This window comes from Chelonia mydas, chromosome 24, assembly GCF_015237465.2.
Source record: "Chelonia mydas isolate rCheMyd1 chromosome 24, rCheMyd1.pri.v2, whole genome shotgun sequence".
Lineage (NCBI taxonomy): Eukaryota > Metazoa > Chordata > Testudines > Cheloniidae > Chelonia > Chelonia mydas.
Window position 1 is genome coordinate 17,164,919 of NC_051264.2, and position 280,398 is coordinate 17,445,316.

Below are 280,398 nucleotides of genomic sequence, written 5' to 3' on the forward strand. Positions count from 1 at the left end.
AGGGGAGGGACCAGTCGGGGCCCCGAGGTGGATCTTCCTCTGCTGCAGTGAGCAAGGAAACCGACATATGGTCACCCTACCCTCCAGGAGCCCCCGCCTTCCCCTCCCCCGCCCCTCAATATCCCCCCTCTGGAGCCCCCACTGCTCCCCACTGCCCCTCAATTTCCCCCTCAGGAGCCCCCGCTGTCCCCCCTCACGGTCCCTCGATATCCCCCTCAGCAGCCCCTGCCGTCTCCCCATGGTCCCTCAACATCCCTGCCCCCCTCGGAGCCCCCAATACTCCCTCTATCTCCCCATAGCTCATCCTGGTATCTCCCTTGTTGCAATTCCAACAGTCCAAAGGATTTGGGGGGAAAGGGCAGCGAGGTGGGGCAGCCTCCCTGCCTTTTCCAGATTTCCTTAGTCAGGTCCCCCAGGTACAGCCCCATGGTCTCCGGCCCGGCCCGGCCGCAATCGGGATAGATCCCTAACGGACACACGCCCCGAGTCCCTGGCTCTGGCCCTCTCCATCCCATTCTCCTCCCCTCCCACAGGTCTGCCCCCTTTGTGTTCTCCAGGCTCTCTTGTCCCAGCTGGGCTCCCTCCCGTCTCAGGACAACCCGCTCCATCCTTGGGATTCTCTTTTCCTTGCCCTCTCCCGATATCCCCTTTAACTAACCCCCCAACCAGGTCTCTCTTCCCACCCAGGGTCTCCCTCTTTCTCTGCCTCCCCTCTTAAATCTACCTCCCAGCCCTCCTTCGGGTGTCCCTTCCCCATATTGGAGTTCCCCCCTTTCTCCTCCTCCTTGTGACCCCCACCTTATCCACTCTGCCCCCAGCACTCTCCCGGCTTGGCATCCCCTCTTCTGCCCCAGGACTTTCCCCCATTGCAGAGTGACCTCAGCTCTTAGCTCACCAGCTCCCACCCACTTCCCCAGTCTGCACCACTGGGTGCATCGCCCCTTGCGTAACCCCAGACCCGAAACCTGGCCCATTCTGCCTCCCCACTCTCCCTTTACATTCCCACATGGACCCATCACTGCCCTGTCCCAACTGTCTTCAGCCCGCACACCTGGCAACTCCTGAGCACCAAACATGTCTTCCCGCAGCAGCCCCTCGTTCCTCTCTGCCCCCAGATCCCAGCGTCACCGCAAGCCCCCAAATACTCACGAATTAATTCTGTGCCCCACCAACCCCACCTCTGCCTGATACTCCCCTGCCTGGTCACACACCCCGACCGACACACAGCGATGCTGATTTAATTTTCAAGTATAGATGGTTCCTTAAACTCCCATGCGGAGTGAGATCAGGCCCACGGCGCCAGGAGGGGCTCTCAGGACTTTTGGTATTTTCAAAGACCTGTAACTCTCGAGTGCTTTGAAAGCGAAGTCACTGGGGTCCTCTGCTAACCCTGTGTTCCTAGCATGGGCAGCAGATGAAGCTTCCCCTTGGGGAGACTAGACACCCCTGACTCGCCCCTTCAGGACGAGGCCCCACCCCTGCTCGCTGCTCTCAGCCCCCCAGTGTCCCCGGCCAGAGTGCCGGGGGTGGGGCTGAGAGCCGACCACCTCCCCACTATGGCCCTGGCCGGGGTGGAGGGGGCCTGAGAGACTCCAAAATAATAATAATAAGAAGAAGAAAGTGTCTCCAAAATAATTCCTGCAGCAGATCTTCCCGAAAAACTTCTCATCTTGAGTTAAAAGTTGCCAGCGATGGAGTAAGTCCTTCCGATTGTTAATTACTCTCGCCCCCATTAAAAAGCCCAGAGCCCCCACAACCTAGGTGCTCCAGGGGAGTGTGTATAAGTGACTGGAGCACTCAGGAGGACTCAGACACTGATTTCGGGGGTCTAGGGTGGCTCATGACAAGAGGTTTGAGTCTGGTGGTGCACCCTAGAGTCCCGAGCCAGAAGCAGAGATCAGACTTTAACCAGTCCCAGCTGGCTCACAAACACGTGGGGGGACTCGGCAGTTGGGTCTACTCATGACAGACCCCTGGCTGCACAGTGGGTGACAGGGTCACGTTGTAACAATCTCCCCCTGGTCTCTAAGAGCCTGCGTTTGGCTTAAACACAAAAGCAGGAGATTTAAGAGCCTTTCCTATGTTTTTGTTAGCATTAACTCCAACTCTGGATCGTCTTGATGTCCACAGACCTAACCAGTCCAAATCTGCAGGGCTGAGGGGGAGATGGAGTCAAAGCTGAGGTCCAGCTGATGCCCCTTGCTCCATGTTTTTCTAAGAGCAATACAAATCAGATGCACAGAGTGTCAGATCCAACTGACTGGGAGTTTATTAAAAGACAAAAGTATTTCTCTAAGATCGGCAGTAATGATAAAACTGCAAGCAGCGAATACCCAGAGCAAAGAGACGCCACTGCATGGATTACGGACTGTGGAATATAGAGCGAATCAGTCGCGCTTGGCTGGCGAGTGGCATCATATGAGCCAATCGTCCTCAGAGCCCCACACAACGCGACTACAATCCGCAAATCCCAAATTAGTCTGAGCGGTGTCGGTGATTCCCAGACCCCAGGCCAACCTAAACTCTGCATCAAACAAGCAAATCAGCACCAAAAACACCATCAGCAGCAGCTCAAACTGCAGCTCGGGGCCATAAGAAAAATCTCACAGACATCAGTGATTTAACTATTAAGCCTCTGAAACGGGTTTAGCAGCCAGATGCTTCCAAACCCTACTCAGGGTACAACTGAGTTACAGGGCTAATAACAGCCCCTAGCGTAAGGATGGCAGATGGAGAAAAGAATCTTTAGCTAACCTCTGCTAAGAGACTAGTTAAATGGATGTGCCTGGAAGGACAGATTCAGGATTGAATCAATGGAGCTAGGTCCATTTACACCAGCTGGGGATCTGTGCTAAGGGGTTTCTAATCGAGTCTGTTTCCCTCGGGCAGAGTTGAGTTGAGAGCTGAGTCCAGGGTAGCAGAGCAGGTTCCAGGTCTCAGGTAGGTCTCTTACTGCTCAGAAGTCTATTTTTAATGGTTTCCTTTCAATTAATTGTCTTCACATGCTCGGGGTGGAACGGGTCTATCCCAGCATTTAATGGCAAAGGGAAAAGGACTCAGGGAAAGAACAACAGCTGGAAGGAGCTGGTTCTGGGTTCACTGTTTTCTGATCACACGTCTGCACGGTTATAACAGCTCTGCCTGTTTCTCACGGTCCGACTCTGCACCGCAATAGGCCACATCCTCAACTGGTGTCAATCGCTCCATGGGACTCAAGGAATCTCCACTGATTTATACAGAGAAAGTTAAAGTATATTTTAAAAAATCTTGCCCGATGGTTTTCGTTAACATAGATCAGGGCTTTTTGAGCCGGTATTTGCCCTGCTGCTGCCCCTCAACTTTCCCATCGGGGGCCTGACTTAAAAAAAATTATGGGACCAGGGACCTGAACTCCCGTTTTGCCTGGCCCCCCGCACTGGAAATACATCTTTGCTTTTTAATATTTTTTTCCTTTGTTGCGTTAGCTCTGAGTACAGAAGAATCAGCCATTGTCTTCTGGTTGGCTCCAAGCTCCATCTGCCGGAGGCGTGTATCCAGCTTATTGGCCTTTTGTTGCTGTTATTCACTTGTTCCCTCTTCTCTGTCCAATGCCTGGGTCAGGACTCTTTGGGCGTCTTCAGCGACGTTGTCCAAGCCATTCAGCATTCTGTGAGCCACGGGGAAAGACCTCTCTGCAGCACATACGGTCCCGGCCACCGGTGTCATGCTGACAAAATGTTTAACTACCATTAGACCCGCCCCTATAGCCTTAGTCAGCTGCTCCTCTGCCGTTTCTTTTGAGATCTCTTTGGCCAATGGGGACTTGATCACGTCCTTCTGCTCAGCTACAGACTTCTCAGCTTGGATAGCGAGTGCATTGAGGGAAATGCTCAAAGCTCTCCCAATACTGTCTCATGTTATCCACCAGGATGCCAACGTCGCACTTAAGCAAGAGAGCCGGGAGAGGAATAGCTGCAATGTTGCACGACTTCAGACGTTATTTTAAATTAATCAGTCACAGAGGTTTCGTGTGTTCATAAACAATGTGCATTGCTTTTCGAAAAAGGGAACACTAATTTACTTTGTGTGATCTCCATAACAATAGACACGTTTATGAAATGTCACCAACTTTAAAAAATATGTTTCCAAAGATTTTAGGCATAACAAAGGATTTTATATCTTACTAAGGTACTGATTTTGCTGGAGGGTTCTCTTAAAACCAGTTCATCAGATAGTCAGAAGTAAAGAAAGGGAAACTCTTTGTCCAGCTATCTGGAAAGAAAGGGGTGTTGTCCCTTTAAGGGCTCTCTTCAATGGGGGAGGGGGAGTGAAGGGAGAAAGGGATGGACAGAAAGGATGGGAAGACTTTGGAAGCAATTATTGTTTTACTATAGTAATTAAAATTAAAGTGTGTATTTTCGATAAGGGTGGTCTTCTGAAGGATTTATTTAAAAACTATATTTTTGAAGATCCAAGCATTTAAGGCTAAAGATGATTGCGTATCTAAAATCTATGCAAGGATTTTTTAGAGTTGTGATTTTTATAATCTTCAACTCACTAATGAAATATTTGTGAAGCAAATTTAAAACTAAGTGTAGTAAGATGAGACCCTGAAACATAAACCCTTGGTATCAGAGGCCCGGTATGAGACCTGAGGCCTGAACTGAAGTAATGGTCAAGACTTTGCGAACGTAAAGCCAAGTTAAGCTCGGCGCCAGAGGCAGGCCCTGCTCACAGAAGTTGGCAGGAAGAGGGCTGCTAAAAGTAAGAACACACATGTAAGCAGTGTCAGGATGAGCTCCACCCTGACATCTGGTGGTGAGGTGTGGCAAGTTGTGGAAAAGAACTTTAGGGGCTGATCTCATTTGCATAGGCACATCCACCCTGCCTAGACTGAGGCCATAGCTGCCCAAATGGTCACTTTGGCTGTTGTGGGATCCTCAATGTCTCTGTTATTGGGGCAGGAAGAATAAATTGTTATTACCCTGATTATGGGAACTGTGCTTGGAACTGTACTTGGCCTTTTGTTATGATGGAGGGACACACCATCAACTAAGTAGCACTCGCTAGGCAAGGGACATGGGTTCCAAAACTCTGGGAATTGAGTGGCTTGAGATAGGTATTAGTACCTGGTGGTGTAGGACCTTTGTGAGGGTTTGAAATACCAATTGCATCTCTGTCTTTCTCCACTGTGGAATGTCAGAGCTAATTTTGGGTCTATTAAGAATCTTGCTACAGGTAGGTTTCAGAGTAACAACCCTGTTACTCTGTATCCGCAAAAAGAACAGGAGGACTTGTGGTACCTTAGAGACTAACCAATTTATTTGAGTATAAGCTTTCGTGAGCTACAGCTCACTTCATCAGATGCATGCTGTGGAAAGTGTAGAAGATCTTTTTACATACACAAAGCATGAAAAAATACCTCCCTCCACCCCACTCTCCTCCTGGTAATAGCTTATCTAAAGTGATCGCTCTCCTTACAATGACAAGTTTCAGAGTAACAGCCGTGTTAGTCTGTATTCGCAAAAAGAAAAGGAGGACTTGTGGCACCTTAGAGACTAACCAATTTATTTGAGCATAAGCTTTCGTGAGCTACAGCTCACTTGCATCCGATGAAGTGAGCTGTAGCTCATGAAAGCTTATGCTCAAATAAATTGGTTAGTCTCTAAGGTGCCACAAGTACTCCTTTTCTTCTTTCTCCTTACAATGTGTATGATAATCAAGTTGGGCCATTTCCAGCACAAATCCAGGTCCCCCCCCCCCCCACAGACCCACTCTCCTGTTCGTAATAGCTTATCTAAAGTGATCACTCTCCTTACAATGTGTATGATAATCAAGGTGGGTCATTTCCAGCACAAATCCAGGGTTTAACAAGAACATCTGAGGAGGGTGGGGGGTAGGAAAAAACAAGGGGAAATAGGTTACCTTGCATAATGACTTAGCCACTCCCAGTCTCTATTCAAGCCTAAGTTAATTGTATCCAATTTGCAAATGAATTCCAATTCAACAGTCTCTCGCTGGAGTCTGGTTTTGAAGTTTTTTTGTTGTAATATCACAACTTTCATGTCTGTAATCGCGTGACCAGAGAGATTGAAGTGTTCTCCGACATTCATAAACCAGTCGGAGAACACTTCAATCTCTCTGGTCATGTGATTACAGACATGAAAGTTGCTATATTACAACAGAAAAACTTCAAATCCAGACTCCAGCGAGAGACTGTTGAATTGGAATTCATTTGCAAATTGGATACAATTAACTTAGGCTTGAATAGAGACTGGGAGTGGCTAAGTCATTATGCAAGGTAACCTATTTCCCCTTGTTTTTTCCTACCCCCCCCCCCCCCCCCCCCCCCCCGCTTCCTCGGACGTTCTTGTTAAACCCCGGATTTGTGCTGGAAATGGCCCACCTTGATTATCATACACATTGTAAGGAGAGTGATCACTTTAGATAAGCTATTACCAACAGGAGAGTGGGTTTGTGTGTGTGGTTTGGGGGTGGGGGTGGGGAGAAAACCAGGATTTGTGCTGGAAATGGCCCACCTTGATTATCATACACATTGTAAGGAGAGTGATCACTTTAGATAAGCTATTACCAACAGGAGAGTGGGTTTGTGTGTGTGGTTTGGGGGTGGGGGTGGGGAGAAAACCAGGATTTGTGCTGGAAATGGCCCACCTTGATTATCATACACATTGTAAGGAGAGTGATCACTTTACATAAGCTATTACCAGCAGGAGAGTGGGGTGGGGGGAGAGAAAACCTTTTGTAGTGATAATCACCCATTTTTTCACGGTTTGTGTGTATAAAAACGTCTTCTGTACTTTCCACAGTATGCATCCGATGAAGTGAGCTGTAGCTCACGAAAGCTCATGCTCAAATAAATTGGTTAGTCTCTAAGGTGCCACAAGTCCTCCTTTTCTTTTTGCTACAGGTGCTGTGCTGAATTCACTTTGGCCTTATGGTGCACCAGCACTAAGGCTCCCACTACTCTGAGCTGAAATCACCGAGCGCTGTGTCGAGCAGTGGGGAGCCGGAAGAACTAGAGTGCAGTGGTGCTGTTCGTGGATAGGCTGGCGGCGCGTTCGTGAGACGCTGAGCTGTGCAGAGCGGAGCCGTTCGTGAGACAGCGGAGCGGAGCCCTGTGGGGCAGTCAGCTTCAGGTCACGTAAGGTGCCCCTTACCTCTTTCCCCCCACACACAGGCACATTTTTAGCCAGACTGGGGAGTAACACTCTGCAGATGAACTTTTGAACTCTGGGGCTGGACTTTTTGGACTTTGGGTGATTTGTGGATTGCTGGACTCAAGAGAGGTTTGGGTTCTGGGACTCAAGAACCCGAGGGAAAGGATGTGGCCCGATTTGCTGGGGTGGGTCTTTGCTCGTGGTTTGGTTAATGAACACTAGTTGTGGTGTTTCCCCAATTTAATGCTGATGTCGTTTATCTCATGTTATTAAAGATTCTCTGCTACACAGAGACTCCGTGCTTGCGAGAGGGGAAGTGTTGCCTCTTTGAGGCGCCCAGGGGGTGTGTAAGATTTTCCCAGGTCACTGGGTGGGGGCTCGAGCCAGTTTTGCATTTGCTTGGATGAGAGGGAACCCCTGCATACTGAACCCGGCCCTTGCTGCTATCAACTTGGCCTGGCAGAAGGGTTACACACATATGAACACTAATGAAATGAGCGTGTGCCAGGATAGCACCAGAACACCCCGGTATGAACACATCCCACAGAGATAACAAGGAACAGGCTGAGCCATCCTCAAGACAGGGTCAGAAGGACAATATGATGGATAGAGTTGTTTGTTCGAACCAACCTGTACCAGGGGAGAGGCAGCGCCCTAATGCGTAGAGGGGTTGTACCTTAGTGCGTCATGAGTGATGTGTAACCTGATTGCACCTTTGTATGAGAATGCATCCCTGAGGGGTTGTCTTTGTCTGGCCTAGGGGACAATGGAGAGTCCTGCCACGGACTGAGCCGGACCATCGTTGGGGGCAAATATTCGTAGTATGTCCGGTATTGTCTGCGGGGAACTATCACTGGGCTTCATTTGACAATAAACCTGGCCGGGTGCCTTCGTACCTTATCAGAGTCTGTGGTCATTGGGGGTTCTCTCGGGGTCTGCGGTGCCAGCGATCTGCGGAGCCGGGCCAGCACACGGAGGGAACACGCGCACGCAGCCGACTGTTAGAGCAGAGCAGAGCGCCACACCGGTGACGTCTGACAACATAAGGTCCTGTAGACCAACATGTTCTGAGTAAATATGACAGTGATGCCCAGCTGGTTTGGTCAGTAAACGCAGAAGCTGACCGTATATTCCTGGCGTTTTGCAAATGCCTGTGAAATGGCTTCATTCCTGCTTGAATGTCTCTTTAACAGTTTCAGTGTTGTGTTAATAGGGCTGGCAGGCCGGAGGCTTTTTCACTTTCAAGTTACTAAATCCGCTCTGGAGTAACGGTCACCAGGCTGCAGCAGCCAGCTGTGGGAGCCTGCAGGAAGGGTGAGAACAGGGATAGGAAAGCCGGCGAGAGGGGGACACTAAGACCCAGTGGTGCCCCAAATGTTCAGGTGCCCTACACAGCTGCGTATTCTGCCTATGCCTAAGGGCGGCCATGGTCATGGAGCAGAAACAGGACAGCCGCTGGAAAACAGGAGTTTGCAGGGTTGTTGTAGCCATTCGGGCCCCGGGATATTAGAGAGACAAGGTGCGGGAGGGAAAAGCTTTTATTGGACCAGCTTCTGCTGGGGAGAGACACGAGCTGTCGAGCTCCGCTGACCCGCAGCAGAGCTCGGTGTCGCTCGGAAGCTCGTCTCTTCCCCCACCTGGTGTCTCTAGAAAACAGAGCCGGAATTCAAGGGAATTTTGTGTGATGGCAAAAGCTTAAAAGTGGAGGCCTCCAGGCTCTGTGCTAGACCCAGCGTTCACGGTACTCAGATGATCTGACGGGGGCTGAGCGAGGAGGTGGTGAAATCTGCAGAGAAGGCAACGTATGGAGGTTACTCGGGAACTTGAGGGAGATCGAACGGAGCTGGGTCAACGGGCAACGCGATGGCAGATGAAGTTGAGTTTTGGTCAATGCAAAGCCACGCACATGGGCAGGGCGGGGTCTGAAGCCTCCGAGACCTGACAGGTTCCAGCCGAACCGGGCTGATCCAGGGAAGGGACCGGAGCGTCCCCGTAGGAGGATCAATGGACACCTCAGCTCGCTGCAGAAGAGGAAAGCAAAGAAGCCGTTGGGCCAGTCAAGGGGGTGGAGATAATGTAGAAACACTGTAGGGCCCCTCTGCAGATCGGCAGGATGCTCTGACCCTGGCGCCCCACAGGCCGTGCCGGTCGCCCCATGTCAGAAGGGACGGTGCAGACCATGAGCAAACATGGACAAGGGAGTGAAAACTCGGCCACAGCTCCATTGGAGTCAATGGGGCCGGATCCCAGCCGGGGTCAATTGGCCACAGCTCCATTGGAGTCAATGGGGCAGATCCCCAGCCGGTTTACACCAGTGTAACTGTTGAAGTCAAAAAGAAAAGGTGGATTTGTAGCACCTTAGAGACTAACCATAAAAGCATAAGCATAAGCTTTCGAGAGCTACAGCTCACTTCATCGGAAAGCTCACGAAAGCTTATGCTCAAATAAATTGGTTAGTCTCTAAGGTGCCACAAGTCCGCTTTTTCTTTTTGCGAATACAGACTAACACGGCTGCTACTCTGAAACCTGTTGAAGTCAATGGACCCATAGGCTTGCTGGGGCCCTGGCCGTCTGGCAATAAGCACACAGGCTGCGGCTGACTTGCTGTTTAACTGTTTCCTTCCACACTGAAGTGATTTGGTGTAACAGGACGTGAGGCAGGGGCAGGTCATGTCCCCGTGACTGTCACTGGCTCCACCTGACATCTGCGCTTTGCTGGTCACCACGATTGCGTCCGGAGCCATGACTATGATGAGGAGTGCCCCGCGGAGCGCCCTTCTCCAGTGTCCCGGAGCCCCTGCTCTGCTACGGCGAGGCGTGTCTGGGCCATGGGGGAGCTGGGAGAAATTTTCCATCCGAAACTTTTCTCCACTGAAAAATGCAGCTTTGGGGCGACTGAAACGTTTCACGAATTTGTGTAGATTTCGCTGCCTTGCTTCAGCCGGAAAAAACCCCAAACCAACACCCCGACAAAGGGAGACGTTTTGTCTGGACATTTCCAGAATTAAACCTTTTAATTTTTTTCAACTCAAAGTGTCTTTTCATTTCAAAGTTGACGGCGCTTTTCCTTTAGAAACAAATTTAGAAATGTTTCCAAATGCTTGAAAATGAACCAAAACCATTTTTCGTTTGGCTTTTCAGTTGGACGAGAAATTGGGTCAACCCAGAACGATTTCCCCCCCGATGTTTGAGAACTGCCAGTGAACCCAAAAATCGGTTATTTGTGCAGCTCTGTTGCCTGTTCCCCCCCCCCCCCCCCCCCCCCCCCCCCCCCCCCCCCCCCCGAGAATCTGGGCTAGAAGTCCCTTTCCTCCCTCATTTCGGTCTTGACTCTCTCCTCCTCCCCCCGGAAGAGTCGCTGTGTCAGCCGGGAGAAGGCCCCATTCGGCTCTGAGCCCAGCCCCGTGGTCCTCCCAGCACCAGGACGGTTTCCTTCCTCCTCTGCCTTCTCCCTGCTCTCCTAGCTACGAGTGCCCAAGGTGAGTCACCCGCTGCTGTGGCCGTCTAACCCCGCCTGGGCTTGGACCCTTTATACCCCCCGAACCCCCAGTCAGGGGAACATCCAGCATGTGCAGGGAGGGGGGATTAGCTCTGTGTGGGGTACAGGGCCCTGTCTACACTACGGCTGCTGTCGTGTCCCAGCGCTGTAGCTGGGCCGGCAGAGCCCCGTAGTGAAGACGCCGCCTGTCCCGATGGACGGGGGTTTTCCATCCCTGTGGGAACTCCCCTCCCCGAGCGAGGGAAGGATTCACCCATCGACCTGCGTCTACTCCAGGGGTTGGGTCGGCCTCAGTGCGGTGCTCAGGGTGTGGATCCCGTCCCGCCCCTGGTCTCTGTAGCTTTAACAGCCTGAACTTTAAGTGTAGACCAGGCCTGAGGGTGTCCGGGGGCTGCTGGCCCCTCACTGAAACGTGGTGCTGGGTTTTTGGTCAGCCCTCTCCCAGTAGCAAAAGAAAGTGGACGGGTCGGAGACGAGGACAATCCCCAGGGCCAATGGGGAGCGGGCATCGCTGCAGGTTGACCTGATTGACAGGGAGGCTGGCCAGTGAGGGAGTCAGGAGCCCAGGGCCCATCCTGCATGTGAGCTGGGGCTGGCTGAGGCAGGGGAGGGCAGAGTTAAGGGGAGAGCAGCAGGTCGAGCTGGGCTGGGGCACAGGAAGGGGAGCCGGGAGCCGGGGCAGCGCAGACCAGTCGCGCTGATGGCGAGCCAGGGCCGAGCTGCAGGGGGAGCCGTGGGCCCAGAGCCGGGACAGCGGGCCCTGGCCCAGCCCCACGTGACACCGGCGCCGCATGGGGACCTGGGCAGAGGGCCCAGCGCAGGGAGACGTCACCCGGCACGAGGCCTTGCAGGCCGGACTCACAGGGGCGATGTGACCGAAACGGGGGGGTGATGCTGTGCCCCCTAGTGCCTGAGGGCGGGGGGGGGCACTGCCAGAGCGGAGTCTGACCCCCGGCGTCACTGCAGTGTGGCCAGAGCCTGGGACGGGCGAGCTGACAGCCACGGTGTAAGTAACGCCGTGTCTACACGGACGCAAGGTCACCCGCGCGACCCCCAGTTGTGATGTCAGTGGGGTAGGGCATGTACGTCGGCGGGCGCAAGGCAGGGGTGTGGATGCGGACATAATTAGGTCCCCCTGAGCTGCCCACGTTGACCTAAGTCTGTCGTGCAGAGCAGGAGGAGCAGGGGGCGTGAGGAGCAGGATCAGCCCCGTTTAGCAGCGTGGGGCCGGGGCCGGCAGCTGGGTGTAGTGTCACCCCCGTGGTAACCCCTCGCTCTCCCGCGGAGAGACGGCCTGGGCAATTCATAAGATGAGCACGGGATGCCGGCCGCGATGCCCCAGCGTGGCAGCTCGTGACCCCCACATAATAACCTTGTGACCCCCTGAGGAGTCTCCCCAGTTTGAGACTCCCTGTGCTAGTCCCCATTCCCCTGCGAGAGTCAGGGCTAGAATCCAGGAGTCCAGGCTCCTAGCCCCACCTGCTCCAACCGCTAGACCTTACTTCCCTCTCAGAGCTGGGGGTAGAACCCAGGAGTCCTGGTTCCCAGCCCCGCTGCTGTAACCACTAGCCCCCACTCCCCACAGAGAGCCAGGGAAAGAACCCAGGAGCCTTGGCTCCCTTCCCCCTCCCCGCTCTAACCACTAGTCCCCACTCCCCTCCCAAAGCAGGGGATGGAACCCAGGAGTCCTGGCACCCTCGCTCCCTTCTCTCCCCATTAGCCATTTCTTCCCTGTCTAATCCGGCCTTCCAGCTTCCCCACAGCCAGGCCGGGGGGGTGAGGTAGGAAGAGAATAAAAGGAACCCTGGTGTCCGGGCCTCACACCTGGACTGCGTAGTGATCGGCCCGCTTCCGGCAGCACCGCCGGATCCACACCCAGTACAGCAGCACCATGCCGGCCCAGTAGCCCAGGTAGACGCCCACCCCGATGACCAGGTATCTCAGCTCGGCCTGCTTGACCAGGCGGGTCCATTTGGCCAGGGCCTCTTGGTAGATGGTGTAGCCCAGCCCCGCCAGCAGCAGGAGCCCCCAGATGGAGACGGGCAGCAGGGGCATCAAGTTGCCCACCATCTTCTTCCTCCCGGAGGTGCCCCAGCTGCTCTTGTTCATGGTGACGATGGCGAAGTACTTGGCCGGCAGGAGGCCGCCCATGTAGAGCAGGGCGTAGAGGCTCATGAAGAGCATGCGGGGGCTGCCCCGCAGCCAGCAGGCGTAGAGCGCCTTGATGCCGGCCACCAGCTGGACGCAGAGCAGGACCCACAGCACGTCCCACAGGCTGCCGCCGTAGAAGAGGCGCAGGACGGTGGCCGTCACGAAGAAGGGGAAGACGCCGGCCACCACGGCCTCGTAGGTCATCCACAGGTGGTGCCGGTGCCACCAGAGGGCGTTGTAGAGCCACTCGCGGAAGTAGGACTTGGTCCAGCGGGTCTGCTGGGCCAGCCAGCGCAGGAACTGGGCGGGGGTCTCTGAGTAGCAGCGGGAGCGGGCCGTGTACCTGGAGGGGGGCGGGCGGGGGGCTTAGCTAATGCAGAGCTGGGGTTGGAACCCAGGAGTCCTGACTCCCAGTCCCCCTGCTCTAACCGCTAGCCCCACTCCCCTCCCAGAGCCGGAAATAGAACCCAGGTGTCCTGGCTCCTATCGCCCTGCTCTAACCATTAGCCCCCGCTCCCCTCCCAGAGCTGGGGAGAGAACCCAGGAGTCCTGGCTCCCAACCCCTCCTGCTCTAACCGCTAGCCCCACTCCCCTCCCAGAGCCAGGGAGAGAACCCAGGAGTCCTGGCTCCCAACCCCCCCTTCTCTAACCGCTAGCCCCCACTCCCCTTCCAGAGCCAGGGAGAGAACCCAGGAGTCCTGGCGCCCATTCCCCCTGGCTCTAACCACTAGCCCCCGCTCCCCTCCCAGAGCCAGGAGAGACCCCAGGAGTCCGGGCCCCCAGCCCCCAGGAGGGCCGGGCCCAGCTGGGCCGTGCACTCACTTGGTGGCGTAGCCCATGCTCAGCATGCGGTTGGTGAGGTGCCGGTCGTCGCCGAAGGTGCAGTGGGTGCCCAGGAATTTCTGGTGGTACCAGGACTCCAGGAACTGCTGCAGGAGGTCGTTCCGGTACAGGCCTGCAGGGGGCAGCAGGCAGCGCAGGGTCAGCAGAGCCGGAATTCCCCGCGCTCCCTTCCCGGCCCCTCCTCGAGCCAGGATAGAGCCCCCTGCTCTAGCCACTAGACCCCACTCCCCTCCCAGAGACGGGGAGACCCCAGGAGTCCTGACACCCAGCCCCCCTGCTCTAGCCACTAGACCCTACTCCCCTCCCAGAGACGGGGAGACCCCAGGAGTCCTGACACCCAGCCCCCCTGCTCTAGCCACTGGACCCCACTCCCCTCCCACAGACGGGGAGACCCCAGGAGTCCTGACACCCAGCCCCCCTGCTCTAGCCACTGGACCCCACTCCCCTCCCACAGACGGGGAGACCCCAGGAGTCCTGACACCCAGCCCCCCTGCTCTAGCCACTGGACCCCACTCCCCTCCCACAGACGGGGAGACCCCAGGAGCCCTGACACCCAGCCCCCCTGCTCTAGCCACTGGACCCCACTCCCCTCCCAGAGACGGGGAGACCCAAGGAGTCCTGACACCCAGCCTCCCCCCTTCTCTAACCACTAGACCCCACTCCCCTCCCAGAGCTGGGGAGAGAACCCAGGAATCCTGACACCCAGCCCCCCTGCTCAGCCTCCCCCGCTCTAACCACTAGCCCCCACTCCCTTCCCAGAGCGTGGGAGAACCCAGGCGTCCTGGCAGGCTCACCCAGGGGCCCGCTGATGCAGGAGACGCAGTCGAAGTAGGACTGGCAGGCGCGCTCCACGTTGAAGGCCATCCAGTAGCGCAGGCTGCTCATGAAGCTGATGAAGGAGTCGGAGACGTTCAGGATCCGCACGTCGCCCCCCACGGCTCCGTAGCGCTTGTTGGCCTCCAACACCTTCACCATCTCCACCGTGGCGCTGGGGTCCAGCTTGGTGTCTGAGTCGCACACCTGGGGGCGGCCGAGGAGGGGGTGTTACTTGCGGAGACCCCCAGGGGGAGCTGTGCTGAGCCCTATGCCCAGTGCATCACTAGGGGGCGCTGTGCTGCAGGGGGCAGGATGGGGACTCTCCCCTGACAGTCAGGACTGTCCCGATGCCCCAGGGTGGCGCTAGGGGGCGCTGTGCTGTAGGGGCAGGGTGGGGCCTCTCCCCTGACAGTCAGGACTGTCCCGATGCCCCAGGGTGGCGCTAGGGGGCGCTGTGCTGCAGGGGGCAGGGTGGGGGCTCTTCCCTGACAGTCAGGACAGTGCCTGATGCCCCATGGTGGCGCTAGGGGGCGCTGTGCTGCAGGGGGCAGGCTGGGGGCTCTCCCCTGACAGTCAGGACTGGCCCTGATGCCCCAGGGTGGCGCTAGGGGGCGCTGTGCTGCAGGGGGCAGGCTGGGGGCTCTCCCCTGACAGTCAGGACTGTCCCGATGCCCCAGGGTGGCGCTAGGGGGCGCTGTGCTGCAGGGGGCGGGCTGGGGGCTCTCCCCTGACAGTCAGGACTGTCCCGATGCCCCAGGGTGGCGCTAGGGGGCGCTGTGCTGCAGGGGGCAGGCTGGGGGCTCTCCCCTGACAGTCAGGACTGTCCCGATGCCCCAGGGTGGTGTTAGGGGGCCTGTACTGCACGGGGTGGGGACAGGCCTCTCCCCTGGCAGGCAGGACTGGCCTTCATGCCCAGAACGGCAGTAGGGGGCGCTGTGCTGTGCTGGGGGGTGGGGTGGGGGGAGGGTAGCCAGCTGGTTGCTCCTACCTGGATATAGTCCACCGAGTTGCCCAGCGCCCTGAAGGCCGTGTACATCACCTCCCGCTTCCCGCCCCATCGCTGCATGATGCAGACGCATCGCCTGGACCGGATCAACTCCTCCACCGCCAGCTGGCCCGGGTCCACCATCTCCACCTCGGCGTAGGGCCCAGGCTCCTCCCCTCCTGCCCCCTGGGAGCCGCCGCCCCCCTCCTCGCCCTCCAGCGGGGGCAGCTGGTGGTAATTGTTCTCCCAGACGTAGGTGCCCACGTCCTCGCCGGCGAAGACCTCCTGGAACATGTCCATCATGTAGCGGTCGTCGGGGCTGTTGCCGTCGATCACCATGAGGATCCGCAGCTTCTCTGGGGGGTACAGGGTGTCCCGCACCGACTCCAGGCACTGCCAGAGGTAGGAGGGGTCTTCTTGGTAGGCCGAGATGGTCAACGCCACCGTCTTGGTGTAGCTACAGGCCAACGACTCCCTCCTCATCCGCCGGTGCTCCAGAGAGGCGAAGAAGCTCTGGATGACCAGGTGGGCGGCGAGGAAGACTCCATAGAGGCCAAAGGCCATGATCCGATACTGGTCGGCCACCAGCTGGATCCCAGCGACGTAAGCCCATGTCAGGACCCCCAAGATGAGCAGGGCAAAGGCGATGGTGAGGATGCGGCGCCCGGCGGAGATGAGGCATTTAGGTGCTTTTCTGGGGTCCATCTCTACAAGGGATGGGCACGGGGTGAGATGCGGTTGGGTGGGTGTGGACTGGATCCCCGCAGGTCTCAGCAATAGTGGGGATTCACTGCCTGGGGCTGCCCAAACTGGCAGGAGCTCTGGGGCAGGGCCACAAAAATAATTAAACCGGGCTGGGAATGGGGCGTTGTCGGGATGACGGCAACTGGCACCCGAAAAGGTCCGTTTGAATAAATAAACGACCCACACAAGCGTAACACTCCCCCTGTCAGCACCAGGCAGGGAACCGAGGAGTCCTGGCTCCCGGCCCCCACTGCTGTGACCCACCAGACCCCATTCCTCTCCAAGAGCTGGGGATAGAACCCAGGAGTCCTGGCTCCCAGCCTGCCCCCTCTAACCACTAGACCCCACTGACCTTACCTGGTGCTGGGCTCTCTCTCCCGGCTGGTGCTGCAGCTGCCGTTTGTTCTGGTTCCCTTACTCTGTCTGGGGGAGTTTTTGATCAGTGGTCTGGAGATGATGCACACCCTGCGTCTACGTCAGGCTTGGTGGTTCCTCCCCAACTTTAGGTTCATGTCTTTTTCCTCCACCCAGCTTAGCCCCTCCCCATCTGTCTTTCTTTGTTTCTTTGCTGGGGACCAACTGGCTAAGCAGCAGTTCTGCAGACAAGACCTTGGGCATTACACTGGAAGAGAAGCTGGCTATGAGTCAGCAGTGTGCCCTGACTGCCATGAAGGCCAATGGCACATCGAGCTGTATTTGTAGGAGCGTTGCCAGCAGATCGAGGGAAGTGGTTATTCCCCTCTATTCGGCACTGGTGAGACCACACCTGGAGTATTGTGTCCAGTTTCGGTCCCCCCACTACAGAAGGGATGTGGACACATTGGAGAGATTCCAGCGGAGGGCAACAAAAATGATTAGGGGTCTGGGGCACATGACTTACGAGGGGAGGCTGAGGGAACTGGGGTTATTTAGTCTGCAGAAGAGAAGAACGAGGGGGGATTTGATAGCTGCTTTCAACTACCTGAAAGGGGGTTCCAAAGAGGATGGATCTAGACTGTTCTCAGTGGTAGCAGATGACAGAACAAGGAGCAATGGTCTCAAGTTGCAGTGGGGGAGGTCTAGGTTGGAGATTAGGAAACACTATTTCACTAGGAGGGAGGTGAAGCCCTGGAATGGGTTCCCTAGGGAACGGGCTGGAATCTCCTTCCTTAGAGGTTTTTAAGGCCCAGCTTGACAAAGCCCTGGCTGGGATGACTTAATTGGGGTTGGTCCTGCTTTGAGCAGGGGATTGGACTAGATGACCTCCTGAGGTCTCTTCCAACCCTGATATTCTATGATTTTATGATTCTATTCTATGATTCTATGATTCTTTTCCCCACTCCAGCCCTGTTTGTTCCCCCGCATGCTGGTCATTTATTTTCAGTTGTTTCCCTGTGCGCTTGAAATACACAAGGGCCGTGTCTGTTGTTTGGGTCTCTTATTTTCTCAGGGTTCCTGTCCTATGCTCCTTGTACATTAGCACATTCATAGCAAACCAGTATCTATGCCATCTGCTTCTCTCTCTCGACTCCTGGAGATCCTAACTCCTGGATTCTGTCTGGAAGCCCCCTACCCATCTCGGCGATCTCAGGGAACAAACCTTGCCTGGAACGCAATGAAGGCTGAAACACTCTTCTCCGCTCAGTTACTCTATAATTAAATTCCCCCAGCCAGGTGCAGTGTGATGCTTATGAGACCGTTTGACACTGGTATGGGGTGGATAAGAAAATGTGTCACCAATAAATATTTGCAGAAGTCAATGAGGAGGAATTTAGCAAACAGGTCTGGGAGTGGCAGGGGAGCTGTCATAATGAAATCAATCCATCAGCATCCTTAGTTTCCTTAATAGTTTCACCAGACCCCCATCTGGTGTGAATCGGCCATCGCTCCATGGGAGTCAATGGGGCCAGATTCCAGCTGGGGTCAATCGACCGTAGTTCCTTTGGAGTCACTGGGTCCAGATCCCAGTTGTATGATTTATACCACCTGATGATCTGGCTAAACATCTCTCATGTGGAAAGAGTCGCACCTCTACCCTTGTGACTAAGCTGAGTATCACCTCTTCGCTCTGTGGCACAAACCTGCAGACAGTATGCGACAAATTCAGTAAAACACAAGCTGGTGGGCTGAGAAAGGGTCAGTCTGAATTGTATTTAAAGAGGAAGTGCCCAGGCATGAGGGTCGTGCAATTAATGACATTTCAGGAAATCATTCACGGTTACTCCCAAGGTGTATGTGAATCCGATTCTGTCTTTGGACTATATAGAGAGGAAAGGGGCCGTGCTAGACAGGTTAGTGCAGGGGGGGGCAACCTGTGCCTGAGAAGGAGCCAGAATTTACCAATGTACATTGCCAAAGAGCCACAGTAATATGCCAGCAGCCCCCCATCAGCTCCCCCGCTCCCGCCCCCAGCGCCTCCCGCTCCCTCCCCGCACCTCCCGATCACCTGTTTTGGGGCATGCAGGAAGCTCCGGGGGGGAAGGGGGAGGAGCGAGGGCACAGCAGGCTCAGGGAGGGGGCGGGAAGGGGTGAAGTGGGGGCAGAGCCTGTGGCAGAGCCAGGGGTTGAGCAGGGAGCCCCCTTGGCACATTGGAAAGCTGGCACCTGTCGCTCCAGCCCCGGAGTCGGTGCCTAGACAAGAAGCCGCGTATTAACTTCTGTCGAGCCGCGTGTGGCTTCAGAAGCACAGGTTGGCCACCCCTGGGTTAGTGCATCTCTTCGATATGTTTTTAAAGCAAATTTTTAACTCAGGTCCTGTAGACTAACATCTTCGGAGTAAATATGACAGTGATGCCCAGCTGGTTTTGCCAGTAAATTCAGATACTAACCGTATATACCTGGGGTTTGGCAAATGCCTGTGAAATGGCTTCATTCCCCCTTGAACGGCTGTTTGGCAGTGTCAGTGTTGTGCTAATAGGGCTGGCAGGCTGGAGGCTTTTTCACTTGTAAGTTACGAGATCCCCGCCGGAGAAGACTCGCCAGGCTGCAGCAGCCAGCGGTGGGAGCCTGCAGGAAGGGTCAGACCAGGGATAGGAAGAGCTGGGAGGGTGGACACTAAGCCCCAAATTTCCAGGTGCCCTACACAGCTGCATATTCTGCGTATGCTGAGGACGGCCCTGCTGGAAAACACAGCGCAAACTACGACATTCTTTTCAGGTTCTGGCACCACCCTTGCTCCACCAGCCCCAGTGGGTACTGCCAGTTTCAGGGAGGAGGCTAAGGTGGCTACCGATCTCCTAGCCCCTGTGTTCGTACCCCACAGGGTTCAGCTCTGACCTGCCACACGCCCTACTGCCCTGGTCAGAGGCCTCCATTGTTTGCAGCTGTCTCTGCTACAGCAAAGAGACTTAATTGCTGTCTTCATTGAGCCTGAAAGCAAGTGCTGGGCTTTGCTGGGGAGCCCTGGCTCCCATCCTCCCTGCTTTAACCACTGAACCCCACTCCCCTTTGTACACAACCCTGCTGGCATCTGGCACCCGTTACCCTTTTAGGGACGGAATGCTGTAATCATTATTCATTGGTGAAGATATTGAATAGACCTAGATCCAGAACAGATCCCTGTGGCACCCCACTCGACAGGCCCTTCCAGCCTGACAGTGAACAATTGATAACTACTCTCTGAGGACGGTATTCCAACCAGTTGTACATCCACCTTATAATAGGTTCCTCTGGACTGTATTTCGCTAGTTTGCTTATGAGACGGTCATGTGAGCCAGTATCAAAAGCCTGTATACTGGAGGAAATGTTTAAAAATCAAGGTTGATTTAATTATACTTCAACACAGGCATGTCAAACATGCAGCCCCCACAAATTTAAATTGTGGCCTTCGGCTGGCAGTGCTGAGTTAGCCGTTAACGCTCGGAACGCGAGACCTGCTGAATGTCTGTAATGTTACAGGTTTCAATGGTAGCCGTGTTAGTCTGTTTCAGCAAAGAAACCTCGGAGTCCTTGTGGCACCTTCGAGACTAACAAATTTATTATTTATCAAAACCTAAACTTAATTTCCCGCATACTAACTTCTCCCTACTGTTACTTACACCTTCTTGTCAACTGTCTATAAAGGTTTCAGAGTAGCAGCCGTGTTAGTCTGTATTTGCAAAAAGAACAGGAGGACTTGTGGCACCTTAGAGACTAACCAATTTATTTGAGCATAAGCTTTCGTCAGCTACAGCTCACTTCATCGGATGCATTCAGTGGAAAATACAGTGGGGAGATTTATATACACAGAGAACATGAAACAATGGGTGTTACCATACACACTGTAACCAGAGTGATCACTTAAGATGAGCTAATACCAGCAGGAGAGCATGGGGGAGGGAGAAAACCTTTTGTAGTGATAATCAAGGTGGGCCATTTCCAGCAGTTGACAAGAACGTCTGAGGAACGTTAGGAATTAATTCCAATTCAGCAGTCTCTTGTTGGAGTCTGTTTTTGAAGTTTTTTTTGTTGAAGAATTGTCACTTTTAGGTCTGTAATCGAGTGACCAGAGAGATTGAAGTGTTCTCCGACTGGTTTTTGAATGTTATAATTCTTGACGTCTGCTTTGTGTCCATTTATTCTTTTACGCAGAGACTGTCCAGTTTGGCCAATGTACATGGCAGAGGGGCATTGCTGGCACATGATGGCATATATCACTTTGGTAGATGTGCAGGTGAACGAGCCTCTGATAGTGTGGCTGATGTGATTAGGCCCTAAGATGGTGTCCCCTGAATAGATATGTGGACACAGTTGGCAACGGGCTTTGTTGCAAGGATAGGTTCCTGGGTTAGTGGTTCTGTTGTGTGGTGTGTGGTTGCTGGTGAGTATTTGCTTCAGATTGAGGGGCTGTCTGTAGGCAAGGACTGGCCTGTCTCCCAAGATCTGTGAGAGTGTTGGGTCGTCCTTCAGGATAGGTTGTAGATCCTTGATGATGCGTTGGAGAGGTTTTAGTTGGTGGCCGAAGGTGACAGCTAGTGGCGTTCTGTTATTTTCTTTGTTGGGCCTGTCCTGTAGTAGGTGACTTCTGGGTACTCTTCTGGCTCTGTCAGTTTGTTTCTTCACTTCAGCAGGTGGGTATTGTAGTTGTAAGAATGCTTGATAGAGATCTTGTAGGTGTTTGTCTCTGTCTGAGGGGTTGGAGCAAATGCGGTTGTATCGCAGAGCTTGGCTGTACACAATGGATCATGTGGTGTGGTCTGGATGAAAGCTGGAGGCATGTAGGTAGGCATAGCGGTCAGCAGGTTTCTGGTATAGGGTGGTGTTTATGTGACCATCGCTTATGAGCACTGTAGTGTCCAGGAAGTGGATCTCTTGTGTGGACTGGACCAGGCTGAGGTTGATGGTGGGATGGAAATTGTTGAAATCATGGTGGAATTCCTCAAGGGCTTCCTTTCCATGGGTCCAAATGATGAAGATGTCATCAGTGTAGCGCAAGTAGAGTAGGGGCATTAGGGGACGAGAGCTGAGGAAGCGTTGTTCTAAGTCAGCCATAAAAATGTTGGCATACTGTGGGGCCATGCGGGTACCCATAGCAGTGCCGCTGATCTGAAGGTATACATTGTCCCCAAATGTGAAATAGTTATGGGTGAGGACAAAGTCACAAAGTTCAGCCACCAGGTTTGCCGTGACATTATCGGGGATACTGTTCCTGACGGCTTGTCGTCCATCTTTGTGTGGGATGTTGGTGTAGAGGGCTTCTACATCCATAGTGGGCAGGATGGTGTTTTCAGGAAGATTTCAACAATTTCCAAATAAATGCTCAAATAAATTTGTTAGTCTCTAAGGTGCCACAAGTCCTCCTTTTCTTTTTGTCTGTAAAGGGCCACTCTCTTACCACTTCAAAAGTTATTTCTCCTCCTTTGGTATCTTGCTGTTAATTGATTTAGCTCGTTAGACTGACCTAACACTTGGTAAAGCAGCCCCATCCTTTCATGTATTTATATCTGCTCCTGTATTTTTTACTTCTTACATCTGATGAAGTGGGTTCTAGCCCACAAAAGCTTATGCCCAAATACATTTGTTAGTCTCTAAGGTGCCACAAGGACTCCTCGGTTTTTTGTAATGTTACAGGTCACTGTCAATGGAGGGAGAGCTTCAAACCGGTTTGCCAGCAACAGCAAAATAGAAGCGGTTCAGTGGTGCAGATTATCCGCTTTGCGTATTATGTCAATAAGGCAATGCTTGAGATGTCAGCATCCAGCCAGAAATAATCGTCCTGACACTAGGAATTACTGGAATCCATCCACAAATGGTACAGACGTGGTTAGGTAACATACATGTAACATGAGACTGCCTGGCAGGAAACTGGCTTCTGTTGTTTATTTATAGTGTGTCCAGAGAAACTGGCCTTTGTACACACATGCAAATTATCCCCCTTCACTTCTATCTTCACACTCTCCTTTGCCATCATGCCTACAAAGAGCCTGACAGTGGTGAGGGAGCAGGTGTGCTCAAACTCCCCGGCTCTCACACTGACGAGCGTGGTGCAGATCATCGATTGCTCAGTTTGCGGGTGGCTCAGAAAAAGACCTAAAGGAAACGTTTCGACCTTTCTGGCATTTGTAAGGGGGGTTTTGGGTGTGACCGAAACAATTCGCTGAAATTGACGTGCGTTCGTTAAGCGTTTCTGTCAAACCGAATCTGCGTTTTTCAACAAAGAACTTTCTGGCCAAGACATTTCACCCAGCGATAACGCTGTCCCATATTGTCTTATCGTTTCCTTGGGCTCCTCCGTCTGTCTCCGTCCGTCACCGCTTGTCTTACACTCAGGTTGTCACAGCTCTTTGGGGCAGGGACCGTATTTTTTTCTGTGTTTGGGCAGCACAATGCGGGTCCTGGTCTGTGACCAAAACTCCTGGGTGCTACCGTAATACACCTAATAAATAGCCATAATAATGTGCACAGTGGGATCCAGGGCCACGACTGGAGGACCTGGGTGCTACCATAATACAGGTAATAAATAATAAAAATAATAATAAACACAAAAATTCTCATGGAAAGTGTCTTCTTTTCTCGATTTCTCCCCACCCCACCCCCAGGAAAATTGAATACTGAAGATTTTTGGCTGAAATCTGAAAATATTTCAGTGTTAGGTAGATTTAGGCTGAAGGATTTGAGGCAAACCACACATTTTCTGCGGAACCCCTCTCCATTTCCCAACCAGCTCTCACCGAGAACGATGCAGCGACCATCGGGGTCAGCTGACCGCCTTACTTAGACAAATCACCTTTTGATTACTTAGACAAAGCTTCCCGGAGCACAGAAGTTGTTGTCGGCTCTAAAGAACTATTTGTTTTAGTGGGGGCAGCTCCCGAAGTTGGCATGATAAGCCCCATTGAGTGCCAGTCAAGCTAACCAAAGAATGCACCCACGTATTTATAGCTACAACTCCACTTAAATATAATTCCAGGTGTTCATTTGCTACACTGGATGATGTGGGTGTGGTACAGAGGCCGTGTGACCGAGTCAATAGAAAGTCCGAGTGGGAGTCTGGGTGATAGTCCTGGCTTTGAGCAGGCTGCCAGGACCCCTGGGTTTCTCCTTTGGCGTTGGGAAGGGAGTGGCCTTGTGGGTAGGGAATTGGACTCAGGACTCCTGGGTCCTGTTTTCAGCCCTGGGAGGGAAGTGGGATGAAGTGGTTAGAGTAGGGGGTAGCTGGGAATCAGGATTGCTGGGTTCTATAGCAAGGGGTGAGGGGTCTAATGGTCGGAGCAGAGGGGATGGGAGCCAGGACTCCTGAGTTCTATCCCAGATCTGGGAGGGGAGTGGGGTCTGGTGGGTTAATCCAGGAGGAAGGGGGTAGCTGAGAGTCAGGTCTCCTGGGTTCCATAGAGAGGGGATTATGGTCTAGTGGTTATAGCGCAGGGGAGGGGAAAGATGGTCAGCATTCTTCAAATCTACTCCCAGCTCGGCCACTGACTCACTGCTCCGCTGGGGAAAATCCACACTCTCGGCTAGACTCAGCCTTGCCAAGCCTTGCCACGCCCAGGCTCTCCATGCAGCGCACGGGGAGAGGGGGCCTGAGAGTGGGACCCACAGAAGCAACCTGCTGAGCGGTGGAAATGCGGAGAAGAGGGGTGTGGCCTAAAGGAGTTAGGCTCCTCCCTCTCCATGGGATTCACAGCCAGGGGCCCTCTCCTGGGTTGCATTACCCAGAGGGCACAGGATGAATCGCTACCACACACCCCAGTGCTTAGGCTCCTGGAGTGGGTCCGTGGGGCAGAGCAGAGAATCCGGGGCTAAATCTGTGGAGCTAGTTACCCCCAGAGCGAAGCTCTGGCCCCAGGGGATAGGTCCCGTGACTTCTGGGCATGGATGCGCTGCCTCCATGTAACCTGCGTCCCCAGTGCACTAGCTTCCCCTCAGTTCAACCCCCTCCTCAGCTCCCAGCGCTTAGTTGTGTCTAGAGGAAAACCAAATAGACGTTTATCAGACACAGCTTAAAAATAAAGATTCCAACAGAGGCAAGTCTAAGGATCAGACCCATACGCAGAAGACTGTAAAACCCCACCTACAGCCTAAACTGATTAACAGGTTCTCTTCCTGTCTAATAGGCTGTTTATCACCCAAAAGGGCAGTCCCTACACTGCTCATCCCGGCGAGCTAGCTGGGCTCCACGTCTTGTGAGCTGGCAGAGTGTCACCTCCACAATGCTCCGAAGTCTAGTCAATGATTTATACAAAGTGGAACCGCTTCACCAGGAGAAATGGAGAGAGATGACTAGTTTGGCTGATAAAAGTAACAGTGCTGATGTCATAATACTGGGATCGGCAGAATTTGATTTTTATTTTTTTATAATTTTCCTGGATAAGATTCATGTTTATTTTTAAGCATTTTCCCCCAATTTTTATTAATCAAAATTTTAACGTTATCAGGAGATTATGGGGGGTGGACTCAGATAATAATTATTTCATAACAATAGCTGCTGAGATTCAAAAAGTTAAAGCTTAATAACCCGTTAAAACAGGAATGGTCACTATTAACAACCCCTGTTGAAATATACAAAGTAAATAGCCATAAATCAAACCCGAATAGGCTCTCACAGTGCATTTCTCTTGCTTTGCCTGTCTGTGCATTTCAATGACCATGGATGGGAATATTTTTTCATTGGGTTGTGTGTGTGTACGGTGAAATCGATACTTACCAACATTTACTCATAAAAAACTAATCTTTTGAAGTGTAAGCATACCTAGACGTCTGTAAAGCATTTGACCTGGTACCGCATGGCATTTTGATTAAAAAACATTAGCATGATAGAAAATTAACATGGCACACGTTATTTGGATTAAAAAGTGGCTGACAGCTCTCAAAATGTAATAGTAAATGGGGAATCAACTTTGAGCAGGTGTTTTTCTAGCGAGGTTCCCCACCGGGATCGGTTCTTGGATCTACGCTATTTAACATTTTTTTAATCAATGAAGAAAGCATCAAATCCTCACTGTAAAGTTTGCAGATGACACACAGATCGGGGGAGTGGTAAATGAAGAGGATGGGCCACTGATACAGAGCAATCTGGATCACACGACAAGCTGGGCACAAGCAGACAATATGTGTTTGAATAGGGCTCAATGTCAATGTGTACAGCTGGGAACAAGGGTTTGGGAGTCATGGTGGATAATCAGTGGAACACGAGCTCCCACTTTGACGCTGTGGCCAAGAGAGCGAATGCGATCCTGGGATGTTGTGACAGAATGTAGCCTGCCTTCACGATCATAATAATCTGTCCACAAAGCGTTTGAGATCTCATAACCAGCTAGCCATTATTATCCTGGTAAAATGTCTGTGGCAACATTGCATGCAAAGGTGTAAGATTCCACTGGATGGTGCTGTTAACACATGTTCCAAACACAGCCCTGCCCAAGCAGGAGTTGGCAGACAGGTCTGCCGCAAACCAAAGGAGGTGTGCTTCACAGGTAAGCTGTCAACAAAGTCATCAAGCCGGAAGGGTAGACAAAGAAACAAGCAGGTGAGGAAAAAGTGCAGGAAATATCCTCTCCTGTAGAGCCTCTCTCTCCTTAATATCAGCCGGATGTGTTGTCCAAGGGAGGGACTGACCCTATCAAAGGGGGACAAACACCCCCAGGCACTCCCTCCTCTTTCACTCGCTCTGGTCATCCATTCACTGCATGAAAAGGGGAAGGGACGCAGCCACTACACAGCTGGAGGGGTCCTGGCCTAAGGAGTTTGGCCAGTAAGATTGTTGAGAACATGCGATGAGAAAAAACTTTGTTTGGAATTGAACATCATTTGTGAAGTTAGGCACCAGCTCTGTTTCATCTTTATTTTTCTTATAGTGCCTCATTATCTGTATTCATTTAAAATCTCTCTCTTGGCAGTTAATAAACTTGTTTTATTTTTGTAACTAATCCAGCATGTTTGAACTGAAGTGTTTGGGAAACTCCCATTTGAGATAACAAGGTGCGTGCACATCTTTTCTATTAATAAACAGAGGGACTTTATAGGAGCTTGTATTAGCCAGGAGAGAGCTGGGCAGTACAGGATGTACATTCCTGGGGGAAACTCTGGGACTGGGAGTGTGCTGGGGTCACCCTGCGCGGTAATTCAGGCTGGTAAAAGCCCAGGCGTGACTGACAGTTTGCAAGTGAACACAGCTGGGCGTGGCTTGCACGCTGGAGGCTGTGAGCTGGCCGGCCAGGAGGCTACAGCAGCAAAGCCGCGTAAAGGGCACACCAGGCTCGAGTGCAGGGCTGACCTAGTTACTCACTAGCCTAGACTACGTCACAGGTGCATAAAGAGGGGAATCACGAGCTCACCTCTGCATTTGGCACTGACGCGATCGCTGCTGGAATCCTATGTCCAGTGGGTGCACCAAGCAAGCTCTGTCAGGCTCAACAGAAAGAGCAGTTAAGCCCTTGTACGTAGAAAGATCCCTAAGCACCAAAGCCCATCCTGCCTGCACCCAGCCCCCCACATTCTCCCCACTTTGCATCCAGTCCAGCCCACCCTCTGTAGGGACAAGCTGGTGCTTTTAGGTCTGTCATATGATTGTTTGATGCCCACAAACGTGTGTTGCCAACTCTGCTAACTTTTTTGACCCTCGTTGCAAGAGCTTTCGCTAGAGGGATCCAGCTGAGCTCCAAGTGCAACCATTGGTATAAAATGCTGCCAGACGGTGCAGAGATTCCAGCTCCACCGTGAGCCCCACCGTTCCCATGAATGCTGTGTCCCTCCAGCCCCACAGCTGCCGGCCCCCAACTCCTCAGATAATGTTGCTCCCCAAATACTACATCTACCCATTCCCTCGCCTCCCATCCTTTGCATCAATTCACCCTCCCAGCCCCACATTTAAATTAATTCATTCTGTGTCCTCCCCATCCCCATGTGAGTTCTGCCCCCACCACCCACATCTGCCAAGGGGTCACCCAATGAAATTAATAGACAAAGAACAGACAGTACTTTCCCCATGCAACACACAGTTAACCTGTGGAACTCATTGCCATGGGATGCTGTGATGGGCAAAGGTATAACTGGGTTCAAATAAGAACTAGACAAGTCCATGGAGGATATGACCATTAATGGCTATTAGCCAAGAAGATGGTCAGGGATGCAAGCTCATGCACAGGGTGACCCTAAACCTTTGACAGCCTGACGCTGGGAGTGGATGTCAGGGGTGGCTCTCTCCAAAATTACCCTGTTCTGTGCACTTCCCCTGAAACTGTGGCTCTAGTCTGACCTCTTGTATAGCATTGGGCATAGAACTGGCTGAATTAATTCCTGTTTGAACAGGAGTAGATCTTTTAGGAAGAAGATGCTTCCCCACACTGAGCCCAGGGAGCCCCCGGGCCACTTCCCCCTGCTGCGCCCCGGGATCCCCCAAGCTGCTTCCCCTGGACCCCTCTCAAGTCTTGGGACCTGCATGGGGAAATGAAGGATGTTGCAGGGGAGGATGTTGCTCAGGGAGGATGTTGCAGGGGAGACACCAGCCCCCTGAGTCCCTTTCATGCATTAAACATCTCTGCTCAGGCTCTATGGGGAGCCTGGTTCTGGGGTTTCATGGGAAGCTGCTCTCGTTGTTTGCGTCCCGGTGGATGTGACTCCATTCTGCACGTTCCTGTGGATGTTACCTCTAGGCTGCTCCCTCCTGCCCAGCCACGGTGTTGCAGGGGACTTTGCCATTTCCTCGGCTGCGATGGTCAGTCCCAGCTGGTCCCTTCTCCGGGCTGCCTTGCTGGGTCTTCTGTGGCCAAGTCACACAACAGCCCAAGCCGCCTTCCGGGGTCCAGCTGTAAAGAAATACAAGGTCCTTTGCCCTGCCTGGGCTCAGTTCTGAATAAAAAGCTTCTTTCACCCCTCCTGGGGCTTGACTTAAGAGTTCAGCCCCTTCCCCTTGTCAGGGTATTGACGCCCCACCCCCAGCATTTCCCAAACCAAGTACCACCTAAACCAACCTTCTGCCCCTCCTGGGCTTCTACCTCCTTCCCTGGTCTTCACAGACCCTAGCTCGGGCCCTAGTCCTCTCCGCTCTAAGGCCCTGCCCCAGGGGCTGCACCTGTTCCTGAAGCTCTGCTTTCTAGCCACAGCCAACCCCAGCGACTGGCCCTTCTTCCAGGCCTTTCCCAGGGAGTGGGGTCTCCCCTCCAGCCCCGCGCTCTCTGTTCTTTACACAGCTGAGCTCTGTCTCCTCTGGTCGAGGCAATCGGTGAATCACCTCCCGGGTGCAGAGCATAACTACTTAGGTAAGTTATAAAAGGTCATAGAGGATAGGTCCATCCATGGCTATGAGCAGGGTGGTGAGGGACTCAACCCCATGCTCTGGGTGTCCCTAAACCTACGACTGCCAGAAGCTAGGAGTGGATGACAGGGGATGGATCACTGGATAACTTCCCTGTTCTGCACCTGGCATTGGCCACTGTCAGACACAGGACACTGGGCTAGATGGACCATTGGTTTGACTCAATGTGAAGGGGTTCTCGGGGTGCCACCTGAACTGTGGGACCGCTGAGCCCCCTGTCCCAGCAGCACTGGGATGCTGTGCCAAGCTACAGACCTCTGGCAGGTGTTGCACTTACACCGCCATCCCCAGAAACATCCAACTGAGTTACATGAATGATCTCCCAGCCACTCATGAACCAACAATAGGGAGGCTCCAGCCAATTCCCCCCAGCCCTGCACCCCAGAGCTGTGCTGTCCTGCGCAGGTCAGAAGCCTGGCCAGTGTCAGTTCATTACCCAGGTGAATATGGGGATCCCAGGGTGCTACTCAGAGGTACCGAGTGCCACACCCAGTATGGACATTCGTAAGTTCTCTCCCTTGCCGTACACCTCCCCTCCTGCCCTGCCCCTCTTTTGCATGGGAAAACGTCAATTCAGATGCATGTTTTCCTTTTGTCGGCAGGAAATGTCAAAATAAAAAATTTATTTTAGATATTCAATGAAAATTTCTGATTTTTTTGGTGTTCGGAAACTCGTAACAGTTTGGTTTTCTATTTCCCATATTTGGCTGTTCATTTTTTCTTATATTTTAATTTTCCCTTCCCTTCTCCCAGTGGAACGGGTAAAAAGAATATGAGGAAGGAGAGAGAACCCTACTCTTTTCTTAATGAGTTAGAACAAGGAAAAGTTGGGCAAAAGGAAGAGCTTGTCTACAAAAACTAGATAATGGGCTCTTCAATCTCGCAGACAAAGGTCTAACAAGATCCAATGGCTGGTAACTGAAGCTACGAGACAAATTCAGACTGGAAATAAGGAGCACAATTTTAACAGTGAGTAATTAACAATTGGAACAAATTACGAAGGGTCATGGTGGACTTCCCATCACTGGCAATTTTTAAATCAAGATGGGATGTTTTGTTAAAAGACCTGCCCTAGTTCAAACAGGAATTAATTCAGGGAAATCCCATGGTCTGTGTTATCCAGGAGGTCAGACTCGATGCTCACAATGGTTTCTTCTGGATTTATAATATACAAATACATACAAATTTACACTAGTTTAATGAAATCTGTTCAAACTAATCTAAATAAAGGAGGACACACCCTTGTGTGAACAGTATTATGCTGATGTAGAAGTGGCTTATTTTGGTTAGTTAAAATCAGCTGGGAATTGGTTTAAACTCAACTGAAAGACTCCCAGAGTCAGCTACTTTCAAACCAAGACACGGATGTTCACACTGAGGTCTGCACCAGTTTAACTGAAGACCAGCGTTCCTTTTTACCCCTGCCCTCCTCCTGAGGACGTGTTATGCGACAGCCGCTAATGACGAGATTACAGCAAGCCTCTGGTCTCATTCAGAGTACGCCTACACCTGGGGCTGCCCTGTGTCATCTGAGCTGGGGTCACGCGGCTCGGACTGGGGGCTATGTTGGTGTTGGGCTGGAGCCTGAGCTCCGGGGCCCTTGAGATTCAGCCCTAGCCTGAACATCTACACTGATAATTTATAACTGCGCAGCCCGAGGCAGGTGAGATGGGTCAGCCATTGGGCATTTTATTGCAGTGCAGGCGGTGCGGCATCCGCCAGGGTATACCTGGACTGCTGTGTCCCCTCAAGCCTCTAACCTGGAGTGCCTTTGACACGGCTTTGCTGTGAGAACAGCCATTTCTGCTCAGCGCACACACGGCCTCCAGCAGGTAAATTAGTCCCAGCTACACTGTCTGAGTGCTAAAGCCAGCCACTCGTGGCTTATCCTACAGGGCGACACCAGCAAGCTCCCAGTCCCAGATTTTCCCCCAGTAATCATAGAATCCTAGAATCTCAGGGTTGGAAGGGACCTCAGGAGGTCAACTAATCCAACCCCCTGCTCAGAGCAGGACCAACCCCAACTAAATCATCCCAGCCAGGGCTCCGTCAAGCCAGGCCTTAAAAACCTTTAAGTAATGTGCATCTTGTACTGCCCAGCATCTTCCTGGACAACACAAGCTCATAGAAAGTCTGTCATTTCAATAACAGGAAATGATACGCCCGCATCTTGTTATCCCAAGCGAAGGTCCCCAAACACTTCAAACACACGGGTGTAGATAAAACAGCACAATAAGTTTATTAACTACAGAAAGGAAGATTTTAAGGGACTACAAGTAATGGGGCATAAAAGTCAGAATTGGTTACAAAGAAATAAAAGGTAAAACACAGGCTAATACCTCACTTAATGAGCTAAGTGAATTTAAAGCAAAAAGGTCTCTCTCACCATGTGCATACAGCAGGCTGGCTGAGTTCCCTCAGGCAGGACCTCTCCCCCAGTTCAAGGATGTTTCCTTTGTCTTTCATACATTGTTGATGCCGTGAGTAGAGGTGAGGGGAGAGAGGTCACTTGGGGCCATTGCTGTGTCCCTTTATAGCCCTCTCTCTTGTCCAAGAGTCATTTCCAGCTGGGCTCTGGGAGCCCGGATATCTGAGTCCTTTCTCACATGTAGATTTCAATCGCTCTCTCCTTCCTTCCAAAGAAGGGCTGCTTAGCCAGGTGATAGTTTATTTGGTTTAGTTGACAACTGGTTGAGGCGTCAGTTTGTCTTTGTCTCTGAAGAACTGATTTCTGCCTCCTTTTCTAAACTTGAAATAAGTATTGTCATATAGTAGAATCTTATAATTTCACATACAGTGTTGCCACACATATTTCACCGGGACAATAATAATCAGCAGATTATGAGTTTTCAGATGATCCCTCACAAGGCAGACTTTGTACTAAATTTATCATAGGTTTGTAAAAATGGAGAACGTACGGATTCAGACTGTCACAGGCATACCCTAACAGTCCTGATTTCAATGATGAGAACATGAGCTGGCATTGAACCTGAGCTAGAAAACAGGACGTTAGCCTTCAGTGTCCTCTGAGCACCAAGCAAACATCTCAAGCCCTGGGCTCTGTTGTGTTCACAGCACACACAGAGAGAAGTTAGATAAAGAAAATCGGCGTAACTTTGTTTCTTCAATCTCAGAACACACAGGAACCCAGGAATCAGGCTGCCTTAAACAAGCAGGCACAGCACATCCAACCTTGCTTTAAACTGGCTGTCTGCAAACTGACTGTTCTCTCACACTTTAATACAGAGCCCCTTAGCTGCAAGCAGGACAGCGGTACCCCCCACCCGCTCTTAAAGTGATAGCTTACAATTCCAATGGAGTCCTTAATGCACCACAGGCTCTACAGATGATCACTCCCGATTATTGATCTGCCCATCCAGCTCCCAGATGCCAGTTCACCTCCACCATCAACCCCTATTTCTTGCCATGCACCCTCTGTCCACTTCGGCATTTCGTACACCACCACTCCAGGGGAACTGGCCTAGATTAGTAACATCCCCCATGTTCAGAATCCCACCCGTGTTTGGGACCACCTGCCACTCCCCTTGCTAATCAAGAGGAGAAGCCACAAAGAAGGGAATAGAAAACAGAGCACAGTGTAAGAAAGCAGAAACCCCCCTCCTGGTATGTTTGTGCTCTAGTAGCACTCAATTTGCATCCCTGCTTATACGGGATACTGGAGCTGATGGACCCAGCGGTCCTGTATGACTGACAGACGGGTCCTGTATGTATTCCTACGTTCCTGCTGCTTGAACAGAAAGCGTGAGTGCTGTAGTCAAAGAGTTCACACGCACTGCATGTGCCTCAAATCCAATACGTTTTCCATAGTGGTATCCGGTTTGAGATGCTGCCTTTTCTCCAGTGGATGGGGCCTTCGGCATCTGATCTCTTTGCCTGGGCAGTACCCAACTTTTGATGGGGTTACATTTAGTTTTTCTCTTCTACCTCGAAAGCTTTGGTCAGGACCCTTTCGGCATCTTCAGCAACATCGTTTAGACAGCGCTGCAGGGTGGCGTATGTTACACGGGTACCCAAAGGCAATATCTTAAGCAAGAAGCTCGCAGTTAACGTCATGTAATGATCTTCAGCCTTGCCCAGAAGATGTACAATAAAATTGTGTGACATTTCTTCTTCTAGTGGAGACTTTATCACTGCCTTCAAGTCTGCGAAGGGCTTCCCAACCATCTTGGAAAGCTTAACCAGGGAGTCATCATCCAAACCAAAGTTCTTGCGGTAACTTGCCATGCAGTGCCTCAATAGACAAACATCACAAGCAAAAGAAAGACCTGGAACAGGAAGTGCAGAAATGATGCAGGATACCAGGGCGTGTTTCCAGATCTGATCCTGCAGGGCTTTCTTTTTCCTTTCCAGGATGGGTCTGGAAATACTGGTCAGGGAAAGAAGGAAAACGTGACTCTTGTGAGAGTCAAGCTCATCTGCCAGAGTTTCCTGCAGTTGGGGAGAATCGTACTTGCCAAACTCCCATCTGGAGACAAGGAAAACCCGCGGGGAGCTCATCCCTGCTCCCTGCAACCTCGTCATGCAATCGTCTCTGATTTTCTGCAGGGTGGTCTCCTCACTGAAGTTTTTCTTTCTTTTTTCATTTTGCAAGTCTATGTCAACCTTGGAGCGCACAAAGTAAAATTTCTTCCCCATCCTTTGGATCTCCTGGGCCAGGTAAAGGTGGGTGGATTTGAACCGCTCAGAAGCAATGATAATGAAAAAATCATAGTAGGCAAAATTGACCTGCCGGAGGTAGCTGTCAGGCCGGAAACTCGGTGTCCCGATTCCCGGAAGGTCCCATATGGTAACATTTGGGTGTTTGGGATGAGGATAAGGAGTTTGCTCCATTGTCGTTTCTGTCACGCCAACCTTGGCTGCATATTCGTCATCATCATCCAGAACCAGCATGGCGTTGATGAAGGATGATTTCCCACATCCCGACTCCCCTGTGATGGCGATGTTGAGCTTCATGTTTTTCAACTGCTCTAGGGATTCTTGCACTTTAGAAACCATTTCTGAAAGATTCCCTCTTTCAGCAGCAGCCTTTAGCTCTTTGAGATCCTCTTTGGGCATAGTGGAGAGATTAAAATCGGTATCCTGAAATCTACCATCCAAAGCACCTCTTGGTAATGCCATCTTTCTGGGGGAAAAAAGAGAAGGATGCCAGTCAGTGTAGATAGAAAAGGGGAAGGCAAGCTGGGGAAGACAGAAATTGGCATTAAAAAGAACTTCATGAGTCCAGATTTGTTCCTGCCTCTTCATAAGGCTATTATAATGTCAATAGAGAGAAAATGTATCAAGAGTAATGTTTGATTATCAGTGTCACACTGTCTGAAGTGACTCACCACTGAGAGTGTCAATCTCAGGTCAGACTGTCAGAAAACAGGGCAGACTCACCCAAACTGGTCCTCTATTCTATAATTAGATTTCACCAAGCCCGTAATAAATGTGAACTCCTGGATCACTATATCAGTCATACCATGGAGTCACAGACAGTCCCCTGAGACTCCCTGAGACTCTCCAGCCAATATTACCACCCAGTCAAACTGGACTTTATGATAATGGTCCTTTATACCAAATATCACATCACATTAGGTTACTCCCAACCTCAAAGGGTCAGTCACTTACCCCACATCAATGGATACTCTCGATCTCACACCAAAGACAACGCTGGCAGCCTATTTCTCTAGTAAACTAAAAGTTTATTAGCTAAGAAAAGAAATGAACATTATTGAGAGGTTAAAGCAGGTTAATTACATGAACAGGTGAGTCTAAGATTGTAAATCCAAAATGACAGCAGAGATGTAGTAATCTGCTAGTTTTGCATAAGTCTCTCAGGGTACCCAAAATAATTTTGGGGATCTCTGTCTTGCATCTGGAGTGCTCCCTTGTGAGTGTCCAAACAGTTCAGAGATACAGGATCATTTCCTCAAACCAATATTTATAGATCCTGCTCACAGAAGAAAATCTGAACAATGTCTTCACCCACATGAGTTTTGATGAGTAGCAGCTGCAGCCTGAGTTGTGAACTTCCATTGTTGAACACAATGACCCTTGCTCTGAAGTTAACATTCTACTTCCTTTGCATACACAAGTAATTCAGTTACAGTGATATACATAATACAATTGCCTGCCATTACATTATAATAGGGATAGATAGATGACTCCAGCGCCTCCTGAGCTTCCAAAGCAGCTACCTTAGGGCTTCCATCTTTGAAGAGATGCATGAATTTTTCATATACTTGTATAGCTGCATTGAACAATGCCTTTGGGTCTAACTCTATATTCTCGTCCTTCATGAGTGCAGAGAGAGACTCCATAGACTCCATGAGAGATTTGAAAGATGTCATCTGGCCCAGAGGATGAAGAGGAAAAAGGGAAATTTCATTCAGCGTTTGCTAGTTGGCTGAAACTCAGAATTTCCATTCGGCAGGAAATTCTGACATTTCAAAATTTCTATTTGTCCCAAATCAGAACAAAAAGTTCAAATTTTTGAAATTTCCCATATAACAAAAATTTCAAAACAATTAGTTGTGAAAATATCCACAGGGCTTTCTTGAAACGACCTTATTTTGATAAAGTTGCTGGAACCAAATCAGCTGCGGGAGGAAACTCCCCAGGACTTTGCTTCAGGGGCTGAAACGAAGAGAAGGGACTGGCTTTTCTCTAATGATTAAAGAGTTTTCAGTTTTAGTGAGCACGGGTCAGGGCTGAGCAAGGAAAGGTTTCTTGTAGCCTGGGGTGGAACAGGATTCGGTCCCTCCCATTCTGGGAAAAGATCCTAGACTAACCCCGTTCTCTCCCCACAGCTGCGGAGCAAATCATTCCATCCTCAGCCATTGCAGGCCCTCTTCTCTTCTCCCCAGGGCAGCCTAGTAACTCCTTCCTCAGCCCACTGTCAAGTAGAGCACATACCTGAAAACCCGAACTCCCTGCCCCCAACCCCTGCCTGGTGCATAAAGAGAAACATGGGAAATTGTTCCCTTCCAAGCTGTCTCCCCCTTTGGGAGATATGCTGAGATCAGGCACTGGGCTGATTCTGCACCATGTTGTGTTGTCATTTACACCAGTGCAAAATGGGTCGAGAATGATGCTAGTCTGGGTCAAAGTGTTGTACTTATGCTTTTCATGGGAGTGACTGAGTTTGCAAGGTGCAGGCAATGGAGAATCTTTCATCGCTCAGACAGCCCTGTCTGATTCACAGGGAGCTCCGTGAAAGTCTCAGGAACTGATTGGGATCCTGTGTTCCTGGAAACCGAAAGCAATAGTCTGAGCAGCCCCTTCCCCAGAAAGGGGAGGAATCTGGGAAGCGGGGCTGGCTCTGAGGCACTAAACTGCCAAGAAAATTCCTCCAGCCCTTAACTCTTGCAAGGAAACACAGGCGAGGTCCTGACATGTGGAGCTGTTTAGCAGGCAGCCATCCGACAGCCGCTCGAAAGCTCGTCTCTCTCCCCAACAGAAGTTGGCCAGCAATAAATATATTCGCTCAGCCACCTCAGCTCTCTCATAAAGGTTATGTAAGCAGAGGATGGTCCTGCAGTCGTGGGGAACTTTCCTGGCTTCTGCTTTCCCGGCTCTGGCGCCGCAGCTCTCAGCTGCAGCTTGGGCCTGGCTCCCCATCCACATGGCTGGCCTGCGCTGCCCCAGCTCCCCAATGCCAGATCTTCTGGCTCAGGGCTGCTGCTCTGCCCCCAGCTCAGCCCGGGCCACTGCCGTCTCCTTAGCTCTGCCCTGCCCTGGCTCAGCCAGCCCCAGCTCACACAGAGCACTGGACCGTGGGCTCCTGACTCCCTCATTGGCCTGGGGCACTATCTAGCGCACTGACCTGGGGCGTTGCCCTCTCCCCATCGGCCCCAGGGACTGTCAGTCTCAGGATCCTGACTCCTCTTCAGCCTTTCCCCATTATTTTGGTATCAGGAAAGGGCTGACCAAAAAAATCACCCCAGGAAGTTTCAGTGAGGGGCCAACAGTCTCCTGGCATTTAGCATCATTTTCTTACTTTTTTCACCTTGTCCCATGTAAAAAAATGTAAAAAAAAAAAAAGGTCAGAGACAGTGGGAAAAGCCCCCTTTCCTTCAATTTTATCCCTCTGCTGGCCACACCCGTGTGTGGGATCGCTCAGACAATTCAACAAAAGGGTTCCCCAGAAAAGCCTCCCCATAAAATCAGACAATGGGCCACAACCCCTCCCTCACCGCCCCTTGCTCCCCGAGGCAGGGGAAGCACAAACAGAAGCCCCCATGTGTGGGGGTGGCTGGTCCCCAGGGGAATTTGGGAGGGGGGCAGGGGACGGGCTGACACTGCCTGTGCGTAAAGCTAGAGGAAACCAATCTGGGGACGTACCTTACTCAGCCTGTGCTGATGCACCGTCCTTCCTGGTGCTGGAGTGACCGGTGGGTTGGGGGAACCAACCTTTGCGGCTGGAACAAAATCAGCTGTTAGGTGAAAACTCTCCTGGACTTTGCTTCAGGGGCTGAAACGAAGAGAAGGGATGGACTTTTCTCTAATGGTTAAAGAGTTTCCTGGTTTATGGAGGCAGAGGTCTGGGCTGAGCAGGGAGATGTTTCCTGTAGCCAGGGGTGGGACAGGATTCAATCCCTCCCCTACTGGGAAAAGATCCTAAATTAACCAAGCTCATTTTTTCTGTTATTTTCCCCGTTCTCTCTCCACAGCTGCAGAGCGAATCATTCCATCTGCAGCTATTGCAGGTCCTCTTCTCTTCTCCCCAGGGTAGCCTGGTAACCGCTTCCTCAGCCCACTGTCAAGTACAGCACATACCTGAAACCCTGAACTCTCCGTCCTCAACCCCTGCCTGATGCACAAAGAGAAACATGGGAAATTGTTCCCCTTCCAAACTGTCTCAGCATCTGGGAGATATGCTGAGATCAGGCACTGGGGTGATTCTGCACCATGTTGTGCTGTCATTTACACCGGTGCAAAATGGGTCCAGAATGCTGCTATTCTGGATCAATAGCTCAGTACACCCACTTTGCACTGGTGTGAATGAGTCTGCAAGGTGCAGGCGATGGAGAATCTCTCGTCGCTCAAACAGACTCGTGAGAGTCTCAGGAGCTGGTTTCGATCCTGTGTTCCTGGAGACCAAAAGCAACAGGCTGAGCTGCCCTTTCCCCAGAGATGGGAGGAAGCCAGGAGGCGGAGTTGCCAATTGCAAACAAAATTCCTACAGCTCTTAGTTCTTGCAGGGAAACACAGGCACGGGCCTGGCATATGGAGCTGTTTAGCCGGCATCCATCCAACAACAGCTTGAAAGCTGGTCACTTTCCCCAGCATAAGTTGATCCAATAAGACATATTAGCTCACCCACCTCGTCTCTCTCATAAACGTTAGCATCATTTTCTTACATTTCCCCAGGTGAGAAAAATCCAAGAGAACGTAGGGAAACCCCCTTTCCCTCGATGTTGTACCTCTGCCGGCCATGCCCGTGTGTTGGATCGCGCAGACAAGACCCTAAAGGGGTCTCCAGAAGAGCCTACCCAGAAAATCAGACAATATTCAAATTTAGCAATTTTGATTGAATATTTGATGTGGTTTTTGTTATCTGCAGTTGTTATTTGGGGGTCACAGCTGTCTGTTTGATGCAATGAGAGAAAAGGGAGGGGCTGTTTCAGAGTGGGGGTTCCCTGCTGGAGTGGTGGGATGGAGCTGTTAACAGCTTCCACAGTACAGATCCATGCCCCGGACAGCATGTGCTGATGTGTTAGCCGGGCATTGGGCAGGGCCGGAGTTGTGGAGGAAGGTTAGATCTCAGGCCATGCCCCTGAAGCAACGTGTAAAAAATAAAGAAATCAGATCCCCAAATTCATCACAGGAGTGCAGGGGGTGAGGGGTTGCCCGGGGTCAGGGAGGTTATAGGGCAGAAGCATAGGGGAGCAGGGATGGCTTGAAGCAAAGGGGGATCATGAAGGGAGGACCAATTGTCCCCGGGGGTGGGGTCCAGGAGCACAGTTAAAGAGTTGGGGAAAAATGTTTACAAGGTCTGCAAACGTGTGGATGGGGGAAGGGAAGACCTTTCCGCATTTCAGTAAAAAAACAACAACTTTTCAACTGGAAAATGTGAAAAATTCTTAAAGTTGTTTAGAAAAACATAGGGGGAGGGCTGTCACATTATCCCAGGTGGAATATGTTAAATAAGGGAGGGAGAGGGGGTTCCCCACATCATCTCCAATATTTACCTCCCCCCCATGCCCAAGTGGTGGATTGCTCAGATAACTCAGCAAAAGGGCCTGCCAGAAAAGCCTGCCCCTAAACATTAGAGAGCGAGCAGCTCCCCTCCCTGGATTTTTTTGTAGCTGCAGACAAGGGAACTGCAAACAACAGCACTGTTGTGGGGAGGACCAGTGCTGTTGTTGGTGCGGGGTGGCTAGTCCCCCAACTAATGCATATTTACAAGCATATTTTCATAAAGCATATGGAGTGCAACGTCACACCAATGCCAGGTACTTCAGAGAGAACGAATAGAACAGGTCATCATGGAGTGATCCATCCCATGTCAAACAGTCCCAGCCTCAGGTACTCGCAGATTTAGGGACACCCAGAGCAGGAGGTTGCATCCCTGACCCTCTTGGCTAATAGTCATTGATGAACTTATCCTCCAGGAGCTCACTGAATTCTTTTGTGATCCCAGTTATACTTTAGGCCTTCACCACATCCCCTGGCAAGAAGTTCCACAAGTTGACTGTGCGTTGTGAGAAGTAGTACAGAACAGCTAATCGTCAAGTGATCCATCCCCTGTCACCCATTCCCGGCTTCTGGCAAACAGAGGCTAGGGACACCATCCCTGCCCATCCTGGCTAATAGCCATTGATGGACCTAGCCTCCAGGAACTTATCTAGTTCTTTGTTGAACCCTGTTATAGTCCTGGCCTTCACAACATCCTCTGGCAAGGAGTTCCACAGGTTGACTGTGTGTTGTGTGAAGAAATACTTCCTTTTGTTTGTTTTAAACCTTCTGCCTATTAATTTCATTGGGTGACCCCTGGTTCTTGTGTTATGAGAAAGAGTAAATAACACTTCCCTATTCACTTTCTCCACACCAGTCATGATTATATAAACCTCTGTCACTTCCCCCCACCCCCCAGTCATCTCTTTTCTATGCTGAACAGTCCCAGTCTTATTAATCTCTTCCCATATCAGAGAATCCTAGAATATCAGGGTTGGAAGGGACCTCAGGAGGTATCTAATCCCACCCCCTGCTCAAAGCAGAACCAATCCCCAATTTTTGCCCCAGAACCCTAAATGGCCCCCTCAAGGATTGAACTCACAACCCTGGGTTTAACAGGCCAATGCTCAAACCACTGAGCTATCCCTCCCCCCATATGGGAGCTGGTCCATCCCTTTAATAATTTTTGTTGCCCTTCTCTGTACTTTTCCAATTCTGGGGCAACCAGAACTGCAGGCAGGGTTCAAGGTGTGGGTGTCCCATGGATTTATAGAGAGGCATTATGATATTTTATGTCCTATTTTCTCTCCCTTTCCTAATGGTTCCTACCAGTGCTGTTACATTCAGGCCCATTTCCCTTGCTCTGGAAGCACAGATGTCCTGGGATTTACTTGTGCCAGAGAAGAGTAAAGGGGCCTTAGTTTAACTGAGATGAGTCTGGAGAGTCTGCGATGAAGCCAGTTAGTGTGGGGTTGTTTTTAAAGGCAATTGCAGCTTGTGGGAGCCTGGTGACAGGCAAATGAAGTGGAATCAGCTAGATATGGGAGCCTCATGTGCGGCTTGTTACGGAGGTTAAGGGAAAGGGGAGTAATATGAGTGGCACATAATTTAACCTCCTTACCTATAACACGTGCAGCATCCAGCACAACAGGACCTTTGTCCCAAGTGGTGCTTCTGCAATATACATGCTGGTCAGTGATAGCAGCTCCCCAGCAGCCGAACTGGTAGGAAAGCCTGGGGCATGGAGTCAGGAGGGATGGACCTGGTCACTGGTTTTTCAGTGAGGTGAAAGCTGCTTTCCCCGGTCTGTGATCAAAGTGCAGCGGGAGGCAGAGCAGGGGCTCTACCTATACACTACGGGCAACGTTTCCAAACCCTGGGCAGGGGCAATGAGCCGTATCAGAGCAAGCCAGGCCCCCTGCTACAGCTCAGGGCAAAACTAGCTTCCTGCTTCACCGCTAATTTGTCTAAGTCCTCTAAAACCCACCTGCGGACCTGGATTGGCTTGAAATGTGCTGGGCAGCATCAGGCCTCGGGATGGGGTGAGCAGTTCAAAGTGAGGGTACTTGGAAGAAGTGGATTCTGCGATATAGCCCCCTAAATACAAATTGTATGATGTGACAATCTTAGGGTTCTTACATACGTGTGTGTGTGTGTGTGTGTGTGTGTGTGTGTGTGTGTGTGTGTGTGTGTACACCCGTCTGAGGCTCAGAGTATGGCTCTGATCTGCTCCAAACTGATCTGACCCCCTCAGGGCTTTCCAACACCCTCTGCTCCTTTGGGGAAGCAATATTTTTAAAATGTATTCAAGGTCGAAGTTGAATCTACTATGTAGCTTGAGCCAAGGAGACAAGCCAGAGCACTTCACCTGCACTGCGTGACTGGGGCTCTGCTGCAAGACAGAGTGTTTTTGTAATGCCATCAGACCATAGTCGCCAGGTTTTAAGTGGTCATGAGAGATAGCAGACAAAATGAAGTAGGTTACTGTCATAAATATAAAGGGAGGGATAAACACCTTTAAAATCCCTCCTGGCCAGAGGAAAAACCCTTTCACCTGTAAAGCGTTAAGAAGCTAGGATAACCTCGCTAGCACCTGACCACAATGACCAATGAGGAGACAAGATACTTTCAAAGCTGGAGGAGGGAGAAACAAAGGCTCTGTGTCTGTCTGTGTGATGCTTTTGCCGGGGACAGCACAGGAATGGAGTCTTAGAACTTAGTAAGTAATCCAGCTAGAGATGCGTTAGATTCTGTTTGTTTAAATGGCTGAGAAAATAAGCTGTGCTGAATGGAATGTAGATTCCTGTTTTTGTGTCTTTTTGTAACTTAAGATTTTTCCTAGAGGGATTCTCTATGTTTTGAATCTAATTACCCTGTAAGGTATTTACCATCCTGATTTTACAGAGGTGATTCTTTTACTTTTTCTTCTATTAAAATTCTTCTTTTAAGAATCTGATTGTTTTTTCATTATTCTTAAGGTCCAAGGGTTTGGGTCTGTGTTCACTTATGCAAATTGGTGAGGATTTTTATCAAACGTTCCCCAGGAAAGGAAAGGTTTGGGAGCATTTTGGGGGGAAAGACGTTTCCAAACAGGCTCTTTCCCAGTTATATACCTGTTAGACGTTTGGTGGTGGCAGCGATAAAGTACAAGGGCAAAAGGTAAAATAGTTTGTACCTTGGGGAAGTTTTAACCTAAGCTGGTGAAAGTAAGCTTAGGAGGTTTTCCTGCAGGTCCCCACATCTGTACCCTAGAGTTCAGAGGGGGGAAGGAACCTTGACAGCACCACTGAACAAGACCGAGCAGCTGATGCTAGCAGACTCCTCGCTGCCTGGGGGCTCCTGGCAATAGCCTGGGTTGCAGGTGCCTAACGCTGCTGCTGCTCTGATAGACTAACTGGGGGCCCACGGTGACTTCCTGTGGCCACGGAACCGTGTACTGGGAAGCCAGGTCCTGCCCCGGGCAGCTTGCTTTACAATGGCTGTGGTGCACATCAGTGACACTGCTCCTGCAACCTGCCAGGGCTCCTTCTGGGTATTTTGGTGCACAGCTACAGGAATCCTAAGGCCAGCCGCGCCGACAGGGAGCCAGGGCCGAGCTGCAGGGGGAGCTGCGGGGCCAGAGCTGGGACAGCGGGTACCAGCCCTGCCACATGTAACCCTGGAACCAAGCACCATGAGTGGCTGGGGAGAGCCAGGGGGCTCTGGGCACAGGTCCAGAGCAGGGAGATGTCACCAGACATGAGACCTTGCAGACTGGATTCAGAGGGGGGACATGAGCCCGATGGGGGGTGCTGATGCTGGGGAGAAGGATCCTGACCCCTGGAAACCGTGGTGTCACCACAGCGCAGCCAGGGCCTGGGAGGGACGCCTGAGATGTGGGAGGAACAGCCCATATATCCCAGAGATGGCTGGTGTCCCCATGCCCACAAGGTGGGGTCCCTGTTCCTTTAACCTTTTCCATTTTTCCCTTATATTTCTTACAGCTGCTGTTTAATAAATTGTATTTGGGTTGAATTTAATGCACGGATCATGGGGTCAGGGAGAGAGAACCCTGGGGTGGGGACACTCTAACCTCTGTCCTGAGTGACCACGATGAGACTGGGGGTTCAGGCCACAGGGATCCTGGGCCCAGCCTTAACGGGGTTACAATGACTCTGCCATGTGGGAGGGAGGAAGGGGAGCCCTCGAGGGCAGGCAGGCCTCCAGGTACAGGAGCGAGGACTCAGATCCTTTCACTATCTGATACCACCAGGACAATGCAGAAGCCAGGAAAGTTCCCCACAACAGTGGGATCATCCATCCTCCCCATTCCCATTCCCCACTTACATAAAGTTTGAGAGAGACAAGGTGTGTGAGCTAATATCTTAGTGGACAAACTTCTATTGGGGAAAGAGACAACCTTAAGAACTGCTCTCACATGAATGCCAGCTAAACAGCTCCACATGCCAGGCCCTCACCTGTACTTCCTTGCAAGAGTTAAGGGCTGTAGGAATTTTGTTTGTTTGGTGGCTCAGAGCCAGCCACGCTTCCTGGCTTCCTCCCATTTCTGGGAAAGGGGATGCTCAGACTGTTGCTTTCAGTTTCCAGGAGCACACGATCCAAATCAGTTCCTGAAACTTTCATGAAGCTCCCTGTAAATCAGACAGGGCTGTTTGAGTGATGAAAGATTCTCCATTGCATGCACCTTGCAAACTCATTCACACCAATGCAAAGCAGTTGAGTAGTATATACTTCGATAGTATTCATCACCATGTATTTTTGACAGGATTCAATGCCCCCTTTAGGGCTTATGTCCCGCCCTCCGTTCCAGTTTCCACTGCTGTCAAGGTTTGGCATCGTCTGCCATTTTGAAAAAAAAAATTGATTATATTGTATGTTTGAATAGGGGGAATGTTGCGTGCTTGTGCTTTGATACGTTTGGTTGATTGTTTAGAGAAAAAGGTTGAAAGAATAGAGTGAGAGAACTTAAACGAAAAATAAAGATTTTTGTTTTTAAAGGGTTAGTTTGAAAGAATAGAGGAAAGTTACTAAAGAAAAGAGATAATCAGGACGGCCCATTTCAAACAGTTGACAAGAAGGTGTGAGTAACAGTAGGAGAAAAATTAGCATGGGGAAATAGTTTTTACTTTGTGTAATGACCCATCCACTCCCAGTCTTTATTCAAGCCTAATTTAATGGTTCACCAGCAACCACACACCACACAACAAGAAACACTAACCCAGGAACCTATCCTTGCAACAAAGCCCGTTGCCAACTCTGTCCACATATCTATTCAAGGGACACTATCATAGGACCTAATCACATTAGCCACACCATCAGAGGCTCGTTCACCTGCACATCTACCAATGTGATATATGCCATCATGTGTCAGCAATGCCCCTCTGCCATGTACATTGGCCAAACCGGACTGGCTCTATTCAAAAGAATAAATGGACACAAATCAGATATCAAAATTAATAACATTCAAGAACCAGTTGGAGAACACTTCAACCTCCCTGGTCACTTAATGACAGACCTAAAAGTTGCAATTCTTCAACAAAAAAAACTCTTCAAAAACAGACTCCAATGAGAAACTGCAGAACTGGAATTAATTTGCAAACTGGACACCATTAAATTAGGCTTGAATAAAGACTGGGAGTGGATGGGTCATTACACAAAGTAAAAACTATTTCCCCATGCTAATTTTCACCCTTCTGTTACTCACACCTGCTTGTCAACTGTTTGAAATGGACCATCCTGATTATCACTACAAAAGTTCTTTTTCTCCTGCTGATAAAAGCCCACCTTAATAGATTGGTCTTATTGGAGTTGGTATGGTAACACCCATTTTTTCATGTTCTCTGTGTAGATATATCTTCCTACTGTATTTTCCACTGCATGCATCCGATGAAGTGGGTTTTAGCCCACCAACGCTTATGCCCAAATAAATTTGTTAGTCTCCAAGGTGCCACAAGTACTCCTACTTCTTTTTGCTGATACAGACTAACACGGCTACCACTCTGATCCCTCATAAGGGACGGTATTATTAATATAAGAATTTAGAGATGTGTCCTGTAAGCTGGGTTGAGAGCCCAGTGTAGCTGTGTACAGCAGCTCACCACATAAGCTCTCTAGTTTGTTTTATCAAAAATTGTATTCCTTTCTCATTCACTGGTTTGTTGTTTAATGAACCCCAAGGTCATTACTTGGTGTCAGACATACCGAACGAGAAGGAGACTGCAGTCATGAAGTTAACTCCTGTGTTTGAAACTGAAAGTAGAGGCAAGTGGAGCATGTTAGCAGCAAACAAAGAACAAAGACTTATGTACAGTATGTATTTATGAGCACAAGAGTAGCTTGACTCATTAAAAAGGGGGGGGGGAGCTCAAAATAGATCTATTGCAACATCCATCCAGTCTGCAATTGTTAGGCAAGGCTGCAGAGAACTGGAAAAAATTCTGACACAGATTTGAATTGTATTTAGCAGCCACAGGGGCAGAGAGGAGAAAATTTCTAAAGTGAAATCATCAATATTTTTGCATGTTGTTGGGGGTGGGGGGAGCATCATTGGATATTTATAGCAAATTTAAGTTTGAAAAGGTGAAAGCGTGATTTGAGGAACGAGGAATGAAGCCTTTGAGAGACATACATTTCTTATATGCATGCAAAAAATTGATGGCACCACAGAGCAATACGTCACAGAATTAAGGAAACTCAGTAACACCTGTGACGTTGGCGAGTTGACAGAGTCTCTGGTCAGAGACAGAATCATCTGTACACTAAAGACAAGACGTTAAGAGACCGACTGCTCCGTGAAGGAAATTTAACTTTAGAGAAAGCTCTCCAGATATGCAGGGCAGCAGGAAGTATGAAAGCACAGCCAAAGAGCTGAATTCACCAGAGGGTTTATTCATGGACTAAGTGCAAAAGAATCGAGCCAGAACAGGTCAAATCCCAAAGTGGAGCCACTCACTCTGAAAACCACTGCTGGGGGAGGCTGGGTAGAGTTATGTGTAGGGTTACCATATTTCAAGTTCCCAAATAGAGGACACTGCGGGAGTGGGGTAGAGTTTCAGGGTGCTGGAGGGGGTTTTGGGGAGGTGCTGCAGGGGTGTGTTATGTGTACTGGGAGGGGGTATTTTGGTACCTGGGGGGTACTGGGAGGGGGTACCTGCGGGGTACAAGAGGGGGTACCTGCAGTCTCACTCTCGAGGTGGGGGGCAGTGTCGCTTCCTGTCATGGGGGCGGGCGCAGGCCCAGGATGCAGCGCCCGCCCATCAGTCATCACCTCCCTCTGGGCCTCTCCCCCTGTCCAGGGTGGGGAGCCGGGGCCTGGCCTGTCACCCCTCCTGGCCTGGCTGGGCTCTGAGGCCCTGCGCTGGGGCAGGCGGCCCGGTGAGAGGGGCTTGGCCGCTCCGCTTACCTGGCTGGCTGAGTCGGGCTGGGCAGGATCCGGCAGCTGCGGACTGAGGAGCGGGACCAGTCGGGGCGCCGAGGTGGACCTTTCTGAGCCACAAAGAGCCAGACCTGGACATTTCTTTGCATTTCAAAAAGGTGCCCGGACGGAGATCTGAGGACCACAATGTGGGTCATGTCACCCTACCCCTCAGGAGCCCTTGCCTTGCCCCCCATGGCCCCTCAATATCCCCCCTGAGGAGCCCCTCGCCATTGTCCCTCAATATCCCCCCTCAGGAGCCCCCACCATCCCTTCTCATTGTCCCTCAGTATCCCCCCCCAGAATCCCCTGTCACTCCCCAACTGACCCTCAACATCCCCCCTCATGGTCCCTCAATATCCCCGCTAGGGGGCCCTACTGATAACCTGATGGTCAATCGGTATCCCCCCTCAAGAATCTCTGCTCCCCCTTCATGGTCCCTCAATAACCCCCTCACAGCCCCTCCCCTCCCCCTGGTGGTCCCCAAATATCCCCCCCAAGAGCCCCCATCACCCCCCACATCCCCTCAAGAGCCCCCCCTCAGCATCCTCTGTCGCTCCCCAACTGCCCCTCAACATCCCCCCTAGGATCCCCAGCCACCCCAGCACATCAATATCCCCCCTCAGGATCTCCAGCCACTCCCCTCACAGTCCCTCAATATCCCCCCTCAGGAGCCCCCGCCATCTCCTCTCATTGTCCCTCAGTATCCCCCCTCAACATCTCCTGTCGCTCCCCAGCTGCCCCTCAACATCCCCCCTCAGGAGCCCCAGCCACCCCCCAATCCCTCAATACCCCCCTGACGATGGCTGTCACCCCACATGGTCCCTCAATATCCCCCCTCAGGAGCCAGAGCCACCCCCCTCATGGTCCCTCAATATCTAGGGTTGCCAAATTTCTGACCTAACAAGACCGAACACCCTTGCCCTGCCCCTTCTCCAAGGCCCCACCCCACGCACTCCATCCTGCCCCCCGTTGCTCACTTTCCCCCACTCTCACTCACTCGTTCATTTTCACCAGGATGGGGAGGTCTGGGGAGGGTCCCTTTTCGACTGGGTGTTTGGTTGAAAACTGGATACCTGGCAATATCCCCCCTTGGGGCCCCTGCTGATGCCCCTGATGGTCAATCAGTACCCCCCCCAAGAATCCCCGCTCCCCCAACCCCCCCCCCCCACAGTCACTTGCCCTCCCCTTTGTCGTGCCTCAACATCCCCCCTCAGTATTCCCAGCCACCCCCCCATTCCCCCTCAACATCCTCCCTCAGGTTCCCCAGCCACCCCTCCATGGCCCCTCAATATCCACCCTCACAGGCCCTTGCCCTCCCCCTTGTGGTCCCTAAATATCCCCCTCAAGAGCTCCCATCGCCCCCCACATCCCCTCAATATCCCCCCTCAGCATCCTCTGTCGCTCCCCAACTGCCCCTCAATATCTCCCCTCAGGATCTCCAGTCACCCCCCCAGACACCTCAATATCCCCCCTCAGGATCTCCAGCCATTCCCCTCACAGTCCCTCAAAATCCCCCGTCAGGAGTCCCTGCTGTCCCCTCTCATTCTCCCTCAGTATCCCCCCTCAACATCTCCTGTCACTCCCCAGCTGCCCCTCAACATCCCCTCTCAGGATCCCCAGCCACTCCCCCCATGGCCCCTCAACATCCCCCCTCAGGATCCCCACCACTCCCCCATGGCCCTTCAATATCCCCCCTCAGGGCCCCCTTCCACCACCCACGGCCCCTCAATACCCCCCTTCACAGTCACTCACCCTCCCCTTTGTGGTCCCTCAATATCCCCCTCAGGAGCCCTGCCAGCCCCTCTCACAGTCCCTCAATATCCCTCCTCAGGAGCCCCTGCCTCCCCCCATGGCCCCTCAATATCCCATAAGAACATAAGAACGGCCAGACTGGGTCAGACCAAAGGTCCATCGAGCCCAGTATCCTGCCTACTGCCAGAGGGAATGAACAGAACAGCTAATTGTCAAGTGATCCATCCCCTGTCACCCATTCCCAGCTTCTGGCAAACAGAGGCTAGGGACACCATCCCTGCCCATCCTGGCTAATAGCCAATGATGGACCTAGCCTCCAGGAACTTATCTAGTCTTTGTTGAACCCTTTTATAGTCCTGGCCTTCACAACATCCTCTGGCAATGAGCTCCACAGGTAGACTGTGTGTTGTGTGAAGAAATACTTCCTTTTGTTTGTTTTAAACCTTCTGCCTATTCATTTCATTGGGTGACTCCTAGTTCTTGTGTTAAGAGAAAGACTACATAACACTTCCTTATTTACTTTCTCCACAACAATCATGATTTTATAGATCTCTATCATATCTCCCCTTAGTCGTCTTTTTCAAAGATGAAAAGTCCCAGTCTTACTAATCTCTCCTCACATCGAAGCTGTTCCATACCCCTTATCATTTTGTTTGCCAGAAGCTGGGAATGGGAGACAGGGGATGGATCACTTGATGATTCCCTGTTCTGTCCATTCCCACTGGGGCACCTGGAATTGGCCACTGTCGGAAGACAAGATACTGGGCTAGATGGATCGTTGGTCTGACCCAGTATGGCCGTTCTTAGGTTCTTATGTAAGGGGAATAAGGACAACCAAGGGAATTATAGACCAGTCAGTTTAACTTTGGTACCTGGAGCAAATAATCAAACAATCAATTTGTAAGCACCTAGAAGATAATAAGGTAATAACTATCAGTCAACATGGATTTGTCAGGAACAAATCATGTCAAACCAACCTAATAACCTTCTTTGACAGGGTAACAGCCTTGTGGATGGGGGGAAGCAGTAGATGTCATATATCTTGACTTTAGTAAGGCTTTTAATACTGAATCACATAACCTGCTCATAAACAAACTTGAGAAATATAGCCTAGATAAATCTACTATAAGGTGAGTGCACAACTGGCTGGAAAACCTTACTCAAACAGTAGTTATAAATGGTTCAGAACTGAGCTGGAAGGGCATATCTAGTAGGGTCCCATAGTTCTGGGGTCCAGTTCTGTTCAATATCTTCAGAATGATTTAGATAATGGCATAGAGAGTACACTTATAAAGTTTGCAGATGATACCAAGATGGGAGGGGTTGCAAGAGCTTTGGAGGATATGATGAAAATTCAAAATGGTCTTGACAAACTGGGGAAATGGTCTGAAGTAAACAAGATGAAATTCAAGGACAAATGCAAAATACTCCACTTACGAAGGAACAATCAGTTACACACATACAGAATGGGAAATGACTGCCGAGGAGGGAGTACTGCAGCAAAGACTCTGGGGGTTATAGTGGACCACAAACTAAATATGGGTCAACAGTGTAATACTATTGCAGAAAAGGGGGACATCATTCTGGGATGTATCAGCAAAAATGTTGGAAGCCAAACATGAAAAGTAATTCTTCCATTCTATGCAGCACTGATTAGGCCTCAGTTGGGAATACTGTGCCGATTTCTGGGTGTGATGGGTTCGGTCACAGAGACCCCCCCGCAAGGCTGTCACTTGATGCATTGGGGTACCACTGAGAACAATCCTTCTGCCAGAACACTCTTGTCTTGCTCAGTCAGACACTCCAGTCAGCTCCAGCATAGACCTAGAGGTTGGGCCATGCCTCCCTTCAGTTCACTGAAGCTGAGATTCACTCAGCCCAGGGGCTTCTCAGTTAACAGGGGCTTTCCCAGCGCCCAGCCTTTTTGGGAGCCTCAACCCCAAATAAATGTGTTTTACTCTGTTTAAAGCTTATACAGGGTAAATTCATAAAATGTCCACCCTCTGTAACACTGATAGAGAGATATGCACAGCTGTTTGCCCCCCTAGGTAACAACTACTTACACTGGGTTTATTAATAATCAAAAGTGATTTTACTAAGTATAAAAAGTAGGATTTAATTGGTTTCAAGTAATAACAGACAAAACAAAGTAAGTCACAAGGCAAAATGAAACAAAACACACAAGTCTAAGCCTAATACATTAAGAAACTGATTACAAGTAATATCTCACCCTCAAAGATGTTCCAATAAGTTTCTTTCACAGACTAGACTCCTTCCTAGTCTGGGCCCAATCCTTTCCCCAGACAGTTGCAATCCAGACACGGTAGATAGGTCTGAGCAGAGACAAGGGCTGGAGTGGGGCAAACCGAGCTCCATGAAAAATAATAAATTGAGAATAAGAAACCACCAGCAGCAGTTTAAATCACAGCTCTGGGTAGAAGGGATCATCTCAGAGCAGCAAGTGGCCACTATTACAATATTTCCTAAAAATAAAGGTTTAACGCACCTATCAAAGAGAAATCTCTGTCACAACATTAGCTATGCCATCGGTACCATTCCACTATCATTTAATAAGTAGTAATGTTTTCTGCTTAATCAGTGTATCTCAAGTATGTACAAAGAACAGATCTCCACAGTATCTAGCTGTTAGCAGTGCTCATGCCCATGTAGGATTCAGGCCTGTATTTTTCCCTGAGATAATATTCTGAGTTTTGCTTGCCTGTTTGATGTTTTGGTACACATACATTCTTACGAATATGTGTGAACAAAGGACAAAGACACTGTGTGTGTTGCTTCTGCCTAGTCAGATGGGTTTGTTAGTATAATGGGAACAGATAAGAACTGTTAAAGTTTTACTGGGCATGGTGGGAGAGTAATATATGGGTGCACTCAAAGACTGTCTCAACTCCTATCTCAAGGCAAGGTCAAGCAACCAGTTGGGAGGGGCAAGGAGGATCGGGGGGAAGGTAAAACACTAAAAGGCCAGAGAAATGCCTGCCCATGACTGTACCCCTTACCCCTCCCCTGGGGTACAAAAGAGGTGGGATGAAGACCCCAGACCAACGACCCCCCCAAAATGGAACATGACCATAAGTTGTAAGGGGTGGGACCGAGGGCGTGCATTTCAGGTATATTTATGCCTGCTGAGGACATGGGGAATGGGACACTGGGAAACAAGGCTCTGTGGTGTCAGAGTTATGGGACACATGCTTACTGGAAACTAACCCCAATAAACATAGCATTGCCTGCACTTCAGACTTCTGGTCTTGTGCCTTCTGTCAGCGTGACAAGAACCAGGGGACAGGGTGAAGGGAAAGCCCCCTAACACTCGTCATAATCAAAGCCCATGTACTCTGCCATGAGTCTGACGTGAGTTCTGACACAAGGTCCCCAGGATTCTGCAGCAGCTTAATTTAAACTGGAAATGGGAAATTCTTCTGAACTAAATCAGAAAAGGAACCGAGCACTCAGTGCGTGTCCCGGCTGTTGCTGATGTTGATACCAAATGCAATCTGTTTTTTGTTGCCCCTAATTTTTTTATTTTCAATGTGCTGCAAAGTTTTGTATAGGAAACATAACTGCCTCATTGATGTGGTCATGGGGGAAGCTGTTGATCTGTGCACAGTAGCTGGATGTTTCTCTTATTAAAATAATCATTAGTGAAATCATTCTTAATGCCACCATTTAAACTGTCATCCTTAGCTATTGATATGAGTGGAAAAGTTCACAACCTCCCCTAGCTCCTGTTCCAGATGGTCTGCAGATTGAAGGCAGGCATCTCTGCACCAGCTCACATTTGGAAGGATTGCTCATACTCAGAGAGGATAGAAAGTTAAACAGACTTGATTGAAAAATGAGAGAAAGATTTTCACTTGATATTTCTGAATGAAAAATTTTGAATCAAAACAAAATATTTTCCTTCCTTATGTTTCAAATCAAAGTTTCAGTTTTTTGGTTTTCAAAAGCAAAGAAAATCAGTTTTCAATTGTTAGTTTTCTTGTTTTCCTCTCCCTTTTCTCCAACCCTCCCCAACTTAAGTAGGGAAGGAAGATTTTAAAAAAAGCGAGAAAAATGGAGCGAGGGAACAGAATGTTGTGGAAAACTGAAACTAAAGGTAAAATTAAATTAGAAACAAAATGAAAATATTAATGTCATTTCAATTTTTTTTTGTTCAAAACTTGAAAACAGTTCATATAAAAAAGAAAAAAAAATCAGTTTCATCGATAAACATTTTTTGACAGGAAAGAAATTCTGCCAGCTCTAAAGTTAATGTTGTTTAAATGGAAGCTCAGATTTTGAGGCCCAGTCTGCAAACAGGGTTGGAATCTCTGGCATATTCCATGGTCATCCTATCATGGGGATCTGCGTACATGATCTATCAAAATCAGGAAAGACAAAGCAACCACTTGTGAGGGCTGTGAAAGAGTTGGAGATAGTTCTGCTCTGATCTCTAGTTGCACCTGGATCCTTTCCATCTCTACCCTGGTTATGGCGATTTGATTGTCTGTTTGCCGTTCTCTGGCCTACTATATTTCTGTCTCCTTTAAAGCCTTTAGCAGAACTCTTTGAGCATCTTCCGCCACTTCATTCAAAAAGCTGTTCAGCATGTAATATGTGGTCCCATAAGAGATCCCTCCGGCTGCAAGGGAGCCAATCACTGGTATGAAGCTCACTAAATACTCCACACACATCAGGGCACCACCTACATTGGTCAGCAGTTTGCGTACAAAAGCAGCTGAGATTTCCTCGGCCAGTGGGGACTTTATAACAGCCTTCAGCTCCTCCACGGGTCTGTCAAACTTCTGGGCAAGTTTAGTGAGGGATTCGTCATCCAGGCCGAAGCTCTTGCAATAATCTTGCAAGGCCTTCACCAAAACTGTCACTTCACAGGCCACAGAGAGGCCTGGGATAGGGACAGCAGCAACACCAGCTGACAGAGCAGCTAGTTTCCATATCTGTCCTTGGAAGGCTGCTTTCTTCTTCAGCAGGATGTTTAGTGAAATATTGGGCATGGCCAGGAGCAGAGTGTGACTCTTGTGACTGGGGAGCTCATGCTCCAGGGTTTCCTGCAGCTGCTGAAAGTCATACTTGTCCAGATCAAAGTTACACAGGAGGAAAATCTGGGGGAAGCTGATGCCCTCTGCCTGCAGGCACTTCACACAATCCTCTCTGATCTCCCTCAGGATGCGCTGCTCATTGTAAGCCTTGGGCCGGCGCTTCTTGGAAGCCTCCAGATCCGTGTCCACTTTGGAGCGTGCAAAATAAAACTTCTTGCCCCTCTCCTGGATGGTGCGGGCCAGTTGGGCATGGACATCTCGGAAGCGCCCACAGCCGAGGATTATGAAGAAGTCATAGCGGCTGAATTGAACATCCTCGAGGTAATTCTCCGATTTAAAATTGGGTGTCCCAATCCCAGGCAGGTCCCAGAAGGTAACATTGGGATATTTTGGGTGTGGATAAGGCTGCAGCCCACAGGTTGTCTCTACCACTCCGGTTATAGCAGCACCAGTATCTTCATCTCCCAGATTCCTGATGACATTGATAAAGGTCGATTTCCCAGAGCCCGACTCTCCTGTGATGGCAACGTTGAGCTTGATGTTGTCTAGGGCATTACGATTTTCTTTGATCTTGGACACTGCATCTGCCATTCTGCCTCCCTCTAATGCATTCTTGATGTCCGTTAAGTCCTCTGGAGTTATGCAGGTGAATTCTTCCATGGAGTTATCCCCACTCATTGTATCTCTCAGACTTTCATGTTGCTCAGCAAACTCTCTTGGTATTTTCTCAGCCATGGCAGTGAGGCGTGCTCTGAGGGAACCAAGGAGAGACCAAGGTTACAACAAAAGTGGTGTGAAATAATAAAAAAGATGAGGTACTGCTCTGCCTATAGGTCAGAGGGACTGGCTGGCTCAGGAGAACCAAGCAATGGCATGAGATTAAGCGTGGCCCCAGGACAAGGGCCAGTAGGAACTGGCCAAATCAGGCAGCAGGAGGAATGGGATATGGAGAGTTTCAGCTCTAGGGGTTCTGGCTTGGTTTTGACTCCAGATTCAGGGGGTGGAGAATGGGGCATGGGGTCTTTCCCTCCTAGAGGGTGACAGCTCCCATCCAGCCCCAAAGTGGGGGACTGGCTGGCTCAGGCAGTGGGGAGAGGGATATGGGGCTGTTCTCCTCTCAGGGGTGGTGGCTTGGATCCATCCCCAGGTGGGGGGCTGGCTACCTGTGGTGTGATGGTTCCCAGTGGTACCCAGGGTTGTGAGGCACCTCACTATAACCTGCCTTTAGCATGAGGAGACTTGTCTGTGTCTTCCAGGGGTCAGCTCCCCACATCCTCTGGCCATGGGCCACACAATCACTCCCCTCTAGGCCTTGCCAGCCCCGCTTTCTCTCTCTCTACAGGTTAGCAATACGCACACTCTATCCCCTGGACCCGCTGAGTGTCTCCCTGGAGTGTCTACCCCTGTCCCCCACACGCTTACAGCACTCACGGATCCGCTACTCCCAATGGAAGAGGACATCCCTCAGGACCAGTTACAACTCACCGCTCCGCTTAGCACCAGCACTCAGATATGTTTGTAGTAAAAGCAAGGATACGTTTATTTAACAAAGAGAAGAGATTCAAGTGATAGCAAGCAGAAGCATTGGAAACAGATTGTTACCTATACAATAAAATAATAACTTGCATTCAAGACACTAGACTTATTTAAACAGACCTTTCAAGTCTCATAGAGCAAAGCTCATCCCAAAGTCTTTCTAGTGTTTACTAGCTAGGCCTGGTGTGTTTGGTTTTGTTGATTGTTTGCTTTGTTTTGTGTTTTGTTTTTTAAACAAGGCCTATTTTCCATAAAGCCATGTAGCCTGGCATTAATTATATTTGTATCCTTTAATTCTTTATCGATTCAATCACATTCCAGCTTTTCCATTATTTTCCCTGGAATTGAAGTCATGCTTACTGGCCTTTAGTTACCTGGTTTTTTGAATATTGGCACAACAGCCCTGTTCCTGCTGGATTTAGGAGAGAGGTGGTCGGGGGCGTCTGGACAGCAGGAAACCTGGAGGAAGAGCAGGGACACATTCCCACCAGTCACTGCTGCTCCATGGGAAACACACTCTGTGCATTACCCGGACTGGCCACTGGGTGTCACTGCTGCTCCAAGGAGGACTACATGATAGTGTGGAAAGAAAAGGAGTACTTGTGGCACCTTAGAGACTAACCAGTTTATTTGAGCATAAGCTTTCGTGAGCTACAGCTCACTTCATCGGATGAAGTGAGCTGTAGCTCACGAAAGCTCATGCTCAAATAAACTGGTTAGTCTCTAAGGTGCCACAAGTACTCCTTTTCTTTTTACGAATACAGACTAACACGGCTGTTACTCTGAAACATGATAGTGTGGGTTTGTTTAGTCTTTAATATGGAGCTACACCTATCTCACAGAACTGGAAGGGACCTTGAAAGGTCATCAAGTCCAGTCCCCTGCCTTCACAGCAGGACCAAGTACCATCCCTTATTTTTGCCCCAGATCCCTAAATGGCCCCCTCAAGATTTGAACTCACAACCCTGAGTTTAGCAGGCCAATGCTCAAACCACTGGGGGAGAGAACAGGCTCAGTGCTCAGGGTCAGATTTCTAGACTTATAGAATCATAGAATATCAGAGTTGGAAGGGACCTCAGGAGGTATCTAGTCCAACCCCTTCCTCAAAGCAGGACCAATCCCCAATCAAATCATCCCAGCCAGGGCTTTGTCAAGCCTGACCTTAAAAATATCTAAGGAAGGAGACTCCACCACCTCCCTAGGTAACGCATTCCAGTGTTTCACCACCCTCCTCGTGAAAAAGTTTTTCCTAATATCCAGCCTAAACCTCCCCCACTGCAACTTGAGACCATTACTCCTTGTTCTGTCATCAGCTACCACTGAGAACAGTCTAGATCCATCCTCTTTGGAACCCCCTTTCAGGTAGCTGAAAGCAGCTATCAAATCCCCCCTCACTCTTCTCTTCCGCAGACTAAACAATCCCAGTTCCCTCAGCCTCTCCTCATAAGTCATGTGTTGCAGTCCCTTAATCATTTTTGTTGCCCGCCGCTGGACTCTCTCCAATTTTTCCACCTCCGTCTTGTAGTGTGGGGCCCAAAACTGGACACAATACTCCAGATGAGGCCTCACCAATGTCGAATAGAGGGGAATAATCACGTCCCTCGATCTGCTGGCAATGCCCCTACTTATACATCCCAAAATGCCGTTGGCCTTCGTGGCAACAAGGGCACACTGTTGACTCATATCCAGCTTCTCGTCCACGGTAACCCCTAGGTCCTTTTCTGCAGAACTGCTGCCGAGCCATTCGGTCCCTAGTCTGTAGCGATGCATGGGATTCTTCCCTCCTAAGTGCAGGACTCTGCACTTGTCCTTGTTGAACCTCATCAGATTTCTTTTGGCCCAATCCTCCAATTTGTCTAGGGCCCTCTGTATCCTATCCCTACCCTCCAGTGTATCTACCACTCCTCCCAGTTTAGTGTCCTCTGCAAACTTGCTGAGGGTGCAATCCACACCATCCTCCAGATCATCAATGAAGATATTGAACAAAACCGGCCCCAGATTGAACAAAACCGGCCCCAGATGTTCATAGATTCCTAGGCCAGAAGGGGCCTTTGTGATTCTCTAATCTGATATCTTGTATAACACAGGCCAGAGAATTTCCCCAAAATAATTCCTGCAGCAGATCTTCTAGAAAAACTGCAGCGACCCTGAGCAGCAGGCGTTAGAGATGCCTGGTTCCACCCCTTCTGCCCCCACCTGGGTCCAACTGCCAGGAATGGCTGAGTGTGCCGGGGGGTAGGTGCAGTGGGAAAAAGACAGAGCCCTTCTCCCTTCCCGGCAGACCAAGCAGAGATCTGGGGGGACACTGGACCCGCATGAACCCCTACACCTCTCCTATGCGACCTGGCAACCATAAATTGGGCCCCTTTTGAGTGTGGGCCTGGCGTGAGGGTGCCATAGTAAAGCTGGTACTGAGTTTAGATGTTCAGGCTGGAGCCTCGGCTCGGAGACCCTCCTGTTGTCAGCTGGTGTGCGTGTGTGTGTTCTGCCCACGAGCTGTCCCAGCTCCGCACAGGTGGCTGGTTCAGCAGGCCGCAGTAGAACTGCCCAGAAAGAGCACGGACTCCGTTCCGTGGTGACGGCTGTCAGCCAGGGTTAGTCTCAAGGAAGCAGGGCCCTAGTGTGCCCCATGGACTCTACAGCTGCATTAGCACACGTAGGCCCAGGACAGTGGACTCAGGTCAGTCAGCAGATGGACTTTCTGCTGCCCCCTACGCTGGACAAAGCGGCCCCTCCTTTTCATTCTCTTTTATACCTTGGTACGAACTGTCCCGCGTTACACTTCTCATGTGATTAATTACCTACACCTTGTACCTTTTGGTTCGAACAAAACATCTCCATCCATCATTCTGCCCTCCTATCCTTGTCTTACTTGGGGTTGGTGTGTTCCTTCCGCCTCCCAAGATTGTGTTTATGCTGTATCTCTGTGTTGGGGTATACCTGTACTCGCCTTCTGGAATGTGTTTACATGAACACCCGCTGCCCGCTACTTCTTAGCAGCGCCTGTGTTTTTGCAACATTAGCTGTGTTTCTGCCAAGTTCCTGTACCGGACCGTGAATGTGTAAGCAAGCATCTGCTTTCTAGCAGGGCCTGACTTCTGCTCACAGCTCTTGCTGACTTTGCTTCAGGCCTCAAGACTTGCATCAAGCCCAGTGCTCCAGGCTCTCTCTTTCTATTGTACCGCCTAACCTTGCCAGGTTTCAGAGCCCATGTGGGAATGTCTATGCTGCTATTTTTATCCACGCAGCCCAAACCCCTGGTGCCCAAGTCAATTGACACTCTGTACTGCAGGACATACCCTGTAAGGCCTGATCTGTGCTGACACATTATAACGACATAGCATTGGTCAAGGATGTAAAACCCCCCACCCTGGCAGACTTATCTCTGCTGACAAAACCCCAGCGCAGACGGAGCCGTGCCAACAGACAAAGGCTCCCGCGGACACAGCTCACGTCATTCGGGGAGATGCTAGCGTGGGTCTGTGGTGCAGATATCACTGAAGTAAATGTCTCATTTTATGTGGTGCGTTGTCTCCCTAAGACTTGGGTTTTCTTGTTTAGCGGCGTACGCTGCAGCTCCCCTCGCTGGTGCAGGGATTCCTTGCAACGGTTGGCCATGGCTCTCACAGCGTCGATTCGGCTTTCACCCTGAATATCGATTACAGCATTCCGTTCCCAGTCAGGCAATGGGTGCCAGACACCAGCGGGGCTGTGTACAAAGGGGAGTGGCATTTTAGAGGCGAGAGCAGGGAGGACAGGAGCCAGGGCTCCCCACCAAAGCAGAGCACTCTCTTAAGAGGAATTAAGCCTCTTTGCTGTAGAACAGCTGCAAACAACGGAGGCCTCTGACCACGGGAGCAGGTCGTGTGGCAGGCCAGAGCTGAACCCTGCGGACTGTGGGGTGTGAACCCAGGGGCTAGGAGATCGGTAGCGATCTTGACTGCCTCCCTGAAATGGGCAGTAGCCACCGGGATGGGTTGACCAAGGAACCTGACATGAATGTGACACTGTTTGCTTTGTGTTCCAGTTTTGAATCCCAGCACCCGTCTGCACACACCTCGTTCCCTGGGGCAGGTGCAGCCGGGCTGAAGGAAGGACGGAGCCACTGGAGCAGGGGGGCTGAGCTGTTGCTGCGAGGTGAGGAGAGGGGTGGGGAATATCGGCTGTCTGGTGGCATAAGGATTGGGGTTTCCAGGGCTCACTGAGGGGTAAGTGAAAATAGCAGAATTAAGGTTGCATTGTGGGGCTGGGGTGAATTTTTAATTTGTCACGTCCCGCTTGTCAGAGGTTTATGTTTAGCCACTCTCCACGTTCTGGAAGGACACCTTCAAGCCACCTTAATGCTGCACCTACAAACTTTTGGGGCTGTCCATTTCCTTGGCTTTTTTTGTAAGATCATTTTCCATCACCCCCATGGCCCACAACCCAGCTGTCCCCCTTCTTGCCTCCCATCTCTCTGCCTGCCCAGCACACTCTGGGCCTGGAGGGGCAGTCATTGGCAAGGCTGAGGACCAGTGAAGAGGATGCAGGGACTGACATGGAGTCAGTGAGGGCATTTTTGGAAGTGGGAACAGAAATGGGGGCATGTACAGACACGGGGCTTTGTAGGGGCCAAGCTGAACCCTCCTGTGACCTTGCACTTCATATTCTTTATGGAAATATGCTCATGAATATGAATATGACATAACTGGAATATGCTTTATGCGAGATAATTCATGTGAGGTATCAGTAGAAAGGTTAGGACTTCCTGAATGTGTTTATCCTATTGGTGTGACTATATCATTTCCGTATCTGAAGTTAGGAATATTGACCTGTGTAGCTGTATTTCATATTTGCTGCTTTGGGTCACTCCCACTGCTAACACTTCAGGTATAACAATGGAAAAGCCAGACGGTGCTAATGGCTCATCAGCCAGCACAATAGGCTGTGAAAAACTTGGCCTTCTCTCTGCTGATGTTCCGTGCTGCTGCTAACTCAGGGATATAACAATTTTATTAAGATGAAAAAAAAGTGAACGGTACAGAGTTTAGGCATAAAGAACAGGAGGACTTGTGGCACCTTAGAGACTAACCAATTTATTTGAGCATAAGCTTTCATGAGCTACAGCTCACTTCATCGGATGCATACTGTGGAAAATACAGAAGATGTTTGTTTTTATACACACAAATCATGAAAAAATGGGTGATTATCACTACAAAAGGTTTTCTCTCACCCCACCCCACTCTCCTGCTGGTAATAGCTTATCTAAAGTGACCACTCTCCTTACAATGTGTATGATAATCAAGGTGGGCCATTTCCAGCATAAATCCAGGGTTTAACAAGAATGTCTGAGGAAGGGGGGGGGTAGGAAAAAACACGGGGAAATAGGTTACCTTGCATAATGACTTAGCCACTCCCAGTCTCTATTCAAGCCTAAGTTAATTGTATCCAATTTGCAAATGAATTCCAATTCAACAGTCTCTTGCTGGAGTCTGGATTTGAAGTTTTTGAACCAGACCTCACTCCCGTCTCTGTGGAAGACTTTTAGTCCCACCCCCCCACCCCCCGCTCTAATTACTACACCCTGCTCCCCACTCTGCAGAACCCAGGGGTCCTGGCCACTCCCATCCCCCACTCCTCTAAGCACTGCACTCTACTTCTCCCAGGGACGGGAATGAGACCCAAGAGTCCTGCCCTTAACCCACATGCCCTTAGCAAGCCAGGGATAGGACCCAGGAGTCCTGCCATGCCACCCCAAGGTTTAAGGGAGAGGTGGATTCACTCATCCCTGTGGCTTTTGTCTCTCAGCAGGCAGGGAAGAGAATTGATCAATGGCTCGTGCATCCAAAATGTGCTCACGAGTGGGTAGGGGCAGCACTGGGAGCAGAAATAGAAATTTAAGGATTGAACCAAAGAAAGAAGGCAGGGCTTGTTCAGTTTCTGTGTCATGTCGGAGCGTGAACCTGAGCCCATCTATAAAGGAGGGGAGGGACAGATCAGGAATGCAGCTCAGAACTCCTGTAAAAAGTTAGTAAGTAATCTAGCTAGAAATGCGTTAGATTTCCTTTTGTTTAATGGCTGGTAAAATAGCTGTGCTGGAGGGAATGTATATTTCTGTTTTTGTGTCTTTTTGTATCTTAAGGTTTTGCCTAGAGGGATTCTCTATGTTTTGAATCTGATTACCCTGTAAGGTATTTACCATCCTGATTTTACAGAGGTGATTCTTTTACCTTTTCTTTAATTAAAATTCTTCTTTTAAGAACCTGATTGATTTTTCATTGTTCTTAAGATCCAAGGGTTTGGGTCTGTGTTCACCTATGCAAATTGGTGAGGATTTTTATCCAGCCTTCCTCAGGAAAGGGGGTGTAGGGCTTGGGGGGATATTTTGGGGGAAGACGTCTCCAATTGGGCTCTTTCCCTGTTCTTTGTTTAACATGCTTGGTGGTGGTGGCAGAGGGTTCAAGGAAAAGGCAAAGTTTGTACCTTGGGGAAGTTTTTAACCTAAGCTGGTAAGAATAAGCTTAGGGGGTCTTTTATGCAGGTCCCCACATCTGTACCCTAGAGTTCAGAGTGGGGAAGGAACCCTGGCATGGGTGATGCATGACATTGTATTACCCTGTCGTAGAAAGCCAGATCCACCTCAGCCGACAGTGCACACAGCAGGTGCACGCCGGGAAGGTAACTGACATTCAGCCACAGCACTTTGACCACACTAGCTCTGCTAAAGAGCTGCAGCCTATGGGAGAAAAACACTTTGATCTTCCCTGTCCAGAGAGAGGGGAGAAAACACACAGCAAAATAAATTAATTAAATAAAAGGCCCATGGCAGCAGGTCCTAGCGCCCAGGTTCATTGTTGTGGGTGTGTGCTGCGGGGCTAAGAATAGCCAGGGGGACCTGCCCACTTGGGCCTGAGCCAAGGTGCAGAGACCCTCCCCACTCGCTGGCTTCACAGCGTGAGCCCAAGTCCGTCGACCCAGCTCTGAGACTTGCCACTGCGAGGGTTTTATTTCCTATAGAGACAAACCCTCAACCTGTTCTTTGCTTAGGGGTCCTATGGGTCAGGCTCCCTGACCTGGGGTTAGAGCTCCTATGGGTAGGCCACTCAGGCAGGTTTATTCCCTAATTCTATTTGTTGTTTATACAGCAGCCAGGAGGTGGTGTGCAGCCACCGCCACATATTCCATGTTGCTTTCAGCTTTCCCAGATCTATTTGTACCAAGTCCACAGTATTATCTGTCTGCTTGTGAATGAGACTATCTTGCAGTTGTGACAAGGAACTTAACTTATTCTTAATTACCTCCAGGCCTACAGTATTCATAATTCCTGCTCCAAAACCAACCCCTTCAAATATGGTGTCTGCTACATCTCATTTTGCTCAGCCATTGGAGTGTTGGTGTGGTTTTATCCAAGCCATTGTAATAGGAAGGGAGTTGGGTGAACATTTGTGTTCCAATTTAGACACGTTCAGCTGAGTCCAATACATACCAATTATCATTTTTACTAATAGTGGATTTCATAGAATATCCGGGTTGGAAGAGACCTCAGGAGGTCATCTAGTCCAACCCCCTGCTCAAAGCAGGACCAATCCCCAATTTTTGCCCCAGATCCCTAAATGGCCCCCCTCAAGGATTGAACTCACAACCCTTGGTTTAGCAGGCCAATGCTTAAACTACTGAGCTATCTCTCACCACCCCAACTTTTACTGGATCACTTTGAGTCACAAACAATTTTTTTAAATTTTTTTTTATCTGGGGTACCTCTTTCAAATGCATAATCTCTAGTCCAGGTTCTGGTGCATGTGTCCGGAAACCATAGGTTATTGTGGGATACGGTCCAATACCCCATAGTAAATTGAACCTGTGGTGTTTATAAGGTGAACCTTAAGTCCCACTTCCCCTTCCCAGGTGTACACATTAGTATTTCCTAAGGGTTTTAAGCTTTGCCGAGTGTTTTTATCATAGCATTCCATGAGGATCACCGGGTCACCAGTAGGAATCCATGATTGGTTGGCGGGGAGTGAATTATTCCTTAAATATTGGCTGATAAAGAGGGCTTCATCTTCTCCCTTGATCGCTCTAATTATCTGGGTGCTAAAAGTTCCCAGAAGTAGGTAAAGCCAGACCTTACACGGGAGTCTCATTTTCTGTGGATTAAAATTGTGATGGTTAAGCAGCGCCCCGTGCTCAGGTTCTGGGAAGTCCTTTTCTGCAAAGAATTTAAACATCATGATTTATGTAAACAGTTTAATTTGTGAAACATGGACCCATTTCAGATTTTTTTCAATGCGGTGTACCAATGGGCGAAGGCGGTCCACTATGGGGTAAGGGCCGATCCATTCTGATTCCAGTGAGTGACCTCTTTCCCCATTTTAAGGCACATGACTCGGTTCCCTATTTCCCACAGGGCTGCCTTTGTGGGCCTTTGTTTCTGAATTTTGTTGTTCATGTGATCGATGGCCTGATTACCCCTATACTGGAGGGAGGTTTTATCTTCTTGTACCTGTTTGAGCCACTGAAAATAACCAAGCTGGGTTATATTAGAGCTCTCTTCTTGACCCTGTACCAGGTAACTAGGATCACTCATGAGGCGCATTGGATGTCCAAACAGAATTTGAAAAGGGTTGAATTTTTGTCCTTAATCTATTAGTACTATGGATGGCAGCCAAAATCAGAGGCAGTTTATCCGGCCAGTCTTTCCTGTGTGATTTACTACCTTCCGGAGTGCTTCCATAATAGTAGCAGCCGTGTTAGTCTGTATCCGCAAAAAGAACAGGAGGACTTGTGGCACCTTAGAGACGAACACATTTATTTGAGCATAAGCTTTCGTGAGCTACAGCGTATCTCTAATTAAATTTGTTAAAATCTCAAATAAATTGGTTAGTCTCTAAGGTGCCACAAGTCCTTCTGTTCTTTTTCCTTAATAGTGCGGTTCATGCACTCGACTTGGCCTGAGGACTGGGGCTGGTATGGTATATGCAGCTTTTGTTTAATTCCCAAGGCTTGTATCGTTGTAAAGATTTCTCCTACAAAGGCTCCCCTATTATCAGGATCTATTATTTCGGGGGTGCTATATCTATACACTACCTCATTAAAGAACTTTTTGGCCACCACCCAGGTGCTGTTATCTTTAGTGGGAAACGCCTCCAGCCATCCTGAAAACGAATCAATTATCACCAATAAATACTGGAATCCTTCCTTACTCCTTGGCAATTTATCAATAAAATCAATTTGAACAGTGTGGCGTGGCCCAAGCCTTCGATGGTGCACCATGGGTTGCCAGCATGGGGGACGAGCCTTGTCCTGAGCGCACCACACACAATTTCACACCCATGTTTTAACATCATCCTCCATATGCTCCCATTCTGCGACTTGCTTCAGCCTTCTTAAAGTCCCTTCCACTCCTTCATGCATCAACTGATGGGCTACGTTAAGTAACTCCTGTCTTTCTATTGTTCCTGGAACTCGGTTCAGGCGGTCTGTAGGGCCATCTGTTGGCTCAGATACGTCAGGACAGACGTTCCTTTTCTGACCTCTGGTTACAACGGCTATGTCAGGCTGTCAGGCTATTGTATGTACCCCGTTATTCCCGGCGGCCTCCATACCCGTTCTTTTACTGTGTGCCTTTACGTGTCGCACCTTTAACTGTTTAGGGTTCTTTGTTACCCACTGGTAAATCCATTTTCATTCCTCTGAATATCCAATATCTTTTCCATCTGCTGCTTTCCACATGTTCCTATACCAATCATTCTGTGATGGGTTTGGTCACAGAGACCCCCCTTGCGACTGTCACCTGATGTGCTGAAGTTACCTCTGAACCCATTTTCCCTGCCAGCCTGGGCCTCCAGAATCCTGCCTTGTTGAGCCAGACACACTAGCCTGCTGCAACACAGACCCAGGGTCTGATCCACGCACCCAAAGCTGCAGACTTTAACCCAAAACTTCTCAGCAGGTCACTTGGCTCCAGCACCCAGACATCCAGTTCCCAGTGGGATCCAAATCCCAGAAACAACGTGCATCCGACCCATGATCTCCTAGCCATCGTAATACGTAACACCTGCAGCAGCAAGCCGGCTCACACAGGCTAGTGAGGGGGAGGGCGGAGGGAACAGAGATGAGCAGGAGGTGGGGGGGGGTCTTGCAGGGAAGAGATAGGGAGGGGACTTGGGGGTAAGGCCGGTGTGGGGGCGGGGTCTTGAGGAGAAGGGGTGGCGCAGGGGTTGGGGGGAAGGGGCATCGCATTGTGTTATCCTCCTGGGGCTCGCACCAGGGCCACTCCTGCTCCAATCCCCACAGCCGGGGGCGGGCCCCGCTATCCAGGAGCCAGCGGGCCGGCGGGGACACTGGTGCTGGCCGTGGGGCCCGACCTGCTGGACAGGAAGCGGCAAGGCGAGTGGGTGCTGGACAGCCCCGACTCCAGCCTCCCACCCAGCCCGAGCCACTGGCTGCTGGTCGCCAGCCCTGAGCACACTGTGCCCCGCAGGCTGCCCAAGCCGGATGCTGAGGGCCAGGTGCCGCCGGTGAGTAGAACCCTGTGTGGCTGTCTCCACATCCGATCCACTGTCTGCAAAAATGGTCCGTGGATATGAAGTGGATATCCAGAGATTTGCAGGGGTCGCTATATATTTCATGGATGCAGTCCACATAACACATAGAGAGCTGGGGGCAGGTTCCTCCTGTGTCTTTCCGGTACACTGTACCGGCTATAACTATCTTAGTGGTATGGTGTACCGGACCGGACTGCCCTGCCTGCACCATCGGGCGGTACTTTCAAAAAGAACAAAGAGGAAGACTGCACAGAATACAATTGTGCTCAAAGTTGTTCGTGATACCAAGTTCCCACTGTTCTCCTGGAAAAGCAACAGGTAATCGGTACGTAGCCACTGCAAATCAGACCTCGCACAGAAAACTCTTTACAGCTCAGGAGTTAAGCAGGTGTAGCTGCGTCAGCTGCTCAGGCCAGGTCTCCGCTATAAACGTACATCGGTACAACTAGAAATCCACCCCCTGAGTGATGCACTGGAGTTACTCCACATTTACACGAACTGACTGATCACTCACAAAGAATGATTTTCAAAATGTTGTAACTTGGCCAAATCAAAATGAGATTTCACCTGGACATGCCTGGCTGGATTTCTGAATTTCCGCTTTATACTTCCACCTTTGATCTGATCTGTTTCAAACAAAACAAAACAAAAACACACAAAGAAATTTACGATAACCCAAGTGTATATTTCACTATCTTTGCTGTCAGAAAAAAAGATAAAACTGTTTAATTGTTTAAATGTTCCAGAAAAAAAAAATCACCCTCAGGTAAGAGCCAGAGAGCTCTGTGCAGGTTGATTACAGACAACGCAGTGAAGAGGGGAAAGAGTAAGAAATTAAGTGTCAGACACATACCCTGTCAAGCAATTCCTGAGCCGCTTTAGTGGGATCCGAATTCCAGTCCCTTCTGCTTGTAGAAGCAAAGGGACAATGCGGGACTCACCCACACTGATCTAAACCCCTCACCTCGATGGAAAAGTGGCTGGGTGGAGCTCACAGAAATTAGACTTGAACTCTGCTGCCTGTTGTTTCAATAGATTGCGTGGTACTTTCAGTTTCCGTATTACTGCATCACAGATTTACAGGAAGAGATAGACACAGAGGGAGAGAGAGAGAGAGACGGCTGAAACACAGAGGATTACCATATTTCTTTAACTTCTTCGCGACGGTCCCAGGAATGGAAGCACCCAAGGGTGGAAGGTAAGAGATTTTCTGCTCCAGGGTGGGTTGGTGAAATTGATTCCTGGTGTCATTTTAGCAGCTTCTTCGTGTCTGTAAGTTGAAGGCACAACTGATTGAAAATGGCTGCTATGAAGGGCTCCCTGAAAACAGCTTCTAGATCAGGGGTGGGCAAACTTTTTGGGCCGAGGGCCATATTTGGGAAGAGAAATTCTATGGCGGGCCACGAATGCTCACAAAATTGGAGTTGAGGCATGGGGGGGTGGAGGGTCTCTGATTGGTGGTGAGGGCTCCAGGGTGGGTCCAGATGTTGCCGGCACCCAGTGCCGAGAGGCTGAACAACAGCTTGAGTTGGTTCGTTACCCGGTGTGCTACACCCAATAATCACAACGGGGTGGAGAAGCAGAAAAGTTTATTTGAAGCTTCAAATAGGTACAGGGAGATTTGAATCTCAAATCCTGTACACAGAGCAGGAAGTTACACAGGCTTTTATACATCCTTTTTCCCAGCATACTTATCCAATAGCAAGCTGCCCCAAGTATCCATATAGCCAGCCAATCCAGTTCCCAGCTAGTTCCCTGGTTCTCTGTATCATTTGTTAAACTATACATAAAGCTGCTTTATTCAGCATTGTTCTTCCATATCTGCCCTGTTTGGCCTTGCTTAGTTTCAGGCAGTCTGACTCTGCAGCATATTGTTGCAGATTCTCAGAACTGCTGTGTGTGCCTCCAGGCGGGGGGGCCAAGGACACTTGGGCCTAGTACGCAGAGCTGCTGTGAGTGCCTCCAGGCGGGGGTGGGGGGGGGGGCAAGGACACCTGGGCCTAGTGCGAGGGGGCTTCATCGACACTCGTGGTCTTCCATCCCCTCGAGTTACCCAGTGTCCCCAACAACTCCCCCCTTTGAGAACACTCAACAACCTTGGCTATGAGTTTTCTCACTTGGGCTACTTATTTCTTTACAATAGGACTTTGCATAAGCACTTTGTGATAGCCCTGAAGAGAATGACTTATTAACTTTTGCAAAAGGGCCCTAACACATGATACTGCACAGCATAATACCAGTAATACAAGCAATATAGGAAAGAGAATTTTCAATAGCAGGCTAAATAAACCTCCAAGCCAAGACGACAAACCCCAGCCTGAAAACAAGGTTTGCAACCAATTGTTCTCTGGGGCAGTATAGGCAACCTGTGCTCCAGCTTGGGCATGGGCCTCAGCCTGTACCACCTTTTTATAGATCTTATAACTGCTATCATTTACCTTACACAACATTGGGGCCCGACGAGGGCACAAACCCTTCCTTGGGATGCCAAGAGATAGTCCAAAGCCAGCCTGTTTTGGAGGGAAAACGTCCTGAGCTGCTGTACCTCTTTATTTAATGTTTTTACTGCTGACCCTCAATCAGTAACCGAGTCCTCTAACTCTAAGGCAACTTTCTCAAGTACCATTTGCAGCCTTACAGTATAGCGGCCTGTGCATGCCATGGCTGGCCCGGTAAACAGTGGCGCTATTCCCAGTACAGAGCACCCTACAAGCTTCTCGGTTGTGAGGGGATTCTTCATATTGCCCTCCAATGCCGTAGTCAGTCGCCGCAGGGTCTTTTCTCGTGACTCAACAGAGGTGTCTCGGGCATTTCTAATCTTTCCTTTGGGCAGTGTGGCAGTTATTGACAGATGAGGAACTTCATGAGCTATATAACAGCTACCTGTCCAATTGGCTGGCAGCACCTTGTAAGCCTTTTGGCCACATACAAAATAGTGACCCTGTAGGGCCCAGTAAGGACTGTTTCTTAAGGGGATTCCTGGGATATTTAAGGCTGCTTTTCCAAACAGTTCATATGCCCCTAGGGGGACATCCCATCCTCCTGATTGGGTACAAGTGGGGGCGTTTCTAATTGTGCCGTTCAAATTACACTCGCCATAGGGACCACTACAAACCCACCATTGGCTTGCTACGTTGGAGATATTAACGGGACGGCAAGTTACATTTCCAAACCCCTTTTTTGTGGTAAGAGTATTTGTAAGAGTTTTCCTAAAAGGGGAGGAACCATTACACCCACACTGCTGGCCTCCCCTGTTGGTCTTTATCCAGTACCCATCAGCCCACTGTGTAATAACACAGGAGCTTTTTCCCACAGGACGCCCATAGTGATCAGATTGGTTTCGGGTAAAACATAACACTTCCTTAGTGAGTACTGCAACTGAATACTCCTGGTCCTGATAGGTGGCCTACTGTAAAGAGGTCTTATTCCAGAACGGCGAGTCCGTTCTTTCCTGCTCTTTGGTGGCGGCTAATTCTGCTAGGGTCAAGGGGCATTCCCGTTTTGGGGGACAGTGGAGTTGGAGCACATACCCAGCAATCAGTCTGGTTTGTTAAAGTACAACATGGTGCGCAAGCGAAACAAAGGAGTTATGCTCCCGATATGCACAGTTTGGAAATACCAATACAGAGAATAACAATGTTACCCAATTAATTATCACCAGAGTCTTCCCAACCCAGGGTCTCCAGTACCTGGGTGGGTCCATTTTAGCATTAAGGTGCCCGCTATTTGTGTCTTTTAAACAGTAGCTTTAGCCCAAGATTGTCACTAGATGAGGAGTCAGCAGGTTGGACGGTCCACTGTTCTGCTGACAAGGGGGCGGGTACTGCCTTCAGACGAGAGTGATGGATCCAGTTTTTGTGTCCCTCGATCTTTGCCGCTGTATGGGAGATCAGCAGGACGGTATAGGGTCCTTTTCACTTTTTCTGGAGAGGCTCGTCTTTCCAGGTGCAAACAAGCACAGAGTCACCAGGCTGTAAGGAGTGGACGGGAGAGTCCAAGGGGAGAGGCTGGGAATCCTTGGTATACCTGTGAAGAGACAAGAGAACAGCAGACAGGGAACACATATACTGTGACAAAAAACCATTACCCAACTCCCATTCCCCTGACAGAACCGGGGTGCCATTCATAGGCCATGCCCTTCCAAACATAATTTTAAAGGGACTGAGCCCTAATTTACCCTTTGGGAGAACACGGATACGGAGTAGGACGAGGGGCAAAGCATCAGGCCACTGCAGTGAGGCTTCTTGACACACTTTTGAGAGATGCCATTTGAGGGTCTGATTGGTACTCTCCACTACCCCACTGGCTTGCGGTCTCCAGGGCGTATGGAGGGGATCTGTAAGGCATGTGAGATGCTTTGAATGATTTTTGACGTGAAGTGTGTCCCGTTGTCAGATTCCATCCACGGGGGAGTCCAAAGCGAGGAATGATTTCCTTAACAAACTTGAGGGCCACTGTTCTGGCAGTGCAGTTACGGCATGGGAAGGCTTCTGGCCATCCGCTGAACCGATTCACTATAACAAGGAGATATTTGAACCCTTGGGTCCGGGGAAACTCAGTAAAGTCTATTTGCCACACTCGTCCGGGGCCCGGAGTGGGTTCTAGGGCAGCTGGTGGCACAGGATGTCCCGGTCGGGGGTTATTCTTTTGGCAGACTAAGCAGTCCGCTTGTACCTGGGCAGCCAGGGGTCGGAGTCCGGAAGTGATAAAGTATTTTCCCATTAGTTGGATAAGTGCTTCCCTGCCAGCATGAGTGGTTTGATGTAGTTTCTGCAGCACTGGCCGGATTAGGCCCTTTGGTAAGAGGACCTTTCCTTCTGGGGAATGGAGCCATCCCTCCTTTTCCCAGAGACCGAGTTTGTCAGTTAGCTGTCTCTCCTCCCCAGAGTACTGAGGGGTTGGAAGCTCCCCTACTGATGGGATAAGGGCATGCATATGGGCGTTCTCAGTCTGAGGGGATGGCAGGGTGGCAGCATGCTTAGCCTCTCTATCTGCCCTAGCATTACCTCTGGCCACATCTTGATGTTTCCTCTGATGGGCTTTACAGTGTACCACCGCCACTTCCGAGGGAAGTTGTACGGCTTCTAGGAGCCGGAGGATTTGGGGCCCGTACTTGACTGGGGAGCCTTGGGCTGTCAGCATTCCCTTTTGCTTTCATAGGCCAGCATGAGCATGCAGCACACCAAAAGCATACTTTGAATCAGTAAAAATGTTGACCCGCTTTCCTTTTGACAGTTTAAGTGCACGGGTCAGGGCTATCAGTTTGGCAAGCTGGGCAGAGGTCCCAGCAGGCAAACCTTCAGCTTCCACGGTGTCATGAAGGGTCACAATAGCATAGCCTGCCCTCCTTTGTCCATCTATTACAGTACTGCTACCATCAGTGTACCACTCATAATCTGCATTTGGGAGAGGTACATCCTTTAAATCCGGACGGCTGGAGTACTGGACATCTATGATCTTTAAACAGTCATGTTTCTGTTCCTCTGTTTCTGGCAAGAGAGTGGCTGGGTTAAGGGAGGGGCAAGGCTGTAAGGTGACTTCAGAGTTCTCTAACAGCTTAGTCTGATACCGAGCAATCTGAGCCTGGGTGAGCCAAAGCCCTCCCTTTGCATCCAATAAGGCTCGGACCATATGGGGAGTATAGATTTGCATAACCCCTCCCAATGTTAGCTTCTCGGCTTCCTCAAGCACAAGGGCAGTAGCTGCGACCGCCCGTAAACATGCCGGCCAACTCTTTGCAACCTGATCCAGTTGCTTAGAAAAATAAGCCACAGGACGTTTCCATGCTCCTAACAGCTGTGTGAGCACTCCTAGGGCCACCCCCCTTCGTTCATGTACATACAACTGAAACGGCTTAGAGAGATCCGGCAGGCCCAGAGCCGGGGCTTCCATCAGTTTTCTTTTCAGGATTTTAAATGCCCTGTCAGCCTCTGGGGTCCAACAGAAGGGACCATGATCTGCTTCTTTTACACAGTCGTACAGGGGTTTAGTCCACAGTCCAAACTCTGGGATCCATATCCTGCAAAAGCCTGCCATACCCAGAAATGCCCTGAGCCACTTACAATTACTTGGAGAGGAACTTGACAGATAGCTTCCTTTCTTTTGCTTGAAAGCTGACGCTCCCCTTGCCGTATTTGAAACCCGAGGTACCGTACCTCTGGGAGGGCAATTTGAGCCTTACTCCGTGCTACCCGATATCCCCGGAGTCCAGTAAAATTCAGGAGGCTCACGGTGGCTTTAAGGCAGGGGGTTTGGCCCACAGGGGCAATTAACAAATCATCTACATACTGCAGAAGGAGGGCCTCCTCATTATCCCACTCCTCTAGGTCCCTGGCCAGAGCCTGGCCAAAGAGGTGGGGGAGTTTTTAAATCCCTGGGCCAACACTGTCCAGCAAAGTTGCTTTTTAACCCTATTTCGGTCCTCCCACTCGAAGGAGAAGATCTCCTGTGACGGGGTGGCAACTGGGATGGTAAAGAAAGCATCTTTCAGATCGAGGACTGAAAAATGGGTATACTGTCACCCTATAGAAGCCAATAAGGTATACGGGTTAGGGACAAGAGGGTGCAGAGTCTTAACCCATTCATTGACTGCCCTTAGGTCCTGTACCAGCTGATACGTGCCATCAGGCTTCTGTACGGGTAGAATGGGAGTGTTCCAGGCTGACTGACATTCCCGGAGAATACCATATATTAGGAATCGATCTATAGTTTCCTGTAAACCTTCTCTGGCTTCCCTCTTGATTGGATACTGTTTTACTTGCACTGGGCCTTTCCCTGGTATGAGCTGAATAGTAATGGGGGTCTGGTGGGTGGCCTTTCCTGGAATCCCTGATGCCCACACGAAGGGATACACCTGGTCTTCCCACGGGCTCCATTCTGGGGCTTGCATAGCTGAGGGCTCAACTGCAAGGGTCATGATCCATACATTCTCAGGGGGTAAGTAAGGGTTATTTCGTCCTCAGTAAAATGCAGGGTGGCACCAAGGTGACAAAGCAGATCCCGTCCCAGCAGAGGTGTTGGACACTCAGGGAGGTATACCAGCTTGTGGGATATAGTCCTGTTTCCCAAAGCGCATTCCGCTGGGGCATACACTGGGCACTCGGTGTCCCTGCCTGTGGCTCCCACCACAGTAAGGGAATCTGCTACGGGCAACTGAAGAGGCTGATTTACGGCAGTTTGGGCCGCTTCAGAGTCCACTAAAAAATCTATTTCTGAGCTTTCCACCCACATCTTTACTCGGGGTTCCGGGGGTAGGGTGGTCCGTCTCCCGTGACACCCTTATTCCTGCTCCGCCATCGCCATCATAGGGGAACCCCCCTTTTCTTTCCTCTTTGGGCACTCATTTTTCCAGTGTCCCTCCTGTCAACACAGGGCACACTGGTTGAGACCCAGTCGTCTCTCCTGCGGGCCCGGACGGTCGCGTCCACGGCCCCTTCCTCCCCGGCCACTTCTCTTAGTGCCGGCCTGTACCGCTGTTACCATCAATCTCACTTGCTTTCTCTCCTTCTCTCTCTCTCTCAGACTATAAGCTCGGTTTGCAGTCTCTAAGATTTGTGCCATGGTCATGCCCATTAAATCCTCCTTTTTTTGTAACTTTCTCTTAATATCAGGGGCTGCTCTGCTCGTAAAAATTCCCTTAATAATTGACTCAGTTGCCTGATCATCGAGGTCTGCATTAGTGTTCTGTAGAATGGTGTCCCGAATACGCTGTAGAAAGGCCCCTGGGCTTTCTTTTAAATCCTGCATTACTTCATATGGCTTTGCCCAATTATTATGTCGGACAGCCGAGTGACGGAGTCCATGCAAAAGCAACTCCTTATAGGAGGTAAGGCGGGTCATATCCCTTTCATCATTTGGATCCCACCTGTGGTCTGCTCGGGGGACTTACAAGGTGTGGGTGTAGGGGCCGAAGGGGACACCGGCTCTGCCATTACAGTGGGGGTGGGGGTCTGGGGAGTAACATTAGCTGCTACCGAACCAGTCGGAGTCAGATTACAGTGCTGTAAAATATCTGGTCGAGTACATAAAGTCAGAAACAAATGCACATACATATATTCATTCCATTTACCCATTCACTGACAAAACAAAACTAATTGGAGGATCGTATTGTAATTAATTGACCCTCCTGGTGGCCACCACTCCTGGTCCTCTAGTTGATATTGAGGCCAGTCAACTGTACAGAATTGTTTTAATTGGCTCTTAGTCATCGGATCTGCACCAAATACCTTCCAGTTTGCTAGAATGCACTCTAGGGGCGTACACCGTGCCCTAACCCCTGAGCTCTGTCCCTGTCCCATACCTACAGGGTAACTCTGGGCGTCCCCAGGTTCCAACAGAGCATACAATCCGGATTTTAAAAGGTTCCTACCTTATCCAAGGGACCGGTTCTTCACCGTGGCCTGCAGCTGTTTCTCCCCCATGTCTAAGGGACCGGTTCTTTACTGCCGTCCACAACTGCTTTTCCACTATATGCGTGCGTTGCACCGTTGTGCCCTCCGGGGTCGATCAAATCGCGTCTCCTCCGAGGCCCCGGTGAACTCACCGGTGCGCACTGGGCGTCGGTTCTCGCCGCAATCCTCGACCTCCAGGAGGGGTCCGGGCAAGGCTAAATTGCAGCCTCTGGCCCACCCAGGGACGCCAAAAGCTGTTGCCGGCACCCAGTGCCGAGAGGCTGAACAACAGCTTGAGTTGGTTCGTTACCCGGTGTGCTACACCCAATAATCACAACGGGGTGGAGAAGCAGAAAAGTTTATTTGAAGCTTCAAATAGGTACAGGGAGATTTGAATCTCAAATCCTGTACACAGAGCAGGAAGTTACACAGGCTTTTATACATCCTTTTTCTCAGCATACTTATCCAATAGCAAGCTGCCCCAAGTATCCATATAGCCAGCCAATCCAGTTCCCAGCTAGTTCCCTGGTTCTCTGTATCATTTGTTAAACTATACATAAAGCTGCTTTATTCAGCATTGTTCTTCCATATCTGCCCTGTTTGGCCTTGCTTAGTTTCAGGCAGTCTGACTCTGCAGCATATTGTTGCAGATTCTCAGCAGAACTGCTGTGTGTGCCTCCAGGCGGGGGGGGCCAAGGACACTTGGGCCTAGTACGCAGAGCTGCTGTGAGTGCCTCCAGGCGGGGGTGGGGGGGGGGCAAGGACACCTGGGCCTAGTGCGAGGGGGCTTCATCGACACTCGTGGTCTTCCATCCCCTCGAGTTACCCAGTGTCCCCAACACAGAAATGAGGAGTTCAGGGTGTGGGAAGGGGCTCCGGGCTGGGATTGGGGAGTGGGATGCGGGGGGGAGGTGAGGGCTCCGGCTGGGGGTTGCGGGCTCTGGGGTGGGGCTGGGGATGAGGAGTTTGGGGTGCAGGAGGGTGCTCTGGGCTGGGATTGAGGAGTTTGGAGGGCGGAAGAGGGATCAGGGCTGGGGCAGGGGGTTGGGACGTGGGGAGAGGCTCAGGGGTGCAGGCTCTGAGCGGCGCTTACTGCAAGTGGCTCCCGGAAGCAGCGGCATGTCCCCCCTCCAGCTCCTAGGCTGAGGTGCGGCCAGACAGGTCTGCATGCTGCCCCGTCTGCAGGCAGCGCCCCTGCAGCTCCCCTTGGAGCAGGGCCATTGGAGCGCATAGGAGCTGGAGGGGGGCCATACCACTGCTTCCTGGAGCCGCGTGGGACCCTCCGCCCCGGCTGGGGTGAGCTGGATGGGAATTGTCTGTGTCTGTTCCCAGGGGCTGGTGTCTGGAATGCAGCTCATCAGAGCATTTTATCTCCTTTTCTTGCAGATGCAAAATGGTGAGAAGCAGGGTGGGAATGAGCCCTGGCTGGTCACTGCTTTTGACGGCTCTGTGGACTCTCTATGGTAGGTACTTCCTGCTTCACTCTCCTGCCTCTTTCGTGTGATCTGGGATCGCTTTTATTGTCCATTTCCCTTCTGGGTTTGCCCCCCTCCCCTTTTTTTTAGCTTGTGCCAGTGGCGCCATTTCCAATGGGGGGGGGGGCGGAGGCCAACTTTAACGGTGATTTCAAGGGGCTACTTAGGCACCTGAAAACTAGTTTTTTTGCAAAAAGAAAAGGAGGACTTGTGGCACCTTAGAGACTAACCAATTTAGGTTTTTTGCAGATAATAAGTTAGAAATTCGCTGACAGGAGCCCTGTATCTACATCTTTCTACAAGAAAGAAAAATATAGATACCAACACCAATTAAAGCCATATTTGAAGTTTATATATAAATTTAGAACAATCAGGAGATAATACAGATTTTATTTGCAGATTAATTTTAAGTTATTTTACAGATACAATTAAAAATACAATTTGCAAATAATTGTACAATCTGCACAGTGTCTAAAATTACGTGTTTAGCTAATTTTTTTCAATTGGCACGGCACAGGTGAGCACAAGCTAAATTTATATTCTAGAAGGGTCCTGTCATGGGCGGTGGGTAATGGAGGTGCCTCCCCAAACCCCCGCTAATGCTCACTGCCATAGCCCCAGGTCCGGGCCGCGGCGGGGCTCAGAGCTCCCCTAGCAGCCTGGGCTCAGGGCTCCTCCGTGAGAGGGGGCGTGTGTGGCAGGGGCAGAGTGGGGGCGGGGCATTGGGCGGAAGGGGCAGGGCCTTGGGTGGAAGGGGTGGGGAAGGGGGCTAGCCTCCCCGAATGGGGGGTGCATGTGCCTCCCATGGATAGTATTATTTGATTGTACCCCATTGAACAATGGATGACAAAGCACAATAGGGTAATAAAAGTAATAATGATAATTGCTCCAGCCAGGACAGGTTAGACATTTCAGACCTCACTACTGAAAGAATTACATTTAAGCATAAGAGAGAAATAAAATGATGAACCGCGCAGAGCAGCCGAACAGTGAAAATCGCAGGACGGTAATCCTTAAACTTTGGAAGAATAGAATTCCAGAGAATATATCTGCCTTGCGCATTTCGACAGGAAGTACCAGGAAGTAACTGCAACAACAACACAAGTGTGTGTGTGAGACTGTGCGTTGGGGAGTGTGGGAGGGAGGCGGTGTGTGCCCCGCGTGAGTGCGTCCACGCGCTTTAAGTCTCCTTAAGACCAGCACGCAGGAGCTGAACACTTTTCAGTCCCGCAGCAGCTGCAGCTCCCACTCCTGAGCCCGGGGCACCGGCCCAGACAGGCTCCCTGCCCCCCGCCCCCCGCCCCGGCTCAGCCGAGACCCACGTGGGCACGGCCACCTCTGGCATCGGGCGAGCCACTGAACTGCTTCCCAAAGAAGGGGAGACTGCCGCAGCGGTGGGGGCTGGACGGCCAGAGAGCAGCTGGCAGCTCCTGGCAGGGTGCCCAGGTCTGGGAGAGGTGGCGACGGGGGGGCTAAGGCAAATTTTGGGGTGGCTATAGCCCCTGGAAACCTCCCCCCCCAGCGCCACGCTGTATGTCGGTTATGTATGTGCTGTTCCATTGATACAGTTATACTGGGACAGCCCCTAGAGCGCGTGCCCTGACTACGGTGAAAAGCCGCCAAATACCAGTCTAGTGCAGCGTTACTGGGCCGCAGCCTGTCAGGCCCTGGGTCGCCTTGCCCAGCACCCAGGGGCCCTCGCGGCTCTGCCCCGCCCTGCCAGTCAGGCTGTTAAAGGTCCCGTCGGCGGCGCTGCCCGGCTAAGGCAGGCTAGTCCCTACCTCTTCTGACACCGCGCTGCGCCCGGCAGCTGGTCCGACTTCTAGGGAGTGGGGCCACGGGGCTCCACGCGCTGCCCCCGCTGCGAGCACCAGCTCCGCAGTCCCATTGGCCGGGAACTGGCCAATGGGAGCTGCGGGGTGGGGGGGCAGTGACTGCAGGCAGGAACAGTGCGGAGCCTCTTGGGTGCCTCCACCGAGGAGCTGGACCTGCTGCTGGCCACTTCCGGGGCGCAGCGCGGTCCGTGGTGCCAGGACAGGCAGGAAGCCTGCCTTAGCCCCCCGCTGCGCCGCTGACCAGGAGCCGCCGGAGGTAAGCCCACGCCCGAACCCCACGCCCCAACTCCCAGCCCTAGGCCCGCGCAAAACCCGGAGCCCCTTCCTGCACCTCTCATCCCCGGCCCCACCCCAGAGCCTGGACTGCCAGCCCAGAGGCCTGACCCCCCTCCTGCACCCCAACCCCAGCCCTGAGCTCCCTCCCACACCCTGAACCCCTCATTCCTGGCCCCACCCAGCAGTCCTCACCCCCACACCCCAACCCTCTGCCCCAGCCCTGAGCCCCTCCCATACCCCAAAGCCCTCATCCCCAGCCCCACCCCACAGCCCTCACCCCACCCCTCTGCCCTAGCTCTGAGCCTCTCCCACACCCTAAACCCCTCATCCCCAGCTCCGTTGAGTCGTGGGCATCAACAATTTTCTTCAACTGGGTCCCCAGAAAAATAGGTTTAAAACCACTGGTCTAGGGTATTCCCCTTCACATACATCGGTACAAGTACAACCCCCCCACCCAGCGATGCACTGGAGTTACTCCTCATTTACACAAACTGATTGATGGTTCACAAGGAACGATTTTCAAAATGTTGTAACTTGGCCAAATCAAAATCAGATTTCACTTGGACACTCCTGGCTGCATTTCTGAATTTCCGCTTTATACTTCCACCTTTGACCTGATCTGTTTCAAACAAACAAACAACAAACAAAACCACACAAAGAAATTTATAATATCCAAAGTGTATATTTTTTGCACTATCTCTGCAGTCTTAAAATGTTCGGTTTTCAGCTGAACCCCAAATGTTTTTTATTCCCCTGACTTTTCAAAATTGCAAACAAACGGAGAAATCCATTATATTCCCAGCTCTAGATTCATGGAATCACAGGATTGGAAGAGAGCTCAAGAGGTTTTCTAATCCAGTCCCCAGCACTCATGGCAGGACAAAGTATTATTTAGACCCGAGGCCACATGTCGGGGTATCATGCGGGGTCAAGTGTCCCCCAGCAGCTGGCCCCACTGATTCCAATGAAGCTACAGCCAAATGACACCAGCTGAGGATTTGGCCCGAGGGTGGGCAAACTTTTTGGGCCGAGGGCCACATCTGCAAATAGAAATTGTATGGCAGGCCATAAATGCTCACAAAATTGGGGTTGGGGTGTAGGAGGGTGTGAGGCTCTGGTTGGGGGTGCTGGCTCCTGGGGGGGCCAGAAATGAGGAGTTCAGGGTGCAGGAGGGGGCTCCAGGCTGGGGTGGGGGAGTGGGGTGAGGGGGAAGGTGAGGGCTCCGTCTGAGGGGTGTGGGCTTTGGGGTGGAGCTGGGGATGAGGAGTTTGGAGTGCAGAAGGGTACTCCCATCTGGGATCGAGGGGTTTGGGGGGTGGGAGAGGGATCAGGGTGGGGCAGGGGGTTGGGACGTAGGGAGAGGATCAGGGGTGCAGGCTCCGAGTGGCACTTACCTCAAGCGGCTCCCGGAAGCAGTGGCATGGCCCTTCTCTGGCACCTATGCGGAGGCGCGGCCAGACAGCTCTGACTTTGGGGTTGTTGGACCTCTTTGCTCATGGCTTACAGTTATGAATCCTGTTTGTGGTCTTTCCCCAAAGCAGTGCTGTGTTTTTTCTCTCCTTTATTCAAAGGTTTTTTGCTACACTCAGACTCTGTGTTTGCAAGAGGGGAAGTATGGCCTTTTAGATGCACGCAGCAGGGTGGCGTGTAATTGTCCTAGGTCACTGGTGGGGGGTGGTGGCTGAGCTGGTTTTGCATTGTGCTATTGAAAAGGAACCCCCCAGACACTAAATCCTGCTCTTGTTGCTGTCTACTCTGACGGGCAGAAGGGTTACATAGGGATGAGTGGTTATAAAACCCAGTATCCCAATTAAAGGTTCTCCTCTTCCCAAAGGACCAGCCCCCAAACCCAGGTCAATGTACAAATCAGATCTTACCCAAAAATCACGCTGTTGCCAATCCTTTAGAATCTCAAATCTAAAGGTTTATTCATAAAAAAAGAAAGGAATAGAGATGAGAGTTAAAATTCATTGAATGCAATCAAATATATGGAACAACTGCAAAGTTCTTGGTTCAGGCCTATAGCAGCGATGGAATAAATTGCTGGTTTGCTTCAGTTTGTACGAAAGTCCCTCCAGAGCTCAGAAGCAGGATTGAAGACAAAATGGAGTGGCTTCTGGGGCCCTTTATATCCTCTGCCATGTGGAAGATCCCCATTGTTCTTACAATTTCTAGTGCAGACCTGCCCCAAATCTCCCGTGTTTGCATATGTTGGGGGTTCCCAGTTCTTCCAGCCCCTGGGGTAAAATACTGTGTTTTTCATGCTTTGGGGGTTTGTACCCAAATCAGCCTCTGGTCCTAGCAGGACTTGATGTTTAGCTGAATTGAGACGGGACAAAGCCACTCGTTTATTAGGCTCAGGAATCGTTCAATCCGGTACGAGATAGAGGACAGTGGGCCAAATCCAGAACTACCCTGATTTAAACCAGCTGTAGGATCTGGCCCTGGGCACTTCAGTATGCTCGGGAGGGCAAGTCAGAAGATCATGGTGTGATGTTATTGACATAAACTGCAACCACTGTTATATATTTGCAGCAAATATTGTACAGAGGTGTCATGTAAGGTGTCTATGGCAGGGTGATGGTTTGCGGGTTAGGATTATGCTGTCTGTCTGCATGTATCATTGTTGTATTTAAAGCTATAAGTATTGGCTCTGTACTGTCTGTAGTTCAAACTTGGGCTCTGCTTCTGGGAGACACCCCAGACAAGTTGGTGTCAGCTCTGCCTAGCCTGCTGGATGGCCCATTAAGGACCATCAGCGACACAACTGACCCATTGAGAGAAGGCAGACACCCCTGGGGACTCAGCCAGGTGTGCAGGGACCTGCCTAGGGACAGAACTCTGAGGTGTTTCCAGGCCATGGGATGGACAGCTTGTCTTTGAGACAAAGAAAGCAGAGACCACATGGCAAGAGACTATAAAAGGCTGCTGCAGCTCCTCCATCTGGTCTTCAATCCTGCTTCTTACCTCTGGAGCAGGGGTTCTCAAACTGGGGGTCGGGACCCCTCAGGGGGTCACGAGGTTATTACATGGGGTGTTGCGAGCTGTCAGCCTCCACCCCAAACCCTGCTTTACATCCAGCATTTAAAATGGTGTTAAATATATAAAAAAGTGTTTTTAATTTATAAGGGGGGGTCGCACTCAGAGGCTTGCTGTGTGAAAGGGGCCACCAGTAAAAAAGTTTGAGAGCCACTGCTCTGGAGGGACTTTGCTACAAACAGACGCTCTACACGAAGGACTGATGACCCATCCCAGCTGGGGATCTTCTCCAGAGACTTGATTTGAACCTGCAGTTTATTCCATCTCTGCTGCAAGCCTGAACCAAGAATTTTGCCATGACCGTCTGTCATTGATTCCATTGAACCAATTCTACCTCTCATCTCTATCTTTTTCCTTTTCTGAATAAACCTTTCGATTTTAGATTCTAAAGGATTGGCAACAGCGTGATTTGTGGGTAAGATCTGATTTGTAGATTGACCTGGATCTGGGGCTTGCTCCTTTGGGATCGAGAGAACCTTTTCTCTTTTACTGGGGTGTTGGTTTTCATCACCATTTGTCCCCATAACGAGTGGCACTGGTGGGGATACTGGGAAACTGGAGCGTCTAAGGGAATTGCTTGTGTGGCCTGTGGTTAGCCAGTGGGGGAAAACCAAAGTCCTCTGTTTGGCTGGTTTGGTTTGCCCTGGTGTGCAAAGAAACCCCAGCCTTGGGCTGTAACTGCTCCGCTCTGAGCAATTTCTCCTGAATTGGCACTCTCAGTTGGGTCCCACCAGAACCAGCATCGTTACACATGGTTACAATTTTCAACAGTGCCAAAGTGACTTAGGAGCCTGACTCCCATTTTGCAGGATGACTGAGGCACTTTGGAACCAAACTCCCGCTGACTTTCAGGGAAAGCAGAACTGATTTAAGTGACAGGCAGGACTAGCTCTAGCATCCAGTTATTGGGGAGGGGGAGAATTGAGTATTTTGGGGTCCCCTGGATATTGCTATTTAAAAAACAAACAGCCTTCCAGGAGTCCAGAGACTAATTTGACCCCTGGGAAATCTTGGAAATTAAGAATTTAAAAAAGTAAAATTTGGCCCCAGTGTTGGTCATAATGAGCTGGAGCTCTCGCATGGGACGAAAGCAGCCTTCCTTAAATGTCATCAGAATCTTGTTGCCTATTGACTAGAGATCGTATTGAGTGTAGCTGTTGGTTCTGATTGTATACTGCCTGTGGAAACGCATCGATCCGTAACTGAAATGTGTCGTTCCCTTTCCTTAAGACCGGCAGCCAAAGGAGCATGAACAACAGGAAACAGCTGCTACAGATGTGGTTTGGAAAGATTTCAACATGCTCTCTGAAGGAGAAATTGCAGAACTGAAAGCTGCTGTTGCAACAAATAACCCGTAAGGCCTGGCTTCCGCGCTGCAAGAGGTCAGTGAGGCCGTCAAGAATGCAAAGCTCGACGTTGCTGTAGTCGGAGAGACGGGATCTGGAAAGTCATCTTTTGTCAGTGCCCCCCGGGGTCTGAAAGAACACGATACAGGTGTAAAAATTCTACTGGGTCAACATTTTTCATTTAAAAAACAATCCGATTTTCCCTAAAACGATAGTTTCTATCTCAGAGCGATTGGCTCAGGCTCTCTGCAGACTCAGTCAATGTCTCTGCATTGGATACACTCGGGGCAGCTCCCCACCTCAGAGCAACTGGCTCAGGCTTTAGTGCCTTTATTTCAGTCTGACCCTGGCTGTATCTCAAGAACTCCTTGATCCAATGAGCTCAGATTTGTAACACAGGTTCTACCCTAGTCCCTGAATTAGTATACCACTTTTCAAGCTGATCTGATTATTTATCTGGGTTTTTTAAGGAGAGGTTTGAAACTTTGACTTGAAAATTAAACACTGTTACAATCTTAACTCTGCTCCTGCATAGTCTTTGAATCGCAAGATTGGCTCCCGAAATCTGTGTTCAAAATGTAAATATTGTGAATAAAACTGTTTATAGATACGGTATCCTGTATGTGTATCTGTCATGGATCCACAGGTCCGGTGCTGTCATACGGCTCTGGAACAGCCCCTTGGAGAGCCCCTTCAGTGTGTCACTCCCTGCAGGGTCACACTCTCTGGGGAAAGCCCTTTGCTTTCAGCACATCCTGGGACTGAATCTCGGCGCCTTCAGCACCCCGGCTTCACTCCATGAGCTCTCCTGAGCTCATCCATCGGGGCTGGGCAGCTGGGGAAGACTTGCACCCCCAAAGGGTGCTGTGCACCCTCCCCAACTTCCTCAATCTGGAGTGACTCTCAGCCAGTGTTGTGAAAGCAGGAGGGTTTATTGTCTGAAACCCAGCATAGAAAGTCCTGAGTTAACACAGAGAACAGAATTTAGAGCAAAGTCCATCTGGGTGGGGTTCAGAGTCCAGAGCCCCCTGACCTCTTTTCAGTCCCAGTTCAGAAATGTCTCCTACTTCCAACAGCCCACCCCTAATACCCCAAGGGCCCCTCCTCCATTCCTTGTTCTTACTCCTGGGAAACAGTCACTGGGCCATCCTCCTTAGCCCTTTGGTCTCCAGTGGGACACGCCCGGCTGGTTTCCTGCAGAGGGGTTAGCCATGGTCGTTAGTTGCTAGGTACCAAATGTCTGGGCAATTGGAGTGGGCCACTGTCTTCTCCAGGCCTCAGACAGCCAGGCGTCAGTCACACCTGGATCCCTGCAAAGAGTAAACAACCTTTCTCTCACACCCACCTATTTAACCATGCAGCACATAGGGGAAACTGAGGCACTGGGAGCTCTGAGCACTGGGGCCTGTCCACACTAGCACTTTAAAGTGCTCAAACTTGCTTCTCTTGGGGGGGGGGGGGGGGTTAACACCCCTGAGCCAGCAAGTTACCGCGCTTTGACTTGCCAGTGTAGACATGGCCTTAGTGTCCCCAGAAGCAAAGAAGACGACGGCACAGTACCCAGTTATGCCCTCTGGTTAGAGCTGTCAGTGATCCCAAGTTCCCACTGCTTCTCCTGGAAAAACAAGAGATAATTGGTATGTGGTAATTGCAAATCAGACCTCGCACAGCCAGCTCTTCACAGCTCAGGTGTAGCTGCATCACCTGCTCACACCGTGTCTCTGCTGTAATCTTACATCTGTACAACTACAAATCCCCCCCCGAGCAACATCGCGACCCTGACCTAACCCCTGGTACAGGCAGAGCCATGTCGGCGGAAGAGCTCTCGGCGAGGTGGCTCAGCTGGCGGGAAAAGCTCTCCCATCAGCGTCGGGAGCGTCTTCCCACGGAAGAGCTACAGCGGCCCAGGCGCAGGGTTTAATGTGCAGACTGACCCTCGCGGTGGTGGGCGCAGAGGTTGCAGAGGCTGCTCTGATCCCCCTCACACAGGTTACCCACGGGTACAACTTCGCCTAGTGGAGCTGCTCCTGATTTACAACGGGGGGAGTGAAAAGCGGAGTCAGATCCAGCAACTGCCGTGGAGTTACTCCACATCTACACTACTGTGATGGATGGCTCAGAAAAAAACATTTTCAAAATGTTGTATCTTGGCCAAATCAAAATCAGATTTCAGCTGGACACCTCCTGGCTGGATTTCCGAATTTCCGCCTTCGACCTGTTTCAAACAAAAACAAAGACTTTTATAATAACCAAAGTGTCTATTTTTCACGATCTTTGTTGTTAGAAAAAAGATAAAACTGTTTAATTGCTTAAATGTGCCAGAAAAAAAAATCACCCTCAGGTAAGAGCCAGAGAGCTCTGTGCAGGTCGATTATCGACAAGACAGAGATGAGGGGATAGAGGGGAAAGGGTAAGAAATTACGTGTCAGACACATATCCTGTCAAGCAATTCCTGAGCCGCTCTAGTGGGATCCGAATTCCAGTCCCCTCTGCTTGTAGAAGCAAAGAGACAATGCGGGACTCACCCACACTGATCTAAACCCCTCACCTCGATGGAAAAGTGGCTGGGTGGAGCTCACAGAAATTAGATCTGACTTTTGCTACGTGTTGGTTCAATGTTACTTTCAGTTTTCCTGTTAGTCATCTCAGATTTACAGGAAGAGAGAGGGCGGGGGGTGAAACACACACGGATTACCTGAGAAGGTCCCAGGAACGGAAGCACCCAGGGGTGGAAGGTAAGAGATTTTCTGCCGCAGGGTGGGTTGGTGAAATTGATTCCTGGTGTCCTTTCTTTTGTCCCAGAACTAAACAAAAATTGACTTGTTGATAACCTGAACTTTTCTAAAAGTTTTGGGCTCAACCTCAAATCCCCCCTGACTTTTCAAACTTGCCAACAAACTGAGAAATCCCTTATTTCCCCAGCTCTAGTACCCCCTTCTCTCCCCAGCCTGGGGGTAGCTGCAAAGGGGACTTGACTTCTCTTCTCTCCGTGCAGCCTCAGTGCTGGAGAAACATGGGCACAATCCAGGTCTGATCAGCGACTTGGAGACCTGGCAAACAGCGAGGGCCTGTTGAAGACATGGCTTTTAGCTACTGCTGGGCAAATCTTTTCTGGCATAAAATGGTTACCTCCCTCCAGCCTGACAGTTCACCTTTCAGTAGGACCTGCTGAAGTCTCCCCTTTAACCAATTCCTTATCCACCTTTCAATTTTCATATTGATCCCCATCTTTTCCAATTTAACTAATAATTCCCCATGTGGCACGGTATCAAACGCCTTCCTGAAATCGAGGTAAATTAGATCCACTGCGTTTCCTTTGTCTAAAAAATCTGTTACTTTCTCAACGATTGAATCTGGATTAGTTAGCCTGCTAGTGCTTAACCCCTTCTGGCTCAGCGTCGCCGGGGGAGGGAGGGAGGAGGGAGACAATAACAGATAATGAGGACATGGCAGAAGTGCTAAATGCTTTTTAGTTTCAGTTTCACCAAAAAGTTTAGTACCAATTAGACACCTGACATAGTGAACACCAGTGAAAATGAGGTAGATTCTTAGGCTAAAATAGGGAAAGAACAAGTTAAAAATGACTTGGAGAAGTTAAATGTCTTCAGGTCACCAGGGCCTGATGAAATGCATCCTAGAACACTCAGGGAGCTGACTGAGGAGATATCTGAGCCATTAGCGATTATCTTTGAGAAGTCATGGAAGACAGGAGAGATTCCAGAAGACTGGGAAAGGGCAAATCAAGTGCCCATCTATAAAAAGGGAAAGAAGGACAACCCCGGGGAATTACAGGCCAGTCAGCTTAACTCCTGTACCAGGAAAGATAATGGAGCAACTAATTAAGTGATCAATTTGCAAACATCTAGAAGATAATAAGGTGCTAAGTAACACCCAGCATGGATTTGTCAAGTACAAATCATGTCAAACCAACCTGATAGCTTTCTCTGACAGGGTAACAAGCCTTGTGGATGGGGGGAAGCAGTAGAAATGGTATTTCTAGACTTTTTGTAAGGCTTTTGATACAGTCTCGCATGACCTTTGCATAAACACACTAGGGAAATGCAACCTTGCTGGAGCTACTACAAGGTGGGTGCAAAACTGGTTGGAAAACCATTCCCAGAGAGTAGTTATCAGTGGTTCACAGTCATGCTGGAAGGGCCTAACGAGTGGGGTTCTGCAGGGATCAGTTCTGGGTCCGATTCTGTTCAATGTCTTCATCAATGATTTAGATGATGGCACAGAGAGTACACTGATAAAGTTTGCAGATGATACCAAGCTGGGAGGGGCTGCAAGGGCTTTGGAGGATAGGATGAAAATTCAAAATGATCTGGACCATAGGCGCCAACTCCATGGGTTCTCTGGAGCATCCACAGGCAGGTCCCCTACCAGAACCTGCCCCTCCCCGCAGAGTTTCCTGTCCACCGGCAGGCCCTGCTGATCAGCACTTCCCCCTCCCTCCCAGCACCTACCACCTGCCATGGATCAGCTGTTTTGCAGCTTCAGAAAGCGCTGGGGGGGAGAGGCGAGGGGAGAGGAGCGAGGGCACAGCGCGCTGGGGGAGTGGACAGAACTGGGCAGTGAAGAGGCGGGAAAGAGGGAGGGCAGGAAGAGGCGAGGCGGGGGTGGGAAGAAGTAGGCTGGGGGTGGGCCTTTGGGGGAAGGGGTGGAGTGGGGGTGGGGTCTTGGAAGAGCTGCGGTGAATCCCCCCCAACAGATTAGAAACTCGGCGCCTATGAGCTGAACAAACTGGAGAAATGGTCTGAAGTAAATAGGATGAACTTCAATAAGGACAAATGCGAAGTGCGCCACTGAGGGAGGAACAATCGGTTGCACACACACAGAATGGGAAATAATTGCGTGGGAAGGAGCAATGTGGAAAGGGATCTGAGGGTCGTAGTGGATCACAAGCTAAATATGAGTCAACAGTGTAACACTGTTGCAAAAAAAGCAAACCTCATTCTGGGATGTATTAGCAAGAGTGTTGTAAGCAAGACATGAGAAGTAATTTTTATGCTCTACTCCATGCTAATATGGACTCAGCTGCAGTAATATGTCCAGTTCTGGGTGCCACATTTCAGGAAAGATGTGGACAAACTGGAGCAAGTCCAGTGGAGAGCAACAAAAATGATTAAAGATTTCGAAAACATGACCTATGAGGGAAGATTGAAAGAATTGGGCTTGTTTATTTTGGAGAAGAGAAGATTGAGAGGGAACGTGTTAACAGTTTTCAAGTACATAAAAGGTTGTTACAAGGAGAAGGGAGAAAATTTGTTCTTCTTAACCTCCGAGGACAGGACAAGAAGCAATGGGCTTAAATTGCAGCAAGGGAGGTTTAGGTTGGACATTAGGAAAAACTTCCTAACTGTCAGGGTGGTGAAGCACTGGAATAAATTGCCTAGGGAGGTTGTGGAATCTCTGACACTGGCGGTTTTTAAGAGCAGGTTGGACAAATGTAACCCAGAGGCACTGAGAGGGAGATGAGTGAAGTCTGCTCTAAAGCCTCAGCTAAGAGCCAGTCGGCTTTTAGCTCACGCAGTAGAGGCTCAAGCCTTTAGCTTCAAAGGTCCAGGTTCAATCCCACTGAGTGATCACCTGGGTCTGTCAGCCTTACACAAACACCTGTCCGGAATGGTCTAGATATGCCATGAATGCAGGAGACTAGATTAGATGGCATATCGAAGCCCCTTCCGCTCCTACACATCTCTGATTCTATGATCATCTAGTGGCCCCACTGTCTGAATGCTACCAAGGAGGTCCTGGATTTTAATCACTTTCCTAGTAGCTTAAATTTGCCTTCCAGGACCTCTCTCCTGTCTTTCCCTGTGTCACTGGTACCTACGTACCATAACCACCAGCTCCTACCAAGCACTGCATGTCTTGAGAGATCCACAACGTTTGCACAGGCAGGCAAGTCACCATGGGGTTCCCCCGCTCATCGCAAACCCAGCTCTCTATATTTCCAATGAACTAATTGCTCATTACTAATACCTGTCTCTTCCTAATAACTGAGGTCCCCATGCCCAGAGGAGTATCCTGAATGCAAGAGGATACTATGACATCATCTGGAATGAGGGTCCCACCTTTGGGATCATTTCACTCCGCTCCAGCCTAATGTTCTCCTTCCCCCCAAGACTTTCATCCTCTTCAACACCACAGAGGCTGTCACACTGGGGGTGGGACCATTCTACTGTAAACCGGAAAGTCTCATTTATGGTACCTCTCTGTCTCCCTCAGCTCCTCCAGTTCAGTCACTCTGGTCTCCAAAGCTCATACACGGTCTCTGAGAGCCATGAGCTCCTTACACCGAATGCCACAAGTATATAACCTGCCCACAAGGCAGGTAATCGTACATGCTGCATTCAGTGCAATAAACTGAATAGGCCCACTCTGTTGCTGGACGTCTGCCTGCGTTAGTTTTATTCTTGCAGGGGTTTTATTTGTTTGTTCAGTCATAGTTTTGTGAGGGAGTTTATTGGCCTAAAAGTTTAGAGTATGTTTGTTAGGTGTAGCTGCCTCTCACACTCCCTTGCAAATCTCCCGTTTGCTAGCTCCTGTGGTAACTTAGGAGCTGGCTTTTTAAACCCCTCTTCTCCCTGAGTTAGCCCTGCCCCTTTTCAAGAGATCCTACAGGGGTCAGAGATCAAAGGATGACTGGCTAGAGCCTCACTGGGAAGCTCTCAGCCTAGTCTAGAAGGCCGCTAGGCTCCGCACACAACAAACCACACTATACTCTTTAATCAAGCAATCGCACAACGAATAGATGACAAACTCACCCCTAGGGTCACAAAAGTCACTCCTCCTTCACCTGGAGAACTCCCCTGCAAAACACCCCTGGCTGCAACTCCCATTTGCTAGGTCCATGTAAATGGGGCTTCCATTGGTTTGATTTCATAATGCTTAGTTTTCATTGGAGACAGGTGGATAGCTACCTTCCCTCCTGTCTGGGAGAAAATTGGTTTCTGCCTTTATTTGGTCACAGACTTTAAAGCATAATACCAGTGAGCATCCATAATTCCTCATATGGTGTTAATACAGACATTTCACGGTGATATGAGTCCCCAGTGTGTCACGGGCTTCCATTGAAGACCTTACTCCACACACTTTTATAGTACAACACTATTGTACACAATCAGTTCAATCAGTTCTTATTCTCTGGGATTCAGACCCCCTGTATTCCCCCTTGAGTGTCTGGGCCCTGATTGTCAGACATCCCTTGTGAGTCTGATGCTGGAGTTTTGGCCACTGGCCATGACATAGGCTTTACCTCTGCTGACTCCGTTATGGCAAGGGTGTCAGCTACCTTTGCTCTCAGTATGTTTAATTACTTCTGAAATCACCACCCTAAACCCATAGATAAGGGGCACCTTTCCGCCTCTTTGACCTCCATACTCCACCAGTGGTTGCTTCACACTCATCTGCGTCAGCCAGGCCAGTAAAAGCTTCTGTCACCCCTGAAGGTGTTTAATCAGCTTTTCTACCACTCTGAGTCTGCTCTGCTCCCAGCAGTGTCATGGACCACAGCATTTCCTAGATGTACCAGGGCCTCACCGTACTCATAGCCAGAATCCCAGAATGACCGTTAATGCCCATAATGACTCAGGCTATAGGCAGGATGATGGGGGCCATCAGACCCACATCTGGTGGTCTGCTAGCTCCTGATCAGGCACACCATCATGTCCTTCCTGCTGGGTCCCACGGGCGTGCCTAGACCCTTTTCTTCTGTCTGAGCTACCTGTGTTTTCTGGTCGGTAAGCTTCTGTTGCTCCAGCTCTATCACCTCACTCAAGCTATGCCTACACTACAAACCTAAGTTGACCTATATTAGGTTGACTGATAGTTAGCGCAGTAATTACTGCGGTGGTGCATGTCCACACTACCCCTCTTAGGTCAGCGGTGCACGTCTTCACCAGAAGCACTTTCACTGACCTAAGATGGGCAGGGTGGGGAGCTGACAGCCCGATCGCTCAGCTCTGCTGGCAGCTCCCTGTCAGGAGCCCAGCTGACCCACAGGCTCCCCCCCCTCCCACACTCCCCGTTCCCCCAGGAAGCGGGGGAACCTGCCCAGGGCTTCTCGTCCCTGGGGAGTGGGGTCCAGCTGCCCCAGGTTCTCACCCCCTCTCCCCAACCCGCTCCCTGCCAGGACCTGGCAGCCTTGTGAATTTCAGGGTTCAGGGAGCCATGAAATTGACAAGGTTGCTGGCTCCCAGCATGGAGCAGGCGGGAGGGGCTGCTCCTGCTTCTCACCCTGGCTCCCAGCTGAGAGCAGAGTCCAGCCACCCAGCTCTCCAGGGGAGTTGGGGGTGGGAGGCGGAGGGCTGGGCTCTAGCTGCCAAGCTTTCTTGTCAATTTCATGGCAGGAGGCGTGAAATTGACAAGACAGCTGAGGTAAGGGATGCAGTGTCTACAGGGACAATGCATCACCCTAACTACACCAACATAAGCCCTACACATCTCATGGGAGTGGAGTTGTTATGTCGGTGTCGTAGAGCACCTGCATTGGCGAGAGCAAGGCTGTAGTGTGTACCCTGAAATAATTAGGTCTAGATAAACTGCCTTTAACTGTGTAGGTGTAGACCAGCCCTCAGACACCTGGACTCCTGCTCTGTCTGTCTCTCCTGCACTAGAAGCCTTTTCCACTCAAGGCTCCCCAGCTCTGAACCATCGCCGCTGCCTCTGCTGGATCATAGAGCCATAGGGTTAGAAGGCACCACAAGGGTCATTTAGCCTATAGACAGATCATCCAGGGAACCATCTGCTTGGTCTCCTGCATGCCCTGTAAGAGAAAAAGGGACCCCCTCTGCTTTCCGGTTTGGAGCAGCTGCCCCATCCTGCCTCATGGTGTCTGAGTGCGGAGCAGCATGGCCACTTGCTCTGTTTGCTTCTGATCAGCTGCTCACAGATCTCACCCTGCACACAGCTCTGCTGACTGCTTCCTGGAGAGCTCAGCAATCCGCTTCTTTGCTCCTCCTGCCTTCTCTGGTGCTTACTCATCTTCACTCTTCCCTTTGTTCTAGTTCCCTTGCCTGAAATAAACAAACAGAAAACGGTAGCCTTTTCTGATTGTTCCCGGCCTTCTCACTGAGCCACTTAAAGATCTCGTTTACCAGTGCTTGAAGTATGAAGCTCGGTCAACCAGCAAGCTGTGTGTAAATTCTGCATCAGGCTACACTACTGGCATTATTATTTAAATCTGAAAAAAAAAAACCCAAATATTTAATCAAGCATTTAACACTGGAGAATGGTCTCTCTCATGCCCTGTAATATTCATTAAACGCCTTCTCAGTTTTGAGGGGAAATTATTGAAGTAACATTTTGTTCCCTACAGACAATAAGAATCTGTCCGTTATGTCCACCGAAGATTTCAAGGCAGCTGTGAATGCAGGGAACCTTTCCAGAGCCGTCTCCATAGCCCAGGAGATCATGAATCGCAGATTTGACGTTGCTGTCATTGGAAAGGCTGGCGCTGGTGCATCTTCCTTTATCAACGCAATCAAGGATCTGAAGAATGATGATACAGGAGCTGCCCAAATTGCATTGGTGGGGAACAGGACAAACAGATGGCCTACCTCCTACAGACATCCTAGAGACCCTAAATTGTACTTTTGTGACATGCCAGAAATCTCATGTTCAGATTTTAAAGCAGACAAGTACTTTGAGCAGGCAGGCTTTGCCGTATATGACCTTTTCATCATAATCGCCTCTGAGCCTTTCATGTACATCCATACTGAACTCGCTAAGGAAATTCAGAAGAGGGGAAAAAGCTTTTACTTTGTATGCTCCAAAGTGGACGATGTGTCATATGAAATGGATGAGGAGAACAACCTGCTAAGGATCCGAAAGGAGTGCACAGAGCGTCTGCAAATAGCGGGTCTGACTGACCACGAGGTTTTTCTTATATCCAGCAGTAGACCTTCCTGTTATGATTTTCCACTCCTGAAAGAAACTTTGTTCAACAAAATCTTCAGTCAGGAGAGAGAGAAATTACTGGACATCTCGCAGACCACTCTGCAAAAGAAAAAAACAATAAAATTAATGCCCGCAATTGGAAACAGCATCCGGGCGGGTGGGGTTGCTACTCTTGTTTGGCTGGGTCCCTTTGATAATTATGATGCTGCCATTGTGATAGATATCATAAAAGGCTATTACAAAGATTTTGGCCTGGATGACAGCTCCCTCTCTACACTCGCTGGGCAGGTTGGGAAGGATGTCAAAGACCTGAAGGCTGTGATGACATGTCCACAGGCCTCAGAAATAACAACCAATTATATAAGTAATCTGCTGATTGAATTTACTCCTATAGAGAGTAAAGTTCTCCGGTGGGTACCAGTGATAGGTGGAGCTTTTTGTATGGCAAGAACAGGTGGTGTGATGGTCCGCTTTTTGAATGACCTAACTGAAAATACCAACAGCGTTCTGAGGAAGGCTTTGGAGGGAGAAGAGAGAAAGTCAAAGTAACCTAACAAAAAATTCAATTCACTTGTTGTGCATGAAAGACCTACGACCAGATTCTGATCTTGGTTTCACCAGTGTGAAGCCAGTGACTCCAGTGAAATCAACAGAACTGGATTTACCCTGGGATCATTGACAGCAAAATTTGGTCCCTGTTCTCCGATCGCGAGATTTGTAGATAGATCTCTGCATTAAGCATCTTCACATAACTTTCATATGACTTTGTATTATGCCTCTTCATATAAACTTGTATTAAGCCTATCCATATATAACCTCTATTTTCATACAACTTTGTATCAAGTCCTTTGATATAGGAACTTTGCATCAGATCCTTATATAGAAATTTTGTATTGAGCCTTGGTATAATATTATAGCCCCTAAGGATAGTTAAGGTAGAATAAAAATGTCTTTTTGCTATGAGTAGAATAAGATCTCCCCCCTTTTAATCCATTGCCCTGTTGAATGAACGAGGTGTGAATGAGCAAGGCCTGGAAGGCAGCACCTCCAGCCAGCTGCAACCCTTGGAGAGGGGATGGAAGCCAGACCCAAGAACAATAAAACTTGTCAAGTGGGCTCAGGACAGAAGATCAGATGTATTGACGGCCTTGGGAGTTAGGAGCGAGCACCTCCTTTGGAAAACACCCTCTCTGAAAATAAATGTGGCAGCATTAAGACGACACCCAGAGGGAAGCAGCACAAAGGACCAACGGACACAGACACAGATTTTGAACCTGGGATAGATTTGCATGAGAGAGAAGCTGCTATAAATGTGAGGTGTCTCGCAGAGGACCCTGGGTCTCGTCTTGTCAAGATTGGAGCATTGATCCGGATCAGCAGAAGCCTGGCTCCTCTCCTCCCCCATCTAACTCACCTGGCCAGTGAAGTTAAGGGGAGCACCTCGCTGGTAACAGCAACAAGACGGAGTGTGCATGTGTGTGAGTGCGTGAGTGTAATATAGATCATATGCATACGATGCAGTGTTGATTGATACGTGGATTGCCGATAAATGCGGCGCTTTGCCTTATTCCCCCTGAAAAGATCCTGTGTGCAGTACGTTAAGTACAACAAGATGAGCATGGCAAATTCAGAGCGTGCACTCTCTGGCATTTAGGGGAGTGCAGAGGTAAAGCCCCAATACTCTGGAGTATGAAGACTGTAATGCTTTAATCTAATTTCAGTTGTTGGGTTTAGTGTGTAGGTGCTGGGTGGTGTTGCTGGTCTGTGATAGACTGGAGGTGGGGCTACATTACCTGTGGTCCCTTCCGGTCTAGGAATCTTGGATTCTGTCACTGCCTTGGGTCTCAGTGGGTGGGGAACAGAGTAACGGCTCCACATTGCCCCATGCACCTGGCCCCGGAGCTGGTTGCATATGCGGGGAGTATGCTGCAGCCTTTAAGGGCTGTAGCAAAGTACAACTCCTTGCACGAGTGTTGTGCCTCAGAGGGGTATCTGGCTCCCCATGGATGGCGGCCTAGATTTTCAAAGGTATTTAGGTGCTTAATTCCCATTGTATACCTCTCTCCCCTTGCCGTATGTTCCAACCCTCTATCTGTCTATCCCGCTACATACACCCCACCCACACCATAAACACCAACCCATGTATCAGCCTAAGCTGACATTTTAAAAGGAGCATCAGGGAGTCAGTCCTGGTCTACACACCGTGTCATGGCACCGATTTAACCATTACAGCTACTGCTGTGATTTTCTACTGAAGTAATTCATTCGGCACAACCCCTAAGTTTAATTCGACCAGAAACAAAAACATTTTGGTTTTTCATTTTGGCAAGAAAAAAACGAAACAATTTTGTTTTCACGTGGGCCTGAAACTTTTTTTTTAAATTCTGATTTTTCAGTTTGGCTACCAAACCAAAAAATCAATTTGCCCAGCTCTACACAGAAGGAACCATAAAAATCTCTAAAAGTGATGTAAAATAGCCTGTCTATGCATTACATTTTTACAAACTTTAAGTCCTGGTGGGAATTCTGTCTGTCACATGGATTGCAAGGTTTATTTACATGCATGTAACTATAGTGTAACCCATCTGCCCATCAGAGTTGGCAGCAACAAGGGCTGGGGTCAGTATCTAGGGGATCCATTCCAATAACACAATGCAAAACCGGCTCGAGCCCCCACCCAGTGACCTGGGACAAATATATACCACCCCCGCTGGGGGCCTCCAAGAGGCAATACTTCCCCTCTCACAAGCACATAGTCTGAGTGTAGCAAAAAGCCTTTTAATATCAGAGAGAAACAATGTGGCATTATGTTGGGGAAACACCACCAACAGGATTCATAACACTATCCATGAGCAAAAAACCCACCCCAAGCAAATTTGGGGCGTGTCCTTTCCCTTTGGTTCTTGAGTCCAGCAACCCAAAATCACCCAAAGTCCCAAAAGTCCAATGACCCAAAAGTCTCTGTCCCTGGTCAGGGCAGCCCCAGAGCTCAAAAGTTTATCTGCAGAGTTTTACCTCCCAACCTGGAGATGGGGGGGGGGGGGTGATTAAGGGGCACCTTACATGGTCCAAAGCTGATGGCCCCACCTCTCCATGGGGCTCCGCTCTGCCAGCTGCCCCCATGAGCTGCTCCAGGCATCCGACAAACTGTTCTGCTCCACCAGCCACTCTGCTCGCTGTCCCACAAACTGCTCCACCATATATCTTCAGGCTCCCAAGCTACTTAACACAACACTCAGTGATTTCAGCTCTTTGCAAGTTTAGCTCTTTTGTGATTTCAGCTTGTAGTAGGGGAGCCTCAGGGCTGGTGCACCATTAGCCCAAAGGGAATTCAGCTCAGCAGCCTGTAACTAGACTCCTAATGGAATCAACATTAGCTCTGATATTCCACAGTGGAGAAAGTGCAATCAGCATATGAGGCCTTCACCAGGGGGAACCATGCCACCAAGTATCAATACCTATTCCCAACCTCTCTCCCTTCACTGGGTTTTGGAACCCATGACCCTTGCCTAGCAAGTGCTGCTTAGTTGATGGTGAGTCCCTCCATCATAACAAAAGGCCGAGTACAGTTCCGCTGTCCTTGAGTCACATAATCAGGGTAATAACAGTTTATTCCTGCCCCAATAACAGAGAAACTGGGGCTCCTACAGCAGCCAAAGTGACCATCTCGGCAGGGTGGGTGTGCCTATGCAAATGAGATCAGCCCCTAAAGTTCTTTTCCACAACCCACCAAGACTCGCCACCAGATCTCAGGATGGAGCTCATCCTGACTCTGCTTACAATAGCAACAATGTCATTCAACATCTATTAAATACATTTTTGAAAGTGGAATTTACTAGGATGTGTCTCCTTGGCTTTCATATCATTTCATTGATGGCACGGGCTAGCAAGCGTCCAGAATAACCACAGTTATTATAATTAAAAACAACAATTAGGGGAGGGCTATTAAACCACATGCTGAGGGGCTTAAATCAATTAGATGTAATGTAAGGGGCAGATTAGCCAACATCTGCTACTGTGAGGTTATTATGCCTTCCTCTGGATCATCTGGTGCTGGCCGCTGTCAGAGATGGGATACTGGGCTAGATGGACATTGGGTCAACCCTAATGGTGCTATGTCCTTTGTTTTAGACCAAAATTTCATCTCCTGCCTGGAATCATCTCTCGCTCTTTTTTAAAAAAGGACAAAGTGGATGATATCCTGACCCAATTGAAGTAAATGGCAAAGCTCCCATTGGCTTCAGTACAGCCTGGATTTTGTCCTGTTTTAGAATGAAGTTATACAGGAGAAGTTGCACCAGTCCAGCTTCAGTCAATGTTTAAACTGAGGCCCTTGCCTACATGGGAAAGTTTTTTTTTCAATAGAACCTAAGGTGTGAATTTAACGGATATAATTATTCCGCTATAAACCACCCCCACCCCCACCCCCACCCCCACCCCCGCACACACACACACACACACACACATGAACTCTCTGGACTACACTAAAGTAACTCAGACTCCAGCGAGAGACTGTTGAATTGGAATTCATTTGCCAATTGGATACAATTAACTTAGGCTTGAATAGAGACTGGGAGTGGCTAAGTCATTATGCAAGGTAACCTATTTCCCCTTGTTTTTTCCTACCCCCCCCCCCCCCCCCCCAGATGTTCGTGTTAAACCCTGGATTTGTGCTGGAAATGGCCCACCTTGATTATCATACACATTGTAAGGAGAGTGATCACTTTAGATAAGCTATTAGCAGCAGGAGAGTGGGGTGGGAGGAGGTATTTTTTCATGCTTTGTGTGTATATAATAAGATCTTCTACACTTTCCACAGGATGCATCCGATGAAGTGAGCTGTAGCTCACGAAAGCTCATGCTCAAATAAATTGGTTAGTCTCTAAGGTGCCACAAGTCCTCCTTTTCTTTCCATTGGTGTTTGATCTCGGACTGCACTGAACGACATCAGATACTGCGTTGATCACATTGGCTGTGCCTTGGCACGTAACAGGGCAGACCACGAGAAGATTGTCATCTCCTGCACCGGTGGCTTTTCACTCCCATGAAGTATATGATCTACTTGGAACTGCATCCACACGTCCCACGGCAGACGCACCTTCCTTCTCAGGAAATGGGAGCAAAACACAGCCCTGCTCGCAGCGGACACACTTCAAACTATGGCACACCTCATCGGCCAACAGCTCAGATGTCATATCCCGGTACCTTGGGCCACCCGCGCCACATCACTGGAAGCAATCAATTGGATCCACACCCTAGACTTCCACATGTAACCGTGCTGGGTTTAAGCCCCACGAAAGAAGGAGACCGCCTGCGGTAGAAAGCCGTACCAATATAATGACATTGGTTAGCGGTGTGATTTTCATACCCATGTAGTTTTACTGTGACAGCCTCTAGTATGGATACTGCCCTACTGGTCCCCGATATCAGTACAGTTTATTCCCCTTCCTGGTATAAGCATCTTTATACCAATATAACTGACTCCACCCTTGAGGGGTTGTATCAACACCGCTGTTGTGAGAGGGGGGAAACTTGTGATCTGTAGAAAGGCTTTTCTGCTGATATAACAGTGGGCATTTTTCAGTTTCGCTCATGTTGCTTGGGATGCAGCGAAAGCTTCACTGAAAAAAAGCCACTCTTCCACCAAAATAAGAGTGTCCCCCTGGCACCGGCGCTGACTTCCTCAGCTTCCTCAGTTTCCGGGCGGGGGGGGGGGGGGGTGCTCAACCACCAGCTCTGTGGGGCTGCCGGTGGGTGCACAAGCCCCGGAGGACCCGTGGAGTCAGCGCCTATGCCACACAGTATGGTCATATGGGGGCATGACAATACTCTGATCATTACAGCGGAACCTCATTTGTCTGATCTCACTGGGACAGGGCCAGACCGGATACTAAAAAATCAGATAATCTGGAGAACTGGCAAAGCGCTTTCTATCCCTTATTTTAAGATGGGAGGGGGCTCAGGCTGTCAGCCCTGGGTGGCTGGGGCTCGGGCTATCAGCCCTGGGTGGCTGGGGTTCGGGCTGTCAGCCCCATGCAGCTGGGGCTTGGGAGGTCAGCATGGGAGGAAGTGAAGCTGAGGCTTCATTCGCTGATATCGCTGACTCACTCAAGGACACACAAGGTAGGTGCAGAACCAAGAGCTGCTGCCCCCGCCCCTCGACCTCCCCCCCAGCCCCTCGACCTCCCCCAGCAGTGTCATGGTGGAGCCCAGAGCCCCAGGAGACTGTGGGGATGGAAACTACGATGGTGAAACTCACTCCTTCCGGTCCACCCACTTCCCAGCCAGCAGCTGCAGTCAAACAAGCCAAGTCTCACCCCAAAATCTCCTTCATTCAGGACCCCAAAAGGGAGCGGTGGGCGGAACAGCCCGTCCCCTCGATATTTCATCCACCGATTAGCCCTCATTTCCGACATCCAGTTGTGGTGCATTGATTTGCAGGCTTGCGCTGTTTGTGGTTACCAGACACGGTCTTAATGCTGCCCTTGACTTGTATCAGGCAGCTGTTTTCTTTGGGCTTGTTCCGTTGTCCTGTCCCCCCTCACCTCCCACTTTTCCCAGCCACAATGGTTGTTCTAGGGACATATATAATCTTTCACTCACTTTTTACGGCTGGGCTCACAATGAGGGTAAATTTGTAGGCTCAGTTATCACAACAGTACACTGACATCTGGCATGGGGGGCAGAAGGGGAGGCTCACACACAGAGCCCCTGGCATGGAGAGGAGGGGGGATGTGGGGCACAGAGACCCCCTGGCATGAGGAAGGGCATGGAGGCAAGCCCCTGGGGTAGGCAATGCTCTCTGCCAATGGGTGCACCGAAGTGTGAGACCCCCCAATATTAATAACAAAAATAAAATCCGTACCCTCTGATTCGTTTCTCCTGGGGCATCACCAGAGACTGAGCAAGTCACATTCTGTGGCTGCCACCTCCTCGTGGGGAGGTGACGCAGCGCGGGCTCGGCGCTCGAGATGGACAGAACCACCGGGTCAGTCTGGGTCCAGCAACCTTACCAATGCAGCCGAAGCCTCCCTCTTCTCGGGCCACCCGGACGTGCCCACTGGAGCTGACCTTCCCAAACGTCTTCTGTTCTTCACCCCCTGCTTTCAGACCCTGACAACTTCCCAAGTCAGTTCCTAGGAATTTTCTTTCTTTGTAGAGAGACATAAATAGGACTCCTGGGTGCTAGTCTGGTTCTCCGGCTGCCCTCGCGCAAGTGGCATCCTTCCACCCACCCCGTGCCTCAGTTTCCCCTCACCCCACATTGTCTGTGTGGACAGTAAGCTCTTCAGTACAGGGGCTGACTCTCACTGTGTGTCCGGGCAGCATCCAGTACAACTGGACCCCACCCTCCTCCCAAAGCTAGAGCCAGGAGTTCTGATATGAATTGGATTCTCTCTCTCTCTCTCTCTCTCTCTCTCTCTCTCTCTCTCTCTCACCGGCTTGTTTTATTGACCAAACAAATGAAAGAGGAAGATCCTGCCTGTGGTGGGGGACAGAGTGGGGAGAGGCCCCCCAGGACGGGAGAGCTGCTGCAGAGAGGTTATGTCACCTACACTAGCTGAGCGAAAGCCCTGCTCGAGCTCCGGTTAGGTGTCTGAGGCCCTGCTTCCTGTTGACGGGCCAGAGCCTCTAAGTTTGTCTAATATCCACGCGCTGAATGGGACCCACTAGAAAATCGCTGTCTCCTGGGTGGGGCCGTGGAGAGGGTTAGTGCTCCAAATGTGGGGTTGTTTAAGCCAGCAGTTCCCGAGATACAGCCACCCCCCGCAAAAGATCAGCCTGGGGAGAGGGGGCATTATATCATGCAGCAAGAAACGGGGAGGCTCAGATGAGAAATGTCACATCCACCTGCTGGCCCACGGCCTCCCCTTCTCTTCCCTGTGTGGCCCCCCTTGCGCCCACCTGTGTGACTCCCATAGCCTCCCCCTGCCCTTCCGATCCCCGCACCCCACTGGGGGGGCCCCACCACCTTCCCCTGCTCCTCCGATCCCCACACCCCACCTGTGTGGGCCCCACAGCCTCCCCCTGCCCCTCTGCTCCCCACACCCCACCTGTGTGGCCCCCACAGCCTCCCCCTGCCCCTCTGCTCCCCTGGCCCCAGCCCATCTGAGTCTCCACCAGAAGACGAGGTGCGCTCTTCTGCACCCCAATAATCAGTCAGTGGATCAATAATAATTACTATTTGCTTCCAGCACAGCCATAGGTCTCAGACCGAGTGCCCTTGAGGGTGGGGACCCCAGATCCACCAGGCCACACGGTCTGCGGGTCAGGCAGTCCGTTCAAGCCATCCTTCTAACACGGGTTTGCAGGGGTTGGAGACAATCAGAGAGAATGGGTGTCATGGATGGACAGGGTCTATAATAGACCCCCAGCTTATCTAATCTATCTATCTATCTATCTATCTATCCCCGTACACCCCCTCTATCTATCTATCCTGAGATATGCCTCTCTCTCTCTCTCCCCCCGTCCGGGGCCAAGTGACACCAGCTGGGGATCTGACTATTTTTTACATACCTGGCCCCCTTCTGGGTAATCACAGAACAGAGCAAGTGAATGGAAGACACTAGCTAGTCCAATTAGGATGGAGCTCGGCTGTTCTCAGTGGTGGCAGATGACCAAACAAGAAGCAATGGTCTCAAGTTGCAGTGGGGGAGGTCTAGGTTGGATATTATAGTCCCTGGAAAAATCATGGAGCAGGTCCTCAAAGAATCAATCCTGAAGCACTTAGAGGAGAGGAAAGTGATCAGGAACAGTCAGCATGGATTCACCAAGGGAAGGTCATGCCTGACTAATCTAATCGCCTTTTATGATGAGATTACTGGTTCTGTGGATGAAGGGAAAGCAGTGGATGTATTGTTTCTTGACTTTAGCAAAGCTTTTGACACGGTCTCCCACAGCATTCTTGTCAGCAAGTTAAGGAAGTATGGGCTGGATGAATGCACTATAAGGTGGGTAGAAAGCTGGCTAGATTGTCGGGCTCAACGGGTAGTGATCAATGGCTCCATGTCTAGTTGGCAGCCGGTGTCAAGTGGAGTGCCCCAGGGGTCGGTCCTGGGGCCCGTTTTGTTCAATATCTTCATAAATGATCTGGAGGATGGTGTGGATTGCACTCTCAGCAAATTTGCGGATGATACTAAACTGGGAGGAGTGGTAGATACGCTGGAGGGGAGGGATAGGATACAGAAGGACCTAGACAAATTGGAGGATTGGGCCAAAAGAAATCTGATGAGGTTCAATAAGGATAAGTGCAGGGTCCTGCACTTAGGATGGAAGAATCCAATGCACCGCTACAGACTAGGGACCGAATGGCTAGGCAGCAGTTCTGCGGAAAAGGACCTAGGGGTGACAGTAGACGAGAAGCTGGATATGAGTCAGCAGTGTGCCCTTGTTGCCAAGAAGGCCAATGGCATTTTGGGTTGTATAAGTAGGGGCATAGCGAGCAGATCGAGGGACGTGATCGTTCCCCTCTATTCGACACTGGTGAGGCCTCATCTGGAGTATTGTGTCCAGTTTTGTTCCCCACACTACAAGAAGGATGTGGATAAATTGGAAAGAGTCCAGCGAAGGGCAACAAAAATGATTAGGGGTCTAGAGCACATGACTTATGAGGAGAGGCTGAGGCAGCTGGGATTGTTTAGTCTGCAGAAGAGAAGAATGAGGGGGGATTTGATAGCTGCTTTCAACTACCTGAAAGGGGGTTCCAAAGAGGATGGCTCTAGACTGTTCTCAATGGTAGCAGATGACAGAACGAGGAGTAATGGTCTCAAGTTGCAATGGGGGAGGTTTAGATTGGATATTAGGAAAAACTTTTTCACTAAGAGGGTGGTGAAACACTGGAATGCGTTACCTAGGGAGGTGGTAGAATCTCCTTCCTTAGAGGTTTTTAAGGTCAGGCTTGACAAAGCCCTGGCTGGGATGATTTAACTGGGACTTGGTCCTGCTTTGAGCAGGGGGTTGGACTAGATGACCTTCTGGGGTCCCTTCCAACCCTGATATTCTATGATTCTATGATTCTATGATTAGGAAACACTATTTCACTAGGAGGGTGGTGAAGCACTGGGATGCGTTACCTAGGGAGGTGGTGGAATCTCCTTCCTTAGAGGTTTTTAAGGTCAGGCTTGACAAAGCCCTGGCTGGGATGATTTAGTTGCTGTTGGTCCTGCTTTGAGCAGGGGGTTGGACTAGAACCTCCCGGGGTCTCTTCCAACCCTAATCTGCTATGATTCTATGATAGTCCCAGCTCTGATGGGGGCCTGGCCTACTTGCTCCATGGGATGGTGCATGATGCCCCTTAATGTTCACTGGTGGAACAATCTGAGCCATGGGGGAGGGCTCTTTCCTGCCTCCTCAGTCAGAGATTGATGGGCTCAAAAACAGGCAGGCATGTGTCCCATTTACACCCATCTCTCTAACGGGGCTGTGGATCATCTCACTGTCCATCAAAATGGCCAGCCATGTCTCAATCCACTTTGCAGTGGCAGGGAGTTCCACACATTAACACCAACACAACAGAAAAAAAGTTATCATTTATCCTCTTTAAATCTAAGGTTTTAAAGGGGCAGCTCCACAGGGTTAGGGGGTCGTCTACATGATCCTAATCTTGCTTTCCCCCCACCCTCTCGGTGGGGTGGTTTACTGTAGCACCAGTGTAACCCGGATCATTTCCACTTGTTTTTTCCTACCGCCCCCCCCCCCCCCAGACATTCTTGTTAAAAACCTCGATTTGTGCTGGAAATGGCCCACCTTGATTATCATACACATTGTAAGGAGAGTGATCACTTTAGATAAGCTATTACCAGCAGGAGAGTGGAGTGGGGGGAAAGAAAACCTTTTGTAGTTGTAAACACCCATTTTTTCATGCTTTGTGTGTATAAAAAGATCTTCTGTATTTTCCACAGTATGCATCCGATGAAGTGAGCTGTAGCTGACGAAAGCTCATGCTCAAATAAATTGGTTAGTCTCTAAGGTGCCACAAGTCCTCCTTTTCTTTTTGCGAATACAGACTAACACGGCTGTTACTCTGAAACATCCCAGTGTGTGTCTTTCACCCCCTCTAGTGGCTGGATCCTGGGAAGTGGTTTAGGGAGCTGCTATGCCGCACAGCGAAAGATGTGTCTCCTTTAATTCCAGGGTTAAATGCATTTACTCCTGCGTTTATTCCCCCCTCGTCCTCCCCCCAAGTCCAAGGTTCAGTCCTGGTGCCCGGTATCTTTCCAACAACTGCTCTGTTCAGGAAACAGAGCTGCCCTGGCATCCCCAGGCGTAGGGGGGAGGGGAAGCTGCTTTAACCCTTTAGGGTCTCCAGCCCTGGTTGGTGGGTCCTGCCACAAAAAAAAAATTATGATTAAAAAAAACCCGGGTTTTTCAGCTGAACATTTTTCAGTTGGATGACAAAAAAAAATGGAATATTCTAAGAAATACCTCCCCTCAACAAACCCCATTTTCCAAACGACTCTAGGGCCCGTAGGAGGGTGGGTGCGGCTTCTGATAGGCCCACGACCCCTGCTAGAATTAAACACAGGGGAAATCAGCCCGATCATCACAAACACACACACGTAATCCCGGACGCACACCCACACACGCAGACTCACTATCTCACACACAGACACATGATCCAAGACTCACAGTTACACACACAATCCAGGACTCAGGATTACACACACACAGAGTGTCCAAGATTTACACCAGGGGTGGGCAAACGTTTTGACCCAAGGGTCACATATGAGTATGGAAATTGTATGGCAGGTCATGAATGCTCACAAAATTGGGGATTGGGGTGTGGGAGGGGGTGAAGGCTCTGGGGTGGGCCAGAAATGAGGAGTTCAGGGTGTAGGAGGGGGCTCTGGATGGGCAGGGGGTTGGGGTGGGAGAGGGCTCCAACTGGGGGTGCAGGCTCTGTGGTGGGGCTGGTGATGAGGGGTTGGGGGTGAAGGATGGTGCTCTGGGGACTGAGGGGCTCAGAGGGCAGAAGGGGGATCAGGGCTAGGGAAGGGGCACAGGAGTTGGTCAGAGGTGCAGGCTCCAGGTGGCACTTACCTCAAGCAGCTCCCGGAAGCAGCAACACGTCTCCACTCCGGCTCCTATGTGGAGGTACGGCCAGGCGGCTCCACACTCTGCCCCGTCTACAGGTGCTGCCCCTGCAGCTCCCATTGGCCAGGAACCAGGTGGCGCTTGCAGCGGGGGCAGCATATGGAGCCCCCTGGCTGCTCCTAAGTGTAGGGCCGGAGCGGGGACATGTCTCTACTTCCAGGAGCCGTGCGGAGCCGTGGCACATGCAGGGTGGGAGAAGCCCCGGACCCCACTCCCCAGCGAGAGCTCAAGGGCCAGATTAAAACATCTGAAGGGCCGGTTGTGGCCCCCAGGCCGTAGTTTTCCCACCCTTGACTTACACAGACACACAATCCAAGACATGATTAAACACACGTGATCCAAGACTTGCTATCACACACACAGATGCGCACAGACAGTCCAAGACTCCTGATCACACACAGACACACACACACAATATGAAACTCATGATTATACACAGCCAGAGTCCAACACTCACTTTTGCACATGGAAAAACACACAGCATCTGAGATTCATGATTACAGACAAACACACACAATCTCTCTCTTTCTCTCTCTCTCTCACACACACACAAACACAACAAATACCAAGATTAGTGAATGAAGGTAAATGTGGATAGGCACTGGCTGGCGGGTGTGGAATCTAATGGCGTTATTACGTTAAACATGATCTGCGTCGGGAGTGAATGAGTCAATAAAGCATCACATGATCGCAAGACGACGTGATTAGAATCGATACTGACTGTCAGCCTGTTGATACAGCGACGGCACATGATACCCGGCAAATTATTGTGAGATGTTTGTATTACGGTAGCATCTAGAAACCAAGGCCCCATTGTTCCAGGCACTGTACGAAGATATAACAAAGAGACAGGCCCTGCCCTGAAGGGCTTTCAATCTAAGCGGAAGATTATTGGCAATACGTAGATTCCACAAACAGGCGGAGAAAAAGCGCAAGGAAACAACAAGACGATACTGACCAGCCTGAAAAAGCAAACACAGCAAACCCACTGCCCCAGCATTGCAGCTAAAGGCAACTGACAAGATTCACAGGGCAGGATCGTCCCACATGATTGGTGAGCTTCGGGTGGATTGACTTTTAATGAGGCTTTTAGGCCTTGTCTTCAAGGCCTTGTCTTCAAGGCCTTGCCTTGTCTTCTTGTCCCGGTAGAACAGTGACATTCTCCGGCTCAGCTTAAACCCTCTCCCAAGTGACATAAACCAAACGGAAAAAAGCCACTCTTCTGCCGGAGCGAGAGCGTCCACACAGGAGGTTCCACCAGGGTCATTCTGTCAGTTTAAATTCACAGCTTACGTTCTACCGAAAAAGTTTCCCATGAGGACAAGACCTTCAGCTTCTAAGCTTCAATGGAGCAATGGCCCGCAGCTGAGGATCTGGCCCCATTGACTCCCATTCTGCTACAGCCGATTGACCCCAGCTGGGATCCGGCCCCATTGACTCCAAAGGAGCTACGGCCCATTGACCCCAGCGGTGGTCTAGCCCCAGTGACCCCAGTGGAGCTATGGCCAATTGACCCCAGCTGGGGGTCTCTGCCATTGACCCCAATGGAGCTATGGCCGATTTGCCCCAGTGTGGGGATCCGGTCCGTTAATGTGTGTAAGGTGCTCATATACCGAAGTGATGGAAGAGCACAGGGGACACAGGTAGGTAGAACTGGATTCAGTATAATTTTATTTTTATTGTATGAATGTCAAGAAGGAAGCTGCCTCCTTCCTTGTGGGGCGAAACCTCAGGAGCGTTGAGCTGTCGCTGAGTCTGTCTCCTTTGTTATGGGCACTTTGACCCACGTGCAACAACACCCCTAAATGGTTTATGGGGACTGGACATAGGACTCCTGGATGGAGAAGCATGAAGCTTTCCTGCTTGAAGTCCAAGACCATGTCTGCTAGACAGCAGCAGGCACATCCGACACGACATCCAATCCTAGATGGTGTTTCCCCTTCTGCCTCCAGCGCTTTGCTCAGAACCCGCTGGGCATCGTCTGAGGCCAAACACTGCTGCAGCATGAAGAACGTGGTAAGCAGCGCCACCCCTCCGGGCACCAAGGCACCAAACACGGGGAGGCGCTTCCACGAATATTCCGCTACCATCACGGCGGCCCCCACCGAGTCCGACAGCAGCTTCAGAGCCATCATGGGGGTCGTTCCCAAGGACGTTGTCACGGCCGTCAGTTCCCCTATGGGCTTCCCAACCTGCCGGGCGAGAGCAGAGAGGGACCTGTCGTCCACGACGAAGCTGCTATAGTATCGGAACAGGTGTTTCCTGAAGATGAAGAAGGTGCACAAGAAAGAGAGGCCTGGGACAGGAACGGCAGTGAGAAGACATGAGAAATCTGCCCCTTCAGGGCGGCTTTTTTCTGCTTGACGATGGGCAAGGCGACAGCAGGCAGGCTCCGCAGGAAGGCGTGTCTCTTCAGGCTCTGCACCTCCATCTGCAAAGTTTGCCGCAGTAGGGGAAAATCGTAGTGGTTGGGGTCCCAGCTGGACACGACAAAAACCTGTGGGTGGCCCACTCCTTCTGCTCCCAGGCCTCTCCTGCAGTCCTCCCTCATCTGCTGCAGGATCCTCTCCTCATTGTAGCTGGAGGGACGCTGCCTCCTGGAGGCGTCCAGGTCCACGTTGGCTTTGGAGCGCACAAAGTAGAACCTCTTGCCCAGTCTCTGGATCTCACGGACCAGCCTGGTGTGGTCGGAGCGGAAGCGCTGGGAGCCGACAATGATGAAGAACTCAAATTGGCTCAAATTGAGCCGCTCACAGTAGATGTCTAGAGGGAAATAGGACACCCCCACCCCTGGTAGGTCCCAGAGGGTGACTCCTGGAAGGACGGGATCTGGATAAGCCATCAGCTCCCTTATGACATCCAGCATCCCGGTTTCAGCAGCACCTTCATCACCAGCATGTAGCCCCCGTATGGCGTTGATGAGGGAGGACTTCCCGGACCCTGACTCCCCTGTAACGGCAATGCTGAGGGTGTGGCTGTAAAAATCCTGCACATTAGAAATAGCTTCTGTCAGGCTCCCTTGATAGACAGCGGCTTTGAACCCATCGAGAGCCATGGTGCTCAATCTACTACAGAGAAGAAGAAACATTTCAGCTCCTGGTTATTGCTACCTCTGGAAAATCCTACGCCGACAGTGGATTACTTATGGTGGCAACGTCAAGCACTCAAAAGTTAGGAAAAGGCATATTTATGGTAGCCTATGCAACCATAACTCTTCCCCTTGCGTATCTGGTCCGGGCACTGAAGGAGGCAGGGGAAGTATGGGAAAAACAGGAGTTGTTTGGTTTTAATCATTATTTATTATTTGTTGTATAATAGTGCATATGAATCCTGACTGAGATCGGAGCCCGCTGTGCCAGGCGTGCCCAGACCCCGACCGAGATCAGGGCCCTGTTGTGGTGGGCGCAGCCCAGACCCCCTGACTGAGATCAGGAGCCCCCATTATTCTGGGTGCTGTGCAGACCCACAGGTAAGAATTTTCACAAGATCTCAGCCCCCATGAAGACACAAATATACACGGGGAGATTTTCGAGCCAGCCCAGCACCCTGCCCCCTGACGGGGACAATAGCTCAGCTGTGAATGGGCAGAGCAGTGCTCAGACCCAGCCCTCCCTCAGCATGCCCTCTAGGCCAGGGGAGCCAGGGGGATCCCTGCAGCTGCTCTCACTCGCCCCAAAGGCCTGGCAGGAAGAAGGGGAGCGCACTGCTTTCTTGGACCCCATCCCGGCTCCATGCACAGGACCAGAAGACATTAGCATCAGAGCCCGGCAGCTGGCCACTATTGGGGGATGTGAGAATTGGGGTGGGGAGGGTGGGGAGTGCAGGGAAATCCCAGCCAGCAGGAATCTCTTACCTTCCCCCAGGCTGCGCTGCATCCAGGGGGGCCCGATGGTCTCTAGGAAGGGGCAGCAATCTGTGGGCACAAGCAGCTCATCAATCTCTCGTCCTCAGTGTCTCAGCTGCTGTCTTGCCTTCTGTGGGCTCCTAGCTCCCCCTCTTCCTGCCAAGTCCCCTCTTTGTGTGCCCCTCTTTCTCCCCTTCCCTTCCCTCTGCTCTGCGGCTGGCTCAATCCCACTGCCCCTCCCCATGCCCCCCAGTCTGGCCCTTCCCCTTCCCTGGAACAGTGCAGGGAAAGTGAAAGCAGCAGCTGGCTGAGGAAGCCGGGCAGGGCATCACCCCCCTGGCCTGGCTGTGGTGGATAACAGGGGAGGGACAGAGCGGGGCCTAGATACAGAGGTGTCTGACTGTCTCTAGCTGGCCTCAGAGGAACAGAGATGGTGGCAGCTGGCTCCTTACATCACTGCTTCCCTTCTTGGGCTTGACTGAAAGAGTCAGAGGTTTCATTCAGATCACACACCTCCAGGGGCATATTCTGAGCTGCGCCTTTGGGAGTTTCTGCAAGCAGACCCGACCAGGTCCCCTTCCCCATAACTCACTGCAGACCCTTTCAAGCAAGAGAAAGGCTCACAGGACAGTAAATGTGGCTCGAAGGCTATCAAACCTGCCAATGTGTGACACAAGCCATCAAACTGTGAGAACGTGACTGAAATGTGGAACGCCTGGCTTTTATTATACATTGCCCTATAATTGACAGGTTTTTTAACTACAGAACTTCTTCAGGGTGTTTTCTCACTGTACAAATTAAACTGATACAATTTGAAAATGAGAAAACTAGAAAAACTGATACCATTATATGCATCCATAACTCTCTTCCGCCCCCCACCCCCACCTTCTCCAGGTCATCAGCAGGATTTGAATCCAAGACGTTCAGATCCTTAGCACACATGTTTACTAGGGGAGGAGCATGGTCTCGTGGTTAGAGCAGTGGCTGTGTAGAGAGAATATAGCCAAGCTCATAGATTTGACACATCCATTATGACAATTTCCCAACTCAAAAAGTGTTGCATCCAGCATGGGGGAGTCTATATTAGACTTCATCTTCACAGCTAAAGAACTGATCATAAACTAAAAATTAATGGTAATTTAGATACACATGATCGTGATTTGATCACATTTATAATGTGCAAACAGAAAAAAGTCCAGACCAGTGATTTATGTACCTGTTGCTTTAAAAGTCTCAATTTCAAAAAGCGGAAAAAAGTTATGAGCCAGTTCAGCTGGAAGTAAGAATTTTATCAGAAAAATGTGAATGATAACTGGGAATTGCTTAAGAATACTTTACTATATGCCCAAAAAGCCACAATCCCACAACTCAGGAAGAAGGCCATGCTAATTAAAAAAACAGACTGAGTTTAGAGGGGAAGTGAAGGCAGTTATTTAATATATATATAACAAATGGATGAATGGAGAAGGTGATAGTAATGAAAGTAAATCAGAAGCTAGGAATTGTAGAAAATTGATAAGGGAAGCAAAATAACACAAGGAAAAATTTATGGCCAGTAGAGTTAAGAACAATAAGAAGGCATTTTTAAAAAGTAGTAAGATCAAAAAAGAATCCTAACAATGATGTGATGGGGTGTACTAGGCCCTTCGAGGCTTCCTGCTGGAGGGCCTGCGATCCTACCAAACCCTGCCCCAGGTAGGGTTGCCACCTTTCTAATTGCTGGTTACTGGACCCCCAAGGCCCTGCCTCTTCTCTGCCTCTTCCCCCAAGGCCACACCCCTGCTCCACCTCTTCCCTCAAGGCCCCGCCTCTTCTTTCCCTCTTCCTCCCAATGCCCTGCCCCCATCGCTCACTCCTTTCTCCATCCTTCCCCACGTCGTTTGCTGGATTGTCTCAAGGAGCCTGCTTGCAGGAAGGAGGTAGCCCCGATGAGCAGGGGCTGGCATGGACTAATGACCTGGCGCCTCCCACCACCCCACAGTAACTGGACTTTTGGTTTGGGTGCCATTTAGGGTTGCCAGGTCCCCTTTTTGACCGGAATTTCCCCTTGAAAACCGGGCACCTGGCAACCCTAAATAGCACCTGGACACAGAAGCCAAAAAACGGACTGTCTGGTAAAACCTGGACAGGTGGCAACCCTCGACCCAGGAAGAAGCAGCAGAGGGGGGTCCTCCAGGCCTGCCTCGATAGGCCTCTTGGAAGGAGCCAATCAGAGCCTAGCAGGCTCAATTAAAAGGAGCTACAGGGCCTGAGTAGGTCAATTCCTGGCTGGGACCAGAAGAGTAAGGAAGGGTGCTTGTTGCTGCTGACAGGAGCTCAAGAAGAGAACCAGAAGACAGCTTCTGGTGATCCCCGCATTCAGCAAGGAGGAAGAGGATTTGAGAACCTCAGCCCTGAGTCAGGGTGGAGAGAAAGGCGCTAAAGGCCCCATGGGAAAAGGCCCATGGAATAGCAGCAGCAAACTGAAGGAAGCAGTATGTAGGGTCCCTGGGCAGGGACCCGGAGTAGTGGGTTGGCCATGGTACCCCCCCCCCCCAGCCTACTAGCGAAGTGACCTAAGTCCCCAAGGGGGACAAGGCTCTGTTTGGAAGCGCAAGCGAAGACAGTTTTGTTGAACTCTTTGCAACCCTGGAATGGGACTGAACTTGAGAGACCGGGCTGGAGAGCTGGGGCAGTGAAGATAAAGGGGCTCCAGGCAGAAAGCCGACTTCAGGCCCCAGTTCTTCCTGACCTCTGAGCAGACCACCTTAGCGTGGCCATATGTAGCATTGTACATGTTCAAAGCAGTGTGCAGTATCTGCAGTATTACCAAAGCCAAAATTTCACAAATTATGAGTCAGACCCCAAAAAACATATGCTTTTTTTTTTAAACGATTGATGCCATTTTTTTCAGATTGTTGAACTCTCCCAGCCCATCCCCAAAGTGTGCGTGACAATCACAGAGTTGCTGGCTCTCACAAATTTATCACAAGTAGTATGATTGTGGCTCCTACTACAAAAACTCTGGGTATGGACAAAGACCTCTTTAATATTTGGAATGAAATAAATACTACTGGGTATTGTGTGATTATGGGAGACTTTAATTTCCCAGATATAGACTAAAGGACAAATGCTACTAATAATGGTAGAGCCCAATTTTTTCTGGACGTGATAGCAGACAGATTTCTTCACCAAACAGTCGCTGAACCAACAAGAGATGATGCCATTTTATTGGCAAGTAGTGAGGAGCTCATAGACGAACTGGTTGTAGGAGACTACCTTGGTTCAAGTGATCATGAGCTAATTCAATTTTAAATGGAAGGATAAACAAAAATAGATCTGTAACTGTGGTGCTTGGTTTCAAAAAAGCAAACTAAAAACTTGAGGGAAGAAGTTAGGGAAGTGACTGGACTGAAAAACTCAAGGATCTGAATGTGAAGTCGGCTTGGAATTTCCTCAAGTCAAAGTTGCAGAAGTTATGTGAAACCTTCCTCCCAAGCAAGGGGGAAACATTCATAGGGAAGAGCTGCAGCCCAAACTGGATGGGATAAAGTACGACATGGTTTTACAAAAGGCAGATCATGCCAGACCAATCTGATCTCTTTCTATGAGAAGATAACTGATTTTTTAGACACAGGAAATGCAGTAGATCTAACCTACCTGCGTTTCAGTCAAGCGTACAGTTCCACATGGGAAATTATTAGTTAAATTGGAGAGGTTGGCGATTAATATGAGAATTGAAAGATGGGTACGGACTGGTTAAAGGGAAGACTACGAAGGCTCGTACTGAATGGCGAACTGTCAGGCTGGAGAGAGGTCACTAGCGGAGTTCCTCAGGGATCAGTCTTGGGATCACTCTCATTTAACACTTTTATTACTGACCTTGGTAAAAAAGAGTGGGAACGTGCTAATAAAATTTGCAGATGACACAAAGCTGGGAGGTATGGCCAATATGGAGGTTGACCAGAACATCATACAAGAAGATCTGGATGACTTTGAAAACTGGAGTAATAGAAATGGAATGGAATTTAATAGTGCAAAGTACAAGGTCATGCACTTAGGGACTAACCAGAATTTTTGCTATAAACTGGGGGCATATCAGTGGGAAGCAACAGAGGAGGAGAAAGAGTTGGGTGTGATGGTCGATCACAGGATGACTATGAGCTGCCAATGTGATGCAGCCATGAGAAAGGCTAATGCAATCTTAGGAAGCATCAGGCAAGGGATTTTCAGTAGAGATAGCAAAGATACCATTATACAAGAAACTGTTTTGAGAGGTCATCTGGAATACTGTGTGCAGTTGTAGTCTCCCATGTTCAAGAAAGATTAATTCAAACAGGAACAGGTGCAGAGAAGGGCTACGAGGATGATCAGAAGAATGGAAAACACACCTTACGAAGGAGACTCAAGGAGCTTGCCTTCTTTAGCCTAACCAAACAAAGGCTGAGGGGAGATATGATTTCTCTCTATAAATACACCAGAGGGATAAATACCAGGGAGGGGAAGTTTAAGTTCCACACCAATGGTGCACAAGAAGAAATGGATATAAACTGGCCATCAATAAATTTTGGCTTGAAGTTAGGTGAAGGTTTCTAACCATCAGAGGAGAGAAGTTCTGGAGCAGCCTTCCAATGGGAGCGAAAAAACTAACCATCTTCGAGACTGAGCTTGATAAGTTTATGAAAGGGATGTTACGCTGAGAATGTGGCCCATCGGCCACTGCTAGTAGCAAATAGCCATCAGTGGAAGAGCTGGGATAGGAGTGGTCTTTGGGCTTGCAGTTCATTGTCCTTTCCCCTGGGTGCCAGGGCACTGTTTCCCATTTGGCTTCCCAATCTTGTGTGCCGTATTGTGAGTCTGCCTGCAGCAAGGGCCAAAGTCAAGTTACGATAAATTTGTATAGTGCCCCCTCTCCAGCCGGTTACCGTCTTTAATGCTGACAGGTTTTGATGGACAGGGCTGGGTTCTTCTGGATTCCGCCACCCACTCAGTAGGGTGAATCTTCTTTATTTTTTCCTATGAATTTATTCGGCGGTGCCTCCACCCCGCTCGCTCCTTCCTGGCAGGGTCACTAGGGCAGCTTGGGAGGAAAATTCTAACCACAGGGTAACCCCCACTTACTTGCCAGATAGTTGGAGACTTCCAAGAAATAATACACACACATACAATATATTCAACACAATAATTATATTAAACAGGAGACAAATATAACATAACAGGGTAAAACACTATTTTTAGGGTCACTGGTGCCCACGTTGATAATACCCGTGACTTTCCCCAGTCACGGGACCTGAGGTAGCAAATGTAAGATCAGTGTCCCGTTGGTACGCGTACTTTGTTGGGGCCCTTGATGACCTATGACCACAAAATTCTTCTCTGCAGTGGTTTAGCAGTGTGGCTGACTGGGTTCAGTACATCCCAAAGGACTCGCAAGTGGGAGAAGGTGGTAAATCCCTCTACAGGTTTAATATGCAGCAGGTTATAAAATCCCCAAACCCTCACTCCCTGGCTTGAGGACACAGTTCAGGGAGTAGGGGGTCCCCAAAACAAATTCCCTGACTGACTAAACGATGGTGCATCACAAACTCCATGAATGATCCTCAGGTTCAGAGCTGACTCTGGACTCCTCGGTCACTGCAGAGGGGCTGATCTCTGCTGGCAGGGATCCTCTTTGGGCAGGAATCAGGCTGCTTCTGGTCCCAGGATTTCCCCTCACCACAAAGGGGTGCAGGGCTCAAGGTGCAGATTACACAACTGTACGAAAATCCAAACTGTCGTCTCCTAGCCCAGAGTCCAGACACACTCCCAGCAGGCCAGCCCTGGACTAGCAGCCACAGCAGAACTGGTCATGTGGTGACTGGTCTCCCCTAGGGAGCTGGAGGGCGAACTCAGCCTGGCTGGGGAAGTTTCCCAGCAAAACTCTACAAACTGGGAATCATCAGTGGAGAGGGAAAAGCCCAGCGCAGGGATCTGCTGTCAGGTCCCTAGAGGCCAGTTCTCAGGGGGAACCCTGCATGCTGGCCTGGGACTCCCCAGCTCCCCACACAGCCAGGCCTGCCCTTGCCCTGGCCGGCTCCAGACTGACTCCCAAATGGCTTCTCCCCTTTCCTGAGCTCCCTGGGAGGGCATCTCCCTCCCTAGTGGTTGCCGGGCAGACTCTGAGCCTGCCTTGGCTCCCCCTCTCTACCAGGGGCAGTGTGCCCCTCCCGGAGCTGCCGGCAGACCGAGCCCCAGGAACCTAGGGCATCTCCTTGGGGGTTACATTTGCAAGAGCGAGTAAACTGTCGTTCCTCTAGGCCAGTGGTTCTCAAACTATGGGTCGGGACCCCAAAGTGGGTCATGACACCATTTTAACGGGGTTGCCAGGGCTGGCATTAGACTTGCTAGGGCCTGGGGCCAAAGCCCAAGCCCCAGCGCCCAGGGCCGAAGCTGAAGCCAGAGATCTTCAGTCCTCGGTGGCTGGGCTCCGGTTACAGGACCCCCGCTCAGGGCTGAAGCCCGTGGGCTTCAGCTTTGGCCGGCTTGCCCCCCCGGGGCGATTGGGCTTGGGCTTTGGCCCCCCTGCTTGGGTGGACTCAGGCTTCTGTAACCCCTCCTGGGGTCACATAGTAATTTTTGTTGCCTGAAGAGGGTCGTGATGCAATGAAGTTTGAGAACCGCTGCTCAAGGCCATGCTGCCTTAGCATATGATCCAAGGGCCCCAGATTAGTTGTCTTGTCTCTTCTATCTCTGGACGTGACCGCCCATCACAGTCACTGACCAACAGAGCACATAGGATTCCAGAGCCACCCCCTTGGAGCCCCGAGGCTGGGAATGCCTGTGCATCCCCGACTCCCTTGTGTCACCGCCTCAGTGGTCAGTTTCTGTTAAAGAGACTGACACACAAAGAGAACCAATGTTCATGTTATTTTGTGGGGAGGAGGGTTATTTGCTGGCAATGAAGGGACAATTTGTCATTTTTGCTGAACAGTGATTTACACTGAGACAATTCAAGACATAGAAACAGTCCAAAATGTTTATTTCTTTAAAAGAACCAAATCATTTCCAGAGCCCAGCCAGACATTCCATGCACAGGAAATTATGTCATAGTTCTCACTATAAGCAGAAAGCTATGATTTCACAAAACCACTGCTTCATTAGTTTCACCTTCATTAATTAACAGAGAAGCAGAAGAGCTGCCAGAGGGGATCAGACTAGGGCCCCTCTAGCTCAGAATCCTGTCTCTGACAATGGCCATTACCAGCTGCTCTGGAGGAAGGAGCAAGGGGCCCTCAGTAGCAGTTATGAGACAGCATGCCCTAGGAAATGGCTCATGCTGGTCCCTTTAACTAGAGCTTGGTTCATGCCCTCAATCAGGAAGTTTCTGTACCTTCCAAAATTCTGGGGTGGTTTTTGTCTGTTTCTTTGTTTCACTCTTTCCTATTATATCTCTGGATAGTCAGGTCCTCCATATAAACATCCAGACATTTTCTGAACCCTGCTAATCCCATGCCTCCGTATCTTTTGGCCCAGAACAATCTCAGACCAAGATCTGTTGACACAGTGCAGCCAAGAGGATGTGAGCACCCTCATTGCCAGGAGGCGCTGGAGATGGATCGGTCATGTGATTCCACCACCAGAGTAGCAATAAGATGGACACCTCAAAGCAAGCGAAAATGAGGCCGCCCGAAAACAACACGGTGAAGAGCTGTGGCAGCTGAGCTGAAAAAACTGGGGCAGACCTGGGGAACGACTGAAAGACTTGCCAAAAACAGACAGGAGCGGAGGAGCTTCGTCACCGCCCTAAACACCAGAGGTGTAATAGGAACTTGATGATGGTGATAAACGGTGATGGCCAGATGTTAGCTTGGCAGATGCAATTCTCTCATATGAATCGGGCAGCAAAAAACAATGTTTAAAAGAAAGTCCAGAGAGCTTTGTCAACGAGCACCAATAGTTTTAATGCATTTGTTTGAGAAAAATTCTCAATGGAATGCAATAAAGAATGAGGCAGCCAGATTCTGCCCTCCTGCCTGTAGTCAGACATGCCATTATTAATTAGGAGTATTCTGACATGCATGGCCATCATGCCCAAAGGGACCAGTCAGGATCAGGACGCTGTATACTACACAAACACACAGGGAGGGCTGGTCACTGTCCCAACGACCTCTAATGACAAGCCTGTTACAGTTTTACTGAATAGCAGCTAATGAGTCAATGCGAAGTGCTGTTGTCTGTGTATGTCCATTCAGCAGCTGCTGAATGTTACCTGGGCTCATTGCTGAAACCCAAGGAATTCAGCATTCTCACAGGGAAGGCAGAAATCCAGGGCCATGCTCTGTCTTGAGCCATCACTTACGGCGCTGCAGAGTGGTTGTAATGCACTCTCCTGCCGTTTGGTAGCAGATGACACCCCCTTTGCACAGGTGCAAATAGCAACATCAGATACAAGACACAGCAGGAAGTTATGCACCATGAAATGAAATGTGTACCGTGTAAAGCTCTGTGAAGCAAAGTAATAGCAGCTCAAATGAAATGTTACCTGTGACCCCAAATTTAACTACATAGTGGAGGGCCAAAAATGTGCCCCGGTGGCTAAACAACAGAGTAAGAGCGGCCAGGGGCAAAGAGGCAGCCTTTAAAAATCGGAAGCCACATCCTGCTGAGGAAAAGAGAAAGGAGCCTGAGCTCAGAGCCAGTGGAATCTCTGATGTTGCAGCATTTCACATCCGGTTTCTCTCATCTGGGTTCTTGCATTGGGCCCATCGCTGCAATTGTCTGAGCGTCTCCCAGCGGAAAATAACGGCATCCAGGGCCTCTCTGTCTTTCTTCCCTGCTCGCCATAGGCAGGCTCCGGCTGCTCCTGAATGCAGAAGAGCAGGAGTGTGGTGCTGGCCGCAGTGACGGGGTTTGCATTGGCTCAAAAGGCGGCCAGGCTGGGGTGTCCTGTGCCAGCGAGCTGCGTCGTCTGGGTCCGGTTCCCGTGAGGACTCTGTCAAACCCAGTTGTTGGTCTCCCCCGTCAGTTAGCAGCTGTTGTGGGAAGTCATGGCGGAGGGGGAAGAAAGCCGGTATCTCAGGCAGGTGGGGCCAGTGTCATGCAGGGCTTTGAAACCGAGGGCAAGGAGCCTGAACGCGGTGTTCAGTGGGGAGCCAGAGCGAAGAGCGAAGACCCGGGCAACGTGTCCCTGGGAGCCCGTGGGGCTGGGCAGACGCTGCCCCACTGTGAACCATGCGGCGCATTCTCAGAGCTCAGCCTCCGTTTCCTGAAGACGGGAAACTGCAGCTGCCTTATCAGGGCCTTTCCCGTAACTCGTGGCCAGCTCAGCAGCGGTGACCTGCTGGCCGGATGCCGACAGATGGGAGGGTGTTCTGCTGGGGGAGTGCGCAGGAGCGGGGCAGAATCAGCCTGGCCTGCGCAGAGGCAGACGGTTCCGCTAAACGGGGTGCCGAGTGGTGATGCGGGTATTTTGCTGCAGGTCTGTGTGGATGGTCTGACTCTGGAACAAACCTGGCTCAGGGTGGAGTCAGCGACGGCTGGTAACAAACCCAATTTAGCTAACTCCGTTCTAGCCACGTTGCTTCCCAGGTAGGAGTGTCCACACAGCCTGGCACAGGAATACCCGCTCCAGGTAAACCAGAGCAGGAGGTGCCCAAGGCCAGGGGCCCCTCGAGCTGTCTAGGGCCAAGGGAAGGGGTTTCTCTGGCAGAGTTCTCCAAAGTAGTCCCCTCTCACTGCCAGAATCAGCTCCGCCTCGTGTGGGGGGCTGCTGCTGCTCCTCTCACCCCACTGCTGACGTTGGCCAGGCAGCGAGAGGCCTGGGAGACAGGGCAGGTAACGTTGGCCACGAAGCCAGAGCAAAGCTAGGTGTGGTCTGTGGCCTGCTGGCCCCTCAGCCTGGGCATCTGGGCAGCTCAGCTGCTGGTTTCCTGCAGCTGCTGAATTGGGAGGGGAGGGGATGAGCCCCAGGAGACGGGAGCCCTCGAGGCTGCGGAGTCGTTGCCCAGAATGGCCCTGGGCTTCGGTCAGAGATGAAAGGCCGGAGCCATTTCAGGGCCTTGTTTGTCCTCCTTCGGAGGCGGTAGCACGGTGGAAACGCTGCCGAGACCTGCCGCAGGAGCAGAGCGGCTGCACCCCTGGCCTGTGGGCGGGAGCCCGTCACTCAGGGCCCAAGTGCGGGAGCCAGGCAGGGACAGGGCCGAGCTGCTTGCAAAGTGGGGGAGCCCGCAGTTTGCACGGGTGGAATGAGGAGACCTGCTGTCAGGGGCATGCCTTAGTCACCAGGAGTCACATAACTTTTCACTCCAGAGACTCCAGCCCAGCTGGAGGGGGCTGAGCAACATCGCCCAGGCTGGCTTGCCATGCCTGGAGTGTAGGCCCCCAGCCCCCCAGCCCATTTCCTGGTGGACACAGCTCTAAATGTTGCCATGCAGTCAGGGGGTGACAGTGTGCAGTTATCACACACACACACACAATGCAGGGCTCAGCCCCTCCAGCAGGGGGCAGCACACACACACACACACACACACACACACACACACACCCCGAGCCCCAACCCCCTGCCCCAGCCCTGAGCCCCCCGCAACCCAGAGCCCCCTCCTGCACCCTAAACCCCTCATCCCTGGGTTGCCTAAGCATTTTGTTACGGTCGGGACTCCCTGCCACTGGACATGAACGGTGTTAACCAGAGGGACTCCCTGTCAATGGGAATTAGTGGGGTTAACCCACGGGACTCCCTGCCACTGGGAATTAATGGGGTTAACCAGTGGTATTCTCTGTCACTGGGAATTAGCAGTGTTAAACAGTGGGACTCCCCCCACTGGGAATTAGTGGGGTTAACCCACGGGACTCCCTGCGACTGGGCATTAACAGTGTTAACCAGTGGGACTCCCTGGCAATGGGAATTACTGGGGTTAACCCATGGGACTCCCTGCCACTGGGTTTTTCTCTCTTACCATTGTCGTCATGATCTACACAGAGGCTTAATTCAGGTTATAACTGAATTTATTACATGAGACGACTATATATGCACGAGCAGTAATCACAAAGAAACAAGCACACTAATTATTGATACAGCATGAATGCAGTTGCACTGGCCATAGATTACATCGGACAGTGGTTTTCAAACCGTGGGTCACGACCCAGCACTGGGTCGCAGAATGGAAGGCGCTGGGTCGCGGCGGCTCTGGTCAGCACGTTAAAGGTCCCGTCGGCGGCGCTGCCCGGCTAAGGCAGGCCAGTCCCTACCTCTTCTGACACCGCGCTGCGCCCCGGAAGTGGCCAGCAGCAGGTCCGGCTCCTAGGTGGGGGAACCACGGGGCTCCATGCGCTGCCCCTACCCTGAGCACCCGCTTGCGCAGATCCGCCGAGGAGCCAGACCTGCTGCTGGCCGCTTCCGGGTGCAGCGCGGTCCCCGGTGCCAGGACAGTCGGGAAGCCTGCCCTAGCACTTCTGCTGCGCCGCTGACCGGGAGCCCCCGGAGGTAATCCTGTGCCCCACCCGTGCCCCCCAATCCTTTGCCCCAGCCCTGAGCCCCCCAAAACCTGAAGCTCCTTCCTGCACCCCAATCCCCACATCCCTAGCCCCACCCCAGAGCCTGTACCCCCAGCCCAGAGCCCTGACCCCCTCCTCCACCCCAACCCCCTGCCCCAGCCCAGAGCCCCCTCCCACACCTTGAACCCCTCATTCCCAGCCCCACCCCACAGCCCTCACCCGTGCACCCCATCCCTCTGCCCCAGCCCTGAGCCCCTCCCACACCCCAAACCCCTCATCCCCAGCTCCGTTGGGTCGCGGGCATCAACAATGCTCTTCAACGGGGTCACCAGAAAAAAAGGTTGAAAACCACCGACATAGAATTTAGCTTCTATATCCAACTCATAGCAATCTGCTGGATTGTCCAAGGGCTCACCCGGGCTGTTGGGATCATGCTATGATTAAATTGCTCCTCGGATCACCTGATGCAAAACACAGCTTGGTTACAGTCGCTATATGAGCGTTGCAAACTCTTGTGATTCCTGCAGTTATTGGTACTTCCCTGTAAAGCTTCCTGGCGTCATGTGGTCATGGGAGACTCAGGTTTTATTTAAAAAAAGAAGTTTCTGGCCCTGGTTTTCAGGGGCTGTGCAGAACAGCAGCACACGGTGACCAGCAAACCCTCAAAACAGGAGGCAAATGAAAAAAAAAACCAAACATTTTTAAAAATCTCATGATTTTGAGGGGCCTGAGTGGTGATTTCTGAATGCTTGCAGTGACATTGCTGGGAAATGCTTGTTCCAGCACCCTCATTCATCTGTAACCCGGCTGCTAGCACACAAACTAGCCATGGTCTGCACTTCTTCAGATCAAAGGCGTGGTTTAGAAGGTGCACAGAGTCTGCTGTAGGCAGGGGCTGGATGGTCGTGCAGGCCGGGTACGAAAGAGACAGCAGCTGACGGCAAGGTTGGTTGCGACACTGATTTACAGCAGTTGAGGATCTTGGTGTATTTTGTTGGTTTTCCCGTTTTAGACAAATGGTTTGGCTATCCTAACAAGTCCGACAGAAAGACTAGAAACCCGACTCACCGGGGGAAATTAAAGAATGAAAGAGCCGCTTCTTTTCGGCTTGATTTTTAACATTTGGGGGTGAGGTGGCCCAATCTCCAGCTGGGATTGGGTCTCTTATTCATGAACAGGTCTGCTGATCATTTACGCTTTTTCCCGTCTTCCTTCAAAGCAGTCTTCCGAACCCTTCTGGCATCTTCAGCCACTTCACTGAGAAATTTCGACAGCATGAAGTAGGTGGTTAAAAAAGAGATTCCCGCAGTTAACAGTTGACCAAGCGCTGGTAGAGTTGCAGTTAATGTAGGTACACCCTCCTTTAGCAGCATTTTGATTACAAAATCTCTGTTTATTTCTTTTGCCCCAGGAGATCTGATAACGGCCTTCAACTCTGCTATCGGTTTCCCAGTCTGCCTGGCCAGATTAGCCAAGGAGCCCTCATCTAGGCCGAAGTGCTTGTAGAAGGCAATCATGGATCCTAGCAGGATGCTAATATCACAAGCAACAGAGAGCCGCGGGATTGGAATGACATTGACTAAAGCCGATGCGAGAGAGATTAGCCATATCAGCTTCTGCAGGGCAGCTTTCTTCTCCTCTATGATTTCTGCAGACAGGTTTGGCAGACTGAGCAGAAAGGCAAGTCTCTGCAGACCTTGGAGATCATCCTGCAAAGTCTTGACCAGACCAGGAGCATCATACTTAGTGAATTCACAGCTGGAGAGAAGGAAAATCTCTGGGTTGCTCATCCCTATCTTTTGCAGGTGTTTCCTGCAGTCCATCCTGAGTCGCTCCAGGACGCTCTCCTGACTGAACGTTCTAGGGTGATCCCTTTCTTCGTTGCGCAAGTCTTCATCCACCTTGGAGCGCACAAAATAGAACCTCTTCCCCATCCTCTCGATCTCCCAGGCCAGGGCCACGTGGTTGCATTTGAAGCGCTCCGAAGCGATGATCACGAAGAAGTCATAGCTTTTGAACTTCACCTGCCGCAGGTATGTGTTTGGCTGGAAATCTGGGGCGCCAATGCCGGGCAGGTCCCATAGCCTCACGTTGGGGTGGTTTGGATAGGGATAAACAGTCGGCTCCGTTGTCATTTCTGTCACCCCAGTTGGGGCAGCCCCGTCATCCTCAGCAGTCAGTCCCCGGAGGGCATTGATGAAGGACGATTTCCCGGCACCCGTCTCCCCCGTGACTGCGATGTCGAGCATGGTGGATTTGAACGACTCCAGCTCCGCCTGCGCTATGGAAGCCACTTCAGCCTGTCCTTTGTCTTTGAAAAGATCCATGAACTCCTCAAACACCTTTATGGAGCCATCGAAGAATTCCTTTGGGTCCGAGCTTAGATCCAGAGCTTCCATGAGCACTGAGATGGACTCCATATCCTTCATGAGCGCTGAGACGGTCTCCATACCCTTTGTGAGCGCTGAGACCAGCTCCATATCCGTGGCACCTACAAGAGATTCCCTCTTCCCAAGACAAGAAAAGGAAACGGCACGTTTCGGTTAGTGTAAATGCAGCCTTAAAAAAATAAAACAGTTCAGGTAGCAACGTACAGACTTGCAGCCGTGGGGCTGGTTTCACCCCCACCAACACGTGTGCTGGAACTTGCATCCCCGTCCCCACGGTGCAGACACCTGAAGCACTGTAAATACTGGGTAACCTCCCCGGTGCACGGACTATTACTCCTGGGGGAATTCTGCCCTACTGTGCATGTGTATAATTAACGAGCTGTGCATATTTTTAATACTTTGGAGCAGAATTCTCCCAGGAGTAGACGATGGGGCCGTCAGATGTGCTGCTCTGTGGAGCCAGGAGAGCAGGAGGTCGCCAGGAGGGGTTGGAGATGGGAGTGAAAGCCAAGGACCACCCAGGACAGGCACAGGGGTGGCGGGAGAGGGGCTCAGACCACTCCACGAGATCGAAGTGCTCCTAATTCCCGATTCCAACATGGGGGGCAGGCATGGAGACCCCCCCCCCCCCCGGGCTGCAGGGTCGTGCCGGCGGCTTTCAGCTGCTTCTGGAAGCTGAGCGGGCAGGCAGAAATCTGCCTTAGCCCTATTGCGCTGCTGTTGGTGGTGGTGGGGGGGTCCCCAGGCCCTTTTAAATTGCCCAGGGGTGGCAGGCGGGGACGGGGTGGACAGGCCAGGAGAGGTGCGCGGGGGCGGCAGGCAGGGCTGCGGGAGAGACCTGGCCCCCAACTTTGGTGGAGTTGGCCCCCCGTGCTCCATACATCTCGCCGCCCCTGTGGGTGAGGGAATATCCTTATGGGACCGACTTCTGGGTGGAAGAGACACAAGCTTGCAAACTTCACAGAGTTCATCAGGTCTGGCACCAAATAATCATTGGTAGAACCCGTGATCCTTAAGAAAAGGATTTTTTTAGGTGGGGGGGGAGAAGAGGGAGAGCACTGGATCTTGGGAATCCCTGGCTTAAATGACCCCACATTTGGATCAGTAACCCTAGCCAGTACCTCCATGAGGCACACCCTGGTTCAAGGCGATCTAATTAACTATGCAGACTTTAGAGCCCTTAGAAGATACCGAAAGGTGGTCTAAATCTTAACTGAGCAGAGCTGCAGGCGCTGGCCCACTATCATAGGAGGAAGGGCCAAGAGAACGTGCTCCTGTTTGCGTTGTGTTCTCCAGGGCGTTGGCTGGCTCACGGGAGCTGGGAATGGAAAATATTCCCATCGATAACTGAAACTGACAGATCAGCCAAGTACGGGAAATGCTGCTTCAGAGCTGATTAGAATTCGATTTCAGGTCAAAGTTTTGACACGCGACGTTGACAGTTTGTGTTTTAACAGCTGCAAAGTTTCAACTTTCTGACTCTCAATGTCTACTGTCATTCTTGCTGACCCCCCCGATTGTCTGACCTTCCCTGGCTTCCCGGAACTGTGAACATTTAAATCACTAAACATGCTTAAAGCCCATAATTGTGCACAACTGAGAAAACTGAAATCAATACAAATAAAACAAATGCTTAAAACCAAATATTGATATCAAATAAAAATACAAATTCTGCCATGCCTCGATATGGGCCTTTCTCCTCCACAGCGCTGGTTCCAGTCCAGCTCTGGGGTTTAAATATCTGAGATTATCCAGCTCTGGGGTTTAAATCTCTGGGAGATTAAACAGCCCAAACTGGTGGTTGTATTTTTATGTGTATTCCGTGGCGGGTGAGAGATTTCTCACGTTCTTTAATGCCTCGTTTTTGGGCCTTGTAAATGACAGGTACAGCCTTTGGGTTTTGTGGAGAGGAATGCGGGGTCCGAAATCTCAGTTAAGCTTCATCTCACCACTCGGGCGGCATGAAGGGGATTTAGTGTAACTGAGAATCTCCCTAGTTCCTTGGTACCTTCCCCCCGCCCTGTAATTGCCCTGCTCGGTACCTCAGAGCTCCACAACTCTGCCTTGCCCCACCTGGCGCCTCAGGGGCCCTCCAGGGCTCCCCATCATTCCCTTTGTGCCCCCCTTCCTCGCCCCTCAACGCCCTTCCCTCCCCAGCTACCTCAAAGCTTCCTCCGCCTTGCAGCCACAGCAGCTCCCAGCTTTCTTCTGTGACGAGGCAGGAGCAAAGTGCAGGTGTTTTGTTATCGGGGTCACACCCCGCCTGGCAAGTAGTCAGCAACACTAACCAAGCCAGGCCAGTGCTTCAGCTTTGCACAAGCACCGTTTGGAAGTTACCTGAAGCTGGCGGTGAACGCAGTAAGAGAACAGGGGACGTGACTGCTCGGACATTCACCTCGCCTTGTGACCAAAACACCACCAAAACTCCCCTCTGCAACTTCTTTGCTCTCTCCTTGCACCCCAGAGCCTCCAGGTAACCAGGCCAGCTGCCCACTGAGCGCCCCTTTGTGGGCATAGCAGCTCCACAGCACCCTGCCTCAGTTTCCCTTTTTCAGGGCTCCTCACCAAACACCACACACAGGAGTTTCTCCGTTCAAACACCCCTCCTCAGAGTGAAGCATCCCAGGCAGGAGCCCCCTGCTCTGTGAAGCCCCGGCCACAGCTTCCCCTCTGGCTCTTCAGAGTCTCCTTGAACAAGGGGTCCTGTCATTTGACAGAGCGTGGGGCCTGGCTTCCAACCCACCAGCATTCCTTCCCTTACTCCTAACCCTGACCTGCTCCCGGGGAGGGGTGCAAATTGCCACATGTAAAAACAATCCATCCCCCCCACCTGCCCCAAATCATCCCCCCATGTCACTGCCCCTTTTACTGTCCCAGACCCCTCCTGCCCATCCCTGCTGCCCCCAGCCCCTGGTTTCTTCACCTTCACATACTGACTGTCTCTCTCTGGACTCTATGTTGTCCCCCTGATCTCTGGCTCCATTCCCTTTTCCGCCCCGACAAGAGCTGGGCCCCATCGTCAGCCAGTAACACACCCACCCACCGGTGGCCTGGATCCCAGGCCAGACTGTGAGCTGCCCTCTGGGCCATCTCGCTAGGGCAGTGCAGACCTGCTGATGAGCGGCGATGAAGCTCCCATTGTATTAATTAATTAAGGCCTGGTCTACATGACAAAGTTAGGTCAAAGGAAGCCGCCTTTGCGTCTACAGTAGGAGGTCCCTTCCGCCAGCCTAACCGGCCTGTAGCGTTGACTTAATTACTTAAGTAATTCGATGTTGATGGGTCGACAGCTTAGCTGAGCATGGTGACTCAATGCCCCAAACGTGCCCCAGCGTGGAGTACGCAGGAGGCGGTGGATCTTATTGCTGTGTGGGGAGAAGAGTCTGAGGAAGCAGAGCTCCCATCCAGCCGAAGAAATGTCAACACCTAGGCAAAGATCTCGTGGGGTCTGGGGGAGACAGGCTACACCCGGGACATGCAACAGCGCCGTGTGAAAACCAAAGCACTTCAGCAGGCAGGGGTACCAGAAGACAAGGGAGGCGAACAGTCATTCTGGTTCGACAACGAGCTGTGTGCGATTCTCAGCGGCGACCCCAGCGCTACCCCCAAAACGCAGCATGGCTACCTCCCAGGAGGCCCGGGCCACCTCCGGCAACAACGAGGAGGACACTGTGGACAAAGAGCAGGAGGAGGAGAATGGAAGGCAGGCGAGCGGGGGATCCATTCTTCCTGAGAGCCAGGAGCTACTTTTAACCCCAGAGCAGTCCAGCCATTCCCAGAACAGCATCGTGGTCAGGCGTGATGCCAGGGAAGGCACCTCTGGTGGGGATGCAATTCCAGTGAAACTGTAGGGGTTACATGCTCTTATATTTTATGTTTAATATGAAGGAAAAGTGAGGTGCAGTGGGTAGCTGATTCCCCGTGGCTGCCCCAGCTACGCAGAGGGTTCTCCCCCAAAAAGGATGTTTATGTGCACAGGGATGGCCCAGCAATCCTCCATGGAGATCTTTAGGAAACTTTCATGGAGGTTCTCTGCAATCCTTTCCAGAAGGTTTCTGGGGAGGGCTGCCTTATTGGGAACACCCACAACCAGCCTTTCAGATGCTGCAAAGGAGGAGCCAGATGCACTGATGGTCTACTAAAGGGAATCCACACTCCCAAGGACTTTCCCAAGAACTGGATACAATGGAGACTTCTTAGAGAGAGCACGTAGACAATGGAGGCTCTTTAACTCAGGTCATAGCAAAGCCTAAGGGACTTAGGCACCAAAGTTCTATTTTCATAAGTGACTGAGGGCTATATTTCCATAGCTATTTAGGTACCTAAAGATGCAAAGAGAGATTGGAAATCAATGGGAGTTGGGCGGCTACCCTGCTGGAGCACTTCCCAAAACTCCACTAGGTGCCTTTCTGCCTCCTCTGGCACCTAAATACCTTTGAAAATCCAGCCCTTAGCTCCTAAGGCACTTTTGAAATGTTCACTCCTGGTTCTCGTTCATTTGGATATTATCCAATTCCCCCAGACAGCTTCATCTCACCCTGCCGATATCCAAAAGTAGAACCAATAGACTCTCAAAGGAGGGACAAAATAATACATCAGAAGCTAATAAATGTGTGAGGTAACACCACTTGCTAGCACTTTTGTGATTTCAGGATTTTGAGTTTTGAAATGCAAATATAATAAAAAAATCAAGAGACACTCTGTGTGTGTGTTGGGGGAAGAGAGCAGAATGGAGACAGATTAGGGTCCAAAAAAAGGAACATCCGTTATAAAAGAAGCTGCGAATCACCCATGAGTTCTGCACCTTTTGAATGATGAGAAGCAATTGGAAGCCCTGAGTTGAGCCATCCAAGTCCCGTGTGTTTATGTCCTTCGGCAGCCCGCATAGGGCAGTATTAGCTCTGAACACATGTTCCCACCCATTTCCCCTTCCAGAACAAACAGGAAACCCAAGCTCAGTAGGCGGCAAACATACAGAAAGCAGTAACTCTCTAACCGCTAGAAGTGCTCAAATAGGTCTGTTAAGCCCCCCACCCCGCCCCCTTGCAGCACAGCGCCCCCTAGTGCCGCCCTGGGGCATTGGGGCCAGCCCTGACAGCCAGGGGAGAGCCCCCACCCTGCCCCCTTGCAGCACAGCGCCCCCTAGTGCCGCCCTGGGGCATTGGGGCCAGCCCTGACAGCCAGGGGAGAGCCCCCACCCTGCCCCCTTGCAGCACAGCGCCCCCTAGCGCCGCCCCAGGGCACCGGCACCAGCCCTGACAGCCAGGGGAGAACCCCCACCCCACCCCCTTGCAGCACAGCGCCCCCTAGTGCCGCCCTGGGGCATTGGGGCCAGCCCTGACAGCCAGGGGAGAGCCCCCAACCCCGCCCCCATGCGGCACAGCGCCCCCTAGCGCCACCCCGGGGCATTGGAGCCAGCCCTGACAGCCAGGGGAGAGCCCCCACCCTGCCCCCTTGCAGCACAGCGCACCCTAGCGCAGCCCCGGGGCATTGGGGCCAGCCCTGACAGCCAGGGGAGAGCCCCCACCCCGCCCCCTTGCAGCACAGCACCCCCGAGCGCCACCCCGGGGCATTGGAGCCAGCCCTGACAGCCAGGGGAGAGCCCCCACCCCGCCCCCTTGCAGCACAGCGCCCCCTAGTGCCGCCCTGGGGCATTGGGGCCAGCCCTGACAGCTGGGGAGAGACCCCACCCCGCCCCCTTGCAGCACAGCGCCCCCTAGCGCCGCCCCGGGGCATTGGGGCCAGCCCTGACAGCCAGGGGAGAGCTCCCACCCCACCCCCTTGCAGCACAGCGCCCCCTAGTGCCGCCCTGGGGCACCGGCACCAGCCCTGACAGCCAGGGGAGAACCCCCACCCCACCCCCTTGCAGCACAGCGCCCCCTAGTGCCTCCCCGGGGCATTGGGGCCAGCCCTGACAGCCGGGGAGAGCCCCCACCCCACCCCCTTGCAGCACAGCGCCCCCTAGTGCCGCCCTGGGGCATTGGGGCCAGCCCTGACAGCCAGGGGAGAACCCCCACCCTGCCCCCTTGCAACACAGTGCCGCCTAGTGCCGCCCCGGGGCATTGGGGCCAGCCCTGACAGCCAGGGGAGAACCCCCACCCTGCCCCTTGCAGCACAGCGCCCCCTAGTGCCTTTCTGGGGCATCAGGACCAGCCCTGCCTGCCGCAGGAGCGTGTCCCCCCACAGCACAGCGCCTCTAGTGTTGCCCTGGTTCATTGCACTGACTGCAAGGGGAGAGCGCCCCCTACTGAGTCACCGACCCCACACCCTGGAGCCACCTTAAATTTTCTGGTGTCCCACCCAAGCACTGACTGCTGCCAGCTCTGCTTGTCTTGAGTCTGTGAGATCAAGGCTGCTGTGTGCCAGGGGAACTTTTCAGAACATCTGGGCAACAATTTTACGGGGATGAAACAGAGCTGAAGTGGTTTAACTTTCACGTTTCTTTGTTAAAACAAGTTAACTGATTGAGTGTAAACCCTTGCCTGGACCCTCTTATTTCTTCTTAAAGCATTTAAGAAGCAACTGAAATAAATCAGCTGAAGACATGTAACTTCTGTGTGTGTAGACAAGGCCTCGAGGTTCCTGTCCTGAATCCATAAAGCGCCGTCCGCAAACATTAGGGCTTCATCCTTCTGTGGCGTTCGGGACGCACGTTCCAGGTCTGTGCCTCCTTTAGCTACATTATCTGGCTGCGGCCTGAATTTTGTGCTGTTTCAATAAGCGGTTGCTTGTTTACTTTCACTTTCCCTGTTACTCAGAGACTGCTCTCGTAGGGGGGAGAGATGGGGCGGGTGCCGGGGAACGATCAGGAATTATTCCCTTTCTCCTAGCACACCGAGAAGATCGGAGGGTTTGATGCCTTTGGGGTGGAAGGTAAGAGATTCCCCTCCCGCCTGGGGCTGATTTGTTGCTGGGATTTTCTCCAGAATACGTTTCGAAGGCCTGCCGAGTGGCACCTCGAAAATGGCTGCTAAACACGGAACTGCACGTTAATCGCTCCAGACAGAACCGATCTCTGCTGATCTAACGGAGTCCCGGCCCTAACAGCTGCACGTGGCCCGCGGCTTTAGTCGGGGGACCCCAGCCTTCGTGGGATGATGGTGCCGAGCAACACGTGGCGATGGGGGAAGGCTTTTGTGGCTAGGCAGAAGGGAGGGGGAGAAGCCCTGAATCCCCAGTATGTGTCTAAACCAGTGGTCCTCAAACTTTTCAGGGTCACATCCCCCACTTACCCCTGTCGCCCTCCCGCCCCGAACCAGGGCTGGGAACATGGCCACACTTCCGGGGTGGGGAGGATGTGGATGGGGTAAGGGGGCCGAGGCTGGAGCGCGGTAGCAGGACCGCAGCCAGGGGCTGGGGCTGGGGGTGGGCCTGAAGCTGAGATGGGGGCAGAGCGGGGCTGGGTGTCGCTTCCTCCCCATCCCTGTGGGGGCTGGCCCTGGCCCACTGTGCCCCCCGGGAACGTTCCTCCGCACCAGCGGGTCAGTCGGTGTAACTGTGTGGCTCAGCGGGGGGGGGATGTTTCACACCCCTGAGCGAGGTGGTTATAGCGATGTAAGTTTGTAGCCTAGACCTCGCTTCAGTCTCTATTAGTTTACCCTAGGTTTGTAGAGACATTTCGCTAGGACCCTGCTGAGCCGAGCTGAGAATCGGGTCGTCAGCGTTCAAACAGGCATTTGGGGCAGGATCCAGCCGTTCAGAGCATGTTGCTCCTTCTCTTGCAGATGTCCGACAGCCTTCAGCGTAATGGGAACCGGCCCCACGTTATCGCTTCACTCGCTCGCTCTGTGGACCCTCTACGGTAAGTCCCCGGGTCAGTACAGTTCTGATTGTAATGACGCAGGCTCGGACACGTGCGCCTCGGTCTTTGGATCACACCCGGGGAGAGGCTCAGTCCCAGATCTCCCGCACATCACGCTCACCGCTCTCCCACGCGGCTCCAACTAGTCCCTCCACCGTTCAGTGCAGCTACGCCCCACCCTTTGAAGGCAAGTAGCGCACACACCGATCATTCTCTTGCTGTGCCAACTCCAGGGGGGCAGAGTTAAGGTTACAGGGGTGTTGACCGTATCTCAGTATTTCCTGGTTTTCAGAAGCCTCAGTTTTTTTGAACTTGACATTCTGGTAAGACAGGAGCTATGACTGGGCGTCCTTAACTCTGCATTAACGAGGGTGACCATACGTCCCGCTTTGGCTGAGAGAGTCCCATTTTTAAGTCCTGTCCTGGCTCAGTTGGCAAAAGCAAAATGCACAAATGCACAGTTGTGTCAAAAAGGTGGGGAGCGACCCCTAGCAGGGGGCGGAGGAACGTGTGGGGAGGGGGGACGAGTGGCAACGCCAGCCCTGCATGGGAGGGAGCGCTTGGGAGAGCGGCTTGGGCCAGGCCAGCCCCACATGAGCGGGTGACAGGGGGTCTTGGGCTGGCCCCGCTTGCAGGGGGTTGAGGGAGGCCTCAGGCTGGCCCCACGCGGGTGGCGGTGGGGGGCCTTGGGCCAGCCCCATGTGGTGTCCTGTTTTCCCTTTGGGAAAATATGGCCACCCTAACATTAACAAAATGTTTTGACGTTTGTCCCGTCTGGATTTGGAGACATTTTACCTCTGGCCTGGAGCTGTGACTGGTTTTCTTCCCCTGCCCCTGTACTCCCCTGCTTCCAAATGATTTTGGTCCCTGTAATACGCTGCCCTTGTCACACTCTGGGAGAAATATTCATGCTAGCGTATGAGGCACTGCGGAGACCTCATCTGGAAAACTGTGTCCAATTCTGCTCAGGGAAGATGAATCCGGACTGGGCCAGGTGCAGAGAAGGGCTGCTAGGATGATCAGAGCAACGGAGAGCTGATCTTATGAGAGGAGACTGGAAAGGCTTGTTTAGCCTAGCAAAAGCAGGCCAGGGAATGAGTCTCTCTGGCCTGTGTTGTGCCGATGGTCATAATGGTCCATTCTGGCTTTAACATCTATGCTTCTGGTTCTTGGTTCCCCTGAGCCCCACACTGGCCCTGTAATTTTCACCCACCTTCAGATCCCTTCATGCAGTCAGAGTGGCACAAAGCAGCTTCAGTGTCAATGGGAATCAGGGCTGAAAAATGTACAGGCAGAGAGAGACTGGATCGGAAAGTGAAAGATGTTATGTTGACATATTACAACTAGAGAAGTTAGAAACAAACTTCAAATCCACTTACGGAAAGATTATGACATAACACAAACTTATTTCTTAAGAATCCAGAACCCTAACACAGAAGAACACAGAAGAACCAGAGAGAGACAAAGCAGGCTGCTCCTAGGGCAGAGAGGCATAACTCAGCCCACCTTACTCTAGGCTGGCTCTTTGCAGACAGACTGATGATCGCACACTTCCCTGCAGACCCCCAACTTTTGAGTGGGACCCGGAAACCTCTTACCCGTTAAAGAGATAGCTTGTCATTTTAACACTCTAATACCGACCCTTGCTTTCCTTTCAGGGGTCATTGTGGCACAGTCACCCATCACAGCTCAGTGCGGCGAGGACATTACCCTGAGCTGCACCTTTCCCACACTCGGCTTGGCAGCAAATCAACAAGTGAACGTCACCTGGAAGAAGCCAAGAGCCGAAGGACCAGACCTGCTGGTCCACAGCTACTCTTTGGGAACAGAGAAACAATCTGAGGCTTACAGGGGGCGGACGCAGCTGGATCCAGAAGGATTCGCCAAAGGGGACGCATCCCTGAGACTGAGGGATGTTCACATTCAGGACGAGGGGTTTTATAGGTGCTTTGTCAACTCTGAGCTGGGCCCATGGTCTGAGGAGACGTCGCTGACAGTGCTGAGTACGTCCCCTCCTACAATGGGCTTTGCTGGCCTCTGAGGCTACAGCTGGTCGAAATGATGCTGTCCAAACGTTTGTTGGGTGGAAAACAGCTTTTCAACTAAATGCAAATTGTCACCCCCCCAAAAATATTTTTTTCCCATTTTTTGTTGCTTAATTCCCATTGAAGTCGAGGGATTTAGGCACGTAGAGGGATTCTCAAAAGCACCTCTCTGCATCTGTAGGCACCTGAATCCCTTTGGAAATCCTCTCACGCTGTCTTGGTGTGTCCATGGCTTTGATACCAAAGCTTCTCTGGCACCCTCCATCACTAACTCCAGTATTAACCACCCTCTCCCCTTCTGCGAATCCACTCAGGTTTGGCAGTTACAGATTTTGGGGTGGAATGGAAGATGGGGGCAGGCTGTTTCCCTGAGGAAACACCAACAGAGCAGCGTTGTGTTGTGGTTACCTTTTAGACTACAGCGTATGCATGTTGTGTGTGCGTGAGCCACTGGTTGGTGTCTGAAAAATTCCACAAAAAAATATTGATTTTTCTCTTTAAGGGGCAAGACAGCGAGAGTCGCCCGTTGTAGTTCAGGAAGGGCAGGACGTCACCCTCAGCTGCTCCTTCGAACCTGAGCGAAACCTCCGGCTGTTGAACATCGCCTGGAAGAAGGAAACAGCGGAGGGACAGGATCTCCTGGTTCACACGTACTATAATGGGAGGGACCAGATGCTGAGACAGAATAAGGCTTACTGGGGCCGGACCCAGCTGTATCCGGAGAGCTTCCACGAGGGAATCGCGTCCCTGAGACTCAAGAACGTCCGGCTGTCAGATGACGGGGTCTACACCTGCCACGTCAAGCCCGAACTGGGCAGGTTTTCCATGCGGATGAGAGTTACCGTGGAGAAGGGTAGGGCTCCTCTTACAGGGAACCGCACAAGCCCCAGGGTCAGGGCAGCTGGGCCGCTAGGAACTGCTCCACGTGGCAGTGGGTTATCACATCACCGTAACCCACTGGGGAGCGGAGTCGGACGGCTCAGCGAGATGGTACATGGGGGGCCAAGGCGATCGCTGGTGAATCTCAGTGGTAGCAAAGGGGAAGAGGTCAGAGGGCCCAAGCACAGGCAAATAGGGTTGCCAACAGTCTTGTTTTTACCCAGGTAGTCTGGTTTTTGGCTTCTCTGTCTGGGTGATTTTCTGGGACCTGGCAACCCTCAGTGGCACCCAAACCAAAAGTCCGGTTACCGCGGGGTGGAGGGAGGCACCGGGTCATTACCCCGCCCCAGCCCCTGCTCAACCAAGGCCACCTCCTACCTGCTGGTGGGCCCCTTGAGACGATCCAGCGAGCAATGTGGGGAGAGGAGCAAGCAACGGGGTGGGGCCTTGGTGGGAAGAGATGAAGAAGGGGGCGTGGCTTCCTCGCGGGTCTGGTTACCAGCAATTAGAAAGGTGGGAACCCTACGGGCAAATGGGAGGAGAGGTGTCCAAGAGATGATCTCTCTGTGCAACTCTGACAATATTGGCGATCCCCTGGACTCGTGGCAGTGGGAAAGGTGTCTGAAATTCCCAACCCCTCTTGGGGGGCGTTTCCTGGGACGCTGCTGTGCTCACAGAAGCATTCTGGGTTTTGTGGATTTTTCTTCCCTCCCACCCCCCATTTCTTACAGGCGCCAGGTGTGTCTGGTTCTATTGGGCACTTCTTCTTCTTCTTCTTGCTCTTTCCCCGTTGGTAATGCTTATCATCATTAAAATGCATCGTCTTCCCGTCCGATGGAAACTGAGGCCATCCAAACACGCCTTTCGATTGGAGGCTGAACAGACAGACATCCGTCTGTCTGATGACTATGAGGAGAAAAATGACAACGTGGAGGGAAGAGCGCAGCCGGAAGCATATTTCTTGTGGGACATAAGAGTGGATGATACCAAACAGACTCGAGAGTCCTGGCAGGTGAGTTTCAAAACATTTTTCTTTCCTTGGTGTGTCTATTGGAAGGCGTCTTCGTTACAGATGTGGGGAGGGTTTACGCCGCTTTGAGCATTTTTCTTTTGCCTGTTTGAAATCCCTCTGCTTAATTACATTTGCACTCAGCAGTCTCCAGACACAAAGAAAAAAATTCCCTGCCTCCCCTTCTCCACCAGAATTTTTAAGTCTGATAGTTTTCTGACACCAAATGTCAGGGTGCAGGTACCCCGCACCTGAATGGACTGTGAGGAGTTTATAATTGCTCAGGAATGCATAGATTCTGGACAGAGCGGACAAATCTGATCTTCTGGTCTGACCTCCTGGATAACGCAGACCAGAGAACTGCCCCAATAAGATCCTTTAGAAAAACATCCAATCTTGATTTTAAAATTGCCAGTCATGGAGAATTCACCACAATCCCTGGTAATTTGTTCCAGTGATTAATTACTCTCACAGTTAAACCTTATTTCCAGTCTGAGTTTGTCTAGCTTCAATTTCCACCCATTGTATCATGTTAAACCTTTCTCTGCTTGACTGAAGAGCCCTCTGTTATCAATTTTCTATTCCCCATGTAGATATTTATAGACTGTGATCTTATTCTTATTGCCTTAATTCTGGAGGCTGTACATTTCTCCTTGTGTCCATTTGCTTCCCTCATCAATTTTCTACAATGCCTAGCTTCTAATTTATAGTCATTGCTATCAACTTCCCCTTTCTTCCAGTTGTTACATATTATTGTTTGAAGCTGTTTTCACTTCATCTCTAAGCAGGCTGGTTTTTTAAACTCTTTCTCATCTGGGGTTGTAGTTTTCTGGGCATCTAGTAAAATGTTCTTAAACCATTCCTAATTATCATTCACAGTTTTCTCTTTACATTCTTTCTCCCAGCTGATACATATTGTAATTGTTTTCAGAAACTGGCCCTGTTAAAACACCCTGTATCTATATTACCGGTTGGGACTTTATTCTGATTGCACATGACAAATGTGACCAAGTCATGACCGCTTGCTTCTAAACAGCCACTCATTTTTAGTTCTGTGATCCATTCCTTTTGACCTGTCAAGATCAGTAGCGGATTAGCCACTGGGTCGATGGGGCCTGTGCCCAGGCGCCCTGGCCAATTGGGGAGCCCCGGAAAAATGGGGGCCCCTGTGTTCTGACCCTGCTCCCCGGCAGGAGAAGCCGCAGTGCCTGGACCCCAGCTGCAGCCCCGGGCATAGGTGTAGCTTAGGAGGGTGCGGGGGGGGGGGGGGGGGGGGGGGGGGGGGGGCATTTCCCTCCCAACAGAGGCAAGGCATGTGGGGAGGTCACATGCAACTCCCCCACCAATTTCTGTGAACGCTCCCCCCCGCATGTTTTGGCTCCCGGGGAGTGGAGGGGAAGGAAGCAGCGGAGGGCCCTGCCTTAGCAGCTGGATGCCGCCTCCCTAGTTCCCGTCTACAACCCTGAGTGCCCACAACCCTGAGTTTCCTCTACAACCCTGAGTGCCCATGGGGAAGGGGGGGCATAGCAAAGGGAGGTGGGGTGAGGAGAGGAGAAGGGGATAGGGAATGGGCTGGGGGAACCAGGAGCCCAGCATGCGACATTCCCTGGGCAGCAGCAGCCCCAGCAAGGAGGTAACTGGAGCAGCCCCAGAGCAGTCCTGTCCCCTCCACAGCACCGGCAGCCCAGGTACCACTGTAGGCTGGGGGAGAGAGCCAGTGAACCCAGGGGACTGGCTTCAGCCTGCATGGGCGCGAGTTGTCCCCCGAGATATAGCAGTCAAACTACGCCTAGGGCCCCCGGGACTCAAGCTCCCTGCTGCAGCCTCAGGGCTATGGCAGGGGAGGGGGACAGAGCTTCTCCAGTCTCGGGGCCACGGGGTTGGGGGAGCAGAAAGGAGCAATGTTGTGTGGCCGCAGTGGGGGGGAGAATGGGGCTGACCGTGTGTGGAACAGGGCGGGGCAGTGGGGGGGAGGGGCGGAACGGGGGGGGACTGCAAGTGGAAGAGCTCAGGGCCCCATGAAATCTTAATCCGCCTCTGGTCAAGGTGAAGTCTAATTAGAGCTGGTCAAAATGGTACCGTTGAAACATTTTTTATGATGAAAAATGGGTTTTTGACGAAAGTTTTCCAGTTTTTAAAACTTTCCAGGTTAAAAAATAAGGGTTTTGGAAAACATATTTTTTTTGTGCTGAAAATGATTTTCAAAAACCACGTTTTCCCCATTTTTGGTTTTCCAGCCACTTTGACCCCCCCCCCCCTTTTTTTCCCCTTTTCCAATTGGCAAAAGTTGGTAAACAGTGTGAATGCATCCAATGCAGTGGGCTGTAGCTCACGAAAGCTGATGCTCAAATAAATTTGTTAGTCTTTAAGGTGCCACAAGTCCTCCTTTTCTTTTAGTGTGGAAAAAATACATTTTCAATCCATTTCATTTTCCAGGTTCTAGCTGGAAAACACTAGAAAGGTAGGAGAAGCAGGTTTTCCTTCACTTTATCATACTTTTAAAAAACCTTTCCCCGCCTTTATCCAATGCCAAAAGGGGGTGGGCGGGGGGGGGAGATCCAAAAAAGGGAAAAAAACCCACTCCCTGAAAATTAAAAAAAGGGAAACAAATCAACATTTTGAGAATGAACATAGTTGGTTTGAATTGAATTTGTTTTGTTTAGAAAATTACAGCAGAAAAGTGAAATGTTGTGATAATAAATAATAATAATAGACTCATAGACCCACAGGGTTAGAAGGGACCACAAAGGTCATCAAGTCTAACCCCTAATAATAAAACCTATTGTTTATTAGGTGCATTACGGTAGCACCCCTAACCTGGCCCGGGACCCCACTGTGCTAGGCACTGTATATTATTAGTGCCCTTTATTAGGTGTATTATGGTAGCACCCACACGCCCCTAGCCTGGTGCAGGACCCCACTGCACTGGGCGCTGTGCATTATTAGTGTCCTTTATTAGGTGTATCGCGGTAGTGCCCAGGCACCTCTATCCTGACCCAGGACCCCAGTGCACCAGGCACAAAACACAGAACAAAGTCCCTGCCGCAAAGAGCTTCTAGTCTAGGCACAAGCCAAGAGACGCCAGCTGGAGACAGCCAGACGGACGGGGGAGGGCAAGGAAACAATGAAAGACTATTGTGTAAATAGACACGGTCGGGGAAGGGGGAGAACGCACAAGCAGAGCGAGCAATGGGAGGGCCGGAAACGAGGCACGTTTCATTAGCACAGGGGAAGGGGCAAGGGGGGTACAGGGGTGCCGAGGGGAACAGGCAGTCAGAGGAGTGAAGCTGAGGCGAAGAGACGGGGGGGGGGGGCCGCTGGCACGAAGAACCGGCCACCTTAGTCCTTACCGTCCCCACCCAGCCCGTGCCGAGACGGTAACGCACCCAGTAAACACCAGCCTGTTGGATTAGGCCTCCCCAGCGCAGCCAGAAGCCATCTGCAGCCAGGCCCAAAGGAGGAGAAAAGGGGCTCCTGCTTCCCTCCCTGTTGAGATTTTGAAGAAACGGGGCACCAGGAGCTTGCTTCAGCTTATGGCTTCCCAGCCTTGCCTCGCTCACCTGCCCCAAGGATTTCGCCAAGGCCTTCAGGCAGAGGATACGGTTTTATGCCTTTCCTGCCTTCACTCCTGTTAGCCCAGCAGAGGTGATGCAGCGAGTTCATCCACATTGCAGCTGGGACGTATCATTCCCAGCGTGGGCAGAGGTGCACATGCCGGCTCCGATCCAGCCAGCGGGGCCATGGAGACGCAAGCCGTAGCCCCCGGGTACAATCCCGTCCGAGATCCTAGACACGTCCTGGGGCAGCTAGCCTGAGATGCTGCCCGTACCCCTGCAGTCACGCCTCTATTTTAAACAAGCTAGTTCAATCAGAGTTGTGCCGATTGCAGTGTAAACGCACCCGTTCTATTCACTCCAATGTCCATCTTTTCTAGACACCAGCCTGGGATGAACGACGCGCATGGGAGAAGCCTAAACAGCCAAAATTCTCTCGTGGAAAGTCTCCTGCAAGGGAAAAGGTTCCCAGAAATATTGCCCGGAAGCCTAGCAAGAAAGGTAAAGTCCCACTTGTAAGCCGTGCTATTTTCACAGAAGAAGGAAAACTAAGTCAGAAGAATGATTCTAAAAAACTAATTCAAAAAAACTAATTGAAAAGGTTTTATTTCATAGACCTCCCATTATTTAATGCTCTAGCTCTCTGTGGATTATTTCTCACACGTGTTTGCTGTCTTCCCAATTTCATATCTAGGCATGTCACTAACAAGTTGCTCCCTTCTTCCAGAGCAGAACGAAGATGTTAAAGAGATTGGGCGCTCTTAGGGGCAGGGGAATGTCTCTCTCTGGGTTTGTGCAGCGCCCGGCGCCGTGGGGCCCCAGATTTTGGTTGGCATCTGTGCAGCACCCAACAATATGCAGCCCTGATTTCGGTCAGGGTGTGCAGTGCCCAGTGCTACAGGGGCCCCCGCTCTGTGTTTGGACTCTAATACAAAGTCAGGGGCTGGTTTGCTTGTGCGTTACTCCACGTCAGAAATCAGGAACTGGGGCTGCGGGTCGAGGCAGGTTACCTGGAGAGGAGCAAGGCAGAAGCAGGGCAGGATCCAAGGCTGGGAACAAGCAGGCACCATCATCACAGCCGTGGGCAAATGCTTTGAGCAGCCCCCAAACTGCTGCTTCTCCAGAGCCGGTCTGCTGACTCTTCCAGCTAATCAGGCGGAGTAGCCAATTAGGGAGCCCACTCCAGGCTGTGCTCGTTAGGTTGCCCAGAGACCAGCTCTGCTGCAGGCCCTGATTCCTGACCATCACAGCCAGCTGAATGGGTGGGAGCCACCTGTAGACCAGGTTCTGGCTCTTGGTTCCGTTTGTAAGTTTCTTGTCCCCCCAGGAACGGGGGAAGGGCCCGCCCACCTCCCAGGATTTCCAATAAGGCCCCCAGGAACTGCAGTTCGGGGCGAGCTCCTCAGCCCAGGCAGACAGTCATGGGCGAGCTCAGAAGGCTGAAAATAGCTTTCCCCACAGAGGTTGGAGCGGAGATAAAAGCATCAAGTGGGTCTGCTGGTGGCTGGGACGGGAAATGCTGCTGTGTCCCCCCCACACACATTCCAGCCACCCTCCCCTCCCCCCCCCCCCACACACACGCTGTCTCCTGGCCACCCTGGGCTGTGGATGGGGTGTGATCTATGGTAAAATGTCACTTCCATTGTAAATCCAACTTGTGAGTGCGGAAGGCAAGGGGAGGAGACACTTAAAAAGGCAGAGACACAGCTCAGTCCTGACCTGCAGCCCCCTGCTATCCCAGTGATGGTCTCAGGCTCTCTGCAGACTCAGGCAAGCGCTGCATCAGTAACACTCAGGGAGTTCTTCCTCTCACATCTATTGCCCCAGGTTATCTGTAGACTCATCTCTGCATTCGTTACCCTCGACTCATCATTCTGAGATTCTCTTCACAAGCATAACACTTAGAGAGTTACTTTAAAAAAGGAAAGCCGTGATTCTGGAGAACAAGCGAGCAGCTTCCGGTAGGGGCAGGTACAGATATGGGCATGTACTGGATGATTCCAAGCCCTGCCTAATGGATGCTGTAAATGACAGAGGCTGGCAATGACCCCCAAGGGAATCACGAATGGGCAGCCCACAACAGTGTCCCAGCCATGCGTGGGGAAGAGCCCAGCCAGCCCCCTGTGGAACGTCACTGGAGGCTGAAATCAGAGTTGGGAGTTTCATGTTTGACAGGGACTTTTAAAGCCAACTGCAATTGAAACGTTTCTTTTCCTTTTCCAAGGCCAGCGGCTGGGCTCGGATGGGGATAGCGCGGACTCCTGGAGCGACAAGTTCACTTCTGAAGCAAGTGATTTTTCCGAAGTGGACTCTGCGTGGCAGGAGGATGGGGGGTCATCACAAAAGACCAGGTGTAGGATCGCTCTCCTGGGGCAGACGGGTGCTGGGAAATCATCCTTTGTCAATGCCATTAGAGGCCTGGGTGATGAAGAGGAAGGTGCTGCTAAAACCGGGGTGGTGGAGACGACAATGGTACCAACTTCTTACCGGCTTCCCAAACAGCCCAATATTACAATATGGGACCTGCCGGGGTTCGGGCCGACAAAGCGTCAATCAGACACAGACCTTGATCTCTTCAGCTTGAGCCAATACGATGCGTTCCTTATCTTCTCCTCCCACCACTTCACAGCCACCCATGCTGGCTTGGCCCGGAAGATCCAGCGAGCGGGGAAGAAGGTTTATTTTGTGCGCTCCAAGGTGGACCAGGAGTTGCTTCCTGCCCGGAGGCATCAGCCTTCTACCTATAATGAAGAGCGAATTCTGCAGGGAATCAGAGACACCTGCATGAAACACTTGCAGAGAGAAGGGGTGACTTCCCCGCAGGTTTTTCTCCTGTCTAGCTTTGAATATGGCCGGCATGACTTCCCTCTCCTAGAGGAAATATTACAGCGAGAATTTGGGAGTCATTTCCCTGGCTGAGCTCTTGTTCCCCAAAAATCTTGCACAAGGAAAAAGCAGCTAGGCGGAGTCAGAAACCAGCCCTAACTTCAAGTTATAATACCGAAAATATTCATATAAATCTCTAAAAGGACATGGCAGAACTAGAGGGGGTTTAGAGAAGGACCATGAGAATGATCAAGGGCCCGTACCCAGCTGACTAACGTCGTTGCCCCTTTTGCCCCCTCCCGCTGAGCTTCTGTCTTCCCTGTCCCCTAACACAAGAGCAAGGGGGCATTTAATAAAAGTGAAGGTTGGGAATTCAAATCGAAGAAAGGAGCTCCTTTTTCACACAGCGTGTGGAACTCACCACCCCATGATGTCATGAAGGTGAAGAGTTGAGCAAGGTTCAAAGGGGGGTTGGCCATTTATATAGCTAACGAGAACAGCCAGAGCGATCTTAGAAAATGACAACACAATGGTGTTGTTTGCAGCGTTGGTTCCAGGATATTAGAGAGACAAGGCGGGGAAGGGAATAGCTTTTATTGGACCCATTTCTGCTGGGGAGAGAGACAAGCTCTGGAGCTTACACAGACAGGGGTGGCGAGTTGGATGGGCCTGTGGTGCCCTAGCTCCACCAATATTCAGAGCACGGGGGCCTGGCTCCACCAAAGTTCAGGGCCAGGTCTCTCCCCCGGCCGTGCTGACTGCTGCCCATGCACGCCTCCCCTGGTGCGTCCTCTGACTCTGCGTGCTGCCCCCGGGCGATTTAAAAGGGCCCAGCGGCCCCCGCCACCACCAGCAGCGCAGGGGGGCCAAGGTGGCTTCCTGCCCGCCCGCCTGCTCCACTCTGTGCTGCTTCCGAATCCGGATCCCTTTCCTGCGGCCCCTGGGCAGGGGGTGGGGGTACGGTCTCTCCATGCTGCCCCTGCGGTTAATGGCAGCTGTGGGGGCGGTGCCTGCAGGCAGCAGCGCATGGAGACCCCCTGCACCCCCCGGTCTAGGAACTGCTGCCGGAAGGGGGTGCGGGTCACTTACAGGAGCTGCCCCAAGTAAGCACCACACCCCTCACCCCCTCCCGCACCCAAACTACCTCCCAGAGCCTGACCCCTTTCCCCCCACACCCAAACTTCTCCCAGAGCCTGATCCCTCACCCCCTCCCACACGCAAACTCCCTCCCAGAGCCTGCACCCTGCACACCCTCCTGCACCCCAATCCCCTGCCCCAGCCTAGAGCCCGCACTCTGCACCCAAACTCCCTCCCAGAGCCTTAAGCAAGGGGGACGGGGACTTGGACCTGTTCTGGGCACCACCAAAAACTCTCCAACCTGCCCCCCTGTTAACACAGAGCTCTTCTTCAGGTCTGGGAAAGGTATCAGAATACCACAGCGAAATACAAGCGGGGACGGATTGTATAGCATATTGAGCGGTAACAACAACTACATGGGTGAACCGAGACGGTCACTGCGCTCTTTGAACTGATACAAAACCACAATGGTGTTTATCCAACGCATCCCGCCAAAACACCAGAAACTTTTACTTGTACCTACCCCGAGTGGTAACGCTGACTGCAGGGGGGTTTCTAAACCGCTCGGTCATGGGGTGCATTAATTTCTCTGTATGGGAACTGCTGGGGCACACTAGAGGCTCACTAGTGTTCTTTGCCATAGTGCTGTTTGAAACAGTCCTACAGTAAACGCGCACTAGGAAACGTTCCAGAGAGAGACTGTTCATTGCAGGCACGGAAGGATTTGTTTTTATTGGTAAATGTCAGTAAGCATCAATTTCACCGGACGTCCACCAAACATGGAGGAAAAAATATCTCCATTGATAATAACTAAAATGTACAGACAGGCAGAGTCAGAGAAACACTGCTTGAGAACTTATCGAAGTTTGATTGAAGACTATTTGCTTGGTGTATTTTGACATGGGATATTGACAATTTGTGTTTTAATGGTTATAAAGCTTTTACTTTTTGAATCTCAGCATCTACCGTCATTCAACACTTAGTATCTGATCCAGTGGCGTAGCCAGGTGGAGAAAGCAGGCGGAGCTCCGGGTCTTCGGCGGCGGGAGGGGTCAGGCGGCACTCCGGGTCTTCAGCGGCGGGTCCTTCAGGGCTGCCGAAGACCAGAGCCAGTGAAGGACCCTCGGCCAGCGAAATGCCGCCGAAGACCAGAGCGAGTGAAGGACCCGCCGCCGAAGACCCGGAGCTCCGCCTGACCCGACGGTCACTTCTGCTCGGTGGGAGAGCGGCCGCTGCCCCGCTCCCCGCCAGCCACGCTCCTGATCTGATCCCGGTTCATACTTTCCCGCAACTGTGAAATTTAAATAGATACAAATGGAACAAAAGGCTTAAAAACAAACATCAATATTATTAGTTGAATTCTGCCAAGCCCAAGTATATACTACTGTAATGAGCAATGCATATAATGGACATTACTCTTTGGAGTGAGTGTTTACAAAATCAAAGTCCAATTTTTGGACCTCTGCAGAGAACTGCAAAATTGCTAAAAATAAACCCTGAGAAATGCAATTCCCCCCCCCCCCCCCCCCCCCCGCCAAAATAGAGGTCCTAGAAATAGCCTTTCCCATCCATCCACGGAGCTAAAACTCCTCCTGGCTCACATCTCGATTGCTGTGACATCCCCTTCTCCAGCCTTGACAAATGCAATCCTGCCGTGCTCAGATGCATAAGAACATAAGAACAGCCCTATTGGGTCAGAGCAAAGGTCCATCTAGCCCAGGATCCTGTCTTCCGACAGTGGCCAGTGCCAGGTGGCCCAAAGGGAATGAACAGAACAGGGAATCATCAAATGATCCTGTCACCCATTCCCAGCTTCTGGCAAAGAGAGGCTAGGGACACCAACCCTGCCCATCCTGGCATTCATAAAGCTGCTGCCGAGATCGCTCCCCGAGCCCACCGCTTTGTCTGCGCCACCCCTCTTTGCTTTGCAGCCCTGCACTGGCTCCCCCTTGTCCAGCTCCTCAAACGTCAGCTGCTTCTCTTCACTCAGACAGGCCTTCACGGCCGATCCCCACCCGACCTTTCCTTTCTCGTTCGCACTCCCACCTTGGGTCGGCCCTTGCTGCCAGCCTCGATCTCCCGCTTGGTACATTTCCAGACAAGCCCCTCGGTGACACGACACCCCCGCGCTCTTCTTCACGCTTGGGGGGGGATCTCCCTGTAAACATCCTTCTGGGCTACACTGCCTTGTGATTTCCTTGCCCTCCCCTTTCCGTTTGTCTGGCTCCAGCTGGCATCTCTTCTCTTAGACTGGAAGGTCTTTGGGGCAAGGACTGACTTTATTCTGTGTCCGCGTAGCGCCTGGCGAAATGGGGATCCTGGCCCATGATTAGAGTGCCCTGGAGCTACCGTAATGCACCTAATAAATAAATGAAGTGAGACCCATACAGCCCCCTCCAGGTTTAGCCCAAGATGCACCATTTCCTTCTGCCTTTGAGAGAGGCAGCATTGTGCCCAGGATCAGCTCACTAAACATGCCCAGACACCTGTAACTAGCAGCTAACAGGCAAAGGTGAAATCGCACACGTCTTGGGGTTATGAAACCACGACTCCTTGGGAGGGAGTTCATGAGTGTCTCCCCATCGGCCCCCCAGGACTAGGGGACTGCCCCTATCCGGCCCTACTCCAGAGAGAGCTAAAGCCACGGCAAGAAGATGGGGGGGCACACAAGTGTCCACCTGGTCTGCTAAGAGTGACAATTCCCTGCCACCTCTCCTGGCCACCCACTGCAACCCACAAATGCCACATCTAGCAAGGTCATCTAGCCCTGCTGGGGCTGGACGAAACCCAGTCAGGGCAGGTCTGGGTTTACTTGGTCCTGCCTCGATGCAGGGGGCTGGACGGCATGATCCCATCCAGCCCAGCATGGCCATGATTCTCTGGAAACACCACAGAAAGGAGATGGGTGACCCCTAGCGCCCCGCTGGGGCATCGGGGCCAGCCCTGAGTGCCAGGGGAGAACCCCCGACCCCACTCCCTGCAGCACAGCACCCCCTAGCACTGGCCTGGGGCATTGGGGCCAGCCCTGACTGTCTGGGGAGAGTGCCCCTGAGCACTGGATCACTAACTCTGCTCCCTGCAGCGCTCTCTGGATTTTGGGAGCTTTCCTAGCCAAGCACTGAGTACATGCAAGCCCTCTTAGCTTGAGATTGACCAGTTCCTGCCAAGCTAACCCAGCTCTCTGCCAGGGGACCCCATCAGGGCACGCGTCAACCCTCTGGCAAGAGTCAGAGAGTCCTCCCAGGAAATTTGGCAGCGCCACCTTCAGCTCTTTGGCCAGGGCTGCACTACACACTTACTGTGTCACTCAGGGGGGTTGGGAGGTGTGACAAATCCACACACCCGCAGTGTAGACAGCTGCATGTGGATGGGAGAGGGTCTCTTACAGAGGTGGAGTTACGAAGCCGACGCGGAGAGCTCTCTCCCGTTGGCTTAGAGCGTCTCCCCAGATGCGCTAGGGGGTGCAGCCACGCCGATGTCCATTTCTAGTGCAGACCTGCCCCTAATCTCCCACCATCTGTGACATTCAGGATTCTTGGTGCGGGTCGGCTTCCCGGCTCGTCGGCTGGGGAGCCGGCAGCGCTGGAACTGGGCTGTTTGCTCACTGCTTTCAAAGACAAACAGGAAAAAAAAAACCTGCCGGTTGCTTTCACTTTCCAGATCATTCACCCTGCTCGGCGTCGGTGGCAGAGAGGCCATGAGAGCGATAGGAAACCGAACACAAATCACTCTGTAAGCTCTTTGCAGAGTCGGGACACCTGGGGCTCCCGGGAGGGAAGCCGGTAAGTGGCCTTTCTTGGCTTTGGGCCTTGTTTTGTCGGCGACTGGTTGTTTGAAGGCCAAAGAGGCACTGTACCAGCTGCCGAGGAGCAGCCATTTTAGGTGTCCTGAACGCCACATACCGATGAATAACGGCACAGAGCTGGGCTCTGCTCTTAACGCTCCACAAGGGCCATCGAGTTAGCCAGGGTGAGACCACTCGTTGCAGGACGCTGGGCAGCATGTGGCCATGGGGGAGGCTCTCCGGTCTGATCGGGAGGACACGTTCTCTGGGAGAGGCACAAGCCCTCAGTTCCCAGCACAGAAACATCCTCCCCCCCCGCTCCATTTTCTATTTGTAATAGAAAATGATCCCCTTTCTCTAGGCCAGTGGTTCTCAAGCAGGGGTACGTGTATCCCTGGGGGTATGCAGAGATCTTCCAGGGGGTACATCAACTCAGCTAGATATTTGCCTCGGTTTACAACAGGCTACATAAAAAGCCCTGGCGAAGTCAGTACAAACTAAAAATTTCATACAGACCGTGACTTGTTTACACTGCTCTATACACTGTCCACTGAAAATGTAAGTACAATATTTATATCCCAATCGATTTATTTTATAATTATATGGTAACAACGAGAAAGGAAACACTTTGTCAGTAATAGTGTGGCTGTTGTGACACTTGTACTTTTATGCCTGATTTTGTCAGCAAGTCATTTTTAAGTGAGGTGAACCTTGGGGGTACGCAAGACAAGTCAGACTCCTGAAAGGGGTACAGTAGTCTGGGAAGGCGGAGAGCTGCTGCTCTAGAGGAGTGGTGCTTCATTTCGGCTTCCCCTGGGATGCTGGAGAGAATTGGATTCCTGCTATGGAATTGCATTCAATGTCATTTACACCAGGGAGAGGGGGGGTGAGCATTAATGAGAAACCAGGTCTGCATTTGTTAAAGGCATTTCCACAGCATCCTGCCAAATCCTTCCACCCCTTTGCTTTCCTGGTTATTAAATTACATAGGATATGAGAGATTGGAACCAGCCCGGAGTTACGCCTGAGCACTACCGGGGTGAGCGAGAGGGGAATCGCGCCCTGTGCCTTCGTTCCTGATGTTCAGCGGATCGCCTGGGGCAGGAGCCAGCCCTTCACAGACTGTCCTGCCTTCGCCTGCAGACGCAGGCTGCTCCGTGCCATGGCGAGAGTCAGTCTTGTTTGCTCACTTCACGCGATTGTGCTGTGGACTCTCTGCGGTAAGTATTCTGGCTCTGCTCGCCTCTGTCTTATTGAGGAGTCATGATGCTGGTGATAACGACTTCAGTGCCCAGAAGCCCCCGTCACAACCCAGGACCCCACTTTGCTCGGTGCGGTACGTTCTGATGCTGTTTATTAGGTGTATCGCGGTAACACACAAGAATCCCACTCCTGGCCCCAGGCCCCGTGGTGCTCAGTGGTGTGCATTATTACAGGAACTCCTCACTCAACGGCATCCCCGTTAACGTTGTTTTGTTCTTACGTCGCTGGTCAATTAGGGAACATGCTCGTTTAAAGTTGCGGAATGCTCCCTTCTAACCTCGTTTGGCAGCCGCCTGCTTTGGCCACTGCTTGCAGGAAGAGCAGCCCCTTGGAGCGAGCTGGTGGGGGCTTGGAACCAGGGTGGGCCGGCAGCCCCCCCATCAGCCCCCCTAAGCTCCCTGTGCAGCAGCCTCCCAGACTATCCATTGCCGGCAGTTCACCTGTCCCTCCCCCCGCTGCCTTGGAGCTGCTCCCGGGAGCCTCCTGCTTGCTGTGCAAAGGGGGTGGGGAGGGGTGCTAATGTCAGGGTGTCCCCCTCTCCCTGCTCCTTCACCCCATCTCCACAGAGCGGAGGTGGACATGACAGGGCTTGGGACGGAGGGAGCTTGCTGGCCGCAGCTTCTGGAATGCATCCGATGAAGTGAGCTGTAGCTCACGAAAGCTCATGCTCAAATAAATTGGTTAGTCTCTAAGGTGCCACAAGGACTCCATTTCTTTTGGCGGATACAGACTAACACGGCTGCTACTCTGAAACCTGTCTCAACTTGCTGATCTACTTAAAAAAGCAATGGATTTAGAGTGGGGTCAGCGTACTTAAAGGGGCAATGCGTGCCTCTCTCACACACATGGTGTGTGTCTCTCACACACACACACACCCCCCAGCACTTTGGAAAGTGGAGGGAGTGGTGTGTTCCAGTGGGATAGCCTGGGTTCATCATCACGTTCAGTTTCCACAGCGAATGTTTGTAGCCACCGCCCTGCTGTGTCTCCTCCCTCCATTCGTGCTGCTTTGTAGAGTGCAAGGCAGCATTAACAACAACGTGTTAACCCTTGAGGGCTCAGCCCAGTGCTAGTTCATCATTCAGCAGTAAGGCATTCCCTGGGAAATAGCCCACCCTCTGACTCCACCAACTCAACCAAGCTTCACAATCGTTGCTGTGTACAGTATTCAATCGTTTGTTTAAAACTTGTATTATATATACACAGTATACACACACACACAGAGCTGTGGATGGTCTGCCCAACTCATCAGGTCTCATGCTAATCTTTTATAACTCGAGATTGAACCTCACGCTTAAACCAATCTCACTTCCAAAATGTATGTTAGCATTAAGTCCTCTAACTCTGAATCTCCTTGTTATCCAGCTAACCATCCAATCCCTGTTTAGATCTTGTCAAGCTCCTGGGCTCAATGACATCATGTGGCAGGGAGTTCCACAAGTTCACTGTTCCATGAAAAAGTACATCTTTTAATCAGTTTGGTACATACCACCTTTTCATTTCTTTTTTTCCTCTGTTTATTTATTAGCCAATAAATTGTTACAAAAGCATTCCTGTAACTAGCTTTACACCCCCCAAAAGACAAGGTTTGGTGTACATACAAGATCTGGCCTTCAGAAAGCTGTAAACCTAGGAGGTTGGCCAACTAGTAAGGTAGCAGTTTAACACTTCTTCGCTCCCTCCTTAGTATTCAAAACATGTCGGCCCAACTTACAGGCTGGGGGGTCTCTCTCCTGGGGAGCAGCGACTCTGAAAAAGATTCGGGGGTCATGGTGGAGGTTGGAGGACGAAGGACTCTGATGCTGATCTTCACTTTCCTTTAAGGGGTTGCTGGAGAGGAGACAGCCATCACAGCTCAGTACGGGAAAGACGTCACCCTGACCTGCATCTTCCCTTCCAAATTTAAAATAAGCTTCCATCGATTGAGCATCACCTGGACAAAGGAAGGTGCCCAGGGCCAGGATCTCCTGGTTCACAGATTCCATCTGAAGATGAACTGGCTGGAGGGACAGGAAGAGGCTTACAGGGGCCGAACGCAGCTATATCCACAGGAATTCCCCCAGGGAAACGCATCCCTGAGACTCAGTGACGTTCGCCTCCACGATGAGGGATCCTACCTCTGCAGCGTCACCTGTGAGCTGGGAAGCTGGTCCCAGAAGATTTCACTTACAGTGCTAAGTACGGTTCCTCTTCCTGTACCCCGATCATAGCATCCGCGACAATTGCTCCAGGCCTGGTGTACCATGTGATCACCCAGCAGGGCAGATGGGCGCCTCATTGCAAAGCCACAGTGTATCCACCAAAAATGCCACACTCGTCTGGCCCTGATCTTGTCTGCTTTCTGTTCTACCTGTCACCTCCCAGGCAAGGGAAGGAGAACTCCCCCTGCAGTGCGACTTAAAGCGCCATCTCGCCACATGATTTTCCATGCAGGTTTTGTGTGGTGGGGAGAAATGGGTAACACTCAGTGCAGCTCCTGCGTCTCAAAGAGATTGTTTCAGGCTCTCGGCAGATACCGGCAGCCATTGGTTCATGATCTGCCTGTCTCTGCTAGATTAACGAGCCGGTTAGTGCTTGGTATTTTCTCCCTGTGAAGGTGCTTATATATGGTAATCATGCCACCTCTACTTTTGGATAAGTTTCACAACCATAAAGGCGAGAGCGTGACATTTTCTTAAAATGAGATCTTAGATTCTGGACCTGAACAAGGCTGGCACCAGGGGAAGTCTAAGGGGCCATGAGCCAGTTCAATCCAACCCCCATGGATGTGTTCTGTGTACGTAATTTCTACATTTCAGGAAAAATGGGTGAAAAAAATTTGGGGGAAAAATGAGGATTTGATTGTAGGCACTTATCACTCTTCCATTTCCATAGGATCTAGCCGTTTCTCAAAGTTTAATGTACTTCTCCTCACAGGGCCCCTGTTTAGTAGGACAGGGCTGTTGTTCCCATTGTACAAATGCAGAAACCGAGGCACAGGGCGATAGTGACTTGTCTAAGTTCACCCAGGGGTTTTGTGGTCAAGCAGGGAATTAAGTCAGGATTCTGGAGTCCCAGGCTTGGGCCCTAACCCCCTCTTCTGTTTGGATGTTTGTTTCCCTCTCAGGTGACAGTGAAATGGAAAGGCCCATCATAGTTCAGACAGGGGAGGACGTCATCCTGAATTGCTCCTTCCAATCCGAGTTAAATCACCAGCCACTGAACATCACCTGGAAGAGGGAAGAAGAGGAGGGACCAGATCTCCTGGTTCACAGCTACTGCTCTCAGCTGGACCCACTGGAAACACAGGATGAGGCTTACCGGGGCCGGACCCAGCTGTATCCGGAGAGATTCCACGAGGGAAACGCGTCCCTGAGACTCAAGAACGTCCGGCTGGAGGATGACGGGGTCTACTCCTGCCACGTCAAGCCCGAACTGGGCAGGTTTTCCATGCGGATGAGAGTGGCCGTGGAGAAGGGTAGGGCTCCTCTCATAGGGCACCGCACAAGTCCCAGGGTCCGGGCAGCTGGGCCGCTAGGAACTGCTCCACTCGGCAGAGAGTGGAGCTGTGTGCAGAGGAGCGGGGGGGGTCTAGGCGATAACCAGTGAGGTGGGAGGTGAGGTTGGGTGATGACAAATGGGAAGGGGAGTGGGGTCTGTGGAAGGGTGGGTGTCCATGACACGCTCTCTCTAGGAAGCTGTGATCCACGCTACGGAAATGCCTGAGAGCCTCCGGCTTGTGTTTGTTGGACATCTCTAACCCCCTCCTCATGTGCCCCTGGGGAATTTCCGGTCTCTCATGCTGCATCCCATTGGGTTTATTTTGTGTTTTCCAGCTGCTGAGCTTGTCCAGAGCCCATCAACACTGTGCAGTCTGTGGTTGATTGATCTGGGAGTATTACTGGTGATATTAGCATTTGCTTTCCTTCGAATGTATTATCCTTTCTTGCGGAAACCGTTGAACAAAAAGTCGCCTCGAAGTGAGTCCCAGCAGACTGCGTCTGACCATAAAAAAGACAAAGAGGAGAGAAGTCATCTGCTCCGGGGATCCTCGTCGACCTCTATGGAGCCAGGAGTGGCCAATCCCACCCACAGTCCACCTGCGCATTCCTCCCCGGTATGGCTCCAGACATTTCGCTTCCCTTCTTCGTTTGTGTGTGTTTGTGTGTGTGGTCATTAGTTCGAGCAGAGGAGGCTGGGTCACTAGGTCTTTCTCTTTGGATTTCACACGGCCGGCCGTGCTGTCCGTTTGAAATGATTCATTTGTCAGGCAAACGTGGAGAAAGGGAAAAGGGATCAGGATTGCTGTTTTGAAGACTCATGTTTTCTTTCTTTTGTCACAACTCAAAGCCTCTTGGAGCAGAGACTTCACACTTGCTTTATTTAAGGGCTTGTTTACACACGAAAATTAATCCGGAATAAGGTAAAGTGTGAATTTAAAGCAGAGTAACTATTCCAGAACAACACCATAAGGGGATGTTCTTATTCCAGAATGAGAGTGCCTTTTTCTTGTGTCCAAAGTGGATTAAGGGCTTGCCTACACAGGGCATTATTTCTGACTAACCATTCCTGATTAACTCCCTGTGTGAATGCTCTTATTCTGGATAAAGAGTGCTTTATTTGGAGCTAGCCTAATCCACTTTAAAGATCCATGCAGGGAGTTCATCCGGACTAGCTAGTCTACTTTAAAATTCACATTCTCCCTTATTCTGGATTAATTGTCATGTGTAGCCAATGGCTGCTCTAAATTAGGGACAGCTCCAGCAGCTGAGGTTCGGCTTGAGTCCCATGCACTTGAGTCCCTGACCTCTTCTAATCTCCAGTATACCTCTTCCCAGAGCACCATGCAGATGTCAGTGGCAGAGAGCCAGTTAGGCCAGCTTTACAGGACCCTTGTACCAGAAGCCAGCTCACTCCCACACTACCGGCTACCTTTCTAGGTCAGATTTCCAACCAGAGCAGGAGTTGAGGACCTGGCCCTGAAAGTTCTCATCACAGGTGCCCCAGCTAACAAATAGGGGCTGCATTTTCCTACTGGACTTGCAAACTGCTCCTTAAACTGATTTTGCAAACTGTGTAACCAGCTCACAGACACTTGACTCAGAAAGTTTCTGCTCATACTTAACTCACACTTACTGAAGCCAGAAATATCAAACCTAACTTGTTTGGTAGATCCTTGGTGCTCTAAAGATCAAGCCAATTCTGAAGACAATTGCACCAGCTGTTTGAAAGTTGTGAAGGTGTATGTAGAAGATCACAGACTCACCGGTGCTACGCCTCCTGCTGGTCATCTGGGAATTAGCTCATCAACCTCAGAGCACCCCCTGCTGGCTAGTGTCTCGCCTGCTTCAGGCCCCATGTCCCTCCCAGACCCCAGTGCCCTTTAATTTGGGGTTCTGCCCACAACAGTACCCCCACACTCTAGGTCTCCCCTCCTAGGGGAACCCCCTCTCCCATGCCCACCTTGCCTCAGTGGCTACTGCCAGTCATCATCTAGCCTGCAGTCTGTAATGGCCACTCATCACTGGCAAGGGGGTTGGACCTGCTGCCTTTCCCTGCAGCCCCAGTACTTCCCTAGGCCTTCCTGGCAGGCCTCAGCCTGGGAGGTTGCCAGGCCTGAGCTCCCCAGCTCAGCCTGCCCCTTCCCCAGCACTGCTCTGTCAAAGGTACCTTTTGCTCCTTCAGGCAGCTAGGTCCATCTCTCTCCAAAGCTAGAGCAAGACTGCCTGCCTCCTGCCCCTGCAGCTCTTTTATAGGGCCCAGACTGGCCCTGATTGGCTGCCTCTCCGACTTTTCTGATTGGCTCCCAGCCCTAGCCCTCTCCAAAGGCTGGCTTCTAACCCTTTCAGGGCCAGAGCAGGGTGACCACCCTGCTACAGTGTAACTTTGGTATGTCTTCTCCAAAACTGCCCTGGGTCCCCAAAACAGGCAGAGATTTTCAGATTCCAGTTGTGCATCTGGGATGCATGCTCAGAAAGGATCCTCTGCAAATGCATCTCACACCTTCCTTGCAGAAAGGGGGCTGGACATACACGTTTATGGCAGTGCTGCCACTTCTCACCGGTCCTGGTGAGGGACCTTTGAAGGTCTGATGTCTATGGGGGTGGGGGAAGAAGAAGGACAAAGTGTCCTCAGTCCCCTTCCCACCAGCGATTTGTTCAATTTAACTGCAGCTTGTTGCAAATACGCTTCCAGCCTGCTGTGGTTCTCCTGTGAGCTGATTACATTATAAATGTTGCCCTTGAGAATACATGATCAATATTTGGTCTGGGTTTTTGTGTTTTCAGGGACAGACTGCCAAAGACAGGGGAGAACCAAGGGCTGCTCCTGGAGTTCAAATAGTACCTACATTGATTTCTATAATGCAGCAGAAGGCTTTGGAGTACACCAAGTTAAACATCGCCATTATGGGAGAGCTAGGCTGTGGGAAATCGTCTTTCATCAACACCATGCGGGGGCTATGTGATGAAGACGAAGGTGCTGCCCCACTCGGGGAGGAAGAAATGATGATGGAGCCAAAAGCTTATCAGCATCCCAAACACCCAAGCGTGACTTTCTGGAGACTGCCAATAGATTTTCAGCCATGTCTCCAGCCGGTGAAATTTGTCCACTATGACTTCTTCGTCATCATGGGTTTAGAGGGATTCACATGTAAGCATGCTGAGCTGGCCCGGGAGATCCAGAAGGCAGGGAAGGTGTGTTACTTTGTGCGCTCCAAGGTGGATGCAGATTTGGCTTCTGCCAAACGTAGCCGGCCCTCCACCTATGATGAGGAAAATATACTGCATGACATCCATAACCACTGCATCAGGTGCCTGGGAGAGGGAGAGTTGATCAATCCTGAGGTTTTCCTCCTCTCCACATTTGAATTAAACAAGTACGATTTTCCCCGCCTGCGAGACAGCATGGAGAAAGCGCTCCCAGGTGACAAGAAAAGGGCTTTGATACTAGCCCTGCCCAACACCTCTCCGCAAATCTTGCAAAAGAAAAAGGAAGCCCTGCAGAATCAGATCTGGAAAATAGCCCTTGTGTCCTCTCTTATCACGGTTATTCACATACCCGGTATCTCCACCATTCTTGACATAACCATCCTGCTGATAGTCATGAGATACCACTGCCTGGTCTTTGGCCTGGATGATGTCTCCTTCACGGCTCTCACAAGGCAGTTTGGCAAACCAGCGGAAGAGCTGAAGGCCATTATGAAGCCCCAGCTGGCCAAGGAAATTACAATTAATGTGGTCTTGCAGCTCCTGTCCTCGGTTGGGTGCGGCATATTCACAGGAGTTGGTTTGTCTCTGTGGCCTTTACAGGTGCTAGGATTCAAGCTGTCTGGAGGAGTTACAGCAGTAGGATTCTTGGGGGCTGGTGGAATTTCACTGGCTACCACGTGTATCCTGCTGAAAACCTTTCTCAACTGTGCTGCTGAAGATGCCCAAAGAATCCTACAGAAGCTCAGTCCATATGACAACAGGGAAAGCTAACGAAGCTAACGAGATGACTCAAATGAGGAAGGATTTCCAGGACCATAATTTTCAGGGCACACACTTCACGAGCACCATGTGCTTATTCTGCTGTTCTTGTCCCTGTTCTGGTCCTTCCTTTCGAAGCTCCCCTGGTGTAATCCTCCAGCACGTAACTCCACCAGCTTCCACTTGACACTGGAACTGGGCTAAGATTGTCACACAAGACGGGCTTAGATTGGAAGAACCAGCATCATAAACCCGGGTCAACGGATGAATAGTGAAATGATTGAATTTAGGTGTGTGGGAAAGATGCTGGCACAGAGCCTGAGTCCTTCGTGTATTCCCAGCCCAGGCAGCTGGCCCTGTTCTACTTTCCTGCTCAGAGTTCTTTCGTTCTTGTATTGTTTCTTTTCCTGTTATCTACTTATATTACAGCAACACTTACTGGAGACCCCAGCTGCGATCAGGGTCCCTTTGTGCCGGGCGCTGCCCAGACACAGTGAGAGACAGTCCCTGCCCCCAGCTGAGATCGGGACCCAGGCATGCCGGGCGCTGCCCAGACACACAGCCAGAGACAGTCCCTGCCCCTAAGAGTTTACAAAGAGACACAAGTTGGGAGGGGAAATGGAGGCACAGAGCGAGACCCTAAGCAGGACAGAAACACACCCTGCGTCTCCTCACTCCAAGGCTAGTGGGCTAACAAACCTCATGCCTCACTTCCTCTCTCAGCCTTTTAGCTCCGCTTCCTTGTTCGCCACTCAGCAGCAGGGTAGCTACAGGACGAGAAATCTGGGCCTGGCAGCTGAGCCGTCTGTGTGGTCGCTGCGGGAGCAGTGGGGGCAGAGCCAGGGGCGTGCAAATTTCTGCACCCTCGTGCTGTTCTCCTCTGTCCCAAGCCTCCCGCCCGACTAGCCTGGGGACCTCGAGAAGACGGTTGCTGATAGAAACACCATGTGTATCGTTATTAATGCTGTAGGTCTCCCGGCTAGGAAATGGGTCTGAGTCCCTCACTTGCTGTTCGGTCTGTGTTACACCTCCCTCTGCACACTAAACCAGCCAGTTCCTGCCCTGGGGCCGGATGGGAGCCGGCGCCTCGTAGAGGGAAAAGGCCCCATTTCCCATTCCCCGCCCCCCTGAGAGCCAGTCAGTCCTCTCCTCAATAGGTCCTTTCAATAGCACTGCAAACTGGGTGACAGCTGATGGTTTATACCTTTAAAATGTAATTGCTTAGCCTGCCCACCACAGGCTAGTGCGACTCTACTATAATGTATCTGTTCACTAGCCTGTGTGTGTTCTCCTCGTCAGACTTGGTTGTAGGAGCTGACATGGGGCCAAACTCTACCCAGGTAGCTCCAATTTACGCCATCAGAGAATTTGACCCATGTCCCATTTTTGTGTCCTTCTGCCAGAAAAATCAGGTGCCTACAATTTATTAGGAGTCCCACTGGCCAGGGAGTCACAGTTCCTTCCCTGCTCCCCTCACTCTCCCCCTCCTTCCAGCCAGGGGAGGGTTTTCAAAGGTCCCCAGTACTTGGAGTCAGCCGAACCTAATTGCTTCCCTAGCAACCCCTTTCCCAGCTGAACCTTATTGCCCCCTGGTTCTCTCTCCTCAGTGGATAAGGAGGGGCTTTTTAATCTCCTGGGACTAATTACTACCCCCCTTTTGTAGCCGTTTGTCCTGGGTTTACCCCAATAGAAACATTACAGCTTTCAGGTTAGCTTTGAGAGCATCAGGGTAATTCAGGCACCTGGCTTGGCAAGGATGTAAACAATATTGTCCCAATAAGGCAATAAAATCAATAAACTTAAACAGCTTAATGTATACATCTTACACACACCAGCCGAGTCTCTCTCTCTCACTCACACACACACACACACACACACACACTAGTTCTATCCATCCTGCGCTTGGCTGGTGTCGATCTTCAGAATACGATCCCTTTTCTCCTTTCTTTCATGGGTTGAGCAGTGAAATAGTTCACAGTGTGGCCATTAAAAGCTTTATTTGCAGTTACACTGAAGCCTCTTGAAAGCCCCTTGACACTGCCAGCGCAACCGAAAGTGGGTGTATATTATAGACACCCCCTCTGAGACCCTTCAGAATCATTGCACAGTTGAGCTCGTGCCCACTGGAGTGAACGGGGCAATTCACACCTCACAGCAAGCGTTTCAGGCTCTCTGCGACCTTAGGCTTGGTCTACACTTACAACTTAGCCATGTACAGCCGCGTCTGCACTACAAAATAAACTCAAGCTCACTTAGGTCGGCAAACGGCCGCTGCAGTAATTACATTGCTGGGGCATGTCTCCACTTCGCTCCTTGTGTCGGCTGTGTGCTACGGGTGTGTCTGTGGATTGCACTGTCGGAGTGGGTGTAGCGGGGCAGTTACCCTGCTCCTGGGGAAAAAGCTCGGCTGATTGGGGGAAGCAGCCACAGCTGGCCCTGATATAACGGCTGAGGGAGGAGCTGGGTCAGTCTCACTCCAGCCTTGGAGGGGGAAGGACCTGGCTGCCTGGGAGACAGGGCACCTTGGGCAGAGCAGGGCTGGGGAAGGGCAGGAGGAGCTGGGGTGCTCCAGCCTGGCAACTCCCCAGGCTGAGGCCTAGTTAAAGGCCTAAGGTGGTACTGGGGCTGCAGAGGGGCAGCCCGGGGACAGGCAGAGGCAGCTGGTCCAACCCCCTTGCCCGTGATGAGTGGCCATTGCAGACTGCAGCCTGCCCCGGTGAGCGGGGGCTAGATGGGGACTGGCAGTAGCCACGGAGGCGAGGTGGGTTTAGAGGGTTGGGGGTTCCCTGGGAGGGAAGACCCAGAGTGTGGGGACTGCCGTGGGGCAGAACCCCAGGGTAAGGGGCACCGGGATCTGGGAGGGACACTGAGCGGGAGAGACACCGGCCAGCAGGAGGCGCCGCGCCAGTGAGCCATCGATCTGCTACAGTGGGGCGTGGGGGGATGGCTCCTGACGGCGGGTAACCGTCGATGTGAGCAGCACAGTGTCTACCCTGACGCTGCATCACCCTAACTACAGCGACTCTGGCTCTGCGCCGCTCGTGGAGGTGCAGTCTTTACGCTGGCGGAGCAGGGAAGTCATGTCGCGGGCGTGCAATGTGAGTGTGGACGCTCCCGCGGTTAGGTGGACATAAGCTGCCTTGCGCCGACCTAATTCGGTAGCAGAGGCCCCGACCTTCTGGTTTGCCGAGGGGTGCTCAGCCCCTGCTCTGCCCCAGGCCCTGCCCCCCACTCCACCCCTTCCCCCAAGGCCCCACCCCCACTCGGCCTCTTCCTGCTGCTTTCTGACCCCTCCCCCCAGCGTGCCCCACCCCCACTCCACCTCTTCCTGCCCTCTGCTCCTCCTCCTTTCCCCAGAGCATCTTGCCTGCTGCGGAACAGCTGACCTGCAGTGGGCGAGCCGGGGGCGCCGCGAGGGAGAGGAAGGAGCTGATCGGCAGGGCCCGCCGGTGCGTGCTGAGCCCTGGAGCACCCACGGAGTCGGCACCTGTGCTGCGTAGCGAGGTCTCTGTGGTCAGAAGCTACCGGTGTGGCGCTCTGCTCGTGTTGGGTGATGATAACAGTCGGCTGCGTGCGCGTTCCCTCCGGGTGCTGTCCCGGCTCTGCCCAGATCGCTGACACAGCAGACCCCGAATGACCACAGGCTCTAGTAAGGTACGAAGGCACCTGGCCAGGTTTATTGCTCAAACGAAGCGCAGGGATAGTTCCCTATAGACTCGACAGGGCATACTACGAATTTGTGCTCCCTGGCAATGGACACAGCTCAGTCAGCGGCGGAACTTTCCGCTGCCCCCTAGGCCGGACAGAGACACCCCCCCAGGGGTGCGTTCTTATACACAGGTACAAACAAGTTACACAACGCTCCTGACGTATCGAGGTGCAACCCCTTTCCGTAACTATGCACCACCCTTCTACGCAGTGAGGTGCCGCCTCTCACCTTGTACAGGTTGGTTCGAACAAAACAACTCTCTCCATCATACTAGCCTTTTTCCCCGTCCTTGTTGTCTATGTGGATGGTATCAGAATGTTCTTGTACCATTTGTAGACGGTCCTGGTACCCAATACACTTTAGATCTATGTTTGTGCAACAGCATATCTTTATGCACCATCAGCCTTCTCCTTGCCAGCTTCTGCGAGCAGGGTCTGCCTCTGGCTCACAGCTTAACGTTGCTTTCTGTTAGCAATGTCTTGACCATTGCTTTAGCTCAGGCCTTAGGTCTCGTACCTGGCCTCTGATACCAAGGGTTTATGTTTCAGGGCCGCATCTTACTACAGTCTCAATCAGGGATGTGAAAAAGCCCCCCCCGCCCCCCCCCCCCAGCCAGCATTGCAATGTGTAGATGCAGCTGTGCCAATGGAAGAGCGCTTAGCTAACGTCGTTCGGGGAGGCAGTGTTCCTGCACAAACTCCTGTCAGCATCTACGCCTGGTCTGTACTTAAGAGTGAGGCTGACACAGCAACTAGAGACTTAATTTTGTTAAAAAAAAAAAAAAAGAGAGAGAGACTAAGAGGACAAATGAGAAGTCTTGACAAAGCCCTGGCTGGGATGATTTAGTTGGGGTTGGTCCTGCTTTGAGCAGGGGGTGGGACTAGATGACCTCCTGAGGTCCCTTCCAACCCTGATCTTCTAGGATTCTAAGTCTGCTCAAAAATTTTTATAAAACAATTTCTTTTGTAATATACAGAATCCAGGTTTTATCAGCAAGAGTTTGGAAGGACCTGGATAATTCACACATAGCTTTCCACTCATGCAAAGGAGCAGAGCTGAGACCTCTGTGACACATGAATTAAGCTAAATGGCTGTAAGGCACCAGTTTAAGGTGTCCTCACAGAGGTTTGCTCTAGTCTAACTAAATCAAATTAAAAAGGGATTTTGGTTAAAGTGGTGCAACTTTTGCCTGTAGACCAGGCCTGAACTTGGTATCATGTTGTCATGCTGCCTGGAGAGACTCAAGGGCATGGGTACCAACCTCAGGGCAAATTGCCAGAAATAGGGCACAAACCCCCAAACTGGGTGTGAGATCTATGTTTCGATTTCACGAAAACCAAATATCAAGTGTAAACTCCTCAGGCACCATAACAGCCCAATCATGGAGTCACAGACAGTCGCCTGGGGTACCCTGCTCGATTTTGCCACCCAGGCAAGCCTGCCTTTATGATGGATGGTCACTTACACCAAAAATCTCAGCAATATTTAGCATCTGAAGAAGTGGGTATTCACCCACGAAAGCTTATGCTCCAATACGTCTGTTAGTCTATAAGGTGCCACAGGACTCTTTGCCGCTTTCACAGATCCAGACTAACACGGCCACCCCTTGGATACTTAGCATATTTAGGTTTCTCCCAGTTCCAAAGGACCTGTCACTTATACCATGCCAATTGCACTTTAGATCTCGCACCAAAGATGATGCTTGTGGCCAATCCTATAATAAACTCATTAAGAATTGATTAATTAAGAAAAGGAAAGAAGAATTCCTTATTTACAAGATTAACGCAGGTAAACATACATGCACACAAGGTGTGGGAACCGTGGTAATAGGTCATCTCTACATGCTCCTTAGGGCTAACCCAGGCTAACCTGGGATTCTTTTGCCTGTGTTATGTAGCTCTTTTGTACTTTTAGAGTTCAAGCCACATAAAGGTGATAACTTTTCTTGTCAGGCAGTTTTAGTCCCTCCCTTCCGCCAGAGTTTAAGCTGACAGGATGAGCGCTTCTGCCCCTCCCCTCTTCATGGGTGTGCAGGGGAACAATCCACAAAGTCTTTGGTTTATGACAGTGGCTCTCAACCTTTCCAGACGACTCTTCCCCTTTCAGGAGTTTGATTTGTCTTGTGTGCCCCCAAGTTTCCCCTCACTTAAAAATGACCTGCTTACAAAATCAGACCAAAAATACAAAAGTATCACAGTGCTATCAAAGCGCACTATTACCAAAAAATTGCTGCCTTTCTCATTTTTATCATACAATTATAAAATAAATCAATTGGGATACAAATATTGCACTTACATTTCAGTGGACAGTCTATAGAGCCGTGTAAACACGTCATGGTCTGTATGAAATTTTAGTTTGTACTGACTTCGCTCGTGCTTTTTATGTGGCCTGTTGTAAAACTAGAAAATGCCTAGATGAGTTGATGGACCCCCTGGAAGACCTCTGTATATCCCCAGGGGTACATGTACCCCTGGTTGAGAATCACTGGTGTATGATGTCCCACAATGGCCTGTTTGGATCCAATAGGCCTTCCTGATGGGCAGGAGATCACCCTTCCTGGGGCAAACCAGTATTTCACACTTGATGAGTTTTCTTTCCTGGCTGGGTTTACGGTTTCAGAGCAAACGTTTTTACAAAACCCTCAAGTACTACCTCCATATAGAGCAGGGTCGAGGACTCGAACCCCAGCCGGCACGGTTCGTTGTCTGACCAGAGAGAGACAGCCAACACCAGCAAGGTCCGATCTCAAAGCTCTTTATTGAAGAGTGCACGCAACAATAGAGAGCTGCCCGTCTCCAAAGAGAACCAGCCAGCCTCTAAGTAAAACTCATAGGTTTTTATAGACAGTCCCGTCGCGTCACAGATTTATTCATAAAGCAGCCCCCCCCCCCCCCCCACCATATTAGTTAAAATCCTCTTTCTCTGTATGCATGCACATCTACCCCCCTTATTGTAGATAACTTTTAGCAAATCACAGTGCTTCACTAACTTTCTTATCGGAATGGGTGTCAACCAGGAGACGAGGAGTTAAAACAGACATAACACAAGAACAGGGAGTGGAAAACAGCGCCTCTGTATCTCAAGGACTGTTCCCAGCACACCTGGTACAAAACTGCAGGAATGCAGGCCTCCCTTTTTTTCTCACTCTCTGTAACTTAAACAAATATTCCTTCATTCTACTTTCAGAGACTTTCCCAGCAGCCTCTCTTGGCCTGACTTGGGTTCGGTCGGCATAACTGCCTCTTGTTTAGCTTTTCTCACCTAACACAGGGGATTGAGACATTAAAAGTGAAATTAAGGCAGGCCGCAACTCACAAGCATTTCCTAAAGTCTGAACACATTTTTGTAAGCTTAACATCTATATTAACAATCCTCACACACAGACTGGTTTCCAGCTCTGAATTTGTCAGGGCTGAGGCCTAGAGTCTTGGCATGAGCTGGCACCTGGTCGGCCAGTGTCACACCTGCCTCCAGCTGAGATTGGATTGGTTGGGTTTTTTTCATGCATTACAGGCAACTTGATTTCTTGGTGATGTTGTTTTGACTTTTTCTCTTCTCCCTCCAAAGCCTTTGCCAGGACTCTTTGGGTATCTTCAGCAAGGTCGCTTATAAAGTTATCCAGCATAAACTTTGTTGTGCCAAAAGAAACCTGTGCAGAAAACAGTGACCCGACCACTGGCATACTCCAGGCAAAGTAAGTCAGATACATCACTCCCTCACCTGCAGACTTTTCCAGCAGCTTCAGTACAAGGTCAGTAATTATTTCTGTGACCAGTGGAGAACTTATCACGGCCTTCAGATCTTTCTCCCGCTTCCCAACCTGTTCAGCGAGTGCAGTGAGGGAGTCAGAATTCAGGCCAAAATTCTTGCAGTAATCTCTCATGCAACCCACCAAGATAGACATGTCAGCAACAAGAGAAAGACCCGGAAGAGGAATAGCACCAGGACCGCCCGACAAGGTAGCTGGATTACATGTGGTCTTCTGCATGGCTGTTTTCTTCTCTTGCAGGGTCGAGCATGAGGTATCGAGCAGCTTTTGCAACATAGCATGGCAGAGTTCTTTATCCAGAGTTTCCTTCAGGAGGGGAAAATCGTGCTTGTCAGATTCCCAGTTGGAGAGGAGAAAAACCTGAGCGTCATTCACCCCTGCTCTTTGCAGATGGGCTTTGCAGTCCTCTCTGATCTGTTGCAGAGTTCTCACCTCACTATAGTTTATTTTTCTCTTTTCAGCCCCCAAGTCTTGGTCCACTTTGGAGCGCACAAAATAAAACTTCTTCATGTTCTCCTGGATCTTCTGTGCAACGTTGGCATGAATATCTCTGAAGCATGTAGCAGTGACAATAAGGAAAAAATCATATCCTGACAAGTATTTATCAGTCATCTTGTGTTCAATTGACTGAAAATTTGGCGTTCCAATTCCTGGGAGGTCCCATAAGAAAACATTAGGGTATTCAGGATGTGAATACATGGTTGACCACACGGTCGTTTCCACCACCCCGACCTCAGCGGCTCCTATATCACCATCAGCTAAGCCCAGGAAGGCATTGACAAACGATGACTTTCCAGAGCCCGACTCCCCGATGACAGCAATTTCGAATAATCTGGGTGACTTGATCATCTGCTGCGCTATCGAAGCTGCTTTTTTAAGGTTTCCTTCTTGGACAGCAGCTTTGAATTCTTCTTCGCTCATAGTGGGAGATTTTTTCCCAACCGCTACTGGGTCAATGGACTTTTACTGAGACTTCCTGTGAGCCGCTCAATCGACCTAAGCTGCCTGTCTTTGAAAAAGAGAACAAATACTTCAGTTATTAAAAATAAATGGAATTAATCTCCCCTATGACCCTGCCATTATATCTACTATAAGTCCTCAAGACCTAGGGTCAGATCCTGGAGCTACTGCTGTTTTATCCCAGCTGGGAATCTGTCCCCAATCATCCCAGTGGAGCTGCGGCCCGTTGACCCAAGCTGGCAATCTGCCCCTTCATTACTGTGTTATTAGTACTATTCTATTTTGGCCAAGCAAAGTGAGGTCCTACATGCAACTTGATGGCATTTCTCTGTTTGTTTGTCTGCCCGTTGGACAAGCAGAACGGGGAAATAGACACACTGGGTACGTCTACACTGCAGTAAAACACCTGTGGCTGGCCCGTGTCGGCTGACTCGGGCTCATGGGGCTTGGGCTGTGCGGCAATAAAATCACAGTGTAGACCTCCGAGCTTGGGCTGGATCCCGGGCTCTGGGCCCCTCGGGGGACACGGGCCAGCTGCAGATGGTTTATTGCAGTGTAGATGTACCCACTAAGCCCTTGGCAACTGGTTAGCTGGCCAAGCAGCTTCAACCAACTCTGTAAGGGCAGGTCTACACTACAAGCTGGCACCGATGCAGCTGCACCACTGTAATGCTTCTGGTGAAGATGCTCTCAGCTGACAGGAGAGATCTCCCATCGGCTTCATAGCTCCACCTCTGCGAGAGGCGGCAGCTATGTCAGGGCAGAGGATTTCCTTCTGACAGCGCTGTCTACACGGGGGTGGGGGAGTCAGATTGCCATAAACCAGGTCTCTCAGGGGATTTTTTCACCCCCCTGAGCACTGTTGTTATTCAGAAGTAAGTGTGTGGTGTAGACAAAATCAAAGAACCAGCTGATGGCCCTATTAACACCTTCACAGCTCTCCAATCTCTCCTTCCCCAGACCTGGAGAAGAGCCCTGGGTAGCTCCGGAGCTCGTCTCTCTCTGGGACAGAAGTTGGTCCAATAAAAGCTATTCCCTCCCCCACCTTGTCTCTCTAACATCCTGGGACCCACATGGCTACAACTACACCACAAACAACGTTCTCCCAACGGAACGGAACATGTCGACATCTTAATGACTGATCTCACGGACAGAAAGAAAAGACATAATAATGGGAGGGGGATGGGAAGCATACAGAGCCCCTGGCTTGGGGTAGGGAGTCTTTCAAATAGAGGGGGATGCGTGGGGGCACCCAGGAAGCTTGTGGAGAGACAGAAGGTCAGGTACGGCTGGAAGAAGACAGAGTGGGAAGAAATCTACCTTGGACCCAGACTGTAACTTGTTAAGTCTTAGCTGCTAGAAAGCATCTTTATTTACTTTTATTTGCTTGTCATCATTTTTGTCTTTATCCCTTGTACCTGAATTCACTGAGCCTAACAAAAGAGAGGACTGACGTCTACACTATGAACCTCACACCACCACAGCCGTGCCGCTCAGCCGTGCTCTCTAAGTTACGCAGGGTGGCCGCTCTCTGTCAGCGGGAGAGAGCTCTCCTGCCCATGAAATAAAACCGCCCCCAATGAAGGGTACTGGGCTGTGGGAGTGGGGGAGATCTATGCGTGTTGGGGTCCTGGGCAGGGGGCGTCTGCGTGGGGTACCGGGAGGTTGCAGTGGGGCTGAGGATGGGGGCGGGGGCTGGATTCAGGGCGCTGTGCATTTGTGTGGGAGGGTGCTGGGCATAGCGGGTCCATGCGGGGCTGGGCGGGGGCGCTGCGTGACCCAGCATGGACCCACCTCTACAGGGAAGGGGCACGCTGGCAGCACAGGGCTGGGCGGGGCAGTGTGCGTCTGGCGACTGCCGGTTTGTAAACAGTGCCCCCACATTGGGCGTACCGCCCCCGCCGTGCCTTGCCCCTGGCCGGCCCCTCGCTCCAAGGACCGACCTCCCTGCGCCATGTTCCATTGCTCCCATAGGGGCCCACAAAAAGTTTATCCGGCCCTGACTGGGTCAGAGCAATGGTTCATCTAGCCCAGTATCCCGTCTTCCAACAGTGGCCAATGCCAGGTGCCCCCGAGGGAATGAACAGAATAATCAGGGAACCATCAAGTGACCCATCCCCTCTTGTCCTGTCCAGCTCCTGGCAGTCAAAGCTTAGGGACCCATCCCTGCCCGTCCTGGCTCATAGACATTGGGGAATCTACCCTCCATGAACGTATCTAATTCTGTTCTTAGCCTAGTTATATTTTTGGCCTTCACAACATCCCCGGGCAACCAAGTTCCCCAGGGTGCCTGTGTGTTGGGTGAAGAAGCACTGCCTTGTGTTTGTTTTAAACCTGCCGCCTGTTAATTTGACTGGGTGACCCCTGCTGGTTGTGTTATGTGAAGGGGTAAATAACACTTCCTTCTTCACTCTCTCCTTCCATTCATGGAATCATGGAATTGCAGGACGGGAAGGGACCTCGAGAGGTCGTCTAGTCCAGGCCCAGGCACTCAAGGCAGGGTTATGTAATAACTAGACCATCCCTGACAGATGTTTGTCTAACCTGCTCTTAAAAACCTCTAATGACGGAGATTCCACAACCTCCCTAGGCAATTTGTTCTTGGCAGTTAGGAAGTATTTCCTGATGTCCAACCTAAACCTCATGGTTGTACAGACTGACTTTCTGACATGGGTGGCTTTATTGCATCGGCGTAACGGGGCGCTTACGTTGTCCGGAGACAAATTAGCATGTAGACACGTGCACAGATAGGTGGACGCAAAGTGACTTATTTCAGAGTAACAGCCATGTTAGTCTGTATTCGCAAAAAGAAAAGGAGTACTTGTGGCACCTTAGAGACTAACCAATTTATTTGAGCATGAGCTTTCGTGAGCTACAGCTCACTTCATCCGATGTATCCGATGAAGTGAGCTGTAGCTCACGAAAGCTCATGCTCAGATAAATTGGTTAGTCTCTAAGGTGCCAAAAGTGACTTATGTCAACCAAATTCTGTAGGACAGACCAGGCCTCAGGCTCTCCTGTTGAAGCTTTGGATCAATAGTTAAAGAGAGACTGGGCCAGACAGAGGGCGCGTGAGAATGACTGTAGAGCCTGGTGGTTAGAGCACCCACCTGGAAAACACAGTGTGGCGTTCGCCCGCTCACTGACCCTTCAATTATGTATCCACCATGGAGCAGCGTCCCCAGGAGAGACTCGGGGAGCCCGCGTCAGCCAGTCACCTTATGCCAGGGGCTACCGCAGCTGCCACTGGCTGACCCATTTGGGCAGTACCGGATTCACCGCGGCACTGGGCCCACACTCAGAAGGGGCCCCGGTGTCCGGACTTGCTGCTTCAGCCTCCAGCGACCAGCCCAATCCCCCGGCCGGCTGAGCTGGCCAGGAAAACTGCCCCTGCCGCCTGTGAGTACTGGGGGCCAGTTCCCCCCTGCCCCCCAAGTCCCAAGGCAGGGAGCCAGGGGAGTAGAGCGGAGCGGGCTGGGGCCAGGTCACTCCACTTCCCGTCGCCCCGGGACTGCGGGGTCGGGCCCGCCTGCTCCTGCCCCCCACAGACCTTGGGCACAGTCCCCCCGCCGCGCGGAGGCCTGGGGACACCCCCCCTTCCCCTGCGTAGGGCACCACAATGTCGAGGGATGGCCTTGCTGGTCCTGGCTGGTTGTGCCGCTTCCGGGGGGCCAGAGGGTCCCTGACTGGCCCCAGCAGTGTTGCTGGTTGAGCTCCCCTTCTGTGTGCTGGGAGCCATCCTGTTTTCCGTACAACGGTGAGTGCCTATGGGGGGGGAAGGGCAGGGGGGAAGGAAGTGGGTGCGGTGGGGAGGAGAAGGGGGCAAAGGAAGCGGGGGCAAGGGGAAGCGGGGGCTGGGGGAAAGAGGCAGTGAGGACAAGTGGGGGGTGGGATGGGGAAGCCTTGTGGCTGCGTGCCGGGTGGAGCTCACAGAAATTATACTTAAGCTCTGCTTCCTGTTATTTCAATAGATTGCGTGGTACTTTCAGTTTCCGTATTACTGCATCACAGACTTACAGGGAGAGAGAGAGAGAGAGATGGGTGAAACACAAAGAATTACCATATTTCTTTAACTTCCCGAGAAGGTCCCAGGAATGGAAACACCCAGGGGTGGAAGGTAAGAGATTTTCTGCTCCAGGGTGGGTTGGTTAAATTGATTCCTGGTGTCATTTTAGCAGCTTCTTCGTGTCTGTAGGTTCAAGGCACAAGTGATTGAAAATGGTTGCTATGAAGGTCTTGCTGAAAATAGCTTCTAGATACTTCCGTGTTTACCATTCCACACTCAACTCCCCCCTGGTCACCCAGCCAAAGACAACTCCAGGGGCTTGTCGTCGGAGCTGGGCAAAACAGTTTTGCCTAAAACATTTGTGTGGGGGGTAGGGGGGTGCAAAAAATGCAGGTTTGGTGATACTGAAATGTTTTGTGAATTTCAGTTGATTTTGCCAAATTATTCGTTTGGGGGGAGGGGCACCCTAATTGCAGGAAAAAACAGAAATGTTTCCTAATGACATTTTGTAAATGAAAAGTTTCAGAGTGGCTTTTTGTGTCACAATTTCCTCTGATTTCTTTAATTACACAATGATTTAAAAAATGGCAGAACTGAAATGAAATGTTTCCTTTGTCCCAAAACAAAACAAAAATTTAACTCGTTAATTAGCTGACAGGTTTAAAAAGTTCTGTTTTCGGCTCAACCCCAAATGCTTTTTATTCCCCTGACTTTTCAAAATTGCCAACAAACTGTGAAATCCATTATTTTCCCAGCTCTAGATTCACAGAGTCATAGGACTGGAAGCGAGCTCAAGAGGGTTTTTAGTCCAGTTCCTGGCACTCATGACAGGACAAAGTATTATTTAGACCCAAGGCCACAGGTCGGGGGGGTCATGCAGGTCAAGTGTCCCCCCAGCAACTGGCCCAGGTGGGGAGTGGACCAGCGCCTCTTCCCTCTGCTGGGGTGCTGGCTGTCACTAAAACCTGTTTGTGTTAATTTATGTAGCTTTGTATGCAAAAGCATAAAGGGGCCTATTCAAGGTGCTGCGTGCCCCTGCCATAAGTTACAAAACCAGAAATAAAATTAACCAGCTCACTAGCCTGGGGCTATTTTCTGGGAGGGCCTGTGTGTTCCAGAGTGGACAGCCACCCGCCCCGTCTTCAGCCCACTCCCTTTGCTATCAGAGCTCAAATGCAGGGCCGGATTAAGTTTTTGTGGGCCCAGCACCATACATATTTGTGGGCCCCCATGGGGCAAGGTGCAAGGGGGCGGGATGGTCAGTCTCGAGAGTGAAGGGCGGGCTGGGGGCAATGAGGCCCAGCGCAGCGGGAGCAGCCCCGCTCCACACAGCCCAGCAGGAGGGGCACTGTTTACAAATCTGCAGCTGCCAGACGCACACTGGCCTGCCCAGCCCTGTGCTGCCAGCGTGACCCTTCCCCTTGGGGGTGGGCCCGCACCACACCGCCCCCCTGCCCAGTGCCCACCCTTATGCCCAGCGCCCCCTGCCCATAGATCTCCCCACTGCCCCCCACTTTCCTCACAGCCCACTATCACAGCTGCACAGCACCCCATATTCCTGAGGGGATTCTGCACCAGAAACATAAAAATTCTGCACGTAATAGTTTAAAATTCTGCAAATTTTATTTGTCCAATAAATAAATGTGGAGGCTCCAACATGGCAGTGGGGAGCACAGGCCACTGGTTGCATGGAGGTGGGAGATCCCTGCAGCCTCCCCCCACCCCACCCCGGGACAGGGACTCGGCAGTGAGGCTGCACCCGACCCTGACACAATGCAAGGGCCAGGCCTGTCCCAGCAACACCCTGGGGCCCTGCCCCCCTGTGCCAGGCACCCCAGGCGTGGGTGAGCAGGCTCAGCCCAGCAGCAGGATCCACGTGGAGAGGGACTTAGTGTGGGGGGATCCAGGTGGGGGTCAGAGAGTTCGCTGTGGGGCAATCTGGGTGCGGGCGGCTCAGTGGGAGATCTGGATGCACAGAAGCTCATTGAGGGGTTCCAGGTGCAGGGGCAAATGGGACTCTGCAGGGGATCCAGGTGAAGGTGTCTGGGGCTCAGCGGGGGGGGTCTAGTGCAGGGGAGGTGGGCTTCATTTGGGTGGGGGTCCAGTTGCAGGTGGTTGGGGCTCAGTGGGGAGGGTGTCAGGGGGGTTCATCGGGGTGGTACAGATGCAGGGGAGGTGGGGCTTGTCAGGGTGAGGGTTCGATGGGCCTGCTGAACAGGGGAGCCCCAGCTTCTGCCAAGGGGATGCCGCAGGCTGGGCTCCAGCTTCCCCCCTCCCCTTCTCTTCCCCATCCCCTGCCCCTTCCCCACTGCCCCATCTCCTCCCCACCTCACCCTCTTCCTTCCCCACTGCCTCTTCCCCCTGCCCCCACTTCCCCCTCCCCTTCTCTTCCCCATCCCCTGCCCCTTCCCCACGGCCTCTTCCCCCACTTCCCACTCCCCTTCTCTTCCCCATCCCCTGCCCCTTCCCCACTGCCTCTTCCCCCACTTCCCACTCCCCTTCTCTTCTCCATCCCCTGCCCCTTCCCCACTGCCTCTTCCCCCGCTTCCCACTCCCCTTCTCTTCCCCATCCCCTGCCCCTTCCCCACTGCCTCTTCCCCCACTTCCCCCTCCCCTTCTCTTCCCCATCCCCTGCCCCTTCCCCACTGCCCCATCTCCTCCCCACCTCACCCTCTTCCTTCCCCACTGCCTCTTTCCCCCATCCCCTTCTCTTCCCCATCCCATATCCCTTCCCCACTGCCCCATCTCCTCCTCATCCCACCCCCTTCATCCCCACTGCCTCTTTCCCCCATCCCCCACTTCCCCATCCCATGCCCCTTCCCCACCGCTCCATCTCCTCCCCACCCCACCCCCTTCCTTCCCCACTGCCTCTTTCCCTGCTTCCCCTGCTTCCTTCTCTTCCCCATCTCCTCCCCATCCCACCCCCCTTGTCCTCACTGCTTCTTTCCCCCAGCCCCCGCTTCCCCTGGCCCCTTCTCTTCCCTTCCCCATCCCAGGCCCCTTCCCCACTGCCCCATCTCTTCCCCATCCCACCCCCATCTTGTCCTCACTGCCTCTTTCCCCCAGCCCCCGCTTCCCCTGGCCCCCGCTTCCTTTGCCCCCTTCTCCTCCCCACCCCACCCACTTCCTTCCCCCCTGCCTCTTTCCCCCTAGCCCCAGCCTGCCCCTGCCCTTCCCCCCCATAGGCACTCACCGTTGTACGGAAAACAGGATGGCTCCCAGCACACAGAAGGGGAGCTCAACCAGCAACACTGCTGGGGCCAGTCAGGGACCCTCTGGCCCCCCGGAAGCGGCACAACCAGCCAGGACCAGCAAGGCCATCCCTCGACATTGTGGTGCCCTACGCAGGGGAAGGGGGGGTGTCCCCAGGCCTCCGCGCGGTGGGGGGACTGTGCCCAAGGTCTGTGGGGGGCAGGAGCAGGCGGGCCCGACCCCGCAGTCCCGGGGCGACGGGAAGTGGAGTGACCTGGCCCCAGCCCGCTCCACTCTACTCCCCTGGCTCCCTGCCTTGGGGGACAGGGGGGAACTGCCCCCAGCACTCACAGGCGGCAGGGGCAGTTTTCCTGGCCAGCTCAGCCGGCCGGGGGATTGGGCTGGTCGCTGGAGGCTGAAGCAGCAAGTCCGGACACCGGGGCCCCTTCTGAGTGTGGGCCCAGTGCCGCGGTGAACCCGGTACTGCCCAAATGGGTCAGCCAGTGGCAGCTGCGGTAGCCCCTGGCATAAGGTGACTGGCTGACGCGGGCTCCCCGAGTCTCCCCTGGGGACGCTGTTCCATGGTGGATACATAATTGAAGGGTCAGTGAGCGGGCGAACTCCACACTGTGTTTTCCAGGTGGGTGCTCTCACCACCAGGCTATACAGTCATTCTCACGCACCCTCTGTGTGGCCCAGTATCTCTTTAACTATGGATTCAAAGCTTCAACAGGAGAGCCTGAGGCCTGGTCTGTGCTACAGAATTTGGTTGACATAAGTCACTTTGCGTCCACCTATCTGTGCACATGTCTACACACTAATTTGTCTCCGACAACGTAAGCGCCCCGTTACGCCGATGCAATAAAGCCACCCATGTCAGAATGTCAGTCTGTACAACCATGAGGTTTAGGTTGGACATCAGGAAATACTTCCTAACTGCCAAGAACAAATTGCCTAGGGAGGTTGTGGAATCTCCGTCATTAGAGGTTTTTAAGAGCAGGTTAGACAAACATCTGTCAGGGATGGTCTAGTTATTACGTAACCCTGCCTTGAGTGCCTGGGCCTGGACTAGACGACCTCTCGAGGTCCCTTCCCGTCCTGCAATTCCATGATTCCATGAATGGAAGGAGAGAGTGAAGAAGGAAGTGTTATTTACCCCTTCACATAACACAACCAGCAGGGGTCACCCAGTCAAATTAACAGGCGGCAGGTTTAAAACAAACACAAGGCAGTGCTTCTTCACCCAACACACAGGCACCCTGGGGAACTTGTTTGCCCGGGGATGTTGTGAAGGCCAAAAATATAACTAGGCTAAGAACAGAATTAGATACGTTCATGGAGGGTAGATTCACCAATGTCTATGAGCCAGGACGGGCAGGGATGGGTCCCTAAGCTTTGACTGCCAGGAGCTGGACAGGACAAGAGGGGATGGGTCACTTGATGGTTCCCTGATTATTCTGTTCATTCCCTCGGGGGCACCTGGCATTGGCCACTGTTGGAAGATGGGATACTGGGCTAGATGAACCATAGCTCTGACCCAGTCAGGGTCGGATAAACTTTTTGTGGGCCCCTATGGGAGCAATGGAACATGGCGCAGGGAGGTCGGTCCTTGGAGCGAGGGGCCGGCCAGGGACAAGGCACGGCGGGGGCGGTCACGCCCAATGTGGGGGCACTGTTTACAAACCGGCAGTCGCCAGACGCACACTGCCCCGCCCAGCCCTGTGCTGCCAGCGTGCCCCTTCCCTGTAGAGGTGGGTCCATGCCGGGCCACGCAGCCCCCCCCGCCCAGCCCCCCATGGATCCGCTATGCCCAGCACCCTCCCACACAAATGCACAGTGCCCTGAATCCAGCCCCCACCCCCATCCTCAGCCCCACTGCAACCTCCCGGTACCCCACGCAGACCCCCCCTGCCCAGGACCCCAACACGCATAGATCTCCCCCACTCCCACAGCCCAGTACCCTTCATTGGGGGCGGTTTTATTTCGTGGGCAGGAGAGCTCTCTCCCGCTGACAGAGAGCGGCCACCCTGCGTAACTTAGAGAGCACGGCTGAGCGGCATGGCTGTGGTGGTGTGAGGTTCATAGTGTAGACATCAGTCCTCTCTTTTGTTAGGCTCAGTGAATTCAGGTACAAGGGATAAAGACAAAAATGATGACAAGCAAATAAAAGTAAATAAAGATGCTTTCTAGCAGCTAAGACTTCACAAGTTACAGTCTGGGTCCAAGGTAGATTTCTTCCCACTCTGTCTTCTTCCAGCCGTACCTGACCTTCTGTCTCTCCACAAGCTTCCTGGGTGCCCCCACGCATCCCCCTCTATTTGAAAGACTCCCTACCCCAAGCCAGGGGCTCTGTATGCTTCCCATCCCCCTCCCATTATTATGTCTTTTCTTTCTGTCTGTGAGATCAGTCATTAAGAGGTCGACATGTTCCGTTCCGTTGGGAGAATGTTGTTTGTGGTGTAGTTGTAGCCATGTGGGTCCCAGGATATTAGAGAGACAAGGTGGAGGAGGGAATAGCTTTTATTGGACCAACTTCTGTCTGAGAGAGAGATGAGCTCCGGAGCTACCCAGGGCTCTTCTCCAGGTCTGGGGAAGGAGAGATTGGAGAGCTGTGAAGGTGTTAATAGGGCCATCAACTGGTTCTTTGATTTTGTCTACACCACACACTTACTTCCGAATAACAACAGTGCTCAGGGGGGTGAAAAAATCCCCTGAGAGACCTGGTTTATGGCAATCTGACTCCCCCACCCCCGTGTAGACAGCGCTGTCAGAAGGAAATCCTCTGCCCTGACATAGCTGCCGCCTCTCGCAGAGGTGGAGCTATGAAGCCGATGGGAGATCTCTCCTGTCAGCTGAGAGCATCTTCACCAGAAGCACTACAGTGGTGCAGCTGCATCGGTGCCAGCTTGTAGTGTAGACCTGCCCTTACGGAGTTGGTTGAAGCTGCTTGGCCAGCTAACCAGTTGCCAAGGGCTTAGTGGGTACATCTACACTGCAATAAACCATCTGCAGCTGGCCTGTGTCCCCCGAGGGGCCCAGAGCCCGGGATCCAGCCCGAGCCCGGAGGTCTACACTGTAATTTTATTGCCGCACAGCCCAAGCCCCATGAGCCCGAGACAGCCGACACGGGCCAGCCACAGGTGTTTTACTGCAGTGTAGACGTACCCAGTGTGTCTATTTCCCCGTTCTGCTTGTCCAACGGGCAGACAAACAAACAGAGAAATGCCATCAAGTTGCATGTAGGACCTCACTTTGCTTGGCCAAAATAGAATAGTACTAATAACACAGTAATGAAGGGGCAGATTGCCAGCTTGGGTCAACGGGCCGTAGCTCCACTGGGGTGATTGGGGACAGATTCCCAGCTGGGATAAAACAGCCGTAGCTCCAGGATCTGACCCTAGGTCTTGAGGACTTATAGTAGATATAATGGCAGGGTCATAGGGGAGATTAATTCCATTTATTTTTAATAACTGAAGTATTTGTTCTCTTTTTCAAAGACAGGCAGCTTAGGTCGATTGAGCGGCTCACAGGAAGTCTCAGTAAAAGTCCATTGACCCAGTAGCGGTTGGGAAAAAATCTCCCACTATGAGCGAAGAAGAATTCAAAGCTGCTGTCCAAGAAGGAAACCTTAGAAAAGCAGCTTCGATAGCGCAGCAGATGATCAAGTCACCCAGATTATTCGAAATTGCTGTCATCGGGGAGTCGGGCTCTGGAAAGTCATCGTTTGTCAATGCCTTCCTGGGCTTAGCTGATGGTGATATAGGAGCCGCTGAGGTCGGGGTGGTGGAAACGACCGTGTGGTCAACCATGTATTCACATCCTGAATACCCTAATGTTTTCTTATGGGACCTTCCAGGAATCGGAACGCCAAATTTTCAGTCAATTGAACACAAGATGACTGATAAATACTTGTCAGGATATGATTTTTTCCTTATTGTCACTGCTACACGCTTCAGAGATATTCATGCCAACCTTGCACAGAAGATCCAGGAGAACATGAAGAAGTTTTATTTTGTACGCTCCAAAGTGGACCAAGACTTGGGGGCTGAAAAGAGAAAAATAAACTATAGTGAGGTGAGAACCCTGCAACAGATCAGAGAGGACTGCAAAGCCCATCTGCAAAGAGCAGGGGTGAATGACCCTCAGGTTTTTCTCCTCTCCAACTGGGAATCTGACAAGCACGATTTTCCCCTCCTGAAGGAAACTCTGGGTAAAGAACTCTGCCATGCTATGTTGCAAAAGCTGCTCGATACCTCATGCTCGACCCTGCAAGAGAAGAAAACAGCCATGCAGAAGACCACATGTAATCCAGCTACCTTGTCGGGCGGTCCTGGTGCTATTCCTCTTCCGGGTCTTTCTCTTGTTGCTGACATTGCTATCTTGGTGGGTTGCATGAGAGATTACTGCAAGAATTTTGGCCTGAATTCTGACTCCCTCACTGCACTCGCTGAACAGGTTGGGAAGCGGGAGAAAGATCTGAAGGCCGTGATAAGTTCTCCACTGGTCACAGAAATAACTACTGACCTTGTACTGAAGCTGCTGGAAAAGTCTGCAGGTGAGGGAGTGATGTATCTGACTTACTTTGCCTGGACTATGCCAGTGGTCGGGTCACTGTTTTCTGCACAGGTTTCTTTTGGCACAACAAAGTTTATGCTGGATAACTTTATAAGCAACCTTGCTGAAGATACCCAAAGAGTCTTGGCAAAGGCTTTGGAGGGAGAAGAGAAAAAGTCAAAACAACATCACCAAGAAATCAAGTTGCCTGTAATGCATGAAAAAAACCCAACCAATCCAATCTCAGCTGGAGGCAGGTGTGACACTGGCCGACCAGGTGCCAGCTCATGCCAGGACTCTAGGCCTCAGCCCTGACAAATTCAGAGCTGGAAACCAGTCTGTGTGTGAGGATTGTTAATATAGATGTTAAGCTTACAAAAATGTGTTCAGACTTTAGGAAATGCTTGTGAGTTGCGGCCTGCCTTAATTTCACTTTTTATGCCTCAATCCCCTGTGTTAGGTGAGAAAAGCTAAACAAGAGGCAGTTATGCCAACCGAACCCAAGTCAGGCCAAGAGAGGCTGCTGGGAAAGTCTCTGAAAGTAGAATGAAGGAATATTTGTTTAAGTTACAGAGAGTGAGAAAAAAAGGGAGGCCTGCATTCCTGCAGTTTTGTACCAGATGTGCTGGGAACAATCCTTGAGATACAGAGGCGCTGTTTTCCACTCCCTGTTCTTGTGTTATGTCTGTTTTAACTCCTCATCTCCTGGTTGACACCCATTCCGATAAGAAAGTTAGTGAAGCACTGTGATTTGCTAAAAGTTATCTACAATAAGGGGGGGTAGATGTGCATGCATACAGAGAAAGAGGATTTTAACTAATATGGTGGGGGGGGGCTGCTTTATGAATAAATCTGTGACGCGACGGGACTGTCTATAAAAACCTATGAGTTTTACTTAGAGGCTGGCTGGTTCTCTTTGGAGACGGGCAGCTCTCTATTGTTGCGTGCACTCTTCAATAAAGAGCTTTGAGTTCGGACCTTGCTGGTGTTGGCTGTCTCTCTCTGGTCAGACAACGAACCGTGCCGTCTGGGGTTCGAGTCCTCGACCCCTGCTCTATATGGAGGTAGTACTTGAGGGTTTTGTAAAAACGTTTGCTCTGAAACCGTAAACCCAGCCAGGAAAGAAAACTCATCAAGTGTGAAATACTGGTTTGCCCCGGGAAGGGTGATCTCCTGCCCATCAGGAAGGCCTATTGGATCCAAACAGGCCATTGTGGGACATCATACACCAGTGATTCTCAACCAGGGGTACATGTACCCCTGGGGATACACAGAGGTCTTCCAGGGGGTCTCCATCAACTCATCTAGGCATTTTCTAGTTTTACAGCAGGCCATATAAAAAGCACGAGCAAAGTCAGTACAAACTAAAATTTCATACAGACCATGACGTGTTTACACGGCTCTATAGACTGTCCACTGAAATGTAAGTGCAATATTTGTATCCCAATTGATTTATTTTATAATTGTACGATAAAAATGAGAAAGGCAGCAATTTTTCGGTAATAGTGCGCTTTGACAGCACTGTGATACTTTTGTATTTTTGGTCTGATTTTGTAAGCAGGTCATTTTTAAGTGAGGGGAAACTTGGGGGCACACAAGACAAATCAAACTCCTGAAAGGGGAAGAGTCGTCTGGAAAGGTTGAGAGCCACTGTCATAAACCAAAGACTTTGTGGATTGTTCCCCTGCACACCCATGAAGAGGGGAGGGGCAGAAGCGCTCATCCTGTCAGCTTAAACACTGGGGGAGGGAGGGACTAAAACTGCCTGACAAGAAAAATTATCATCTTTATGTGGCTTGAACTCTAAAAGTGCAAAAGAGCTACATAACACAGGCAAAAGAATCCCAGGTTAGCCTGGGTTAGCCCTGAGGAGCATGTAGAGATGACCTATTACCACGGTTCCCACACCTTGTGTGCATGTATGTTTACCTGCGTTAATCTTGTAAATAAGGAATTCTTCTTTCCTTTTCTTAATTAATCAATTCTTAGTGAGTTTATTATAGGATTGGCCACAAGCATCATCTTTGGTGCGAGATCTAAAGTGCAATTGGCATGGTATAAGTGACGGGTCCTTTGGAACTGGGAGAAACCTAAATATGCTAAGTATCCGAGGGGTGGCCGTGTTAGTCTGGATCTGTGAAAGCGGCAAAGAGTCCTGTGGCACCTTATAGACTAACAGACGTATTGGAGCATAAGCTTTCATGGGTGAATACCCACTTCTTCAGATGCTAAATATTGCTGAGATTTTTGGTGTAAGTGACCATCCATCATAAAGGCAGGCTTGCCTGGGTGGCAAAATCGAGCAGGGTACCCCAGGCGACTGTCTGTGACTCCATGATTGGGCTGTTATGGTGCCTGAGGAGTTTACACTTGATATTTGGTTTTCGTGAAATCGAAACATAGATCTCACACCCAGTTTGGGGGTTTGTGCCCTATTGCTGGCAGTTTGCCCTGAGGTTGGTACCCATGCCCTTGAGTCTCTCCGGGCAGCGTGACAACATGATACCAAGTTCAGGCCTGGTCTACAGGCAGAAGTTGCACCACTTTAACCAAAATCCCTTTTTAATTTGATTTAGTTAGACTAGAGCAAACCTCTGTGAGGACACCTTAAACTGGTGCCTTACAGCCATTTAGCTTAATTCATGTGTCATAGAGGTCTCAGCTCTGCTCCTTTGCATGAGTGGAAAGCAATGTGTGAATTATCCAGGTCCTTCCAAACTCTTGCTGATAAAACCTGTATTCTGTATATTACAAAAGAAATTGTTTTATAAAAATTTTTGAGCAGACTTAGAATCCTAGAAGATCAGGGTTGGAAGGGACCTCAGGAGGTCATCTAGTCCCACCCCCTGCTCAAAGCAGGACCAACCCCAACTAAATCATCCCAGCCAGGGCTTTGTCATGACTTCTCATTTGTCCTCTTAGTCTCTCTCTCTCTTTTTTTTTTTTTTTTTTTTAACAAAATTAAGTCTCTAGTTGCTATGTCAGCCTCACTCTTAAGTACAGACCAGGCGTAGATGCTGACAGGAGTTTGTGTAGGAACACTGCCTCCCCGAACGACGTTAGCTAAGCGCTCTTCCATTGGCACAGCTGCATCTACACATTGCAATGCTGGCTGTGGTGGGTGGGGTGGTTTTTTCACATCCCTGACTGAGACTGTAGTAAGATGCGGCCCTGAAACATAAACGCTTGGTATCAGAGGCCAGGTACGAGACCTAAGGCCTGAGCTAAAGCAATGGTCAAGACATTGCTAACAGAAAGCAACGTTAAGCTGTGAGCCAGAGGCAGACCCTGCTCGCAGAAGCTGGCAAGGAGAAGGCTGATGGTGCATAAAGATATGCTGTTGCACAAACATAGATCTAAAGTGTATTGGGTACCAGGACCGTCTACAAATGGTACAAGAACATTTTGATACCATCCACACAGACAACAAGGACAGGGGCAAAAGGCTAGTATGATGGAGAGAGTTGTTTTGTTCGAACCAACCTGTACAAGGTGAGAGGCGGCACCTCACTGCGTAGAAGGGTGGTGCATAGTTACGGAAAGGGGTTGCACCTCGATACGTCAGGAACGTTGTGTAACTTGTTTGTACCTGTGTATAAGAACGCACCCCTGGGGGGGTGTCTCTGTCCGGCCTAGGGGGCAGCGGAAAGTCCCGCCGCTGACTGAGCTGTGTCCATTGCCAGGGAGCACAAATTCGTAGTATGCCCTGTCGAGTCTATAGGGAACTATCCCTGCGCTTCGTTTGAGCAATAAACCTGGCCAGGTGCCTTCGTACCTTACTAGAGCCTGTGGTCATTCGGGGTCTGCTGTGTCAGCGATCTGCGCAGAGCTGGGACAGCACCCGGAGGGAACGCGCACGCAGCCGACTGCTGTCATCGCCCAACACGAGCAGAGCGCCACACCGATAGCTTCTGACCACAGAGACCTCGCTACGCAGCACAGGTGCCGACTCTGTGGGTGCTCCAGGGCTCAGCACCCACGGGCGGGCCCTGCCGATCAGCTCCTTCCTCTCCCTCGCGGTGCCCCCGGCTCGCCCACTGCAGGTCAGCTGTTCCGCAGCAGGCAAGATGCTCTGGGGGAAAGGAGGAGGAGCAGAGGGCAGGAAGAGGTGGAGTGAGGGTGGGGCACGCTGGGGGGAGGGGTCAGAAAGGAGCAGGAAGAGGCCGAGTGGGGGTGGGGCCTTGGGGGAAGGGGTGGAGTGGGGGGCAGGGCCTGGGGCAGAGCAGGGGCCGAGCACCCCTGGGCAAACCAGAAGGTCGGGGCCTCTGCTACCGAACTAGGTCGGCGCAAGGCAGCTTATGTCCACCTAACCGCGGGAGCGTCCACACTCACTTTGCACGCCCGCGACATGACTTCCCTGCTCCGCCAGCGTAAAGACTGCACCTCCACGAGCGGCGCAGAGCCAGAGTCGCTGTAGTTAGGGTGATGCAGCGTCAGGGTAGACACTGTGCTGCTCACATCGACGGTTACCCGCCGTCAGGAGCCATCCCCCCACGCCCCACTGTAGCAGATCGATGGCTCACTGGCGCGGCGCCTCCTGCTGGCCGGTGTCTCTCCCGCTCAGTGTCCCTCCCAGATCCCGGTGCCCCTTACCCTGGGGTTCTGCCCCACGGCAGTCCCCACGCTCTGGGTCTTCCCTCCCAGGGAACCCCCAACCCTCTAAACCCACCTCGCCTCCGTGGCTACTGCCAGTCCTCATCTAGCCCCGCTCACCGGGGCAGGCTGCAGACTGTCATGGCCACTCATCACGGGCAAGGGGGTTGGACCAGCTGCCTCTGCCTGTCCCCGGGCTGCCCCTCTGCAGCCCCAGTACCACCTTAGGCCTTTAACTAGGCCTCAGCCTGGGGAGTTGCCAGGCTGGAGCACCCCAGCTCCTCCTGCCCTTCCCCAGCCCTGCTCTGCCCAAGGTGCCCTGTCTCCCAGGCAGCCAGGTCCTTCCCCCTCCAAGGCTGGAGTGAGACTGACCCAGCTCCTCCCTCAGCCGTTATATCAGGGCCAGCTGTGGCTGCTTCCCCCAATCAGCCGAGCTTTTTCCCCAGGAGCAGGGTAACTGCCCCGCTACACCCACTCCGACAGTGCAATCCACAGACACACCCGTAGCACGCAGCCGACACAAGGAGCGAAGTGGAGACATGCCCCAGCAATGTAATTACTGCAGCGGCCGTTTGCCGACCTAAGTGAGCTTGAGTTTATTTTGTAGTGCAGACGCGGCTGTACATGGCTAAGTTGTAAGTGTAGACCAAGCCTAAGGTCGCAGAGAGCCTGAAACGCTTGCTGTGAGGTGTGAATTGCCCCGTTCATTCCAGTGGGCACGAGCTCAACTGTGCAATGATTCTGAAGGGTCTCAGAGGGGGTGTCTATAATATACGCCCACTTTCGGTTGCGCTGGCAGCGTCAAGGGGCTTTCAAGAGGCTTCAGTGTAACTGCAAATAAAGCTTTTAATGGCCACACTGTGAACTATTTCACTGCTCAACCCATGAAAGAAAGGAGAAAAGGGATCGTATTCTGAAGATCGACACCAGCCAAGCGCAGGATGGATAGAACTAGTGTGTGTGTGTGTGAGTGAGAGAGAGAGACTCGGCTGGTGTGTGTAAGATGTATACATTAAGCTGTTTAAGTTTGTTGATTTTATTGCCTTATTGGGACAATATTGTTTACATCCTTGCCAAGCCAGGTGCCTGAATTACCCTGATGCTCTCAAAGCTAACTTGAAAGCTGTAATGTTTCTATTGGGGTAAACCCAGGACAAACAGCTACAAAAGGGGGGGTAGTAATTAGTCCCAGGGGATTAAAAGGCCCCTCCCTATCCACTGAGGAGAGAGAACCAGGGGGCAATAAGGTTCAGCTGGGAAAGGGGTTGCTAGGGAAGCAATTAGGTTCGGCTGACTCCAACTACTGGGGACCTTTGAAAACCCTCCCCTGGCTGGAAGGAGGGGGAGAGTGAGGGGAGCAGGGAAGGGGCCAGTAGGCTGTTTGCAGCAAGACACCAGACCTTCCCAGCAGGGAGGCTGCACTCGCTCCCCAGGAGGGAAGGAAAACAGGCCCAAGGGACTGACTGAGGAGAGGAGTAGCAGGACCCTGTGCCACCTATGAGGATTCGCCTTGCCCCAAACCTGAGCCTCCAAGGCTAAAAAGGACGGAGCCTGCTGAGGCGAGCGAGGTATTTTGCCACACTGTGCACAGCAAAGTTCTTGTAAGTCTTGCTGGGAATCTCCCCCTGTAATGAGACAGTCTCACTTGCCCTTGGCAACTGGCCAGTTCACACCAGCTCCAGGATCGGGGGAATCAAAGGCTGAATACGCTGTGTGGGTGTATTGTACTGGGCTGTGTGCACTGTGTGGGTGTATTGTATTGGAGATAGCAATTTCTCGCACTACACTGGCTGTGGGGAGGAGGGAGGCCTCCGGACGGATTAGGGCTCCCCCAGCTGAGGGGGCGGGGGTCTCGGGTCTCTGGCTGTGGGAGGGGGTGGTGGGGCAGGAAGAAGGGGCGGAGCTGGGGCTAGTCTCTCTGAAATGGGGGCTCCACCCCTGGCCCATGCAGGGATTGGATGTAATTCCATGGAAGAGGGGAACCACAGTGCCTTTGGGATCTAAGAACATTGGGGTGGATGGTAATTAGGTGAATTCGCTCTGGTTACACAACCTCCCGAGAGCCCCAGTCCTTCCTGGGAAGGGTTGGGAGGACTTGGCCTATTCCTGGGGGTTCCTGTTCTGCGCTAACAGTTGTGATGAACTTGTAACCACAGAAAACCCCCGATGGGGGTTGAAGGACTGATCAGCTACCAGGGCCCTGCTGGGGTTGGGGGTGAGCTCTGGGAAGATTATTAGCGCGGGTACTTTTATTGTGTTGAATGTGTTTTCTCTGCCATGCTTTCACCTTAAGGATAAATGTGCTGACTTAGAAACAGCTGGGGGCTAAGTTACACCTGATGAAGCACAGAGGATGCTGGGCAGCAGTCAGCATGGTTAGCAAACAATGCTGTAGGTGGACTAGACGTGCATCTCAAGCCTTTGAGAGGTGCCAGACAGTACGGCGCATGGCAAACTGCTGTAGTGTAGACAAGGCCTAAGATTTTCTGCTCACCACACACTTATTTCCGTGCATGCGATCCAGCACTGACCCGTCCACCAGCCCTGAATTAATGCAAAGTCTTCTGTGAGTGACGAGGTTCGGAAACACAAACGCTCAGTCCCAAAACACGCATGTTTAGTGGAGTATAAACCAAGTCTGACGAGGGGAACACCCAGGCTAGTGAACAGACACTGTATTCGCGTCTTGCTGACGTACGGTGAGCAGGCTAAGCAATTACCTTTTAAAGGTATAAACCAGCAGCTATCGCCCGGTTTGTAGTGCTAGTACTTGAAATGACTGGGTCGGGAAGTGGGGAATGGGAAATGGGGCCTTTTCCCTCTACGAGGCGCCAGCCCCAATCCAGCCCCAGGTGGGGACTGGCTGGCTCAGGGTGCAGAGGGAGGTGTAACACAGACCGAACAGCGAGTGAGGGACTCTAACCCAATGCCTAGCCGGGAAACCTACAGCATTAATAACCATACACATGGTGTTTCTATCAGCAACCGTCTTCTTGAGGTCCCCAGGCTAGTCTGGCGGGAGGCTTGGGACAGAGGAGAACAGCATGAGGGTGCAGAAATTTGCACGCCCCTGGCTCTGCCCCCACTGTGCAAAGGCATCCCTAGTGCTGCGGGGAAAGCAGCAGCAGCTCCCGCAGCGACCACACAGATGGCTCAGCTGCCAGGCCCAGATTTCTCGTCCTGTAACGCTGCCGCTGAGCTGAGATGCCAGGACTTGGGCAGCCCCCCGGGAACGCTCCGTCCCAGGCGGCACGGATCCTGCTGCTGAGTGGCGAACAAGGAAGCGGAGCTAAAAGAATGAGAGAGGAAGTGAGTCATGCGGTTTTTTTTAGCCCACTAGCCTTGGAGTGAGGAGACACAGGGTGCGTTTCTGGCCTGCTTGGGGTCTCGCTCTGTGCCTCCATTTCCCCTCCCACCTTTTGTCTGTTTATAAACTCTTAGAGGAAGGAACTGTCTTTGGCTGTGTGTCTGGGCAGTGCCTGGCATGACTGGGCCCAGATCTCGGCTGTCTCTTGCTGTGTGTGTCTGGCAGCAGTGCCATTTTAGATTGGGCGGGGGCAACTTTAACTTTGATTTGAGGAGCTACTCAGGCACCTGAAAACTCAAGTGTTTTTGGGAGATAACAACTTAGAAATTAGCTGACAGGAGCACTGCACCTAATTCCTATATAAAGAAAGGAAAAAAATATAAATACAAACACCAATTAAAGCCATATTTTATGTTTATATGTACATTTAGAACAATCCAGAGATAACACAGCAAGATATTCCTAGCCCCAAGCCTGGAAGTATCATAAGAACGGCCAGACTGGGTCAGACCAAAGATCCATCTAGCCCAGTATCCTGTCTTCCCACAGTGGCCAGTGCCGGGTGCCCCAGAGGGAATGAACAAAACAGTGCTGGCAAACAGAGGCTAGGGACACCATCTCTGTCCATCCTGGCTAATAACTGTAGATGGACCTGTCCTCCATGAATGTATCTAGTTCTTTTTTGAACCCTGTTATAGTCTTGGTCTTCACAACATCCCTTGGCAAAGAGTCCCACGGGTTGACTGTGGGTTGTGTGAAGAAATATTTCCGTTTGTTTGTTTGTTCCTCCGGCTGCCTATTAATTTCATTGGGTGACCCCTAGTTCTTGTGTTATGGGAAGGAGTAAATAACACTTCCTATTTACTTTCTCCACGCCCATCAGGACTTTATAGAGCTCTATCATAACCCCCATTAGTCGTCTCTTTTCCAAGCTGAAAAGTCCCAGTCCTATGAATCTCTCCTCATAAGGAAGCCGTCCCATACCCCCAATCATTTTTGTAGCCCTTCTCTGTACATTTTCCAATTCCAATATATCTTTTTTCAGATGGGGCGACCAGATCTGCACATGGTATTCAAGATGTGGGTGTATCATGGATTTCTATAGAGGCAATATGATATTTTCTCTTTTATCTTTCCCTTTCCTAATCATTCCCAACATTCTGTTTGCTTTTTTGACGGCCACTGCACCTTGAGTGGATGTTTTCAGAGAACTATCCACAATGACTCCAAGATCTTTCTTGCATGGTAACAGCTAATTTAGACCTCATAATTTTGTATGTATAGCTGCGATAATGTTTTCTAATGTGCATTACTTTGCAGTTACTTTTCTTTACCAGTTTTGGAGCCTTATTACAAGAACTAATAACTTTAACCAGCAAATAACATTCATGCAGAATATTTGCTCAATATCATTGTCCTTACCACGTCACACCAATCCCCCTCAAACACCCGCACACTTGTTTATTTTCATTTGTATTACTTTTGCAAAAATTATAAGCAAGCAAATATATGCACTTTTAATTTGTGAATCTCATTTCTTATAAAAAAGTTATGAAGTCTAAAGTAGTTGTGTTTCTCCTCAAACATTCTTCTGAAACATGGAATGACTAACAAATTAGAGAACAAATTCGTTTTGGCACTATCTAAATAAAAAGGATAGTCAAAAAGCTTTTAAAGTGATAATTGGAAAGAAAATATTACAATAGATTGGCCAACACGGGTTTCCCATCAGCTCTGACACATCTGAAGGTGTATTTCCAATATATAAAAATATGACTTTTTCCAGTGGCCATGTGTTTTCTTTTCTTAAGGTACTCAGTAACTAGAAATAAAGTCTTAAACATTGTAATCTATTTATACAATGCATTTGATATTTCTCCAGCATAAAGGAAAATGAATTTAAAAACTGAACTTTTAGCCTCTGGAAACTCTTCAGTTCTATTACGTAATATAGGAATCCACTGTAGATACATACTCAGATGTTAGAGGGGTTGCCTTTCACCTCCTCCCCTGGTTCTTGTCTCGCATGCAGAAAGCAGAAGACCAGAAGTCCAAAGTGCAGGCAATGCAATGTTTATTGGTGTTAGTTCCAAGCAAGCATATCCATAGCTCTACATGCCGGGAGAGTCTGTTTCCCCCTTCCCAGCTCTGACGCTGCAGAGCCGGACCTGTGTCCCTGTTCCCCATTCCCACCATCTCCTTCTTAGCAGGCCCCAATATACCTGCTGTGCTCACCCCTAGTCACACCCCTTACAACTTATGGTCATGTTCCATTTTGGGGTGTCGTGAGTCTGGGGTCTTCGTCCCACCTCTTTTGTATCCCATGGGAGGGGTAAGGAGTGAGGCTGTTTTCTGGCCAAGGCCAGGCTTTTAGTGTTTCTTATGCCTCCCCCATCCCTCTTGCCCCTCCTAACTGATTGCTTGACCTTGGCTTGAGAAAGGAGCCAGCCAGCCTTTCAGTGTATGTGCATATATTGCTCTCCCACCACGCCCTGTAATGTTTTAGCTCTATCCCTTATCTCTTCCCATTATACTAACAAACCCATTTGTCCAGGCAGAAGCAACACACATTGTCTTTGTTCGCACATATTAGTAAGGATATAAAAGTATCAAAAATCAAACCCAAAATTCTCTCTCAGGCTGACAAACCAGCTATATACTAACAATGACCCAACTGGATCATTCTTAACTGTGCCTTACTGAAAATACAATATGACACTAGACCTCTTAAATGTTAAGAAAATTTGCCCTCTAAACAATGTCCTTTCTAGTGCATACTCACATATTAAGGAAGTTAGGAAAGCAACCACTTCTAAGGCTGTAATAACCAGGGAGGATTAAGACCCCTACAGGAACTGTTTTAAAAAAAAAAAGTCCCAGAGGTCCATAGAATAATTTCAGAAGGAAACCATTTGTGTTGCTGATGGAGACGCCAAGGTACGGACAATAACGTCCTCTGATTTCTACCAGGAGCGACTGAACTGTCTCAGGGCAGCACCGACGGTGACAGTGGAAATAAAACGGCCTGGCTTTGTGGGGGAGACTCATGGACATCAGCACGCACCAGGTCCCTTCTCTGGGCCAAGGCTGGCCAGCACTTGCCCTCCCCTGGCTCCCATCCCACCAGCGGGGGAACGAGGAGCTATTTCCTCACAGGAAGGGCTTTGAGTGCCCTCTGGTGCCGGGGCTGCTAGCGCTGATGCTGGCGGGGGGGGCTGATGGGCACCCAGGTTCTCAGCCGCCCAGCCGGAGGGGGCATGTGGGGAACTCGTTATACCCGCTCTGCTCCGGGTGGGGGCGCACAGAGCCATACGGACAGTTCTCAGCTGCGAGGACAAAGCTGGGGAATTTACAGTTCCCGCAGCCCGGAGTGGGAGAGGCGGGGTGGGGGTGGGGACAGCCTTGTGCCAGCAGCAACTTCTCAGCCCCCACCCACGGCCTTCGCAGTTCCTCTCCTGTTTGCACGCCATTGTGATACGGACCTGGGGCGAGGGATGGGCAGGTGCCCGCCCTCTGTAAATAGTGCACTTGCCAAGCGGGCATGTCTATTCTTAGCCCTGCAGTGCACATCCAGGTCAATTGACCCGGGCACTAAGAGCTGGTGCCTTTTTTTTTCCCTGTGTATTTTCTCTCTTCCCTCTGGACAGGGACGATAAACCTGTTTTGTTTTGTTCTCCCGTAGGCTGCAGCTCTTTAGGAGAGCTAGTGCGGACGAAGTGCCATGGCTGAACATCAAGGGCCTTCCCGGTGTGTACCGGCCGCGTGCACTGTCGGCAGAGGTGGATCTGGCTTTCTACGACAGGGTGACACAATTTCATGCTTCACCCAGAATTCAGAAGGTCTGTAGACAGCTCCCCAGACCATCACACCAACCCTCCAGGGGAGCGGGGAAGGAACTGTGACTCCCTGGCCAGTGGGACTCCTAATAAATCGTAGGCACCTGATTTCGCTGGCAGAAGGACACAAAAATGGGACATGGGTCAAATTCTCTGATGGCGTAAATTGGAGCTACCTGGGTAGAGTTTGGCCCCATGTCGGCTCCTACAATGTCACTTTTATCTTTTGCAAAATGGGTAAAGAACTCTTTGAGAGAGCCCGCTGCAAAGCCCAGGCCCTGTGATGGCGGAATTCCTTGGCTAACGCTTGCTGCAGGCGGGGGAAATCAAACTTGTCAGGGTCCCAGCTGGATATAAGGAAAACATCTTTCTCTCCTTCCAGGTGCGATAGACAGTCCTCTCTGATTGTCTGCAGGGCGCTCGCCTCAGGGCCGTTTCTTCTCCGTGCAGACAACACGTCCAAGTCCACTTTGGAACGGACAAAGTAAAACCTCTTGCCCAGTGTTCGAATCTCCTCCACAAGTCTGGCGTCGGTATCTGTGAAGCGCTCACAGGAGATGACAAGGAGCAAGTCGTACTGTCTGAAGTGACGCTGCTTAAGGAAAGTGTCTGAGGGACAATTCCTTGTCCCGATCCCTGGCAGGTCCCATAGCGTTACGTTGGGGTGTTCGGGATGTGAATAAGCCTTGGGCTCCACCATGATTCCTCCTATCACCCCAGTCTCAGCAGCACCTGTATCGTATTCTTTCAGACCCCGGGTGGCATTGACAAAAGATGACTTTCCAGATCCCGTCTCTCCGACTACAGCAACTTCGAGGTTTGCATTCTTGACGGCCTCACTGACCTCTTGCAGCGCGGAAGCCAGGCCTGACGGGTTATTTGTTGCAACAGCAGCTTTCAGTTCTGCAATTTCTCCTTCAGAGAGCATGTCGAAATCTTCCCAAACCACATCTGTAGCAGCTCTTCCCTGTTGTTCATGCTCCTTTGGCTGCCGGTCTTAAGGAAAGGGAACGACACATTTCAGTTATGGATCGATGCGTTTCCACAGGCAGTATACAATCAGAACCAACAGCTACACTCAATACGATCTCTAGTCAATAGGCAACAAGATTCTGATGACATTTAAGGAAGGCTGCTTTCGTCCCATGCGAGAGCTCCAGCTCATTATGACCTTGATTCAGCAAAGCACTCAAATCTTTACTGAATTCTCTAGAAGCTCTGGATTTGTGGGGCCTGGTTGTTCTTTCACCAGGCCTGGCACATTTGTCCCCCTTCCCACCCCACAAAGAAAAACAATTTTCAAGGGCCCCCAACCCATCATCAGGACGGCCCTTTTATGTACAAAGTTACCCAGTGTTAAGCAGTGGAATTATGGTAGACTGAAGAGGCTTCACCCTTTACATAAATCACAGCAAAATACCAACACTGGGGCCAAATTTTACTTTTTTAAATTCTTAATTTCTAAGATTTCCCAGGGATTGAGTTAGCCTCTGGACTCCTGGAAAGTTGTTTGTTTTTTAAAAATAGCAATATCCCGGGGGGCCCAAATTACTCAATTCTCCCCCGCCCCAATAATTGGATGGTAGAACTAGTCCTGCCTGTCACTTAAATCAGTTCTGCTTTCCCTGAGAGTCATGGGGAATTAGGTTCCAAAGTGCTGCTGTCATCCTGCAAAATGGGACTCAAGCTCCTAAGTCACTTTGGCGAATTTGAAAATTTTAATCGTGATCTCCTGACTTGCCCTCCCGAGCATACTGAAGTGCCCAGGGTCAGATCCTGAGCTGGTTTAAATCAATGTAGTTCTGGATCTGGCCCATTGTCCTCTATCTTCCACCAGCTTGAACAAATTCCTCATCCTAATAAACGAGTGGCTTTGTCCCGTCTCAATTCAGCTAAACATCAAGTGCTGCTAGGGCCAGAGGCTGATTTGGGTATAAACCCCCAAAGCATGAAAAACACAGTATTTTACCCAAGGGGCTGGAAGACTGTGTGTCACCATGTTCCATTACTCGAGAGCCTCCAGGGCATCTGGTGGTAACCTCTCCACAGGGCTGTGAGTTCAAGTCTGTTGCCTAGAAAAGATTCACATTTGGGGAGAGGAAAGAAAATCTGTGTTAGGAGCTATGGATCCCCAGCTGTGCTGTGCATGACGTGTGGATCGTTTGGAATCATAGCAAGGGGACTTTCTATGAAACTAACACCTTGTTACAGCACCAGACTTCCCTCCTGGCTATCTTTGTGTATTTCTCTCTTCCCCGATGACCTAAATGCATCCCATGTGATGCAGCTGCGCTGGGTAGGTGGGTGGACTATCTGTTCTGTGCCAAATAGGGCAATTACATAGCCCTCCTTCTCAGTAGCAGCTGAGCATCTCCCAATCATTAACGAAATTACCCTTGAAACCTCTTGTGAGATACGGTCCACGTTATTAATGGAGTTGAAGGGCAGGATTTCCAAAAGCAACTTAAGGACTGAGGAGCACTATTCCTCTTGAGAGGCCCTTTTGAAAAGCCCTTCCAGAGGGGTTTGCTCTATGTGGCAGAACCGGGAACCCCCAACATATACAAACAGGAAGGAAACAAACATGTCTTGTGCCTCACCTGTAAGGAGTAAGCAGGTGGTGGCAGGAGTGTGTTTGGCTTTTCTGACTCACTGGCTGTCAACAAGTTTGACTCAGGCTGGTCTCTGCCCTCCTGCTGTTTCTGTTGGGACCAAAACCTTAATTTATACAGCAGGAGAGGATGGCGCTTCTTAACGATAATAAGCAGTATTGGTATTAACAAAGCTAAAAACAAGGCAATGTATGGAACTAGTGATGGCTGGTCACTCTCAAAGCCTGTAAAAGACAAACAGAAAACAAAATAAAAACTTTTGGATGCTATTGGCATAATCTTAGTATTTTCCTTCCCATCTCTTGTGCAGCCTAGCGTCTGGTTCGTTTTTGCCCTGCCACTGCACGTTAAGCAGCAGCTTTCATTGAGGTATCCGCAAGGCCTCTTCCTTGTGTGGCCATGGCGGGGCTCAGAAGCCAGCAATGTGCGTATGGCTCATATTGACCCTAGGGGGAAGCAGGGACAGCCTGGACCAGATCTATGGAGCTAGAACCTGCCGAGGCTGGGGAAAAGGCTAAGGTTACATCGAGGTAGCTAACCTCAAGCACTTTTCTCAAGTGTAGGAAAACCCCTCGGGGCTTGTACTATACGCTGTCCCGTACCTTCGACTGTAACTTGCATCCGCACAGAAAACCCTCCCAGTTCTGGCTTGACATGGCAGATGTAGAATCCCTCATCCTGCCTGCAAACTCTCCTTAACGTCAGGGACGCATTTCCCTCAGGGAATCTCTCTGGGTGGAGCTGCGTTCTGTCCTTGTAAGCGACGTCTTGTCTCTGCAACGTGTCCATCCCGTTATAATAGCTGTGAACCAGGAGATCCGGCCCCTCGGCTTCTTCCTTCTTCCAGGTGATGTTCAACAACTGGGGGTTTAATCCAACTTCAAAGGAGCAGCTCAGGGTGACGTCCTGCCCCAGCTGAGCCACGACAGGGAAATTCATTTCACGCTTCCCTTATGGAGAAACAAGGCTCAGAATTATTTACCCCAGCTCCAGAGGCAATTTTTGGTCACATTTTCCGTTCTATTTTATAGAAACCAACCAGCAAAAGTAACACATACAAACATGCCACACTCGTACCATGCACACAACACAACAGACACCCAGCACACCCACTACACACAGTCACACCGCCGTCACAACTCTCCAAGCCCACCACACTTACATGACACACACGCACAATGCTCACACAGCACATGCCGAACAACACACACAGACCTACCACGTTACCAAGAAGCCCAACAGGGTTGTACAACTTAGCATTTTCTCTGCAGTAAAACGTATGCACCCACGTACCATTTCCTTCAAAATTCACATCCACAGAAAGGCCTAGAACATTACCAGTGCTCCGCTTGGGCTGTGAGGGGGATTTGAACCCATGATCTTTGGAACCAAAAGCATGCACCGCTGTCACATGAACTGAAGGAACAACTCCAACAGTTGATACCACTAGGAGGCTATTGTCTCTTTAGGTGATAGGGCCGCTAGCGGGGGACAAAGGCAAGCACTGCGCTTGTGTGGGCTAAACCTATGGGGAAGAACACAAGGCTTCACAGCGGCTGAAAGTCAAGGCCAAGCGCTGCTACCACAGACATGGCCTGTGTCTGCACTGGGGGGTTGTGGGGCGTTAACCAGACCTGGCTCTGCTGGGGATCACACTGTACACAGTGAGTGACTGGGTCTCAGATGCTCTGACAGGGACACAGGCAGAGGAAACCTACTTAGCACTGCCAGTGAAATCTCCCGGGACCAGGCTCCCAGCTCAGAGGTGACGTAGCAGAAGTAGGAGCCCTCGTCCTGGATGCGCACAGCCCTGAGTCGCAGGGACGCGTTTCCTTTCTGGATTCCCTCTGGGTACAGCTGCGTCCGGCCCCAGTAAGCTTTGTCCTGTCCCTGCCACAGGTTCATCTTCCCATAGTAGCTGTGAACCAGGAGATCTGCTCCCTCGGCTCTTTGCATCTTCCAGGTGATGTTCAGTCGATGGAGTTTTACCTCCGGTATGTGGTCGAAGGTGCAGTCTAGGGTGACGTCCTCGCCATCCTGAGCTGTGATGGATGGCCGTGCTCCAGCGACTCCTTAAAGGGAAGCAAAGGTAGGTGTGGGAGCCTTTCACCTTGAACCCCCATTTCCAAGCCCTCCCCAAATATCGGCATTGACTAGCTGAAAAGCCTGCCACCATCGGACACGTGCATCCGTGGAAGGTGCTCCCCATTCCCAGAGACACCTGGCCAGTGCACAGTTACTAGTTAGTAACAAAAACCATCACAGCGCTGCCAGGTGCAATTCCTCTGTTAACCCAGCTGGGCTGGAGGAAGTCCCTTGTGGACACAGCTATCCCAGCCCATCGGTGCTTGTATGGATCTGGCTTGTTGCGCTCTCAGGGGATGGTTTTACTGCACTATGCTGTGGGCCTGGCCACACGAGGAGTGCTCTGCTGGGATCGTAGCCTGGCCAAGTGCTCCTAGTGCAGACCGAGCCCGCGTCTACACTCGCGGGTTGTAGACGTTAACTGGACCCAGTGTAGGGGGTATAAATAGCTGCGGGGCCGCGGCAGGACACGTGAGGGCAGCAGAGGCCCGGCTTAGCCAGGCTGAGTATGTGCCCACCGGCTGCAGCTCTTGCTGTCTGTGTGACTGCACGTACCCTGCTCTCTATGCTCGCCCCAGCTGTCACGGAACTGCCGCGAGCTGGGGAATCGGACTCCCAGTTCACAGTGTAGACAGAGCCTGTGCGGGCACAAGTGTGTAGTGTAGACATAGCTGCAGTAGTATAAAGGGGTTTCAAACCAGTGTAGCTAGTTCTGTATATGAAGGGGAATACCCTAGACCAGTGGTTTTAAACCTATTTTTCTGGGGACCCAGCTGAAGAAAATTGTTGATGCCCACGACTCAACGGAGCTGGGGATGAGGGGTTTGGGGTGTGGGAGGGAGCTCAGGGCTGGGGTTGGGGTGCAGGAGGGGGGTCAGGCCTCTGGGCTGGCAGTCCAGGCTCTGGGGTGGGGCCGGGGATGAGGGGTGCAGGAAGGGGCTCCGGGTTTTGCGCGGGCCTAGGGCTGGGAGTTGGGGCGTGGGGTTCGGGCGTGGGCTCACCTCCGGCGGCTCCCGGTCAGCGGCGCAGCGGGGGGCTAAGGCAGGCTTCCTGCCTGTCCTGGCACCACGGACGGCGCTGCGCCCCGGAAGTGGCCAGCAGCAGGTGCGGCTCCTCGGTGGAGGCACCCAAGAGGCTCCGCACTGTTCCTGCCTGCAGTCACTGCCCCCGCACCCCGCAGCTCCCATTGGCCAGTTCCCGGCCAATGGGAGTGCGGAGCCGGTGGAGCCGGTGCGGAGCCGGTGCTCGCGGCGGGGGCAGCGCGTGGAGCCCCGTGGCCCCACTCCCTAGAAGTCGGACCAGCTGCCGGGCACAGCGCAGTGTCAGAAGAGGTAGGGACTAGCCTGCCTTAGCCGGGCAGCGCCGCCGACGGGACCTTTAACAGCCTGACTGGCAGGGCTGAGCAGAGCCGCGAGGGTCCCTGGGTGCTGGGCAAGGCGACCCAGGGCCTGACACGCTGCGGCCCAGTAACGCTGCACTAGGCTGGTATTTGGCAGCTTTACACCGTAGTCAGGGCACGCGCTCTAGGGGCTGTCCCAGTATAACTGTATCAATGGAACAGCACATACATAACCGACATACAGGGTGGCGCTGGGGGGGGGCAGGTTTCCAGGGGCTATAGCCACCCCAAAATTTGCCTTAGCCCCCCCCGTCACCACCTCTCCAAGACCTGGGCACCCTGCCAGGAGCTGCCAGCTGCTCTCTGGCCGCCCAGCCCCCACCGCTGCGGCAGTCTCCCCTTCTTTGGGAAGCAGTTCAGTGGCTCGCCCGATGCCAGAGGTGGCCGTGCCCGCGTGGGTCTCGGCTGAGCCGGGGCGGGGGGCAGGGAGCCTGTCTGGGCCGGTGCCCCGGGCTCAGGAGTGGGAGCTGCAGCTGCTGCGGGACTGAAAAGTGTTCAGCTCCTGGGTGCTGGTCTTAAGGAGACTTAAAGCGCGTGGACGCACTCACGTGGGGCGCACACCGCCTCCCTCCCACACTCCCCAACGCACAGTCTCACACACACACTTGTGTTGTTGTTGCAGTTACTTCCTGGTACTTCCTGTCGAACTGCGCAAGGCAGATATATTCTCTGGAATTCTATTCTTCCAAAGTTTAAGGATTACCGTCCTGCGATTTTCACTGTTCGGCTGCTCTGCACGGTTCATCATTTTATTTCTCTCTTATGCTTAAATGTAATTCTTTCAGTAGTGAGGTCTGAAATGTCTAACCTGTCCTGGCTGGAGCAATTATCATTATTACTTTTATTACCCTATTGTGCTTTGTCATCCATTGTTCAATGGGGTACAATCAAATAATGGTATCCATGGGAGGCACATGCACCCCCCATTCGGGGAGGCTAGCCCCCTTCCCCACCCCTTCCACCCAAGGCCCTGCCCCTTCCGCCCAATGCCCCGCCCCCACTCCGCCCCTTCCACACACGCCCCCTCTCACGGAGGAGCCCTGAGCCCAGGCTGCTAGGGGAGCTCTGAGCCCCGCCGCGGCCCGGACCTGGGGCTATGGCAGTGAGCATTAGCGGGGGTTTGGGGAGGCACCTCCATTACCCACCGCCCATGACAGGACCCTTCTAGAATGTAAATTTAGCTTGTGCTCACCTGTGCCGTGCCAATTGAAAAAAATTAGCTAAACACGTAATTTTAGACACTGTGCAGATTGTACAATTATTTGCAAATTGTGTTTTTAATTATATCTGTAAAATAACTTAAAATTCATCTGCAAATAAAATCTGTATTATCTCCTGATTGTTCTAAACTTATATATAAACTTCAAATATGGCTTTAATTGGTGTTGGTATCTATATTTTTCTTTCTTGTAGAAAGATTTAAATACAGGGCTCCTGTCAGCGAATTTCTAACTTATTATCTGCAAAAAACCTAAATTGGTTAGTCTCTAAGGTGCCACAAGTCCTCCTTTTCTTTTTGCAAAAAAAACTAGTTTTCAGGTGCCTAAGTAGCCCCTTGAAATCACCGTTAAAGTTGGCCCCCGCCTCCCCCCCTCCAAATTGGAAACGGCGCCACTGGGACCAGCTAAAAAAAAGGGGAGGGGGGCAAACCCAGAAAGGAAATGGACAATAAAAGCGATCCCAGATCGCACGAAAGAGGCAGGAGAGTGAAGCAGGAAGTACCTACCATAGAGAGTCCACAGAGCCGTCAAAAGCAGTGAGCAGCCAGGGCTCATTCCCACTCTGCTTCTCACCATTTTGCATCTGCAAGAAAAGGAGATAAAATGCTCTGATGAGCTGCATTCCAGACACCAGCCCCTGGGGACAGACACAGACACTGCAGCCCTGGGTTCCCATCCTGCTCACCCCAGCCGGGGCGGAGGGTCCCACGCGGCTCCAGGAAGCAGTGGTATGGCCCCCCTCCAGCTCCTATGCGCTCCAATGGCCCTGCTCCAATGGGAGCTGCAGGGGCGCTGCCTGCAGACGGGGCAGCATGCAGACCTGTCTGGCCGCACCTCAGCCTAGGAGCTGGAGGGGGGACATGCCGCTGCTTCCAGGAGCCGCTTGCAGTAAGCGCCGCTCAGAGCCTGCACCCCTGAGCCTCTCCCCACGTCCCAACCCCCTGCCCCAGCCCTGATCCCTCTTCCGCCCTCCAAACCCCTCAATCCCAGCCCAGAGCACCCTCCTGCACCCCAAACTCCTCATCCCCAGCCCCACCCCAGAGCCTGCAACCCCCAGCCGGAGCCCTCACCTCCCCCCACATCCCACTCCCCAATCCCAGCCCGGAGCCCCTTCCCACACCCTGAACTCCTCATTTCTGGCCCCACCCTGGAGCCCACACCAGCAACCAGAGACCCTCCACCCCCCCATGCCTCAACTCCAATTTTGTGAGCATTCGTGGCCCGCCATAGAATTTCTCTTCCCAGATATGGCCCTCGGCCCAAAAAGTTTGCCCACCCCGATTTAGAAGCTGTTTTCAGGGAGCCCTTCATTCATAGCAGCCATTTTCAATCAGTTGTGCCGTCAACTTACAGACAGGAAGAAGCTGCTAAAATGACACCAGGAATCAATTTCACCAACCCACCCTGGAGCAGAAAATCTCTTACCTTCCACCCTTCCTTCCATTTCTGGGACCGTCGCGAAGAAGTTAAAGAAATATGGTAATCCTCTGTGTTTCAGCCACCTGTGTGTGTGTGTGTCTCTCTCTCTCTCTCTTCCTGTAAGTCTGCGATGCAGTAATATGGAAACTGAAAGTACCACGCAATGTATTGAAATAACACACAGCAAGCTCAAGTCTAATTTCTGTGAGCTCCACCCAGGCACTTTTCACTTGATTTTAGGCGTGCCGATCAGTGTCTGTGAGTCCCGCATCGCCCCCGGGAGCAGAACACGATGGGGCTGCCCCTTCGCCTCCTGCCCCACGCCGCCCTTACCCCCAACCCCCGCCCTCGCACCGCCTCTTCCCTGCAAGACCACACGCCCCCCCGCTAGCCCCTGTGAGCCGGCTGGCTGATGCGGGTGTGGATGCGGGTCATGGGTCGGATGCACCTTGTTTCTGGCACCCGCGGATCCATAATTTTGTGTCCGTGCAGGGCTCTGAATATACAGATCACCCCACCTGCTGTGGGTGCCCGGTCAGGCACATGCCCCTCCACGCCTGCTCCCAGGCAGTCCGGAGCAGGGGTGATCCTACCCCCCTTGCCATGGGGACCCTCGCTGGGAAACTGCCCACAGGACACATTTCCACCCCACACCAGCTCCCCCCCACAGAGACGAGACTTACAGGGCAGCTGCAGCCTGCTCATCCCCCCCAAGAGGCGACACGTAACTGTGTCTAGTGAGGGGACACATCCCCCCGCTCCCCCCCCGCCATTTCTCCGGACACCTCTTGAAGGGCTAAAATCCATATGCTGTTTATGTTACAACCTGATATATAGACTGTGTCAGCTCTTTTTACAGGCCCAAAATCCAGAGTTTGGTCAAGAAGACAGAGACAAATAGTGAACAATATTAGCTAAGAAGCAGAACAAAGAAAGGACAACCTTGCTTTTAGCTAAGATAAGCTTGGTCAGCAAGAAGCCAGGTGGAAATTGTAATTGGGGGCTTTATCTCAAAGTTACAAACAGACCATGGGAATGAAAGGGGCCCTGTTTCTTCTGTAGAAGAGGTGCCTTCCTACACACCAGCCTTGAGTTTATGGAAGAGGTTCAGACATATCAGTATGAGATATGATATCCTCCCTCTCACAGACGTGCACCTCTCCTCCAAGCCATTGCCAGTACCTGCCTTAGAAACACAAATGAATAATTAAAAGACAACCTTTATTGCTAGTTACTTTTCATTTGTCCTTTTGCTTTAACTCCTAGGTGTGTACCTGTCGGACAATCAAGGGAGCTACTTCATTATCCGTGGATCCCAAATCAGAATTCAACATATATATATTTTCTACTACCACACTTTATATACTGTTTAATGGAAAACACCTGTGTACTAGTCCCCCGCATGGGTGACCTGTGTGACATCGCGGTGATCACCCACGCCTTCCGCCTGCTGACGTGTCCCCACGCCATGGTAAGGAACATCGCAGCAAACGCCCTCCATGACGCAACAAAGAAGCGGATCGGCAAAGCCCCCTCCACCCAAGACACCGCCAGCTTCCTGCGCGGTTCCCTGGATGGCGAATTCGGACAGGACGGGCGCGACATCGCTTCACTGTGGTCCCGCGCCCGCAATGCTACGCGTGGCCTGGGGAAGCGCATCGGCGGCCGCTGGGCGTGGTGCGAGGAGCGCCAGGAGATGCAGATCAGGTCTGAGGACAACACCATCGTCACCCCGAGCGCCAGGGGCCTGCTGGAGAGGACCCTGAAGGCGGCCATCCACTCGCAGTACATGGAAGCCCTGAAGCATAAACCGGACCAGGGAAAAGCCTTTGAACTGACCAGCAAGTGGGACGCCAGCAACCATTTCCTCGCCGGGGGCGGCTTCACCCGTTTCGCCGACTGGAGGTTCATCCTCCGCTCCCGGCTCAACTGCATCCCGCTCAACGGAGCCGTCCGCCACGGGAACCGAGACGAGCGTCGCAGGAAGTGCGGCTACTCCAACGAGACCCTGCCCCACGTCCTGTGCAGCTGCGAGCCCCACTCCAGAGCCGGGCAGCTGCACCACATCGCCACCCAGAACCGCCTGGCGAAAGCCATCGCCCCGCGCCTGGGGGAGGTCGCCGTGAACTGCGCCATCCCCGGCACTGACAGCCCACTGCGACCCGACGTGGTCGTCACCGACGAGGCCCAGAAAAAGATCATCCTCGTCGACATCACGGTCCCCTTCGAGAACAGGACCCCGGCCCTCCGAGAAGCCCGAGCTCGGAAGCTGGAAAAATACGCCCCTCTGGCCGACACCCTGAGAGCGAAGGGCTACGAGGTGCAGATGGACGCCCTGATCGTCGGAGCCCTGGGCGCTTGGGACCCCTGCAACGAGCGTGTGCTGCGGACCAGCGGGATCGGTCGACGCTACACACTGGTCATGCGGCGCCTCATGGTCTCGGACACCATCCGATGGTCCCGGGACATCTACATCGAGCACATCACCGGCCACCGACAGCACCAGGAGGTGTGAGCCGGAACGACATCGTGCATCCACTATGGGAAAGGGACTGAGAGGCTTTTCCCATTGGACCGTATGAACTGGAACCATAAACTCACTGAACGTTAAATCCCAGCAAATGAGGGTAGATCCATCCCCATCATCGTATCCGCTCATTATACCCCACACCTGAACATAGCCATTATATGGACAACATACCCCCATATCTCAATGTTTGTGCTTTGACCGGTTAAACTTTTACCCCCAATCGGGGAGATTGCAGATTATGTATTCCTTATGCCACCAGCTCCTAACCGAATTTCGCACCCCTTGATAATCTGTACCTCATTCCCTGATAACCAGAAACTTCTATGCTTGAACTCTGTACCCTTTTCCTTTTTATTTCAACATTATCTTAATAAAATTAAGTGTCATGTGTTAACCTGAAACCATGGGCGGAGACATTATGTAACCTTTGGACCATTGGCCACTGTGCTTATCTTCTCTTGCTGCTAGACCTACCCAGGGATTTGGGACTGCCTACCCCGTCATTTCCCTCCGCCCATGGAAAATCCATATAATCCCTTGTAATCAATTGTTTGGCAGTGTCTCTGAGCCTAATAAGCGAGGTGACACTCCGTCAGCGCTGTGCGTAATAAACCCACGTGCTTGATTCTACACGGTGTCCATATTTGTTCCTTCACCTCTGGCTCGGACGCACAGAAGCGAGGAGCTAACGCTTCCCCACGGTGGCACTCCCCCATCCCCTCCCGCTTCTCTTCCCCCTGCCCCATCCCACTCCCCCATTCCTTCCCCCTTTCCCTTCCTCCCACCCTATCCCCTTGTGACGAAGTGGGACTGTTCTTAATGTTTCCTCTGAATAGTGTGGGGGTGACTCAGTTCCCCTATGAAGTTCTTAAGTCTCTAGGGGGTGGGGTAAGGGCGTATGATCATTGCAGAGCCCTAGAGGGCAGGTGTGTGCAGGGGTCTGGACACAGAGAATGGCCGACACCCTGTTTCCTGGCAACTGATGGCCTGAGCTCTTCCCCCCTGCAAGGTGAGAGCTAAAGGGTTGGAGAACAAAGGAATCCGGTGACCTCCTGGCCCGGGAAAGGAACAAAGCCCAGAGGAGGAGGGGCTGGAGGGAGTTTCAGTTTGGGGCTGGCTGGGACATGGAGTGAAGTGCAGACGTGGTTGTCTGGCTCACTGCCCCCCAAAATGGACCCAGCTGAGGGGTCCTGTTCTCTGCACCTGCAAGCTCTGTGTTAGACCATGTTCCTGTCATCTAATAAACCTCTGTTTTACTGGCTGGCTGAGAGTCAAGTCTGACTGCGAAGTTGGGGTGCAGGACCCTCTGGCTTCCCCAGGAGCCCTGCCTGAGTGGACTCGCTGGGGGAAGCGCACGGAGGGGCAGAGGATGCTGAATGCTCTGAGGTCAGACCCAGGAAGGTGGAAGCTGTGTGTCCTGCAGACAGGCTGCTCACAGAAAGGCGACTGCCCCAGAGTCCTGACTGGCTTCATGGGGAGCAGTTCCAGAGCATCGCCCAGGGACTCCGTGACAACTGGTGGCAGCGGTGGGATGTACTGCACCCCGTGGACGGCGCTTCCTGCAGTAAGTGACTGGGGAGCAGTAAAACGAAGGGGGATTGACGCGGACCAGGCGTGCTGAAGATTCAGAGAGAGACGGTTTCAGGGGGCGGTTAACTCCTGGGAGTGTGTGACCAGAGAGAAGGACTTTTGCAGTAACAGGGTCCCCCGGGGGATTGCAGCGAGCGGTCCCAGGGGCGGAGGCGTCTGCAGCTTGACCCTGGCAAAGAGGGGGTGACCTCAAGAAGGGTTGGCACACGAGAGGTTCTCCCTGGAAACCGTGGGGAGCTGAGAGCACACAGGCCTGTGAGTCCACAACAACGTGGGAAGAGCGGAGTGATGGCCTGTCACCGTCTCCTAAAGAAGGACATTGTAACCCTGTGCAGAAAGGAAGGGTTGAGCATTGGAAAGTTCACCAAAGCACAGTTCATCGTGCAGCTGGAGGAGGATGACCGCTCTAAGGAACAGATTCCTGACCACACATGGGGCTATAGCAGGATCTGGGAGCAGCTGGAGTGATAGCCAGGCATCCCCAAGACTCCTGTCCCCGACCAGATGAGGGTCTTCACGATCGGGTTCCCCACTGGGGGATCAGAGACGGACGGGATTGGAGCTGAGTCCGAGAGAGCAAGAGGACTGTGAGAGACAGCGAGAGCCCGAGAAAGCGCTGCAGAAGCAGCAGCAGCATGAACTGGCGGTGGGGGAGCGGAGAGGCCTAGGGGACCTCCCCGGGGTGAGTGGGGATAGACCCCGGGGGGCCAGTTCCGCAGGGAACCTCGAGACTAAATTGCTGCCCCTGGTTAAGGAGGGGGGGATGTGGATGCCCACCTTACTGCCTTTGAGCAGGCTGGAGATTTGAACCAGGGGGACCCTGCGGAAAAGCCCCGGTGTCTAGCTCCCTTGCTGGGTCCCAAGGCCACAGACTCCGTCAGCCAGATGGGTGGGGAGGTGGACGGGCTCCCACTCCTGGTCCCAACCTATATGTCTGTGTGGAGTTTCCTGGGGTCGGGCCCCTCGGACCCCCAGGGGGAGCGGAAGGTGATGGTCAATGGGGAGACATTCCTGGGGTGGCGAGATCCTGGGACAGAGAGAACTGTTGTCAGGCCCTGGGTGGTGCAGCCTCAGATGCTGAGGGGCTGGGTGAGCTGGGTGAGGGTCCCAGGGATGAAGCCCCTCGCCCTGCCTATGGCCCAGATCCCTGTGCAGACCCAGGAGGGGTGGGGCTGGCTGGTTGTTGGGGTTCTCCGGGATATCGGCTGCGAGACCCTGTTGTGGGGCGACTGTGTCTCTTTGGGACAGGATCCAGACCCTGCTCCTGTAACTGCCAAGGGTTTGAATTTGAATCCAGGGAACCAATAGGCGGAGAGGGAAATGGTCAGTGAAAATGCAGATGACCTGGCTGGCAGCAGGGAGGAGCGGCTAGGCTCAGGCTACCTGCCTGCCTGTAACCAGACCCCTGGGGCTGGGTGGGACAGAGAGATGCTCCCTGCGCCCTTGCACACTGGAGAAGGGGCTCACGCTGGCTCTGATGCAGTGAGGAAAGCAGGGAGCTCGCTGCCTGCCCCCACTGGGACAGCAAGGGCAGCGCTGAGCACGGTGGGAGCTGAGACCCCAGCTGAGTGGGGGGAGACACAGGCAGGGAAGGGGATCTGTGGGGAGTGGCAAGGTGCTTGGTAAGGAAAGTCTGGATGAGTCTAGGCAGCCTTGTGAGCTGATGGCTGTGTCTAGTCAGCAGGGTGGGAAGGCGAGGAGAGTGGAAGATGAGTGTCCCTGGACCTTACCTGTTAGCTGGGTGGAGAATTGGGACAGGGAAGGAAATGTGCCTGTGTCTGTCAGGGGTATTGACTTGCCTATGGAGGGAGCTACCCTGATCTCCAAGCAGTTGTCTGTGACCAGCCTTGTGTGCTGGGACCAGGGGAATGAGATCCCAAGCTGTGTGTCTGGGAAAGGAGAAAGTGTGTCCGGCTCTTCTTGGTCTGTGGAGCAGACAGAAGGGGCCTTTCAGCCTGTGATGGTTGAGGATCGTGCAGTTGTCTCAGAGTTGGTTCTGGATTCAGCTAAAGCCCAGGAAGGGAAGGGTCCTAAGTTTGGGTCTGCTCAGGAGAATGGCCCTGTAACTAGGTCGCATCCAGTTAGTGTCTATGTAAAATCCCAGAGCCCAGACAATTCTGATGCTTGTATTTTGCCTGTTGCTAGTGTTTTGTTGGGAAAGGGTGTCGCAACTCTGTCTGATCAGGGTGAGATCCTAGCCAGGGCACAAGGACAGCATGAAGGTGTGTGATTGTGTTACCTACTGAGGGTGTGGAAACCTGTAGCAAGAAGGAAAAGATTCCTGAACTTGTGTGTGGCAAAGGGAAGGAGAATGCTTCTGACCTTTTATCTAGGAAGTCTGTCAGTTTGCCTGAAAGGGGATTGTGTAGGAATCCGCCGGATGGGCCAGAGGTAATTCTGGATGTAAGGGAGACCCTGAAAGAGTCTGTTGTTGCTCAGGAAAGTGTTCCTCTAGAGCAAGCCCTAGGTAAAGAGGGTAAGGGCAGAATTTCTGTGAGGGGTGAATTGTTGCATAGAAAAGCCCTAGGAAAAGGAATCCTCATGGAGTCTTTGCAAGCAGTTTACTGCCACTGAAGGGTGTGAAAGTGATTTAATCAAGACAGTTTCAGTTCCTAACAGCCAGAAATTTTCTGTTGTGAATGGATCCACTGACTGTCCTGTTGAAAGACCCAGTGTGGAGAGCCTTGAGAAGGTCTCAGATGAAGTGAAAGCTGTTAAGAAAGTTAAACCGTCCTATAACCAAGTGGCTGTGTTTGGCCAGCTTGATGGGGAGAAGGCCCAATCCCAGTTTGACCCCCTGGGGTTTTGGGGTGGCCAAAGGGCACGGGCCGCATAAACCTTCCCACATGCGGCCTGCGAGTGCTATCGACCACCCCCGACCTAAGGGAGGGCGTGAAACTGGAAGGGCCTGGTGTAACTCCTACCAAGGAATGGGAGAGATGCTGGGGCATCCATGGGAACGTTGGTGGCTTCGAACTTCCCCAGGTCACCAGCTAAAGTGACCCCGCTCAGTTCGATCTCGAAGGGGGGAGAGATGTGACGAAGTGGGACTGTTCTTAATGTTTCCTCTGAATAGTGTGGGGGTGACTCAGTTCCCCTATGCAGTTCTTAAGTCTCTAGGGGGTGGGGTAAGGGCGTATGATCATTGCAGAGCCCTAGAGGGCAGGTGTGTGCAGGGGTCTGGACACAGAGAATGGCCGACACCCTGTTTCCTGGCAACTGATGGCCTGAGCTCTTCCCCCCTGCAAGGTGAGAGCTAAAGGGTTGGAGAACAAAGGAATCCGGTGACCTCCTGGCCCGGGAAAGGAACAAAGCCCAGAGGAGGAGGGGCTGGAGGGAGTTTCAGTTTGGGGCTGGCTGGGACATGGAGTGAAGTGCAGACGTGGTTGTCTGGCTCACTGCCCCCCAAAATGGACCCAGCTGAGGGGTCCTGTTCTCTGCACCTGCAAGCTCTGTGTTAGACCATGTTCCTGTCATCTAATAAACCTCTGTTTTACTGGCTGGCTGAGAGTCAAGTCTGACTGCGAAGTTGGGGTGCAGGACCCTCTGGCTTCCCCAGGAGCCCTGCCTGAGCGGACTCGCTGGGGGAAGCGCACGGAGGGGCAGAGGATGCTGAATGCTCTGAGGTCAGACCCAGGAAGGTGGAAGCTGTGTGTCCTGCAGACAGGCTGCTCACAGAAAGGCGACTGCCCCAGAGTCCTGACTGGCTTCATGGGGAGCAGTTCCAGAGCATCGCCCAGGGACTCCGTGACACCCCTTTCCTCTCCACACTGTCACCTGCCCGATTCCCCCATCCCCTTCTCCTCCCCCTGCCCCATCCCACTCCCCCATCTCCTCCCCTTCTCTCCCCCGCCCCTCTCCCACTCCCCCATCCCCTCCCCTTCTCTTCCCCCTGCCCCTCTCCCACTCCTCCATCCCCTCCCTGCTTCTTCTCCCCCTGCCCCATCCTACTCCCCCATCCCCTCCCCCTTCTCTCCCCCGCCCCTCTCCCACTCCCCCATCCCCTCCCCCTTCTCTTCCCCCTGCCCCATCCCACTCCCCCATTGTTATACCAATAAAATAAAAACCAGCAGGATTTTATTAAAGGGAAAAAGGCAAAATGCCACATTTATTGTGAATACAGAAAGAATCCTAGTAAGCAGATAGTTATAGCTCTAACATTCCATTCAATCTCATATTTATTCACACATTCATTCACACACACACACACACACACACACACACAGGTTCTGCAAGGTTGTTCTCATAGTTACCAGCCTTAGAGTTGCTCATGCCAAGCCACTGGCCAGGTGGCCTGGACGTGAGGAGGGAGCAGGGCCTTGTCAGATGCTCATCTGATGCTCCTGGAAGTTGGTTTGCAGAATCAAACCCCAAAGTTCTCACTTTCCAGAGTCCATTTTTATAGGAATTTCTTCCTAGGCCAGTCTATGGAGATGGCTTCATCATGCTATTGCTGAATCAGTCAGCAGATGGCACATTCCTGACGGCTCCGTGCTGCCAGATGTTATCTTGTTCTTTGGTTCTCCCATCCTTGAGGCTGTTGGGCGGATTCCAGTCTGCCCTCCGGGGGTCCTCTGGTTATTTCCACTTGACGCCTTCTTCAGCCGACGGACACTGGATTCTTAGGCTGGCACCTCCCTGATCATTCAGTTATTATCCACACCAAGCATCCATCCACATACATCCTCTATCTCTATTTTAAACACAATTGTTAACAAAGCGAGATGAATACAACAAAAGGGTGGGGAGTCTCTGGGTGCTGTTTCTGTTGTTACAGAGTGTTACTTTGAGTCTCTCTCTGTGTGAGTGGTTGTTGTTACAAAGAATTGCTTTGAGAACAGACTCTGTCTTAGAATGTACTAACACAATTAGCAGCTTGCAAGTTTCACAAGAGAGGGAGAAAAACAGTACCAAAAACCAAGAGACCTCTTAATTAGTAATGTTAGGTGAAAAAAATTAAATATAAAGCAGTTATGCCGACCGAACCAAAGTCAGGCCAAGAGAGGCTGCTGGGAAAGTCTCTGAAAGTAAAATAAAGGAATATTTGTTTAAGTTTCAAAGAATGTGACCATCGCTTATTAGCACTGTAGTGTCCAGGAAGTGGATCTCTTGTGTGGACTGGTCCAGGCTGAGGTTGAGGGTGGGATGGAAATTGTTGAAATTATGGTGGAATTCCTCAAGGGCTTCTTTTCCATGGGTCCAGATGATGAAGATGTCATCAATATAGCACAAGTAGAGTAGGGGCGTTAAGAGACGAGAGCGGAGGAAGCGTTGTTCTAAGTCAGCCATAAAAATGTTGGCATACTGTGGGGCCATGCGGGTACCCATAGCAGTGCCGCTGATCTGAAGGTATACATTGTCCCCAAATGTGAATAGTTATGGGTGAGGACAAAGTCACAAAGTTCAGCCACCAGATTTGCCGTGGCATTATCGGGGATACTGTTCCTGACGGCTTGTAGTCCATCTTTGTGTGGGATGTTGGTGTAGGGGGCTTCTACATCCATTGTGGCTAGGATGGTGTTTTCAGGAAGATCACTGAGGGATTGTAGTTTCCTCAGGAAATCAGTGATGTCTTGGAGATAGCTGGGAGTGCTGGTAGCGTAGGGCCTGAAGAGGGAGTCTATATAGCCAGACAATCCTGCTGTCAGGGTGCCAATGCCTGAGATGATGGGGCGCCCAGGATTTCCAGGTTTATGGATCTTGGGTAGCAGATAGAAAACCCCAGGTTGGGGTTCCAGGGTGTGTCTGTGCAGATTTGTTCTTGTGCTTTTTCAGGGAGTTTCTTGAGCAAATGCTGTAGTTTCTTTTGGTAACTCTCAGTGGGATCAGAGGGTAATGGCTTGTAGAAAGTGGAGTTGGAGAGCTGCCGAGCAGCCTCTTGTTCATTTTCCAACCTATTCATGATGACGACAGCACCTCCTTTGTCAGTCTTTTTTATGATGATGTCAGAGTTGTTTCTGAGGCTGTGGATGGCGTTGTGTTCTGCACGGCTGAGGTTGTGGGGCAAGTGATGCTGCTTTTCCACAATTTCAGCCCGTGCACGTCGGCGGAAGCACTCTATGTAGAAGTCCAGTCTGCTGTCTCGACCTTCAGGAGGAGTCCACCTAGAATCCTTCTTTTTGTAGTGTTGGTAGGAAGGTCTCTGTGGGTTATTATGTTGTTCAGAGGTGTCTTGGAAATATTCCTTGAGTCAGAGGCGTCGAAAATAGGATTGTAGGTCACCACAGACCTGTATCCTATTTGTGGGGGTGGAGGGGCAGAAGGAGAGGCCCCGAGATAGGAGAGATTCTTCTGCTGGGCTAAGAGTATAGTTGGATAGATTAACAATATTGCTGGGTGGGTTGAGGGAACCACTATTGTGGCCCCTTTTGGCATGTAGTAGTTTGGATAGTTTACAGAGTAACAGCCGTGTTAGTCTGTATTCGCAAAAAGAAAAGGAGGACTTGTGGCACCTTAGAGACTAACCAATTTATCTGAGCATGAGCTTTTGTGAGCTACAGCTCACTTCATCGGATGCATACTGTGGAAACTGCAGAAGACATTATATACACAGACACCATGAAACAATACCTCCTCCCACCCCACTCTCCTGCTGGTAATAGCTTATCTAAAGTGATCATCAAGTTGGGCCATTTCCAGCACAAATCCAGGTTTTCTCACCCTCTGCCCCCCCACACACAAACTCACTCTCCTGCTGGTAATAGCCCATCCAAAGTGACCACTCTCTTCACAATGTGTATGATAATCAAGGTGGGCCATTTCCTGCACAAATCCAGGTTCTCTCACCCCCTCACCCCCCTCCAAAAACCACACACACAAACTCACTCTCCTGCTGATAATAGCCTATCCAAAGTGACCACTCTCCTTACATCGTGCATGAAAATCAAGGTGGACCATTTCCAGCCCAAATACAAGTTTTCTCACCCCCCCCCTTCCCCAAAAAACACACACACACAAACTCACTCTCCTGCTGATAATAGCCTATCCAAAGTGACCACTCTCCTTACATCGTGCATGATAATCAAGGTGGGCCATTTCCAGCACAAATCCAGGTTTTCTCACCCCCCCACCCCCATACACACACAAACTCACTCTCCTGCTGGTAATAGCTCATCCAAAGTAACCACTCTCTCTATAATGTGCATGATAACAAGGTGGGCCATTTCCAGCTCAAATCCAGGTTTTCTCACCACCACCACCCCCCCCAGCACACACACAACTTACTCTCCTGCTGGCAATAGCTCATCCAAACTGACCACTCTCCCCACAATGTGCATGATAATCAAGGTGGGCCATTTCCAGCACAAATGAAAGTTTAACCAGAACGTCTGGGGGGGAGGGGGGGTAGGAAAAAACAAGGGGAAATAGGCTATCTTGCATAATGACTTAGCCACTCCCAGGCTCTATTTAAGCCTAAATTAATAGTATCCAATTTGCAAATGAATTCCAATTCAGCAGTTTCTCGCTGGAGTCTGGATTTGAAGTTTTTTTGTTGTAAGATAGCGACCTTCATGTCTGTAATCGCGTGACCAGAGAGATTGAAGTGTTCTCCGACTGGTTTATGAATGTTATAATTCTTGACATCTGATTAGTGTCCATTTATTCTTTTACGTAGAGACTGTCCAGTTTGGCCAATGTACATGGCGGAGGGGCATTGCTGACACATGATGGCATAGATCACATTGGTGGATGTGCAGGTGAACGAGCCTCTGATCGTGTGGCTGATGTGATTAGGCCCTGTGATGGTGTCCCCTGAATGTGGACACAGTTGGCAACGGGCTTTGTTGCAAGGATAGGTTCCTGGGTTAGTGGTTCTGTTGTGTGGTATGTGGTTGCTGGTGAGTATTTGCTTCAGGTGGGGGGCTGTCTGTAGGCAAGGACTAGCCTGTCTCCCAAGATTTGTGAGAGTGTTGGGTCATCCTTCAGGATAGGTTGTAGATCCTTAATAAGAAACAGATTGACAGAGCCAGAAGAGTTCCCAGAAGTCACCTACTACAGGACAGGCCTAACAAAGAAAATAACAGAACGCCACTAGCCGTCACCTTCAGCCCCCAACTAAAACCCCTCCAACGCTCTCTCTCTCTCATCCCAGACACACCCATCTGATTCACTGACTCCAATGGAGCTATGGCCGATTCACCCTAGCTGGGATCTGGCTATATTTTACATACCTGCCCATTCTGGGTCATCCCAGAGCAGAGCAAGTGAGTGGAGGACACTAGTCCGGCCCCAGCTCTGACGGGAAGCCAGGTCCAGTTCCTCCATGGGATGGTGAATGACTCCTCCTACTGGTCACTGATGGAATAATCTGGGCCATGCAGGTGGGCTCCTTCCTACCTCCTCAGTCAGCAATCAGTGGGCTCAGAAAAAGGCAGGCGTGTGACCCTTTTACACCCATCTCTCTAATGAGGCTGTAGATCCTCTCATTTTCTGTCCAAATGGCCAATCATGTCTGAATCCTGGCACTGGCGGTTTCCAGTGGCAGGGAGTTCTGCAGGTTAACGCCATCTCAACAGAAAAAAGTTATCATTTCTCCCCTTTAAATCTAAGGTTTTAAAGGGGCAGCACCACAGGGATGGGGGTCGTCCACATGATCCTAGGTGGGTGGGTCTCTGTTGATACGGGAGGGCTCACTCGCTTTCCCCCCACCCTCTCGGTGGGGTGGTTTACTGTAGCACCAATGTAACCCGGATCCATACCAGTGTGTGTCTTTCCCCCCTCTAGTGGCTGGATCCTGGGAAGTGGTTTAGGGAGCTGCTATGCCGCACAGCGAAAGATGTGTCTCCTTTAATTCCAGGGTTAAACACTCCTGCGTTTATTCCCCCCTCCTCCTCCTCCCAAGTCCAAGGTTCAGTCCTGGTGCCCGGTATCTTTCCAACAACTGCTCTGTTCAGGAAACAGAGCTGCCCTGGCATCCCCAGGCGTAGGGGGGAGGGGAAGCTGCTTTAATCCTTTAGGGTCTCCAGCCCTGGTTGGTGGGTCCTGCCACAAAAAATATATTTATGATTAAAAAAAAACGGGTTTTTCAGCTGAACATTTTTCAGTTTGATGACAAAAAAATTGGAGTATTCTAAGAAATACCCCCCCACCCGCCAAACAAACAAACCCCATTTTCCAAACGACTCTAGGGCCCGTAGGAGGGTGGGTGTGGCTTCTGATAGCCCCATGACCCCTGCTAGAATTAAACACAGGGGAAATCAGCCCGATCATCACAAACACACACATGTAATCCCAGACACACACCCACACACGCACAGACTCACGATCTCACACACAGACACATGATCCAAGACTCCCGGTTACACACACAATCCAGGACTCAGGATTATACGCACACATACTGTTATACCAATAAAATAAAAAACCAGCAGGATTTTATTAAAGGGGAAAAGGCAAAATGCCACATTTATTGTGAATACAGAAAGAATCCTAGTAAGCAGTTAGTTACAGCTCTAACATTCCATTCAATCTCATATTTATTCACACATTCACACACACACACACACACACACACACAGGTTCTGCAAGGTTGTTCTCATAGTTCCCAGCCTTAGAGTTGCTCATGCCAAGCCACTGGCCAGGTGGCCTGCACATGAGGAGGGAGCAGGGCCTTGTCAGATGCACATCTGATGCTCCTGAAAGTTGGTTTCCAGAATCAGACCCCAAAGTTCTCACTTTCCAGAGTCCATTTTTATAGGAATTTCTTCCTACGTCAGTCTATGGGAATGGCTTCATCATGCTATTGCTGAATCAGTTAGCAGATGGCACATTCCTGACGGCTCCGTTGCCAGGTGTTATCTTGTTCTTTGGGTCTCCCATCTTTGAGGCTGTTGGGTGGATTCCAGTCTGCCCTCCGGGGGTCCTCTGGTTATTTCCACTTGACGCCTTCTTCAGCCGACGGACACTGGATTCTTAGGCTGGCACCTCCCTGATCACTCAGTTATTATCCACACCAAGCATCCATCCACATACATCCTCTATCTCTATTTTAAACACAATTGTTAACAAAGCGAGATGAATACAACAAAAGAGTGGGGAGTCTCTGGGTGCTGCTTCTGTTGTTACAGAGCGTGGCTTTGAGTCTCTCTCTGTGTGAGAAGTTGTTGTTACAAAGAATTGCTTTGAGAACAGAAAGAAAAGGAGGACTTGTGGCACCTTAGAGACTAACAAATCTATTTGAACATAAGCTTTCGTGAACTTTCATGCATCCGATGAAGTGAGCTGTAGCTTCACGAAAGCTCATGCTCAAATAAATTGGTTAGTCTCTAAGGTGCCACAAGTCCTCCTTTTCTTTTTGCGAATACCCACTAACACGGCTGCTACTCTGAAACCTTTGAGAACAGACTCTGTCTTAGAATGTACTAACACAATTAGCAGCTTGCAAGTTTCACACAGAGAGGGAGAGAAACAATACCAAAAACCAAGAGACCTCTTAATTAGTAATACCCTGGAATTTAAACTATGGGGAATCAAACTCATTTGTGATTTTAATACAGAACTTCTTTAATATGATCCAACAACACCACGCACACACAAACAGAGTCCAAAACTTACACACGCACAGTCCAAGACTCATGGTCACACACAGACACACACAATATGAGACTCATGCTTGCATACTCCCGGAGTCCAACACTCACAGTTACACACAGAAAGACACACAGTATCTGAGATTCGTGATTACAGACAAACACACACACACACACGACCATTTTCTCCTGTCTGTTTTATTCCGTTAATCCCACGAAAGGGGAAGTGAATCCGAGCGGGGCGTGGGAGCCTTTGGCAGGGGGGCACCCGCCCACCCCCTGCCGTGTGGTTATGCAGGGCCGCGTGGCTGTGACACGGGCGTGGGGATCAGGAGAGGACCTTCACCAGCAGGACGGTAACAAGGGCTGGGAGGACGAGTCTGGCTGGTTCTGGAGCCATGCTGGCCACATGGGAGGCTGGTCTGCATTCGGCCCTGGTGAGATCCATACTGAACCCCCCGAAGGCCCCTTTGAACCGTTGTATATTGGTACAGGCGGACTCGGTGGCGCAGCCTTTCATGGTGGTGTGTATGGTTGTCCCACCTGTGGGGGACCAAACAGCGGGGTCAGTGTCTAGCGACCTATGGCCTCTTACGGCTCGGACCCTATACAAACACCCTCCCCCTCCTCCTCCGCGCCACTCCCTGCTGCCCATCTAGACCTGCCCCCAACAGTCTCCCCCTCTGCTTTGATATAGTCTCACTCTGTGGACACCTGGGCAAGTCATGTAGGGCACTGATCCCTAATGAACTTTGGAGCAGGCCTGTGTTAGTCCCACCATTCACCAGGCAATGGTGTAGCTCACTGGTGGTGTCAGAGCTGGGATCTCTAAGAAGCTCTCAGTCAAGAGGTCTGTACAGAACCTGGCATGTCGGGATTCCCAATTTCAGCCGGAGGGTGGGGGGAGGGGCATGCAGCACCTTGCACAGCGGGGATCCCTATCTCAGCCAAGGGGTCTGTGCAACATCTGGATCAAAAAGGTCCCGATCTCAGATGGGGCATCTATTGTACCTTTCCACAACCAGTAAGAAAGAAATCTCTCTGGGACCTCCAGGTCAAACCAGCTGGGGGATTTCTGCAGGAGTCCCAGGGACAGGGTGTTTGTGCCATCACTTTTCCTGTATTATTTTGATTTGTAGAACAGCAGGCTCTGGAGACACCACGGAGTTTGGGGCCCCATTGTGCAGGGTGCTGTGCATAGGACAGTATCCCGTCTCCGTCAGTGGCCAGCACTAGATTCTGCCGAGAAAGGATCAAAACCGCCCAACGTGTGGGATTATCTCCCGATCCTCTAGGTCTCATCCCGATTGCTAAGAGCTAGAGCTCATCTCACGACCTGAAAGAGGAGGGTCACTATCTCCGCCAACATTTTTACGATCCTTTATTCTGATCTCTCTGATTAGCCCACAATCTCTTTTCGAATCTTGCTCAACTCTTGACCACAACAATTTCTTGGGTGGGGAGTTCCATGTACTGACGGTTTATTGACTGGAAAATGTGTTTCCTTTCATCAGAATGAACTTGTCCCTTTTCAATTTCATTGAACATTCGCTTACGTCCTGTCCTGTGACAGCGGGCAGGCAGGAGTTCTCGATCTCCCCGCTCTAGTGGTCAGTGACATTTTTCAGCTGAAACTTTTTTTCCGTGAAAAATGCAAATGTGACCACTTGGGAACATTTTGCAAATTCAAAGTTGCCAAATTGTTTCAGCTGGAAAAAACCCCTGTTAAAAAACAAACTCTGGGGGAAAAAAATAGAAACTTTTCCCTCTTTTGGTTCAAAACAACTTTTCCTTCTGACATTTTTTTTAAATGAAACAACATTAACAACCCCTCAAAATCATAACCAGATGTTTCGTTTGACTTTCTCTGACTTTTCAGTTTGTTGAAAGTGCCAAAAAAAATGAATTTTCTATTCGACCCGAAACAACTATTTTCTTCCAATTTTTTGGTGTTGGCATAGAACTAAAGACCTATCTATCTATCTATCTCTCTCCTTTATTTGTTCAGATCTCTGCTTCTCTATCACAATCATAATTTCATATGTTCTATCATGTCACCTCTCTTATTCCCAAGGAAAAATAGCCCCAGTTGGTTCCCCTTCTCTCCGCAGGCTTTTCCAGACCTTCCTTGTCAGCTGTCTCCAAACCCTCATGAATTCTAAAATGAAACCCCAACAGGTGCGTAGGGGAAACAGAGGTACAGTGAGGAGAAATCATGGGGACAGTATCCAGGTGTGCTGAGACTCTGCCGAATACTTCCCATGGCAGGAGATTGCCCATGTGTGTGGCTCCCTCCTGGATGGGGAAATCTGAGCGGAGAAACAGTCGATTGGCAATTACCGCTTTTCATGGTGCCGCTGACGTGGATGCAGTGGGTCTGGGCTCCTGGGCAGTCGATGATCTCTTCACTGCAGTGATGGGAAAACACAGAGTAGCAGGCTGGGCAGTGGTGGCCGTTCAGGGTGGTGTTAGCCGGGGACGCTGGGAAGAAGCGGAGCAAACGCAGTCAGCTCGGGGGACGGGCCCCAGGACGGGTCGGGGCCGGGAGAGCAGCTGGGGGCTTCACAGCTCAGCCCCGGGGGCCCCTGCAGGGGGAGCTGTAGCTCCGGGGATGCCGGGGGCAGCAGGGGCGGGGGAGGGGTTTGCAGCAGGGAGCCCTGGACCCTGCCCCGGGTGGGGCCAGCTGGGTTCACACCTGGTGGGAGCCTAGAGCCCCACCCACTAAACTCCACCCAGCCAGGGGCTCAGTGTTAGTCCATGGGGCGCCCCAAAGGATTCTTTCATAATCTTTTTCCATCCTCCCACAGAGACCCCTGCAGGGGTCAGGAGGAGGAGAAGGGGACGTGAGGAAGGGGAAGAGCTGGAGGGAGAAGGAGCAGGGAGACGGAGACGGAGCTGGGTACCGGGAAAGGAGGCTGTATCACAGGCCTGCCCCGTACAGCAGGCGGTGCTCGTGCTCGTGGATATCCCGTTCCCCAAAGTCATTAAAACAGGATCGACGCCGCACTGGCTGGAGGACACACAGGTCTTGATAAAGGTCGGACTCTTCATCTTGCCTGCATGGGAGGAAGAGGAGATGAGGCTTCATTCGCTGGTGTCGCTGTCTCCGCCTCGCCATCGCAACTCTTCACATCTGTGATCATGATCAAGCTAAATTTTGGGAAACTGAGGCATGGAGTACAGGAGGAGTGACTCAGCCAAGGTCAGTATAGAACCAGGAGTGTTGATACCCACTGCTCCTTCCACCCCCTCAACCTAACCCTCTCCATCTCTCTCCCCTTCCAGATTTGGAAATAGAACCCAGGATTCCTGGCTCCCAGCCCCCGCTATTCTAACTCACCAGACCCCAGTCCCTTCCCAGAGCCAGGGATGGAACCCAGGAGTCCTGGCTCCCAGCCCCCTACTCTAGCCCACTAGACCATGCCCATCTCCTGGTACTGGGAAGAGAATGAAGGAGTGCTGACTCCGAATGAGACTGTGTTCGGAGCTGGGTCAAGGTCTCCTGCACGCACCTACTACAGTTTCTGTTTTAATGATCCCACAGGAATTCGTATCTTCACTGCAGACTTGGACTCTGCCCGTACAGCTGCCACGTGTGCTGAAGCAAACCTCGCACGAAACACAGGTCCCTGTGGAAGGAAAGGCAACACGATGCACCTGGGCACAGCCCTCACTCCACTCTCTCCATCCCCATTGACTCCAGTGCAGCTACGGGCCATTGACCCCAGCCGGGATCTGGCCCTGAATTTCTTGGGTTTGTGCCAGTGTCGTCCCTCCCTCCATTGCAAAACCGAGTGAGGTAGCTGAGAAAGGAGGAGAAATCTTTCCCTCTCCTCGAGCTCGGTGGGAGCTGGAGGTCCCCATCTCCCCAGAGAAGATGGGTGGGGAGAATTTCCCCCACGCGGGACAGGTGGTGAGCAGCCCCCCAGCCCAGGGGCAAGATCTCAGTGCTGGGGCATATTTCACCCCGGGAAGGAGAGCTGCTCCCCTCCAGAGCAGCTATTCCAGGGTGGGTCTTTTTCTGTCGGCACCGGGCAGGGCTCCAAGACCCCCGAGAGCCCGTTCTCACCTGTCTCCAGCAGGGCCGAGAGGAGGCAGAAGAGGAGAGGTGTCTTCATGGTGCCGGGGATGCAGCCGGACGGTGGTGAGAGCCGGGGGTCTCTGACGCAGCAAAGGCCGGAGCTTGGCAGTTATCAGCAGAGGCGGGGGCGATGTTGCAATTGGTGTCACCCCACCCAAAATGGGAAGCGGGGAGGATTTTGGCTGATGGCCTTGGACTGTCAACACGGAGGCCCCCAGGAAGGTAAGGGCTGGATGCTGTGTTCGTCACACGCCCGGGGGCTGCTCAGGCACTGCCCTGGGTTTGACTCAGGCCTGGGGCACTGGCGCCGTGGGCCAGGGTGGCGCCCGGCACCTGGGAGGCGGTGACGGTGGAGTGGGACGAGGGGGACCCTGGCAGTGGGGAGAGTGCGGGGGCACGCAGAGCCTAGGGGTGCCAGGTTTGCCCCGGCTGGCCCCTTCTCTGGGGTAGCTGTCCCCGGGAAATCTGCCAGGACGCTCTGTGCACGTGCCCAGGCGGCTGGTGACACGGACTGAGGATCATCCCGGGTGTCCTGGGTTTTTGTATCTCAGAGGTGGGAACCCTAGAACCCCTGGCACTGGGGGGAGGGGGGATGGGAGGGCACAGAGCCCCTGGCATTGGGGGGAGGGGAAACAGGGGAGCACAGAGCCCTTGGCTTTGGCGGGGGGGAGGGGAAATGGGGGGCACAGAGCCCCTGGCATTGGGGGGAGGGGGAGTGGGAGGGCACACAGCCCCTTGCATGGGGGAAGGGGGACTGGGGACATGACAGATCCCCCGGCATGGGAGGAAAGGGGGCCCTGCTCTATTAATTTAGACAGACTAAGCAGGGTGGAGGGGTTGGCCAAACCCTGTCACTGTCCAACATTAACCAGTGTGAAGCAGGGTGGGGGTTTGGCACACGAGATCCCCACAGACGGTGAGTGCGTGTTGCTTAGTCCGGTGGCCAGTCTCTCTCCCCAGGGTCCCTTCGGTTTGGGAACCCGAGAGGGAGCGGTGGGGCTAACAGCCTGGCCCCCCCGATGGTTTGCCCGCCGATTAACCCACGTGTCCGAGACGCCGGGCACAGGGCGTTGACTCCCAACACTCCTGCTAATACATCCCAGAATGACGTTCTGTTTTTTTGCAGCAGCGTTACTCTTGACTCATATTCAGCTTGTGGTCCACTGTGACCCCGAGATCCCTTTCCGCAGTACTCCTTCCTAGGCCGTCATTTCCCAAGTTACATGTGTGCAGCTGATTGTTCCCTCATAAGTGGAGGACTTTGCATTTGTCCTTCTTGAATTTCATCCTATTTACTTCAGACCATTTCTCCAGTTTGTCCAGATCATTTTGAATTTTAATCCTATCCTCCAAAGCACTTGCAACCCCTCCCAGCTTGGTATCATTCACAAACTTTATCAGTGTACTCTCTGTGCCATGATCGACATCATTGATGAAGACATTTAAAAGAACTGGACCCAGAACTGATCCCTGAGGAACCCCGCTCGTTATGCCCTTCCAGCCTGACTGTGAACCACTGATAACTACTCTCTGGGAATGGTTTTCCATCCAGTTATGCACCCATCTTATAATAGCTCCATCTAGGTTGTATTTCCCTAGTTTGTTTATGAGAAGGTCATGTGAGACTGTATGAAAAGCCTTACTAAAGTCAAGATAGACCACATCTACCACTTCCTCCCATCCACAAGGCTTGTTACCCTGTCAAAGAAAGCTATCAGGTTGGTTTGATACGATATGTTCTTGACAAATCCATGCTGGCTGTTACTTATCACCTTATTTTTTTCTAGATGTTTGCAAACTAATTGCTTAATTATTTGCTCCATTATCTTTCCAGGTGCACACGTTAAGCTGACTGGTCTATAATTCCCCCAGGTTGTCCTAATTTCCCTTTTTATAGATGGGCACTATATTTGCCCTTTTCCAGTCTTCTGGAATCTCTTCCATGACTTTTCAAAGATAATTGCTAAGGGCTCAGATATCTCCTCAGTCAGCTCCCTGAGTATTCTAGGACACATTTCAATAGGACTTGGTGACTTGAACACAACTAATTTGTCTAAGTAATTTTTAACTTGTTCTTTTCCTATTTTTGCCTCTAGTCCTACCTCATTTTCACTGGCATTCACTATGTTAGGCGTCCACTCGCCACCAACCTTCTTGGCGAAAACAGAAAGAAAGATGTCATTAAGCACCTCTTGCCATTTCTACATTTTCTGCTATTGTTCCCCCCCCTCGTAGAGTAATGGGCCTACCCTCTCCTTGGTCTTCCTCTTGCTTCGAATGTATTTGCAGAATGTTTTCTTCTTACCCTTTATGTCTCTAGCTAGTTTGATCTCATTTTGTGCCTTGGCGTTTTTAATTTTGTCCCTACATACTTGTGTTATTTGTTCAAATTCATCCTTTGTAATTTGACCTAATTTTGCTTTTTGTAGGACTCTTTTGATTTTTAGATCTCCTGGTTAAGCCAGGGTGGTCTCTGGCCAGACTTCGTCTTTGCTACGCAGTGGTATACTTTGCTCTTGCGCCCTTAATAATGTCTCTTTGAAAAACTGCCAATGGTCTTCAATTGCTTTTCCCCTTAAACTTGCTTCCCCGGGGATCTTACCTTCCGACTCCCAGAGATGGCTAAAGTCGCCTTCTTGAAATCCATTGTCTTTATGGTGCTGTTCTGCCTCCTACCATTCCCTAGACTCGTGAACTCTCCCATTTCATGATCACTTTCACCCAAGCTGCCTTCCACTTTCAAATTCTCAACCAGTTCCTCCCTCGTTGTCAAAATCCAATCTAGAACAGCCTCTCCTCTAATAGCTTTCTCAGCCTTCTGAAATAAAAAATGGTCTCCAATACATTCAAAAAACTTGTTGGAAAATCCGTGCCCGGCTGTGTTGTTTTCCCAACAGATGTCTGGGTAGCTGAAGTCCCTCATCACCACCAAGAACATAAGGTTGTTCTTATTTGCTGACTTCTCCTAATTTGGTAAAAACTGCTCTCTGATGTAGCTAATCCCTACAGAGAGGTTTCACACACCCTTTGGTGTAAGAAACTGCTACGTAGAAGAATTTGCTACCTATAGCAGGGACGGGTCCTAATTTGCTTAAAAACTGCTCTCTGATGTAGCTTATTCCTACAGAGAGCAGTTTCTTGCACCACGGGGTGTGTGAAACTTCTAACTGTAGGAATGTGCTACCAGGAGCAGCGACAGGTCTTACTTTGCAAGAAACTATCGGATGTATCTAATCCCCTCGAGGGTGTGTGAAACTGCTCTCTGTAGGAATTTGTTACCTGGAGTAGGAAGAGGTAGTGAAGTGTTACCATTAGCACTTACGGATACATATGCTTGTTCTGATGTGCTGACCTGTCCTAATTTGCTAAAACTTGACAGTGTTGTGGGATGGAAGCATCAGGTGTTCAGCTTCCAAATGACCCTGCCTGGATTCATTGTCATGGGACACAGGACCTGTGGAGGAGAATTTAAAATCTTAATTTCCTTAGGGTTCACCTTCAAGATCCTTCAATGCTGGTGCTATCTCTGACCATTAGAGTTCATCAACTCGGCAGGCACAGGGACCAATGCACTTGTCCTGTTGCCTTGACTGAGAAAGGTTTCTGATCAAAGGGAGGGTAGATTCCAGCAAGCTCCTGGGGTAATACCTCATTGGAGAGATGGTGTGTGTTTCTCATACCCCATTTTGTGTTTCTTACCATCATATCATCTTTATTTATTTATTTTTTTGCATGTCACATAATTCAAGTATAAGCAGTAGTCCTCCATGCTCTCTGAAAAAATCAGTACAATGTTGTCAAATGATGGTTGCATTGTGACCAAAACTAAACAGAAATCTTGTTTTATTCATTACCGTTAATTGCTCAAAAAAAAAAAATTAAGTTGTTTGCAAATACTTTTCCTTTCAGGCAGGGAGGCGGGGGTCATAGTTTGGATTGGATCACTGCTTGCAACTTCTGCCAAAAATCACTCCTCTTCGTCCGTGTGTGTGGCTCCACCTTTATTACTTGTGAGACACATCGCCTCCCACTTCTCCTACCTCTTCTGGGGTGACTTTTTTTTCATAGTGTCATCCACAGCCGTTTCCATTTCCATGTTTTCCTGTAATCTGTTTCAGCAGCTACTGTTGGAGGTTCTTTAAATAGTTTTCAGTGGGAGATTCTGTACATAGATCCTAAAAGTTTCCCTGAGATAGTTTCTAATTTAACTCTTTTTACCCTCTGCGGTGGTGACTTTGTATGGTCCACGGTAGGTAGGTGGCAGCGGCCCTCCCTTTCTTGTTTTCCTTCTCGCATTCAGTAACATGCCACTGTCCCCAACCTCCAATGTTATTTTCCCATGTTTACGAGTCTTAGTTTTGGCCTACTGTATCTGTTGCTTTTCTTGGGCTTTAGGAATATGAGTAAGAGCTGATTCAATGTTAGCAGGCCGTCTAGATTTCATATTTATGATGCACTCTTTGTAGGATTGTTCATCGAGTTCCTCAAAATCTGTTGGCTTGGGAAACAAACGGAGAAGGAGTTGTGTGTGTAAAATGGACAATCACAGAGTAACATATGCACCTGAAAGCTGATGGTTCTTAAAGACCCCTGCCGTGTAATTTTCTGAGACTTGGTCTGGGAATGTTGCTTCAAAGCCATACAGGAGTCGAAAGGGTGACATTTTGGTTGTCGTGTTTGGTTTTGATCGCAAAGAAAATAAAAGGTCACCAAGAAATTTGTCCCAATTACTCCCAGTGTCATCAACCAACTTCCGCAATGCTCAGTAACAAATGGTGATGGATTATTTGTGGGGGGAGGGGAAAGGACTGTCTTTACTGAGAGAAATTGTACGCAATCCAAAAGGCGTAAAGAGGCCATCCTGGTTTATTGCTGTGATTACTTTTTCTTGAAATAAAAGACAAGTGGACTTGCAATGTACTAAAATTTTGAAGCAGTCTGTAGCTTAAGATACACCCACAGGAGAACCCCGCCTTCCACGTAAGCGCGACACGAGTGCGACTAACTATTTCAGTTGGTACGCTTTCAGTATGCGCTGCGGTAGTATTTCAAAAGGAGACAAGCCCAAAGGGTAGGAGGAAATGGTCAGTTTTAACAGTGGACAAAGGTCAATAGCCGGGTCCCGCAGGGATTTGTCCTGTCCTGGGACCAGTGCTGTTCATCTTAGTTATAAAAGATCTGGAAAAGGGAGTGAACAGGGAAGTGGCAAAGTTTGCAGATGATACAAAATTACTCAAGATAGTTAAGGCAAAAGCCAACTGTGAAGAGTTACAAAGGGATCTCACAAAACTAGGTGACTGGCCGAGAAAATGGCAGATGAAATTCAATGTTGATAAATGGAAAGTAATGCACATTGGAAAACATCATCGCAATTACACATCTATAATAATGGGGTCTAAAGTAGCTGTTACCACTCAAGAAAGGTCTGGGAGTCAGTGTGGAGAGTTCTCTGAAAACACCCACTCAATGTGCAGCAGCCGTGAAAAAAATGAACAGAATGTTGGGAACCATTAGGACAGGGATAGATAATAACACAGAAAATATCATATTGCCTCTATACCCACAGCTTTGTCACAACTGGTGTCAGGAGTGGGATTTGGTGCACACAGCGCGGCGGAAGAAGGAGGGTGTTTGAAAAAAAAAAAAAAAAGAGGGGGAGAGGGTCTATTTTTATTTTTTTCCACCACAATGGAGGAGGGAGTGCGGGCACTGGTACAAGCCACGGCTGCCCAGCAGGAGGCTCCCCGGGTCCAGGCACCCGCCCAACAGGAGGCCGTGCGGCTGCAGCAAGCGACTAATCGCCTGCTGATGGACCAGGCTGCTCAAGACCGGGCTATGTTGCGGGAACTGGTAAACCAGGTAAAGGCCCTTACAGAGCTGAACCGCGGCCATGATGGGACGCAGATCATGCGGGCCAGCAATTGGCTGCAGAAAATGACGCGGGAGGATGATGTAGAGGCATACCTCCTGGCCTTTGAGAGGACAGCCCTGCGGGAGGCTTGGCCCCGAGAACAGTGGTCTGGCCTCCTCGCTCCATTCCTGTGTGGGGAGGCCCAGAAGGCCTACTATGATTTGCCTGAAGAGGCTGCGGCAGACTACCCCCAGCTGAAAGCAGAGATCTGGGGTAATGACCGCAGTGCGGGCCCAGCGATATCATGAATGGAGGTACCAGGAAAACAAAACCCCATGGTCCCAATTATATGACTTCATCCATCTTGCACGAAAGTGGTTATGAACTGAGTCCCGGAGTCCGGAGGAGATACTCGAGGTTCTGGTCATCGACCGGTACATGAGAGGACAACAGCCAGACCTTCGTGCCTGGGTAAGCCAGAACGAACCCTCCCCCTACGACGAGGTTGTCGCTCTGGTAGAAAGGCGAAGGACGGCGAGGGAGCTGACCCGACCGGTTAAGGAAGAAGCACCCCGGGTTAAACTAGCAGCACCAAGCCCTCGAGCTCGGGTGACTGGGCCACCAGGAGAGCCCAGGTGGAAAAAGAGAGGGGCTGAAGGCCACCAGAAGCCACAAAGAGTCGGAGCACTGAGGGGGAAGAGGATCGTGATGTTAGACTGCACAGACCAAGAGACCGGGGAAGGCCTAGGGCTCCATACAGATGTTACGCCTGCGAGGAGTGGGGACACATAGCTGCACAGTGTCCCAATGCCGAGGAGCCGATGCAGTGTAACCTGGGGAACTGGGCAGACCCATGCTTCCTAATCCACCTTGTGGGGGTCTCACTAACCCCACAGGTATACACCAGACCAGTGAAGCTAAATGGGGTAGAGACCACGGCACTGGTTGATTTGGGGAGCGCCATCACGCTTGTCTCGGGGAAGCTCGTGAAGTGTAGTCAGCTGCTGTGGGCTAAGCGTACGGGAACACATGTGTCCATGGGACAGTTGGTTATTACCCCACCATCCCAGTAAAAATTGAAATTTAGGGGAACACCACTGAGGTAGCAGCAGGGGTAGTCCCTAAACTCCCATACCCGGTGCTCATAGGGAGGGACTTCCCAGGGTTTGGAGACTTACTCCCAGTAGGGGAATTGGAGAAAGGGGGAAGCCCTGAAAGTAGTGAGGCATCCACAGTAGACTGTCAACGCCCAACCTTCTCTGAAATATCCCCAGATTTGTTCTCCACTCCCAGACAGCGTAGAAAGAGGAAAAGGGAAAGAAGGGCAGCTAAGGCCTTGGGAACCCGAATACTGGCCCAAAGCCAGAGGGTCTCTCTCGTAGGTAGGCGGACCCGAGCAGCTGAAAAGGAGGCCACCCAGGAAGGAGAAGCACCCGAGTCTGACCCACACCCTAACGCCTCTGAACCAGTAGAGGCAACAGAGACTGGCCCCCTAGATCTCGGGCAGATTAGCCCTGGGAGAGGAAATTTTGGACGGGACCAGGCTGAAGACCCAAGATACGACAACATTAGGAAGGAGGTGACCGAAATAGATGGGGTCCCCATGGAAGGGAAAACCCAGGGACCAGGACCCTACTTCATAATGAAGAAGAATCTCTTATGCCAAGTTGCACCAGTACAGGGGCAGAAGGTACAGCAGATCCTAGTACCTCAAAAACACCAGAATGCCGTATTAAGTCTGGCCCATAGTCATCTTTTTGGGGGGCATTTGGGGGTAGAGAAGACCCTGGCACGGGTCCTGCGACGATTCTTCTGGCCCGGAGTTGACCTGGACTGTGGGTTCAGAAAAACGGCCAAGCTGAGGGCTACCGTGAAGCTCCAAGGCGAGCAAATCCGCCAATGAGCGCCAGACCCACCAAGGTAGAGAAGGAACTTTGTCACACTATCTATCTATCTATCTATCCCCAAACAGACCCCTCTATCTCTCCATTACACATACACCCAACCATCTATTGTTCTCTCTCTCTCTCATCCCAGACACACCCATCTGATTCATTGACTGAAATGGAGCTATGGCCCATCGACCCCAGCTGGGATCTGGCTATATTTTACATACCTGCCCCCTTCTGGGTCATCCCAGAGCAGAGCAAGTGAGTGGAAGACACTAGTCCGGCCCCAGCTCTGACGGGAAGCCAGGTCCAGTTCCTCCATGGGATGGTGAATGACTCCTCCTACTGGTCACTGATGGAATAATCTGGGCCATGCAGGTGGGCTCCTTCCTACCTCCTCAGTCAGCAATCAGTGGGCTCAGAAAAAGACAGGCGTGTGACCCTTTTACACCCATCTCTCTAATGAGGCTGTAGATCCTCTCATTTTCTGTCCAAATGGCCAATCATGTCTGAATCCTGGCACTGGTGGTTTCCAATGGCAGGGAGTTCCGCAGGTTAACGCCATCTCAACAGAAAAAAGTTATCATTTCTCCCCTTTAAATCTAAGGTTTTAAAGGGCAGCACCGCAGGGATGGGGGTCGTCCACATGATCCTAGGTGGGTGGGTCTCTGTTGATACGGGAGGGCTCACTTGCTTTCCCCCCACCCTCTCGGTGGGGTGGTTTACTGTAGCACCAATGTAACCCGGATCCATACCAGTGTGTGTCTTTCCCCCCTCTAGTGGCTGGATCCTGGGAAGTGGTTTAGGCAGCTGCTATGCCGCACAGCGAAAGATGTGCCTCCTTTAATTCCGGGGTTAAATACTCCTGCGTTTATTCCCCGCTCCTCCTCCCCCCAAGTCCAAGGTTCAGTCCTGGTGCCCGGTATCTTTCCAACAACTGCTCTGTTCAGGAAGCAGAGCTGCCCTGGCATCCCCAGGCGTAGGGGGGAGGGGAAGCTGCTTTAACCCTTTAGGGTCTCCAGCCCTGGTTGGTGGGTCCTGCCACAAAAAAAAAATTATGATTAAAAAAAACCCGGGTTTTTCAGCTGAACATTTTTCAGTTTTATGACAAAAAAACTGGAATATTCTAAGAAATACCCCCCCCCAAACAAACAAACCCCATTTTCCAAACGACTCTAGGGCCCGTAGGAGGGTGGGTGCGGCTTCTGATAGCCCCACAACCCCTGCTAGAATTAAACACAGGGGAAATCAGCCCGATCATCACAAACACACACATGTAATCCCAGACACACACCCACACACGCACAGACTCACGATCTCACACACAGACACATGATCCAAGACTCCCGATTACACACACAATCCAGGATTTAGGACTATACGCACACACACAGAGTCCAACAACATGATTACAGACAAACACACACCCACACACGACCATTTTCTCCTGTCTGTTTTATTCCGTTAATCCCACGAAAGGGGAAGTGAATCCGAGCGGGGCGTGAGAGCCCTTGGCAGGGGGGCACCCGCCCACCCCCTGCGGTGTGTGGATCAGGAGAGGACCTTCGCCAGCAGGACGGTAATGAGGGCTGGGAGAGACGAGTCCGGGTGGTTACGGAGCCACACGGGAGGCTGGTCTGCATTCGGCCGTGGTGAAATTCATACTGAACCCCCGGAAGGGTTTGTACGGTTGGCCATAGGTGCAGGCAGACTCGGTGGCGCAGCCTTTCATGGTGGTGTGTATGGTTGTCCCACCTGTGGGGGACCAAACAGCGGGGTCAGTGCCTAGGGGCCTATGGACTCTTACGGCTCGGACCCTATACAAACACCCTCCCCGTCCTCCTCTGCGCCACTCCCTGCTGCCCATCTAGACCTGCCCCCAACAGTCTCCCCCCCCTCTGCTCTGATATAGTCTCACTCTATGGACACCTGGGCAAGTCATGCTTTGAGCAGGGGGTTGGACTAGATACCTCCTGAGGTCCCTTCCAACCCTGAGATTCTAGGATTCTGTGTTGGGCCCTGATCCCTAATGAACTTTGGAGCAGGCCTGTGTTAGTCCCACCATTCACCAAGCAATGGTGTAGCTCACTGATGGTGTCAGAGCTGGGATCCCTAAGAAGCTTTCAGTCAAGGGGTCTGTACAGAACCTGGCATGTCGGGACTCCCAATTTCAGCCAGAGGGTGGGGGGGCATGCAGCACCTTGCACAGCGGGGATCCCCATCTCAGCCAAGGGGTCTGTGCAACATCCGGATCAAAAAGGTCCCAATCTCAGATGGGGCATCTATTGTACCATTCCACAACCAGTAAGAAAGAAATCTCTCTGGGACCTCCAGGTCAAACCAGCTGGGGGATTTCTGCAGGAGTCCCAGGGACAGGGTGTTTGTGCCATCACTTTTCCTGTATTATTTTGATTTGTAGAACAGCAGGCTCTGGAGACACCACGGAGTTTGGGGCCCCATTGTGCAGGGTGCCGTCTCCATCGGTGGCCAGCACTAGATTCTGCCGAGAAAGGATCAAAACCGCCCAACATGTGGGATTATCTCCCCCTCCTCTAGGTCTCGTCCCGATTGCTAAGAGCTAGAGCTCACCTCACGACCTGAAAGAGGAGGTTCAATATCCCTGCCAACATTTTTACGATCCTTTATTCTGATCTCTCTGATTAGCCCACAATCTCTTTTCGAATCTTGCTCAACTCTTGACCACAGCAATTTCTTGGGTGGGGAGTTCCATGTACTGACGGTTTATTGACTGGAAAATGTGTTTCCTTTCATCAGAATGAACTTGTCCCTTTTCAATTTCATTGAACATTCGCTTACGTCCTGTCCTGTGGCAGCGGGCGGGCAGGAATCCTCGATCTCCCCGCTCTCGTGGTCGGTGACATTTTTCAGCTGAAACTTTTTTTCAGTGAAAAATGCAAATGTGACCACTTGGGAATATTTTGCAAATTCAAAGTCGCCCAATTGTTTCAGTTGGAAGAAACCCCCGTAAAAAAACAAACTCTGGGGGAAAAAATAGAAACTTTTCCCTCTTTTGGTTCAAAACAACTTTTCCTTCCAACATTTAATTTTTTTAAAAATTTTAAACAACATTAACAACCCCTCAAAATCAAAACCAGATGTTTCGTTGGACCCAAAATGAAACTTTTTCTGACTTTTCAGTTTGTTGAAAGTGCCGCCCAAAAATTAATTTTGATTTGACCCGAAACAACTATTTTCTCCCAATCTTTTGATGTTGGTCTAGAACTAAATTATCTATCTATCTCCCTTATCACAATCATAATTTCATATGTTCTATCACGTCGCCTCTCTTATTCCCAAGGAAAAATAGCCCCAGTTGGTTACCCTTCTCTCCGCAGGCTTTTCCAGACCTTCCTTGTCAGCTGTCTCCAAACCCTCATGAATTCTAAAATGAAACCCCAACGGGTGCATAGGGGAAACAGAGGTACAGTGAGGAGAAATGGGGACAGTATCCAGGTGTGCTGGGACTCTGCCCAATTCTTCCCCACGGCAGGAGATTGCCCATGCGTGTGGCTCCCTCCTGGATGGGGAAATCTGAACGGAGAAACAGTCGATTGGCAATTACCGCTTTTCATGGTGCCGCTGACGTGGATGCAGTGGGTCTGGGCTCCTGGGCAGTCGATGATCTCTTCACTGCAGTGATGGGAAAACAGAGAGTAGCAGGCTGGGCAGCGGAGGCCGTTCAGGGTGGTGTTAGCCGGGGACACTGGGAAGAAGCGGAGCAAACGCAGTCAGCTCGGGGGACGGGCCCCAGGACGGGTCGGGGCCGGGAGAGCAGCTGGGGGCTGCACAGCTCAGCCCCGGGGGCCCCCTGCAGGGGGAGCTGTAGCTCCGGGGATGCCGGGGGCAGCAGGGGCGGGGGAGGGGTTTGCAGCAGGGAGCCCTGGACCCTGCCCCGGGTGGGGCCAGCTGGGTTCACACCTGGTGGGAGCCTAGAGCCCCGCCCACTAAACTCCACCCAGCCAGGGGCTCAGTGTTAGTCCATGGGGCGCCCCAAAGGATTCTTTCATAATCCTTTTTCCATCCTCCCACAGAGACCCCTGCAGGGGTCAGGAGGAGGAGAAGGGGACGTGAGGAAGGGGAAGAGCTGGAGGGAGAAGGAGCAGGGAGACGGAGACGGAGCTGGGTACCGGGAAAGGAGGCTGTATCACAGGCCTGCCCCATACAGCAGGCGGTGCTCGTGCTCGTGGATATCCCGTTCCCCAAAGTCATTAAAACAGGATCGACGCCGCACTGGCTGGAGGACACACAGGTCTTCATAAAGGTCGGAGTCTTCATCTCGCCTGCATGGGAGGAAGAGGAGATGAGGCTTCATTCGCTGGTGTCTCTGTCTCCTCCTCCCCATCGCAACTCTTCACGTGTGTGATCATGATCAAGCTAAAGATGGGGAAACTGAGGCATGGAGTACAGGAGGAGTGACTCAGCCAAGGTCAGTAGAGAACCAGGAGTGCTGATACCCACTGCTCCTTCCACCCCCTCAACCTAACCCTCTCGATCTCTCTCCCATTCCAGATTTGGAGATAGAACCCAGGAGTCCTGGCTCCCAGCCCCCGCTATTCTAACTCACCAGGCCCCAGTCCCTTCCCAGAGCCAGGGATGGAACCCAGGAGTCCTGGCTCCAAGCCCCCGCTATTCTAACTCACCAGGCCCCAGTCCCTTCCCAGAGCCAGGGATGGAACCCAGGAGTCCTGGCTCCCAGCCCCTGCTATTCTAACTCACCAGGCCCCAATCCCTTCCCAGAGCCAGGGATGGAACCCAGGAGTCCTGGCTCCCAGCCCCCTACTCTAGCCCACTTGACCATGCCCACTTCCTGGTACTGGGAAGAGAATGAAGGAGTGCTGACTCTGAATGAGACTGTGTTCGGAGCTAGGTCAAGGTCTCCTGCACCCACCTCTTCCCCCCCCCCCCCCCCCCCCCCCCCGAACACACACACTCTTCCTCAGACGTTCTTGTCAACTGCTAGAAATGGCCCACCTTGATTATCACTCCAAAAGGTTCCCCCCTCCCCCCCACTCTCCTGCTGGTAATAGCTCACCTTACCTGATCACTCTCCTTACTGTGTGTAGGGTAACACCCATTGTTTCACGTTCTCTATGTATATAAATCTCCCCACTGTATTTTCCACTGAATGCATCCGATGAAGTGAGCTGTAGCTGACGAAAGCTTACGCTCAAATAAATTTGTCAGTCTCTAAGGTGCCCCAAGTCCTCCTTTTCTTTTTGCGAATACAGACTAACACGGCTGCTCCTCTGAAACCCACCTACCACGGTTTCTGTTTTAATGATCCCACAGGAATTCGTATCTTCACTGCAGACTTCGACTCTGCCCGTACAGCTGTGACATGCGCTGATGCAAACCTCGCATGAAACACAGGTCCCTGTGGAAGGAAAGGCAACACGATGCACCTGGGCACAGCCCTCACTCCACTCTCTCCATCCCCATTGACTCCGGTGCAGCTACGGGCCATTGGCCCCAGCCGGGATCTGGCCCTGAATTTCTTGGGTTTGTGCCAGTGTCGTCCCTCCCTCCATTGAAAACCGAGTGAGGTAGCTGAGAACGGGGGAGAAATCTTTCCCTCTCCTAAAGCTCGGTGGGAGCTGGAGGTCCCCATCTCCCCAGAGAAGATGGGTGGGGAGAATTTCCCCCACACGGGACAGGTGGTGAGCAGCCCCCCAGCCCAGGGGCAAGATCTCAGTGCTGGGGCATATTTCACCCCGGGAAGGAGAGCTGCTCCCCTCCAGAGCAGCTATTCCAGGGTGGGTCTTTTTCTGTCGGCACCGGGCAGGGCTCCAAGACCCCCGAGAGCCGGTTCTCACCTGTCTCCAGCAGGGCCGAGAGGAGGCAGAAGAGGAGAGGTGTCTTCATGGTGCCGGGGACGCAGCCGGACGGTGGTGAGAGCCGGGGGTCTCTGACGCAGCAAAGGCCGGAGCTTGGCAGTTATCAGCAGAGGCGGGGGCGATGTTGCAATTGGTGTCACCCCGCCCAAAATGGGAAGCGGGGAGGATTTTGGCTGATGGCCTTGGACTGTCAACACGGAGGCCCCCAGGAAGGTAAGGGCTGGATGCTGTGTTCGTCACACGCCCGGGGGCTGCTCAGGCACTGCCCTGGGTTTGACTCAGGCCTGGGGCACTGGCGCCGTGGGCCAGGGTGGCGCCCGGCACCTGGGAGGCGGTGACGGTGGAGTGGGACGAGGGGGACCCTGGCACTGGGGAGAGTGCGGGGGCACGCAGAGCCTAGGGGTGCCAGGTTTGCCCCGGCTGGCCCCTTCTCTGGGGTAGCTGTCCCCGGGAAATCTGCCAGGATGCTCTGTGCAAGCACCCAGACGGTCGGTGACACGGGCTGAGGATCATCCCGGGTGTCCTGGGTTTTTGTATCTTAGAGGTGGGAACCCTAGAACCCCTGGCACTGGGGGGAGGGCGGATGGGAGGGCACAGAGCCCCTGGCATTGGGGGGAGGGGAAACAGGGGAGCACAGAGCCCTTGGCTTTGGGGGGGGGAGGGGAAATGGGGGGCACAGAGCCCCTGGCATTGGGGGGAGGGGAAACAGGGGAGCACAGAGCCCTTGGCTTTGGGGGGGGGAGGGGAAATGGGGGGCACAGAGCCCCTGGCTTTGGGGGGAGGGGAATGGGAGGGCACAGAGCCCCTGGCATTTGGGAGAGGAGGAATGGGGGGGCAGAGAGCCCCTGGCATTGGGGGAAGGGGAGATGCGGGGGGCACAGAGCCCCTGGCATGGGGGAAGGGGGGCTGGGGGCATGACAGATCCCCCGGCATGGGAGGAAAGGGGGCCCTGCTCTGTTGGCCTCACCCTGCCACTGTCCAGCATTAACCAGCGTGAAGCAGGGTGGGGGTTTGGCACACGAGATCCCCGCAGACGGTCAGGCCGTGACGCTTAGTCCGGTGGCCGGTCTCTCTCCCCAGGGTCCCTTCGGTTCGGGACCCCGAGAGGGAGCGGTGGGCGGAGCAGCCTGGCCCCCCGGCTGGTTCGCCCGCCGATTAACCCTCGTGTCCGAGACGCCGGGCGCAGGGCGTTGACTCACGGGCTGATGCTGGGCACAGTTCCCGGGCGCCATCTTCACGCCGCCCTTGAGATGCATCAGGGGGCCATTTTCTTTGGGCTCGTTCGTCTCCCCCTCCCCGTTCGGCCCTTGTCCCTCCATGTCTGCTGTTGTAGGGGGGCGGGACAGTCGCGAACTCGCGCTCGGTTCAGCTCGCCCCAAAGGTCAGTGTGTAGGGCTGGTTATCAGCTCCGCACACAGACCCCTGGCTTCGGGGGGTGCCAGGGGGTCCTTGAAACGTTGGTGGCTGGGGGATGGCAGGGTTGCCAACCCTCCCGGTTTGGCTGGGAGTCTCCCGGAATAGGGCTCGACCTCCCAGAGGCTCCGGCAACCAATCCGGGAGATTTTTGGCCACTAACAGTCTGGCAGCGCAGTGGGGCTAAGGCAGGCTCCCGGGTGCAGGCCACAGGGGGGCGCTGGCCCCTCGAGGGGCTGGTTCCTGCGGAGGGGTTTAGGGGGCCGCTATCCCCCCACCACTGGGCCCTGCCCCTTTGGCACCAGCCCTAGGCGTGCTCTGTCCGTCTCTGGACAGGACAGGGGTCAGTACCAGGCGCTGGTGGAGTCATTCCCAGAGCTGCCCTCGGTCACCGACCCACAGGGCAAACAGCCCTTGGGGGAGCGGGACCCATGTTAACCCTTCGGGGGCTCTCGCCCTGTCTCGCGGCTGCTCTGCACCAGGAGATTGTGAGGAGACCTGTAGGCTCCGACGCCCAGGGAAATCAAGGCAGGACTGCAGCGGTCCATTGGCAGCAGGTTCGAGCCCACAGCTGGGGCACACAGCGGGAGCTGGGACACAGACAGGGGCCCGGCAATCTGGATTTTCATTATTTTGATTGTTTCGACGGATCATATCAATGTTTATATTTCAGCATGTTTCCCTATTTTTAGCAACTGAAATTTCCGCAGTTGTGCAAAATTACGGGTGTGGAGCAGTTTTTCATTTGAATTTCCACCGTTGTGCGAAAGTATTGTTTTAAGCATTCTTTTTTCAATTTTTATCCATTTAAATTCCCAGTTGTGCAAACGTATGGGATTTTTAGGCATTGATTCCATTAAAATCTCCACAGCTGTGTAAAATTATGGGGTTTAAGCATTTTCTTTTTAAATTTTTGTCCACGTACATGTTCATGCTTGTGGGAAATGATAGGGTGTTTTAAGCATTTTTGGTTTCAATTTTTAATCCATTTAAATTTCCACAGCTGCGAGAAAACCAGGGGCGGTGTCCAACAATGAATATTTAATGACAGCAGACCCTGGGATTTGGAAAGTTAGAGCTTTATTAGGCCCTTTAATTGTTGACATCACGTGTCAAAACATAGGAAGTAAACAGCCCGCAATCCAACTCTCTCAAGCAGCATGTCTCTTACTCTACTGAGCTGTAAATGTCTGTCATCATCAATGGAAATATTTTTCCACTGGGGGAGGGGCATGCATGTGTGCCGTGAAATCGACATTTACCGATACAAATCAAACCCTCCCTAACCAACATAGATCACGGTGGTGATCTCTAGCGCCTTCTAGTGGCTCTATCATATAACAGGTGTGGAAGCACAGTTCTTAAAGACAGGTTTCAGAGTAACAGCCGTGTTAGTCTCTATTCGCAAAAAGAAAAGGAGTACTTGTGGCACCTTAGAGACTAACCAGTTTATTTGAGCATGAGCTTTCGTGAGCTACAGCTCACTTCATCGGATGCATACTGTGGAAACTGCAGAAGACATTATATACACACAGAGACCATGAAACAACACCTCCTCCCACCCCACTCTCCTGTTGGTAATAGCTTATCTAAAGTGATCACTCTCCTTACAATGTGTATGATAATCAAGGTGGGCCATTTCCAGCACAAATCCAGGTTTTCTCACCCTCCGCCCCCCCCCCCACAAACTCACTCTCCTGCTGGTAATAGCCCATCCAAAGTGACCACTCTCTTTACAATGTGTATGATAATCAAGGTGGGCCATTTCCAGCACAAATCCAGGTTTTCTCACACCCCCACCCCCCTCTAAAAACCACACACACATCCACACATTGCATCCGATGAAGTGAGCTGTAGCTCACGAAAGCTCATGCTCAAATAAATTGGTTAGTCTCTAAGGTGCCACAAGTACTCCTTTTCTTTTTGCCAATACAGACTAACACGGCTGTTACTCTGAAACCACACATACAAACTCACTCTCCTGCTGGTAATAGCTTATCCAAAGTGACTACCCTCCCGCCCACCTTGATTATCATGCACATTGTAGGGAGAGTGGTCACTTTGGTTAAGCTATTACCAGCAGGAGAGTGAGTTTGTGTGTGTGTGTTTTTTGGGGAAAGGGGGGGTGTGAGAAAACTTGTATTTGGGCTGGAAATGGCCCACCTTGATTTTCATGCACGATGTAAGGAGGGTGGTCACTTTGGATAGGCTATTACCAGCAGGAGAGTGAGTGTGTGTGTGTGGTTTTTGGAGAGGGGTGAGGGGGTGAGAGAACTTGGATTTGTGCTGGAAATGGCCCACCTTGATTATCATACACATTGTGAAGAGAGTGGTCACTTTGGATGGGCTATTACCAGCAGGAGAGTGAGTTTGTGTGGCGGGGGGGGCGGAGGGTGAGAAAACCTGGATTTGTGCTGGAAATGGCCCAACTTGATGATCATTTTAGATAAGCTATTACCAGCAGGAGAGTGGGGTGGGAGGAGGTACTGTTTCATGGTGTCTGTGTATATAATGTCTTCTGCAGTTTCCACAGTATGCATCCGATGAAGTGAGCTGTAGCTCACGAAAGCTCATGCTCAAATAAATTGGTTAGTCTCTAAGGTGCCACAAGTACTCCTTTACAGTTCTTAAAGCGGGCGTTTTAGCTGGAATCATTGCCATGTGCGTGATTATTCAGCCTGAGATCATAGGTTCAAGTCCCCCATACTGCTGCACCCCCTGGAGAAGGTCAAATACCGGAGAGGGAGAGGAATTATTTAAGCTCAGTACCAATGTGGACGCAAGAACAATTGGATATAAACTGGTCATTGGGAAGTTTAGTCTTGAAATTAGGCGAAGGTTTCTAACCATCAGAGGAGTGAAGTTTTGGAATAGCCTTCCAAGGGAAGCAGTGGGGGAAAAGACCTATCTGGCTTTAAGATTAAACTGGATAAGTTTATGGAGGAGATGGTATGATGGGATAATATGATTTTGGCAATTAATTGATCTTTAAATATTCATGGTAAATAGGCCCAATGGCCTGTGATGGGATGTTCGATGGGGTGGGATCTGAGTTACTACAGAGAATTCTTTCCTGGCTATCTGGCTGATGAATCTTGCCCAAATGCTCAGGGTTCAGCTGATCGCCATATTTGGGGTCGGGAAGGAATTTTCTTCCAGGGCAGATTGGAAGAGGCCCTGGAGGTTTTTCGCCTTCCTCTGTAGCATGGGGCACGGGTCATGTGCTGGAGGATTCTCTGCTCCTTGAAGTCTTTAAACAATAGTTTCATAGATTCATAGATATTTAGGTCAAAAGGGACCATTATGATCATCTAGTCTGACCTCCTGCACAACGCAGGCCACAGAATCTCACCCACCACTCCTACAAAAAAACCTCACACCTATATCTGTGCTATTGAAGTCCTCAAATCATAGTTTAAAGACTTCAAGGAGCAGAGAATCCTCCAGCAAGTGACCCGTGCCCCATGCTGCAGAGGAAGGCGAAAAACCTCCAGGGCCTCTTCCAATCTGCCCTGGAGGAAAATTCCTTCCCGACCCCAAATATGGCAATCAGCTAAACCCTGAGCATATGGGCAAGATTCATCAGCCAGATACTACAGAAAATTCTTTCCTGGGTAACTCAGATCCCACCCCATCTAATATCCCATCACAGGCCATTGGGCCTATTTACCATGAATATTTAATTACCAAAACCATGTTATCCCATCATACCATCTCCTCCATAAACTTATCGAGTTTAATCTTAAAGCCAGATAGATCTTTTGCCCCCACTGCTTCTCTTGGAAGGCTATTTCAAAACTTCACTCCTCTGAGGGTTAAAAACCTTCATCTAATTTCTAGTCTAAATTTCCTAGTGGCCAATTTATATCCATTTGTTCTTGTGTCCACATTGGTACTGAGCTTAAATAATTCCTCTCCCTCTCCGGTACTTATCCCTCTGATATATTTATAGAGAGCAATCATATCTCCCCATAACCTTCTTTTAGTTAGGCTAAACAAACCAAGCTCCCTGAGTCTCCTTTCATAAGACAAGTTTTCCATTCCTCGGATCATCCTAGTAGCCCTTCTCTGTACCTGTTCCAGTTTGAATTCATCCTTCTTAAACATGGGAGACCAGAACTGCACACAGTATTCCAGGTGAGGTCTCACCAGTGCCTTGTATAATGGTACTAACACCTCCTTATCCCTACTGGAAATACCTCTCCTGATGCATCCCAAGACCACATTAGCTTTTTTCACGGCCATATCACATTGGCGGCTCATAGTCATCCTATGATCAACCAATACTCCAAGGTCCTTTTCCTCCTCCGTTACTTCTAATTGATGCGTCCCTAGCTTATAACTAAAATTCTTGTTATTAATCCCTAAATGCATGACCTTACACTTCTCACTATTAAATTTCATCCTATTCCTATTACTCCAGTTTACAAGGTCATCCAGATCCTCCTGTAGGGTATCCCTGTCCGTCTCTAAATTGGCAGTACCTCCCAACTTTGTATCATCCGCAAACTTTATTAGCACACTCCCACTTTTTGTGCTGAGGTCAGTAATAAAAAGATTAAATAAGATTGGTCCCAAAACCGATCCTTGAGGAACTCCACTGGTAACCTCCCTCCAGCCTGACAGTTCACCTTTCAGTAGGACCCGTTGTAGTCTCCCCTTTAACCAATTCCTTATCCACCTTTCAATTTTCATATTGATCCCCATCTTTTCCAATTTAATAATTCCCCATGTGGCACAGTTTCAAACGCCTTCCTGAAATCTAGGTAAATTAGATCCACTGCGTTTCCTTTGTCTAAAAAATCTGTTACTTTTTCAAAGAAGGAGATCAGGTTGGTTTGGCACGATCTACCTTTTGTAAAACCATGTTGTATTTTGTCCCATTTACCATTGACTTCAATATCCTTGACTACCTTCTCCTTCAAAATTTTTTTCCAAGACCTTGCATACTACAGATGTCAAACTAACAGGCCTATAATTACCCGGATCACGTTTTTTCCCTTTCTTAAAAATAGGAACTACGTTAGCAATTCTCCAATCACACGGTACAACCCCTGAGTTTACAGATTCATTAAAAATTCTTGCTAATGGGCTTGCAATTTCTTGTGCCAATTCCTTTAATATTCTTGGATGAAGATTATCTGGGCCCCCCGATTTAGTCCCATTAAGCTGTTTGAGTTTCGCTTCTACCTCAAATATGGTAATGTCTACCTCCATATCCTCATTCCCATTTGTCATGCTACCATTATCCCTAAGATCCTCTTTAGTCTGATTAAAGACTGAGGCAAAGTCCATGATTTGAGGACTTCAGTAGCTCAGCCATAGGTGAGAGGTTTATCGCAGGAGTGGGTGGTGAGATTCTGTGGCTTGCGCTGTGCAGGAGGTCAGATTAGACGATCATAATGGTCGCTTCTGACCTTAATATCTATGAATCTGTGTAAAGAGATGGCCCAGTATTTTGATAAAACACCTACCGCTCAACCTCTGCCACAAGGGAGCATTGAAATGAAAGGGTTAAAATCCATTGCTGATGTAATAATCTGGCATATGGATTTGTGTACAGGCCCAACGTCCAGAGTTTGGTCAAGAGGTCAGAGGCCTAGCAGTAGCTAAGAGAAAGCAAAATAACCAAAGATAACCTTGCTTTTGCTAAGATATGCCTGGTCAGCAAAACGCCAGATGTTGGGGGCAATACTTGTGTCTTATTCAAAGTTGCAAATAGAACAAAGAAGCCCTGTTTCTGTTGTGTTAGTTTCTCCTGTAGGGAGATGTTCTTCCCACACCTCCAACCTTGAGTTTATGAAAGGTTCAAGCATGTCAGTATAAGATACGGCCTCCTCCCACCTCCCTTTCCCAGGGACCAATGCCTGCTTAAGACACAAATAAGCAACTTGAAAGACAATCTTTATTGCCATATACTTTCACTGTTTCTTTGCTTTTACCCCTAGATATGTACCTGTTGGACAATCAAAGGAGCTACTTCCTTCCTATGGACCCCAAATCAGAATTCAACATATATTTTATACTAATACATTTATTAAAGTACTAATTAAATGCTAAATGTTAATTTGTCAATTTGAGACCGTGGGCGGAGACATTATGTAATCTTTTGACCATTGGCTACTGTGCTTATCTTCTCTTGCTGCTAGACCTACCCAGGGGTTTGGGACTGCCTACCCCGTCATTTCCCTCCGCCCATGGAAAATCCATATAATCCCTTGTAATCAATTGTTTGGCAGTGTCTCTGAGCCTAATAAGCACGGTGAGACTCCGCCAGCGCTGTGTCGTAATAAACTCAGGTGCTTGATTCTACACGGTGTCCATATTTTGTTCCTTCATAAAGTAATACAGCGATAAGAACTAGCTGTATTGTATTATTTGATCTCGTGAGTTAAGCAATAACCTGAGCCCCAGCCCACCTCACTGCCATTCCTGCCTCTGGCACTGGCCTGCTGGCTGACCTTGGATGAGTTGCATCACTGTTCTGTGCCTCAGTTTCCCCATCTATAAAACGGTGATACGATACTTCTCTCCCTTTCTCAAGTGCTTCGGGATCTACTCATGAAGACTGTGACACAAGAGCTTGGTGTTAGCACCATTTAGCCTAGCAGACAAGCTTCAAAATCGGGAAATGTTTCTCGTGAAATGGTTGTGCAAGTCTCAAGAAGGGACACGTTTTTTGGTTTCTTTGACATTTTGCATGAGCGCTTTGATTTGAAAATTTGGGGTAAAAAATTTCTTTTTTTTCTTGTTTCCCCCCAGTTTGTGGCTAAAGAATGGGGAGGGGGAGGGGACAGAAATGGAGGAGTGGGACGTCCTTTTTTCATAGAATCCTAGACTTTAAGGTCAGAAGGGACCATTATGATCATCTAGTCCGACCTCCTGCACAATGCAGGCCACAGAATCTCACCCACCCACTCCTGGAACAAACCCCTAAATTATGTCTGAGCTATTGAAGTCCTCAAATCGTGGTTTAAAGACTTCAAGGTGCAGAGAATCCTCCAGCAAGTGACCCCTGTCCCACGCTACAGAGGAAGGCGAAAAACCCCCAGGGCCTCTTCCAATCTGCCCTGGAGGAAAATTCCTTCCCGACCCCAAATATGGCCATCAGCTGAAGCCTGAGCATGTTAATGGATTGAAATGTTCAGGGTTGAGGGAAATAATGGGAGATCAGGCAATTGTTTCATGACAGTAGACGCTGAGATTTAAAAAGTTAAAACCGTCATAACTGTTCAAACAGAAATTGGCAACGTCACATGTCAAAATACACAAAGCAAATAGCCTTAAATCACTTAACTTGTACCTGTTTGTTCTATTTGTTCACTGGTCCATTTGTAAAAAATCTAATTTAAAAATCTAAACCAAGCAGCAGGTTTGTATTCCACCTACCTTTACATTTTGATTATGCCCAGTGGAAATATTATTTGTCGGTTTATGTGTGTACTCTGAAATCGATTTTTATCAACACTTACCGACACAAATCAAATCCTTTCAAGCCTAATTTTAATTAATAATTGGCAAGCCGGCTAGGAGACTATTAGCCAGTATTAGCCACACCGGCTGGAACTGAGTAGCGGCCTGGTCATTTGGATTTTGGATGGTAATCTCTGGGAAGAAATCTCCAGGAATTGAAAGAAGGAAAGATAAACCTACAAATAACAGATGCTCAGTTACATTTCAACCGACCGTGTATGGACAATTAAGAATGCAATCAACTATAAACACAGGTCTAAATGTTCTTTAAATGTATTTTATGAAGCACAGTGAGGTTATGCATATCATTGTGGTTTTAAATCATTTGCATTGGAATGTGGATGAACTGGGTTATTGTGGAAAAGGAAATGTGTCATGGTTTTATACTTCTTCATTAATTAATATTGTAGCATCTTATCAGGAACCGGCACAAAACTCAATTTAAGAGCAAGAGATTATTCCACAGTCTGGTTCCTCTGCGCTATGTGACTCCAAATTTCACATGGAGTTATTGGTTCCATTTCAGGACGATGTGGCTCTTGGATGTCCATTTGGGACAGGGCTGATGTGGAAAATATCAAAAGGCACATTGACTATTTCGAACACTGATGGCCTTGAGGTGCTGGCTACTGAGGACGAGGATGGTGTATAATACGCATGACATTGCTAAGCTGTTTAACCAAACCCAGGTAAAAAATAACAAATGAATGATAATAAATAAGGTGAAGGCAAAGATAAATTGTGTCATTAGAGAAATTATTTGAGGTGCTTATGGGAGTTATTTGCTAATGACCATAGCCAGCCCATCAGGGGATAACGAAAAAGGAAACTTGTCTGATCTTATTAAACATGAGCAATTAGCCAAGTGGTCTTGTTCAGTGTATAGCAGAGACTATTGTGAATGGGCAATGCATTAAATCATACAAACAAAGTCCATTGAGCCCAATTCCTCATTGAGGCTCATGCTAGTCAAGACAACCGTGCTCAATCCGGGTTCCGTGCATGTGTCTTTACCAATATGGGATCTGGACACTACAAATATGGAATAAGTCAATTACTGTCCATTCAGTAGGATACCGGGAAGATGGCATCTACAAGGACCTATCTCAAATAGCGGTGAGTAGAGAGGACCTCGTAGAAGAACTGGGTGGAGAAAACAGCCTTGCTTTGAGTGATCAACTAATTCAGTTCAAACAGAGTGGCAGGATAAAGAAACAGGGCTTCCATGAGGGCCCCTGATTTCAAAAGGGCAAACTTTAAAAAACTGAAGGGAATTAGTTCAGGACGTGGACTGGCCCGAAGAACTCGAGGATCTGAACGTAGAGGAGGCTGGGAATGACTTTAAGTCAAAGTTGCAGAAGCTCTCTGAAGCCTGGGATGCAGGCGAACAATGTAGGGCCCAGATATGCCACCAATACTTGTTGGTCTTTCAGCCACGCAAACATGGAGGGCACCACGTGTTGCTTCTTCTACCACTGAGGGGCAGCAAGACGTGTCAGCGCATGGTTCTTGACATCGCAACTCCAGTGGGTCGCCATGACGGCCAGGACGAGTACAATGAGACAGAGAAGCCAGCTGGTCCTTATGCCGGCCTTAAGACGCTTAAAAAGTGGTGACGCCTAGTAGTGAGGGGGACCTATAGTACGGAGGGGCAGTCCTGTTAACCAGTATATGCTGGCTAGCGTAGATACAGCTACAGCGATAGATAGACAGATATAGATCTCTTATTAATAATGTGTGTTTTACGCACTGTATTTATAGATACAGATTAGCATGCATCATGCACAAATAGCATTAAGCACAAACATTACAGCAGTTACGTAACCTAAACTGGCCTCCACCTTTCCTGTGATCCTGCTCCCCTACGCGAAGGATCCCACAGCACCGTGCGTTAGCTGAAGTTCGCTTTGGCTGAAGGAGACAGGAGAGCTGCCAGGATTAGGACGGAGGAGTATTGTATCGTAGCAGCAGGTCGGGAGTTATTCTCACAGGCCTGCACCGGAGTGGCCCATAGGAAGAGGGCAAGACACCGATTGTTCTACCCTTGTGCAGACCTAGGGGGCGCCAGCTGCCATGCAGGTGCGTGGAAGGCAGAGGTAAGGGGGACCCCATGGTGCCAGGGAAAAAAGGGGGAAAGCGAAGGGGTTAACTCTACGTTTGACGGGTGCACACTGTACTTTGTAGCTCTAAGCAGGACGAGTATAAATAGATGGCTACGGGGGTGAAACTCTGGAAATCCCCCTTTTTTAATAAGGTAAATGTGACAATGCCGCAGGTGATGGGATCGTATTGAACTTTTTCCCTCTTTCCTTATGGGCTTAGAGCAATAAAGCTAAGCGCCATTGGTTACGTGCTCTCTGGGCTACATTTCGTAACGACCCACGGGGTGGTCACGTCACTGACTATCAGCGGTACCGGTAGCAGTCTGTGATAGCCAATAATCAGACATTTGGGGATAAAAAACTTGCTTGTACTGTCACGACTCCAAATTTCTGCTCTTCCTCGTGTGTCACGCGGTGGCTATTCCTGGCTACTAACGCCTCTTCCCGTTTAAGGAGTGATCGTTTTACCTGCATTCATTGTGCATTGCCACTTACGGAGTTTGCTAAAACAGTAGAAATCTCAGGTCAATACTCCTACCTCTGCCTCACAGATCAGTTTGGTAAAATAATATTGAATGGTTGTTAAATATTTAATCATAATCACAGCACCAAGCAGGGTCCTGTTCGCTAATCCATATACATTAGACATACGCGTACCATGTTAATAGTCTGTTATATCAGCAGGAGAGCAGTTATGTTAATGGAATTATAATATTTCTTTCCACAGTGCTGTTCACTGGGGTGTCCCACAACGCCTCGGACCGGGACAACTCCGCATTTGGCATAAGTGGGTCAGGAAAGAGTCAAAGCAAGAGACATTTGTCTGATGTCCCAGCACAGCCAACTTTACGTGCAACTGGCTTAAAATGCAGTGCCCATAACGGAGATAAGGAAAGGATCTTAGGAGGCAAACCTGGGCTTTTAGCTAGAAACCCTGCTACACATAGAAGTGCTTTTTGGGGGTGTATTTTTGAACCACCCGTTCTGTGTAAGGTGAATGGAAAACACTGGGAGAAACAAACATCCCAGAAAGATCAGTCTGGTATAAACTCTTTCCTTTCTGTATTGGCCTATTTTGTCTTCAACAATAAAATTGGCTGAATTTGGTTACTGGGTCAAGGGAACATTTTTCATAACAAACCAGCCATGTAGTCACTGCACTGGATTTTCCCTTCTGAATGGGAGTTTGTTTGACTCACACCCTATCAAGGGAAAGAGTTGGAAAGGTCATTTGGGATGAATGCTGGTGGCTTTCCACCACCTACAGAGGAAAGGACCAAACCACCTTCTCTTCACTGTCTAGATGGTGAGGTAAAGTATCAGTATTCTTTATAGTGCTGTATTCATTTGATTAATAATCTTTGATTAAATAATTGCATTGGAGCCTGGTAGGTGACAATCTCGAATCGTTATGAAATTCAAGCAGGCAACAAATTGCAGACCTCAATGTGATTGTCAATAACGGTCATCTGGGCTAAGGACGTATGTTTTCCAATAGAGACTAGGGACAGTCTAAAAATGTTTTATTCTACTGTTATAAAGCCTGAGTGAAGAGCTCACTGCCGTGTTTGTCCGGTGCATTGGGGTGGGGTGAGGAAGAATACATAAAACAATCAGAAAGCCTCAAAACAGGTTAAATAAAATAAGAAAAAAAGTTGGCCGGCAATGGGAAAACACTAAAGAACTGTATAATAAACAGTATTATTGATGAAGGGGCTGCTCTGTCTGCATGAAGAGCGATGAATAAAGCAGCCCTTGGAAATCTGTTTGTCAATGGGTTAAAAAGGATGCAGAGGGGAAAGATAAAGCGCACACAACGAATCAGGAGCCTCTTTCGTTTGCGCAGGTGGCAAAATGTAACAGTAACTTTGTGCTGGCTCTCGGCGTACAAGAACAAAGATACAAAGGCAAACTGCCAAAACCAGGCTCTTGCTGGCCGGCAGGAAACCACAGGAAATCATGCAACAGCCAGAGGGGGATTAAAGGAGCAAAATAGAGAATTAAAGCAACAAAGAGAGGGGGTGAGTAAATGAAATACCTCCTTGTCTTGTCAGGCACAGGAGTAGGAGAATTTCATGCACAGAGCTGTCAGCAAGCTAAAGAGAAGGGACAGGTCAGATTGTTCAGAACAGTCTCCAATCCCATTTCCTCCACCTCTGATGGTTTTTTCTCTCTCTTAAACTTATTTGTAGCTATGGTGGGTTTATGCCGCTGCTCCCTCTCTGCTCCCCTTTCTGGCTTTTCTCCTTCTGTGGGTTTTGGAAATTCTCAAATACCTGCCTTCTAAACTTCTTTAATGGGTACCCACTTGGTCTTACCTATTCCTACTGTCTTACATGGTTTCTCTCAACTTAAGCAACCTGACAGTGTTTTTGTGTAAGGAGGGGGGAGAGTTCAGGTTCTTTCCTCCGTGGCATGTTACTGTCTACAGAACTGTGACTGGTTTATTTTGTTATTTCAAATCATAGAATCTCAGGGTTGGAAGGGACCTCAGGAGGTTCTAGTCCAACCCCCTGCTCAAAGCAGGACCAACACCAACTAAATCATCCCAGCCAGGGCTTGGTCAAGCCTGACGTTAAAAACTTCTAAGGAAGGAGATTCCACCACCTCCCTAGGTAACGCATTCCAGTGCTTCACCACCCTCCTAGTGAAAAAGTTTTTCCTAATATCCAACCTAAACCTTCCCCACTGCAACTTGAGACCATTACTCCTTGTTCTGTCATCTGCTACCACTGAGAACAGTCTAGGTCCATCCTCTTTGGAACCCCCTTTCAGGTAGTTGAAAGCAGCTATCAAATCCCCCCTCATTCTTCTCTTCCGCAGACTAAACAATCCCAGTTCCCTCAGCCTCTCCTCATAAGTCGTGTGTTCCAGTCCCCTAATCATTTTTGTTGCCCTCCGCTGGACTCTCTCCAATTTATCCACGTCCTTCTTGTAGTGTGGGGCCCAAAACTGGACACAGTACTCCAGATGAGGCCTCACCAATGTTGAACAGAGGGGAACGATCACGTCCCTCGATCTGCTGGCAATGCTCCTACTTATACATCCCAAAATGCCATTGGCCTTCTTGGCAACAAGGGCACACTGTTGACTCATATCCAGCTTCTCGTCCACTGTAACCCCTAGGTCCTTTTCTGCAGAACTGCTGCCGAGCCATTCGGTCCCTAGTCTGTAGCGGTGCATGGGATTCTTCCGTCCTAAATGCAGGACTCTGCACGTGTCCTTGTTGAACCTCATCAGATTTCTTTTGGCCCAATCCTCTAATTTGTCTAGGGCCCTCTGTATGCTATCCCTACCCTCCAGCGTATCTACCACTCCTCCCAGTTTAGTGTCATCTGCAAACTTGCTGAGGGTGCAATCCACACCATCCTCCAGATCATTTATGAAGATATTGAACAAAACTGGCCCCAGCACCAACCCTTGGGGCACTCCACTTGACACCGGCTGCCAACTAGACATGGAGCCATTGATCAATACCCGTTGAGCCCGACAATCTAGCCAACTTTCTATCCACCTTATAGTCCATAAATAAAGAAAACAACCCCACCTGTGTTAATTTGGTTCACTTTTAGATTTTGGGACCATGTGTTTTGTCTGCAAAGATTTCTCTTGTCTCAACCCGGCTTTTCCCCCACTCCCTCTGTTTTTAAAGAAAAGCTCACAGGTCTGATTTTGCAAAGAGTTAAAAAGGAGAAGAAGGAGAAAATAAATCGTTTGATGTCAATGGTAAAACCTACCTGTGTGGCACTCAGCCCTGTAAAACCACAATGCTTCATCTGTAAAAAATACAGTGTCATCCAAACTAAGGAAACAGATGTGAGCAGATATCAAGTGTGAAAAATCGGGACAGGGGGTGGAGGGTAATAGGAACCCATATTTAAAAAAAGCCCCAAATATAGGGACTGTCCCTATAAAATCAGGACATCTGGTCACCCTAGGTGCAAATAAAAATAAAATAAAATAATAATTAACAAAGTACCAAAATGCTAATGTAAGCAGTGTCAGGATGAGCTCCACCCTGACACCTGGTGGTGAGATGTGGCAAGTTGTGGAAAAGAACTTCAGGGGCCGATCTCATTTGCATAGGCACACCCACCCCGCCTAGAATGAGGCCATAGCTGTCCAAATGGTCACTTTGGCTGCTGTGGGATCCCCAGTGTCTCTGTTATTGGGGCAGGAAGAATAAATTGTTATTACCCTGATTATGGGAACTGTGCTTGGAACTGTACTTGGCCTTTTGTTATGATGGAGGGACTCACCATCAACTAAGTAGCACTCGCTAGGCAAGGGTCATGGGTTCCAAAACTCTGTGAATTGAGAGAGGCTGGGGACAAGTATTAATAGTTGGTGGTATGGGCCCCTTGGTGAGGGCCTTACATGCTAATTGCGCTTCCTCCTCTCTCCACTGTGGACTATCAGAGCTAATTTTGATTCCATTAGGAGTCTAGTTACAGGCTGCTGAGCTCACCTTGGGCTAATGGTGCACCAGCACTGAGGTTCCCCTACTACAAGCTGAATTCCCCAAAGAGCTGAACTGACTAAGAGCTGAAATCGCTGAGCGTTGTGTTAAGTAGTGTGGGAGCCTGAAGCTATAGGGTGGAGCAGTTTGCGGGATGGCTGGAGTGCCTTGTGGACAGGCTGGTGGACCAGTTCGTAGGACGGCGGGAGCTGCTGGTGGGACGCGGAGCAGTGTGTGGACCGGCTGGTGGAGCAGTTCATGGGACAGCGAGAGCTGCTGGTGGGCTGCGGAGCAGAGCAGAGAGGAGCTGAGCAAAGCAGTTCGTGGGGCGGCTGGCGGAGCGGAGCGAAGGCCTATGGAGCTGTGGGGCGGTCAGCTTCAGATCATGTAAGGTGCCTCTTACCCCCACCCCCATCTCCACCCAGGTTGGGAGGTAAAACTCTGCAGATAAACTTTCGAACTCTGGGTCTGCCTTGACCAGGGACAGAGACTTTTGGGTCATTGGTCTTTGGGTGATTTTGGGTTGCTGGACTCAAGAACCAAAGGGAAAGGACACGCCCCAATTTGCTTGGGGTGGGTTTTTTGCTCATGGGTTGTGTTATGAATCCTGTTGGTGGTGTTTCCCCAACATAATGCCACATTGCTTCTCTCTGTTATTAGAAGGCTTTTTGCTACACTCAGACTATGTGCTTGCGAGAGGGGAAGTATTGCCTCTTGGAGGCGCCCAGCGGGGGTGGTATATATTTGTCCCAGGTCACTGGGTGGGGGCTCGAGCCGGTTTTGCATTGTGTTATTGGAATGGATCCCCTAGATACTGACCCCAGCCCTTGTTGCTGCCAACTCTGATGGGCAGAAGGGTTACACTAAAAATAAAAGGGCTTACTTAAGTATAGTCAAACTAATAATTTTAACTCTTTTTAAGTCCTAAGGTCAAGCATGTAATATCCTTTTCAAGCAACAAAATATAATATGACTTTCAACAACAAAATGGTCACTATTGTTTTTTAAATCCTCGCATAACTATTAAACGCTCGCCCCTTTTTCGATATAGCTGTATTCACAAGGTAAGAGCAATGTAAATTGCTGAACGTCAATTCAACTAGTACAATTAAAGCGGCAAAGGAATTAATATAAAACGGAATGAGCTTTGATTGAAAGATTTAAATAAAGGGTCACCAGCCTCATCAATTATTTAGTTTTTTGTTTGTTTTCTAACATGCATTGTTTTCATTCATTGTTCTGTAAGTGGAGCAACATTCGTCTTGTCCTATACATGTGTTATGTGTTTGTGTGGGTCACATCATTATTTTTCTGCTTCTTCTTGCAACAATGTCATCCGTAGCCCTGTTTCACAATTACCCTTCCTCTTCCGTGAGCGAGGGAAGCGGGCTCTGTTATTGTCTAGCTACCCCCTGTCTGATAATAACTCGTACCTGGCCATGGGTATCTCAGAGGAGCGCTTGGAGCTGTCAATAAGCTGGTGAAGCTACCACAAGAGGCTGATCTGAAATGTCACCCAGCCAAGGCGCGTCTGCTCACTCAGTTTCCTTTGAGAAATTACATTATCTAGAGACAAACAGACACCCGCTCAACAGCAGGGAGACCGACGTTTGCATTCACCTTTGCCTGTCCGTGTATCTGCCTTAAAATCGATTCTAGGCCTTATGGGCCACAGCAGAAATGTTAGACCCGCCTCAGCGAAAGTGGTGCTGGACATCGGACCTCTCAAAGGCAGTTGCGCTTATGGAGAAAACCTGTAACTTCTGCCGCGGTTTTGGTCCCGCCAAACCTTTCCATCAGGAGGTTACTACAAACAAAACCGAGCTATGGTACGCTCCACTCAGCCCAGGACGTGACTCTCTGCTGTGGTGTGCGCACGGAAACGCTTCGCCTCGCCTCGTCTGCACTTGCTTTTCCTGTCTAACTCGACGGAGTTCTGTCCCACCCTGGCAGAATTCCTCCCCTTCTGGAGGAAAACGAAGGAGAAAGAAGGAAATGTCCTTCCAAGAATTGAGTTTTTCATTTTCAACATCAAAAGTTTTTGATGGAAAAATTTGAGCCAGTTCCATCTGTGGCTGCATTTCAAAGGGAGCTGGTTGCAGATGGCCTGAGATACTTCAAAAGGTTTTTTTCCCCTGCTGATAATAGCTCCTCTTAATTAATTAGCCTCTTACAGTTGGTATGGGTACTTCCACCTTTTCATGTTCTCTGTATGTATAAATATCTTCGGACTATATGTTCCATTCTATACATCCGATGAAGTGAGCTGTAGCCCACGAAAGCTTATGCTCTAATAAATTTGTTAGTCTCTAAGGTGCCACAAGTCCTCCTGTTCTTTTTTCCCAGGGTAGGAATTCAAACCGGCACCTCCCAAACTCAGGGCACTGTTCCCAGCTCTGTTACAAAACCTCCCTCGCTGACCTTGGCCGACAGTTTCCAGAGCGGCCTGTGATTTATGTTCCCCTTCTCTAGGGGACAAGTGGCAGAAGAGGCAGGTGCTTGTTGTGACGGATGTAAACAGGCTTGGAAGGATAAGATTCTCATCGGTAAACATCGATCGACGTCGATTTCCAGACCAGACACACCCAACCCAAGGAATAGATATTTGCAACAAAATCATAAAATTTTCCAACAGTAAGAAAAATGCTTGTTGAGAACTTATGAGAGTTTGATTTGAGGCTCTTTGCTTTGCCTATTCTGACCGGTGATGTTGACACTTTGTGCTTTAACAGTTAGAAAACTTTAACTTTTTGAATCTCAGCATCGACTGTGATTACATCATTATGGCCCCCGTCATTTCCCACAACTGTGAACATTTAAATGGATAAAAATAGAAAAAAAAAGCTTTAAAAACCTTTCAATATTGTCCGCTGAAATTTAAAAAAAATAAAATTCGGCCAAGGCTAGATATAAAAAGATTTTTAATTGAGAATTGTCTCTGCTTTGTTTTATTCAGTGCAACAAAATAAAGGGGAAGCGAATCCAGGCGGGAGCCCAGAGCCCCTGGGAGGGGAGAGCAGCTGCAGAGAGGGGCAGACGCAAGCGGCAGGACGTTATTGAGTGTGGCGTGGCCATTGCAGAGGTGGGGGATCAGGAGAGGAGCGGCAGGAGGTGGAGCCCAGCCAGGTCTGGGATGAGGAGCCCGGCTGGTCCCCGAGCTGTGCTGGCTGCTTTGCTGGGCACCGAAGGACTCGGTAGCACCTTCATGGCTGCTCCACCTGCGTGAGAGTGGGGGGAAAGGAGGCCATCAAAGCTGGACTAGGACACAACGCCTCCCCCGCCTCAGCTCTGCTCTTGGGAGACCCACCTCGGCCCTGCGATCCAACCATCTCCCCATCTGCTCTGCTCCCTCTGGCCTTTCTGGGCCAGACTGGCCTCCCCCTTTTCCTCTGCCCTGACACAACCTCACTGTGTGTCCTTGAGCAAGTCACTTGCACCCCTGATTTAGATCCCACCGATGACACCTGGATTAGATCCAGCCAGTTTTAGCCCCCACCCTGCTCACCTAGCAAAGCAGCAGCTCACTGTTGGTGTCAGGAGTGGGCTCTTTACGATGTTTTGTGGGGTCTCAAGTCACCATGATGGGACTCAGGAAACCTAGGTTAAATTCCCAGCTCTGCCCCAGCCTCCCTGTGTGGCCTTGGACATGTTTCCTCATAAGGCTGTGTCTCAGTTCCCCCATCTATGAAATGGGTAAAATGCTCCTTCTTTTGTCTGTTTAGATTGCAAGGTCTTAGTGACAGTCCTGTCCCCAGTGAACTTGTTCAATGCCTGGCACAACAAGGGTCTCCAAACTCAGTCAGGGTCTGTGCAGCGCCTGGCATCCCAGGGGCTCCCAATACTAATCCAGGCCCTACCACAAAGAGTTTACAGATTAAACTATATCTAGGCAAAAGATGGGAGGAGGAACGGAGAGGGAAAGTCACTGGCCCTAGGTCACACAGGAGCCGGCGCTGGGAATAGGACCCAGGTGTCCTGATCACCAGCCAATATCTTTACTCAGCAGACCCCACAGCATCCTGTCCTATGGTAGGAATTGGGGACAGATGTGAGACCTGGGTCCAAAAGCCTGTACTGAACCATATGACAACCATGGATGGACTCTGGCAACAACAAGTGGTAAGTGGTTTTCACAGGGAACCTCTAGGGTGACATTAATGCAAATTCCCCACCTCTGGTTATTCCAGAACCAGCCTTGTGAAGCTATGCCATGAGGATGGGGCCCTTGTCTGATGATTCCCGGGACATGAAACCAAGACAAAAGGCCCCTGTTGGAGGAAGGAACGACTGAGCTAGTCATCGGGACTCTGGTGCTGAGTCTGTGACCACTATCAATGTGTAACCACAAGAAAACCCTAGGTGTCAACCGGCAAGCCTAGGTGAATGAAGGTGCTGACTTAGGAAGCACTGTGGGGTAGCTGACAACTGTGGGCTGTTCAAACTTCCTGCAAAGAGGCGTGGCACTGGGGGGGAGGGGTTTGCAGGGGCTATAGCCACTCCAAAATTTTCCATAGCCACGTCTCCTTGCGCAAAGAGCGGCATGGTTCCCACCCTTACTTCTGCGCTGCCAGGGGCGGTGGCGCTGCCTTCGGAGCTGGAGGTCCGGACAGCAGCGGCTGCCACCGGCCTCCCAGCTCTGAATGTGGACAATGTCCAGGGCTGGCCTTTCGGGACAATGGTGCTCTGGGGAAACAGGGCAGGGGTGACCCCTCCCCCGTTGGCTGAAGAGTGATGTGGGCAGGAAGAGCAGGGTGGGTGGTGCAGAGCTTCCTACGGCTGGGGGGGTTTCCTGGAGGTGGGTCTGACCTGGCCCAGGAGCAGCCCGTGCTGGGGAAGAAGAAGGCAGGGGGGTATATGTATAAAGCAGCCCTCCATTTTTCTGTCTGCCCCCTGCCCCACCGGGAAGAGGTTGTTGTCACCCCTGCCTTAGGGACAAAGGGCAAGCTGACGCCTCAGCCACGTGCCAACCCGGGCAATGGGCCATTCGCTGCTAAGCGGCCACTCTTTGGCCTTGTCGACACTACAAAATTTAGTCGGCAACAGGCAGCTTTTGTCCGCAAAGCAGCAGAGGTGCAGCTGCAACGCCACGGTTTGGGCAGGAGAACTGCCGCCCCCCTTGACGAGAGGACTCGGGCTTTTTGCGGCCCAGTTAAAGCAACACAGTGTCAGCCCGTTATGTCGCCGTCACTGGCCTCCCCCAGTATCCCACAATGCCCTCCGTGGCCGCTCCGTTCCCTGTTTGGATCTCAGCTGCCCTGCAGGCGTACGCCCGTCCCAGGGCTGCCGACACAATTGCCAGGCCCCTGAGCAAGGCGTGGGGGATGTGGCTCCTGGCCCCCGGAAGGAGCGGGGTCTTGGGAAGAAGGGGTGGGGGAGCAAAGCGCTTCAGTGCTGCCCGACCTGCACCGCCCGGCGCTCCAGCGGCGATTTAAGGGGCCCAGGCTCCGGCCGCAGCGACTACCGCAGTACTGGCAGTGGCAGCCAGGAGCCCTGGGCCCTTTTAAATCTCCTGGTCCCGGGGCAGCTGCCCCTTTGGCCCTCCCCCCTGTCAGCAGCCCTGCGCGACAGGGGATGGGTCACTGGATGGTTCCCTGTTCTGTTCACTCCCTCTGGGGCACCGGGCACTGGCCACTGTCGGAAGACAGGACACTGGGCTAGGGGGACCTTGGGTCTGACCCCGTCTGGCCGTTCGTATGTTCTTATGACCCCTCTCCTTTCAAAGCTCCAGGAACTTCTGACAACGATGAAAGCAAATTTTAAACTAAGGTCCTGTAGACTAACATCTTCGGAGTAAATATGACAGTGATGCCCAGCTGGTTTTGCCAGTAAATTCAGATACTAACTGTATATACCTGGGGTTTGGCAAATGCCTGTGAAATGGCTTCAATGGCTCTTTGGCAGTGTCAGTGTTGTGCTGATAGGGCTGGCAGGCTGGAGGCTTTTTCACTTGTAAGTTACTAGATCCCCTCCGGAGGAAGACTCCCCAGGCTGCAGGAGCCAGCGGTGGGAGCCTGCGGGAAGGGTCAGACCAGGGACAGGAAGAGGCAGAAGGGTGGACAATAAGACCCAGGGGTGTCCCAAATTTTCGGGTGCCCTATGCAGCCGTGTATCCTGCGTATGCCTAAGGAGGGCCCTGGCGTGAGGACACACTCTCCGTCAACACACATGCTGTTTCTGTCTCTCTCTCCCCCCACCACGCTCCCTGTCACATACTCCCCCCCACATTGAAAAGTGGCTGGCAGTCTGCCCGCGGAAGGATGGGATTGAGACAGCGGCATCCTGTGACGCGGCCCCAGCCCCACGAGGCACTGCAAACCCTTCCCACAGCGCCCTGCAGCCGGTTGCACAGCGGGCTGGCCGCCCTCCGTGCCCTGCTCTCCGTGGCCGTGCGAGAGCTGCCAGCGCGGCTGCACGCCACCGACACGCGGAGTTCATTCCAGCCGCACAACTGCTGTCGACAAACCTCCGTAGCGCAGACCAGGCCTTTGGCAGGAGATGGGGCAGGGGTGGAAAACCTACCGGCAAGATTACATGCGAGTCGACAAGAAAGCGCGGCGTGCTCATCCACACAGACAGGAGAGAAGCTTCAGCAGGAGGACCCCAGCGAGGGCTGAGAGGAGGAGCCCGGCTAACCCCATGCCAGCCGTCTCGCAGGCGGTGGTGCACATGTCCATGACTGGAACTACACTGTCCCCTGGGACGACATCAAATGCCTTCAGTAGCATGGCACAGTAGGACTTGGTAGTGCAACCGTGAAGGATGTCGAACGGGTCATCTCCACCTGCGTGTGTGTGGGGAGAAAGCAGGCGATTGGCATCCGGGGAGCCTCTCCACTGCACAAGCTGGTGTGGGGCACAACGACCGCCCCCTCCTCTGCTCCTCAGAGCCCCATCTAGGCCCCCACAGCCTTAATTTCTCCACTGGCTCTGCTCCCCGCAGCCCGTCTGCTCATCCACACAGACAGGAGAGAAGCTTCAGCAGGAGGACCCCAGCGAGGGCTGAGAGGAGGAGCCCGGCTAACCCCATGCCAGCCGTCTCGCAGGCGGTGGTGCACATGTCCATGACTGGAACTACACTGTCCCCTGGGACGACATCAAATGCCTTCAGTAGCATGGCACAGTAGGACTTGGTAGTGCAACCGTGAAGGATGTCGAACGGGTCATCTCCACCTGCGTGTGTGTGGGGAGAAAGCAGGCGATTGGCATCCGGGGAGCCTCTCCACTGCACAAGCTGGTGTGGGGCACAACGACCGCCCCCTCCTCTGCTCCTCAGAGCCCCATCTAGGCCCCCACAGCCTTAATTTCTCCACTGGCTCTGCTCCCCGCAGCCCGTCTGGCCCTAGATGGCCTCTCCCTGCTCCTCTGCTGTGGCAGACACACTGTGTCTCCTTGAGCAAGTCACTTGCAGCCCCAATCCAGAGCCCACCGACAACACCCAGACTGGGCTTGAATTAGCCCCACCACCCATCCAGCAAAGCAGCAGCTCAGTGCAGGTGGCAGGAGTGGGATCTCTGAGATTTTTAGTGGGGAATTAAGGCAACTTGATGGGACTTGGGAAAATTACGCTTAATTCCCAGCTCTGCCCCAGCCTTCCTGTGTGACCTTGGACAAGTCACCACATTGCTCTGTGCCTCAGTTTCCCCAGCTGTAAAACAGAGAGAACACTCCTTCCTTTGCCTGTGTAGATCACAAGCTCTTTGGCGCACGGACTGTCACTATGAACTTGGCACAAGGAGGGTCTCCCATCTCGGTTGGGGTCTGTGCAGCGCACCAGGAGCTCCCAATACTAAGCCAGGCCCCACCACAAAGAGCTTACAGATTAAACTCTATCTGGGCAAAATATGGGAGGGGCAACGGAGGCAAAGAAAGGGGAAGTCAATGGCCCAAGGTCACACAGGAGCCAGCACTGGGAATAGGACCCAGGTGTCCTGATCTCCAGCTGATATCTTTACCCAGCAGACCCCACAGCATCCTGTCCTAGAGTAGGAGTTTGGGACAGATGTGAGACCTGGGGTCCAGAGGCCTGTACTGAGCCATGTGCCAGCCAGGGATGGACTCTTGGATCAAGAAGTGGTAAGTGGTTTTCCCCAGGGAATCTCAAGGGTAACATTAATGCAAATTCCCCACCTCCGGTTACTCCAAAACCAACCTTGTGAAGCTATACTGGGAGGGGGGCACCTTTCTCTTCTCCCCTGAAACATGAGGCCAAGAACAAAGGTCCAAGCCATGGGAAAGAATGAATGAGCTATTCATCGGAGCTCTGGGGCTGACTCAGGGATGGTTATGAACTTGTAACAACAAGGAAAACCCAGAATAATTTAACGGAAGTTACCACGTGCCTTTTCTTTTGATTGAGTAGAAACATTGGGTCTCAGCTCCAGTACACTCTATGGTCCCTTGCTGGCAATAACTTGAGTTTGAGAAGATGCAGCCCCGGCAGCTCCGGCCATTGGGTTTGGTGTCGGCCGGGGGCACTGGGAAGAAGCGGAGCAAACACAGTCAGCTCGGGGGACGAGCCCCAGGACGGGTCGGGGCCGGGAGAGCAGCTGGGGGCTGCACAGCTCAGCCCCGGGGGCCCCCTGCAGGGGGAGCTGTAGCTCCAGGGATGCCAGGGGCAGCAGGGGCGGGGGAAAGGTTTGCAGCAGGGAGCCCTGGACCCCGCCCCGGGTGGGATCAGGTGGGTTCACACCCTGTGGGAGCCTAGAGCCCCGCCCCCTAAACTCCACCCAGCGTTATTCAATGGTGCCCCCCCTGCAAGGCGGGAGAACCAGTCGCAGGAAGTTATCGGGGGCAGGTTCCAGGGAACAGGAGGTGCAGGGGATGGGGGAGGAGAGGCAGAGGTGGGGAGACGTACATGGAACCGCGGTTGCTCTGCAGGCGTCTCCCACGCAGCAGGAGATGCTCATCCTTACTGTCTCTCCGTTCCAGTATGTGATAGAGAGGAGGCCGGCTTTACATTGGATGGGTGTCGCACAGGTCTTGGTAACGTTCTGAGACTTCACGCCCGCTGCACAGAAGGCGAGACAGAGATTTATTCCCCTTCCACTCCTACACCATCGACACCCACTGCACAACGACGGCCATAATCCTCGCTCTACCCATTGGGAAACTCAGCCACAGGGAGGGGGAAGGAAGTTCAGAAATCGCAGCACCCTACCTGCGGTTTATAACCTACCGCTTAAGCCAGCCTCTGCACCACATGACTGGTGGGTAGGTCGTGTAATGGCAATTTTAAAAAAGGCTCGAGAGGCGATCCTGCAGGCAATTGCAGGCCGGTGAGCCTAACTTCAGTGCCAGGCAAATAGGTTGAAACTACAGTGAAGAACAGAATTATCAGACACATAGGTTAACAGGATTTTTTGGGGAAGAGTCAATATGGCTTTTGTAAGGGGAAGTCATGCCTCACCAATCTATTAGAATTCTTTGAGGGGAGCAACAAGCACAGTTTACTTGGACTTTCAGAAAGCCTCCGAGAAGGTCCCTCATCTTATGCAAGCTAAGCTGTCATGGGAGAAGTGGGAAGGTCCTCTCATGGATAAGTAACTTGTTAAAAGACAGGAAACAGAAGAGAAACAGGGTAGGAATAAATGGTCAATTTTCACAGCGGGGTGCCCCAGGGATCTGTACTGAGACCAGACCACTCCAACTGGGTCATTAATGATCTGCAAAACAGAGATGTGGTGAAGTTTGCGGACGATACAAAATTAGTCAAGAGAGTTATGCCCAAAGCAGACTGCAAGAAGTCACAAAGGGATCTCGCAAAACTAGGTGACAAAATGGCAGATGAAATTCAATATTGATAAATGAAAACTAATACACATCCCAACTCTACATACAAAATGAGGGGTCTAAATTAGCTGTTACCACTCTAGAAAGAGATGTTGGCGTCATCATGGATAGTTCTCTGGGCAGGAGCTCCATGTGCAGTGGCAGTCAAAAGAGCGAACAGAATGCTAGGAACCATGAGCAAAGGGATCGATAATATGACAGAAAATATTATAATGCCACTAGATAAATCCATGAGATGCCCACTTATTGAATAGTGCCTGCAGTTCTGGTCACCCCAGTGCAATATTAGAATTGGAAAAAGAGCAGAGAAAGGCAACCAAAACGATAGGGGGATAGAACAGGTTCCACACGAGGAGAGATTAATAAGAGTGGGACTGTTCAGCTTGCAAAAGAGATGCCTAAGGGGGGACATGATTGAGGTCTATAAACCCATAACCGGTGTAGAGAAAGTGAAGAGGGAAGTGTTATTTATCCCTTTATATAACACAAGATCCAGGGGTCGCCCAATGAAACTAATAGGCAGCAGGTTTTAAACAAACAAAAGGAAGTATTTCTTCACACAACATACAGGCAACCTGTGGAACTCACTGCCAGGGGATGTTGTGAAAGTCAAAGTACAACTGGGTTCCAAAAGGAGCTAGATACATTCTTTGAGAGTAGGTTCATCAATGGCTATTGGCCAAGATGGTTAGGGACACAACCTCATGATCTGGGTGAGCCTCAACGTCTGACTGCCAGAAGCTGGGACCAGATGACAGGGATCACTCAAAATTGCTTGAACTGTTCAGTCCCTCAGAAGCACTGACAGCCTTAAAATGTACACGTCAGCAAAGTAAGAACGACGTTACTTGAGAACATGCTGGAGTTGGATTTACGGCGATTTATGCTGTGCACGTTTGTAGCTGACGTTGACAGTTGATGTTTGTGTTTTAAGGTTATAAAGCTTGAATTTTTTGAATCACAACATCTGCTGTTATTCCCCAATTATTGTCTGAAAACCCCCACCCCTGCCACGCTCAATCATTTCCTGAAACTTTGAAAACTTCAGTAGATAAAAACTGAGAAAAAATCCTTAAAACTAACCATTGTCAGAATGATAAACCAGATCCAAACTGAATTCAGCCAAGATTACCTATTTAATCCTCCACCACTGCCTTTTGTAAGGAAGAGCTGGCCCAGTTCAGACTCCCGACAAGGGGTTCCGAGTTCTGGACCCCAAACAGAGCTGGGCACCTCCGTGCAGCCAGGACTTAGGTGCCAAACTCTGGGAGAGGGGCAGGGCTTAGCTCCCTGCTCAGCGTGCTGGCTTTTGTGGATCCCTTTCAAAGGTGCTTCTCTCTCCCTAGGTCCCGTATGGGCAGCCTGGGCCCCTGACCCAGAGTCCATGGAGACCACTGGCTGGCTACTGTCCTGGGAGCCAGGCATTGCAATGCTGGGCCTAAATCCCCTTTGGGGACCTAGCCCACAGGGCCTGGCATAGAACCCAGTCAACCACTGCTCAGATCCATTCACCCCACTCCCTTCCCGCAGCTGGGACTAGGAGAGGACCCAGGCGTCCTAGCTCCCCAGCCTGTTCCCTGACCCACGGTGGTTAGGGTCCATCTCACCTACCCACTGTTTTTTCTAACACAGAGATGGCACAAGAGTCAAACCCAGCCGGGCAGGTCCGTAGGTCGCCCGTGCAGCTGGTTCCTGGTCCATCGCAGACCTCACACTGCAGACAGGCCCCTAGAGAGGGAGAGAGAACAGGATGTCTCTAGTTTGTCCCTCCCTCGCCCCCTTGCTTTTCCAGGGGGTTGATCGACAGCAGCTGAAGAACTGGGGCCGATTCACTCCAGCTGGGGACCCAACAGAAATGCCTTTTTATTGTGTCTAGAGCACTGACGTTCAGCTCTGTTCCCTTTCAGTCACACTCGTCGTGGGGAAGATCTGAGTTTTTATTACACTGGCCACCTAAGGAAATCAGCCCCTGTAGGAACACAGCCCCACTCACCCATAGCCAGGAGAGCAGCGAGGATGCAGATGGCAAGAGAAGCCTCCATGGTGATGGGGAAGCAGGAGATCGGCAGTGGGGTCTCTGATGCAGCAAAATTTCCGGCCGGGGGATTTATCACAAACGAACTGAAATTAGATCAGACAAGGGATTGCATATGCATGAGCCATCAACAGGTGGATGGAACCACTGAGCCATTTGCCAGAGTTCTGGGATAGCCGCACCTCTGACCCCTTTGCGGCTGGTACGTTCATGGCACTCACCAAGTGAAGTCAGAGACAAACCTGAAATGCTCCTGCTGGTAGGCTGCAGTGTGAGATGACTCTGTCTCTGGGAATCCAGAAAAATCACCCACAAGAACACAAACCAGAGGGAGACAAAGCAGGCTGCTCCCTATGACTGCGAGAGACAACTCAGCCCACTTTGTTCTAGGATGGTTCTTTGCAGGCTGCCTCTGGTCCCACACTTCCCTGCAGAGCCCCCAAGACTGCCAGCAGGACCAGGAAACCCCACTCCTCCCCCCTTGAAGAGAGAGCTTGCCTCTGCAGACACTCCTCAATACACAACATCCAGCTCCCTGCAAAGAGGCTCTCAGCCATGCACTACTTTTAACAGCAGAGGGATCCCAGGGTCCAGGCCAGGCCAAAGCCGTATCTCTCCTCCAGAGCCAAATTCCCTCTATGTTGCCCTCCCTAGAGATCAGAGCCTGGGGCCTGGCATCATCACTCCTGATTCCCTGGGGAGGAGGAGGAACTGTGCTGATCCTGCCCCCCAAGGAGGTGGAGTTTTGCTCCCCACACCACACAGGAGTGGTACCTCCCCCACCCGCTTGGGGTCTCTCACTTCGGCACAGATTATCAGGCAGCCATAGACTGGGCAGAGACATTCCCCCTCCCTCCTGGTGGCAGCTACCTCTGTTCTCTGCCCTCTTGCCCCCACCACTGTAACTGTGCTGGGGCATTTCCCACCCTTGGGGGTGTCACGGCATTGCCAGTGCTCTGCAGCTGCCTCAGTTTCCCCATATTTGGCTAGAGGCTCAGCCACCCACATTCTCTGTTCTGCTCCATGCTCCCTGGCAAGGCACGGAGGGGAACAGAGCTGATTTCCTGGGCCTGGCTGACAGAATACAGGGGCTTAAGGGGAGTCAGAGAGTCACCTCTCTGGTGCGGTGTCGGGCGGCTCGCTCACCCCCACAGTGATAAATGAAGTGGGGGGGAGCTCCCTTTTATGGACACCCAGCCAGCCAGTTAGCTATAAAGTTCCTCTTGGTGGCTACTTGCTTTACCTGTAAAGGGTTAAAAAACCCCAGGTATAGAATCATAGAATCGTAGAATATCAGGGTTGGAAGGGACCCCAGAAGGTCATCTAGTCCAACCCCCTGCTCAAAGCAGGACCAATCCCCAACTAAATCATCCCAGCCAGGGCTTGGTCAAGCCTGACCTTAAAAACTTCTAAGGAAGGAGATTCCACCACCTCCCTAGGTAACGCATTCCAGTGTTTCACCACCCTCCTAGTGAAAAAGTTTTTCTAATATCCCACCTAAACCTTCCCCACTGCAACTTGAGACCATTACTCCTTGTTCTGTCATCTGCTGCCACTGAGAACAGTCTAGGTCCATCCTCTTTGGAACCCCCTTTCAGGTAGTTGAAAGCAGCTATCAAATCCCCCCTCATTCTTCTCTTCTGCAGACTAAACAATCCCAGTTCCCTCAGCCTCTCCTCATAAGTCATGTGTTCCAGTCCCCTAATCATTTTTGTTGCCCTCCGCTGGACATTTTCCAATTTTTCCACCTCCTTCTTGTAGTGTGAGGCCCAAAACTGGACACAATACTCCAGATGAGGCCTCACCAGTGTCGAATAGAGGGGAACAATCACGTCCCTCGATCTGCTGGCAATGCCCCTACTTAGACATCCCAAAATGCCATTGGCCTTCTTGGCAACAAGGGCACACTGTTGACTCATATCCAGCTCCTTGTCCACTGTAACCCCTAGGTCCTTTTCTGCAGAACTGCTGCCGAGCCATTCGGTCCCCAGTCTGTAGCGGTGCATGGGATTCTTCCGTCCTAAGTGCAGGACTCTGCACTTGTCCTTGTTGAACCTCATCAGATTTCTTTTGGCCCAATCCTCCAATTTGTCTAGGGCCCTCTGTATCCTATCCCTACCCTCCAGCGTATCTACCTCTCCTCCCAGTTTAGTGTCATCTGCAAACTTGCTGAGGGTGCAATCCACACCATCCTCCAGATCATTTATGAAGATATTGAACAAAACCAGCCCCAGGACCGACCCTTGGGGCACTCCACTTCATACTGGCTGCCAACTAGACATGGAGCCATTGATCACTACCCGTTGAGCCCGACAATCTAGCCAACTTTCTACCCACCTTATAGTCCATTCATCCAGCCCATACTTCTTTAACTTGCTGGCAAGAATACTGTGGGAGACAGTGTCAAAAGCTTTGCTAAAGTCAAGGAACAAAAGTCAAGGTAAAGGAAAGGGCGCGGGCACCTGACCAAAAGAGCCAATGGGAAGGCAAGAACTTTTTAAAATTGGGGAAAAAGCTTCCCCTGTGTGTTCTGGGGTTGTTCTCCGGAGAGAAGGGGACAGAGCAAAGCCAGGGCTGTGGCTATGCTGTAAAAGGCTTTTTGCCAGGTTTGGGAATCATCAGATTATACCTAGAACTACCCAAATATGTCAGCAGATTAGGAAATGTCGAGAAAGACACAATTAGGGTTATTTCTTTTATTTTCCGTAAGGCTCGTGGACTCCTCCGTGCTAACCCCCAAATGCTTTTCTTTTGCTTGTAACCTTCACGCTGGACCTCAGGAAGGTTATTCTTGATGTTTAATTTTTGTAAGTAGGTTTTTTAAATCCAGCAAAATCCTAAATTCCAGATGTATTTTCTTTCTTGTTGGGTTTAATAAAATTTACCTTTTTTAAGAACAGGATGGGATTTTTTTTTTGTCCTAAAAGGTTTGTGTGTGTTGTCTAATTAGCTGATGGCAACAGCTGATTTCCTTTTTTTTCCCTCAGCTCTTCCCGGGAAGGGGGGTGAAAGGGCTCGAGGGTACCCCAGAGGAAGGAATTCCCAAGTGTTCCTTCTGGGTTCTCAAAAGGGGGCGGGTTGCACTTGGGTGGTGGCAGCATCGACCCATCCAAGCTCAGAGAGAAGCTGTGACCTTGGGAGTTTAATACAAGCCTGGAGTGGCCAGTATGAATTTTTAAAATCTTTGGGGCCCCACTTCTGCACTCCAAGTGCCAGAGTGGGGAATCATCCTTGTCACATGGGGAAGGAACCCAGGAAGGCTCACTTGGGAATTCCTCCCTGGGGGGTACCCTCAAGCCCTTTCACCCCCCTCCAGGGAAGAGCTGAGAAAAAACAAGGGAAATCAGCTATTGCCACCAGCCAATCAAACAACATGGGCACAAACCTCCTAGGACACCAAAAATCCCATCCTGTTCTTAAAAAAGGTAAATTTTATTAAACCCAACAAGAAAGAAAATACATCTGGAATTTAGGCTTTTGCTAGATTTTAAAAAAACCCACTTACAAAAATTAAACATCAAGAATAACCTTCCTGAGGTCCAGCTTAAAGGTTACAAGCAAAACAAAAGCATTTGAGGGTTAGCACAGAGGAGTCCACAAGCCTTACAGAAAATAAAAGAAATAACCCTAATCGCATCTTTCTCGACATTTCCTAATCTGCTGACATATCTGGGTAGTTCTAGGTACAATCTGATGATTTCCAAATCTGGCAAAAAGCCTTTTACAGCATAGCCACAGCCCTGGCTTTGCTCTGTCCCCTTCTCTCCGGAGAACAACCCCAGAACACACAGGGGAAGCTTTTTCCCCAATTTTAAAAAGTTTTCGCCTTCCCATTGGCTCTTTTGGTCAGGTGCCCTCTCCCTTTCCTTTACCTGGGGGACTTTTTAACCCTTTACAGGTAAAGCAAGTAGCTACCAAGACAGACTTTATAGCTAATTGGCTGGCTGGATGTCCATGAATGGGAGCTCCCCCCCCAGCTTCATTTATCACACCCACGTCCCCGGCAGCTCACTGGGAAGAGAACTGGAGATTAACGGTGCTTCCTCTTTGATACGACCCCGCCGCACCCGTCAGTTACCCCGACTGCACTCTGGCTCTCGCCTTCATCAGCATTCATAGGGTGGAGGAGTGGGGATGGGAGCCAGGACTCCTGGGTTCTCTCCCTGGCTCTACCAAGGGAGTCCAATTTAGTGGTTAGAGCAGGGGGCTGGGAGCCAGGACAGTTGGGTTCTATCCCCAGCTCGGGGAGGAGGGTCTAGTGGTTACAGCACCCACAGCCCAAAGGGGTATCACTTACCTAATGATCCTTAGAATAAAGTTTGCGTGGGGGGAAGTCGGTGGCTAATTCTGCAGAGTGGAAAAGCTGTCCCCGTCTCTCGCTCTGGCCTGTCCCACCTGGGCTGTCTCTGGCTCTTTTTATGGAAGGGCTCAGGTACCTGCTGTGATGCAATATAGAAACCTAGACAGATCTGCACACATCTCCTGGGAAAGTCTGTAAGTTTCTATTCTCCTCACCAGCCAGGCCCACCCTTTGGGCGTCTGTGCACACTGCTAAATCCTCCTGCCTTCCTGCTGGGAAATTGAATTAGAGGAATTAGGAAACCAGCTCCCCTTGGAAGACTTGGGGTGGCAATGCAGGGTAGCAGGTCACACAAGGGACAGGGCGGCAGGACTCCTGGGTTCTGTTTCTGGTGACATGTAGGTTAAGAGCAGGACTCTTGGGTCCCACTCCTGTCCTTGGGAGAAGCAGGACCCAGTGGTGAGAGAAGTGGGGGTGGGAACCGGGATGCCTGGGTTCGATAGAGTGGACAGTGGGGCACAGAAGAGTAGGGTTGGGTGGGCCTTGGAAATCTGGGTTCCATAAGGATGTGGGGTCTAGTGGGTTAAGGCAGGAGGAAGGGGGCCTGCTGGTCAGGATTCCTGGGTTCCCTGGAGAATTGAGGGGTGTCTAGTAGTTAAAACTGCTTGTCAGGACTCTCAGGTTCTTGGCCCATCTCTGGGAGGGGAGTGGGGTCTAGTGAGTAAGAGCCCGAGGACTGGGAGCTAGGACTCCTGGGTTCCATTCCCAGCTCTGGGCGGGGAGTGTGGTCTAGTGGTTAGATCATCCATAGCTCTGAGAGGTGTCACTTACCAAATGCTCCTTAGGGGGCTTCTGCCTGCCCCTTCCCACCGGTGACCACATTTCGGATGCATGAGCCATTGATCAATTCTCCTCCCTGCTGGCTAAGAAACAAAAGCCACAGGGATGCGTGAAACCGCCTCTCCCTTAAACCTTAGGGTGCCAACATGGGGAACCAGGTCACCAATGGATGGAGCGGCAGGACTCCTGGGTCCTATTCCTGGCTTGCGAAGGGCATGTGGGCTAAGGGCAGGACTCTTGGGTCTCATTCCTGTCCCTGGGAAAAGTGGCGAGCTGCAGGTTAGAGGAGTGGGGGATGGGAGTGGCCAGGAGTCCTGGGTTTTGCAGAGTAGAGAGTAGGCTGTAGCAGTTAGAGCAGTGTGGGGTTGGGACTGGAAATCAGGGTCCCTCACTTCCATAGAAAGGTGAGTGGGGCCCAGTAGTTAAAACTGGTCATCAGGTTCTATCCCTAGCTCTGGGAGGGGAGTGGGGTCTACTAGGTTAGAGCTGGGGGCGGGGCTGGGAGCCAGGACACTTGGGTTCTATCCCCAGCTCTGGGGGGGTGCCTGGGAGCAGTGTGGGCTAGGGACTGTAGCCCAGTGGGCCAGCTTACCTGTATTATATTCATTGCTTTGTTATCCTGCTTTATTCTATTTAGTATTAATGCAAAGAACCTGCAGGCTTTTCTCCTGTAAGATTTGGCTTTGGTAGACAGTGTGAAGCCTGAGGCCTATAACCTTTGGTATAGATAAATGTAAGTAACTCATAAGTTATAGGGAGCTGAAAGTGGTATGCCAGAGCGGGAATTTTATCCAAAATCCCGACATCAGCCACCCACAGAACATCGCTGACGCCAGCATCCGGAAAGTTCCCGACAGAGCCTCCCACCGCAACGGTGCCATGACAGCAAATTGACACGTATGCGAAGAGCGTAACATCGTGCATATACTAACCGATAGAGAACGGACCCCTGAAGGGAAGAAAATACAAACCAGGACCGCTCTTGAATATGCATCGGTCATGGCAGCGTCAGCGTGACCGACTATAAAGGTAACATCCCAAGGGCAGCAGATGGGCTGGAGAGGCGTAGACCTTGGGGAGGAAAGACGAGGACGATAACGGTGATGAGAAAGATAATGGTTAAGTATGAGAGATCAGGGTGTAAGGATGGCCGTCCAAATGTACTTTCGGTGTTATCTCTATCTGCTTGGTTGAGTTTAAGTGTGTGTATCACTTTGCTGAATTATTAATAAATTATACATTTGTATATGTAGAGAGAGTTCCTGTGGTGTGAGCGTTGCACCTGGGCACATCGGGGTTCCCAAATTATATGATCATTTTACAATAATCTTACTGGGCCTGATCTTAAAACAAAAACCTGTTAATCCTCAAGTTACAATTATATATCCCCAGCTTTGGGTCAGGCTACAGGACTGAGTGTCATCACTATGCCAACCTACTCCCATCAGCTAGGCTGATGGAAGCTACCATCGCTTGGGGAGGCAGAGGTCCTACAGCCACAGAACACCCCCCGCCCCCCGCCCCATAACTTGTGTTTACACTCTGCCGTAGCTGTACTGCGACAGCGCCCATCACACAGACCCTGCAGCTCAGAGCTGAGCCGGGTGGGCGGAAGGGATCGCCTGGTTGCAAACCCAGGGGCAAGGAGGGAAGGTGGGAGCAGCAGCGATGGGTAGGACCCTGGGAGGAAGCAGGGAGAGAGAGCTTCTTGGGCACAGAGCCCACCAGAGGGGCAGGCGCGGGGATTTCTGAGCATGGGCGGCTGCTGTTTGTCCCTGCTGCTGTCCAAGAAGCAGGACGCTGGCAGGGTGCATGGTCTTTGCACTGCAGAGAGACCTGCCTTGCATCATCAAGTTCTCCTCCTAAAGGAAATAGCCTTGCAGTGTCCTCAGCAGGTGGCTAAACTGCACGGGGCAGCAAAAGGGGAAATAACAGCCCTGCAACAAAATGCATACAGGCCTAGGGCTAGATTCCGGCTACTTCAGGCCCCAGCCACTCAGATTTAGGCACCACTGGTGTTCACAGATGCACACACACACCCTGGTGTCTGCCAAGCCTTCTGAGCATTCAGCCTCAACATTTGTGTCGTAAAAGTTCCCTTGATACTCACGTTTCTGCCCCCGGGTACCCTGATGCCTGCGTCCCAGCAAGAGCCAGGAGCCCCGATCTTGCTTGCCGGGCTCAATCCAGGAGGTGTGCTCAGAACTGGCTCTACACACCACAGAGGAGGAGGTGGTGGCAGAAGTGGCATCCCTTAGATCCACTAGTCCAGTGGCCAGGATCCTGTCCTGGGTTGATTCACCCCTCTGCCAGAGGTGGAAAAGGGATCTGAACTTGTGCCACCTGCTTCTGAGCTGAGGGCTGAAACCACAGGGATGTACAACAGCCTGGCATGGGGCAGGGGGCATGCTGCAATCTCTCCTCTTCAAGCTGTTCCACTCTATGTGTTCCACCAAACGGCCAAACACCGTTGTGAACCGTAGACCTCTAAAAAGTCAGCCTGAATCGCTTGGAATGTCGTGGGCCTCCCCTCTCTGCGACACCCGTCGCTCATTAGCTGCCAGGGCGGCTGTCCTGCCGAGCCAGGGGTCAATATTTGGTGGCGATCCACTTTTCCATTTCTGCAGAATTAATATTGCAGACACCAAGGCTACACGTTGGAACCAGGCTACTTTGTCACCAGGTATCAGGACTAGAGCCAAGAATGAAACTTAAGGGTAGGGGGGCAAAAAACTTGGTTAACACCGGGTTCTGGTTGCCCGCTGATAGCTCTCGTCCTTCCAGAGTGTCGAGACCAGCAAAATCCAACCTTCTGGAAATCAGGAAATACCGAGTTACAGTAAATGCCCAGGCAGCTATCACTCTGTCCCCATGGCGATCGCACTCCAGCTGCATTCACTGGAGTTGTGCTAAATGGTGGAGAAATCTGTTGGAAGAGTTACATGACTTACAAGGAGAGGCTGAGGAAACTGGGCTTATTTAGTCTGCAGAAGAGAAGAGTGAGGGGGGATTTGGTAGCAGCCTTCAACTACCTGAGGGGAGTTCCAAAGGGGATGGAGCTCGGCTGTTCTCAGTGGAGACCAAGGAGCAGAGGTCTCAAGTTGCAGTGAGGGAGGTCTAGGTTGGATATTAGGAAACACTATTTCACTAGGAGGGTGCTGAAACACTGGAATGGGTTACAGAGGGAGGTGGTGGAATCGCCATCCTTAGAGGTTTTTAAGGCCCAGCTTGAGAAAGCCCTGGCTGGGATGATTTAGTTGGGGTTGGTCCTGCTTTGAGCAGGGGGTTGGACTAGATACCTCCTGAGGTCTCTTCCAACCCTAATATTCTATGGTTCTAAGAGCTCCAAGACCTCCATCTATTTGACAGAGGATATTAAAGGGTGACTTGATCCCAGTTTATAAGCACCGACAAAGGGAACAAATATTGGATCACGGGCTCTTCAGCCAAGCCGAGGAAGATCTAACACCATCCAATGGCTGGAAGTTGAAGCCGGACAAATTCAGGCTGGAACTAAGGTGTCAGTTTTTAATGGTGAGAGTAATTAACCATTGGGACAATTTACCATGGGGCGCGGTGGATTCTCCATCACCAACAATTTTTAAATCCAGATAGGATGTTGTTCTCAGAGGTCAGTGTCTTGGAGTATGGGGGAGTCAGGGCCCTGCACCCCGCACTTCCTGCAATTCACTGTGACTCTCAGCCAGCCAGTAAAAGAGAAGGTTTATTAGATGACAGGAACACAGTCTAAAACAGAGCTTGTAGGTACAGAAAAGAGGACCCCTCAGTCAGGTCCATCTTGGGGGGTAGGGAGCCCAGACCCCGGTGCTGGGCCTCCCTCTGTTTTCCCTGCCAGCTCCAAACTGAAACTCCCCCCAGCCCCTCCTCTGGCCTTTGTCTCCTTCCTGGGCCAGGAGGCCACCTGATCTCTTTGTTCTCCAACACCTTCAGTTGGCACCTTGCAGGGGAGGGGCCCAGGCCATCAGTTGCCAGGAGACAGGGTGTCGGCCATTCTCTGTGCAGACAGCATCATATCTCCCTCTAGGGCTCTGCAACAATCACACACCCTTATCCCACCCCCTAGACACTTGAGAAATGAATAGGGGAAACTGAGGCACCCACACAGTATTCAGAGAAAACATTAAGAACATTCCCACTTCGTCACAGTCGGCTCAAGGAATTAATTCAGAGGGGCCGATGTGAGGCGGGGGGAGAGGTGTCTGAGATGATTCCAATGGTCCCTTCTGGCCTTGGACTCTATGTTCTAGATGGTGCTGGTCCTGCCATTAGTGCAGGGGACTGGACTTGACCTCTCGAGGTCCCTTCCAGTCCTTGGATTCTATGACTCTAGGGGCTGTGATTGTGATATGAAGAGATCTGGGCTGAGTCCCCCCAAACCCTCCATGCCACGAGGGTCCCATCTGCGTCGTGCCAACACAGACCTGGGTGGATGGTGTTTGCAGCAGGGCCCAGGGGAGCTGGCAGGTAGAGCGTTAGGTGGGTTCCCAAGTTCACATGTTGAGCGCCCAGAAAAAAGGATATGAAGCAGCTGTGAATTGTCCATGTGCCAGGGGAGATGGTCAGGGTCTGGGGTATGTAGGGGCAGGACGGGGAGCCCCTGTCCATTACAGTGAAAAGGCAGCAGGCGAGAAGGTGTCTCCAGGGTACTGTGGAGAATCAACGGAAGAGGTCACAGACAGGGATGACAGTGCAGGCGCCTCCCTTAACTCACAATTTCCTGTATTTCAGATGTTTGTGTTTTGCTGAACTCGAGGCTCTGCAAGGGTAGGGCCTATCACCAGGCAGCCTTAACCCAGCGTTAACCAAGTCCCCCCCCGCCCCCCCGACTTCCTGCTTAAGTTTTATCCTTGGATTTATTCCTGGAACTTGGAGATTACCCGATTTGGTTAGCCAAATAACGGGGTGCAAGAAGGATGAATTTTACAAGAGCACAATCAGTTGAGACTCTTGGTAAGAGAATAACAGCTTTCTGGGGACACGTCCCTCGCTGATCCCAGAGCGTTACCAGATGTGCCCATTACTTTGGGGTATGCTCATTTATTAGGGTTACTTTCGGGGAGGGGGGGTGTTCTGTAATTCTACCAATGTACTGCTTGTGTCACTTGTCTTCTCATACGGAGCCCTAGTTCTCCCTTCTGCAAGTCCCTTCCCAATGGAGCTCTCTTGCAGGGCCTCGGTTCCCCAGGGCTGGGTTCCTCCAGCTCCAGAACCGGATACACACACACACATATTAACAGAACAAGTCTGAGTGGACTGATCAGAGAAAAGACTTGCAGAGAGCAGTGGAGGGCAGTGGGAGACACACCCAAACCCCTACTGACAAGGATGACAAGATTAAGGCATCTCCGTTAGCATACAGAATGGAGAACAGAGGCAAATCCCCTAGCCTCATCGCATGAAAGAAGGGACAGGGAGACATCTCCATTAGCGTACAGAATGGAAACAAAGAGGGTTTTCTTTAGGCTAGACAATAGGACCTGATCACGCTTGGCTATGGGTGGTGTTTTCTTCCAGGGAGCTCACGATGCAATTAGGCTGCTTCAGTATTTTGGATATCAATCAAGGATTCATGACTAGAATTGGTCTGATAACTGCTGAGCTGTGGGTGTGCAGGCATGGGTTCGTTAACATCTGGAGCAGAGCTCCCCCATCATGCAGTGCTTCCCTGCTTTTCTGGTCCCAGAGTTCCCTGCGGTTCTTGCCTTGGAATCTCTGTTCTCCATTCTGTCTGCTAATGGAGATGCCTCCCTGTCCCATCTTTGATGCAGATGAGGCTAGGGCAGTTGCCTTAATCCTGTCACCCTTGTCAGGAGGGGTCTAGGTGTGTCTCCCACCGCCCTTCACTGCTCTCTGCAAGTCTTTTCTCTGACCGGTTTTGGTTCAAGCCGGGGGGCGGGGGGGTTCTCCTTCATGAGTCAGACAGGCTGGATACTGCGCCCTGGTTCCCCAAGATCACAGAGCTGACTGGTATCAAGTACAACTCGATTCAAAGACTCACACAGTCCGGCAGGATGGCAGGCAAACCAGGAAGAGGTGGAAGGAGAGCCAGCTAGGTCGGAGCCATCACCCCATGGGCTAGTCTCCAAAGCAGAGGGGAAGTTTTACACCTCTGTCCCAACGGTGGAAGATGGCAGGCGGTGGCCGACGACACCTGCATCGGAGCTGTCACTTGAAGAGGAAAAAACTTTTTAAAGGTTGACATGAAAAAGGAGGACTGAAAGATTTTGGCCTGACTTTTCCTGGAAACATTGACAACTGTTTGAAATCGTTTCTTTTTTGTCAGGTTTCAGAGTAACAGCCATGTTAGTCTGTATTTGCAAAAAGAAAAGGAGGACTTGTGGCACCTTAGAGACTAACCAATTTATTTGAGCATAAGCTTTCGTGAGCTACAGCTCACTTCATCAGATGCATACCTGTCATCCGATGAAGTGAGCTGTAGTTCACGAAAGCTTATGCTCAAATAAATTGGTTAGTCTCTAAGGTGCCACAAGTACTCCTTTTCTTTTTTCTTTTTTGTGCGACCTGGCTTTGGACCTGTTCGCTGTTCGTTTTTGTGCTGCAGCCCGGGCAAGCGTCTGTCCGACAGAAAATCTTCCAAACTCATTATTCTGCCCACAGAGGGACACGCAATGTTTTGCCAGACTTTCTAATTATGGGCCACCGGGTTTCCGAAGAGTCCGAAAGAGGAAATAAGTCACAAAGGCGGGGGGGGGGGGGGGGGGGGGGGGGGGGGGGGGGGGGGTTGGGGGATACTTTGAAGCAGCATAATAATAACAATAGATTATTTTTTGTTTTTGTTAGCAACACACCGACGGGGCGTTGAGGAATGGCACAAACTGCCATCCTGGGTACTTTAAAGAGTGAGACGTGTTGCCGTAGCCGCGTCAGTCCCAGGGTGTTAGCGAGACGAGGCGGGGCAGGGAATAGCTTACGTTGGACCCACTTCCACTGGGGAGGGAGACCAGCGTTCGTGCGACACAGAGCACGTCTTCAGGTCCGACCTCCAGGTAAGCTCCCAAGCTTGTCTCTGTCTCCCTCCCATCCAGAATCGGAGCTGAGGGCAGGACCCCCACTGTGGGGCTCTGAACACTAGGACACGCTGCCTTCCTTAGCCCCCCCCATGCACGTGGTGTGAGTTCAGCCCGTCTCCTTATGTCTCTGCCTCACACACAGGCCAGGCCAGGCCCACCTTGAAAAATCAGCGTGACCCAGCTCGATTGCTCAGGGGTGTGAAAAATCCACCCCCCGAGCGCCGTGCTTACACCGACCGATGAAACCCGGGGAACTAGCTGCGGCTGCTGGGGAGCTGGATGGACTGCAGCCACGGGAGAGCCCCGCCTGTCGCTGGAGCGAATCTCTGCCCTGGAGCTGTCGCGTCTGAGGAGCAGACACGGCCCGCACCCCTCCCGCACCTGCTGCTCCGCTGCACTTTCTAACCGCTGCCAAAGGCAGAGCGTGGGCGGCAATGGACTTGAAAGCTGGTTTTACCCTCGGGCTGTGGTGAAACTTAGCTGCAGGGCTACGGGCCCCGAGCTGCAGGGAAAAGGCGGGTACCAATGAGGGGTGCTCTGCGTCAGCCCCCAGAGCCCCCTTCCTTTCTGTACAGAACCTTAAATTCCAGGGCCTCCGTCTTCTTTAACCCACTCGACCCCCAGAGCAGGGGCTAGAACCCAGGCATCCTCGCTCCCCACCCCTCTCTAACTCAGTAGAGCCCTCTCCCCTCCCAGAGCTGGGGAAAGAACTCAGGAGTCCTGGCTCCCAGCCCCCTGCTCTACCCACTAGACCCCACTCCCTTCACGGAACTGGATTAGAACCCACGAGTCCTACACTTCATCCTCATGCGGCAAACAAGCCAGGAAAGAACCCAAGTGACTCCATAGCTCCCAGTCCAGTGCTTAATCCAATATGCTGCCAGGCCAAGACTGAAAACTGTGTTTTGCTTCTTTGTGTGATTTTCTTTCTCAGCAGGAGAGGGGAAGTGATTGTCAGGGCGCTGATGTGTCCAAAAATGTGGGCCCATCTGGCTGTAGGTCACTGCTGCTCAGGGCAGGTAGAAAATGATGGTCTAGAAAAGACAAAAAGGGGAAAGGTTTAAGTTTTTTTGTGTTTGAATTTCATGACAATTCAAGATTGTTACATTCCAGCCAGGCTCCAGTGCAATTGTTGAATCAAAGATTATTAACCAAAGATGAATCCAGCAGTAGGCAGAATACAGAACACGGACATACCCCCCGGAGCTGGGGAAGAGAATGTAGCTTGCTCCCTTCCTTTGTACGTGGTGGAAAGCTGCCAGCGTTCATCCCCAAACGAACTTTCCAACTTTCTTTCCTTTGCTAGGGTGTCAGCCAAAGACACTCCTTTCTGGAAGGAAAAATCCTTTCCCATGAGTCATGGGAAATGTCACCACATGTTCTGTGACGGGATGTCTTTTATGGCCTCACTTTACCTGAAGGACCAATCGGGAGGAATTGCTAACCCAGTCGTTATTACTAACAGTTCTGAATGAGACAAACGGGCAGTATTTGCAGAACCCACCTGCAGTAACAAGCATCCCTTATCAATCACCCACTATTGTGTAGAACATACTTCTGCAGACACCCCCTTAGGCCGAGGGGTCTCTTCCCATGTCGTGAAGTCAAGGTAAAAAGCAGGATTAAGAGATCTCACACCTATCTATTGAGTTCATTTTGCCTTCATCCATCAGAATCACTAGATTTGAAGCAAAGTGGATGTGGATGGCTTCGGGGGGGATTTTGCACTGCTGCCCTCCCCTGGCCTATACCTGCCTACCACACACACAAGGTTGTGGGGCCTGTGTCCAAGGAGTGGGGTCCTTGGAAGTTGTCCCTTGGGAGGTAGAAATAGGTGATGGAGTCTGGTAGCAACTTTAAAGCAGGCCGGTTTATTGACTAGGGACACAGCAAGTCCTGCTTCTCTGAACGCAGGAGCAAACATGAATGAAAGGAAAGCATCTTTGCTCGCGCTCTTTAGTCACCCTCATACCCTTGCTACAGGCGTTTGAGGGACCACACCATGCAGGCCGGCTTCTCTGCGTTGCCTTCGGCGTAGCTCTGAGTGGTCTGCCTCCCCCCACAAAGCTGCTTCCTCAGCAACGCTCAGAAAAACCCTCGTCCAAAAACTCCAGGTTGGGTGCACAGCCCCATTCGTCTTAGCCCGGAGTTTGTGAACCACACGTCCTGACAGCTGAGTTAATTGAAGGGTGCATTCAATGAGCAGAGGGGGGGCTGTGGGCTCCCCCAAATGGTGTCCTCCACCGGCACCACCTTGCACAGAGACTGTGGGCACAAGGTGCATTCTGGTGGGAGCGGGGCGCTCTGCAAAACGGCTCTTGGCAAAAAAATAAACGGAACTAAAATAGATGCCCAGAGCCAAGCGGAAAAACCCGCGGGCTGCACTTGGCCTTGTTTTAAGATACTTTGGCTGTCATTCATGTGTGCACGCCCATTCAAACAGTGCTCTGTAAAACTCCAGGGCAGGTTCGCACTCTCTTTCCTTTTAGCTTGTGAGTCACTCCTCATTGGGCCAGGCGCTCATCCCTCACCATGCTTTGCCCTGCCCCGGGTTCCCTGCTAAGGGTGGGGCAGAGATCAGACCTCCCGGGTCATGGCCGAAGACATCCAAGAATATCCACTGGAGCCAGAGAGACTCACGTCTCCGGCACGTGTGCAGGGGGCTTTGCAATTCCAGCCCAGTCCAACATTAACCACGACTGAACTTTGACCAGCCGCTCGGGCGGGAAAGGGGGAACTGCATCAGCAACGCCCCGATCTCGCTGCTCGGCAGCAGCGTTGGGTGGAGGGCATCCAAGGTGCATTTGGAGACCATGGCAGTGGCATGGTTTGAGCTGCTGGCATCTGTCCAGCCCTGTTCCCGGGAAAGGCGTTTCTCCGCCCTGATGCCCCAGGCCCTGGATTGTGCAGACAGGGAAGTGGAGGTGGGGGCTTGCTCCTGAGGGTGGTGGGCACCGTGCTGCTCCACAGGGGTCCCCCGTCCCAGCCATTGGACTGCACTTAGGGTGACCGTACGTCCCATTTTGGCCAGGACAGTCCCCGCTTTAAGCACTGGCCTGACTTCTTTTGGCAAATGCCAACTTTTGTCGGAAAAGGTGGGGTGCGGTACAGATGGGCGAGCCGCAATGCCAGGCCCTTGTAGGGGGGGAGGCAGGGCTTGTGCACGGGTGGGGCAGGCAGGGTTCCAGCAACCAGTGACTCCAGCCTCGCACAGGGAGGGGGCTCGGGCAAGCGGTGCCATGTGTGTGGGGTTGCGGGGGCTCACACCACCCTGGGCTGTGTCCAGTTTTCCCTTTGGGAAATATAGTCCCCCTAACCACACTCCCACCCCCACGCCCCATGGTTTAATCACTATACCCCACTCTCCTCTCTAAAGCAGCCAGGTGCCCTGATTCCCAGCCACCTGCCCTTCTAACCAGTCAATACCACTTCCCTTCCCCTGCCAGCAAGAGAACCCAGGCATCCTGACCCTCAGTTCCCCGCCCTGTTCTAACTCACTAGACTCCACTCCTCTCCCAGAGCCAGGGATAAAACCCAGAAGTCCTGACAACCTGTTTTAAGTATGAAATCTCACTCACCTCTCCATGGAACCCAGGAGTCCTGGCTCCCAGCCCCCCACCCCACGCTAGTCACTAGATCTGGTTCACCATTGTGTGGTGCTTAGGACTCCTGACCTTGAGCCCCCCCCCCAGACCTCGCTCCGGTCTCTGTGGAACCCAGGAATCCTGACTGCCATTCCCAACCCTGCCACCCCTGCGCTCCAACTACTACACCCTACTCTCCACTCTGCAGAACCCAGGGGTCCTGGCCACTCCCATCCCCCACTCCTCTGAGCACTGCACTCCACTTCTCCCAGGGATGGGAATGAGACCCAAGAGTCCTGCCCTTAACCCACATGCCCTGAGCAAGCCAGAAATCGGACCAGGAGTCCTCCCACCCCATCCAGTGTGTGACCCACTTCCCCAAGTTGCCCCCCATCCTCCAAGATTTAAAGGGGAAGCAGTTTCATTCATCTCTGTGGTTTTTGTTTCTCAGCAGGAAGGATGGGGACTTTCTCAACGTGTTTGTGTGTCCAAATTGTGTCACTGTTGGGTGGGGGCAGGGCTGGGGAGGGGTCTAGGAACTTATGGACGCAACCAAATAAAAGTGCATTACATCAGCGCATGTACCAGAGCCCTTCTGTAAAAGGAGACGAGACAGATGTTGGTACATCTTTTCTGCTTCACTCAAATATCCGTCTGCTCCACCCCCAGCAAACTTTACTCTGCCTGAAGCCCCTAACGAGTTTTGGTAAGTCACATCCCTCTGGTACGTTGGTGCTCTAACTGCTAGATGCCACTTCCCTCCCAGAGCAGGAATAGAACCCAGGAGTCCTGGTCTTGGCCCCAGCCCTCCCTGCTCCAGCCACAAGATCGCACTCCCCTCCCAGAACCAGGGAGACAACCCAGGAGTCCTGGCTCCTGGCCCCGCTTCTCTAACCACTGGGGTCCAGTCCCTCTTGGAGTCAGGAAAAGGCCCAGGTTGGGGGAGCTATCTCTCAGGGCTGTAGGGAGCAGCCTTCTTTGACACCCTCTGCTGATAGAGTGGCCAGCTTTGTCTCTCTCTGTCAAACGGAGCAGCCTCTTTTGTCTCTCTCTTCTTTTCGGTTCTTGCGTGTACTGTCGCTGTATTCTCAGAAACAAAGTCATGCTATGGGGCAACCTTCCAGCAGGAGTATTTGAAGTTGTTCTCTGACTTCTCCCTGTGCGTGCCACAAAAAACCCAGCTACGAAGGAGTCAGAGCTGTGGCTACCCCAGAACTGTGGCAAATGGCTCTGTGGCTCTCCCCATCCTTTCGGCCCAATCATGCATGTGCAAGTTCCCTTCTGATCTCATTTCAGCCCTGCTACGAAAAGCCCTCCAAAGACCCCAGGGTGGATCTACCGCTGCCACATCACCATGCAGTCTTCTCTTGCCGTCTGCATCCTCGCTGCTCTCCTGGCTACGGGTGAGTGGGGTCTGTTCCTATAGGGGCTCATTTCCTAACTTTACCAATGGCTCAGAGCCACCTGCCAGGTGAAACTGTTCCTGAACGTAACCAAAAAGCAGCCACAGGATAACAGGGAAGCTGGGGTCGTCTGTAACCCTTCTGCCTGTCAGAGTTGGCAGCAACAAGGGCCGGGGTCGGGATCTAGGGGTTCCATTCCAATAACAAAATGCAAAACCGTCTCGAGCCCCCACCCAGTGGCCTAGGACAAATCTATACCACCCCCGCTGGGCGCCTCCAAGAGGCAATACTTCCCCTCTCGCAAGCAGAGAGTCTGAGTGTAGCAAAAAGCCTTTTAATAACAGAGAGAAACAATGTGGCATTATGTTGGGGAAACACCACCCACAGGATTCATAACACAACCCATGAGCAAAAACCCACCCCAAGCAAATTGGGGCGTGTCCTTTCCCTTTGGTTCTTGAGTCCAGCAACCCCAAATAACCCAAAGTCCCAAAAGTCCAATGACCCCAAAGTCTCTGTCCCTGGTCAGGGCAGCCCCAGAGTTCAAAAATTTATCTGCAGAGTTTTACCTCCCAACCTGGGTGGAGATGGGGCAGGGGGGAGAGTTAAGGGGCCCAACCTCTCCATGGGGCACCACTCTGCCAGCTGCCCCCATGAGCTGCTCCAGGCATCCGACAAACTGCTCTGCTCTACCAGTCACTCTGCCTCCCACAAACTGCTCCACCCTATAGCTTCAGGCTCCCCCACTGCTTAGCACAACACTCAGTGGTTTCAGCTCTGAGTCAGTTTAGCTCTTTTGTGATTTCAGCTTGTAGCAGGGGAGCCCCAGGGCTGGTGCACCATTAGCCCAAAGTGAATTCAGCTCAGCAGCCTGTAACTAGACTCCTAATAGAATCAAAATTAGCTCTGATATTCTACAGTGCAGAGAGGAGGAAGTACAATTAGCATGTAAGGCCCTCACCCAGAGGGGGCATACCACCCACTATCAATACCTATCCCCAGCCTCTCTCCCTTCATAGAGTTTTGGAACCCATGTCCCTTGCCTAGCGAGTGCTACTTAGTTGATGGTGAGTCCCTCCATCATAACAAAAGGCCAAGTACAGTTCCACTGTCCTTGATTCACATAATCAGGATAATAACACTTTATTCTTCCTGTCCCAATAACAGAGACACTGGGGATCCCACAGCAGCCAAAGTGACCATTTGGGCAGCTATGGCCTCATTCTAGGCGGGGTGGGTGTGCCTATGCAAATGAGATTGGCCCCTGAAGTTCTTTTCCACAACTTACCACACCTCACCACCAGATGTCAGGGTGGAGCTCATCCTGGCTCTGCTTACACGTCTGAGTGACAACATCCGAGGAGGAGGGGGCTGGAAGTCACAGTCCCCGTCGCAGCGAGTGAAACAATTGTGGAAATGGGAGGAAATATTTATTCTTTAAATCACAAGAACCAAGTTGTGACGGGGCATGTTTCAGAGCTGGCCGGAGGCCAAGGACGTTTCGAGTGGGCATTGTCTGTTGTGTGACAGGCAGCGGATCTGAATTTCAGTAGCAGGAGTTCCAGGCAATATGAAGGGCAGTTCTATGTGACCCCCAGCGGTGTCAGTGGGGCCAGGGCCCAGCCAGTGTCAGGGGGGCGCAGCTGCACTGGACTCGACGGCAGGTGTCAATCGGCCTTTGCTGAGAGTGAGACCTGGGGATCTCTCTGGGGTTTGTGAGGTGGGAAAACCCACTGGGGAACTAAAATCTGCAGCGATCCCGGGGAGATGCAGCCCCCGAGCAGCGTGAAATGTTTGTAGCCAGCTGGGACCATTGAACAAACTGGGGCAGCGCGGTGGATGAGGGACCCCAGGGCGCTGCACCTGGTGCTCCTCCGCAGAGCCCAGGACAAATCCAGGTGGGTCATGTTCTCGCTCCGTCCCCAGGGGCCTGTCTGCAGTGTCCACATTGTGAAGGAGACGGAACCAGCTGCACGGGCAACCTACGGACCTGCCCTGCTGGGCAAAACTCTTGTGGCGTCGTTCTGACAGAAATTACACTCGGTAGGTGAGATGGCCCCTACCCAGCGTGGGTCAGGGAACAGTCTGGGGAGGCGGGGAGCCTGGGTCCTCTCCGAATCTCAGATCCAGGAAGGGAGTGGGGTGGATGGGTCTGAGCAGCATTTAAGGAGCCAGGACACCTGGGTTCTATTGCAGACCTGTGGCTAGCTCCACAATGGGGCCTTTGGTTTCGCATTGCAATGCCGACCCCCCAGGCGACTCGCCAGCCAGTGGGCCGGGGCCCGGCTCCCCGTACCGTGCATGGGGACAGGGAGGCGTCTGAGGAGGGGATGCACCAGAGGCCGCCAAGCCGGAGCCACCTAAGCCAGCCAATAGGAAATGTCGAGGAAAGGGGTGTGGCCTAAACCTTGCCCCTCCCCCAAAGTTTGGCCCCTAAGTCCCACCTGCACAGAGACATCCAGCTCTGCTTGGGGTCCACAGCCGGGAGCCCCTCACTGGGAGTCCGGTATCCGAACTGGGTCAGCCCTTCCTTGTCAATGCCAGCAGTGGAGGAGGGGCTTCCAGGAGACCCCAATGGCTGGGCGCTAAGCTGGTCCCTGGGGAAGCCAAGTTCAAATCCCCACTCAGCCCAAATTGGGGTGGGGACTTCAGCCCAGATCCCTCCCCTCCTATGGTTGTGCCTGGCCCTCTGGCCTACGGGCAGGTCTCTGTACATCTCCCCTATTGAAGCCACCCCACATTGTCTGAAACAGTTAAACATTCCCTGGAACCTGATCCCCCAGGTCCATTGGGAGTATCCGACCCACTGGGCTCCTGGGTATACGGGGGGAGCAACCCCTCCCACCGCCAGCTCCTCCCCTGGCGGGCTTTCTGCGGGGCCCGATCCATTGGTTGTGCTCTGAGGGCATCCCCTGGATCAGGCGCACAGGTGAGATCTTCAGGGAAACACCAAGTCTGTGAATCCCGCCGTGGCTAAGGGGTGAGCTGGACGCCCAGCATCGGGATTTCAGGAGCCCAGCACGTACCTCCTGGTGGGAACTTTGGCAGGAGATTCGGGGCCCCCAGGGTTTGGCGGCAGCCGAGTGGGGAGCAGGACTATCTAAGTGCTGGATTTAGGTGCTGAAATGTCTTTGTCTAGCCCTGCAGGACTTTGGGTGAGTCACTTTCCCTCTCTGTGCCTCAGTTTCCCCATGGGTAGAGGAGGGCTAATGGCTCATGGAGATCATTGTGAAATGGGCGTCAATGGGGTAGGAGTGGAAGGGGGAAAAATCTCTGTCTTCTCCTCCTGTGCAGCGGGAGAGAAGATCCAGACCATTTTCAAGGGCTGTGCGACGTCCAGCCAATGTAAAGCCGGCTTCGTCTCGATGAATTTTGGGAAGGGAATGATAACAAGGACGAGCATCGCCTGCTGCATGACACATTCCTGCACACCACAGCCTGTTAAAGGTACATCTCCCCGTCTCCTCCCCCATCCCCTGCACCTCCTGCTGCCTGGAACCTACCCCATGTTAACTTCCTGAGACTGGTCCTCCCGCCATGCAGGGGCGCCCCATGGAATAACACTCACCCACTGGTTGGGTGGAGTTTAGTGGGCGGGGCTCTAGGCTCCCACCAGGTGTGAACCCAGCTGACCCCACCCGGGGCGGGGTCCAGGGCTGCCTGCTGCAACCCCCCCCCCCCCCCCCGCCCCTGCTACCCCCGGCGTCCCCGGAGCTACAGCGCCCCTGCAGGGGGCCCCCGGGGCTGAGCTGTGCAGCCCCCAGCTGCTCTCCCGGCCCCGACCCGTCCTGGGGCTCGTCCCCCGAGCTGACTGCGTTTGCTCCGCTTCTTCCCAGTGCCCCCGGCAGACCCCAAACCCAATGGCCGGCGCTGCCCTGGCTGCTACTCTCTGTCCTCTGAGCAATGCCGTGAAGAGACCGTAGCGTGTGCTGGAATCGAGAACCAGTGTGTCGACATCGCCGGGCCCCAAATATCTGGTAACTTGCATTCATTTCTTCTGGGGTTATTTTTCCTTTGCTGTTTCCCCCTCCCTCTCTCCCCCGCCCGCCCCCGAGGGCAGAAGCGAGATGCTGCATGTGGTCCGCTAAATAAAGGTATCGGCTGCAGATCAGGACACCTGGGTTCTGTTCCCAGCGCTGGCCTCTGGTGTGACCTTGGGCCAGTGTCTCCCCCTCCCTGGGCCTCTGGTTCTCCTCCATCCATTGCCTGTCAATAGTTTAGTCTCTAAGCTCTTCGTGGCAGGGATTGGTTTAGTATTGGGAGACCCAGTCAGGCCGGGCCCTGAACAGAGCCCCAGTGAAGATAAGGGACCCATACTCTGCTGGGCGGAGATATAGGGAGATATAGTCCATGCCCCAAAGATCCTGCGACTGTAACCCACCCACCTCCTGGGTGTGGTCTCTTGTCCCCTGTAGCGGCACCGAGACCACTTAGTGAGAAAGTGTTGACAGCCTTAGCTAACAGCCAGTTGGCTTTGGCTCATGCGCTAAGCTCCAGAGGTCCCAGGTTCAATCCCGCCCGCCAACACCCGGTGTCTGTCGGCGTTACACAATCTCTGTAGCTATAGTGGGGATCATTCTCCCAGTTTCAGAGACTGGGAAACTGAGGCAGAGAGTGATGCTGTGATTTGCCCAAGGTCACACAGAAAGGCAGTGGCAGGGCTGGGAATCGACTCCAATTTTGCAGGATCCCATCATGGTGCCGTAACTCATTATGAAGCCGCCCTTCATAAAGATCCCGCCGCTGACACCAACAGGGAGCTGCTGCTTTACAGCATGAGTAGCGTGGCTAATACAGGCCATATCCAATCTGGGTATCCTCAGTGTGCTCTAGATCTGGGCTGCAAGTGACTTGTTGAAAGACACACAGTGAGTTTGTGTCACAGTAAAGGAGAGGGGGGAGACGTGATGATAGGGACCGCAGAGCCAAAGGGAAGGCTGTGGGGGGCCTAGGCAGGGCTCACAGGGGCAGAGCTGAGGAGGGGCAGGTTGTTGTGTCCGGTCCAGTTCAAGGAAAGGAGCTGCGGGCTCACACTGATCACCTCCTTTCCTCCCCTTCATGCAGGTGTATCTGCCACAAAGACCTTCATGAAGGGCTGTGGTACTGAGTATGTCTGTGCCCAGGTAAATGCGGGTTCTGGGACCTTTGCAGGGATCCATATAAATGTAACCACGGCCAGATGCACACCAGCCCCCGTCATGTCCAGCACAGCTCCAGGACCAGCCGGGCTGCTCTTCCCAGCCCTCGCTGGGCTCCTCCTGCTGAAGTTTCTCTCCTGATTCCCTACCCAGTGCAATGGCCACGCTGCACTCAGTAACACCCAGGCTGCCTTTGTCCGCCCCTCTCCCCACCCAGGGGCCCTGGGCTCCCGGCCGGATTCGCTTCCCCTTTATATTGGTCCGCTTAATAAAAGAAACTGGAGACCAAAGTCTTTAGAAATTTGTTGTGGGGAAATTTCAATTCTAGTGGGCAGGGCTGCCAAAAAGCCAATTAGTCAGTGACCCCTAGTGGTGAAATGGGGCAGCACAGGTCAGGAGCTACAACCCCCAGCGGGACCCCAGGGTCTGGCTGGATCCAGCATCTGCAGTAAAGAACCTTCCTTTATAGTCATCACAGCCAAGTCCTGCCCCTACCGACCCCGGCAGTGCCCCCTACAGCAGGCCCCCCCAAATTACAGGCCACTTTGGAAACTGTTGGCCAAACCTGCAAGGGAGATTGTGTGGCCCAGCTGGGAACAGAGCCTGGTCTCAAAAGCTTTGACCCAACACGCAAGCACATGCTTAAATGTAAGCACATGAGCCTTTGGGGCTACGTCGGGTGCTTAAACTTAAGCACCATGCTTCAGCACCTCGCTAAACCGGAGCCCGTGATAGCAGGGCACAGAAGGGCACAACGGCTATATAAGGCTCAACCAGTTTGGTAGAAAGGACCTAGGTTGCCCGCATTCTCCACCAGTGTCACCTGCACAATCTAGGGCACCCCACCTAGGGCTCAAGGCGTGACCTGGTCAATTTAGGCACCCCCACCCTTTTCCTGCCGACGGCTTGGGCTGTAAGGCACCTACCCTTACCCACAGGGCTCAGGAAGAAACCTGGTCAGTTTAAGTACCTGACTTTCCCTCGGGGCTTTACGGGTCTGTGGAACCTTTTCCCAGTGAAAGGGCCTTACACAGCTGTGCTCTAAACATCGATTTACTAGGAACACACAGAACACACGCACCGAGCAAATCTCTTGGGCTCGCCACTCCCAATATACAGACAAGATTCACCCGACGGCCAGTCAGGATCCTCTCATGCTATGTGTCACGGTGTCCCTGGGCGATGCTCTGGAACGGCTCCCCATGAAGCCAGGCAGGACTCTGGGGAAGTCTCCTCTCTGGGAGCAGCCTGTCTGCAGGACACACAGCTCACCCGGCTCCACCTTCCTGGGTCTGACCTCGGAGCATTCAGCCTCCTCTGCCCCTCTGTGCGCTTCCCACAGCGAGTCCGCCCAGGCGGGGTCCTGGGGGGGGGGGGGCAGAGGGTCCTGCCCCCCAACTCCGCAGTCAGACGTGACTCTCAGCCAGCCAGTAAAACAGAAGGTTTATTAGACGACAGGAACATGGTCTAACACAGAGCTTGCAGGTGCAGAGAACGGGACCCCTCAGCTGGGTCCATTTTGGGGGGCAGTGAGCCAGACAATCATATCTGCCCTTCACTCCATGTCCCAGCCAGCCCCAAACTGAAACTCCCTCCAGGCCCTCCTCCTCTGGGCTTTGTCCCTTTCTCGGGCCAGGAGGGCACCTGATTCCTTTGTTCTCCAACCCTTTAGCTCTCACCTTGCAGGGGGGAAGGGCCCAGGACATCAGTGGCCAGGAAACAGGGTGTCAGCCATTGTCTGTGTCCAGACCCCTGCACACACCTGCCCTCTAGGGCTCTGCAATGATCATACTCCCTTACCCCACCACCTAGATACTTAAGAACTGCCTAGGGGAAACTGAGGCACCCCCACACTATTCAGAGGAAACATTAAGAACACTCCCGCTTCGTCACACTATGCCACTTCGTTGTGACCTTCTCTGCTTATGCAGATGGTCAGCGTAAAGACGCTGGCTGGAGTTTATCTTACCATTTATCTGTATCTTCCCTAATTTCCCAGCCCCTGGGCGTCTTTACTTTACCACCTTGGTGGTTAACACTCTCATTAGGGACACTCCTGGGGCGGGGCGGGGGGGGGGACTTTATCAGGACAACAACACTCTTTTTTTCTATTTTAGTGGTGAACTCCCTGAGTTCCCCCCCCAAGGCTGGTTTAATATTGGGGGTGGGGATAAGGTCTCAGGCCTACACATGGGCAGCGTAGCGGGGAGGGAGCGCTGAGCCCAGCAGAGGTGTTCCCCGGCCAACAGGGGTGCATGAGCTCAGCCCGCCCCCACCCCATGGATGACTCTGGGGAAGGGGCTGTGTTCCCTGCCTGGCACAGAGGGGACCTGGGACAGAAAAGCTGGGGGCAGGTCACTGCCCGGCCTGGGGCTGGAAGGGGGCTGAGCTGTGGCACCAGCTCCAGAGGGAGGGTTTGGAGTTGCAATCGCGGGCCCCACAGAGCAGCGCCCCCAGCACCGTGAATCAGGGAGCGGCTGCCTGAGGCCGGGGAGCTCCCGCCCGCTCTCCTCCCCATGGCCTCGCTCCCGGTGCTGATGCTCCTGGCTGCCCTGCCGCAGCCCCTGGATTGCTACGGCCGCTTGGCTGAGCCTGCGGGCGGCTCCTTGAGCCCCATGTTGGACACAGGACTAACTGCACCATTCACCTGATGCGCGGCGGCCACGCTTCCGTTCTTACCCGGCTTCTTGAGGGCCCCACTCGTGAGAATTAAACAGAGAAACAACAAATCCAGAGTTTGCTCTCCAGTGTGTTTTATTCAGTGCAACAATATCCAGGGGAAGTGAGTCCAGCCAGGAAGCCCTGGCGGGGAGAGGGGCTAACACAGGCTGCAGGGTGGATTTCAGTGCAGTGGGGCCGTTGCACCGGGTGGGAATCAGGAGAGAAGCGTCAGCAGGAGGAGCCCAGCGAGGGCTGAGAGGAGGAGTCTGGCTGGTCCTGGAGCCGCGCCCGCCGCAGAGACCGTTGTGCATTCGGCCATGGTTAGATTTGCACGGATCCCTGCGACGGTCCCCGAACCCACTTGTAGGTGGTCGCAGATGGACTGGGAAACGCAGCCTTTCATCACCATCCGCGCTGGGTTTCCACCTGCTGGGAGGGGGGATATGGGCGGGGATGGAAGCAGGCGATTGTGGTCAGGGGAGCAGCGCCACTCCTCGAGCTGGACTAGGACAACGGCCTCCCCCCCCCGCCCCTAGGGCCCTGCCAAGCTCCCCCATAGCCTCCATCTCCCTGTCTGCTCTGCTCCCCCCAGCCTGTCTGAGCCTGGATGGCCTCCCGCTTCTCCTCTGCTCTGTGGCAGACACACCGTGTCCTGGAGCATGTCGCTTAGAGCCGACCAAGAGCATTCATACAGGCCTGATCCATTATTAGCCACACCACTCATCTACAAAGCAGCAGCTCAGTGCTGGTGGCAGCGCTGGGATCTCTAAGCAGGGTGGCTTTGTAGTGAGTTATGGCACCACAGTGGGACTCCACAAAACTAGGTTCAATTCCCTGCCACGGCCTTCCTATGTGACATTGGGCAAGTCACAGCACGACTCTGTGCCTCAGTTTCCCCCATCTTTAAAATGGGGAGAACGATCCTTTTTTGTCTGTTCAGATTGCCGGTTCTTTGGCAGCAGGGACTGTTTCTTACGAGGAGTCTTTGGCATCTGGCAGAAGAGAGGCTCCGATCACAGGGGTCAGTCCAGTACCTGGCACATCAGGGCATTCCAGGACTAAGCCAGGCCCTACCATGAAAAGGTTAGAGACTAACCTATAGACAGGCAATCGATGGAGGAGAACCAGAGGCACAGGGAGGGGAAGACACTGGCCCAAGATCACACTGGGGACCAGCGCTGGGAACAGAACCCAGGTGTCCTGATCTGCAGCCAACCCTTTTACCTAGCGCAGCGGTTCTCAAACTTCATTGCACCGCGACCCCCTTCTGATAACAAAAGTTACTACACAACCCCAGGAGGGGAACTAAAGCCTGAGCCCGCCCGAGCCCCACTGCCCTAGGGGGGAGGGGGCAAAGCCGAAGCCCAAGTGCTTCATCCCCAGCACAGGGGAGGAGGGGCTGTAAACTGAGCCCCACCACCCAGGGCGGAAGCCCTCGGGTTCCGGTGGCCCCATTAAAACAGGGTCGCGACAGTTTGCGAATCCCTGACCTTGTGGAACTGACACAGCGTCTCGCTTCTGCCCTATGGGGAGCTGGGGGAGCCAAAAGAAAAATAACCCCAGAATAAATTAACTGAAGTCACCAGATGTTATGGTCCCAGCAGCGTCAAGACACTGGGTCTCGGATCCAGTGCACCGTATGGTCTCTTCACGGCATTGCTCAGAGGACAGAGAGTAGCAGCCCCGGCAGCTCCGGCCATTGGGTTTGGGGTCGGCCGGGGGCACTGGGAAGAAGCGGAGCAAACGCAGTCAGCTCGGGGGACGAGCCCCAGGACGGGTCGGGGCCGGGAGAGCAGCTGGGGGCTGCACAGCTCAGCCCCGGGGGCCCCTGCAGGGGGAGCTGTAGCTCCGGGGACGCCGGGGGCAGCAGGGGCGGGGGGGGGGGGGGGTTTGCAGCAGGGAGCCCTGGACCCCGCCCCGGGTGGGGCCAGCTGGGTTCACAGCTGGGGGCAGCCTAGAGCCCCGCCCACTAAACTCCGCCCAGCCAGGGGCTCAGTGTTATTCCATGGGGCGCCCCCTGCAGGGCGGGAGCACCAGGCCCGGGAAGGTAATGTGGGGCAGG

At 51.5% G+C, this 280,398-nt stretch overlaps 13 protein-coding genes and 3 long non-coding RNA genes across 29 annotated transcripts in view; 4 read left to right on the forward strand and 12 right to left on the reverse strand.

The window, feature by feature from the left end:
• Window positions 1–12,362: 12,362 nt before the first annotated feature.
• Window positions 12,363–16,183, reverse strand: LOC102929705 (hyaluronan synthase 1). The gene is made up of 4 exons (XM_037883521.2): window positions 15,455–16,183; window positions 14,445–14,670; window positions 13,630–13,762; window positions 12,363–13,150 (listed from the first exon to the last, which is right to left on the reverse strand). The coding sequence occupies exons 1-4, from the start codon at window positions 16,154–16,156 to the stop codon at window positions 12,475–12,477; spliced, it is 1,737 nt and encodes a 578-aa protein (XP_037739449.1). The 5' UTR covers window positions 16,157–16,183; the 3' UTR covers window positions 12,363–12,474.
• Window positions 16,184–31,126: 14,943 nt separating this feature from the next.
• LOC102934091 (interferon-inducible GTPase 5) lies at window positions 31,127–38,356 on the reverse strand. Of its 5 annotated transcripts, none has more exons than XM_043535206.1 (3): window positions 37,686–38,355; window positions 37,251–37,327; window positions 31,127–34,047 (listed from the first exon to the last, which is right to left on the reverse strand). In XM_043535206.1, exon 3 carries the CDS (start codon window positions 34,041–34,043, stop codon window positions 32,832–32,834), a length of 1,212 nt encoding a protein of 403 aa, XP_043391141.1. In that variant the 5' UTR covers window positions 34,044–34,047; window positions 37,251–37,327; window positions 37,686–38,355; the 3' UTR covers window positions 31,127–32,831. The 5 variants fall into 5 exon arrangements, with proteins under 5 accessions (XP_043391141.1, XP_043391140.1, XP_043391139.1 ...); XM_043535205.1 differs by having other exon boundaries at window positions 34,536–37,327; XM_043535204.1 differs by adding an exon at window positions 34,536–35,257 and having other exon boundaries at window positions 37,251–38,355.
• A 12,084-nt stretch (window positions 38,357–50,440) lies between these two features.
• On the reverse strand, window positions 50,441–55,538 carry LOC102946677 (interferon-inducible GTPase 5-like). Its single transcript, XM_027831934.3, has one exon. The coding sequence runs from the start codon at window positions 54,045–54,047 to the stop codon at window positions 52,782–52,784; it is 1,266 nt and encodes a 421-aa protein (XP_027687735.2). The 5' UTR covers window positions 54,048–55,538; the 3' UTR covers window positions 50,441–52,781.
• A 9,686-nt stretch (window positions 55,539–65,224) lies between these two features.
• LOC119564190 lies at window positions 65,225–66,358 on the reverse strand. Its single transcript, XR_005223040.2, has 2 exons — window positions 66,225–66,358; window positions 65,225–65,997 (listed from the first exon to the last, which is right to left on the reverse strand). It is a non-coding gene; the product is annotated as an uncharacterized LOC119564190 (long non-coding RNA).
• A 16,878-nt stretch (window positions 66,359–83,236) lies between these two features.
• LOC102945115 (interferon-inducible GTPase 5) lies at window positions 83,237–177,071 on the forward strand. 3 transcript variants are annotated; one of them, XM_037883282.2, is made up of 3 exons: window positions 165,438–165,657; window positions 172,236–173,582; window positions 175,842–177,071. In XM_037883282.2, the coding sequence occupies exons 2-3, from the start codon at window positions 172,324–172,326 to the stop codon at window positions 175,861–175,863; spliced, it is 1,281 nt and encodes a 426-aa protein (XP_037739210.1). In that variant the 5' UTR covers window positions 165,438–165,657; window positions 172,236–172,323; the 3' UTR covers window positions 175,864–177,071. The 3 variants fall into 3 exon arrangements, with proteins under 3 accessions (XP_043391144.1, XP_037739209.1, XP_037739210.1); XM_043535209.1 differs by lacking the exons at window positions 165,438–165,657; window positions 175,842–177,071 and adding an exon at window positions 83,237–84,467 and having other exon boundaries at window positions 172,236–174,269; XM_037883281.2 differs by lacking the exon at window positions 175,842–177,071 and having other exon boundaries at window positions 165,348–165,657; window positions 172,236–174,269.
• On the reverse strand, window positions 104,533–107,761 carry LOC102934309 (interferon-inducible GTPase 5-like). The gene is given in 2 exon segments (XM_027823029.3): window positions 104,533–106,063; window positions 106,066–107,761. Coding segments are annotated over 2 exon segments (1,410 nt in total). The 5' UTR covers window positions 106,820–107,761; the 3' UTR covers window positions 104,533–105,407.
• LOC102934085 (interferon-inducible GTPase 5) lies at window positions 119,303–122,018 on the reverse strand. Of its 2 annotated transcripts, XM_043535208.1 has the most exons (2): window positions 121,460–122,015; window positions 119,303–121,429 (listed from the first exon to the last, which is right to left on the reverse strand). In XM_043535208.1, the coding sequence occupies exons 1-2, from the start codon at window positions 121,504–121,506 to the stop codon at window positions 120,214–120,216; spliced, it is 1,263 nt and encodes a 420-aa protein (XP_043391143.1). In that variant the 5' UTR covers window positions 121,507–122,015; the 3' UTR covers window positions 119,303–120,213. The 2 variants fall into 2 exon arrangements, with proteins under 2 accessions (XP_043391143.1, XP_007053413.2); XM_007053351.4 differs by having other exon boundaries at window positions 119,303–122,018.
• Window positions 128,135–153,796, forward strand: LOC102945700. The gene is made up of 12 exons (XM_037883273.2): window positions 128,135–128,289; window positions 129,141–129,217; window positions 130,876–131,220; window positions 131,765–132,115; window positions 132,873–133,153; window positions 137,085–137,205; window positions 138,929–139,618; window positions 145,390–145,611; window positions 147,479–147,832; window positions 148,761–149,111; window positions 149,470–149,750; window positions 151,921–153,796. Exons 2-12 carry the CDS (start codon window positions 129,163–129,165, stop codon window positions 153,112–153,114), a joined length of 4,245 nt encoding a protein of 1,414 aa, XP_037739201.2. The 5' UTR covers window positions 128,135–128,289; window positions 129,141–129,162; the 3' UTR covers window positions 153,115–153,796.
• LOC119564189 lies at window positions 141,670–144,168 on the reverse strand. The gene is made up of 3 exons (XR_005223039.2): window positions 143,907–144,168; window positions 142,654–142,966; window positions 141,670–141,898 (listed from the first exon to the last, which is right to left on the reverse strand). It is a non-coding gene; the product is annotated as an uncharacterized LOC119564189 (long non-coding RNA).
• LOC102939344 lies at window positions 159,550–194,070 on the reverse strand. Its single transcript, XM_037883271.2, has 10 exons — window positions 193,862–194,070; window positions 193,621–193,672; window positions 192,851–192,927; window positions 189,359–189,712; window positions 188,243–188,590; window positions 187,629–187,864; window positions 186,998–187,100; window positions 185,238–186,024; window positions 172,992–173,004; window positions 159,550–161,540 (listed from the first exon to the last, which is right to left on the reverse strand). The coding sequence occupies exons 2-10, from the start codon at window positions 193,653–193,655 to the stop codon at window positions 160,218–160,220; spliced, it is 3,276 nt and encodes a 1,091-aa protein (XP_037739199.2). The 5' UTR covers window positions 193,656–193,672; window positions 193,862–194,070; the 3' UTR covers window positions 159,550–160,217.
• LOC122463740 lies at window positions 193,458–196,923 on the forward strand. Its single transcript, XM_043535207.1, has 2 exons — window positions 193,458–193,823; window positions 195,030–196,923. Exons 1-2 carry the CDS (start codon window positions 193,717–193,719, stop codon window positions 196,276–196,278), a joined length of 1,356 nt encoding a protein of 451 aa, XP_043391142.1. The 5' UTR covers window positions 193,458–193,716; the 3' UTR covers window positions 196,279–196,923.
• Window positions 196,924–208,301: 11,378 nt separating this feature from the next.
• On the reverse strand, window positions 208,302–212,597 carry LOC102933620 (phospholipase A2 inhibitor gamma subunit B). The gene is made up of 5 exons (XM_037883292.2): window positions 212,482–212,597; window positions 211,925–212,041; window positions 211,316–211,468; window positions 210,753–210,893; window positions 208,302–208,955 (listed from the first exon to the last, which is right to left on the reverse strand). Exons 1-5 carry the CDS (start codon window positions 212,528–212,530, stop codon window positions 208,741–208,743), a joined length of 675 nt encoding a protein of 224 aa, XP_037739220.1. The 5' UTR covers window positions 212,531–212,597; the 3' UTR covers window positions 208,302–208,740.
• An 8,942-nt stretch (window positions 212,598–221,539) lies between these two features.
• On the reverse strand, window positions 221,540–226,257 carry LOC119564188 (phospholipase A2 inhibitor gamma subunit B-like). The gene is made up of 5 exons (XM_037883294.2): window positions 226,068–226,257; window positions 225,512–225,628; window positions 224,382–224,534; window positions 223,817–223,957; window positions 221,540–221,988 (listed from the first exon to the last, which is right to left on the reverse strand). The coding sequence occupies exons 1-5, from the start codon at window positions 226,114–226,116 to the stop codon at window positions 221,846–221,848; spliced, it is 603 nt and encodes a 200-aa protein (XP_037739222.1). The 5' UTR covers window positions 226,117–226,257; the 3' UTR covers window positions 221,540–221,845.
• Window positions 226,258–244,469: 18,212 nt separating this feature from the next.
• On the reverse strand, window positions 244,470–248,381 carry LOC122463742. The gene is made up of 2 exons (XR_006287347.1): window positions 248,055–248,381; window positions 244,470–244,753 (listed from the first exon to the last, which is right to left on the reverse strand). It is a non-coding gene; the product is annotated as an uncharacterized LOC122463742 (long non-coding RNA).
• A 4,430-nt stretch (window positions 248,382–252,811) lies between these two features.
• Window positions 252,812–280,398, reverse strand: part of LOC119563548 (phospholipase A2 inhibitor gamma subunit B-like) — a 33,130-nt gene continuing 5,543 nt past the window's right edge. For 2 of the 6 annotated variants that reach the window (XM_037883289.2, XM_043535215.1), the window contains exons 5-6: window positions 279,920–280,060; window positions 278,422–278,765 (exon numbers count right to left, since the gene is read on the reverse strand). In XM_037883289.2, the coding sequence (XP_037739217.1) occupies window positions 278,551–278,765; window positions 279,920–280,060 (356 nt within the window). In that variant the 3' untranslated portion in view covers window positions 278,422–278,550. Of the gene's footprint in view, window positions 253,052–278,414; window positions 278,766–279,919; window positions 280,061–280,398 lie in introns of those variants that run through there. The other 4 variants (XM_037883290.2, XM_043535214.1, XM_043535216.1 and 1 more) reach the window with 4 other exon arrangements.
• Window positions 265,411–275,965, forward strand: LOC114018752 (phospholipase A2 inhibitor NAI). Of its 2 annotated transcripts, none has more exons than XM_027819237.3 (6): window positions 265,411–265,526; window positions 270,431–270,537; window positions 272,464–272,580; window positions 273,832–273,984; window positions 274,374–274,514; window positions 275,602–275,965. In XM_027819237.3, the coding sequence occupies exons 2-6, from the start codon at window positions 270,489–270,491 to the stop codon at window positions 275,814–275,816; spliced, it is 675 nt and encodes a 224-aa protein (XP_027675038.2). In that variant the 5' UTR covers window positions 265,411–265,526; window positions 270,431–270,488; the 3' UTR covers window positions 275,817–275,965. The 2 variants fall into 2 exon arrangements, with proteins under 2 accessions (XP_027675038.2, XP_037739219.1); XM_037883291.2 differs by lacking the exon at window positions 265,411–265,526 and adding an exon at window positions 269,684–269,840.

Bases quoted from the DNA above. Each gene is read 5' to 3' on its own strand.
- LOC102929705 (XM_037883521.2), bottom strand. From the start codon at position 16,156: ATGGACCCCAGAAAAGCACCTAAATGCCTCATCTCCGCCGGGCGCCGC. The intron at 13,763-14,444 runs GTGAGCCTGCCA...TGCCCCCTGCAG, and splicing joins CTGCATCAGCGGGCCCCTGG to GCCTGTACCGGAACGACCTC. The intron at 13,151-13,629 runs GTGAGTGCACGG...GCCCCCCTCCAG, and splicing joins AGCATGGGCTACGCCACCAA to GTACACGGCCCGCTCCCGCT.
- LOC114018752 (XM_027819237.3), top strand. From the start codon at position 270,489: ATGCAGTCTTCTCTTGCCGTCTGCATCCTCGCTGCTCTCCTGGCTACG. The intron at 272,581-273,831 runs GTAGGTGAGATG...CCTCCTGTGCAG, and splicing joins TCTGACAGAAATTACACTCG to CGGGAGAGAAGATCCAGACC. The intron at 274,515-275,601 runs GTAACTTGCATT...CCCTTCATGCAG, and splicing joins CGCCGGGCCCCAAATATCTG to GTGTATCTGCCACAAAGACC.
- LOC122463740 (XM_043535207.1), top strand. From the start codon at position 193,717: ATGACACCAGGAATCAATTTCACCAACCCACCCTGGAGCAGAAAATCT. The intron at 193,824-195,029 runs GTAATCCTCTGT...TTTAACTCCTAG, and splicing joins GAAGAAGTTAAAGAAATATG to GTGTGTACCTGTCGGACAAT.
- LOC102934091 (XM_037883278.2), bottom strand. From the start codon at position 34,043: ATGGCATTACCAAGAGGTGCTTTGGATGGTAGATTTCAGGATACCGAT.
- LOC102945700 (XM_037883273.2), top strand. From the start codon at position 129,163: ATGGGAACCGGCCCCACGTTATCGCTTCACTCGCTCGCTCTGTGGACC. The intron at 139,619-145,389 runs GCTGAGCTCTTG...ATAGGATATGAG, and splicing joins ATTTGGGAGTCATTTCCCTG to AGATTGGAACCAGCCCGGAG. The intron at 145,612-147,478 runs GTAAGTATTCTG...CTTTCCTTTAAG, and splicing joins TGTGCTGTGGACTCTCTGCG to GGGTTGCTGGAGAGGAGACA.
- LOC119564188 (XM_037883294.2), bottom strand. From the start codon at position 226,116: ATGAAGACACCTCTCCTCTTCTGCCTCCTCTCGGCCCTGCTGGAGACA. The intron at 224,535-225,511 runs GTGGGTTTCAGA...CCTCCCATGCAG, and splicing joins TAAAACAGAAACCGTGGTAG to GCGAGATGAAGACTCCGACC. The intron at 223,958-224,381 runs GTACCCAGCTCC...GCTTCTTCCCAG, and splicing joins TGATACAGCCTCCTTTCCCG to TGTCCCCGGCTAACACCACC.
- LOC102945115 (XM_043535209.1), top strand. From the start codon at position 172,324: ATGAGCGAAGAAGAATTCAAAGCTGCTGTCCAAGAAGGAAACCTTAGA.
- LOC102946677 (XM_027831934.3), bottom strand. From the start codon at position 54,047: ATGGCTGAGAAAATACCAAGAGAGTTTGCTGAGCAACATGAAAGTCTG.
- LOC102934085 (XM_007053351.4), bottom strand. From the start codon at position 121,506: ATGGAGCTGGTCTCAGCGCTCACAAAGGGTATGGAGACCGTCTCAGCG.
- LOC102939344 (XM_037883271.2), bottom strand. From the start codon at position 193,655: ATGAAGGGCTCCCTGAAAACAGCTTCTAAATCGGG. The intron at 192,928-193,620 runs GTGGGCAAACTT...CTTTTCTTGCAG, and splicing joins AAAACAGCTTCTAAATCGGG to ATGCAAAATGGTGAGAAGCA. The intron at 188,591-189,358 runs GTAGGTTTCCTC...TTTCTCCATAAG, and splicing joins GATTTCACTGGCAGTGCTAA to GGAAGCGTGAAATGAATTTC.
- LOC102933620 (XM_037883292.2), bottom strand. From the start codon at position 212,530: ATGAAGACACCTCTCCTCTTCTGCCTCCTCTCGGCCCTGCTGGAGACA. The intron at 211,469-211,924 runs GTGCGTGCAGGA...CCTCCCATGCAG, and splicing joins TAAAACAGAAACTGTAGTAG to GCAAGATGAAGAGTCCGACC. The intron at 208,956-210,752 runs GTAATTGCCAAT...GGTCCCCCACAG, and splicing joins CAGCGGCACCATGAAAAGCG to GTGGGACAACCATACACACC.